At 54.5% G+C, this 273,620-nt stretch overlaps 14 protein-coding genes across 36 annotated transcripts in view; 4 read left to right on the top strand and 10 right to left on the bottom strand.

Annotated features, from left to right (window-relative positions):
* BOP1 (BOP1 ribosomal biogenesis factor) overlaps positions 1-31,973 on the top strand; it is a 64,136-nt gene extending 32,163 nt beyond the window's left edge. For both annotated transcript variants that reach the window (XM_083449032.1, XM_083449031.1), the window contains 13 exons: positions 25,135-25,289; positions 25,594-25,711; positions 25,799-25,900; positions 27,201-27,413; positions 27,563-27,724; positions 28,237-28,317; positions 28,546-28,615; positions 28,731-28,863; positions 29,869-30,049; positions 30,251-30,539; positions 30,795-30,879; positions 31,476-31,583; positions 31,700-31,973. In XM_083449032.1, the coding sequence (XP_083305158.1) occupies positions 25,135-25,289; positions 25,594-25,711; positions 25,799-25,900; positions 27,201-27,413; positions 27,563-27,724; positions 28,237-28,317; positions 28,546-28,615; positions 28,731-28,863; positions 29,869-30,049; positions 30,251-30,539; positions 30,795-30,879; positions 31,476-31,583; positions 31,700-31,853 (1,851 nt within the window). In that variant the 3' untranslated portion in view covers positions 31,854-31,973. The remainder of the gene's footprint in view (positions 1-25,134; positions 25,290-25,593; positions 25,712-25,798; positions 25,901-27,200; positions 27,414-27,562; positions 27,725-28,236; positions 28,318-28,545; positions 28,616-28,730; positions 28,864-29,868; positions 30,050-30,250; positions 30,540-30,794; positions 30,880-31,475; positions 31,584-31,699) is intronic.
* SCX (scleraxis bHLH transcription factor) lies at positions 8,140-20,760 on the bottom strand. Of its 2 annotated transcripts, XM_083449867.1 has the most exons (3): positions 19,047-20,760; positions 15,693-15,766; positions 8,140-8,757 (listed from the first exon to the last, which is right to left on the bottom strand). In XM_083449867.1, exons 1-2 carry the CDS (start codon positions 19,575-19,577, stop codon positions 15,719-15,721), a joined length of 579 nt encoding a protein of 192 aa, XP_083305993.1. In that variant the 5' UTR covers positions 19,578-20,760; the 3' UTR covers positions 8,140-8,757; positions 15,693-15,718. The 2 variants fall into 2 exon arrangements, with proteins under 2 accessions (XP_083305993.1, XP_083305994.1); XM_083449868.1 differs by lacking the exon at positions 15,693-15,766 and having other exon boundaries at positions 8,594-8,757.
* A 171-nt stretch (positions 31,974-32,144) lies between the features above and the next one.
* On the bottom strand, positions 32,145-83,763 carry MROH1 (maestro heat like repeat family member 1). 10 transcript variants are annotated; one of them, XM_083448986.1, is made up of 43 exons: positions 83,597-83,675; positions 75,852-76,299; positions 70,725-70,870; positions 69,808-69,939; positions 68,941-69,103; positions 68,593-68,691; positions 66,213-66,364; positions 64,160-64,300; positions 63,714-63,806; positions 63,004-63,082; positions 59,526-59,639; positions 58,332-58,405; positions 57,333-57,452; positions 56,827-56,946; positions 56,163-56,307; positions 55,405-55,445; positions 54,265-54,412; positions 53,746-53,798; positions 51,851-51,958; positions 51,471-51,590; positions 51,203-51,325; positions 50,521-50,667; positions 50,378-50,404; positions 48,992-49,114; positions 48,468-48,547; positions 47,993-48,125; positions 47,490-47,585; positions 47,067-47,171; positions 46,174-46,309; positions 45,195-45,307; positions 44,802-44,954; positions 43,517-43,671; positions 42,486-42,651; positions 41,440-41,636; positions 39,574-39,711; positions 38,558-38,672; positions 37,369-37,515; positions 36,928-37,116; positions 36,178-36,333; positions 35,941-36,075; positions 34,459-34,561; positions 34,264-34,329; positions 32,145-32,809 (listed from the first exon to the last, which is right to left on the bottom strand). In XM_083448986.1, exons 2-43 carry the CDS (start codon positions 75,871-75,873, stop codon positions 32,724-32,726), a joined length of 4,959 nt encoding a protein of 1,652 aa, XP_083305112.1. In that variant the 5' UTR covers positions 75,874-76,299; positions 83,597-83,675; the 3' UTR covers positions 32,145-32,723. The 10 variants fall into 10 exon arrangements, with proteins under 10 accessions (XP_083305112.1, XP_083305116.1, XP_083305113.1 ...); XM_083448990.1 differs by having other exon boundaries at positions 54,271-54,412; XM_083448987.1 differs by lacking the exon at positions 83,597-83,675 and adding an exon at positions 82,565-83,001.
* A 32-nt stretch (positions 83,764-83,795) lies between these two features.
* On the top strand, positions 83,796-95,434 carry LOC310681348 (testis-specific serine/threonine-protein kinase 5-like). Its single transcript, XM_083449066.1, has 8 exons — positions 83,796-84,274; positions 85,389-85,496; positions 87,190-87,392; positions 89,893-89,948; positions 91,821-91,953; positions 92,325-92,440; positions 93,737-93,919; positions 94,639-95,434. The coding sequence occupies exons 1-8, from the start codon at positions 84,071-84,073 to the stop codon at positions 95,115-95,117; spliced, it is 1,482 nt and encodes a 493-aa protein (XP_083305192.1). The 5' UTR covers positions 83,796-84,070; the 3' UTR covers positions 95,118-95,434.
* Positions 95,435-97,859: 2,425 nt separating this feature from the next.
* On the bottom strand, positions 97,860-106,637 carry HGH1 (HGH1 homolog). Its single transcript, XM_083449884.1, has 7 exons — positions 106,609-106,637; positions 102,472-103,028; positions 100,937-101,037; positions 100,343-100,441; positions 100,035-100,126; positions 99,194-99,316; positions 97,860-98,499 (listed from the first exon to the last, which is right to left on the bottom strand). Exons 2-7 carry the CDS (start codon positions 103,008-103,010, stop codon positions 98,317-98,319), a joined length of 1,137 nt encoding a protein of 378 aa, XP_083306010.1. The 5' UTR covers positions 103,011-103,028; positions 106,609-106,637; the 3' UTR covers positions 97,860-98,316.
* A 3,848-nt stretch (positions 106,638-110,485) lies between these two features.
* On the bottom strand, positions 110,486-142,294 carry NUGGC (nuclear GTPase, germinal center associated). Its single transcript, XM_083448970.1, has 22 exons — positions 137,214-142,294; positions 134,697-135,921; positions 132,778-133,003; positions 130,348-130,560; positions 129,839-130,045; positions 128,946-129,127; positions 128,441-128,558; positions 127,356-127,445; positions 127,058-127,177; positions 124,719-124,941; positions 124,414-124,547; positions 122,657-122,842; positions 121,291-121,442; positions 119,732-119,891; positions 119,325-119,433; positions 118,802-118,935; positions 118,285-118,396; positions 116,726-116,922; positions 115,455-115,582; positions 115,014-115,113; positions 114,192-114,240; positions 110,486-112,465 (listed from the first exon to the last, which is right to left on the bottom strand). Exons 1-22 carry the CDS (start codon positions 142,045-142,047, stop codon positions 112,320-112,322), a joined length of 9,045 nt encoding a protein of 3,014 aa, XP_083305096.1. The 5' UTR covers positions 142,048-142,294; the 3' UTR covers positions 110,486-112,319.
* A 1,341-nt stretch (positions 142,295-143,635) lies between these two features.
* Positions 143,636-147,938, bottom strand: LOC310681386 (uncharacterized protein). The gene is made up of 3 exons (XM_083449114.1): positions 147,768-147,938; positions 145,886-146,073; positions 143,636-143,819 (listed from the first exon to the last, which is right to left on the bottom strand). Exons 1-3 carry the CDS (start codon positions 147,866-147,868, stop codon positions 143,668-143,670), a joined length of 441 nt encoding a protein of 146 aa, XP_083305240.1. The 5' UTR covers positions 147,869-147,938; the 3' UTR covers positions 143,636-143,667.
* Positions 147,939-156,495: 8,557 nt separating this feature from the next.
* WDR97 (WD repeat domain 97) lies at positions 156,496-191,606 on the bottom strand. Of its 11 annotated transcripts, XM_083448979.1 has the most exons (34): positions 191,284-191,336; positions 191,157-191,203; positions 189,816-190,009; positions 188,974-189,155; positions 186,527-187,116; positions 185,140-185,261; positions 183,312-183,960; positions 181,717-181,865; positions 180,233-180,469; positions 180,043-180,133; positions 178,721-178,853; positions 178,479-178,606; positions 177,818-177,893; positions 177,324-177,479; positions 176,896-177,042; positions 176,246-176,389; positions 175,932-176,162; positions 174,259-174,372; positions 173,163-173,639; positions 172,207-172,341; positions 171,438-171,542; positions 170,640-170,765; positions 168,801-169,004; positions 167,612-167,733; positions 166,886-167,045; positions 165,540-165,611; positions 164,299-164,358; positions 163,892-163,954; positions 163,623-163,694; positions 162,869-162,955; positions 161,362-161,430; positions 160,414-160,589; positions 159,130-159,191; positions 156,496-156,907 (listed from the first exon to the last, which is right to left on the bottom strand). In XM_083448979.1, exons 3-34 carry the CDS (start codon positions 189,838-189,840, stop codon positions 156,705-156,707), a joined length of 5,367 nt encoding a protein of 1,788 aa, XP_083305105.1. In that variant the 5' UTR covers positions 189,841-190,009; positions 191,157-191,203; positions 191,284-191,336; the 3' UTR covers positions 156,496-156,704. The 11 variants fall into 11 exon arrangements, with proteins under 11 accessions (XP_083305105.1, XP_083305104.1, XP_083305100.1 ...); XM_083448978.1 differs by lacking the exons at positions 191,157-191,203; positions 191,284-191,336 and adding an exon at positions 191,487-191,606; XM_083448974.1 differs by lacking the exons at positions 191,157-191,203; positions 191,284-191,336 and adding an exon at positions 191,487-191,606 and having other exon boundaries at positions 164,299-164,362; positions 165,541-165,611.
* Positions 191,607-195,226: 3,620 nt separating this feature from the next.
* MAF1 (MAF1 homolog, negative regulator of RNA polymerase III) lies at positions 195,227-200,960 on the bottom strand. Its single transcript, XM_083449088.1, has 8 exons — positions 200,567-200,960; positions 199,392-199,536; positions 199,123-199,251; positions 198,446-198,611; positions 197,549-197,670; positions 197,053-197,172; positions 196,796-196,921; positions 195,227-196,564 (listed from the first exon to the last, which is right to left on the bottom strand). Exons 2-8 carry the CDS (start codon positions 199,472-199,474, stop codon positions 196,543-196,545), a joined length of 768 nt encoding a protein of 255 aa, XP_083305214.1. The 5' UTR covers positions 199,475-199,536; positions 200,567-200,960; the 3' UTR covers positions 195,227-196,542.
* Positions 200,961-203,749: 2,789 nt separating this feature from the next.
* SHARPIN (SHANK associated RH domain interactor) lies at positions 203,750-220,456 on the top strand. Its single transcript, XM_083449033.1, has 14 exons — positions 203,750-204,014; positions 205,957-206,131; positions 206,890-207,000; positions 208,396-208,537; positions 208,698-208,788; positions 208,942-209,218; positions 210,316-210,443; positions 210,728-210,901; positions 216,794-216,954; positions 217,058-217,169; positions 217,497-217,676; positions 218,793-218,891; positions 219,255-219,398; positions 219,845-220,456. The coding sequence occupies exons 1-14, from the start codon at positions 203,784-203,786 to the stop codon at positions 219,923-219,925; spliced, it is 2,106 nt and encodes a 701-aa protein (XP_083305159.1). The 5' UTR covers positions 203,750-203,783; the 3' UTR covers positions 219,926-220,456.
* A 111-nt stretch (positions 220,457-220,567) lies between these two features.
* Positions 220,568-225,785, bottom strand: CYC1 (cytochrome c1). Its single transcript, XM_083449082.1, has 7 exons — positions 225,644-225,785; positions 223,231-223,424; positions 221,999-222,125; positions 221,605-221,762; positions 221,326-221,486; positions 221,129-221,229; positions 220,568-220,887 (listed from the first exon to the last, which is right to left on the bottom strand). Exons 1-7 carry the CDS (start codon positions 225,737-225,739, stop codon positions 220,783-220,785), a joined length of 942 nt encoding a protein of 313 aa, XP_083305208.1. The 5' UTR covers positions 225,740-225,785; the 3' UTR covers positions 220,568-220,782.
* A 2,348-nt stretch (positions 225,786-228,133) lies between these two features.
* GPAA1 (glycosylphosphatidylinositol anchor attachment 1) lies at positions 228,134-239,281 on the bottom strand. Of its 2 annotated transcripts, none has more exons than XM_083449040.1 (13): positions 239,160-239,281; positions 238,816-238,912; positions 238,462-238,641; positions 234,803-234,914; positions 234,552-234,699; positions 234,067-234,168; positions 233,479-233,675; positions 233,075-233,271; positions 232,390-232,543; positions 231,362-231,457; positions 230,512-230,708; positions 230,112-230,282; positions 228,134-228,940 (listed from the first exon to the last, which is right to left on the bottom strand). In XM_083449040.1, exons 2-13 carry the CDS (start codon positions 238,887-238,889, stop codon positions 228,697-228,699), a joined length of 1,872 nt encoding a protein of 623 aa, XP_083305166.1. In that variant the 5' UTR covers positions 238,890-238,912; positions 239,160-239,281; the 3' UTR covers positions 228,134-228,696. The 2 variants fall into 2 exon arrangements, with proteins under 2 accessions (XP_083305166.1, XP_083305167.1); XM_083449041.1 differs by having other exon boundaries at positions 239,019-239,211.
* A 1,965-nt stretch (positions 239,282-241,246) lies between these two features.
* EXOSC4 (exosome component 4) lies at positions 241,247-243,213 on the bottom strand (the record flags this gene model as incomplete). Its single annotated transcript, XM_083449089.1, has 3 exons — positions 241,247-241,875; positions 242,727-242,933; positions 243,043-243,213. 3 exons carry the CDS (start codon positions 243,211-243,213, stop codon positions 241,516-241,518), a joined length of 738 nt encoding a protein of 245 aa, XP_083305215.1. The 3' UTR covers positions 241,247-241,515.
* Positions 243,214-243,263: 50 nt separating this feature from the next.
* OPLAH (5-oxoprolinase, ATP-hydrolysing) lies at positions 243,264-262,726 on the top strand. The gene is made up of 26 exons (XM_083449006.1): positions 243,264-244,078; positions 244,874-245,065; positions 246,776-246,884; positions 247,003-247,126; positions 248,821-249,016; positions 249,235-249,400; positions 249,807-249,945; positions 250,492-250,559; positions 250,663-250,916; positions 252,392-252,504; positions 252,612-252,782; positions 252,963-253,100; positions 253,223-253,361; positions 254,440-254,552; positions 254,717-254,868; positions 255,740-255,900; positions 256,726-256,827; positions 257,105-257,279; positions 257,414-257,598; positions 258,831-258,977; positions 259,794-259,928; positions 260,302-260,451; positions 260,637-260,794; positions 261,180-261,340; positions 261,558-261,655; positions 261,820-262,726. The coding sequence occupies exons 1-26, from the start codon at positions 243,911-243,913 to the stop codon at positions 261,973-261,975; spliced, it is 3,870 nt and encodes a 1,289-aa protein (XP_083305132.1). The 5' UTR covers positions 243,264-243,910; the 3' UTR covers positions 261,976-262,726.
* Positions 262,727-273,620: the final 10,894 nt, after the last annotated feature.

The following is a 273,620-nucleotide window of genomic DNA, read 5'->3' as shown; positions in this document are numbered from 1 at the left end:
TGTGAAGAGGCCCCCCGCTTTAACTGCTCTCAGCCCCTTGTCATTCAAGTCCTCTCTCTCTCTCTCTCTCTCTCTCTCTCTCTCTCTCTGACGAAGGGCATTCGTTGTGGCAGTTGACCTCTTCTTCTGCCCCCACCGCTCTGCAGTGTACTTCATTGCCATGTTGGTGTTCAGATTTGAGAGCCATTGAGCAACCAAAGAGGCGCCACTTTGTATTAGGATGGAGGCACAGCTCTTGGAGATGCCTCTCCCAGCTTGCCCTCACACTTTGTTGGAAGCTACCCAGAATAGCTGAGGCAACCCAGTCAGATGGGTAGAGTACAAGAAATACTTATTATTATCATAATCATTATTATTGAAGCCCGTTGCCCATGAGCGCTGCAGGATTGGGGCCGTGGTGTGCTCCGCTCCCTTTTTGGCAGGTCCTGAGAGTGCTTTGCCAGCTGCCAAGTCCAGACACACATCCCATCCTATCTACGTCAAGAATCTTCTCCTGGTGCATGGATTTAGAGCTACTCCAAAGAGCAGCTATTCCCATCTGGGAGTTTCCTTCATGGGAGTGCCCAGCCTGCGTTTCTAGCTCTCTCTCCCTCAATGGGACACCCCTGAAAGTGATCCAGAAAGGAAATGCCTTTGCTTTGCTTCTGCTTCCCTTGCTTGGTTAACCCCCCCAAAATATGGCTTCCTAAAAGCATAGCCCTGGCCACCAAACGTGGGCCCAGATGAAAAGCTTCTCTGATGCTTCCAGGAGAGGTTCAGCCCTGTGGGACAACCGCTGAGTGAATAGTTCACCTCTCAGACTCTTGCCACCTGGACTGGCCATTCAGGTGAGGCATTCAAGAGAATGTACTTAGTTAATTGTAGGTTTATAGGGCTCTGTCAGCCAAAGTATATAGAAACAATGAGGCATCCAGCAAGCCCATTGTCAGCATACATTATGCACCCTGGGCAACCTTCATATTTATTCAGAGCATCTATGAACAGCCTGATGTTTTATAAAACTTTTAAGTGGTATTCAATATAAAAACAATATCACGGAAACAGAAATGCAACATAAAACCAGTAAAACAGGTGAATGAAAGAAAGGAATATTAGGAATATTAGATCGGAATATTAAAAGCATTAATTTAAACAAATAGTCCCAGTTTATGGGTCAGGGAAACCTGGGCAAGAAGACAAGCCTATCCAAAGGCTGGGGAGGGCGGGGTATAAATAAGAAATATTATTATTATTATTATTATTATTATTATTATTAGAGCCTGCTGGATCAGGCCAAAGGCTGTGGGAAACCTGCAATCAGGCTTCGACGTTTATTCCCCTCCTGTGGCTTCCAGCAACTGGGATTCAGAAGCATTGCCTCCTCCAAGTCTAGAGGCAGAGCAGAGTCATCAGGGCTAGAAGCCACCATAGTTCTCTCTTCCATGAATTTGCCTGGTCCTCTGAGGACTACTGTCATCACAAATTGGGTCAGTTCTCTCCCCTGGCCCCAGTTTAACCTCTTGGCTAGAGGGGCACCCTCTGGGGCAGATTGGAGGGAAGCTGCATAGGGGAGGAGAGGAAAGAGAATCCCATCCAAGTTGGTGGCCATCCCTTCCTCCCGTGGGAGTGAGTTCCATAGTTTAACCCTCAAAGCATCTCAGTTGAAACAGGCAAAGAGATCAGGTCCCATAGTTCTACACCTGCACTGCCATCTGCAGGTATGGTCTGCTGCAGATGAGGGTAATTTTAACCTGATGTATAAAGAGTCGGGCAAAGGTGTGTGTCTCCATGTGGAAGCAGACTCCCAAGTCTCAAAGAAGGAAGTGAGTCTCTGGAAATGTCCTTTTCCCTCCCCAGTTGTGGAATACAGACAGATATTTAGGACTGTTGAAGCAGTCTCCTAGACCCTGTCATCGGGGATGTCCCACACCTGGGAAAGATTTCCATACTTCCTGTGCTAATAACTGCAGCTTATTGTGCCCCAAGCTGAGGACTACTGTCACCTAAATTGGGTCAGTTCCCTCACCTGGCCCCAGTTTAACCTCTTGGCTAGAGGGGCACCCTCTGGGGCAGATTGGAGGGAAGCTGCATAGGGGAGGAGAGAAAAGGGAAGCACAAGCCCACTCACACAACCTTCGATATCACCACAGTGCTTTTGGATTTTATTTTTAATTCTAAAATTGTGTTTATGCTAGTTTATCTATACTGTGAGCCATATTTGCCTTGAAAAGCAAGATGTAAAAAAAGAGTCACAACATTTTGTGAGAATATACTGAACTTTCCACGAGGCAAAGCTTTTTACCATTCTTTTGAGCGTACACGTGCAAACTTGGTCAAAATAGTTTTTTTTCAAAGACATTTTTTTAGAAGGAAAAAAATAAATTGGCTTTTGGTTATTGCGCCTTTTTTAAAAAAATGAAATGTGAGTGTTGAGAGTCTCCCTTCTCTGCCCACCCCGCAGCCTTCAGCAACCTGGTGCTCTCCAGTTTCTGTAGGCCCACAGCTCCCATCAGCCTCAGCATCACATGGCCACACTGGCTGGGAGTTATAGTCCGAAGCGCCTGGAGGGCAGCAGGTTGGCTTCATTGGACCCCACTCGACATTAAGGTCCCTAGGACAAGGCTCTCGCCTCTCACCTCACAGCTGCAAAGCATTGTGTGAAATTGACCCGCTGCGAATGCCAAGGAGCATGGTGGGGATTGGAAGGCCTCTTGGCGGCTTCTTCAGAGCTGTGGCTAGCCCACATGCATGGAGCACTGGTCCACCCAGGCACAGCCTTGGCAGTAAATTTGGTGCCCTGGGGCAACTCTTTTCAACAGCCGCCGGAAAGGTGTGTATAAAAAGGCTTTCCCTTTCTTCTGCGGGACCTTTGCAACTTTAACAGCCACCCTATAATTTTCACCTGTGTTCTTTTAATGCCTTCCCAGCTGTGTGCATTGCCAGAGGGTATCTGGCAGGGGGCCTGCATGGGGAAGGCATGCGCATGGAAGCAATTGGGAGGCAGGCTCCAGGGCTGCAAGCCAGTCCTCCTGAGGGCTGGTGCTCAGGGCGGCCCCATCACCTCCCACAGGCTGGCTGTCCCCTCTGCAGGCCAGGGGCACAGAGCAAATGGGGAGCACCCCTTCGCTCTTAGGTGGTTCTCGCTTGTCACTTGCCCTCCCGTGTTTGGTGGCTGGGGTGGGGTGCTGGGGATGGGATGGACCCCAGCCAGCGAGGCATCTGCTGCTCAGCCTGCCTCAGCTGCTGCTGCTGCTGCTGCCAGGCAATGGCTCCCCGGGTGCTTGTTTGGCTAATGTATATGAAAGTGCCATAAAGCTGCTCGGCTGGCAGGCGGCCCGTTGTCTTGGCTCTTGGCTCAACAAGTGGCCGGTGTGGAAGCCCCACCACCACACTGTGGTCAGTATGGGGGGGGGGAGAGAGAGACTCGGGTGATGGAGGCCCCGTGCTGTCTTGGCAGCGACAGCCGAGGCTCAGGTTGCTGTCGGTGCTTTGGAGTCTCTAATTTGCCCCAGATCCGTGACGGGAGGCTGGAGGCCAGCACCTCCCCACCACCTTTGCTGCTAAGGAAAAACGCAATGTTGAGGAAACTGTCGACACAGACCCACCAGCAAGGAGGAGGCTCAGAATTATGCAAGGGCAATGCAGCTCCTCACAAAACACGGAATGTCAGCAAGCAAACCACCCCTTTCCCCCATTCAGCTAATAGTAACCCGTGGCGTCTGAACTGACAGCCCCAGAGGCTCAGAACACCATCGTTTTGCTTCTGTTTCCATGCTTCTGGCTGCAAAAGCCTCAAGGGATTGTGGGTGCTGACACGTCTGGGAGCCAGCCTGAACCACTGGGTGCTAGCCGCGTGCCTGGTCATCTCAGTGTTCAACCCCAACTTCAGGTCATTTATGAACAAGTTTAAAAGCCCCTTTCCTGATGCAAGCCATGGGGGTACGTCAGTTCTTGTATCCTAGCCCAGCACTACGTTTGGTATGGCAGCAAAACTGCCTTGAGATAAAAGGAGAGGGCTATGTGACCCTGCTTATTCTCTTACACTTCTTTGCAGCTTTTGATTCTGTTGCTCACAGTAATCTCCTGAAAGTTCAAGTGCTTGGAGACAGTGATAGCTTGGATATGGGTCAACAGATTGAGGCTCAGAAGGCAAGGCAGTTTTTTTCTGTCCAAGAGGTAGGGAGACAGCCTATTTTGGATGGGGTTGCAGACCCCCGGAAGGAGCAGGCAAGTAGGAACCAGCATTGTCACTGGAGATCCAGGCACCCTTGGTGACCAGGAGTGCCCGGTTCCATTGCTAGTTGGTTTACCAGATCAAAGATAAGTCTGGATCACACTCTGTTCAGAAGCTGCAACTGGTCCAGAATGAGGCAGCCAGGTTATTGGCCAGGGTGACCTGTAGAAAAGACACTATTTCTGTTCTAAAGAGTTTCTCCCATTCTCCTACATGACTTGGGCTCCACATACCTGAAAGACCACCTCCTTCCCTACAGACCCTGCCAGATGTTAGATTGGTAGAGGAGGCCATCTGGGTGCATTCACCTCTCTCAGAGGTTCAAGGGCTCTTTCTGTGGTGGCCCCTGAGCTGTGGGATTTCCCCCCTTTATGGGTGTGTCTGTGTCTTCACCATATAGCTTTCAATGTATGCTGAAGACATACCTGTTTCTTTACTCTGGTCTTTGACAGTTAAAAAGATTGTTTTCAGGACCTGCCTGGACATTGTTAATTAAAGAATGACTGTTTTTGTTTTACCATACTTCTCTGTGTATCAGACGAAGTTTTTTGATTTAAAAGTTATGTTAAAAATTGGGGGCCGTCTTATACATGGATAGTACATGGGGGGACGTGGGATTGGTTGCTGTCGCGAGCTGGAGATTGTCAGCGGCTATTGGGCGTGTTATTGGTGTCTGCGGGAAGGGCTGGTGTTGATTGGTTGTTGCTGCAGCAGCAGTTGGGCGTGTGATTGGTGGCTTCTTTTGGCGAGGGGACAGATGACAGGTGGCTTTTGTGATGCGTGCGAGTGGCAGCGTAGGTCCATTGGGTGAGTGATTTTTCGGCAATCCCCCCCTTAAAAAGCTCAGCAACTCCCCCCCCCCCAAATAAAACTCAACAACTCTGGGCAATCTCCCCCCCATTTTCTTAATTTTGAGTCCCCAAAAATAGGGGGCGTCTTATACACAAAAATACAGTTATTTTGTGGTTAAGCTATATTATTGTTAGCCATTGAATGTTTGAAAAAAATTTGCTTACGACCCTTCTAGGTCAGCAACCCAACACGCTTCATTCACATCTTCCACGTGAGCTCTCTCCAGTTGGGATGGGCGGATCCAGTGTCAGTGGCATTTTCAACCAGGAATGGGAGGAATGTTTTTGCAAATTGTAACCTACTGGAAATAATTCATAATGGCAATGCTTCCCCTACAACATGTGATGGCAGCAACTGGGAAAGGAGAGGGCTTCTTGCTAGGAAGCTCTGCTGCGTAGAATAACAACGGTTGTGAGTGCCTGGAGATTGTGTCATCTCCAGTACGAGGCATCCTTCTCTCCTTTTGTCTCTCTTCTTTTGCAATCCTGGCTCTTTCATGCCAGAAACCATTCCAAAAATCTAGGTTAGCTGTATTTTGGTCCCCAGAGCACTGGGGATTGGGGAACCTGTGTTCACCCCCTTCTTCCTGTGGTAGGAGGGCCCCTGCTGGCTGGTGGTGCAGGGCCAGGTGTCCTGCAGAGGTGTAGCATTTGTCAATGTGGTGTTACTCTTGACCAGGATACGGCTATTTGGAATACCAGCCACTAAGAGCCAAAGGTTGATCCGCCTGCCTGCCTGGCTGGCTTGTCTAGCATGGCCATGAAGAAGGATAACCATGGACTGGAGGGTGGCTGTGCTCTGCCTTCAGGGACAGAGGCAGTAATGCTTTTGAATACCTGTTGCTGGAAGCTCTTGTGCTTGGATCCTGCTTGAGAGTTTCCCTTATCGGCATATGGTTGACCACTGGGAGAACAGGAAGCTAGACTGGATGGGCCATTGGCCTGACGCAGCAGCCAGGCTCTTACCTGCTTAATGCCATCCGGGGGAAACTTCCTGCTAAATGTTGACCACCCCCTACGAGGAAGTAAGTTGCCACTTTCTCCAGGGTGTCTTGCACTTGCCTCATTATTCCCCTTAAATGTTTTTTAGTTGTTCAAAGTCATTGACTTAAGAGGACCTGAAACTAGAAGTTTCTCTCCTTTGAATTAAGGAGGTGTGTTCCGTTTTTTAAGGGCGCAGCATGCATGGAGAATCTAATTTGGTTGATGCAGTATGTGACAGAAGGCTTTGTTTATGCTGTGTGTTAACTAGAAATTCTAGTCACAGCCACAATAAAATAATAATATTTTTGTTCTGGCATAGCATTTTCCTCTACAACCAAATAAGAATTTTGGCTATGAACATGGCTGTTTTTTGTGTTTATTTCCTTAAAGTGTTTGGTTTTGTTCCATTTTTCTCTGAATAAACCTCTTTTATTGTTCAGTATTCGTCTCTTACTCGAGTTATGTAAAAGTTCTGGCTTGCTGGTGAGAATTCTCACCACTTGATATTATTGAATATAGTATTCCTCTTGGGGGCGGCGGATTTTTAGGGACACTAATGGACTTTGGAGGCTCTAGGCTTACCTTAGTTGCTCCTTCTCATAGTCATCTGCTGCCTGCAAGCTAGATTTGAGGTCGTCACTAATAGGCAGATATTGTATAAATTCGCACCATGCTTTGTGGGTTTCTATAACTTTCCTTAATAACTCTGAGCTCAGCAGGCAAATTAATTCTGTCCATGTTTGGAAAAACAGCTTTTGTTTAAGTTTGAATCCTTGCTGTTAAAAGTATATGAGCATCTGTTCTTCCTCTGATGGAAGAGCCCCATTTGAAGAGGGCCACAGCTCAGTGGCAGATCACCTGCTTGGCATGCAGAAGGTCCCTGGTTCAGTCCACAGTGGCATCTCCAGGTAGGGCTTGCCTGGAACCCTAGACGCCTCCGCGTTAGATGGACCCAGTTGTCTGATTCAATGTAAGGCAGTTTCCTAGGTTCGCCACCAGCTCAAAGCACTGCTGTTTGGCACCTAAGCATTTCTGCCTGCTTGGCGGGTGGCAGGTAGTCTAGATAGCTCTGTAGCTCTGATCCCATGGGATAGCTCAGTCAGTAGAGCCTAAGACTCTTAATCTCAGGGTTGTGGGTTTGAGCCCTGCATTGGGGGAAAGATTCCTGCATTGCAGGGCGTTGGACTAGATGAGCCTTGTGGTCCCTTCCAACTCTACAATTATATGATTCTATTGAATGTTATGATTTTATAATGCTATGCTTTTATTTAATCTTCCTGGGATCTATGGCAAGTGGACCTCCTAGGAGACAGCTGGGTGCTCCCGTAAGTTGGTTGCAGCTCAGTTCCTTGTCTGCCCCCTTTTCGCATGGATAGCCTGACCCTCCATGGATGTCTCTGACTCTAGCATCCCATGCCTTGCTCAGGTCAAGTGACCCTTTCGGTGAGATTCCTGGGAGGAGCTTCAGCTTCTTCCCCCAGCCTCCCCCAGCTGCTGCCTTATCTGCAGGCAGAGCCCCCATGTGCTTCTGCGTTCTCTTTTGGCGCTGAGCAAAGGGCAGGGTGCAAAGGGCTAATGCAGTTCCCTCCCACAAGATGTAGTAGTTCATGGAGGAAAGTAAGGCTGTCAGTGGCCAATAGCCACAGGGATGGCTCTTCTTGCCTTCTCTTCTCTACACAAGGCATACCTTGGATGCTGCCAACCTCAGGATTGGCTTTGGGGTCTAGCTGTCCAGTTTTGATTTATTTCCCTCCCTCCCTGATTTATTTCCCCAGGATGCTCCGCTCTGAGGCAGCAGCTCTTTCTCTCCCCCCCCCACCCCCACCAGTGCTTCTTGTTTTAAGATGGCCATGGTGCTGGCAAGGTGCTGGCAAGGTGCTGGCCTCTTGCCTCCTTCTCAGAGTTGCCTCCCACCCGCCTCACACACCTACACAAATGCTGCAGAAGTGGAGTAAGTATTGTCCCCCCCAAACCCCTTAAATTCATCTAGAAATGCCAAGACCCAGGACCCTGTTAGCCAAATGGCATGAGCCTAAAAGGAAGTTTTCATCCGGTCAGTACGACATAGTCTTCTCTCACTATACAAACAAGTTGGATTTATATTATTATCAATGACATGAAACTCCAGCATGTATTGATTGTAACCCCACCCGAGGTTCTGAGAACAGGATGACCCATAACTATGGATTTGAAGGCAAGTCCAGGGGTTGCGCTGCGGTCATTCTTCTTGCATCCCCCACGGGGAACCATGCCTTCCTCCCCCTCCCTATAGCGGGATTCAGGTCCGTGAGGATTGTTCTGCCGTGTGCAAGTCCAGGTCCTTCTGCTTGCTGGTCAGGAAAGCCCCCCTCTCCAGTTGCCTCAGTGGCCACGCCAAGGGTCCCCGGCTCTCTCGCCTCCCAGCACTGCAGAGCAGAGTCATTCAGAGTCCTGCTTTCCTTTGCAGATGAAAGCCTGCTTTTCTTGCTTGCAAAGCCAGGCCTAGAGGGTGCTCAGTCTCTCCCCAGGGATGGGCTGCCGTAAGTTCATCTTGGGTAGAACCACAGGGCTCCCAGTGGCAGCAGCAGCCAGGCACAGGCCGGAAGATTCTGTCTTTGTTTTGCGCGTGTGGCTTTTCCATCTTTCCCCTCGTAATCTCCTCCTCCTCCTCCTTCCTGAATCCATAATCATTTAACTCCGAATCGCCGACTTCCTGTCTCGGTCTTTACTCTGCAGAGGGCCAGAGTTGGAAAAGAAGAGAGTTAGACAAACACACCTGGGACCGCAAGCTGCAAGTGTGGCTGTTCCAAAGCTCCAGAGAGCAGCCAGGTGCACAAGGGATTTTGCTCATTATTTCTCTCTTTATTAGAAATATTTATAACCTGCCCCTCGATCTGCGCAGATTTCAGGACTAGTTCTGGAGCATGAAATAGCGAACAGTGCAACAACCAACTATAAAACACATCATCAAAGACAAATAGCTTCATCTGAAACTGAAGAGCATGTTAAACAATCGCCAATTAAAAAAAAACAACAACCTGGGAAAATAAGTTTTAACCTGGCACCAAGACGGTAACAATGTTTGCACCTTTCTCAGTGCAAAGGGCACCATTTCACCATTTTACAGATGGGCACCATTCTCCCAACTATACCAGTCCCCATGATGGACAAGTTTTTCTTTAGAAAACCCTCCAGGCTGATATAGGAAGAGGCGCTGCTTCAGGGATTTGGGCCCAAGCCATTAAAATCTTTAAAATGAAGCCTCAGCAGCTTGAATGGGGCTCAGAACCAAACAGGCAGTCGGTGTCGTTTGTTCAGAGCCGGTGCCACATGGTTCCGTATGGACTGTCCTGCTTTTCACTTGTTTCTACCCAGCGAGAGGCTGGGCCAAAACTCATTTGTGCCAGGGCCATTTTCTAGCCCTTGCTTCCCATGGGCACTTTCTGTACCTCCCTCCGCACATACCCCAAATCACTGGCCGTTTCTCCCATGTAGCCTCTCCTGCTATTATACTATTACTTTGTTTAACAAAATTTATATACTGTTTGATCGTAAAAACAACAACAACTTTATAAAATAAAATGTTTAAAATACATCCAAGACCTTCGTCAGCACAACCACAGTTACTTCATGTTTTTCAGTGATTCTAGCTCACAACACGGCACTCATTTTTCTGTGGATGCTGCAAAATTTCATCTTCCATTCCCCTCCCTCCTTCTGCAGCTAAAACAGAGGAGCCCTTTTTCCATCAGTGGGATCTGTTTCTGTTGCTGCATGCAGATCGCAGGAGGGCTCATTTGGTCTGAATAGATCACAACACTACGCCATTTGGGAAAGGACTAGCTTTAGACTCTGAGTAGACCCAGTGCCCAGAGAAGCAGGTCCCTTCTACACAGAGCACGTGCTATCTCTTGCGAGATTCCCCCAGAGTTGTTTGGGGTTGCCTGCCGAGCAGCCCATTGTGGCAAACCCCACCCCAATGCTGGGCAGAGTGGGGGGTTCCTTGGGGCTTTGGCGTGGGATGTGGGAGTGCTGTGAGTCAGGCCTCTGCTTCTCAAGGAGCTGCCCTCACTGGCTGCCTGGTGCCTCTCCCCAGCACCACACGCTGCACCCCGGCATGGCTTCCTGGCTGCCACAGCCACCCGTAACAGGCAACCTCATCCTTTGTTAAAGGGGAGGAGGGGGGAGCGCAGAAATGGTAAAATTAAATTTCCCAGATGTTCAGGCCCCAGGAGCTCTCTTGCTGTCTGGAGAGGAAATGGGGATTCGGAAAATCCCGCCTCATATTTTTTCCCCTATCACCTTGCCTTTCCGCTGCCATTAAGTTAAGCAGGAACAGTAAATTAAGGGGATTGCAAAGCAGGCCCATCTTTGGGGGAGGAGGAGGGCAGGAAAGGCCCCTCCAAGCTGCTGCCTTGCCCCAAGCAGAGAGCAGCACAGCCGGCCTCCAGGTCCCGTCCCCCCCTCCTCTTGCCACTGGAAGAAAGGGTGGCAGGGGACAGAAGGACCCTGGAGTAGCTTCTCCTGCCTTTTAACTGGCTAGGTGCTGCTTGCTTCAGCCCCCCCCCCCCCGCCCCATATGCGCTGTGCTCTGGCTAGAGCTTAAGAACGAATGGATTTTCGGGGGGGGGGCAGTTCTGTAGCATTCTTAGGTCACTAATGAACTGGCATTCATCTGCAAAAGTTTGTAAGCACAAGTAGAAAAGTGGTCACCAAAATCATCCCATAATATTTTGCCAGGGGGTGGGAGGTGCAAATAGGACTCCTTTACCCAGCATTAAGCAGCAGTGCCGCCTGTCTCTCTCCTGATCCACCTTGTGTTTATGTGGACTAGGAAGCCACTGGGTCCACAAGCCACGTCACCATGGAGAACTAGCAAGCACAAGGCAGAGGGCCTCTTGTGTGTGATGTTCACCTTGGGTTCCAGATGGGGAAGTTGGCTCTTAAAATCACATCCCTGGTCATCTTCGCCGTGGCGCAGCAGCCGGCACAAACAGCCTTTGCTCATGCTTTTCTGGCTTTCCACAGTGAGCTCCTGAGCTTTGTCTAACCTCCAGGAGAGGTTCTTGCTTTGGACGAGGTGGGGAAGGTTTTTGTGGAGTGCGTCAAGCAAGCAACTGCTGCCTGTTGCACAATTTCTCCCTTTCCACATCGTATCAGTTAAGCTTGCTTTTTCTATCACTTGCATGAGTGAGAATTCCCACGTGGCACTTTCCCTGTTTCTCAGAATGGCCTCCTGGGAGTGGAGCTCAAGGAATTGGCTCCCTGGTGGCTCCAGTCACACCTGAATTTGAAGAGGCGGAGAAAGAGCTCTTTTATATCTTCAGGAAGCTTGCTGCTTATTCTGTCCCTGCTTTTCACTTCTTCTTTATTTGAATATATTTTTATTAAAGATTTCTTGGTTTGCAAAAGTATGTGCAAGGTCTCTTTTTTCAAGATACATTTTTTGCAGATCAGATTCACTTGGTGAGACATTAGCGTTATATAGGAACCTGCTTTTCACTTCTGACCTGGACTTTTCTTGCAGCTCCCACTCAGCCTGGGGGGGGGGGCAGCACTGTCTTGCTGTTTCTCTCCCCCCTCCTTCCCCCCTTCCCTGTCCTGAATGCCTGACCCCCATAGACCTCAGGAGGTGCGGCTGCCTCTATAGCTTTTGAGTCCACTTAGCCCCCTGCTGAGCTGGGACTTCAAAGTGGCAGCCTTTTCCTGCTCTTAAAGAAACAGCTGCTGGGGGGGGGGGTGTCACAGCGCAGTTCTTTGCTGGGGGAGTCCTCAGCAAGCCAACTGTGCTTGCTTCCATTGACTTCACCAGTGCTGAAGCAATGATTCTTCAACATCAACTCCGTTGGACTGGTCATGTTGTGTGGATGCCTGATGATCGTCTTCCATAGCAACTACTCTAGTCCGAACTTAAAAATGGAAAGCGTAATAATAATAATAATAATAATAATAATTTATTATTTATACCTTGCCCATCTGGCTGGGCTTCCCCAGCCACTCTGGGTGGCTTCCCAAAAAACAATAAAATACTGTAATACACCAGCGTAATGCTGGTGGTCAACAAAAGAGGTTTAAAGAGTGTCTCAAGGCAAATCTGTAAAAATGTAGTATAAACACTGACAACTGGGAAACACTAGCCTACGAGCGCTCCAGTTGGAGAACAGCCTTTACCAAAGGTTTCATGGACTTTGAAGACACTCAAACTCAGGACGCAAGGGAGAAAGGTGCTAAGAGGAAGACACGCTTGGCAAATCCACACCGTAAGTGATCAGCTCCCACCTGGAAACCTATGTCTCCACTGTGGAAGGACGTGTGGATCCAGAACTGGCCTCCACAGTCACTTAAGGACTCACTGTTAAAACCGTGCTTATGGAAGACAATCTTACTCGGCTACAAGGGATCGCCAAAGAGAAAGAGACTCTTCCTGTCCCTCAGCCTCATCTCAGGGAACCAGGGACAGCCAAAAGGCATTCAAGGCATCCTGTCCTGCTACAACCCACAAACTGCTCTTTGCATTCCAAGAAGCCCAAATACTTTATCTCTCCCCGACACCCCAAGCTCCTTTATTGTTGCAGAGAGATGCTAGAACATGTTGTGGCTCAAAAAAGGCAAAGGTCAGATCAGGTGGTAAGGAAAAAGCAGCCCAGTTTAATTGCTTTGAAGGCTGTGCTTGCACTTTTTGCTGCTGAAAAGTGCCTCACGGAGTACTGCTCGCATGATGGCTTTGGGGGCCAGTTCTTTCTGCTTTGTATTTTGTTGATTTGTAAAAATCTGTGGACTCCCCAAGGGGCATGGCTACTGTAATTGGGTGGCATAAAAATACAAATAAAAAACCTGTTTGTATCTCTGAACATGGCAACAGGGGCAACATGGCATAACAGCGTTGTGTTGACACCAATCTCCCCACCACCCGACTATCTCTGTGAACTTGGGACAACAACTTCAACAGCAGTCATGCCAGTTTGCTGGGGAGAACCTAGCCCCTCTACTAAGAAAAAACCACAACATGATTTGAAATGGCAAGAGACATGTACAGGTGCCCCTCATGCTTGATGCAGGTGCCACATTTTGCATGTGTGGCCAGTAATAAAACACCTCACATTTTTGCTCCGGCCAGCGGGCAGTGCCTCAGCGTGTTTATCAAACGTTTTGAAAGGATGCTTCAAAATGGCGACCTACGCCATTACAGTTTGCTCTGCTTCATTGCCTTATTGATGAACGTGACGTTACTTGAGTGCAGCTAAATAGACCTAGCCGCAGCCTTCAATTTAGCAATCCATTCCCAGTAACACATGCAGCCCCCAGCCCCTGCCACCCCTCTCTCAGAGCCTTCTACCCTCTGCTTTCCATGGATCAGGTCAGCCAATTGGTGGGAGGTTCAGGGTGGACAAGACTCCTCCACATGGTGCAATAGCTCACCTCCTCCTTGGGGACTGGTTTATAAGCCTTCCTAGGCATGGCGACTGGCACTGAAGGCACAGGGCGTGCATTTTAGAAATAAATAAAATGCTCTTAAAAACCCTCTGGCCACTGTGGGGAACAGGATGCTGGGCCACGTACACCTGTGGTCCGCTTCTGCATTGCTGCATGTTGGGGCAAGTGGCAGCTGCCGCAGCCAGTGAAAGAGGTAGTGGTCCTCTAAAATCACTGGTAGCTGCCAGCTGTGTTTCTTCACAGCAGGAGAGCAGCTGTATGTGAAGGGGGGGAAGTGGCATAGAGACGTGTACATGACAAGTTCCATTCCTAGTGTATCTGCCTGCACTTCTTTCTCCGTCAGTCGTCCCTAGTTGGCATGATGGGAGAGGCAGCAGCAATGGTGGGCTGGAAGGTGGAGCCCTGGAGATCAGGTCAAAGGGCAGTTTGCCCCAGGAAAGTATTGAAAAGGCTGGACTGCATAGGGGACACAAGTTGAAGGAGCCAGTGGGACAAAGGAGAGGACTTGGCCCTTCTTTGAACCAGACTCTATAAGTCTTGGCTCCTGTGAGTGCCCCGACACGCTTCTAACTTGCTCTTTTCCCTTCCTTCTGGGTGGGTGGGAAACTGGAGCTCGGTGGTACAGCACCATGTATGGAGAAGGCGCCAGGTTTGAAACCTTACGGGCATCTCCAGGTAAAAAGGTTAGATAGGAGGGAATGGAGAAGGGAGCCCTACCACCCGCTCCAGACCCTGAGAAGCCACTGCCAACTAGAGTGGACCATACTGGGCCAGGCAGGCAATGAGTCTCAGGCTGCTGCTGCTGCTTCTGTTCCACAAAGCAAAGACACCAAAAAGCCACTTGGTGTCTTTGCATCCATCTTCTCAACTAGCAGCCGCCATCTCCACCCACGCTCAGGGCAGCAAGAAAACAACTCAGTGGGATTAAGAAACCGCTCCTTCACTTTTCTCTCCATGCAAAGAAGAAGAAAGAGGGCAGCAGTCTCTGACTTAGGGAAACGGGAGACACTGCCACGGATTAGGCTACTCTTCCCCATTGTGTCTGTGCTGCTACCTTTATCCGTTCAGGCATCCCCAGTGAAAAACAGGGGACTTGCTGGGTCGGACATAGGCAGATCTCACAGGAATGTGGCAGTATCAACAATGTCAGCAGTACAATGCCCATAAGAGTACAAATTGAGGGCATTCTCTCCACTTTGGATTCCTCTGCATAGCATTTGAGCATCCCTACAGCAGGGAGAATCAAAAGCCTTCCTCCCAGGCTGCTTCTCAGCATTTCCCTTCTTCCACGTCATTAATTGCAAATAAATTGCACTCAACCACTGCACTACTCCTTAGGGACATTCCTCAATTCTCCCAGCTTTTTTTTTTTTTTAATTGAGGGGGAGTATTTTCAGAATCCTATGTTACTCATTGTTTGTCTATTTCAGATTGAATTAATTGATAAGCTAAGAAATGCCACCTCGGTCTCTTTTTTGAAGAGTGGAGAAATGAGTTCTTCCACTGCCCTAACTAGGCTGTTACGATGGGGCAGGCCAGTGTTTAGCAGATCAGTTGATGATAGTAGAAGGAGGTTTGCTCCGCGCAGGAAACGTTTGGCAAAGTATTAAGCAAAAGCCAATGGGGTGCTAGAGTTGGTCACTTTTCCTGACCTGTATCTCCCCCTCTATTGTTCGGGGTGGAGCTTCCTCTGCCATGACCTTTTGAAGTCCCCCTGCCTCACAGATAGGTTTACAGATTTAGTTTCTGTTGCAAATCTCCCTTTTCACGCTGCTGAAACTCAAGAAGGTGCCTTTCCCCAGCTTCCTCCAGAGTTCCTTGGCTGAGTCTGGAGGCCTCTCTGTTCCCATGTGCCACATGCATGCCCACCTATCCAACATGCTGCTCCCCCAGAATGTCAAGGACATTCTTCCACCAACACCCACATGAAAGCAAGTTGCTCCTTGCCTTTTCTTCCCCTTTTTCTACATGTGGGGATCTGCACATAGGCTGGAATGGGCTGAGCTTTTTGGAACAGCTTTGAGGCTGCTGCTCTGCGCTTTCTGCCCCAAGAAGCCTTAAGAAATTTGGCTGTTAGAAAGCTGTGCCCCTGCCCTCGCCACACGCTCACATCCCCTTAGCTTGGGCATTTTGAACTCTCAGCTTTGGGTTCGTGGGGTGTAGGAATTTGTTCATTCTGAAATGCAGAAGTCAAGAGCTCATCAAATAGACCAATAAGTAGATTTACGCACCTTTTAAATTTGCGTGATAACGGGTCTCAGAGGCACAATCTTCTCTCAACAATTTCAGCCCAAAGACAGCAACTCTGAGAGTGAAAGCAATTTGGAAATTACACTGCGAATTCAGGGCTATACCGCTTTTTTAAAAACAGCTTGCTTTTTAAGCAATGTGTTCTCTGTCAGTGCCCCACAAATAGCAAAGATATTTGTTTTGCAGTGTCCTAAACCTTCCTTCCTTCCTTCCTTCCTTCCTTCCTTCCTTCCTTCCTTCCTTCCTTCCTTCCTTCTACTTAGATCAGTTGGGGGATCTGTTTACGACACACCATTTCAGTTAGGAAGAACTTGGCTGGAATGTGGCAGTTGCCAAGCCTTGTGCCCTAGACAGCTGAGGGCATGCGAGACGAGGGGGTCAAAGGAACAAAGGTTCCAGCTGGCATAGCAGCCTGCCTGCCTTTCCCCCTCTGCCCCTGTCATTCTGGCTCATGCTGCTTTGCTCATGCTGCTTTGCACCAACTTACTTGCATATCCTACGTATGGCTTTCACAGCAAAGTCACGCTTGTCAGCTGCCCTTCCTTTTCTGCCCCTCATGGGCTGAGAGTTTGCGGAAAGGAGAACTGCCCCCCCCCTTGCATTGCCTTTCTGGGGGGGTGAAGGTGGAATGGACCGTCCAGGGGATGCCTGTGGTTCTACCCAGAGCTGCTGGAGTCTGATATCTAGGTGGATGGAGCCGTCTTGGCGCTGGAGGCTCCTTGGACTCCCTGCCTCTTTTACTCTGATAGGAAAACAAAGGCTGTGTGAGGCGCTTTGTCTACACAAAGCCCAGAACTTTCCCCTTTTCTTGGGGACTGTTGCAGATGTGCAGCACCTCAGTCAGTTGGTTCCTCTCTGTAAACAAAGGGCTCTTCCCCCATTTTTCCATATGCCATAAACGTCTTTATTTACTGAGTATTTAAGAGTTTCGTCACACCTTAAGTGCAGTTGAGGTTTTGTAACTGGGTGCAAGAAGAGGGCAGAGTGGTGTGTCTGAACCAAGAGAGATTTGGGGACGGGAAGGAGGTTGCCTTTGGGAATGCTTCCAAATGCATTGATGTGCGTGGTCTGCATGGCCCTCTCCTGCCAGGGCTGGAAGTAGCACAGGGCGACCTCGCTGCCACAGGGGGCTTTGCTCACAGGCAAACCATACTGGTGGCCACTCTCTGGATTTGGTCCCCAGCGCCTGATGCCTCCAGCCTGCCAGCCGTGGGTAGCCTCCCTATTAAAGCAATGGCCACGCCAGTAGCCGTTGGCAAGGAACTCTGTGGGTCACTGTTTGTTAGTCCTGAACCTGCTTCTAGACAATTTCATTTGATGATCCTGACTGCTAAGGAATCACTTCTCTTTCTGCACTGCCAGTGGCTTCATCAGTTTCCACTCCCCATGTTACCTTCTTCCCCCTCTCCACCCCACACAATGCAGAAAACAGCTACAAGGTGAAAGCTTCATCAGCAATATTTATTTATTTATTTATTTATGGCCCATGCCAATGACCAGGTTGTTTTGCTGGTCCATTTACTGCCTTCTCTCTGCAGAGTTTCCAAATTTGGACACACTGCGTTTCCTAACAACTTCCATTATGCAATTAGTGTGAGTAAGGAATTTCTTTCTTTCTCTCTCTCTCTCTCTCTCTCTCTCTCTCTCTCTCTCTCCCCCCCCCCAAAAAGATTTCAGACTAAAATGCAGGCAGTTCCCGGTAGCTTGGAAGTCCAAACCAATAATCTAAGAAAATAAATTAACCACAGGTTTCAAATGCGGGGTTTGAAAAGCACAAAAAGATTGCTAGGCGATTTTCCAGGTTATTTGCTTTCATGCTAGCTGAAACGATATTCCTTGTTAAAACACAGTCAAAATAGTCCTTTCTGCTGGAGTATGTTAAAACTCCCTTTTGGATTAATTTTTTCCTGTTGTTCAAATGGAAATTGCTGGGGCACTTGTTAAACTAACCTGCTTAATAAGAGACCAACGTACAGCTGTTGCATATCCAATGGATATGTTTTTTTTGGGGGGGAGTAGGATTTGGGGGTGGGGTGGGGTGGTGACCTTCTGCATTCTGGAAAGGACCATTGTTCTGGCTTTTTTCCTTACTATCCTAATTTTATTTTTACAACAGCCTTCCAAGGCAGTTGAAACTGAAAGCGGCTTGCCTCACGATTCCTATTACACTTCAGGGCTGAGTAAAGATCAGAATGGGACGAGGTGGAGGTGTCTCAACCTCCCAACCTAAACTTTTTTTGGGGTGAGGATATATCTCCTGCTAAGCAGAACAGGCTGCAAATCTAGCCACTGCGTAAGAAGACAAAAGTAAGCTTACAGCTACACTAAGTGGGGCTGGTTTCTCCTCTACAGAGAGAATCCCCCCCCCCCTTTGGTTTATGAGAGGAGCAGTACTGAGGATGAGGGGCAAAGATGGTGAGAGATCTGGCAGGAGGGCCAGGTGAGCTGTGCTTGCTGCCCATAACTTGGCTGGGTTGAAGTAGAGGAGGAATCTCAAGCAGCCCAGACCACCATGCCTGGGACTAAGGTTGGGAAGGGGCTAGGCAAGGTGGTTGCTCACTGGGGAGAGAAAAGCTAAGGAGATGAATGTGGGAAGTGATGGGTGGACAGGCAATGGCTTAAAATGCTTCCTTCCTTCCTTCCTTCCTTGGAAGCCCCTTCTAGCTCTTCATCTTGGGTATTTCCCCCAGACTCATTCCCAGACTGAAGAAGTGGCGGCGAAACTGGGTAGTAGCTGAGAATTGGTGCAGGACAGCAGAGTTGCCGTTGCTCAGGGCTGGGGAGTGGGGGGAGGCATTCCTTCTCTCTACCCCAGACTCACCAAGGAGCTCAAGCCACTCATTCTCTAGACGGAGACATTTTTACCCAACCCTCTCAAGCACTGCGGCGAAGTAGGTGTTGCCTCGGACAGATGCCCTTCAGAAAGCGACACACACACACCCCCAGTGCTGGCTTGCCATTTGTGATGTGCAAACCAAGTGTGACCTCGGGGTCTTGGTGAGGGTGTGTATTCTCTGGGCCCCTTTGCCAACACCTCTGGCTTCTCCCTGGTCTCTTGAGCTGCCCTGTTTCCCCTGCTTTCCTTGCACTTACCAGCTCCCCTCCCAGTCCTTTCCAAGCACCATCTCTCTTGGGCCTGCTTATGAGAGAAGTTTAATAATTCCCTCTGGAAATGAAGTCTCCCAGAACCCTGCGGCACATGGAGGAGTTCATCCACTTTGGCAGCAGCGCTGACTGTTCCTTCCCGCATCCCAGAATCGTCTTAACCTGCAGTTTCTTTGTGCTCCTTCCACCCCCTCCGCACCCCCTGCAAGCCAGGAGAGCCCAGGACTTACCATCTTCCTCTGGTTGCTGAGGCAGAAAGTGCAGATCTGTTTGGGCTGGGAGTTTTCGCTCTCCCTCATGGGGGGACTACTGCTGCTGCTGCCGCTGCTGTGATGGAAGAAGGCTGGCGTGGTGTGGCACGGCTGCCCATCTCCGCACGCGTCCCCCACCAGGAGGACGTTGCCCAGGTGTGAGATGTAGCTGGAGGCCAGGCGGAGCGTCTCGATCTTGGAGAGCTTCCTGTCGGCTGGCTCGGTGGGGATGAGTGTCCTCAGGGCAGTGAAGGCCGTGTTGACACTGTTGGTTCGGTCCCGCTCCCGCGCATTGGCCGTGTGGCGCTGCCGGGGCTCCCTGTTGATCCGGTTTGCCTTCTTGCTGCGGCGCTTGCTGCTCTTGAGTCCGTACCCGCCGGCGTCCAGGTGGTAGGGCTTGTCCTCTGACCCCGAGCTCTCGCTCCCATCCTCCTCGTCCTCCGAGAGCATGCTGATGTCCGGGTAGAGGAAGCGGCTGGGGGCCGAGCGCAGCATGGCAAAGGAGGACATGGCCAGGAGGTCGGTGAGAAGAGAGTTGGGGGGGGGGGCTTCCTCCTTGTGGACCTGCTGCCCTGTTACCTCTGCTCTCTCATCCTTTCGTAGTTCTGCGCAGTGCAGGGAAGGGGTGGGCAGGCAGCTCCCAGAAACTCCTTCCCCCTGACGCCGTGCCGGTGGTTCTCATCCACTTTCTCTGGCTGCTCTCCTAGCTGAGAAGGAGTTAAGCCTCGTAGTCACACACTGTGCAGCTGGTGTCTCCTCTTTGCACACGTGTGTGTGCGTGCTTGCATGCGCTTAAAGCTGCTTTTGGAGTGTGGCAGGAGCCAGAGAGCATTTTATAGCACCAGTGAGTGGTCTGTCAGACAAGCCCCTCCTTCCCCTCTCCTCCTCTTGCTCTGCTTGCAGCAGTTTCACGCCTACCTGAGCATTCCTTCTTTTTCCGTTTGGGATGGAGGAGGGGTTGTCAGCCGGTGGCCGGAGGCTGTGGGGAGAAGGGGAGCCCTGTGTGGGCTTCACCTGTTGCTGCCTCCAGGACCCCAGACTCCCAGCCTGGCAGATGTGCTTGTGGGGTAGAGAGCACAGAGGTCTTTGCCCATAAAAATTCTTCCGCTGCTATCGTGCGCTCAGACTAGAGTAGCTTGGAGACGTCTAGCCCTGCACAGCGTATTATTTGAAAGGATGGGGTGTGAAGCGCATGGTGACTGCTCTCTTGTCTTGAAAGGATGGGGGTTTGGATTGGGGGGAGGGCGCAAATGTCTCCATTTGGTTGCTCAGAAGCCGCCACATGCCCAAGAGAGCAAATGCTGGAGCAGAGGTGGAAGATGAAGGGGAGCCACGCTAGACCCCCTGGCAACGGGCTTTCCCTCCCCCTCGGAAGAAAGCCCACTTGGGGACGAAGCTGAGCCAGTTTGGAAATTAGTCATTCCTGGAGAGAAGTGAAGAACAAAGAGCACTCCAGTCTCTCTTCCCTAGTCACTTCCCACCAAGCAGAACCAAATCGATCCTGCTGCTAATGGAGCACAGCAGGAAGAAGAAGCCCTGCTGCTTCCACCAGGTCTGCTCTGGAGAAGCAGCAGCAGAAGAGGCGGCCCCCTCTCCTTTTTCTCGCCCGGATGCCTGCCTTTTCAGAGCCCCCCAGGACCCACGGAGCAGCACTTGCCTTTCCCCCTTATGAGGGCATTCATTCGTTTATCTCCTCCAGCCACACTCCTAATGCCTGATACCCTAAGCCAGGCTTTCCCAAACTTGGGTCTCTGGCTGTTTTGGGGCCACAGCTCCCGTCATCCCTGACCACTGGTCCTGCCAGCTAAGGATGATGGGAGTTGTAGTCCAGAAACAGCCGGAGACCCAAGTTTGGGAAAGCCTGCCCTAAGCTAAGGCAAGGAGCACACCACTCCTTCCTTTTGCCTTTGTGGCCCCACCCTGAGCTTTCTCTCCTGTGGCGCTTATGCATACAGATGGTGCCTTGGAATGGTCCATATATAGCCCAATATTGCCTGGCTCTGACTGGCAGCATGTCTCTTTCAGCAAAAGGCCTTTGCCAGCACCTGCCCTCTGGAGATACCAGGGCTTTTGAGCCTCGGACTTTCTGCCACTCAGCTACATGTTGTTTAGTCATTTAGTCATGTCCGCCTCTTCGTGACCCCCTGGACCAGAGCACGCCAGGCACCTCTGTCTTCCACTGCCTCCCACAGTTTGGTCAAATACTCAGCTACATACCCAATAGTTTTTCTCCCAAATGGGTGGAGCCAGAGTAAAGCCTTCACGGAGGAGCAGCACAATTGGGCGCCTCCTGGCTGTTTCTCTGCAGAAGCTCAGAAGCCAGGAGATTTGGGGATGGGGGATAAATGCGCAAGAAGAGACTAGGATGCCAGGATGACTTTTCTCCCTTGCCTAGCCGGCTAGACACCCCCAGGATTCGGCCTCCCTCCCCATCCGTATTTTGCTTCTCTTTACACAGCCAAGAGGTTAACCAACTTAGCACATAAAAAATAGCCCTTTTCGTAAGCGGGTGGCCAGCAGGAGTAGTCTGGAATAGCCAGGTTTGATATTCCTCCTCTTCTGCCTGAGAGCAGCAAGGCTCTTCTCAACCCTCCTCCTCACAGATCAGCCCTTTCATGGGAAGGCAGAGCGCAGGGTAGCTGCCTGGGGTTTTTTTGGGGGGGTGGAGCCTAGTGACCAGGTTGCCCTCCTTGCCATCCATTGACGCTTCCACTTCCTTCCTAAGAAGATGAAGAAACACTGGGTCTCCATAAAGGGGGGAGAGATCTGAGCAGTCCGGTGTGTGGGGGGGGCACCCCTTCCTCTTCCCTCTCCACCCCCCAGTTCCACATCCCCCCACTGCCTTTCCCCCTGTCCCTCTCTTCTCCCCCTTCCCCCTTCCTCCACGTGGACCAGCTATTTTCAAGAAAGTGCTACTGGGAAAAGAATCCTTTCCCTTGCCAGGAATGCACACGGAGGAATGCCTGGGCTGTTCCAAGAGCAACTTCCAGACGTGTGGCTGAGTGACGGCAGCTCCTTGTGGAGTGGGGGGAGGACTATGGCGGGGGGGGCCGCAGCCTCCTTTGTGAGTAAGCGCTCAGGCTGATGTGTTAACTACACGGGAGGCGGAGGGAGGGGATGGATGGATGGCTACTGGCTGCTTCCACAGAGGAGGGAAAACTCTCCCCTGGAGCAGCTCTTGGCTGCTGCCCTCCGCCTTGGCTGGCGCTTGAAATCCAAGCAAGGCACCCGCAAGGAAGGGGGTGCTGATCGTCTTGCCCTGACCTTGGTGGTGGCAACAGCAGCAGATTCACTAGGCGCCCCCAGCCCTTCTCAGCCCTCTCCTGGCAGGCCAGTTTGACCTCTTCCCCAGTTGAAAAGAAAAGGCTCAAAATTCTGCACCAAGAGGAGGGGCAAGGTCAGGATTCTGCTCAACCCGCCATTGTGTTTCTGAGGACTTTGCAAGAGAAGCTTGAAGCCCTTCAGGCACACGGCATTGGCAAAGCCGTGGGGGACCGAAGCTTGCTTTACCAAAACTTAAATAAGTGGGAGCTGAGACCTGAGGTTGACACCAGAGCAGGATGCTGCTCTGGCCAGTTATTTCCCTCTTGGTGTGGGTGCTTGGAACCTTCGGGGGGGGGGGTGCTTTCCAGTGGTTCCACGCCAAAGGCAACTGGTAGGCAGAAAATATGTACCTGGCAGCCTGCTAGCCAAGGAGGAATGCAGGGGGTGGCATGGGGACGGATGAACTGTTTGTTCCTTGCAAGGCCTGCTGTAATCCAGGAGTGGGGCTGGGATCACCAGCCAGTGTTGTGGCTGAGGCAGCAGCACCCCAGACACTTCTCCCTGGCGCAGTGCGCAGAGGGGCTCTGCAGTGCTCTTTGCACGTGCAGCCTGGTCATGCCGGGGGAATGCCTTGGACGGGAGTCAGTTGGACATCCTTGGAGCTGGCATCCTCCTCCTCCCCAGGCCCAGCCAAACCTCCCCGGCTGGAAAATTCCTGGCAGGACCCTAGAAAGGGAGCCCAGGGGTGCTGAGTGGATAGACCAGGGGTGCCTCTCTCTCTCTCTCTCTCTCTCTCTCTCTCTCTCTCTTCCGGGGCTCTTAACCACCCACTTCCACCACCGTCACCCCAGCCACTTGTTGCTTCCTGTGTGTGCGCTTATGGGAACCAGATGGTGCAGCCTCTGAGCCTGCAGGGGCAGAGGTCACATTCACACCTCCCTCCCAGACAGCCTGTAATGGGGAGGAGGGGTCCCCTTCTCTTGTGCACTCTGCCCTTGAGCAAGAGGGAGAGGGGGTGCTGTGTGTGCGTGTGTGTGAGAAAGAGAGAGAGCGCAATGGCTGTAAGAAGTCAGACAAGGAGATCTATCTATCTATCTCCACCCCCCTGGGAAGGGGTTTCTGTCTGTTTTTCTTCACTCTCCCCCATCACCACATGTGGCACCCCCATTCCCCACAGAAGAGGATGGGTTGGGGGGTGCTCCCTAGGGTGCCCTCCAGTCTCACACCCAAAGGCAAAGGAGCTTCTTCTTCTGCCTCCTCTTGCCAAAACTGGTAAATTCAGTTGTGTCTGCAGTGGCCTTTTGGGTTCCACTTTGATGGAGCTGAGGAGCCCATGAATGAAGGGCTTGACATCTCCCACCTCTGGGGGGAAAGAGCTTTAGATATCCGCAAGCGCCTATGCCTTAAACCAAACCTTGGGCACATTGCATTCTGGGACACATGGTCTGCCTTGACGTGCTTCTCCAGATGTCTTTCCAGCGGTGTCCTGGATGCTACATGTGCACACGCTCCCAGTGGTGATGGTGGCAATCTAATCAGCATATGGGGGCGGGGGGTAGACTGAGTTCTGCTTTCCCAGCCGGGGGCCAATCCAGCGAAGATGGAATCACAGCAGATGCGGAGCTGGCCGAGCCCAGAGCTGGGGGCTGCCAGCCCTGCGAGTGCTGGAAAGTGTGAGGCTCCCTCCTCTGCGAGCGGCTGCTGACCACCCCCACCCCCTCTGTATTTTAACAAGTTTCTGAAGGGCGCCCATAAATCCCCAGCTCTGCCTTTAATGAGCCGCTTGCCGCGCTCGGTGGTGGCGCCCGGCCGTGGTTCCAATCAGGGAGCCATTAGAGGCAGCAGCTGAGTGTAACCCACCCAGCCCTTTTTCGGGATTTGCCAGATGCCGGCCTTGATGGGCCTCCCACCTCCCCACACGCACCCCAGCAGAGGAACCGAGGGGTGACCATGCTGGAAAGAGAGGCAGAGGAGGAGCAAGAAGAGAGGGCTTTGCCCCCTGGTGGGAGCCCTGGAACCATAGGCTGCCCTGCCTGCTGGCCTTGTTCCACTTGCCCCGGCTGGCTTGGAGGCTGCCTTGTGCCAGGGCAGCCCACTTAGGCCCATGCTGTCTTTTCAAACAGGCAGCCTCTTCAGCTGCAAAGAGGTCTTTCCCAGCCCTGCTCCTTGGTCCTGTTCACTGGAGAGAGAGAGGGGCTACCCAGGGATCGCATCTGGGACCTTCTGCGTACAAAGCAGGGCCTCCTCCCTGCATGCTGTCAGGAGGGAGGAGAGAAGCTGGTTGCATCTGGTGGCATTTTCATGGTCCCCTGGGAAGGTCTTCAGAAGCATCCCTCCGTGTCCGTGATACAGGCCAGGCTAACCCATCGCCCTGCGTCACCTTCACCTGTGGTGGCTGAAGCTCCTCATTACTCTGACACACCTGGCTCCTTATGAAGCCGTCCCTACCAGATGGTGCCAGCTGCAAGCCAGCAGGGTGGGTGAGGCTGCCTTCATTGGGTGGGCAGGGAGAGGCTGTCAGCAGGCATTGTGGTTCTCTCTCTGTGCCTCTGCATCCACCCTGCCTGGTTTGGGGGTGCAGAGTCAGGATTTGAGGCCAAGCCAGGGCTGGCGCTGAGCAGCCTTGGTTTCCCTTGGACATCCTGCAAGAGCCCATTCATGGGTGAGGGAGGGGAGCAGGTTTGGACCTGCCATTGTGGGATGTGTGTGCGAGAGAGATGCCCCCCAGACCTTCCCCTCAACCTGAGCCTTCAGGCCTCCAGAGCTGGCCTTTGTCTCATCCCTCGCCCTCTTCCTCCTCCAGGACATCCGCAACACAGTGGGCAACATCCCCATGGAGTGGTACCAGGACTTCCCCCATATTGGCTATGACTTGGATGGGAAGAAGATCTACAGGCCCGTCCGCACCAAGGATGAGCTGGACAAGTTTTTGGAGAAGATGGAGAGCCCTGACTACTGGTGAGGGGCTCTGAGCTGGCAGAGGATGGCAAGGGGAGGGGGGAAACACCGAGCAGTTCAGTCATGTCCTCTGCGCATCCAAAGTGCTTTGTGTGCAGCATTATCTCACTGGTCTTTGCAGCTGCCCCAGGAAGTCAGCCAGTGTCGTTACAGACAGGGCTGAGACCGAGAAAGTGTGCCCAGCACAGGGCTAGCCTGAGACTCAGGCCCTTATAGTTCTGCCCCCTGTGCCCAACAAGGGCTGGTCGGCAGGGTGGACAGCCTGACTCTCCCCCCCTCACCCTCCCCTTTCACCCCACCCCAGGCGGACGGTCCAGGACAAGATGACCGGAGTGGACATCAAGCTATCTGACGAGCAGGTGGATCTGGTGCACCGTCTCCAGAGGGGCCAGTTTGGGGATGTAAATTTCAACCCATACGAGGTAAGGGAAGGCCCAATGGCAATGAGGCTCCTCCTCTTCCCCCGCCACTCTTCAGCTCTGCCCTCCTAAGCCCCGCCTCTCTTGCAGCCCGCCATCGACTTCTTCAGCAGCCAGGTGATGATCCATCCTGTGACGAACCGCCCAGCCGACAAGCGGAGCTTCATCCCCTCCCTCATTGAGAAGGAGAAGGTGAGCAGGAGAGGGAGGGGAGGGAGGGGTCTGGGCACAGGTTGTGCGGGGGGACAGAAGATTCAGGCATTAGGAGGCCTGGCTCTCCAGGCCAGGCTGGAGTCCTACCCAGATCTCATGAGGAGCTCTTATTAATCCCCATATGCTCCTCCCCAACTGGAGGGCCCCACGCTGGTGGAGAGAAGGACCCCCCCCCCATCAGTATACCCTGGAGGCAGCCCTGCCCCTGAGGAGCCCCATGCTGGAAATGACTTGAGCCACAGCGAGCATTTGGCTCTGGGCACAGAAGCCAGGGCACTGGCTACAGCAGTTACTGCACACCAAGATGTTGCTGGTCAAGCCTGGTCAGAAGAGACATCCACTCAGTGCAAAACAGGACCTCTGCATCAGCCAGCTGCTCCCCAGGCAGGTGGAGGCACCTGGTCCTAAACGTTCGCCTGCGGCAATTCTGGGTCCAGCAAGGGGCCCTGGAGGGCTTGCCAGCACTGTCTGCCCCTGAAAACACTCACTAGCGTGCAGAAAGCAACATCTGGGCCAGGGGTCAGCAAACTTTTTTTGGAGGGGGCCCGTTCACCGTCCCCCAGACCTTGAGGCGGGCCAGACTGCACGCGCGGCAGAGAGGGCTTTTCTCTCTCCCCCAGCCCCTCCCCTCCCCTCCCGCTGCCTACCTATGGTGCTGCCGGTGCAAGGGTGGGCTGGCTCCAGAGAGGCTCTGTAGACTGCAGCTCCTGTGCCTGCCCTTGCGAGCGGCAGAGGGACGATTGGCCCGAGTGGGCTAGCTGGCTCCGGAGAGGAGCTGCCCAAAATGGCGCTCAGCCAGCTCAGCCCAGCCCCCTTCCTCCTCTGCACAGGGCGGGGAGAAGTCAGGAGGAGGCGCCACGGTGTCTAATTAACGGAAAAAATTAAGGAAGGAATCCACACAATCCATGGACCGGATCCTGAGGGCAATTGGGCCGGATGCAGCCCGTGGCCGTAGTTTGCCGACCCCTGATTTAGGCGGTCAGGAAAGCTTAAATGTACCTGAGCAAGAAGAAAGTTTATTGCCTGGAACACAGGAAAACAAGGAAATTGTTAGTGTTAAAAAGCAGGTTCCTAGGAAGGAAGCAGTTCTGTGGCCCCATTGAGGAGAAGAGATGCACCAGCTCAGTCTCTGGCCAAGGGGAGCCTTGAGCACCATGAAGGCAGCAGCCTCTTCCCAGGTTCTCCTCACACCCGCAGGGAGGAACAGGCAGCTGTCTCTCCGGGCTCCAAAGGCCTTTGCCAGGAGCTGCTTCCTTACTGAGCAGCTCCCCATTTGCAGGTCTCCAAGTTGGTCCACGCCATCAAGATGGGCTGGATCAAGCCCCGGAAGCCCAAGGAGGACACACCGGCTTTCTATGACCTTTGGGCTCAGGAAGATCCCAACTCCATCCTGGGCCGGCACAAGATGCATGTTCCTGCCCCCAAGCTCCCTCTGCCCGGCCATGAGGAATCCTACAACCCTCCGCCAGAGTACCTCCCTACTGAGGAAGAGGTGAGCCGGAAGGAGGGGGAGCAGGCTGGGGGTGGCTGGGGAAAGAGCGTCTGTGGGCCCCACTCAGGTGGGGAGGCAGAACACACAGAGGGTCTCCTGGGGTCCCATCTCCAGGTGACCTCGGCCTCTTTCTCTCCCTCTTCCTGCAGAAGCTGGCCTGGGAGCAGCAGGAGCCTTCGGAGCGCAAGCTGAACTTTGTGCCCCGCCGGCATGACTGTCTTCGCCGGGTGCCTGCCTACCCCCGCTTCATCCACGAGCGCTTTGAGCGCTGCCTGGACCTCTACCTCTGCCCACGCCAGAGGAAGATGCGGGTATGTAGAAGCCGCGGGTCTCTCCCAGGGTGGGGGTGGCCGGGAAGGCAGGTCGGCTGGGACCAAGGCCTGCCTGCCTCCCCCGAGTGGGACAGGAAGATGAACAAATGAAGGAATATGCCACTCACCTTCCCAGATGGCTCCTAAGCGGCTTGCAAGTACAAAATCCACACCAAATTAAAATCCACAGTGGAACAGTTCCATCAAAACATCCATAACACAAGGCAGTTAAGGGGCAGGACTGGAACAGAGTCGCCACCTGAGATGCTGGTGTGCAGGAGAGTGGCAGGGGTCTCGGCAGTCACAAAGCTGAGCCTGCGAAGGTCGTTCCGGCTTCCAGAGGCAGACATCTCCTCTGGAAGGAGGAGGTGGCAGAGATATGCCCTCCTGGGAGCCTGCACAAAGCAGTCTGGCCTCTCCGCTTAAGGCAAGCTGCCTTCCTGGAGCAGAGGGCCCCGTGGGAGGCGGGAGCCCTTGGCATGCCGTTTGCTGACAGCTTCCTTCTCTTCTAGGTCAACGTGGATCCTGAGGATTTGATCCCCAAACTGCCCAAGCCGCGGGATCTGCAGCCGTTCCCCACCGTGCAGGCCTTGGTAAGGCTTCGGAGGGACCCCACCAAGGGGAGGCAGGGCCCCCCTCTGGCTTTTATGCTGTGGGTCGGAGCAGGGCATAGAAGTCAAGTCTGTAAATGAGGGAAGAGACAGCCAGGGGTCCAGGACTGCCCTGGTCAATGGAATGGGCAGTGAGAGCGCCGTGTGAGGAGTCTCTGGCCCATCCTTCCAGCCTCCTTGCCTGCTTCACTCCCCTCCTTCTCTCGCCAGGTCTATCGTGGCCACACCAGCCTGGTGCGCTGCCTCAGCGTCTCCCCCAGTGGACAGTGGCTGGCCTCAGGTAAGCAGCAGCTCTGGACGGGCACCGGGAGCACAAGCCGCTTCTCGGTGGGGAGGGGAGCAGGGGCCACCTACCCCTGCCCACCCTCACCCTGGTTGTGCCTGGGGTTGTGCAGGTTCCGATGACGGGACGGTGAAGTTCTGGGAGGTCTGCACAGCCCGGTGTGTGAAGACCCTCCCAGTGGAAGGCGCAGTGAAGAGCTTGGCTTGGAACCCCAACCCCACCGTCTGCCTGGTGGGCATTGCCGTGTGAGTAGCCTCTCCCTTCTGGGAGCAGCCGAGGCGGAGAATCCTTCAGGGCGGAGGAGGGAAGGCAGCAGGGTCTCTGGAGGACCTGCAGACAGGGCTCTTTGGGCTGGGTGAATGGCACAAAAGGGATCCTAAGGGAAAGGCCAGCTCCTGCTTGGGGTCACAAACAAAACTGCCCATGTCCCCCTGGCAGGGCCTTTACGCAAACCTTGTGGCAGTTCAGCTAGAGATGCTGAGCACGGTTCTGCCACCTCCTCAAAAGGCGGAGATGGTGCAGCTGGGAAGGTGACCTGCCATGGGGAAGACCCTGGGACCCTTCTGCATGGGGCCACTCTTAAGCAGTGGGGGGGGGGAGGTGACAGCGTAGTTTGTGAACTCTTGAGAGAGGACAAGTGCACAGACACCCCCAGGATCCTCAAACTCTGGGCAGGGGGAGAGGGAGGTCGTCCCATGAAGCTGCTTGCCAGGAGACAGAGGAGCCCCTTCTTCACACAGCATGCCCCCCCCCCCCCATCTGGGGTCTGTTGCTGCTGCAAGATGCGCTGAGCACCCACTTAGGCAGCTCCAAAAGAGAGCTGTGAGGGTTCGTGCACAGAGGAAGGACAGCCTTGCACAGGGTGGCTGGATGGGGGCTCCAGGGGCAGAGGCAGCCTGTGCCACCAAAAGGCTTGGAGGGGTGGACAGCAGAAGAGGGCTACGCCCATCATGTCCTGCTTGTGGGGAACCTGTGGCACGTCTGGCCGGCCTCTGGTTCCTTCTGTTAAAATGTTTGCATGCCCCCTTTTGGCAGCTTTCAGTACAGCCAGGAAAACTGGGCCCAGAACGTGGGACTTGAGGAGCCCCTTCTGATCCCGCCCAGCCACACTCAGTCCTTGCGCCACACGCCAGGTTTCGTCTGGGGGCTTCTGCAGACCCACCTCAGGGGCAGCTCCAGGCCGCCTTGGCTGGGACCCAGCAAGCACCATGTCCTCCTCCTCCTCACCTTTTCCATTCCCCGCCTTGCAGGGAGCAGTCGGTGCTCCTGGTGAACCCCAGCCTTGGGGACAAGCTGTTGTATGGGGCCACTGACCAGCTCCTGGATGGCTACGTGCCCCCTGAGGAGGAGCGGCCACAGCCTGTCACCTGGGAGGAGGCAACCGGAGAGGAGAGGAGCCGGGGCGTGCGCCTCATTGTCCGGCATGGGAAGGTACCCAAGGAGAGGAAGGGGGGCGTTGAAGCCCAGGGTGGGAGGAGGCTGGGCTCTCCCTGCTCTGCTAAGCCCAAAGCAAGGAGGGGAGCCACCTCTCTGCTTATGAACCTTATTTATGTCACATCTAAGAAACGGTGTGTGCGGTGATGTTTGCCTGCACACACCCAGAGCCTTGTCTTGCCTCCCTCCCTCCCGCAGTCCCTGAAGCAGGTGACTTGGCACGCGAAAGGCGACTACTTTGCCACGGTGGTGCAGGACAACAGCCACCTGCAGGTGCTGATCCACCAGGCCAGCAAGCGCTGGAGCCAGGCGCCCTTCCGGCGCAGCAAGGGCCAGGTGCAGCGCGTCCTCTTCCACCCGCTGAGGCCCTTCTTCTTCGTGGCCACGCAGCGCTTCATCCGCGTCTACAACCTCCTCAAGCAGGAGCTCACCAAGAAGCTGCACGCCAACTGCCAGTGGGTCTCCAGTGTGGCCCTCCATCCGGCAGGTGAGCGGAGCCTGGGCAGCGGTAGCAGCGTCCACAGGAACGCCCACTTGGCACACAGGGGGCAGCTGGACAGGGGTGGGCATGGTGGGCCCTCCGGGGGGGGAGATGCGTGCCCACTGCCCCAGAGGACTTGATGAGTTATGCCTCCCCTGGGTGCTGCCCTCGCCCACCGAGGCCAGACTGGAGCCGCAGCGCTCAGGCGTCCTTGGGGGGAGAGGCCCCTGCTGAAGGCTCCCTGCTTCCTTCCCCCCTCAGGTGACAACCTGATCTGCGGCAGCTACGACAGCAAACTTGCCTGGTTTGATCTGGACCTGTCCACCAAGCCCTACCGGGTGCTGAGGTCAGTCAGCAGAGAAGCCAGGGATGGGTGCAGGGCCAAGGTGGACCTGGGTGGAGGGCCTCTAGGCTCCCCTTTCCCACCCAAAGACCTGCTGCTGCCCTTGACTGGCGATGCCCTCTTCCTGCCTGTGTGGCTGCAGAGGGGGGCAGGCAGGTTCAGCCCCCAGCTGTTGCCTCCCAGTGGAAGTTGGACGGGTCTCAGTTCACACCCCCATTCGCCAGCATAACCCCTCCCCATGCAGAGAAGTAAAACAGGTTTCCCGCAAGGCGGTGGTGCCCTGTGGTCTTGGGAATGGCCCTGAAAGGGATCTTACAATGGCCGCCCATTTCCAGAGATGCAGCAGCCCTTAGGATAGTTGCTCGAGTGCGAGGCTGACCTCCCTTGGCCAGACTCCCTGCCTCTATCCCACTGTGGACTCACTTTTGTGCAGATTTACTGCGTCTCCCTCTCACACACGCTTGCTGGCAGAAGGAGGGGTGCGAGGCAAAGAAACCCCCCAGCCCTTTCCTTGCGCGGAGGTTCTCCCACTGGGGCTTGGGAAGCAACAGAGGAGCACCGCCGTGGCTGGATGAGGCTGACCTTCTCTCTCCCGGCAGGCACCACAAGGCAGCGCTGAGGGCTGTGGCTTTCCACCCGCACTACCCGCTCTTTGCCTCTGGCTCAGACGACGGCAGCGTCATCGTTTGCCATGGCATGGTTTACAAGTGAGTAGGAGGGTGAGGGCGGGGGGTGGAAGGATTGTTGGGGGAAAACCTCCTGCATAAGAGCTGGTGTGTGAGAGGGAATCAAACTCCTCTCCCTCCCCCCCCCCCCAATGCAGTGACCTGCTTCAGAATCCGCTCATCGTTCCGGTGAAAGTGCTGAAGGGCCACGCGCTCACCCACGACCTGGGGGTCCTGGACGTCGTCTTCCACCCCAGCCAGCCCTGGGTCTTCTCTGCAGGCGCAGATGCCACCGTCCGGCTCTTCACGTAACCTCCCTCCCCGGGTGGGACTGCGCATCCTGACTGGCTTTCCCAGGGCAGCAGCGGATGTGCCCTGGGCAGAGACTGAAGCCTGAAATACTTGTTTTATGATTAAATGGTTTAGATACATGATCGTGGATGGGCTCCTTTGTCCTTGTCAAACAGCTCTTACCCTCAGAAAGTTTGCATCTCCTTTTTGGTAACTTGAAGCCATGGGTTCGAGTCCTACCCTCCAGAGCAGGTCTACAAAATCCTATGCAAAGTACTGGCCCCCAATAGCCAAGGAAGCCTTGACACGGCGTTTCTGAGAAGTAAATACTTTATTAAAAATAGGTTGTCTGGTTTTATGTACAAATTCTACTGAGGAACAATGGATGAACCTGTGGAAGCTCTTGGAAGGGGCAGGAGGGTGCAGGAGGGGAGGGGTCTTGCTGGTTCCTCTGTGCACAGTGGGAGAAGTGCCCCCGCTTCTCCCCAAAGTCCCAGATCCGTGTCAAGAAGATCGTCCACACCTGATGGGGGGAGAGAGGGAGAAGCCCGTGGAGGTGGAAGAGGCAGCACTGGAAAGGGTTTTTCTGTGCTCTGGGGCCTGGACCAGCCGGCTCATGCAGAGCAGCTCTGGCCTGTCCCTCGGGGGGGGGGTGCGCTTGGGACACGTGACTGCAGACTGTACAAGTGGGGGTCGTGGCACCGCCGGAGGAGTCCTGGGGTCGTGGGCCTCCCCTGCCCCAGGCGGACGGCCTTCAGTGAGTGCTGTGGAAGACGTGAGGTGCCTGGAAGAGGCCTCCTGTAGGCCAAGGCGGGTTTGAGGTGCAGCAGGGAGGAAGATCGTCCGGTGAAGACGTCCTGACAGGGTCCCACACGGGATGCTTGGAGGCCCTCAAGCAATCCTGACGAGGCGGCCCAGGGTCTCGGCCACCTTCACCCGCACGGCTGTCACGGGGTCCTTCAGCAGCACAGTCAGAGCTGGGGGGGGGGGGGGAAGCAGAGCCCATCAGCAAGAAGCCAAACAAACCCCTTCGCTGCGCAAGACGCAAGCTTGGGCCCAAGTGGCCCTTATTATCCTCGCCTCCCGTGTGCCCTCCGACTCCTCCATCCCAAGACCCCCAACTGGGCCCTATCCTGCTTGGGAGCCAGAGCCCCACTCTGCGACCTGGAGGGCCAGACAGCACGCAGCCTGGCAAACCCCGCCAGAGCCTCTGAAGGGCCCGGGCCGCTCCGCCTGCTGGCACAGACCCAACGGCAAAGGGGAGCGCACGCCAAGAGTTCCTCTCGAGCAGCAGAGATACAATAATATTTTTCCAGTAGCATGTTTACACTGCAAATCCGAGACTCTCGCGTCCCTGCAGAGCGAACGAGGCGGCCTGATTTATGTGCAGAGCCGCTTCCCGTGGCTCAGCACCGGCCAGCTGCAGGAGCTCCCCCCGGGGGCGCTGGCAGGCAGAGCGCCTCCCGCTCAATACGGGAAGCTGCGGTGACCCCATCCGGAGCCTGGCCTCCCCGCTCCCCCATTGCATCCCCCACTCCGGCAAACAGACGGGCCTCTCTTCAGGACCACTCCAACAGCCAACGGAAAGATAGTTTTCCCTTTTTTAGTGGTTTTTAAGCTCTGCTGGAAAGCTCAGAGATTTTCCGAGTCTTACTCGAAGCGATGAGGTCACTGCTGACAAGGAAAAACAGCCCCGAAATCCAGGAAAGTTCGTTACTCAAACTGGCTTCCTCTGCTGCGCTTTGAATGGCAGGTCCCTGCTCAGGGAGGGACATGCACTGGGCATGTCTGATCGCCCCACTTCACATCGCTGGGCCTCCAGCCCCAGCACGCCTGAGGGCAGCCAGAGGTGCAGGTGGCCCCCCATCTCCCCCCCAAAGGACAGGCAGCCCTCGCCTGCAATGCCCGGGTGGTCCCTGGCCGTGTGCTGCCTGCACTTTGCAGGAAGGATTCCAGCTCTCTTCAGTTCCCACCTCCCTATAGACACCACCCTCATTAACAACCTCCTTGTATAGGAAGACCAATAAAGGGGGCAACGGTCCCCAAGGAAGAACATTTGGCCCATTAGCACAGCACGCAGGCTTGGTCCGTGACCTGCATTTTCCCGCCTCCTTCCGAGATGGGTGTCAAGGCCGACTCTGCCTCCACTGAACCTCAGGTGGAGACACTTCCCTGCCAGCCTCTGCCACCTGCGCCTCTACCCCAGAACCCCAGTGCCCAGCTGCAAGGGCAAGGCAAGCCTAGCAAAAGCCCCCCCCCCCCCAGGAGCTGCCGCCCTCACCCCTGCCAGGGGGCACCAATTTTTTAGTACCCTGGAAGGGCACCACAGCAGGAAGGACCCAGCCTCAGCTGCCAAAGGGACAGGAGCTGGCCTTGGGTGGAGGGGGAGACCTCGGGCGGCAAAGCGTCCTGCGCCAGCCCTGAGACTCACCGGCAATGAGCTCATCCAGGTCCAGCTGTTGGCTGTGCTCTCTGTCCACGTGGAGAACAAGGAAGCCTGGAAGGGGAGGGCAAGAGGGTGACGCTCAGGGCAATGGAAGGGGCAAATCCCCTGATGCCCACCCAGCTGTGGGACAAAGGGGTGGCCAGGAACCGCTCTGCTCAGGGTGCCCCTTGCCCGCCTCACCTACGAACATGGGGGCAGCCGCCCGGATGTCCGGCCAGTTGCTCTTGAAGTAGAAGAGGTTTGTGGCCACCAGGCGACTCAGCGTGTCGGGGTAAGACTGCATCTGCCAAGAGGAAGGGGAGACCCAGCGGAGGTGAGCAGTCGGCACTGGAGGGGAGACCCCCCCCCTCGGGAGAGTCCGTCCACCTGCCCCCGCAGGAAGGGGGAGCAGCAGAGACATCTCCCTTCTCCACCCCCCTCCCAACATCACCAAGACTAAGGGATGTTCTGCTTCCATTGGCCGCCCCATTTGTTCCCCAGCCCACTTTGGAGTCCTTTAGAGCCCTAAGCAGGACCTCTCAAGAACGGCTTCCACCCCCATGAGCCCGGCTGAGCTCTCAGGGCAAACGTCCGAGGCTCTGCTCAGCGTCCGATTTGGAAGACGGGCACGAGCAACAGAGCCTTTTCTGCCAGGGCACCAAGGCCGCTCTTTGCCATCTCGGTTGTCACAACCCTCGGGCTGCGTGAGGCTACCTGCTTCATGGGGGATCTGGCCTGGCATAAACCAAGGTAGTTTATCTTGCCTTTTAACTGCTTGTTTAAAATATCATTTATTAGACTTCCTGTATACCTGAAAGAGCATCTCCACCCCCATCGTTCTGCCCGGACACTGAGGTCCAGCACCGAGGGCCTTCTGGTTCCCTCATTGCGAGAAGTGAGGTTACCGGGTACCAGATAGAGGGCCTTCTCGGTAGTGGCACCCACCCTGTAGAAGGCCCTCCCTTCAGATGTGAAGGAAATAAGCACCTATCTTCTCTTTAAAAGACATCTGAAGGCAGCCCTGTTTAGGGAAGTTTTTAATACTTGATGCTGTATTGTTTTTAACATTTGATTGGAAGTCGCCCAGAGTGGTTGGGGAAACGCAGCCCAATGGGTGGGGTATAAATAATAATATATTATTATTATTATTATTATTGCTAGGCACTCACTAGAAAAATATCCCAGTGACTTTCCAAACATTAAAACCAAAAAACATGGGGGTAGATGATAATACAGTGGTACCTCAGGTTAAGTACTTAATTTGTTCCGGAGGTCCGTTCTTAACCTGAAACCGTTCTTAACCTGAAGCACCACTTTAGCTAATGGGGCCTCCTGCTGACGCCGGGCCGCCGGAGCACGATTTCTGTTCTCATCCTGAAGCAAAGTTCTTAACCTGAAGCACTATTTCTGGGTTAGCGGAGTCTGTAACCTGAAGCGTCTGTTACCCAAGGTACCACTGTAAAAGCATTGCAGTGGTCCAGAGACAGACTGGGTAAAATTTAAAAAGGTGTCTGCCAGTTGCCCGGGGAGGGAAAGGGGGTCTCTGGACAAGAAGGAAAGGAAAAACATTTCTGGGGCCGAGAGGGGGACCCCTTGCTGTGCCATTTCAGAGGGGGGGCTTGGGGGCCATGCGCTCTGCTCAGGCAGGGTCTCCGCTACCCCCCCCCCCCACTTCATACTCACCAGGTGTTTGCAGACGTCATTCATGAACTCGCCATAGTGGAGGCTCCGGTCCTCATGAAGGTGGTTTTGGAACATGTCGCAAAGGACGGGGCAGCCCATGCTGGGGCCACACTGGCGCAGGGCAAACTTGCAAGCCTGCAAGGAGAACGTGGGGGCGGCCTGTCAGCTGCCCCAAGAGCAAATCCTGCCCCCCCGCCCCGTGCCAGCCACAGCCCCTCCAACCGAAGAGACACGCACCTTGACGACCTCTGGCTTTGGGTCCTGCAGGTGAAGCAGCAGCGTGACCAGCCCATTCAGGATCTGCTCAAAGAAAGCCTCTTCGCAGCTGCCGGCACTGAACCTGGTCAGGTGGCCGAAGAGGAGGATGGACGATCGGCGGAGCTCGTGCTTCTCCTGCAAGCGAAGCAGCGCCAGCTGTTGGGCTGTGGCAAAAGCGGCCCAGGGAGGGCCCTGCCTGTCCTCTGCCATCCAGCCTTCTCAGGGTGGTGTCCCAAGAGAGCAGGGCCCTGCGGGACTTGACATCTTGCCGCAGGGCCTGCAAGACAGAGCTGTTCCACCTGGCCTTCGGTTCAGACTCAGTCTGACCCTTACGTATCCCTCCCCTTATGGCTTTGATGAGGCTGCATTTTAAATTGCATTTTAACCTGTATTTTAAATTGTTTATTTTTTCTTTTTTCCCCTTTTCTTTCCCCTATTATGTTTTTAATGTAGTTAGCTGCCCTGAGCCTGGCTCTGGCAGGGGAGGGTGGGGTATAAACAAAATTTATTTTTATTATTAATATTAATATTATTCTTATTAAACACAAGCTCCTCCCCCCAGCCACAGACCAGGATCCCCACCAGCAGGGAAGGACCCAAACCTGCCTTAGGAAGAGCTCTGGCATGCTGTCCCCCCCCCCGTCCCCCCGGGGCTGAGCTGCCTTCTGCCCCAGCAGCCCCTTGGCCAGGGCATCATCCAGGCCAGCTTCCCCTCCCGGAAGCGCTTACGCTATCAAAGAAGGGCCGGATGCGGATGGCGATGTGGAGCAGCATGGAGCGGACGTCCCTCTCCTCCAGAAAGCCCAGGATCTTGGCAAGGCCCCCCATGGCTTCCAGGGCCACCAGGCTGTGGGGGTCGTCCTTGTCGTCCATGCCGTTCATCATGGAAGCCAGGAGCTGAGCCCCGTGACGCCTCACCTGCGCGGGGGGGGCACACACCAGGCACCATCAGTGGCAGTGCCAGGGATGGGTGCGCCTCTGCTGCAGTTGCTGCCCCTCAGACCAGGGTGGCAGCACTGATCCAGAGGGGGCCAGGGCCAAAGCCCACCCTGGCACCCCTCCTGTGCCTGCTCTGCCCAAGCGAGAGCAGCCTCGTCCTGGCAGATATTGGGGAGGAGGAAAGGGAAGGTGCCCTCCCGGGAGCGGGCATCCACCGGCATCCGCCCTCACCTTCTCCGGCGAGCCCGAAGCCATGTTGCCCAAGCCACGCAGGGCCAGCATCCGCACGGAGGTGCAGGGGTCCCTCTGCCGGGCCGTCATGCTGTCCATCACGGACGCCAGCAGGACCAGGTCGTTCACCACGTTGCTGCTGAGGAGCTGAAAAGCACAAGCAGTGAACACAGAGACACAGCCAGAGACACACTGGCCACCCTCCCCAGAGTCTGAGTCTCCCCTTGAGGTGCCCCAGGACCCCCCACCTTCCAGAGGAGGCTCCCCAGGGCTCAGGGTCAGACAAGAAGGGAGAAGGACCAAGCCCCCCCCCCCCCAGCCCTGCTCTCTTGCCTCGGAGCCTTTCCTGGCCAGACGCCTCCCTCTGTCCCTGGCGCATCGGGTGAGAGTGGAGGGCAGCTCACACCTCATCACCTTCCTGGGGGGGGGGGGCGCAGGCGCCTGCTTCTCAGAGCTGCTATTTTAAAGCTTCAGCCGGACGGCAGGCCCAGGCAGGCAGCCAGCCCTTCGGCTCTGGGCCCACATCCAGCCACAGGACTCCCCACCGCTCAATCCCAGGCCACTCCATCAGCGGAGACGTAAATAGGTAGTTTATGAGCCAGGATCAAGCCGGGCAGCGACAAGGCCACTTGGAAAGCCCCAGCTGGAAGTGGGGAGTCGGGCAAGGAGGTATAGGGGTTACAGCAGCAGGGGGGGGGCCTGACACAGCAGCTGGACCCCATTCCTCAGAGTGGCATGGCAGGAGCGATGAAGCGCTGCGTTGCTGGCTGCTGGGGCTGAGGGGCAGGCTTCCCTCTGGCGGGAAAAAGGGAGCTAAGAGGCAGAGCCCCTGCCTTGCATGCAGTGGGTCCCAGGTTCAGTCCCCACTTGCAGCCGTTCCTGCTGCTGCCAGTCAGTGCCGGCAATAAGGACAGGGACAGGCAGCTTCCCAGGTTCTGCTTAAACAGCAGTCTTGGCTAGGGAGGGGCCCCCCTTGGCCACCTTCCTGCCAGTCTACTAGTCAGGGGTGGGGGGAGAGGACAAATATTCGGAGAGTCTCCAGGGAGGGGTCCATGGCCACAACACACACAGACACCGCCAGACTAGAAGCTCTTGGCAGTCCCCCCCTTTGCAGTTTCCCCTCTCATTACTGCCTTGCCCACCCTGGCTAAGGCCAACAGCAGGACCCCCGGCCCCTTCGTGGACCCACCTCCGCAAAGAAGGCCGTGGTGGTCAAGCGCTGGCTGTCATAGATGCTGTTCAGCATGGGGGAGAGGGTCTTCACAATCAGGGGCAGCTTGGGCCCAGCGTGCTTCGCCATGGCGCTGCGGAAGGAAGGAGAGAGCACCCACCCCAACTGAGAACGCCTCTCGCCACGTAGGGGGCAGCCCCCCCCCCCCCATGCCAGCTCTGCTCCTTGGGAAGCGGGAGGGGAAGGGGCTCCCATGTCCAGCACTGCTTCCCCCTCCCAATAACTCCCTGCCAGGAGATTCAGCCCAGCGGCTCTTCCTCTCCTGTCTCCCTGCCATCTCCCTGAGCTCCGCTCAGCCCCGGGGCCAAATGGGGAGGCTCAGTAGCCAAGAGCCTGGGGGGCAAAGAGAGATAACCAGAACTGACTGACTGCTGCCCGCCGCCAGGGCAACAGGACAGGATGTATGTCTCTGGGATTGGCAAACAGGTTTCTTGGGATTGCAGCAAGCATCTCAACACAAGAGCCCCTTCCGCTCCTGGCCTAATTGTGCGTGACTTGGCGAGAGTCTGGGACACGGGTGGCGCTGTGGGCTAAACCACAGAGCCTAGGGCTTGCCGAGCAGGGTTCAAATCCCCGTGACAGGGTGAGCTCCCGTTGCTCGGTCCCTGCTCCTGCCAACCTAGCACTTTGAAAGCACGAAGAAGTGCAAGTAGATAAATAGGTACCACTCCGGCGGGAAGGTAAACGGCATTTCCGTGCGCTGCTCTGGTTCACCAGAAGCGGCTTAGTCATGCTGGCCACATGACCCGAAAGCTGCACCCGGCTCCCTCGGCTAGTAAAGCGAGGTGAGTGCTGCAACCCCAGAGTCGGCCACGACTGGACCTAATGGTCAGGGGTCCCTTGACCTATACCTTGGAGAGGCCAGGAACTGGTCCCAGGCTCTTCCAGCTGAGCCACGTCCCCCTGCCCAGGGCAGCCCCAGGAGATGGGCTCAAGCGGGCAGAGCCACCTCTGCCTGCCACCCAGCCGCTCACCTGGCCAAGACGGCAACGCCATCATGGTGCCTCTCCACGCTTCTCAGGGACTCCCAGCCGCCCGAGGCCGACACTGCCCTGGCCACCTCTTCGCTGCCCCCCTGTGTCAGCATGGCCTTGAGGGTCTCCACGGCAGAGCTTGGGGGGGGGGGGGGAGAGAGAGAAAAGGTCCACTCGATTCTGCCTCTGAGAGAGGGGAGGGGGGGAGAGGGGCCGGATCCGTGGCTCCTGCCACCCCAGGCACCTCTTGGAGGTGCTCAAGGCTGTCGGCCGCAATGCCAAGAAGCCCCGGGCGGCTGGCGCGGCTGCTCAGAGGAGGTTTTGCCTGCATTAGTGTTTTATGGGGGTGGGATTATTGCGCCGTGAGCGGAGCGTGACATCTGGAAAACCTCCATTGTCCTGTCACACTAAGCCCAAAATACGAGGGGAGGATATGATGATTTGGGGTCCTCCAAAGCAGGAAACCAGCATTCGCACACAGACCAGGAGGGCAGCCTGCTCTTCTCCACCAGCGTCCGAGAGGAGAGACAGGTGCCCTTCTCTGGACCCAGCCTGGCTACGTGGGGGGGGGGGGACCTGGCATGGAGACTCCAGTCATTGCCAGGATCCGGCTCACCAACCAGTTGGGAATCTGTTTGCTGTCTGCACACAGCTCTCGTGGAACACACCAAGGGAGTTTGCCAACTCGAACCGGGGAGGGGGGTGATTCTGTGGCCCCCCAGGGATGTTGCTGGACTCCCAGCATCCCTTTCCACTGGCCCTGCTGAGAGTCCAAGAACCTCTGGAGGACGGCAGGCTCCCCCTCTCTGGCGCAGGGAAAGGAAGCCAGGAGCTGGGGCAGCGAAGCCAAAGTTGTGCCCTGCCTGCTGGTAGGCCAGCGAGGGGCATCCGCCACCCCTGGGAGGCTGACCCTGCGGGCTTCTAAGTGGAGCAGCCAACTTGAAATGGCGTAGAAGCGGTGAGCACCCACAGGCACACGGGCCAAGGGACCCCCTGGCCAAACAGACCCTTCCCTCCCACCCTTGGCAGGCGAGTGCCGCTGTGGCCCCTGGACGGGCGTCGACACCATTAAGAAACACGGTCAAATTGAAGCACCCAGTGCAGCCGCTGACTGCCAGGCCAAGGTGCCAGGGGGAGCCAGGGGGCGCAGGGTCGTCCCCCAGCCGATGCAAGTGGCGCAGGAGACCACACGCAGGGGAAACACCTGCTGCGTCTGACACTGCCCCACAGAAACCAAAAAGCAAGCCCCACCTCCCTGAGGAGGGGCAGGGAGTGGATGAAGGAAGTGCAGGCGATGGCCAGAGGTGCCCCCCCCCCGGGACAAGGCATCCACAGCACTGCTGCTCTGCCTGTCGCAGGGGGGAGAGCCAGGCTCTCAGCGATTCACAGCAGGGCTGCTCTGAATGTGCACCCCCCAAAAAATTCAATTTTTATTCAGGAAAACGCTTCCCTGGCCTGTGCAGCCCTGAGCAGCTCCTCCCTGCCTTGCTGGAGAGGCAGACGTAACCCAACCCGGCAGCCGTGAGAGAGAGAGAGTGCGAGGGCACCTCTGCACGCACCATGCAAAGAATGCGAAGGCGAAAACCACAAGCCAGGCTGCAACAGGAAGAGCGATTTAATATTTCCTGATTTAGGGGGAGGCGAGTGTGTGGAAAGCGAGGGGGGAGCTAATCCCCCCGCCGAGGTCAGGCCTGCCTTCATACCTAATACGTTATGGGCCGTGGCGCATTACCCAACCATCAGATTATGTGCGGAGACCTCGCTGCCGCCGCTGCCGTGTTGGTGAAAAAAACAAACCCCCAACAAAATCAGTTCCACATGGCAGGTAGAGGGAGGCAGCAGCTGAGGGGGCTGGCCCAGCGGTACCTGCAGGGGTCCAGCGGCCGGAGGGGCTGCCCGCGGCCGGCGCTCTTCCTCTCCTTGGACTGCATGTTCTTGGGGAGATGGACGCCCACCGCGCAGCTGACCCGGAGCAGGAGGGAGACGAAGAGCTCGGCGTAGAGGCCCACGATGGCTGGGCCACACTCCGGGACAGACATGATCTCATGCAGAGCGCAGGTGGCCTGGAGGGGGGAGGGGGAGGTCAGGAGGGGCACCAAGAGCCGGGAGAGGCACCCTGGGGCGCTCAAGCAGGCTGCCCCCAAGGCAGAGGGCTCAAATGTCCCTGGGAGGATGGAGGCGTCCCTGGGGCTTTCTGGGGGGCAGGAGGTCCCCCCTTTCCCCACCCTGCAGGAAACCCCGGGAGCCTTGCTGCCGGCCAGTGTGGAGAGATGGGCCTGCTCTGCTCCTGGGGGCCCCCCCAGTGTTGGCTGCTGGGAGGCAGGTGGGGCTGAAGAGCAACGCACAGGTCTGAAGGCTGAAGCAGAACTCCGTGGGGTCAAGCAACCACAGCAGACACACTCCTGTGTGTGTGTGTGGGTGTGTGTTTGTGTGTCGCATCTCGCTGCCGTGGCCACTTGAAAGCGGAGAGGCTGGGCTGCTCCTGAACAATGGCCCTGGGGTGGGCCGGGGGGGGGGGGATGCTGGGGCCGGGGTCGGCTTTCAAGCATGACGGATCCGCTGGCATCTGCGTCTGGTTCGGCGGAGGAGGAGGAAATTTTCACAGCTGCTTTCCTGCTCACAGAGCTGCCAAGTGGCGGCGTTTATTTTCTTGGGGGGATAAAACGCAAAGCGATCTCCCTGGAGGACGAACACCTGAGAGGGCCTTTATGAGCCGGCAGATTAGCGCTAATAGGCATTATATGGCAAGGCCTCTTTTCCAGGGACCAGGCCTGGCACAGACACCCGAGGGGAGGAAATGAGGGCAGCGGAGGGGGCGCGGCAGCAGCCCAGGTGTGGGGGGCGGGGGGGCAAGGAAGAGGCAGCAGGAGGAGGAGGAGGAGGGCTTCTTAGAAAGCCGGCCGGACACTCACCGCCAGGGGGAAGAAAGTGGCCACGCGCTCAGAGCTGCTGCCCCGCAAGAAACTCTTGTTCTCCTTGTAGGGGACGTCCCGGTTCACTTTCTCCAGCAGCAGCTCCAAGACCTGGGTGGCGAGGGGGGGCTCCGAGGCCAGGGCCCGCCACATCAGGCAGCTGCAGCTGAAATGGGGAAGGAGGAGAAGGCCAGCGTCAGAGGCTCCCCAGGCCAAGGAGCGTCTCCACCCCCATCGTCCAGCCTGGACACTGAGGTCCAGCGCCGAGGGCCTTCTGGCGGTTCCCTCATTGCGAGAAGTGAATCTACAGGGAACCAGGTGGAGGGCCTTCTCGGTGGTGGCACCCACCCTGTGGAACGCCCTCCCAGCAGATATCAAAGAGAAAAACGACTACCAGACTTTTAAAAGACATCTGAAGGCGGCCCTGTTTAGGGAAGCTTTTAATGACTGATGTTTTAGTGTATTTTTAATCTTTTGTTGGAAGCCGCCCAGAGTGGCTGGGGAAGCCCAGCTAGATGGGTGGGGTATTAATTATTATTATTATTATTATTATTATTATTATTATTATTATTATATGGCTGCAGGGGGACAAGCTTGCTCTGGGAGACAGGAAGTCCCATGCTTTCAGGCACCAGCCAGATACAGGGGCTCTGCCAGCCCAGGATGCTCAGTCTCAGGGTCTTCTGGCTCCTGACCCAGCAGAGGTCCCTCCCCCGCTTGGCCTCGTAGCCCCTGGGGCTGAACTCAAGAGGGGCTCCCCAGAGCCACAGCCAGAGCCCTGGCAGGAGAGACCCTCTGGGCTGCAGGAAGCAGACGTGTGAAGGGTCAAGGGAGAAAGAGACCCCTTGGGCGGCATCAGGGCTTCCTCCTGGCCTGGCTGACCTCGGCCGGAGCCTTCCTGAGGGTTGTGCGCCACCTCCTTACCCTGGGGGGCGAGAAGCCCCCCCTGCAGCAGGGCCACCAGGAGCAGCTGCGGCGGCAGCGGCAAAGGCTTTGGCCAAAGGGCTCCGGCAGACGCAGGTGCCGCCTACCTGTCCAAGGGCAGAGGGTTGCCCAGGAGGCTGGAGACCACGGCGGCCTTGTGCTGCGTGGCCAGGATGTGGACCGTCTGCTGGGCCGCCTTCCGGACAGCCTCCTCCTCCACCTCCTGCAGCTTGGAGTGCACCATCGCCAGGATCTCCGGCACCTGCAGGGGCACAGGGGGCTCAGAGGCTGCTGCGACAGGCACCCCTCAGGCAGAGCAGGAGGAAGGAGGGACCCCTCAGCTCCACCCTCTCTCCACCTGGGGGTCCCCAGAATTGTTGGACCACAACTCCCATCGTCCCTAGATAGCAAGGCCAGAACTCAGGGATGATAGGAGTTGTAATCCCAGTGGCGTAGCGTGGGGGGTGCAGGGGGGGCCGGCCGCACCGGGCGCAACATCTGGGGGTTAGGGGGCGCAAATCCACGGGTTAGGGGGCGCAAATTACTTGCCTTGCCCCGGGTGCTGACAACCCATGCTACGCCACTGTGTAATCCAACATCATCTGGGGACCCACAGGTGGAGAACCACTGTCCTGGGGGGGGGGGGCACGTAAGGGCTTCTGGAGTCCCCGTTGCCTCAATGCCGCTGCAGAGGCCCCCCCCACACACACTTGGCACTTGTTGCCAACTCCTCTACAAGAAGAAGAAGAAGAAGAGTTTGGATTTGATATCCCGCCTTTCACTCCCTTTAAGGAGTCTCAAAGCGGCTAACATTCTCCTTTCCCTTCCTCCCCCACAACAAACACTCTGTGAGGTGAGTGGGGCTGAGAGACTTCAGAGAAGTGTGACTGGCGCAAGGTCACCCAGCAGCTGCATGTGGAGGAGCGGAGATACGAACCCGGTTACCCAGATTACGTGACTACCGCTCTTAACCACTACACCACACTGGCTCTCCAAGAATGCAGGAATCACATCACAACTGAAACACCTGCGACAGGGGAACCCCGTTAGGGATGCTTTAGTAGCAACCTCTGCATTGCAGGGGGTTGGACTTAGAGCTGTCAACGTTTCCCTTTTTTTATGGGGAATTCCCTTATTCCGAATAGGATTCCTTGCAAGAAAAGTTGACAGCTATGGTTGGACTAGACAACCCTGGCTGGGGGGGTCTCTTCCAATTCTACAATTCTTTCATTAAGAAGGGGCAGCACAGAGAAGCCCGCTGAGCCTCTGCCCCAAAGACCCAGGATCCCAACCCAGGGAGAGCCCCCCCCAGCCCTCCTCCTAGCACCCATGGACATTCAAAAGCCCAAGGTGGGAGGGAGGGAGGGGAGCCCCCCCCCACCTCCGCCTCACCTTCTCCAGCAGGACAGCCCCGCGCTCCTTCAGGAGGGAGTTGACCACCACAGTGGCTGCGCGAGAACAGTTCTTGTCCGGATCCGCCAAGCCCTCCAGCATGGAGAGGAGGAGGCTGAGCAGCTGGTCGGGGGGGAGGCGCTTGGCTATTACCTGTTGGGCCAAGCAATAATAATAATAATTTATTATTTGTACCCTGCCCATCCGGCTGGGCTTCCCCAGCCTCTCTGGGCGGCTTCCAACAAATATTTAAAATACCTTAAAAGGAGGAGGACAGGAACTCATCAGGCAAGGAACCGGCCCAGCTGCCCCAAGAGACCAAAGGGAAGCCCCCCACCCCCTCGGGCAACAAGCACCCCCCCCCCGCCCAGGCTGAGCATCTCATGGTCCCACCTGGGCTATGTTGCAGCAGGCCTGGAAGAGGGTGTTGACGTCGGGGTCTCTCAGGCCGGTCTTCAGGGCTTTCAGCTTCTCCAGAGACTCGTCCTTGTGATCTCGAGCAAACCCTGCGCGGACGGAGAAGGGCAGCCAGGTCTTTGGGGGCATCGGGGGGGGCGGCTTTGCCCATCTGGGCTACACAGCTGCCCTTCCAGGACCATCTCCCCCCCCCCCCCCGGCAAGCCCCCTTGGCAATCCCAGCAGCTCCTGCCGGCGCAAGCGATATAGCCCCCTCTGCTGTCCAGAGAAGGAACCAGCACCCCAAACAACCGCTGCTCTTCATCTTTTGGGGGGGGGGACTGGACTGAGTGCCAGCGAGTTCAAGGGAAAGGGAGAGATCAAGTTCTCCAGTTCCCACTCATTTTGCTTTCCCCCCACCAGGAAAAACAAGGCCGGTGGGAGCCAGGAGGTGGGAGCAAGCCCTGGTTAAAATACTCTTTCGATGAATTTGGGATTTTAATGAATTGCTTTCTGTAAAGTTTGACAATAGAAACACATGAATGAAATGTCAAGTCCAGATACAGAGACGAGCAAATCACTTAAAAGGCTGGTCGACAAACCAAAGTCCTCATTGGGCCCCAGAAAGGCCCCTGTATGGGATGTCACAGGAGGGAGATCACATGGGGCGGGGGGGGCCCCTGTTTGTGCATCGTATGCAAGGGGCCCTCCTGGGGAGATGGGATCTGCAGGGGCCCCCGAGATTGGGGTACGGAAGGGGTGGGAGATTGTTAGGGATCCTGGTGCCAAGACGCGCAAGGCTTCCTACACCTGAACCAGCCCCTTGAACTCAGCCTTGGCAGAGCCAAGTATTGCAGAGGCCAGGCTGGCCCTACACAGGAGGAGAGGGAGGGACAGAGAGATCCCACCAGGAAGGTTCGCGCTTTTGCCACCCCTACCCCCCCCCCAAGAAACAAGCGCTGGCCCTGGCTCTTACCCTCATAGTACAGCTGGATGTACAAAAGGCTGTGGACGCAGTCGACCGCGTGCTGGCGGGTGCCGGCCAGGGAGTCGGTGCAGCGGGGGGCGAAGAGCGCAATCAGCAGCCCCACGTTGTAGAAAGGGACCACCGTCTGGGCACAAGGAACACAGGGCACCAGGAGGCCCATTGAGAGCACGGCGGCAAGGGGGCTGCCATGCCATGCCCCAGTTACAGTCCCCGCAAGGGGGCAGCACTGGGCCACAACAACAACCTGAGCCGCTGTCGGTCAAACTCACGCAAGCCAGCAGGGCCAAGGGCTCACAGGAGCCCCCCAGGAGCCAGAGAGAGCCCCAAACTCTGTGCAAGGCAGCAGGTGGCTCCCCACTCTTGCAAGAGCTTGGCTTGCATCGGGAGCTCTTTTGGCACAGAAGGGGCCTGCCCTGCAGAATGCCCTCCCGTCAAATGATAATAATAATAATAATAATAATAATAATAATAATAATAATAATAATAATTTATTATTTATACCCCACCCATCTGGCTGGGTTTCCCCAGGCACTCTGGGCAGCTTCCAACAAAACATTAAAATACAATCATTCATCAGATATTAGAAGCTTCCCTAAACAGGGCTGCCTTCAGATGTCTTCTAAATGTCAGGTAGTTTATTTCCTTGACATCTGATGGGAGGGAGTTCCACAGGGCGGGTGCCACTACCGGGAAGGCCCTCTGCCTGGTTCCCTGTAACCTCGCAGGGAGGGAACCGCCAGAAGGCCCTCGGAGGTGGACCTCAGTGTCCGGGCAGAATGGTGGAGGTGGAGGCGCTCCTTCAGGTATACTGGACTGAGGCTGCAAAGCAAATCAAAGGCAGCCCTGTGGCTGCGGAAGGGAGGGGAAGGCAGGCAACTCACGTTGACGTTCAGCTTCTCCCGATAGAACTCCAAGACAGCCGCGCTCACTTCCACGCCTCGCTCCCTCTCGTGCTCCTTGGTGGACTTGATCCAGGGGCTCAGGTGCTGCGGAGGGAGAGGGCGGAAATGGCAGCTCGGCCTGAGAGATCCCACAGAGGGTCCCCTCGCAAGAGCCCCCGGAAGGCAGCAGCAGAGGCCGGGCAAAGGGTGGCCCTGGGAGGAAAGATCTCTCAGCCCTTTGCCCAGAAGGAGGGAGCTGGTGTCTTGGAGCAAGAGGGTGGGGAAGAAGGGGGCAGACGGGATGCCTCCCCCTCTCTCCAGGGACTGCCACCGGTGGGCCAGGGCGGCTGCTCAATGCGCAAGGCCCACCCACCATAGGAGGGCTGTGGGAGCCCCCTGGGCCTCTCTCCTTGCTCCCCCTACCTCAAACATGGTCTGCAGGCCGTGGGGCGTCATGTGTCTGTGCAGGATGCTCTTCAGCAGGTCCTTGAGGGCACGGAGGGTGTCGCACCACAGAGGCTGAGTGTGGAAAAGGAAGGGAAGGTGATGCCTCCCACTGGGTGCGAAAGCTCCACACAGCTTCTCCCACCCCCCACCCCACCCCAGAAGCCCAGTCCCATGTCCTGTGGAGCCCAGAGACACTCCTGGGAGGGTCTCTGCCCCTGCCCGTCCTGGGCGCCAAAGGCCCATCTGCACAGGCCCAAGCGGAGGGGACCCAGGGATGCAGCTCCCCCACTCACAGCCACCTGGAACTCCCCCGGGAGGGGGGCCGGTTGACAAACGCCAGAGGAGGAACCATGTCGACCTGCGGCAAGGAGTTCCACCAGTGCCACCTGGACAAGGGCAACCAGGTGCTTGCCAGAGCCCGTCCCTGCATGCCCAACAAAGCAGCAGAGGGAGGCAGAGGGAGCTCCGTCCGGCCGTACCTCTTTGTGCTCAGCCTCCAGCCCCCCGTCCTTCTCCCTGGGGGCTTCCGGCAGGGGGAGAGGGAGGACGCTGCCCAGACAGGTCTCCACCAGCTCAGCCTTCTCAGCCTCGCTCAGAGGCGGCTCCAGGACCCTGCAGAGCAAGTTAAGGGGCCTGGGAAAAACTCCTGAGCAGGGGCACCCCTAGGGGCAGGAAAGGGAAGAGCTCCACCCAAAGCACCATTCATGTGTGGCTCTCAGATCTGGTGGGCTCAGTTCATTTTATGGAAGATGCGCTAGACAGGTTTGGAGGAGCATCGGCGGCCAAAGAGACCAGCTGGACGCCAGACAGCTCTTGGCTTCCTGGCCAACCTCTCAGCAAACCCCCAAGTCTGAATCCCCCCCAAAAAACCTCAGCTGGGCACCCTGTGGCATTCCCGGCTGGTGTTCCCAGTTGTGCCTCAGATACAGGCTGGGGGGGGGGGGCAAAGGATACACCAGGAACATGCAGGCCGTCATCGCCTTCTGGCGGATGGGAGTTCGCAGGGAGTCCAGAGGCTCCGCCTTGATAAAATCCTGCGGAAGAGAAAGCGTGAGGAGGGAGGCCGGCTGCCACAGCCCCTTGCCCCTCCCGGGATGACGCCCCTCCCCACGCTGCAAGCCTTGTGGGAGAGGCGGAGGTGGATCAGAAGGACAGACAAGGCAGCCGTCTTCAAAGCTGCACGAAGGAGGAAGAGGGGCGGCCAAGGTTCACAACCCAGCAAGAGTACATCCCCTTGCACCTAGGACCCCTCTGCAGATGGAGCAGGCGGCCCAGAGAAACTGGGCCCCAGACAGGGAGGGGAATGCACTCTGCACGGGCTCAGAGCACTCTGCAGCATGTCACTCCTTCTCCTGCCATGGGCATGCTCAGGGCTTGGGAGACAAGGCTAAACTGAGAGCCAAACGGGAGGAGCAGGTGAGGAGGACACAGGCCAGAAACGGCTGCAGGTCCCATCCATGGCAACATCCTCTCCTCACCATCATCTGTGAAACCAGCTCCGCCTTGCGGGAGAAGGTGAAGTCGCCCGACTGGGTGCTGTTGCAGATGGCCTGGCAGATGAGGCAGATGCTCCGGATGAGGCACAGCTTCAGCATCAGGTCCTGAGGGCAAAGATGCAGGGTGGGACTGAGGGCACCAGAGCCAGCCTCACAGCCCCTCTCTCGCTCGGAGGCGGGAGGGTCAACTGCCACCCACCCACATGGGTGAGAACTGCCCAGCCCAGGGCAGGCCCAGAGGGGCAGGCGTGGTCAGGAGAGGAAGGCCACGGGCAGGAGGAATATGGAAGGGGCTGAGCACCCGCCTCCCCCTGAAACGTGGCCAGAATAGGGGGTGCTCCATCCCAAGGCCCTTCTCTGCCTGGCAGAGGAAAGCAAAGACACACCCCAGAAAAGAAAGCTCCAGGGGAGGCGGGATCAAAGGGGGCCCTGGCCAAACCTCCAGCTGCTCGGAAGCAAGTCTGGTTCTGCTGCCCTGGGCTCTTCTGCTCAGGAGTGCCCTCACTGCCGGGGGCCTCAAGGTCAACCCCCCCCCCAGTGATGGGAGGAGGACGTAGTGCCAACTGGGCTTCCAGGCCAGCATCTCAGAACCACCCAGCGTGACCCCACCAGAGAGATTAGTGCAAAGGACAGACCAGAAGAAAAATGTTAGTGCGAGACTCCTTGCAATGGGCACACACACCCAAACACACACCCCTTTCCAGGGGCACTGGGGGCCTCAGCCTCACCTTGGGGGTGAGGGCAGAGTTAGAAAGTGGGCAACTGCCTCAGCCCCTTTATGATGCCCTTGACATGGGGAGCTGCCGTATACCGGTCTATCAAGCTCAGTATTGCCTGGTTGGCACGGCTGGTCGGCAGCCGTGGCTCTGCAGGGTTTCAAGCAAGTGTCTCTCCCAACCATACCAGGAGATTCCGGGGGGACTGAACCCTCTCCTTTCAAGGCAGATGCTCTCCTCACTGAGCTACACAGCCCTTCCCCTTTCTGTGGACCAGCTGCCCAAAGCCCTGCAAGGGGGCGGCAGCAGCAGCAGAGGCAGGCAAGAGCTTGCCCAGAGCTTGCCCTCGGCAGACCAGGCCTGCGCTTCCAGGATCAGCTGGCAAACCAGGGACCAGTTCCTTTCTGACCAGAGGGGGGCTTGGGAAGGGGTGGGATTCAGGGACCCTCTTCTGTGCGGCAGGAGATTGCCACCAGCTTGCTCATCCTGGCCTTGACAGGACAGACAGGCACCAGTTGTGCCAGTTAAACCAATGGGAGCCACGGGGCAGGGAGCCTTGCCCCCCAGCCTTCCTCCTAAGAGCTGACTAGAGAAGAGAGAGAGGCAGACCGAGAGGACAGAGCGAGTGCGAGCCAAGGGCCTGACACTGTACCTTGGTTTCTACTTTTATTCCCAGAACCTGGACAAAATAAAGGAGACAGGCATTAACCCTCCAGGAGGCCAGGACTGAGAGGCCACTGAGGCTGCCCTCCTCCCGCCCCCCGGTCACGCCTGACCCCAAGACCCCAGGCTCACCTTGGTGTTGAAGTAGAGGAAGATGTTGCGGAGGATGTCGGCATCGATCCGCGCCAGAACCAGCTCCTTGGGGGCGTGCTTGGCCACAAAGCCGTAGCACAGAATGAGGGTGCTCTTCACCTTCTCCACCTCGTTGTCACTGCGATCCTGGAGGGGGAAGGGGGGGGAGAGTTACGGGTTGAGTCGGCTCTGGATCACTGATTTCAAGCAGCAATCTATTCTGTGAAGAGGCTGCATTTTAATGTTGTATTTTAATCTTTTTTTGTTGTTGTATTTTAATCAACTTGTTTTTATTATTGGTTGTTAGCCGCCCTGAGCCCGGTCTCTTGGCTGGGGAGGGTGGGGTATAAATAAAATTATTATTATTATCATCATCATCATCATTATATTTTATAATTGATGCTAATCTTGTCCAATTTACTTACATACATATTTACATACATACACATACATGTTCTCTCTAGATATTTAGTTGTTACAAGTTAATTATGCTTAGAATACATAAGCTCTCGCATAGATCCATCTGGGTATTGTACAAACACTGGCCCTTTAAAAAAGATAAACAGGACAGGGCCTGAATCTCCAGTTAAAGTAACGGAACCAAACAGTCTTCAAACACCTCAGAGAATAACTTTTCGCCTGCTGCCCACGAGGAAAACGTGTGTCTTAGTGACACTCGTACCTTGAAGATACTGAAGAGCCCTGCAGATTTTTTGAAGACGTCCGACTTCACGAACTCCTCCAGCTTGGCAAGGGTCTCATCCAGGTGACTGATGGCACACAGCCCCAGGCAGGAGGCAAGGCCCTGGAGGGAAGGGAGCAGACCAGGCGTCAGGGGAGAGAAGCAGCTCCAGCTGGAAGGCAAAGGAGACCAGGCAGGGGCCCCCTCCTCGCCCAGAGAGCCGCCCTCCTTCTGCCCACCCCTTGGGCAGCCATTCCCGCCCCCTCACCTCTCGCTCGGCCTCCTCCTGATATCTGGCCGTTTCCAGGAGCTCCTGGAGTTGCTTCCGCACCAGATCCTTGTTTGGACAAGCAGCCAAGGCCGTCCCGATGCATTTGTAGAGGAAGTTCTGGTGCGCAAGAGAAAAAGGGGAACAAGAGCCGGAATATGAGCTCAGCTGTAACAACTGCCCACCAGGAGCTGTCTGCAATATGCCCCTCAGGACACAGCAGACCCCCAAGGAGAGAGGGGGAGCTGGGCAGTCCCTGGCCTAAAGAGAGCTGCAACCCCGCAGCCCCCTGGCAGGAATCACTCAGCCCAGGTCAAGAGCCAGGAGGTTGGATCCTGGCCCTGCCCTCTCCTTGCCCCTTCCCCAAACAGGCCACAGACCTTCTCCAGAGGAGACCCGTTGTAACTGCTTAGCTGTCTGCCCATCTCCAGGAGCAGCTGACTGGTCCAAGGTGTGTCCGAAATGGCCTCCAGGGTCTGTCGAAGGAACTGTGGGCAGAGGCATTGGCATTGAGGGAGAGCGTTGGCCCAAGGGCACGGCCAAGGATTTCGATAAAGTCCCCAGCAGGGAAGAAGGGCAGATCGAGTGGGTGGATTACGACGAAATGGCGAAAATCGCCGGAAGAATCAGAAATCAGGAAGACCAAAATTTTAATAAGGAATGGGGAAATTTTATAATTTATCTTAAAAACCACTGTAAACAGTTAAAATTGTTAGTAGGGTTGGAATAACACTTGTAGTGTAATGGTGAATTTTGGACACAAGGGAGGGGTAAAAGATTTGGATTAACATAAAAGATGCCGGAGGAAAGGATTAACGAGAGGACCCACAAAGGGCAGGAAGGAAGAAGTCCAGGAGATCAAACAGGATTTTGTCTCAAAATGGGAAGTTTTCAAAGTTTATTTGAAAAACAACTATAGCAGCTTAAACTCTGTCGCAGCATTTGAATAATTTCAGTAGTAGCTCTAAGAAAGATATGAGGCCTAAGATAAACCAATAAGTAGTTAATCTATGATAAAAGTGGGTACTGGCAACAAATAATATATAATTGGAATAAGGAATAGGGTCTATCGTTCAACGACCACTTTTTGCTTTATTGATTTGTAATTAATGTTGTCTTTATCACTGTTTGTATGTTTGTTTTCTTTTTTCCTTTTTTGGTATATCAATAGAAACAATTTTTTTTTTAAATAATCAGGTATGTTGACTGCAGTTGCTGGAAACGGCAAGAGGAGAGACAGCTGCTCTTGCGCCCGAATCCGGCTTGTGAGTTTCGCTTTGGGGTCCCTGCTTGGCCCCTGTGAGAACAAGAGGCTGGACCAGATGGGCCCCCTTTGGCCTGATCCAGCCGTTCAGAAGCTCCCTTGCCCTCCCCTCAGGCTCTGCAGGAACCAGAAGCACCACAGAGCCCTGGAGGGAAGCCAAGTGCGCCGGGAGAAGCTGCGCATGAAGCCCAGGACTGCAGCCTCAGAACCACAGGCGGGTATCACCTGAGCCCCCTAGACGCGGGGGGGGGGGCACCCAGAAAGAAGAAGAGTTTGGATTTGATATCCCGCTTTATCACTACCCAAAGGAGTCTCAAAGCAGCTAACATTCTCCTTTCCCTTCCTCCCCCACAACAAACACTCTGTGAGGTGAGTGGGGTTGAGAGACTTCAGAGAAGTGTGACTGGCCCAAGGTCACCCAGCAGCTGCATGTAAGGAAGCGAACCTGGTTCACCAGATTACGAGTCCACCGCTCTCAACCACTACACCACAGCTGAGGAAGCATCAGATTGCGCTGCTCAGGTGCACAGGTGGGCATGTCGCTCTCCAGGAAGACAAGGGCCCCGTCACTGTCACAGAGCCAAGGTTAAGAGGCTGGAGTTGGGGGAGGGAGGGAGGGAGGGAGCGTGGCATCTGGACAGGGGCGTCAGCAAACCTCCCAGTGGACCATCAAGAGTGATGCTCAACTCTGTTTTTATCTGTTTACAATTTATCTGGAAATATTCAATATTTAGTAAACAGATTAAAAACATTAGAAGGATTACTACAATAACCTGCAAGTTTTATAACAGTATATATTTACGAGCAAGTTAAATGAATTTGGATCTGCAGAAGATATTAAATAAATTTAAGGAACAGCAGAAAAAGGGGGAAGGGAGTCAAATTCTGGAATATTAAATGGATTGTAAAACTAATGTAGTGTATAAATTTGAAAAGTGTATATCTCTAAAGGATTGATGCTCCGCTCCGAGGGGCCCCTGGCTCAGAGGAAGAAGGAGGAGACTCGCTTACCTTGAGCAGCCGGTCTTCCCATTCCTTCTGGGACAGAGAAGCCTTCGTATTTGCTGGAAGACAGAGGAGGAGAGGAGATTCGCATAAGGATTCCTGCTCTGCATCACGATACCTGAGGACCCACCGAGCTCAGTACCCTGTCCCCTCCTGGCTGGGACTGGCTTCTCTTCACATCCAAGGGGGAGACTTCCTCAAGCCCCCCCCCTCCAAAAAAGCTCTGCAGTTCAGGGTCCTGACACAGAAATGGCAGAACTGGGCTTGGGAGGCAGACCCAACACCTGCCATATTTGAACAACTGGCACCCCCCCAATAGAGCGGCTGCTTCTGCTTCTACCGCCACAGATTCCCTGGAAGGATCCTGTGGACACCAGAGCCTCGGGGGGCTGCTCTGCATTCGGGGCCAGGCTCGTAGCTCCCACTATGTGTGGAGGTGCCCCCCCCCGGTCAAAAAGGGGGCGGGAGAAGAGTCAAGGGCTGGGGTTCCTTCCCAAGAGAGGTGCTCTGCAGCTGCCTCCACACCTTTACCTTCCAGGTGTTCCACCAACGCGGGGATCTGCTTGCCCCACAGCGGCCCCAGAGCCTTGTGGACGCTGAGGTGGAGCACGTTCAGGAGGCGAAGGACGGCGGCAGCACGGCCCTCCCCCACGTAAGGCTGGGAAGACACGACCTGGGAGGGAGAAGAGCAGGGGGGTTGAAAGGAGGCCTTCCTGGAGCCACAGACAGAAAGCCCTTCCAAGTTGGGGAGCTTCCAAGCACAGCCTTTGGCTGAGAGCAGCACCCGGGCTCTCCCTGGGGCGAGAGGGGTCAGCGGGAGACAGCAAAGGACCACCTCTCAGGGATGCTTCAGCTGTGATTCCAGCATGGCAGGAGTTTGGACTTGGTGGTCTTGGGTGTATGTTCCAACCCGATGAGTCTAAATCAGGGGTAGGCAACCTAAAGCCCATGGGCTACAAGCGGCCCACAAGCGCCTGCTCAGCAAGTCCCCGTGCGCTGCACTAAACCGGCACAACGCGACACCAAAAATTGCATCTGCACAGTTGCAGATGCCAAAAATCACTGCTGTGTGCGCCCACACACACACACACACACAATCCGGCCCACAGAGGAATTTCTGCTGGAGTGAACCGGCCCAGGCAAGGTAACCCTTGCCAACCCCTGGTCTAAATCCAGTCATCACTAGAGATCCGGGCAGCTGCAACAGCAGAGGACCCGGCCTGCGGAAAGAACAGCTTCTGGGCTGAGGACTGCACAACGTAATAATTTGTGGGTGTCCCTGTGGGTGTCTGGCTGGCCACCGAGAGAGCAGGATGGTGAGAGGGATGGCCCCCCCCTGGGCCTGATCCTGCAGGGTTGCTCTTAGGCTTGCTGCAGGAAGCAGGGTGCCACCAGCCTTTCCTAGGCCAATTGTGAGCCCCCAGGCAGCTCAGGAGCCCCAGTGAGGCCGGTTCTGCTCTGGGAGGAGAAACTGCCTGCAGAGAAGACTTGCGCCACATGCCTACCTGGAGGGGTGGCTGGGCACGGGGAGAGAGCGCCTGGACTGGGGAGGGGAGAGCCGTTCTCCAGGGCACGGGGGCATCTCTGCCGGGGTTGCCAACGCACCACTCGGTGTGGCTCCACAGGCGTTCTCACCCGTGGATCAGACTGGCTCCTCACACTTACCAGAAGCCTTGCCAGGAGAGCATGAGGGGTCGGAAGCGTTGCTGCAAATAAAGAGGGGAATGAACAGTAAGGCAAGACCGCCTGCCCAGGCGCTGTGGGAGAAAGCAGGCGTGGGGGGCAGCAACATCATCATCTGCATTTGGAGCACAACTGCCCTGCAAGGGGCAGAAGAGCCTTCAGCAAAACCCCAAGGTCTCCGCCAGGCTCCTTGCAGGGAAGAGTTCGGGTCCCGGGGCCTGGCCTGCGCAGAAGCTTCAGAAATCAGAGCCGGTCTGTGCAGGACTCAAGCTGCAGCCCCCACCCCCATTAGGCCCTCTGCAGCCCCACCCTCAGAAAGGTACCGTATTTTTCGCTCTATAAGACGCACCAGACCACAAGATGCTCCTAATTTTTGGAGGAGGAAAACAAGAAAAAAAATATTCTGAATCTCAGAAGCCAGAACAGCAAGAGGGATCACTGTGCAGCGAAAGCAGCGATCCCTGTTGCTGTTCTGGTTTCTTGGATAGCTGCGCAACCTGCATTTGCTCCATAAGACGCACACACATTTCCCCTTACTTTTTAAGAGGGAAAAAGTGAGCCTTATAGAGCAAAAAATACGGTAGTTTGCAGAAGAACAGCATTTACAACAGCTGCCCAAATCAGGCGGCGCCTGCCTTCTGCTTGCGCAAGCTGACTTTATGAATGCGGAGATTTCAGCAAAGAGCCAGCGCTCCCGGCGAGGGCGCACCCAGCCGGCCTCAGAGCAGCGGGATACCAACCCCCGGCTTCGTAGAGGAGCTGGAAGTCGGGCTCATCCTTCTCTTGCCTCTGCGCAGCCAGGAAGATGAGGCTCTTGCAGAGCGGGGTCAGGGCGTTGCTCAAGTGGATGGGGATCACAAACTCCAGGAGGTACGGCCAGAGGACCTGCAAGGGGAAAGGGAGGAGCAGGCCTTGGCGAGGCAGAGCAGCAGGTCTCCATGGAGCAAAGCCAGATGGTGCAGGAGGCTCCCCAGCGCAGCCGGGCCTCAAAATCTGGCCCTAGCCAGAGCATTCCAAGCAAGGCAGAATCCGCTGGTGCAGCGTCCAGGGGCCCAGAGCAAGACCCACACGCAGCTCAGCGCCTGCCACTCTTCCCAGGCTCCAAACTGCCTTGGAAGCTCTCTGCGCTCCCTTTGGAGCCAAGGGGAGCCCCACAAATCCCTGGGACACTTTGCAGGTCATGCAATGGACGGTACCACACATGCCGTAGGGAGCGCAGGTTGGTCACGGCTGCCCCATGCAAGAGCCCAGGATGGGACGGCCGCTCTGCAGCTGGTTTTAAAGAGGACTCTGCGTGATCAGCCTTTGCTAGAAGTTTGGCACCACTTGGTGGAGCCCGGCAGAAATCCTTGATCTGCAACCCGGGAAGCAGCCACGTCAGGCCCTTTCCTTAGGGAGACTCACGTCGGCCATCCTGTCGACAGTGGTGCTGATGAGGAAAAGCGTGTTCACGCTGATGTCCCGGACGTGGCCGTCCGTCAAGTCCTCCGTTTCCAGGGAATGTCTCCGCGGGAGCTGGGGGGGCTGGACAGAATCAAAGTTACATAGGTAGGGAGCCCAACCACCACAAAAAAACCCCACTTTGCTTCTCACAAGGCCTTTGCAAAGTGGAACCACTGTGGACACGAGAATGGCAGGGGGTCCCACAAACCCTCACTGAGACCCTTGACACCCCATCAACCCAGGTGGGAAGACTGGGGACCCAACCCTGAGGCCTGTGGGGGCCTGGAATTGCCAGGGTCAAGGGAACTGAACCGGAGAAGCTGGCCGCTGCCTTGGACCCGGAGGAGATACCCACAAATGGCTCCCAAGGGTCAGCCTCCCGCTTGTTCCACAGATCTTGAGTTGTGGAGAGGCCTGGCCTTGAGGCTGCCTGCCTGGGCCCTGCTGCTCCTCTGCAAGAGCCTCACCTGGTCCGTGGGGAGGGCGCACTGCCGGACGAGGAACTCGATCAGGGCTTCTCCGCCTGGCTGCTCCAGGTACCCGTGGTGGGCCATGGCGCTGATCAGTTGCACCACGGCCCGCTTCACCTGCGGAAAAGCACCCGAGGAGTTGCCAGCTGGGTAGACTGCCCTTGGGACCCATCCCCCCTCCTCTCCCCCCCCCCGACTTCAAGGGAGGGGGCTGCACAGGACTGCCCTGCACATAGCTGTCAACCTTCCCTTTTTTGCGGGAAATTCCCTTATTCCAGCGCTGTTTCCCGCTGCTATCCTGGATATCCCGTAGTCTGTCCCCGGGACAGGGGAGGCTGCTGATCCCTTATTTTCAAATCCAAAAGTTGGACAGCTATGGCCCTGCACACAGGTCTCCAGAGGAGAGCAGGGAGGGGGCTCTTGCTGCCCTGGCAGTGCTCCCCCAACACCACGGAAAGGCCTTTCAAAACACCAGGTTGCACAATTCCGGCCTCCCTGACCAGACTTTAACTGCAACCTTTCAGGGCAGCTGCCCTGAGTGGGATGAGGAATTTCCTACATGAAACACAGAGCCAGGCAGCAGCTCCAGGCCCCCTGCCCAGAAAGGGGAGCCACGTTCAGCCCTGGCATGGATGAGGGGCTTGGCCCGGCCATGTCCTCTGCAAGATCCAGACTGTCGCCAGGGGCAGCAGCTGCACTGGGCTGGGCAAACTCCTGCCCCACAGGGCGCCTTAGGCAGGAGGAGCAACTCCCCCCAACCCCATCTCTAAGTGGAAACCACAAGCTGGGCACAGGGGCACCACTGTCCCCTCTGGCCCTCCGGCACAAAGGGCAACCCAGAGCAGAGAGGGCTTGAGGGAGGCATATAAATGCTTGCTGTCATTTTAAGAGCTTGTGGGAGGCAAGAAGCTTCTTGAATGCACTTAGCCCGGCTGGAAGTTAGCAGAGCAGGCTTGGGGGGGGGGGGGAGCTGCCTCTTTCTGTCCCTCCACTCACCTTATTGCTGTTGTCCTGCAAGGGCAGCTTCATGGAAGAAAGGATGAAGGGCTTCTTAATCTCCATCTGAGAGGCTGGAAGGAGGAAGGACAAGCAGAAAGGGCCGTTTAGCCAGCCAAAGCTCCATGCAGGTGCCAGGCATCCCTACGCCACCACCCCAGCCCCACCTCCAGCCCCCCATGCTCCTTCAACCAGGGAGCACAACATGAGATCCCCAACTGCCCCCAACCCAGAGCTCTGAAGACTGCCACCCATGGAGGAAAGGAGCGTGGCCGAGGCCACAGAGGCTATTTGGGCAGTGCTGGCCGGCAGCCAGGCAACGCAGAGCTTCTCATGCAGACACACCCAGCTGCTTCTCTGTCCCGGCATCAGAGCGGGCTGTCCTAGCAGGAGCCCAGGAGCAGCCAGAGCCCACGGCCATGAGCCTGGCTGAACCGAGGAGGGGGATAATCTGCTTCTGCTGGAGATGCACCCACAACACCCTCCCCCTTTGCAGTCCTGGCTTGCTCATTCTGAATTGGCCCAACCCTGGCACTGCCTCCTGCGCAGCCCCCAAGCCTGCCTCTGGCGGGACCTCCCACCTTTCTCTTTCAAAGATTGCTGCAGGACTGCACTTCCTGGCCCAGGCCTTTTCAGACAAGCCAGCAGAACGACCCTGAAGAGTCACAGCAAGGAGGACAAACAGGGTCTAGACCTGGGGTTCCCCACGTGGGGCACACACCCCACAGGGGGGCAATTTGATGCTTAAGGGGGGCAATTCGAGAATGAGTTATTAACAGTGAATGGCCCTTTAGGCTTCCTTCATATGAACAGGAGTTCACTTTTTGAATAATAATAATTATATTTCACGGGGGAAGGGGGGGGGAAATCAGGATTTTAGAGATGCTTGGGTGGGGCATGGCCTAAAAAAGGTTGGGACTCAAAGAAGGTGAGAGGCAGCCAACTCAAAGCTCACCCACCCTTCCCCAAACCGGGCGTGGGATGAGCCACACAACAACCATGGGGACCCAAGTGCAGCAGTGTAAACGGGCGCAGGGGGGCTGGGGCCAAGTCCCTAGGAGCCTGGAGGCTCCCAAGGACTGGGCGGGGGGTGCTCAGCTTGCAAGGGGGCACCTGGACACAGCTGCTGCCCCTCTGGGGAGCCTGGGAAAGGCAGCCCCCTCCCTCCCTCCCTCCCTCCCCTCCGCCACTCACAGGCACTGTTGATGATCTGGCGCAGGATGGTGAGGGTTCCCACTCGCGTCCGCTCATTGCCCGACTCCAACTTTGGAAGCAGAAATCCCAGCAAACGGTCCGGGAAGGAAGAGGCTGCAAGAGGGAAAAGTCAAGACCAGGATCATCACCGTCGTGCGAGGAAGACGACTGTCCTCACTACTGGATTGGTGACCATTTCTTAAGCTGGGCTACAGGCTGGATAAACCATGAGGAAGGAGGAGGCTTGCGTTTTCTTGCCGAGTTATTTCCCCGTTTAATTGTATGCTGGTTTGTTGTTTAAATGCATCTCTTTGTGCTGAAGGGGGACGTTTATATTGGCCTATTAACAGTGGTAAAATAAGCTGCAGTCCTATCTTAAAGGAGCAGGTGGTTGATGAGGCCAGAGGATGTCTTTAATGGTTTTATAGCAGGTCACTTGCTGAGCTGTGTTTCCTTTGGGGGTGTGTCCCACACTGCAAACTCTTTTGGGGTATAGTTTTGATTTCGAGTTTAAATTGTAAAATGTGAAATATAAAGTGTTTCTAATTTGTTGTAAAATCAGGCAATTGCATTTCATCCAGCAGAGCTTTGCTGCTACTGAAGTCAAATGAGCATAATGGTCACAAATCCAATACATTCAGGATTCACATAGTCCATAAGAAATCCATTTGCAGCAGACTTCACTTAAACTTGCAATAACTTGATGTCAAGTCCCGCAGGGCCCTGGTCTCTTGTGACAGAGTGTTCCACCAAGTCAGAGCCAGCGCCAAAAAGGCCCTGGCCCTAGTTGAGACCAATATAACCTCCTTGAGGCTTGGGACCTCCAAAGTCTTGCTATTTATGGACCTTAAGGTCCTCCGTGGGGCATGCCAGGAGGGGTGGTCCCATAGGTATGAGGGTTCTAGGCCATATAGGGCTTTAAAGGTCAACACCAGCACCTTAAACCTGACCCTGGACTCCACCAGGAGCCAGTGCAGCTGGTAAAGCATACTGTGTTCACTCAGCCACTGCCAGCTGTGGCCGGACAACCAGGTCAGCCTTCCAGGCAGACACACAAAGGGCTCCAACCCAGGATCTGGAGTCACAGGGTAGCCTCCTCAGCCTTAGGCCAGGCCAATCCCTGCACCAATCCAGGAACCAGGAGCTAAAATGGACATGTGTCACAAAACCATTTGATGACCAGGTCAGGCAGCAGGAGAGAAGGACTTAAGGATTTGTTGGCTGAATGTTATAAGCTGCCGTTCAAGCCAAAATGAAAAAAGATTCCAAGGCAGTGTATAAAGAAATGCAAGGTTGCAACTATGTTGCAACATATACAATAAAACTAAGAGGAATAAAAGCGTTCCACCAACTAAAGATACCATAATTCAAAAAGCCTGGGCAAATGAGGGCTTAAGTTGACACTGAAAAGTTTGCAGTGTCCGTGCCGGAGGCTCTCGCTTGTGAGGGCGTTCCACTCACTCAAGGAGCCACCACAGAAAAGGCCCTTTCCTGCGGCACCGAGAAATGTGCTCCATCTCCTTCGACATGTTGTGGCTCTTTTCTGAACCTTTTCCAGCTGGGAACTTGAAGACCCCTCAGCTCAAAACACTGAAGCAGACATCCCCCACCACCCCCGTTCAGAAAGGAGAGGAGCCAGAGTTTTGCTCCAGAGCTGATCCCACAAAACACCACAACCAAAAGCCAACGCGAGAGCCAAGGGAATCCACATGGGCCCCCTCCGCCCCTGTCCGGACACAGGTTGTCCATCAAAGCTGCTCCTGGGCCAAACCGTGGCTCAAAAGCTTAACTGAAACGAGACCCCGTTTCATCCCAGTGCCGGGAGACAGGCTGTCCGCAGACACTTCAGGCACCTCATCCCAAAAGGGGGGGGGGGTGGAAAATGGGAGATGGTTGTTCTAATCTTTTGGGTCCAGTCAGGATTTTTTTTAGACAAAATGGTCTCATGACGGCCTCCTTCAACCGTATTGATGTGCTGGGACTGCAGCAAGGCGCTCTGTGCTTCGTAAAAAGAGATAACGACAGAGCTCTAAGGAAATACAGGCTTGCCAAAAGATTACTCAAGAGATGTGGGGAGGTGGAGAGAGAAAGAGGAAGAGCTCTTGCACAACGGAAGTGCGAACTGGAGGGCGAAAAGAAAAGAAGTCACACTTTGACAACGGACAAACGTGGCCAGAAGTCCGTGTCCCTGCCAGAAACAGCTCCTTGAAGAGCGACGGCTAGAGAACCCTGTGATTAATAATAATAATAAATTTTATTTATACCCCGCCCTCCCCACCCAAGATCGGGCTCAGGGCAGCTAACAACCGATATAAAAACAAATTGATTGAAATACAACTTAAAAACAAGATTAAAAGACAACATTAAAACATTAAAATGCAGCCTCATTTCAATGAAAACTCAAATCAAAAACTTTGGGGGATGAAAACCTCAGGTCTTCACTAAGGCTAACTATCCAGACTGGTCCTAACATGGGCCAGAAAAAAGCCAAGGAAGTCCCCAAATAGGAGTTCCATCACAGAAGGAGAAAGGATAGAGGGGAAGGGGATCAAGTGGATTCCAAGCCAAAGGCCAGGCGGATTTATGGCACTGCAGGAACCCCAAAGTGGGGAGGGGGCAAAACACAGGAGGGCCAGAGGTGGCACAGCAGCAGGGAAGCCAACCTTTGCAACCCTGAGTGCCAAAAAGGAAGTTCTGAATTTCATTCTAAGTCACACGCACATGGGCTTCAACATGCCACCCCCCAGGCAGTGGAAGCTCAGGGGGTTGCAAACAGTCACTGGCCCATGATTACACCAATCTCTTTCCTCTCCCCCTAACCACCACCACCACTAAAAAAGAATTTTCAACTCTGCACTATCGCCAGGAACTGCGGCCCCTGCAGCTGGCAATGCCCTCCTGCTCAAGGACTCGTGAAGCAGGACACCCAGCCCTACATCTTTGACCCGGAGGACGGACCCACCAGGTGCAGCACACGGCAGGTGCCCATAAGGCACAGCTGGAAGGGGCATTCCTTCTCCCAGGGCAGACCATCCTCCCAGGGCCACAAGCCTTCCAGGCACAAATGCCCCCAAGCAGGCAGCGGCTGTGCAAGCTCTGCACGTTGGAGAGCAGGCGAGGAAAAAGCTCCTCCGTAACTGGAAGGGCGGACGTCTGCTCCTCTGCTAGATTAGCAAAATTAAAAGCGGGACCTTGACTTGCAACGGGTGGAACGCTTGCAAAAAGAAACACAAGGTCCTGAAGTCCCACCCTCTGTGCCCTGAAAGCCCTGCCCACCTCCCTCTCCTCCAAACATTTCACCACATGCTGCTCAGGGCAGCTTCGCAGCCTTGAGGACTAGTAAGCTGGTTGCTTCTTTTCTTTTTTCTAAAAAAAAGATTATCAGGAAACTCAGCTCCACAATCAGCAGCAGCCACAGCCAACTCACAGTGGTTATCCAGAGAGGGGGGCGGGGGGAAAGATCTCCCTGGGCTCTTACCAAGCACCGTGAAGCAGCGAAGGACCTCATTGTGATTCTTCAGTTGGACTGGCGTGGAGGAGTCCAGAGGGGAGCAGATCTGCTCAAGGGAGGAGGAGAAAAGGCCGGTGAGGCAGGAACTACATTTATTGTAGGGGTGCAGATATCCAGAGCGTGGGGGTCAGGTGGGATTACTATAGGAATTATAAAGTATGCATCAAGCCATTGTGTCTGCTATGAAAGCATGGCCTTGACTGGGCCTTAAGATCTATCTAAAGATTAAACTACAATAATTTCGATCAAATCCCACAGGCCTCTGCATTTCTGGCCATTTTCTCTACTGTTCATTTTCTCTGCCTGACACGGTTATGAACACGGTGTAAAAAGTTCTTTTGTGAATATAACGACCTGGGCCGAGGGGGTGGAGAGGATTATTATTACTGGCACCCCTCCCAGAGTCTTGCTGGTCAAGCCTCCTGTGTATTCTCTTAATCAGAGTCTAATCCTTCCTTTGCTTTGGGAACGCCTCAATTTATTACTATTATTACTATTATTACTATTATTACTATTATTACTATTATTACTATTATTATTATTATTATTGCTCTCCAGCAGCAGCAAGCCAGTGCACCATCTGGGGCTGATGGGAGGGTGCTTGGACGGCCCCTGCCTAGGCTGGAGAGGCAGAGTTTAAAGGGTTGTCGTCCCCCCAGCCCCCTTTCCCCACCCACCTGGAGCTGGAGGGCGTTGAGCAGGGCTTCCAGCTGCGTGTCCAGCGTGCGGCTGCCAATGTTGACTGCTGCCTCGAGGATCTGGCACAAGCTCTGCTCGGAGGACACAGGGCAGGAGAGACACAGCGCAGCCCCAGGTTAGCAGCCCCACCCTCTGGGGAAGCAGCAGGGGAAAAGAGCCCTTTCCCAGCCCCACACCCAGGTGAGGCCCCCCACACCGGCAGACCAAGGGGAGAGTGGCTCCTTGGCACCCTGTCTTGGCAGGACCGTCCAGACCGCAAACCAGACGGGCTCCGGGAAAGTGGGACGCTTGGCAGCTTGGCCTCTCAAGTCTTGGGAAGGCAAGGGCTGAAGCCTAAAGGACTGGCGAGCTTTGGCAGCAAAGCCCAAGGGCAGAGGCCCGCAACCTCCCGTCCTCTCTCCCCGGCACCCTTCTCCATGCCTACCTTGGACACATAGTAGGCCTCTGCTGGCTTCCTGTAGAGGGTCAGGATCCCCGGGATGAGGCGAGGGAGCTGCTCCTCCAGCTTCTCACTGGGCAGCAGGTGACTCATGGGGCCAAGCGCCTCCACAACAGCCAGTCGAAGCTGCAAAGAGGGGCAGGGAGGTCACGGGCCTTCTATTTTTTTATTATTTAATTTTTTATTGCATTTTCAATTTTATCATAATCACCGTTTCCATATGTAATTCAATAAACTCAAACATCACTCTATCTGAGCACGGACCTCCTCCCGCCCCCCTCTCTGACTTCCGTACATATTTTTGCTTTGTTCTTAGCATCTCCATAACCACCTTTTTACCTTCTCTCTTATTTTCACATTTCCCCTCAATAAATGTAAATCAGTCCCTTATATTCCCATTACAAAACATTTCAGTTCAAAGCCACAAATGTTTTCAGGTGTTTACAATGTTCTTTCATATATAATACAAGGGCCACCGGCCTTCTAAGAGCCCGCCAAGAGCCACCCATCCTGGCCAGGGAGAGCCCTTTGAACCCGGCTCTGCTGCTGCTGCTGCAGCAAGGAAGGCTGGGGATGCAGACCTCAGTCGGCCTCCGCCATCAACACAGGGCAGAAGGGAGCGGCCTCCATACTGGAAGTGGGCATCGCGTGAGATGGGGACTGGAACCACCCTGAGAACACGGACTCGACTCCCTTTTCAAATGGTGCCTTCACAGCCAGCTACTGGGCCCTCACAGGAGTCACAGCATTGCTCTCAAACAAGCCACCCCAGCAAAGAGAACCAGTTTAGTTGAGATCCTGATAATTTCTTTCTTTCTTTCTTTTTACTGCCTCATATACAATTAAAGGAAATTTTGTAAAGATGTTCTATAGGGGGTACTTAACGCCAGCTAAGTTGGCAAAGATATATAAACTGAAATCCAACCTCTGTTGGAGATGTGGTGCAGAAATAGGAACAACAATACATATGTGGTGGAGGTGTGAGGAAATGAAGAAATTTTGGATAGTGGTACACGAAGAACTAAAGAAGATGTTGAAAATATCAATAACAAAGAAAACAAAGACATATCTCCTAGGACTGGTAGATGAAGAGATACCGGGGGGGGGGGGGTTTCTATATGCAAGTACAGCTACTAGAATAGTGATTGCTGCTAGGTGGAAATCACAAACTATACCCACAAAGGAGGAATGAATTTTGGCAAAATTAACTGCTATAATAAGAAATCAGTCAAATCAAGAATTAAAAAAGGAGTGGAAATGTTTTGATGAATATATAGCAAAATATTGCTCAATAAAATATATGGTAATATGCCTAGATTAAAAGGCGAAGTACTGGATGGAAGAAAAATTAGTAAGGAAAGATAATAGGAATATATAGACGATTTGACAAGATTGTAGAATGCAAAGATTATTGTAAATTTTATAACGTGGAGGAAATCGAGTGGGGGCGGAGGGAAGTGGGAGGAAGGAGAAAAGAATAATATGATGGATTGAGGAAATAGAAATGTAAATGTATGGGGGGATGGGGAGGAAACGATGTTGGCTTTGGCACATCTGTATTGTAAAGTAATATGTGAAAACCAATAAAAAAGAAAAAAACTATCCTGATAGTTTCAAAAGCTCTCTCTTCCCATGCCCTATTCCTCCCAGTCCACAGTCCCTGGCTCTTCCAGGCCCCATCCTTCATCCTTCTGCCCAAATGGCTCCACCTCCTGCCATGGCTGCCATCTTGCTTGCTCCTTATCCAGGACTCTAAAGGGGCTGCATCTCACCCTGGAAGGGCGATTTACTCTGCAGGACATACAGAGCAAGGCGCGTGCGCAAGGGAGAGACTGAGAGCCAGCCTCCAGCGTCATCTATGGAAAAGCAAGTCTATAAACGAAGGCGACCGCGACACACCGGCCCTCGTGAGTGGAGGAGTCCCAGGGCCAAAAAGGAGAGCCCAGTGGCAGAGGTTTGTCCAGAGCAGCAGACGGGGGCAGGGAAAGGCTCTCCTCTCCCCAGGGACCCCCAACCCCCAGCTCAACCTCTCGCCCACCTTTGTTTCCCGGGTCTGCAGCCAGCTGTTGAAAAGGACTTCGTAAGCACTGAAGATGTCGTTGGAGAAGGTGTCTCGCCTCACCGTTGGGTCCGGCGCCTGGTCCAGATTCGCCATGTACTCCTGGATGCTCTCGCTGAAGTTCTGCAAAGCTACGGAACAGATTTCATGCCAGCTGTGGCTCCACACTGCCCCCCAAGTCATCCCTCAGCACATCTGGACGGCTTTAAAATAGGAATTCGCTTTTATCCTCCACAAATTTGTCTCCCAGCAGTCCCTGGGGCAACCAAGTGAGGGAAGGGGGTTGTGGAGCTCCTGTTCTGCTTGCGGGGTTCCCATAATGGCCCCTTGGCTGGGCCCTGGGGGGCACAGCCCACCCCCTCTTAGCTTGATCCAGCAAGCAGGCTCTTATGATGCTCAAAACTACCAGCTGCCCTTTAGTTTCCCTGTGGGACAGAGCACAGCAGCCTTATCAAGATCTAGGCCCTTTGCCTGCAAATTCAACATGCCCCCTGCAGGCCCCACCCTCAAGACTCTTTGTCCGAGGGGTGGGCAGGAGACCCTTCGCCCTCCTCTGATCACTCAGACCTCGCGACTAGTCACCTTGTGTAGGATCTGTTGGATGTGAAGGCTGGCTCAGGATTCCTCAGCAGGAAGAAAAGCTTCTCCAGAAATTGTTCTGAGCACAGCCTGCCCACACAACGTATTCTACAGAGGTTTGGGGCTTCTCTGCACCTCCCCTTTCCTCAACTCTTTCCAGGCACACCCTGCGCTTCAAGGCTCCGTGTCCGGGCACCTTTTTGGGGGCTCTGGAGATTTTCCGGCAGAAGCCTGCTCTTTAAAGCTCCATCGGAGCAAACAGAAATCTGGGGAAAACCTGATGTTTGCTCCGATGGAGCACTAAAGAGCAGGTTTTCACACAGAAAGCTCTGGGTCAAAAAAATATCTACGCTCAGACACAGCGCTTTAGAATGTGGACCCATGCCTGGAAAGAGCAGGGCAAAAGGTTAGTGTGGATAAGCTCCAAGATGGGTTTTTTAAAAAAAGCTTTAACACAAAATCAAACATACAAGATGTACATGTAAAGGAGGTCAGTGAAAATTAATACCACAATAAACAGGCTAAACACTCAAAGCTGGAAATCTGATTTTTAAGAAGCCAGTCATGGGTATGGTTAATGGGTGCAAATGTTCTTGTCATGATGAATTCAAGCAGAAGTCAGCAACCGAAGGCCCAGGGGCCGGAAGCAGCCCACAGAGGCTGTTTAACTGGCCCAAGAGCCGCCCCCAAAGTGAGCTGCGAGTCCCCACACGCTGCACAAAACCGGCACAGCGCGATGCAGGGACTGTCTTCCGCGACTCCGGAAATCACTTCTGCGCATGCCCAGACACTGAAAATTGCTTCTGCGCCGGCGCAGTTTCCAGCATCTGGGCAGAAGCAATTTCCGACGCCGCGCTGCGCCAGCCCGGCCCACAGAGGATCTCTGCGGGAGTGATCCGGCCCATGCCCACTAAGCCTTGCCGACCCCTGCATTCAAAGGCCAAAACATTAAGAGGGGGAGAGGACAAACATTTTCCCCAATTTCAATTAGTGATTTTAAAGAAGAGAGAGTCCAACAGTGTTTAGTAGTAAATGCGGTCCCACCACCACATTCTCTGACAGTTGTGCACTAATCAGAAGACAGAGACGCAGAGGCAAGCGTGTTCTTGGGCAACAGCCATGGCTTTGGGATGAGCCCAACGTGGCCATCGCAGTCCAGAACATGAAGAACGCCACTAAATCAGCCGGAGAAATCGGAGCCACAATGCCCTTCCTACCTGATGGAAGGCGGGGCCTATTTATCCCACTTCCTGTCCAAGAATCCTAAATAAAATAAAAATTGGCTCCTGGGCATTCAGTGACTTGACCCACAGCCCTCCAGGGACAACTGTAAGCCGTGCCCTGTTAATGTGGAGACAGGCAAGAAATCTGCAAGAGAACGGCCAGGAGCAGAGTCCGGTTTGCAGGAGACAGAGGCACGGAGCTTTCTGGGTTTGGTGCCAAATTCCTCAGGGATGGATGGCCAGAGTGGCCCTATATTCATCGTTAGCAAGAAGCCTCGCTGATTAACTTTGGAATGGTTGGGGACTGAGTGCCATTTATCGCCACAGCTAATGTGGGGCATTTAGCTGATGCCGCTATTCTTAAGGATAAATGCTCTTCCCGGAGAGAAGGAGAACACACACAACTTCCGCATATTCCGTTGTTTGGCCTGAGATTCCTTTCTGCCCAACCGCTGAGCACATGCAGCCCTGCCTGCTCCCCTTCCACAAGGGCACCCACGAGCCACATCTCCTGCCTGAGTCTCCAGAGCGCAGGGGGGGAGCCCCGGCCGCCTTACCGTAGCAGAAGACGGTCCTCATGTTGTCCTGCTTGGCCATGCCCAGCATGGGCAGCATGGTCCCCAGAATGGAGTTCAGGAACGGCACCATCCCAAACACTGGCGGGGAGGAGGAGAGGGAGGGAAGCTGGATGAAACCAAGTCCTTTGGGGAACCTGTAGGATAACCTATGGGGAGCTGGTGGTGGGACAGAGCCCCCCCCCCCACACACCTGGTCTTTGGCCCCAGAGGACACCTGTGGTCTCCTAGCCACCCCGTGGTTCCAGACCACCCATTCGTGTCCTGGCCCCTCTCCTCTCCAGGGGGAGAGAACGGCTAGGGATTTGGGGGGAGGAGAGAACCACTGACCGTTGGTCATGGAGAGGTTGGCGAACGTCTGCACAATGAAGTAGTGGGGCAGGATTCCAGGCTGGAACTTGCTCAGCACCTCCTCCATCACCTTGTTGATGAAGCGCCGGCCAACCGCCACCAGGACGTTGCTGGCCGCCTGCTGCCACTCAAAGATTATCTCCTGGAGCAAAGGGGAAGAAGAGGCCTCAGCCGCAACATGGGCCTGCCACCCTCGTGCCCGGGCGCCCCATGGGGCGGGCAGGAGGACCAGGGAGCACCCACAGGCGGGTCTGTCGTGGCTCAAAGGCAGCCAGAGGTCATTTAATAATAATAGTAACAATATATTTTATTTATACCCTGCACTCCCCAGCCAGAGCCAGGCTCAGGGCAGCTAACACCAGTAAAATTTCAGTAAAAACATAATAGGGGGAAAAAAACCAATTTAAAATACATGTTAAAATGCAGCCTCATTTTAAAAGTAGCCCATAGATCAAAACCCTAAGGGGAGGGAAACATAAGGGTTAGACTGAGTCCAAACCAAAGGCCCGGTGGAAGAGCTCTGTCTTGCAGGCCCTGTGGAAAGATGTCAAGTCCCGCAGGGCCCTAGTCTTTTATGACAGAGCGTTCCACCAAGTTGGGGCCAGTACTGAAAAGGCCCTGGCCCTAGCTGAGACCAATCTAACTACCTTGCGGCTTGGGACCTGCAAAATGTTGTCATTTGTGGATCTTAAGGTCCCCCGCGGGGCAGACCAAGAGCAAGAGGAGAAATCCCGGGTCCTCAGAAGGTGGTGGTCTGCGTGCCCAGAGCAGCTTGCAGGCATCTCAGCAACCTGGGGAAGCCCCCTCCAGCCAGGCCCCCGAGCGAAGAAGCAGCGCTCCCTGTACCTTCGACTTGGTCATCTCGTTGGAGGCCAAGAAGATGACGATCTTGGCTGTGCTCTTGTCCAGCTGAGCCAGGTTGCTCCTCACCACCGCCTCCATGGCCCTCAGGATGATGATGCGGTGAGGGTAAGCCAGCTGGAAAGGGGGAGGACGGGGGTCAGGGGCTGCCCAGAACGGCCCTGCACTCCAGGCCGAAAATCCAAGGTCACTTGTGCATTGCCCACCCCCCCCATATGGGGCACAATCCACCAGGAGGTTGTTGAATGGTTTCTTTAACTATTAAAGTTCATTATTGTTTCGCAAGATGTGTATTTCTTTAAAGGCCAGAGCAAATAACATGACCTAGTTTTACAGCTGTGAAGCAGTATAGCAGGTGCTGTTAAGTTGTGGTAATTAAGCTGTGTCAGCAATTGGGTATAGTATATAAAGAGCAGCACCTGGCTCTCTCAGTACCCTGGTGGTTGGTAGGTCATGCTTATTGATATAAAGCAATTTAGTGTAAAAAGGAGTTTTTGTTTTTAAAACCTAGCAAAAGTTATTTTGCATTTCTTGAATGTGTGGTCCCCCCAGCAAGCCTTCTGCAGCGCAACCACCGGCAATCTGCAAATAACCAACAGAGGTTCCCTGGCACCAGAATCCCGATTCTAAAGGCGAGTTTCCTAGCACTTAAAGCAGCAGCAAAAATAAAAATAAAAAGCCCAGATGTCTTCAATATTGGGCGGGGAAGGAGGAGGAGCTTTTGTTGACCTCAAAGCCTCCTGCTCTCTCTCCCCCTCAGCCCAAAGCGCAGTCAGCCTCCCTCTCCTGCTCCCATGCGCCAAGAGGCTCTTCTCCATGCGCCACCGGCATCGCAGGGGCCCCATCCAACTTCACGATTCTGTGCCATTCGGCCAGAGCCAACCAGGCCCGCCCTGGCTCACCTTGTCGTGCTGCCGCAGGTACTCCTCGCAGGCGTTCAAGATCTCCTCCGGCTCCGCTCCTCCCAGGTAGCACAGGGCGCTAAAGATTTGCTCGTGGACCAGAGGGTCTTTATCTGTTGTGGCATCCATCAGGGTCATGGCCAGCCCTGAAGAAGAGACAGCAGGAAGCGAAGGCTGGAGAGGAGGGTCCACAAGCATTTCCATTACAGCATTCCCCCCCCCCCAGTCATCCAGGGGTTGCGACAGGCACACTCCTCCGAGGTCAGTCCTCCTGCCAAGCTCATTCCATGGGCCCTGCCTATGCCCACACCTCAAGGAGTCCTACTGATGGTGCTGTTGTGTTTACAGAGCCAGGAGCGACTATCATGGCTCCTTCCTTCTTTCCTCTCAGGGAGCAAGAGGCCTCTGCACCACTGATGGAGCTCCCCAACCCTGGGCTTCCACCTGGATCTGTGCAAATGTGGCCTCTTGGTTAGCACAGCACCCCCAAACCCCACCCTCGTCTCTGGCACACAGCTCTCAGGTTTGGGAAGGCAACACCCGCCCCCTAGGATTCCTGCCTTGCTGGCAGAAGGGCCTCGGTGTCTCCAGGCAGGATTAGGAAAAGATTCCTGCTGGAGAGAGACGCTGCTGATTAGAGAGAGAGGAGAAGGGTTAAAGTTTTGGGTTATTGGAAAGAAAACAGCTTTGTGCCTTTATCACCTGGCCTTGCGGTCTAAAAGGCATCTTTGGGTTCAAGCGATCTCCTAACACCATGTATTGTTTTTAACATTCGATTGGGAGCCGCCCAGAGTGGCTGGGGAAACCCAGCCAGATGGGCGGGGTATAAATAATAAATTATATTTATATTACTATTATTATTATTTCCGCAAGGCACCCTCCTCTCTTGCTGTGGGCAATGTTTTCCCGTTTATGCTTTATACTGCGGGGGCTATACTTATCTTCTTGGACATGTCTTTTTTATTGTTAAGGCTCTTTAAGTATGATCCTACCACAGAAAAGAAGGACATAGGAGTAAAAAAAAAAAAAATGCATTAAGGCTCCATGGAAAGATCCAGAATGGTTTTTTAATGAATACAGAAAGTGGTCAAGGTCAACCGGGAGCAGGCCAGGCTGCAGCAGACAAACTGCCGAGCTGCCTGAGTCTCGGAGCCCCAAGCTGCAGAACGAGGCGAGGAGCAAAGGGGAACAGCTGTGGCCTGGTCTTGGAGCTGGAGGCTTCACTCCATCTTCCCAAGCAACACTGCCCTGTCACAGGGCACACAGACCCGGCTACGCACCTGGGACCACCCTGCTTGAGACGCCACCATCCTAGCTAGGTGCTCTGTGCAAAGACTTAAGAGCGCCATAGAAAATATTCCATTCTTCCACCAGGCACTCGGAGCACCCAGAATTCGCCACCACCTCCTCTCGTCAGCCCTTGGGGTCCTCTCACCGTCAGCCTTGCCAGCTCCCACCCAGCTCTTCTGCTGCTTGTGAATCCGAGGAAGAAAGTACACGAAGGGAAGCCCAGAGCACGCACAGCTGGACTCCTCTGCTCTTAGAAGAGCCTGCCAGGGCCAGGCCAATGTCAAGGAGCCCTTTTGCTCCAGGCACAGACCACTCCGGGGGCCACTGTGGCACTCAAGAGGACGCAGAGAGCTCTCCACAAGGCTCCTTGGCCTCACAAGAGGACCATGACGACAGCAGCCCTCCAGGAGAGTCCCTGGGCAGTGAGGCGACTGCCAAGCCTCTTAGTATTCTCTGCGCTGCCTCCTAATCAGCACACAATGGGATACTGGTAAGAGGAGCATTCCTGCTCCCTGGGAGAAGGGTGAGAGGCCCCGGGTACTGGAGAGGATGGTGATGATTACCGTATTTTTTGCACCATAACACTCACTTTTTCCCTCCTAGAAAGTAAGGGGAAATGTCTGTGCGTGTTATGGAGGGAATGCCTACGGGTGGCATGCCTACGGATTTTCCTCCTCTAAAAACTATGTGCGTGTTATGGTCGGGTGCGTGTTATAGAGCGAAAAATACGGTAATTTTCTTCTCATTTCTATACCGTACAGATTTTAAAGAAAAAAGATCTCAGAGCGGTTTACCAGATATTAAAACATCAAATAAAACAATCCAGACTAAACGAGGGCTGAGATGGTGCTGGTGTCTGCACTGGCGGAGCGTGGCCAAATCCTGCATGGGGACGATGGGGCAAAGCGCCCCTTGAAGCCCACTGGCCCATACAGCACAGGGGCAGGGAACCTTCGGTGGCTCTCTGGAGAGCCCTGGGCTCCAACCCCACCAGCCAAGCCACAGCAAGAGTCAGGGATGACGGGAGTTGTGATCTTGTTGTGGCTCTGTCATAGGCCTCTGAATAGGAATCAAAGCAAGTGGAATGCGGCTGCACCTGTGGGCTGCCCCCTTGGAAGCATCTAGCGGGCCACTGCGAGACCCAGAAGGCTTGCCTAGAGGGACCTTTTGTCTGACCCACGGGGCTCCCGGAGGGAGATGGCGTGCTGCACAGAAGGTGAAATTAGCTGCAGGATTATTCATTGCTAAAGGTTGGAGGTGCTAAGAAGCTCCGCCAGGAGCAGGAAGCCTCGTGTGTGCTCTGCAGAGGCTGCACATCTCGGCTGCACACAGGAAAGGCTGAACAAAGCAAACCCCTTTCGGAGCTACGTGGCAAACATCCACGGCCACTTATCACGTGAGCCATGGCAGACACGGAGGGGTCCGCCATGGAACGCCACTGGAAGTCTATCACAGAATGTGGCATCTCAGGAACCAAACTTCATTAAAAGGCTTTCCGTGACCATGAGGGTACCTTCCATCTTCTCACACAAATTTTGGCCACCTTTGGCCTAAACTGGCTTAAGACAGAATGCAGCAAAAACATGCAAAAATGTGGTACTTCCGTCCGTCTGGTCATTCTACCAAAAGTCAAATCCACAGGCAAGAATGATCTGTCTGCCTCCACCCCCTGCGGGAGACACAGGCCCCTTTCAAAGGGCATTTTGACTCTCAAGATGACCCAGAGGTGCTGCCCCGAGGGACCGCCTAACCCGGGGGCACGTTCGGCAGCTGCTTTCAAGCCTCCAGCCGCCTTCCACGATGACCAGGAGGCCGAATCCTGCTTTCCCACCAGCTTCGCAACAGGAATATTGCTGCGCAGCAAAAGCTCTTCTGCATGAATCTGCCACGTTCTAGTCTATTCCTAAGTAGAAAATGCAAAGGCCGACGCCTGCTGCATGCGGAATAAGGCTTCCCTGACTTGCTGCCGGCTCCACAGCGATCTCAAAGCATATTTGCTCTGCATTAACGGGGAAGACAAGCGCACAGGCAGGCTGGCCAGACTGCATTATGAAATGCGAATCGTTCTGCTAGCCTGGCCAATTTATTTTCTGTCATATTTTATTCACTCTCTAAGCTGCTGGATCCTCTACTGCTAAAAAGTACTAAAGGGGCAGAATGCTTTTTTGGGGGGGGGTGGTATTCTGCAGCCCAGATGGACAGCATTCTGCAATGCATAAGCAAGAGAAATCTCATGCAGCTGTAAAATTTGCCTGTGTGTCTAAAGGGGGAGCAAGTCAGGAATCCTGCACCCCTGAGACGCCATCCTTGCAGGAGTCCCAAAGTTAATTAGTTGACTTATTGAAGCCATTAACTTCAGTGAGGCTACATTAAAAAGCTTCCCTTTCCAATCTCAGAAGAGTTGCGGGTGCAGGAAGGAAGCCAAGAATAATATGCAGCAGGTCAAGGCAATTTCCAATCTATGGGTCAGGGAGAAATTTCAGCCAGAAGAAGTGGTTTGTGTCAGGAGGTGCAGCCCTGGTCAACATAAACTCAGCCCAAACCCACCTGAACTGCCCCTTTAGAGATCCTCACCTATCAAACTTCCAGGCCTCTTGGCCTGGAAACTGATAGGCGAGAGTCACCTTGGCATATCAGATTCTTCCTGCAAACAGAGCTACAACCTGCCTTCTCCTCCCTCCTTCAACCGTTGTTCTGGCTGCCTAGGAAGCTGCCTTATGCAGAGTGAGGCCATTGGTCCATCTGGCTCCATATTGTCCACACAGACTGGCAGCAGTGGCTCTGCAGGTTTCGGGCAGCGTTCTCCCCCCGCCCTACTTGGCGATGGGTGCAAGGAGGATGGTTAATAGTGATATATGCTGCCTTCTCCCCAGTCCAGGTGGCTTACACAGATGAAACAGAAAAAGGTAGAATCACAGAGGAGACCATCATTAAAATGTAATTAAACATTAATAGATTAAAAAAACCTAAAAGGATCAATTAAAAACACAACAATAAAAATATCACGACACCAGTCCTTTCCTCAAAAACAATCAGTTCCTGAAGGCCTGGGGGAATTTTTTTTAAAAAGTCTTCACCTGCCGAGAGAAGGACAGCAAGGAGGGAGCCAGCCTGACTTCCCTCAGAAGGGAGTTCCATAGTTCTCTGGGGGCAGCCACGGAGAAGGCCGTCTCCCAAGGCCTCATCCAGAGTGGCCTGTGAGGGAGAAGGGCCTCCCCCAAGAATCTGGGCAGGTTCGTAGGAAAAAATGCAGTCTTTCAGACTGAACATGGGGCCACCTCCCCGCCAGGCTGATGCTGTGCCACTGAGCCCTGGCACTTAGCCTGGCATTGGGCTCAGGCTTCTCCTTCTGGCTCAGCAGGAGCCCCAGGAAGCCACTAGAAAAGAGTCTCCTTATCCACACTCTAAGACCACTGTGGATAAGGACAGCGCTGTGGATAAGGGTTAACAGCGCTGGCAAATCACTAGTCAAAGTGCAACCAGAAACCATTCACAGTTTCCACTTGGGGCACGAGAGAAACCTGACTCTCCTGTAAATGTATTTGGAAGGGTGGCTAGGAACCTAAAACTGGAAGCGGTTACTTTTGCCCTGACCAAGTCTAGTTAGGCGAGAAAACCTTAAATTGGAGTTTGTGGGGGAGGCAGATGACTGCCCCATGCAATTCCACTAAGACCAAGGGCTGCAAGCTGAAGGCTTCAGTTACCTCTGAAGCCCCTAAAAGTGGTATTGGCTTTGGAAAAAGTACCCCCAAAGCCCCTGAGCCTTTTACCTGCACACAAATACACACAGAGAGAGACACACACCCGTTCTGCCTTCCATGGTTCTGCAGTACTTACGTTTCACCCGTGACTCAGACATCCTCCTTGTCTTTGGGTTTCCAGCCCAGTGAACGGAGTCCAGCTGCGCAAAGTGTGAGGTTCCAGAAGACCCTATTTTGGTGCCGGAGGAGGAGGAGGACACGCTCCCGGGCAAACGCCTCTCGTAGTCTGGGAGCAAAGGCTAAGAGTCACTGCTCAGCTCCAGAGCTGGAAGGGCCAGAGTTCATCGTCTGAGGCTCAAGGCAGGGTCGGGGTTGGGAAGCCCCCGTGAGCCAGTTCCCAGTTCCACAGAGACAACAAACAACCAGCACAGGAGCTCTCTCTATGTCTCCAGATCTCTGGCCATTTCCAGACGACAGGTAACATTGGTTGCCTCCAGCTCCCTCATCCTTTCAAAGCGAACGTCCGAGAAGAACACGCAGGAGGGCACTGGGTTCTGAAGCCGCTTCCTTCTTTCTTGCCTGGCCTGTGAAAAAGACAAAAGCTCTTAAGACAGGTCTTCACACACGCTCTTCATGCTCACGTCTATTCATGCTGGAATCTCAATGGGTTTCATTGAGGCAGGAGAAGCAGAAGTAACTTATGGGCCAAGCAAGCTCAAAGCAATTCAGCTGCATCAATATTGCTGGGAAAGATCAGAGGATTTGAAAAACGAGTGACACAGAGGCAGTGCCTTTCTGGACCAGGGTGTCCACTGAGGGCAGCATGCACAGCTAAAACCAGAAGTCAAAACACAATCCTGGCCCACATCAGAGAGGCAACCAAACAAGCCACACAATTAGCATTATTTGGAACCTGAAGTCTCCAAAACAAAATGGAATTTCTCTTCCTCAGACACTTTGAATTCGCACAACACCCCTAGAAGAGGAGCGCCATGAGTAATAATAATAATAATAATAATTTATTATTTATACCCCGCTCATCTGGCTGGGCTTTCCCAGCCACTCTGGGCGGCTTCCAACAAAATATTAAAATACAGTAATGCATCAAACATTAAGAGCTTCCCTAAACAGGTAAGTAAACAGAGTAATGAGGAGATGGCCCCTTCTCCCTTATCCAGGTTCAATCCCGCTATGAAAAAAGACACAAGAGATGCTTTCAGCAGAAACTAAACATACGGGACCCAAATGGCAAGGAAGCAAACTCTCCCACTTGTCCACTGCCTCTCCGTCAAACAGACACGGCCAAGGCCCATTCAGCGCCTGCAGTCCATCCATCCAACTAGCCCAAGGCCCTGGCATCATGCATGACACTAGACAGACACTAGACATGCAATGAAGCCACGACAGATAGAAGGGAGTTGCATACAGATTGTGTAATTGTCAAGAATCCTCTTGACAATTAATAGCTAGTTGGTTTAAATTATTTGCCCTAACCTCCCTAGCTGATAGAACATAGGTGATAGAACACAGATAACAACTTTAGAAGTTGTAAAATCGGTGGCTTCACTCAGCAGCCGCTTTCCCCTCTCCGCCCCCTGCACAGCCAAGCCCAGAAATGGCGCAAGAGCTTATCCTGGAGGCAGAAGAGCTTCTCCGCCACACTCAGTAATCGGCCCCTGCATCTGGGATTAAGGAGGGGTGTGAGCACTGAAACCTCATTTTCAAAGACCCAACAGTCCTCCAGACAGAATTTTAGGAGAACCCGAGATTTACCACAGCCACCCAAACAAATCCCCGGCGGCATCCTGAATGGAGCGGGAGCCCAGCAGGTGAGGAAAACCCCAGAGAAAAACCCTTTGCAAAAGCCAACGACACCAAGGCTTCAAGCCTCAAGCAATTTCCAAGGACTTTAGAGGCGGAGACCTCTAAAAGCGGCAGCTCAAACACTAAAGCTGCTTGTGGTGGAGGAGAACTCTTCCTGCATCTGAGGAGCTGGACCCCAAAGCTGCCCTCAGCCTGCCAGCCTGCGAGGGGCACCAAGGCCGCCTCTTGCTTTTGCTGCAGCAGCAGCAGCAGACTCCAACACCCGGGCTCTGGAAGCCAGGACGCCGCAGACATCGCAACCTTGAGGACGGAAGGAGAACATGAACATTTCAGGAGGGCTCTTTAAATGCGCAGAGCAGTCGGGGGATGCAAGAAGAGAATTTGCAGCTGCAAAGCAGAACCGGGAAGAGGAAGCCCGGAGAGGCGCCGTCCAGGCTCGGGACGCCGAGCGAGCGAGGCAGCGGAGAAGGCGGAACGGGAGCAGCGGAGCCCGGGAGAGAGGAGGAGGCTTCTCCCTTCCCGCGCCCCCTCCCACGCCCTGGAGGAGCCCCAGCCCGGGCGGAGGGGCGCCAAGCCGGGAGGGCGAGAAAGGAAGGAGGGGCTCCGGAGACCCCGAGGGACGCCGCGCCAAGGAAACCGGGGGGGGGGAAGGATGCCGCTGAGCCCCCCCCCCCCGGACACCTGGGTCCCTCCGCCCAGGAAAGGAGGGAGGGAGAAGCCGAGGGAGCTGCAGCTGGCGGGGGGGGGAGAAGCAGCAGCCGCACCTCCCGCCTTACCTGGTCCGCCTTCCTCCGCGGCGCCCCCCGCGCGTCTCACCTGCCCGACTCCGCTTCCGGATATTTAAGGCCCCGCCCCTCACCTGCGATAGGGGCGTGGCGTGGAGAGGCCCCGCCCCCTGGCGCGCTTCCCCTAGAGGAGCGGGGAGAGCCAGGCGCCGGCGGTTCCCTTCGACGCGAGGCGGGCGGGACGCATTGCACCCCAGGAAAGAGGCGGCTCCGGTCTCCTCGCGCGAAACGCAACGGCGGCAACCTCAGAGCAAAACCCGACACGCGCCCCGCTTGCTGCGCCTGGAGGGGGGGGGGAGCAAGAAGGGGCTGCACCGCCCGCCCCGAACACAGGAGCAAGGGGGCTCTTGACATGGCAGCCTGGAGACAAGAGGGGCGGCACGGGATGCCGACGGACGCTCGATGCCCGCTCCCTGCCAAGCCCAGGGTCCTCTTCTCCACGACGCCGAGAAGGAAGGGCGGCCCCCGGGTCGGGGCTGGAGGGGGCGCCCGAGTCCCGCGGCTCTTTCGGAGCCCAGCGCGGCAGAGAGCCCGCCTGCCCCCCCGGGCATCCCTCGGCCCGCGGGTCCCTGCTCGGCCAGCCTGACCCCCAGGCAACGTGCCAGGGCCGCCCGTGACGCCGGCGAAGGGGAAGCGGGCACAGAGGCGCCCCGGGCCGAAGGACGGGGCATTCCTAGAAGACGAGCTGGAAAGGGGTCCGAGGGTCATCCATCCCAACCCCCCGCCAGACACGGGTCCCGGGCCTTTGGCTTCTCCAGCCTCACCTGAGCCCGAGCTCGCGCATATTCGCTCTCGGGGGAAAAGGGAGAGCTCAGCTGGAAGCAAGCGCCCCGCCCCGCTCCAGCCGCAATCTCGCCGGAAGTGAGGGCTCGCTCATTTCGCTTTCTACCTCTATGGAGCTCTCTCGTGACTCCGCCCCTTTCCTCGGAAGGCAGAGAAACCGGCGCGTGCGCAGTGAGGAGCGGCTGCCCCGCCCCGCCTCTCGCTCGGCCTGGTCTCGTGACGAGGGAGGCGCCGCCCCTCCCCTTTCGCCATTGGATAGCAGACCCCCGTCGCTCTCGCTATTGGTCCGCCCCGCACAACGCAGCCCGAAGGTGCCTGCGCGGCGGTTGGCGAGGAAACGCTTCGGTCTCCTAAAGCCATTGGCGGAGAAGGATGCCCGTCACTGAGGAGACAGACACCCCCCCGCCCTCCGGCTGAACAGCCAAACTACAATTCCCATCACCCCTGACCACTGGTCCTGTAAACTAGGGATGATGGGAGTTGTAGTCCCAAAGCAGCTGGAGGGCTTAGTTTGGCCATGCCAGGCGGACGGCGGAGGAAGGGGAGCTCGGAGGAAGCGTCAGGGTCGCTGCCCTTTGGAGGAATGGAGGCCGCCCAGAGGCATGCAAATAAGCAAACACACGTGTATATATGTTTCTCTCTATATATACAGTATTTAAAGCTTTTTAAAGTTTTTTTGCATGAGCCGCCTCGAGCCCCAGCCTGGCTAATATATATAAAATATTTTATATATATGGTGAGCTCCTGTTGCTCGGTCCCTGCTCCTGCCCACCTAGGAGTTCGAAAGCACGTCAAAGTGCAAGTAGATAAATAGGTACCACTCCGGAGGGAAGGTAAACGGCGTTTCTGTGCGCTGCTCTGGTTTGCCAAAAGAGGCTTAGTCATGCTGGCCACAAGACCCGGAAGCTGTACGCCAGCTCCCTTGGTCTATAGAGCGAGATGAGCGCCGCAACCCCAGAGTCAGGGGTCCCTTATTATTATTAGCCAGGCTGGGGCTTGAGGCGGCATGCAAAAAAGCTTAAAAAGTGACAGTCACAAAAAAATTCCTCAAGCCCTGAATCGAGTTCAAGCCCCATCGAGGCGCTTCTGGTTCCCACTTGGACTCCAGAGATACTTTGGCAAGCCAGTGCCCGGGGAAGGGAGGCCTGGCCAGAGGCGCCTTTCTCCTCCTCCCCCGGGCCAGAGAAAGCTGTGGTGGCTGGGCTGCCCTGTCCCCATTTCCCAGAGGGAAGCCCCTCCAGGGGGCAGAGTTTTCCTTGGCGATGGCCTTCCACTCCCTGCATACATCACATCCCGAGAGAACGCAACAAAGTCACGTTTCTGCAAGACGGCAAGGACACGTGTTAAGGTCTTGAAAAGGGGGTCACGATGCTCTTTTGCTGGTGCTTCAAAGATGTGGCAGCTCCCCACCCCCAAAGGCCCCCTCCTCCTCCTCCATGGTCTCCTGAGAAAGACGGAGGCCAAGGACAGGGTCCCCTTTAGTCCAGGGGGTGCTTCTAGGCCCCAGAGGGACCAGCTTGGCTGCTCACTGATGTCCCCACTCAGCAGAGATGGAGCCGGCAGCGCAGGGGTTGGCACTGGACAGCCCACGCAAAGATGGGAATTCTCACAAAAAGGACAACATCCCTGGGCTGATGCACAAACTTTTTGCCTGGCAAAGGCGCCATGAAACTAAAACCCTTGCCTTGGTGCCACAGTAGGGAGTAACAGCTCCTCTGGCCATATTTTTGAACATTTTACTCTCTCATGATTCAGCACATGCTTGCAAAATCCAGTGAGCTCCAGTCTTGGGTACAGTTCAGGACACAGAACATTACGTGCAGCATCTCTGGAATAAGTTAAAACTATACACCGTCATCCTACCATCCAGTCCTAGCATAAAATAAAGTCATTCTGCCGTTCTGGAAGAACCACATTACACACATTGCTAGGTACAGTGGTATCTCAGGTTACATACGCTTCAGGTTACAGACTCCGCTACCCCAGAAATAATGCTTCAGGTTAAGAACTTTGCTTCAGGATGAGAACAGAAATCGTGCTCCGGCGGTGCAGCAGCAGTGGGAGGCCCCAATAGCTAAAGTGGTGCTTCAGGTTAAGAACAGTTTCAGGTTAAGTACGGACCTCAGGAACAAATTAAGTTCTTAGCCCGAGGTACCACTGTAATACATTTCAGCCTCCCACCACAGATCCTCTGGCTTGTTTCTTTTTTGCAAAGGAAAATTAACGAGCGAATGAATGCTTTGATTCCTCCACATAGCCCCTTCAGAAAGGCTCCCTTCCTCATCCCCACACGCCAGAGAAGTTACTTAGGAAGCATGCTTAAAATCATGTTCAACTGCCATTACACGCGAAGGTGGTTAAAGAGTGGCAAAGAGGTGAACTTCCGCTGCACTGTTTAACAAATAAGAACATAGCCTTAGAAGAAGAGGGTTGGAGCTCGGAGGCAGAGGATTTGTCTTGGATGCAGAAGGTTCCACATTCACTCCCTGGCATCAACACTTTCAATAAATAAAAGCTAAGAAGACAGTTGCGGTTCAGGGAGTGCAGACAGCCCCATGTTCACTCCCCAGTGGCATCTCCCCTGGACCAGAAATGCTGGAGAGTCATTGCTGCAAGTCAGTATAGAATATAATACTAAGCTGGATCAGGGACGCGGGTGGCGCTGTGGGTTAAACCACAGAGCCTAGCACTTGCTGATCAGAAGGTTGGTGGTTCAAATCCCTGCAATGGGGTGTGCTCCCGTTGCTTGGTCCCTGCTCCTGCCAACCTAGCAGTTCAAAAGCACGTCAAGTGCAAGTAGATAAATAGGTACCGCTCTGGCGGGAAGGTAAACGGCATTTCCGTGCACTGCTCTGGTTCGCCAGAAGTGGCTTAGTCCTGCTGGCCACATGACCCAGAAGCTGTACACCGGCTCCCTCGGCCAATAAAGCAAGATGAGCGCCCCAACCCCAGAGTCGGCCACGACTGGGCCACAACTGGTCAGGGGTCCCTTTACCTTACTGAGCTGGATCACAGACCCAGCAAGGTCTGGCTGGTTACAGAGCAGCTTCCTCTGTTCCTCAATCAGACCCAAGGCTCACTGGGTTCAGCCTCCTGTTCCCTGCAGTGGGCAACCAGGTGCCCCAGAAAACCCACAGGCAAAATCCAGCTTGTAATACAATAAGAGACTATATAAGTTTAAAAAGAAGCAATAAAATAGAATTGAAAATCCATTTGAAGGTTTAAAGCAGACATGCTGCAAGCCACGTGAATTACTGTGCTCTGTGGGCCACGTTTCTTCTCATGGTGTCCATATTCTGAGCCTGTCCTTTCCCAGCCCCCAACCCCACATCCAGCAAGCGCTGGTAGGTCAGATCCCAGCAGGGATCTCTCCAATATATTTGATCCATCTTGTCACTGGATCCTCGGTGCTGACTGAGGTTGCTATCTGACACAAAGATCAAACACTGGCTCTTACTTGGGATTCCTGCCTGAAGCAAAAGCGTGTGACTGTTTTTCACCAACCTCTAAGCAAGAGGGAGCTTCAGCTGATGGCACCAGCTTCCAGGAGGAGATGGAATCAGCACACAGGTTCTACTGGGAAGCCCACTGAATCTGCCAGTTAGTAAGTGCCGGTTGCCGTCCTTGAGCCGTGTTCAGAGTCTGTTCTCTCCATGAGCCAAGTTTCTGTCGAGAGGCATCTTCCAGCCCCAGAGAAGAGAGTGGGGGGCTTACCTTGCCAAGGGAAGGTGGGACCCGATCAGAGCTATTAGACCTCAGATCTATTGCTAACTCGCCCACAGCAAGATGAGTCTTGCCTTCCTTCTTGGCCCCCCGTTTCCGTTCCTGCAGGGAGGGTTTGGCTGTCCTGCCTGCCTTGCCGCTGCGGGAGCAAGAGAGGAAGGGGGAGAAATAGATCCAGCGCTGCAAGATTGCTGTGGACCAGCCTCTGCCCAGGACGCTCCCAGAGAAGAGGCCGGGAAGGACCTCTGTGCCACCTGCTGGAGCGGCTTGGAAATGATTCCACTGATCCTCACGGCTACTTGCTTCAGGGATGATCTATATTCTGTCGTGGCACAAGGCTGCAACTGTATAGGGACATGTTTTGGCTGCCAAAGTCACAGAAGCTGGGGAGGCTTGGCACCTGCTGTGAATGCGTCAGTTTTGCTCGCTGCTCCAGGCCCTCCAGGGTGGTGCGAGAGCTGGACTGAGAATATAGGGAGCTGCCTCAGGCCCTTGGTTCATTGATGCCAGTATTGCCTACACTGACCGGCAACAGCTCTCTGGGGTTTCAGGCAGGATTCTTTACCAGGCCTCCCTAGAAATGCCAGGAACCAAGACGCAGACCTTCCGCATGCCAAGCAGGCCCTCTGTCCCTGAACTGTGGCCACAGGAACCGGGAGACCCGAGTTCAACTCCTCTGTCGGTCACCAGGCTCACTGGGCCACTCACTGCCAACCGTCCTTTCTAGGCAATAACAGTAACTCAAGCCAAACGACCCACAACTCACCTGGCTTCTGCGACTGCCCACCTGCGTGTTGTGAAGCAGCGATGGGCTTGCCGCTGCCTGTGGGGACCCCGGTGGGAGTGACCCAGGGCAGCGCCTGCCCCCCTCCCCGAGGCTGCAGGTTCTAAAACTGCTTGTTACGCCTCGGTTCTAGAACTCTGCCTCTGGAATGCTTGTTCCGCCCCCGTCACTGTGGAAACTTCTGCATCTGAATAGCAACAAGGACTCTCTGGTCTCGCCCTTCCTTGCTCGGCCAGTGGCAGCCAAACCACTCAAAAGATGCGAAGGGGGCCGTGCTAAGAGCGAGAGAGAAGCCGCCACTGGGGTGCTTTCCCTGCCTTGTAGAGCTGCTGATGTGTTTGTCTGGACTCTGGTTCCTCTGGAGTTTCCTGCCCGCCCGGGTGCAGCCCCTGCCCCTTGGCCTATCGCAAGAGAGGGTCCCCCTTGCCGCCCTCCCCAGAGAGAGAGCCGCGGGCCATGAAGAGCTTCTCTAAGCGTGAGGCGGACAGGAGGACCTTCCTGGAACAGGTTCGGGAAAGCAAGGAAAATGGCTACCTCCTCTCTTCCAAGAAGATAGGCTCGGGAGCCTTCTCCAAAGTCTACCTAGGTTATGCCACCCAAGAGAAAATGATGCAGAACTACAAGCTGGCCTCAGACCTCAGGAGCAAGCGGCACTCCATGGTGGGCGCAAGAGCAGGGCTGGGAGGGAGGGAGGTGGGGAGTGCCAGCGGGTGGGGGCGCCAGGAAAGAGTCTTGCCCAGCAGAAGACTCGCCACGGCTGGGCTGGCTCCCGTTCCCCCCCAAGAAGCCTCTTTCAGGCTCTGTTGTGGAACTGCCCACTCTGCTTGCCACAGTTCCTACAGCATACATTGGCCTGCTGGGTCCGGCCAAGCCCACCGTCCAGCCCACCACCCTCTTCTCACAGGGGCCAACCAAAGTGACCATTATGGGAAGCCCACAAGCCGTTTCTGAGCACAGCAGCAACACACGCCAGTGACTGGCATTCAGGGGCACAATAACTGCCTCCTGCAGTGGACATAGAACCTAGATACCGTGGGATGCTAGCTCCAGCCCATCCAGAACAAATTGGACTGCTGGGTCCGAAAGGGATGCCCAGGAGCGGCACCATGAGTGGGCTCTGGCAGGATTCTGGGCACCCGCCTCTGCCCAAGGATGTTAGCTGTGGTCGCAGACCCTGGGTCAAGTCCATGCCCTTGGGCAGCCCACAAGCAAGCGAATAATTCAAAAGACACCTGGAAACTGTCACATTTCCCCAGCCTATATTCCTTCCTTCCCTTGCCCTGTTGTGTGTGCATCTCTCATCACGGGTTGGGTCTCTATGCTTTGTGGCAACATTCTCCCCTTCCCCACACACAAACACCTCCACACGCCAGACTGAAGGCAACTGCGCAAGGGTGGGCGTCTGGGTGGTTCGCTGCCTGCCTGCCCTCACCCCAAGACAGGGCATCTTGGTGCAGTGAATGCCAGGCCAGCCTGGGAGGATCACTCCCCCGGAGGGAGATTTCCCCACAGGCAGAATGGAGTGTTGTGAATGGAGTCCAGCCAGGAAGATCTGCTTCCTGGATTAAGAAGTTTGGGACAAACCTGCTCCCTAGAGATGGCCTTCTACAGCAGATCCTCACCTGCCCACAGACACCGGTGGGCTTCCCTTGTGCTGGGTTGATGCAGGAAGCGGCCCCCACCAGGAAGTTGCCCTCGCAGGCGAAGGCAGAATGGCTCAACTCACACACCTTCCTTGAGCTCCACATGCAAACTCTGCTTTCTCTTCTCCCAGGTTGCTATAAAGATCATCTCAACGGCAGAAGCACCTGTAGAATATACCAAAAAGTTCCTCCCAAGAGAAATCTACTCCCTCAATGTTACCTACAAGCATCTAAATGTGGTGAGTCTGTGTGTGGCCTGCTCTGGGCCATTTGCGCTTTGGGCAGGAAATTTCACGAGTTCCACCTGCTGACCTCACACACACACGTCATGTCAGGTGTGAAGGACAACCTGTAATTCAGACGCAGGCTTTGCAGACCCAGAAGTGATGTGGTCAGAGAATGGATGAGGCACACAGACCCTATTGGCAGGGGGCAGGGGCACAGAGTTGGCAGGAGCCAGGCTGGCTTGAGCAAAAAGGGATTAAAAGGCAAGTTGACTCCAGAGCCCAGACTAGAAGTCACAGCAACAAGCTGAGCATGTGGGGAAAGTGAGAGCTCCCCCAGGGAGAAAAGAGAGGCTGACCCTTCAAATCCCAGCCCCAAGACAGAAATCCTTTACTTCCCAGGGGCATGTATAGAATTGCAGCCTTAGCTAGTGAGCGAACACCCTGTGGCTGACTTCTTATGCAGTAGATACTGGAAGGATATTCTCACAAATTTGACCCCCAAAACTCTGCACAAGGCTTTGGATTTTGCTCCCCACCCGGATGATGCGCAGAGGACACTGGTTGGTGCAGAGCAGCCCTCACTCACGCCAGGCTCCCTTTGAGCATCCCAGAGTCTGCGCATGTGCATTAGAGCGGCTGTCTCCTGCATGGCTGCTCTTTGCCACACCATCCCAGACCACAGGGGCTGACCCTTCCACGGTCCTTGCGTCCAGGCAGACGGCAGCCATTTGTGTGTGTGTGTCATTCATGTGGCACATCTTGCATTGCATGCCTTGCACTCAGGCAGTCAAGTGTGCCGCAGTTCCAAAGGATAATGGGGGTATCCAAACAGTTCCCCTAGAATAAGCACTTTAATAATAAGAATTGTTTATTGTTATTTTCACTAATCTATGCGTTTTAGCTTAACCGTTTCAAACATTAAAATACAATGTTCTTTTGAACCTTCAGGCCTCCCTCCCTCCCTGGGTTCCATGTTCAAGATCAGCTTTGCTTCATTTTTTACCCTTATCCATCTATTAAATTCCTGTGAACCTAGCAGTTCGAAAGCATGTCAAAGTACAAGTAGATAAATAGGTACCGCTCCGGCAGGAAGGTAAACGGCGTTTCCGTGCGCTGCTCTGGTTTGCCAGAAGTGGCTTAGTCCTGCTGGCCACATGACCCGGAAGCTGGACACCGGCTCCCTTGGCCAATAAAGCGAGTTGAGCACCACAACCCCAGAGTCGGTCACAACTGGACCTAATGGTCAGGGGTCCCTTTACCTTTATTTATTAAGTATCTATAATTTTCATTAAAAAATCACATTACAAGTCTCATTACATCCCTACCAACAATTTTAACTGTTTACAGTGATCTTCTAAATAAGTTAAAAATGTACTCGTCTTTTAAAAATACTTGATCTTCCTGTTTTTGGATCTTCCCCGTCAGTTTCACCATCTCTGCATCGTCCATCAGTTTCATCTGCACTTTTGTCTGTTCAGCAGAACTTCTGCTCCTCTCCTGACCTGACCCAGGTCTGGGTTCTTTCCCCAAAGTTCTGGGGCACAGGCAGGCAGAGGAAAGGAAGGCCAAGCTCCGCTGCACAGGCAAAGGTCCTTGCGCTTGTGGAACTGCTTAGCTCAGTGGATGCCAAACCCTTTTGGGTCCCCCATCCTCTTGGGCAATCCATCTGGTCCCCTTGTGACGAGGGCGGGCCGCTCCCCTGCAGATCCAGCTCTACGAGATGTACCGGAACAGTAAGCGCACCTACCTGGTCCTGGAACTGGCCTCCCGGGGAGACCTCCTGGAGCACATCAACGCCACATCGGACAGGAGGGAGCTTCCTGGGCTGGAGGAAGAGGAGGCACGAAGGCTTTTCCGGCAGATTGTCAGTGCCGTGGCACACTGCCACAACGTCGGCATCGTCCACAGGTGACAGAAATGGCTGGGGGGAGAGGAGGGGAATAGCCGGGGGGCGGTGGCAGGGAAGAGTCACTTCTGGGGCTGGGAAGACCTCCAGGGCCACAGCCAGAGTCCCTCTCGGGAAGAGGAAGGCAGCTCCCAGGGGTCCAGCCCCAGAGAAAAGGGCTGCCTTCTGGGCCATGGTGGGAAATGTTTTTTAGGCTAAGAGTTTGTTTTCTTAAAAGATACATCACTTCCCACTAAAAAGCGACTCACAATCCAAGGACAGCAATAAAACCGCATCACAACACCCCAAAAGCTCTGCTGTAGCAGCAGAAGCAGCAGTTGGATCAGACCAAATGTGGGGGGGGGGGGTCATGTGGTGCAGCCTCCTGTTCCACACTCCCCTTGTTCTGCTGTAAGACGCCCAGAGTGGCTGGGATAAATACCCAGATGGGCAGGGTATAAATAAATTATTATTTTTTATTATTATTATTATTATTATTATTATTATTATTAATTGTTTATACCCTGCCCATCTGTCTGGGTTTCCCCAGCCACTCTGGGTGGCTTCCAACACAATATTAAAATACAGTAATGCATCAAACATTAAAAGCTTCCCTAAACAGGACTCCCTTCAGATGTCGTCTAAAAGTCTGGTGGTTGTTTATCTCCTTGACATCTGGTGGGAGGGCATTCCACAAGGCGGGCACCACCACCGAGAAGGCCCTCTGCCTGGTTCCCTGTAACTTGGCTTCTCACAGCAAGGGAACCACCAGAAGGCCCTCGGCGCTGGACCTCCAGGCAGAACAATGGGGGTGGAGACGCTCTGGGTGCTGCTCAAATTCCCAGGAAAACAGAGTGCTTGGCCTGGCACCAGAGTTATGACAAGTTTAGTGCACCGGAAAGGTCTCCCTGGGGAGAGCATCCACAGGCCCCATTCCCAGTGGGGAACCCTCAATTGGGGTAGGGGGAGAAGCTCCTTTGAAGAGATAGGTGGGGCTAGGAGAGGAAATGGGCAGGAGCGGAGACAAAATTGGGCTGAGCCAGGGGCAGGACTCTGGACTCCAGGGGACATTCTGGCCGTTTGAAAACCCGGTGTTTCTACACCAGTTCCCACGTCTTTCTATCCGTTGTCCAGGCAGGCAAGAGGCAGTGTCTCCGTTGAGGGACACATTCCAGCCAGGCAAATATAGACCAAGATGGGTGAGGAGAGCAGTCTGAGGAGAAAATGTGGCTCAGAGTCCCAAGAGTCTTGGCACTTGAAAGTCTGGCTGCATTTTAAAAAAACGTTTTGGAAAACTATGATGATATATGCATATAACTGTATCCTCTACACTGCTTGTCCTTCAAGAACAGATGAAATATAAGAGGGCAAAAGTCCAAGAAGTGATTAAGCAAAAATATGTGCAAAAGACTTAACGTAAGGAACACTAATTATCTAGCTGAAATGGTAAAGATAACGGTTTGCCCAGCTTCCTATAACTTTCATTTATTGAATTGGGCGAAACAGGCCCAGACAGCCCCGCAAACACAACTCGTTGCCCGAGACGGGCTCTATCATTTTATATTATTCTCTTTTAGCTTTTCTGCCTGTGGCCGAAGATTTCAAGGTAGGCAGGCAATGTCTGCTGGATGCATAGCTGTCAACCGTCCCTTATTTGGCAGGAAAGTCCCTTATCCCAGCGCCGTGTCCCGCTGCTGTCCCTTATTGATGATGTCCCTTAAATTTCCTGGGTTTCAAAGGAAGCAGCTCCTCTCCCTCCCTCCCTGCCGGCCAGGGAGGAGGGAGGCTCCAACTGTGTTGCTTGGCTGCATTGCTCACCCAATAAGGAGTCTAAGGACGACTGGGGGGGTGGAGCTTGCATGCCTTGTGCCAATCAAATCGGCCGCGTTGCCTGGGGACTCGCCTTTGCTCAGCGCTTCCCAGCGGAGAGGTGACGGTGGTTTCCCTTGCTGCATCCCCTTTGCCGGGTTGCTGCGCTGTGGGAACCACCGCTTGAGGCTTTGTTTGGCTGCTGGCTGGGCTTTCTGCCTTTGGCTCGGAGGGGCTCAGAAGTTGAACATACCTGTACCCAGAAAATCCCTTATTTTGGCTGCTGATCCCTTATTTTCGAGGCTGCTGGTCCCTTATTTTCAAATCTGTAAGTTGACAGCTATGGCTGGATGTTTCAGAGCAATCTTGTGCGCAGGCCTGAGCACTGGGCATGGGAGCTTCCTCAAGCACCTCTGGTCCCCTCTGGCTGATGTGCTCCTTTGCCTTCTGCCACAGCTGACCCAGATTGTTGCAAAAAGCCCCAAACAGCAGCTGAAAATAAATAAGGGAAACTTGCAGATTGGTGTGATTCTTTGTAGCAGGTCTGTTTCAGGCTCCTCCTAGTGCTTACTAATGAGTCTGCAAACTTCAGGGCGCATTCTTGTTCTTCCTCCACCTGCACACCTGCAGGCTCTGATGGTGCACCTGGGTAAGTAGAGAGAGCGACGATCTGTAGCCCATTCAAGCTCCTTTTGCTGCTTTTTGTTCCCTCAGAGACTTAAAATGTGAGAACATTTTACTGGATGAACGTGGCTTCATTAAGCTGACTGGTGAGTTTCCTTCCATGGGGGCAGAGAGAGCGGCCTCCCATCAGCCCACATCATTTGTTTATGTCAAGTGAGCACAGGGTTCAAAATACAGCAGCCAATGACCCAGAGGACCTCATGGCGTTCACTTAGCGAAATAAGAGCATGTTTTAAGGGCATCAAATTAGGCTCTGCCTTCTACATAAAACAGCCATTTCCCTCCTTTCAGCACCGTGATATGAGGGCTCGCCGTCTGCCGACCCACCCCAATTTTAATGTTTTGAGAAATTCAACTGGGATACATGAATTCTGTTGTGAGATGTATATAGAGAATTTATGACCCCAAAGCATTTCTGTATCTCTCTCAAGGGAAATTGGATGGATAAAATCTGCTTGCCAAAGCTGCATCCTCCAGTCGCCTCCAGTGAATTCAAATGGAAGGATTTCTTGGTCCTTATTGGCAGAGGCTGTGGAAACGCAGTCCCAGAAGTAGGCTCTTCTTAGTGGGAGCTTCGGCAGAGGCAGAGCCCCCCTTTCATTGCTCCCACTGCCCCACCCCATTCCCCAAAGCAATAATGACCAGCTGGGAAACTTGGGCATGGATGAAGCGGCTGAGGGACTCAGCCCCTAAAACTTGTGGGAATGTTCTGGGGTGCAGGAGAGGATATATTGTGAGATTATATCCTAATCCAACTTGTGCTAACAAGTTCCCAAAATATCAGCGGAGTTTATAGACATTCCCCTTTAAGTTCGCAACGGCAACGTCTGCACAGGTTCGCTAGAACCTCTATAATAATTACTCTGGTAATTTCCCCTTTTGTTCCCTCTTAAAATACAAGACATGACACAGTCTTCATAAAAGTATAAAAGAGTTTACTCACGTTCTGTTCACAATATGATCCCAGAAGGCAGACAGCTTAAAAAAGGTTACATACATTCAGAATCTGTCTTGTAGCAAGATAGTCCTTATCTCCTCTCTTGGCTGAGAGCCAAGAGAGCATCCTTGGATGTTTCCTCATCGAAGGAAGATGGCAGAGAGAGAGAGATGGCTGCCTGCCCTGTGCTTTTATCATTTACCTGCACAGGTGAGGCCACACCCACCTTTGGCCACATGCGGAGGAAGTCCGTCCCCAGGAAGTTTACCTGCTTGCTGGACAGACATCCCTCCCCATGTTCTAACATGTACACTCTAGGAATGTTGTCATTGACTGCTCCTGTGTTTACATCCCACAAAACAGCCATTAATTTGCTTTCTTATTTGTTTATTGGTTTGTTTGTTTGTCTGTCTGTCTGTTTCCTGCCTTTTCCCCTGACAGCTTACAGATAAAAACAAGAAAACCTGCTGAAAACCTGGAAAAACCAATAATAAATAAACAATAAGCCATTGACAGAATTAAAACTATACAGTGGTACCTCAGGTTAAGAACTTAATTCGTTCCGGAGGTCCGTTCTTAACCTGAAAATGTTCTTAACCTGAAGCACTACTTTAACTAATGGGGCCTGCCGCCGCACCACTGCTGCGCGATTTCTGTTCTCATCCTGAAGCAAAGTTCTTAACCCGAGGTACTATTTCTGGGTTAGTAGAGTCTGTAACCTGAAGCGTCTGTAACCCGAGGTACCACTGTATTCATATATAAAACCGGTTTAAAACATGTCACTAACTATAATGAAAACAGCCCAACACCAGCTCTTTGATTAAAAGCAGTCCATTCCCCGAAGCCGGTTGGAGCAAGGAAGTTTTCGCCTTCTGGCAGAAGGACAGAGAGGAGGGAGCCCCTCCCCAGCTGGTGCCTTCCAGGTGTTGGGCGCCCAAAATGCCCAGAGAGCCCGAGGCTGGCAAAGGCTCTTCTAAGCTGCCAGATGGAGAGCTGGTCTTCTTCTCTGCCCCCGTTGCAGATTTTGGGTTTGCCAATCGCTATTCCCTGAAGAATTCCCTAATGAACACCTTTTGTGGCTCCGTGGCCTACACTGCCCCTGAAATCCTCATGAGCAAGAAGTACAATGGGGAGCTGGCTGACCTATGGAGCCTGTGAGTACAATTTGGGGGCAGAACTGCTGGAGCATGTGGGGGAGAGACGTGGCACCAGGGTCATGCCAGGTATGGGGCCTGGGCAGGCACAGGCAACAAGCCAGGGCTTAAAGGGCTGCGTGTCTCATTGGTTAGAGAGCATCTGCTCTGCAGGTTGAAGGCATCTCAAGGTAGGTCTGGAAATATCCTGTAAGGAACCCTGGAGAGCCCTTGAGGCAGCCAGGGCAGGCCATACTGGGCTAGATAGACCACTTTGGCCTGGCAGGCAAGACCTACAATGGATGCTCTGGCCCAGAGAGGAAGCCTCTTGCCCTGGGCCAGCCGGCGCTTGGGCTGATGGTGACCCCTCTCTGAACTCCTCCTTCCCGCAGTGGGGTGATCCTCTACGCCATGGTGACAGGGAAGCTCCCCTTCAAGGAGCGCCAGCCACACAAGATGATCCACGTGATCAAGCAGGGACTGGCTTTCCGACAGCCCATCTCACCAGGTAACGGCATGGCAACACACGGCTCTGCTGCAGGGGCCCAGGGGGGAGGGGGGGAGGCTCAGCTGGGCCCACATCTGCCACCCCAGCACCCAAGAAGAAGGGGAGACGGGCGCGCCTTCTTGAAAACCACTAGGACATTTTTAAAATGCCATTAGAGTTGCATTTCCTTACAACTCTAGAGCCCCAAGGCTGTTCTGCAATCTCCAGGTACTTTGCAGAATCTTCTGTACCGCACTTGCAGAATTCCCTGTCGGGGGTCAGGAGGAACAGCAGCACCACCGGAGCCCCCCTCAGCCAGTGCCAGGGAGGAGGATGCAGCCCCCGCAGAGACATCTGCCTGGAGCAGCCCCTTCCCACTGGCACCATCACCTCAAAGCTAGAGTCAAGTCAAAGCAGGCAGTGCCCAAGGCTCTCGCCCCAGGGCTTTGCTCCTCCTTCCTCTGGTGCATGGGCAGGCAAACTAAAGCCCGGGGGTCAGATCCGGCCCAATCGCCTTCTCAATCCGGCCCGCAGACGGTCCGGGAATCAGCGTGTTTTTACATGAGTAGAATGCGTCCTTTTATTTAAAATGCATCTCTGGGTTAGTTGTGGGGCATAGGAATTCGTTCATCCCCCCTCCCCCCCCCAAAATAGTCCGACCCCCCAGAAGGTCTGAGGTACAGTGGACCGGCCCCCTGCTGAAAAAGTTTGCTGACCCCTGCTCTGGTGTCTCAAGTTCACCCAGTGCTTCTGGCCCGGCCCTGCTCTACCCTCTGGCAAAAGTCACATGGTCATTCACACTGCATCCCAGTGCTGTGAGCCCAACCACACGCATCAGGCTTGCGGGCACCAGTTGTTCCTTTCCAGCATTTCCAATGGAGGCATCTGATCACGAGGCTCTACAGCTACCTGCACTGGGGGCATGTGATTAGTTCTGTGTCCTGTGCCCAGAGATACACGGCAGGCCAAGCCCCAAAGCCTGGCAGGGTGTCCCAGTGGCAAAATGAACCCCACTGCAGGATGCCAGTGAAGGGGTGCGGCCACAACCCCTTACCCTGTGCCAGAGGGCGCAAGGACAAGACGCAGGGCTGCAAGCCAGCCAGCAACACTTGAGACTCCGCAAGGGAAATGGAGGCAGATCTCCTGGCCCAGGCGCTGCTGTGCTGGCTCCCTGAGCCCTCTGCCCTCCTCCCCCAGAAGCCCCACCAGTTGCTTCATGCAGCTGGCACAGCCCTGGGACTGTGCCACCCCCCCTTTTCATTAGAGCCCTCAGGTGGTGGCGGCTGTGGGTCTCACCAGCTCTTCTCCCTGCTGCAGAATGTCAGAACCTGATTGAGGGTTTGCTCCAGCTGAAGCCAGCTGCCCGCCTGGGCCTGCAGCAAGTGGCCACGCACCGATGGATGCTGCCTGCCACGTCGGCCATCTTCCACCGAGTGATGAGCTCCATGGGGGTCCACCCGGAGTGCAACCTAAGCCCAGAGAAGTCCCAAGCGGCACAAGGTAAGCGGACAGGACCCCCAGCTGCCCTGAGGGAAGCAGTTAAGGACAGGCAACACACACGCCATCACCCAGGGAAGCAGGGAGCCACCCTGGAAGCACAGCACAGCCTCTGCCTCTTTGGGTAACAGGGAACCCCGTTCAAGAAGGTACAACAGACCAGGCCTCTGTGTGTGTACAAAGCTACCCTGTCCTGGGCACCGTTTCTGGGCCAGAAGCTCTGCCCCCTGCCTCCTGCAGGCAGCCAACTCCAGGAAGACCAGACACCTTGGGTGGCAGCCAGGCCAGAGGGCGGCAGGTGAAGGATCCGTGGCAGGCTCTTCCTAGCCCTGGGGCATAACGGGGGCTCTCCTGCTGCTCCTTAGACTGGGCTGAGGCTGACAGGGAAAAGAAATACCCGGGGGCTGCAAGGGGGGAGGAGTGGGGAGGTGACAAGGCTCAGAGTTATCGGGGTGACTTGGGAATGCTCCTTCTGAGCCAGTGTCGTAGCGTGGGTTGCTGGCACCCGGGGCGTCCAAGTGTTCTGCCTGATATGCGCCCTCAGAAATGTGTGCGTGGGGCCACGGCCCTCCTACCCCCCCTTCGCCTGCAGCTGGGCTCCTCCCAGGAGTCCTTGCAGAGCCCCTGGCGAGCCCCATGTGTTGCTGGAAAGCGCCCACCTCGTCCGGGCAGAAAGGGCGATGCAGCCCCCGTCCCTCCTCTAACCGGCTCCCTTTTTGCAGCGGAGCCCCTGGGGGCCACGTCGCAGCTGCCGGACCTGGAGAGCTCGGCCAAGGTGTTGGAGGGCGCCAAGGAGGGCCAGGTGCGACCCACGCCGCGCGCCGCCTCGGCCACGGGCGCCTTCCCGGCGCGGGCGGCCAAGGCGGCGGCCGAGAAGAAGAGCAGCCCCGACGGGTCGGTCGGCGCGGCCAACTGCATCCTCCAGCTGCCATCGCCGCGCAAGACGGAGCGCCCGCCGCGCCTCTCGCTCTACCGGCCCAGCCTGCTCAGCAGCCTGCAGCCCTTCCACCACCTGCCCAACTTCCGAAAGCCCGGCTCGGGCTTCTCCACCAGCGCCTACGTGAGCAGCAAGCGGCTGGCCGACAAGGTGCCGGCGCGGGCGGCAGCGCTGGGCGCGGGCGGCGGCAGCAGCAGCGCAGGCGGCTCGGCCAGCCTCTCCAAGCAAGTGCACTCCCTGTACACCATGACGCCCTGCCCGTGAGCTGCTGCCGCCGCGCAAGTCCCGCGCAAGCTGCAGCCGTCCGCCCGTCCGTGCGCCCGTCCAGTGGAGCCGGTGCCTCCCCTCGGCCGCGCCCTGGGCGGGGGACACAGCGCCCAAGGACCGGATGCAGTGAGCACTATTAAAGATTATTCAGAGTCCCTCCGCGCTGCTGCCTGCTCGTGTGTGCCCGCGTGGCACCGACCGGCGGCCGACCTGGGACTGAGGAGGCGCCGCTGCCATGGAGCCCGCGCACTCCTTGCTCAACCGACTGCGCGTCTGCTGCCTTCTGTTTTCTCTATATACATCAGTGTATCCTGGCTTGGCGTGGCTCTTCTTGCCGTGTGTGTGCGCGCGCAGAGGGGCAGGGGCGCCCCCCCCCAAGGCGCCTCGCGGGAGGAAACGGTCCCAGACGAAACCCGTTGCTCGCAGACGCCTCTGCATTAATGCCCGGGGCAGCTCACGGAGAAGTTGCTGCCCAGTATCCCCAGGGCAACCCTTTCCCACGTGAAGGTTGCATGCGGGGCCGCGCAGCTCTCGCGCATTCCGAATCCTGCCGCCAACACCCCCTCGAAAAGGCCAGGGTCTCTTCCTGTGTCCTTTGCATCAGGAGCTGGTGCTGTACCAGCCCCACAACACAGCCGGGGGGGGGGGGGCTGGGTCCTGATCAGGGGAGGTTTTGTTTTTTTCCAGAAAGGATATCTCCTGTCCCTCGTCCCAGGCCCCTCGCTGCTCCTTCCCAGGGATCCCCGTCGGCTTTTCAAAAACTTCCCACTCGCTTGCCTGGCTCAGATCTTCTTGCAGTTGATTCAGCCTCTTCTAAATCCACATCTTCAAATAAACGCAGCACAGACCCAGGGGAGACTGAGCTCTGCAGTCCGTTCAAGCACCTGGTCCCAATCCACCTACCGTATTTTTCGCTCTATAAGACGCACCAGACCATAAGACGCACCTAGTTTTTGGAAGAGGAAATCAGCAAGAAAAAAAATCCTGAATCCCAGAAGCCAGGACAGCTAGCGGGATCGCTGCGCTGCGATCCCGTTGGCTGTCCTGGCTTCTGGCTTAGCCACACACAGCCTCTCCCCGGGGAAGGGAAAAGCCCCAACACACAATCCATGCGGCTCTTTAAAGGGAGTGCTGAGAAGCCTCCCGCCTGCATTTGTTCCATAAGACACACACACATTTCCCCTTACTTACTAGGAGGGGAAAGGTGCGTCTTATAGAGTGAAAAATACAGTATTTCAGACCCTGGAGGGGGCAGAGAGAAAAGAAAGGCAGGCAGCGGCTTCAGAGGCCAGTGTTGCCGGGACCAAGGCTGGCCAGGAAAGAGTTAATCGCCCCCCTGTGGAGCCGCTTAAGGGATGCCCTCATTTGCACCCATGCAATACATATCTCCCCTGGCTTGGCCCTCCAGGCCATGCAGTTTCTGCTTAGCAAGAGACAGAGAATCTTTCTTCTGCCCTCAACCTGCTCCCAGAGCTGCCCTCTGCCTGGATCCCATCAGCTGCCACAGCCCTTTGCCCGGGTTGGTCCACATGACCCTCAGGGTCCCTTCCAACTCTACCTGAGCCCCCCTCACCTGCCTGGAGATTCTTCCCCATTGAGCCACTGGAGAGCAGCTCTGTCGGATCAGACCCCTCAAGTCCCAGCCAGCCCAGAGTCACCTTCCCTCCCTCCCTCCCTCTGGCAGGGAAAGGGCCCTTTGAGAGAGAAAATGGGCTTCTCACTCTCTCCTAACGCCAGAGCTCCTGGGCAGCCCATGAAGCTGAGTGTTGGGAGGTCCAGGGCAGACGGAAGAAAGGCCTTCTGGGCACAGCCCAGGGTTAGACTGTGGAACTCCCTCCCCCAGGCAGAGGCAGAGACGGCCACCCATCTGGAGGGCTTTGAAAGACAAATCAATGGAGGAGTTGGCTGTTGATGGCTACTATCTGAAGGCTGCAAATGCTATTTTGTGAGCTACCAAGAGCCTCAGGCAACTAAGAGCAGCCGATAAGATTGCTCTCCCTTGGTGGGATCGCACCCTTGGCCCAGCCTTAAGCCCCTGCAGCCACCTGAACCCATCTCTTCCTAGTATTCCAAGCTCCCTGCAATTTCAGCTCAGAGCAGAGTCTCTCCTGTTGGAAATGGCTGAGGACCTCTGGAATGGGGGGTGGGGAGGAGTGAAGGGGAGCAGACGAGGAGCAGGGAAGGCAGGGTGCACCTAAGAGTAGCCCTTCTGCCGGATCAGGCCCAAAGCCCACCTAGTCTTGCATCCTGATTTTTCAGTGGCCATCGAAATGTGAAGCCTTGAACAGGACTCTTCCCGCTCGCTGGGCAGCTCATTACCGACGGACGAAGAAGGCAGCCCAGAAATGGCCCCGTCCTTTCCAGGCTCAGAGCAGCCTTCCCCCACCTGCTGCCTTCCAGATGTTTTGGACTACAACTCCCATCATCCCCAGGGTTGTAGCACAAAACACGCAGAAGGCAGCAGGCTGGGGAAGTCTGGAGGAGAACATCCTGGAAGGGGTCCTCGTGCGGAAAGGCAGTCCAGACATCGCTGGTGTGGATCACAACACATGTGGGGAGCACATCCGCCATTGAAGCAGACACACTGCTTGGAAGGAGGCTGGGGGGCAAGCGGCTGGGGGGGGGGGACACACCTATAGCCAGGCAGAACTGGCCAGACTCACAGAGCTGTCTTCTCGCTCAGACTCCAGAAGGAGGGCAGGAACCTCAGAGAATCAAATGCCATATACAAACTGGGTCTTTCTGTGCTGGCAAACATTTTATTGGAGGGCAGTAGAGTCCTTGGGGCTGCCAACTCATCGCCCTCTTTCTGTAGGTGGTGGCAGAATTATTATTATGATTTGTTTACTGAAATTATGGAACTCCCTATACCCAGAGGTCCCAGGGCAGTTCACAGAAAAGATCAACATAAAACCCACAATATTATCAAAATAAAAACACCCCCCGCCCCCTCCCGGCCCAGGGAGGGCACCCAGCTCTGCCTGGACAATCTGCTGGCAGGGAGGGCCCACGCTCCAGCTCCTGCCCTTTCCATTCCTGAGGGGGCTCCGTTCTGCTGCTGCCCCACTGCTGGCTGCTCCTTGGCCCAGGTCCTTGGCCAACTCTCCTTTGCAGTCTCAGGGACTTTGGCCTCAAGGCTGGCCGGGGCAGAGGGAGAGAAGGACTCTGGGTCTTTGTTGTCCCAGTTATCTGCGCCTCATCTCTGCAGCCCTTCAGAGCCGGATGCCTGGCTCCTGCACTGCTGCTGCTCTTGCTGTTGCTGCTGCAGCTGATCTTCCTCCTCCAGGTCCAGGCGCTGCAGCTGCTCCTCCACCTCCGCAGGGATCTCCACCTCCAGCAGGTTCTCCATCCCAGCCTCCGGCTCGTCCCCAATGAGGACCTGCTCAGGGCAGAGGGAGGAGGGAAAGGGACCATCAGGCCTGAGCCCCAAGCAGCATCCGACCCCAAACAGCTGCGCAAGAGCATCAGGTCAAACTGGAAGGGCAGGGGGTGGGGGAGGAAAGCCCCCCCCACTGCACACCCCAGGGGGGTTACAGAAGCAGAAACAGAACAGGGGGCAGGGATTCCAATGAACAAGCGGAAAGGGGGGGGATATTCTGAGTGGCTCAGCATTGCTTCCTTTTGTGGCCCGAGAGTTGTCCAGCAGCCCAACTGGACCCCACAAACCTCAACCACCACCAAGCAAAGGCTATGGCCGCCCACCCGCCTCACGGGCTCTGCCTGGATGCTTGGAGATTATTTGCCGTTTTAGTTCCCTGCTTGCTGATTAAAAAGAGCGTCACTTTCTCCCTTTAATCTTTCCTCCAAGCTAAACACATCGGGATCAACCTGCCTTTTCCTTCAAAGCAGAAGACGTCGGACTCTTCCCCCCCCCCGAACCCCTCTCAGATGGGTCACACTGCTCGCTCTCCCTCCTGTCTCAAAGGAGCCCCCCCCCCGAACAGCACCCTATCCAGAGCACCCCGCGGCCATTCAGGGGTTCCCCCCCCCAGCATCTCCCAGCCATCCCTGGGCCTGAGTGACCAGAGGGAGCCAAGCCGGCAAGCCTTGCCCCCCCCCTCCCTCCTGCCCACCTGAATCAGCTTTTCGCAGGCGGCCAGGACACCTGGGTCCTTTTCCCACTTGTGCAGCTCCCGCAGGATGAGGTAGGTGCCTTTCTCTCGCACCAGTTGGCGCCCCGGCTTGGTGGCTGTGAGCTGTGGAGAGAAACGGAAAAGGCTCGCCTGTCGCTGGGGTGGCGTGCAGAGGGTCGGCCTGGAGGCGCAGGGTGGGAATCGAGCCCCCCCAGAGGAAGCCGAACGAGGGAGGGGCTCCTCCATGCGGACGACAAAGAGTCCCCATGCACTGCCTCCAGGGGAACTGGGCAAAGGTGGTTTTCCTGTCCCAACAAATATGGATCTGTTCAGGATCAGGCCGGCTGGAAGCAGCAGCAGACCTAGAAGTGTAAGGGGAGGGGGGAACCTGAAGGAGGGAAGAGGCTCAAGAGGCCAGGAGGGCGAGATGGAAGACGGTCAGCTGGGTGCACTTGGGGGGCCTACAAGCTGTCTCCCCAACACCCAAACTGAGGACCTTCTCCTCTTTGGTCCCAGCAGTGCCTCAAACACTCCGGCTGCTCTGTGGCTGCCCTGGGAGAACAAGACACTGGGCGGGGGGGGGGGGGGGGCTCATCCAGCAGATGCTCTCCTCCAGTTCTTCAGAGCTGGAGGCAGGGAGGGCAAAATCCACATTCTCCAACTCTGCAATCCACATGGATTTAAGTTTGCATAGAGCTGAAATCTTTCTTTCCAACACCCAAGCTTCCAGGAGTCTGTTTTTTTAAAACCAAAGACTGAGAAGGGGGAGGGGAGGGGAGGACAGGAGGACGGCAGAGTTTTGTAAAAGGCCCTTCCTTGCCCACTTCAGGCCGGGACTCACCAGCATAATGGCCTCCAGGAGCATCTTGCGGATGTCGGGGTCTGGCTCCCTCTTCTTCTCCGCCGGCAAGTACTGGAGGTCCAGGGGCAGCCCTGGGGCCAAGACAGCGCAAGCTGAGAGGGGCAAGACAGCGCCCCCAGCCCCATCTCACCAGGAGGCCCACTGCCCCAAGGCCCCCGCAGGACTGAGGGGGCTAAGACACCCCTGCCCTCCCGCCCGCCCACCCCGCTGGGGCTTCGACTCTGCTCCCCCCCCCAAGGTCCAGCATGATCTCCCCCCCCTCCCTCGGCCTTCCCAAAGGGACCCACTTTCCATCTCGTCCTCCGGAAACTCCTCAGGTCCAGCCAAGGGGAGGAGGAGGAAGGGGAGAAGGTCCACCTCTTCGCTCAGCAGCCACTGGTGGTGCCCTGGGGGAGACAAGCCAGGAAAGACCCCGCTGGGGTGGGATTCTGACACGATTGAGGACTGCAGAGCCAGAGAGAGAAAATCGAGATATGGAAATATGAAAATATCGATGAGAGGCAGAACCGAGATTTGGAGATGCTTCAAGGCTCGGACTGTGGGAAGCCGTGAAATCAAAATTACAATTGGGAAGACAATTTGATTTTTATTTTATTTTATTAGGATTATGAATTGATATGTTAATTGGATGTTTTTTATTGGAAAATGGATAAACGCTCTAACAAAAGAAAAAGAAGACCCTGCTGGGGTGAGGTCCTAGCCCCCCCCCCACAAGGGACTGGGGGCACCGGCAGCAAAAGGAGCACAGAAACTGCAGGACTCCAGATGCAGGGACAAATTTAGCAGCCCCCACCAACCCACAGCCAAAGAAAAGCAGCAGGTTTATCTGGGCCAGGAAAGAGAGAGAGAAAGAGAGCACCCCCCCCAAACCCCACACTCACCATATTCAAAGCAGCAGTTGCGGAGCGTGCCCACCACCCCTCCTCGGCGGATGGATGAGCGTGAGTACTGTGTGAAAGGCAGCAACCTCTGCACCACACACCTGGCAGGAAGAAGGGATCCGGGGTCAAGGAGGAGCCCTAAGGAAAAGCAGGGGCTTCCTTCTCTCCCATAATGCACTGCAGGCCCAGCAGAGGCACCTGTCACTCAAGCACGGGGCATCTCAAACGCTGAGTGAAAGGCCTCCCTTCCAAAAAAGAATGGCCTCTCCCAGCCCAGGTAGATCCCTCCTGTCAGAGCTCCATCCTTTGTTTGTTTTCTCTTTAGTTTTCCTGGTTTTAGAAAGCACGGAAACACCGTTTACCTTCCCGCTGGAGTGGTACCTATTTATCTACTCACACTGGTGTGCTTTCGAACTGCTAGGTTGGCAGGAGCAGGGACCGAGCAATGGGAGCTCACCCCGGGAATTTGAACCACCAACCTTGGGCAAGCCCAAGAGACTCAGTGGTTTAGACCACAGCGCCACCTGCGTCCCTTTTTACTAATTGTATCACCTGGGGGAAAGAAGCTCCCCCTCCCGGCTGCCTTAGAACAAATTGGTGGATGGGGGGGGGCAGCTCACCAAATTCAGAGAGGAAACATAGAATCAGAGAATTGTAACGTTGGAAGGGACCCTAGGGGTCATCCAGTCCAACCCCTACGATGCAGGAATCTCAATTAACTCATACATGGCAGATAACCATCCAACCTCTGCTTAAAGTCTGCCACCTCTCATGGGAATCTGTTCCCTAGGACCCTCGTACCTATGGGACCGCCTCTCCTGGTATGCCCCACGGAGAGCCTCAAGGTCCATAAATAGCAACACCCTAGTGGTCCTGGGCCCTAAGGAAGTTAGATTGGCTTCAACCAGAGCCAGGGCCTTTTCAACTCTGGCCCCGGCCTGGTGGAACGCTCTGCTTCATGAGACCAGGGCCCTGCAGGATCTGATCTCTTTCCACAGGGCCTGTAAGACAGAGTTGTTCTGCCTGGCCTTTGGCTTGGAATCCACTTGATCCCCTTCCCCTCTTTCCTTTCTCCTTCTGTGATGGAACTCCTATTTGGGGACTTCCCTGGCTTTTTTCTGGCCCATGTAGGACCAGTCTGGATAGTTGGCCTTGCTGAAGATTTGACGTTTTCATCCCCTAAAAAGTTTTTGAGTTTCTGCTGAAACGAGGCTGCATTTTAATGTTGCATTTTAATCTTGTTTTTTAAGTTGTATTTCAATCAATTGTTTTTATACCTGGTGTTAGTCGCCCTAAACCCAGTCTTGGCTGGGGAGGGTGGGGTATAAATTTATTATTATTATTATTATTATTATTATTCCACTGTCAGTTCTTCCTGATGCTTAGTTGGAATCTCCTTTCATGCTTTTCAGAACATGCCTCTGTTGGGACTATTATATATTTGCTATTCCCGCTTTCAGCAATTCCTCCACATGCAGAGACACACCATAACCCATAACCCCCCCCTCGCCCCCAGCGCCCTCCCCCCTGCCCACACCTGCCTGGATCTGTCCAGGAGGAAGTCTCGGGCTTCCGGCAGCTGGCTGAGGTTCGACAGCAAGGGCCCCAAGTATTGCAGAGACGCCTCGGGGTTGAAATCTTCGGTGCAGAAGGCGTCCACCAGGGCCGGCAGCCCCCCCAGGCTCTCCTGCTGGAGGGCAGCCAAGAGCGCTCTGCACGAGGCCTCCTCCCGAGACAGGTTGGAGAGCAGCGTGCAGACCTCATTGGCCATGGGGAAGGCGGGATCCAGCAAGCGCTTCAGCAGGACGGGAAGCCCTTCCGTCAGGGCCCCGTGGGCAGCGGGCTCCGTGGCCAGGTTGATGAGGGCGAGGTAAGCGTCCGTGGCCATGCAGGGGGAGCGGTCGCTGGTCAGGGCCAGCAGGGCGGACACAATCTCCGGCTCCGAGGCCAGCAGCCGCCTGCCCTCTGGGTCACCCGTCAGCCCCATCACGTAGTGCGTGGCCCGGTCCTTCAGGTCCACACGGGTGTCTGGGCTAAGGAAAGCCAGCAGATCGTGGGTCGGTTGCTCTGCCATGCTGGAAAAAAGGGGGGTCTGCAGAGAGAGAGAGAGGACACCCCATGAGCCGGCCTGTGTTCGGAGACCCCAACTACGCAGGGAGGGTGCTTCATGATGATCCCCCTTCCTCCCACCCTTCCTCTTAAAAATAAATCCTTGAAAAACAGGCACGATCTCAGACTATGCAGAATTAGATAAATTAACAGGAAAGGTTCGAAACCTGCGGGACCAGAGATTCTTAGAAGACTGGAATAAATATGTGAAGTATTTGAAAAGTTCCATGATCACTGCAGATGGTGACAGCAGTCATGAAATTAAGACGCTGATGTATAGATGGTACGTAACACCAGTGAAACTTGGTAAGATGTAAAAAATTTGTAACAAATGTTGGAAATGTAAAGAAAAAGAGGGAACATTTTACCATATGTGGTGGGAATGTAAAAAAGTGAAATGCTTCTGGGAAATGATTTACAATGAGATGAAGAAAATGTTGAAATATACATTTATTAAGAAACCAGAAGCATTTCTACTTGGAATAGTAGGGAATGAAATTAGCAGGAATAATGTGAAATTCTTTAGGTATTCAGTGACAGCAGCAAGAAGTTTGATGGCCCAGAAATGGAAGCAGGAAGAAATGCTGACCAAGGAAGAATGGAGAATGAAGCTGACGGAATATGCAGAGATGGATAAATTGACTGGGAAAATAAGGAACCAACGCGACCAGAGATTTTCCGAGGACTGGAATAAATTTACAGAATATATTAAAAATGTATGTGAGGAGCAACTAACGCTTGTTGGCTTTCAAGAAGCTTTGTGAAAAAGATTGATTGAAATGCTGTTTGAAAAACAGGTTAAAATTAAGAGAGGTAAAGTGCAATATAAATTTAAGAAATGTGAGATGTAGTGAGATTACGGAGAATTGTCAGATAGGCTGATGGAAGTCCAAAAGATGTTGATGTACAAAGCTAATGTTAAATTTGGACAAAATATTTATTGGAAATTGAATAAAAATTATTTATAAAAAAAAGAAAAGAAATTAAGACGCCTGCTCCTTGGGAGAAAGGCGATGGCAAACCTAGACAACATCTTAAAAAGCAGAGACATCACCTTCCTGACAAAGGTCCATATAGTAAAAGCCCTGGTTTTCCCAGTAGTGATGTATGGAAGTGAGAGCTGGACCATAAAGAAGGCTGATCGCCAAAGAATTGATGCTTTTGAGTGATGGTGTTGGAGGAGACTCTTGAGAGTCCCATGGACTGCAAGAAGATCCAACCTCTCCATTCTGAAGGAAATCAGCCCTGAGTGCTCACTGGGAGGACAGATCGTGAAGCTGAGGCTCCAAGACTTTGGCCACCTCATGAGAAGAGAAGACTCCCTGGAAAAGACCCTGATGTTGGGAAAGATGGAGGGCACAAGGAGAAGGGGACGACGGAGGACGAGATGGTGGGACAGTGTTCTCGAAGCTACCAGCATGAGTTTGACCAAACTGCAGGAGGCAGTGGAAGACAGGAGGGCCTGGCGTGCTCTGGTCCAGGGGGTCACGAAGAGGCGGACAAGACTAAACGACTAAACAACAAATTTGAAAAGTAATTGTGATGAACAGATTACTCCAGTAGGACTGCAAGAAGGTCTGTAAGGAGGACTATTTGAAATATTGTAAGAAAGACTATGAGATTTGTTAGTTAATGATAATTAATAGAGAAATTAAGAAATGCAGAATAAGTGATAAAGAATGGAAAATCATCAGAGGAGTTGACGGAAGTCTAAAATATTGTATAAAATAAGAAGTTATGTTATATGATTGTTCGAAATGATACGTTAAAAATACCAATAAGATGTATATATATAAAAAAGAAAAACAGGCAGGATCCAAGTTGATGGAATTATACAAGGCAGGGAGAGAGTGGATAGAACAGTTTTCCTCCTTCTCATGAGACGAGGACTTGTGGACATGCCATGAAGATGAATGTGGGAAGATTCAGGACAGAGGAAAGTCCTTCTTTGTGCAGCACATTGCCAACCTGTGGAACTCCCTCCTGCAGGAAGCAGGAACCTGGGTGGCTTCAAGAGAGAATTAGACAATTCCCAGGAGGAGGAGAGGGCTCTGCAATGATTCTGAATCCCATTGGCTGGAAACCCCAGGAGGGGAGAGGGCTGCTCTTGGGCTCGGATCCTGCCGGGGGGTCTCCCACAGGCAAAAAGCACCTAAGAACCTAAGGCCCCTCTTGCCCAGGATTCTGTTCTCACCCTGACCAGCCAGATGCCCCAAAGGACATCAGGAGCATCCACTGCCTCCCAGCTGCGAAGGGCAGAGCCAGACATTGTGCTGACCAGCCATCAAGAGCCACCTGCTCCTCCCTGAATGTGTCTTTCAAAGCCCTCCAGATGGGGGGCTGTCTCTGCCTCTGCCTGGGGGAGGGAGTTCCACAGTCTAACCCTGGGCTGGGTCCAGAAGGCCTTTCTTCCGTCTGCCCTGGACCTCCCAACACTCAGCTTCATGGGCTGCCCAGGAGCTCTGGCGTTAGGAGAGAGTGAGAAGCCCATTTTCTCTCCCACAGGGCCCTTTCCCTGCCTGAGGGAGGGAGGGAAGGTGACTCTGGGCTGGCTGGGACTTGAGGGGTCTGATCCGACAGAGCTGCTCTCCAGTGGCTCAATGGGGAAGAATCTCCAGGCAGGTGAGAGGGCTCAGGTAGAGTTGGAAGGGGCCCTGAGGGTCATCAGGTCCAACCCCGGCCTGTGGCAGCTGATGGGATCCAGGCAGAGAGCAGCACTGGGAGCAGGTTGAGGGCGGAAGAAAGATTCTCTGTCTCTTGCTAAGCAGAAACTGCATGGCCTGGAGGGCCAAGCCAGGGGAGACATGTCTTGCATGGGTGCAAATGAGGGCATCTCTTAAGCGGCTCCACAGGGGGGCGATTAACTCTTTCCTGGCCAGCCTTGGTCCCTTTCAAGAGAGATGCTCTGCTCTTCCCCCTGCAGGGTCCCAGCCAACAAATGCAGTGGGTCTGAAATAGGTGGATTCCCTAAAAGGTGGATTGGGACCAGGGGCTTGAAGGGACTGCAGAGCTCAGTCTCCGCTGGGTCTGTGCTGCGTTTATTTGAAGATGTGGATTTAGAAGAGGCTGAATCGACTGCAAGAAGATCTGAGCCAGGCAAGCAAGTGGGAAGTTTTCTAAACGCCCACGGGAATCCCTGGGAAGGAGGAGCGAGGGGCCTGGGACGAGGGACAGGAGATCTCCTTTCTGGGAAAAGAAACCCCACTCCCTGCCCTGATCAGGACCCAGCCCCCCCCCCCCGGGCCGTGTTGTGGGGCTGGTACAGCACCAGCTCCTGATCCAAAGGACACAGGAAGCAACCCTGGCCTTTTCGAGGGGGTGCGGGGGGTAGGATTCGGAATTCGCGAGACGTGCGCGGCCCGCATGCGACCTCCACGTGGGCAAGGGCTGCCCCGGGGAAGTGGGAGCTGCTCCGGACAGGAATGCAGAGGCGCCTGCGAGCAACGGGGCTCGTTTTTGGGGTGGAGTGGGGGCCCCTTTCCTCCCGCGAGGCGCGCCCCTGACCCTCCGGGCGCGCACGCAGCCAGCAGATCCCGCCAAGCCCGGATCCCCCGGCTCCTCACCTGCCTCTCCGCAGCCGAGCCTCTTCCGGGGTGGCGGGAGCTCGGCCAATCGCTGCGCGAGGGCGGAGAGCGAAGCGTAGGACCCGGATGCGCCGGACCAATGAGAAGCGGCGCCCGAGCGCAAGGCCCGCCGGGACTTGTAGTCTGCCGCCTCCAGACCCTCCGCGGGCAGCGGGAGCTGCGGGGCGCAACGTGGCCCTCCGGGGCTCCTCGTCCCCAGCGCAGGCGGACTTCTGCCTCCTCTCCGAGTGGCAGTCGGCACTTTGTGCGCAGCATCGGGGAGCCGAGGGGCACTGGCATGCACTGAGCCAGGATCCTAGAATAGGCAGGTAGGGTCCTAGAATGCAACAACCAGGTGGACCTATTAGGTCGGGAGAATCCTAGAATGCAACAACTGATTGGCCTGCAGTATCAGCCCAATTTCTTGGGAGAAAAGCAACGACAAACCTAGACAGCATCTTAAAAAGCAGAAACATCACCTTCCTGACAAAGGTCCATATAGTTCAAGCTGTGGTTTTCCCAGTAGTGATGTATGGAAGTGAGAGCTGGACCATAAAGAAGACTGATTGCCAAAGAATGGATGCTTTTGAATTCTGGTGCTGGAGGAGACTCTTGAGAGTCCCATGGACTGCAAGAAGATCAAACCTCTCCATTCTGAAGGAAATCAGCCCTGAGTGCTCACTGGAAGGCCAGATCCTGAAGCTGAGGCTCCAAGACTTTGGCCACCTCGTGAGAAGAGAAGACTCCCTGGAAAAGACCCTGATGTTGGGAAAGATGGAGGGCACAAGGAGAAGGGGACGACAGAGGGTGAGATGGTGGAACAGTGTTCTCGAAGCTACCAGCATGAGTCTGACCAAACTGTGGGAGGCAGTGGAAGACAGGAGGGCCTGGTGTGCTCTGGTCCAGGGGGTCACAAAGAGGCGGACACGACTAAACAACAACAAGATCCGAGAATAATCAAGTAGGATCCTATAATGCAACAAGGAGTAGCCCAATCTGGCCCCAGGAGGAAGTTAATCAGCCTTTTAGGTCAGGAGGATCCTAGAATGCAACAACTGATTGGCCTGCAGCAGCAGCAGCCCAATTGGGCCCCAGGAGGGAAGCAGAGTCAGTCAATCACACAGGACCCATTTTGTATATAAAGCCTGAGGTCTTGGGAGGAAATTCAATTCACTGTTTACGAGATGCAATAAAGAGTGTGGAATCACTACATGGCTCTGAGTACAGTATATTTCAGGCTCCTTCCTCGCTGACCCTCTGTTCTCCCGTCTGGGGGAGCCTGTCCTGGGATGGCCACGAGGGTCTGCTGCCCTTCTTGGGCCAAGGACAGGCTCTTGCTGACACCAGTGGAGATCTGGGTCCGACATCCCCGGACCCCCAGCCCTGCGGAGTTGGAAGGGACCTTGAGGGCCCAAGCTCCTGCAGACAGGGATCCCTTTTTGTCTTGGCAATTAATTTTTATTAATTTTCCAAATTTGAAACAAATTATCAGCAAATTAATCAGAATTTAACATCAATTTTAAAAGAAGACTTTCCACCCACCTCCAAGATGCTTTTTCCTCCCTCCTTTGCTGCTCACAGTAAAATAGGTACTTTTTCTTAGGAATGGATGGAAAACAATTAGAAACTATTTCCATTGAGTGCACAAGCTCAATTCCTGTTTAGACATTTACCCATCAACTTCTTCAATTAATCAAATATAATTAATCTTTTTTTATCAATCCATTAGTCATAATTTCAAATTGTATTTTCCCCCATACAACTTAGTCATCCTGCCTTTTTGCATTTGCTGCATTCTAATTAACAATAAGGGACGCAGGTGACGCTGTGGGTAAAAGCCTCAGTGCCTAGGGCTTGCCGATCGAAAGGTCAGCGGTTCGAATCCCCGCGGCGGGGTGCGCTCCCGTCACTTGGTCCCAGTGCCTGCCAACCTAGCAGTTCGAAAGCACGTCAAAGTGCAAGTGGATAAATAGGTACCGCTTTATAGCAGAAAGGTAAATGGCATTTCCGTGTGCTGTGCTGGTGCTGGCTCGCCAGAGCAGCTTTGTCACGCTGGCCACGTGACCCGGAAGTGTCTCCAGACAGCGCTGGCCCCCGGCCTATTAAGTGAGATGGGCGCACAACCCTAGAGTCGGACACGACTGGCCCGTACGGGCAGGGGTACCTTTACCTTTAATTAACAATACTGAGATTTTACAGCCTCCATAAACATCCAGGGAAGTCTGCTTTACCTTGTTGTGCAATTCCCTTCTCAAAAAACAGACCTCAGTCCATTTCCCCAGGCTTAACACGCTCCCCTCCCAGTCTTGCTATGCAGTTCTTAAGCCCAAACACAGCATGTTCTTACCTTTTCCCCCAGACTTGTTATTCTCATACCAAATACCAGAGAGCCTTACATCCTCCTTCTTCAGTCTTTACTCTAGAATTCAGAGCTGCTGCTTCCTCTTTCTGAAAATACAGATGGGACATCCAGCCTCTGCTTACCAAGGAAGGAGAGCCCAGCATCTTCCAAGGGGGTCCATGCCACGCAAGGCTCAGAGCAAGCCAGGCAGCCAGCCACTAACCCCCCCAGGCTGGGGGCATCAAGATCAGGCCTTCACCTTCTCCTGGGTGTTGGTGTTTGAGGCGGGGGCAGGTCACATATTAACATCGCAAAGTCTTCAGTAGTTAACAAAAACGCTTAAACCTGACAAGCTATGATGGGGGAAGAACAGTTCCCCTCCATTGCTCCCATCCAGCCGATTCCTCCCTTTATGCGTTGGGACTGAGGCTCTTCCATCGCCAGGTAGAGGAGACGATGCAGCACTGAGGGGGCTGCTGTTTCCAAGAGACATCCTGATGGCACTGTCTCCAGCTCTCAGAACCACCAACCCATTGCACAACTGGGCACCCTCAAAAATGGGTCTGGGGAGGCCATTATTGCCATTCTTTGACATCAATGCCAAGGTTGGAGAGGACCGGTCTCTGAGCATGTTCAGTGTGCTTTCATGCTCAGTACCAAAATGATCCTCCTAGGACTATATTCTACATTATTCTTCAAGACTGTGTGAGGAGAGGGAGGGGGAACTGGTGCACTTTGATATTTTCAATTTGCCCAATGCGACCTCTAGCTTGGTAGCACATTCCTTCAGGTGAAATGGAACTCTTTGGGGAGTAAAGGTGTCATAAATTCTACTCAGTATTGATCCAGAGCAGAACTCCGACATATAGTTAGCAGAGTAAAAACTAACAGGTTGCAGGATTCACACAAAAATAGACCAGAGGCAATTAATACTTCATCCAGCAGAGATTTGCTGCTATTGAAGGCAAATGAGCATCATGGTCACAAATCGAATACATTCAGGATTGGCACAGTCCATAAGAAATCCAGTTGCAGCAGACTTCACTTAAACTTGCAGTAACCTATCACAGGACTAAAGCTTAACACTATATATACTATGTACAGAACATCACACTAAAAGAAAGATAAGAGAAAGTGAAACCCAGGTGTCTTCTGGCCTCTTATTCTAGTCAGCATGACCTTGACAGAAGAGATAAGAGAACCACTTTAAGCCACCTGTACTCAGCTTCCCAGAAGGAATAACCCAAACATCATGAACCCTCTGCTTGTTTCTTTCACACAGAGAAGCTTCTGGAACCCTCTTGAATGAAGTAGAATAGGAAAGATCTCTGCACATCAGATTGATTGTTGTTGTTGTTGTTGTTTAGTCGTGTCTGACTCTTCATGACCCCATGGACCAGAGCACGCCAGGCCCTCCTGTCTTCCACTGCCTCCCGCAGTTTGGTCAGACTCATGCCGGTAGCTGCAGGATCTGGCCTGATTCACACCCAGACAAGGTGGGCCTGGTGGGAACAAGAACCACTCAGCAGACATTCATGGTTACTAAGCATGCTTTATTAGTCCTGTACATGTCCTGAATCACATCTTTGAGCTCCTCAGACTCCCTTTTGTGCCCTGTATCTAGGAACAGGTCTGGCCTTCCCAGGTCTGTGTCTGAGCAGTTTCCTTTTTGCTCCAGTGCTTTCTCCAGGAAAATTGGCATTTTACCACTGAATACGGCACACGGCAAATGGGCTTCCTGCAGATTGCTGTGGGCTCCAATTCATGGTGAAATGTGGATTTTCCCAGGGAAAGTACCAGGACAAAAACAGAAACAAAACCCGCTAGCACACATTCCTGGAAAGCCCAGATCTGTGCCTGGAAAGGGCAGAGCAAAGTCTGGGTGAGGCCTTTGGGTGCTGTTTCTCCCAGGAAGTTTAATCTGAGACCCGATGCCCCCAAGAGCCAAATAATGTGGTCAGTTCTGTCAAGCATCAAACATTTCATGCAAAACTTCATGCAACTTTCAAAATAATGCAGATTTACTCTGTAAACCACCTTGAATCTCTGTTAGGGAAAAAGCTGGGATACAAATAGTAGTAGTAATATAATAATAATAATAATAATAATAATAATAATAATAATATATAAAAAAAACAACTCCAATTGTGGGTCCCACCCTCCACTGGGCTCCTCAGTTGCTGGCCCTCAGTTAACTAGCCAGGGAATTCTTAGAACTTTTGTTTTAGAAGCACAAAGAGGCAGAGGCAGAAGTGCAGAATGCCAGAAAAATGGCAATGGGGAGCGACGGGTGCCCTGCAAACAGAAAGAGGCTGACAGCCACAAAAGTTAAGCAGTACTTTGTGGTGTAAATATTTCCCAAGAGCACGTGGCTTTGGAAAGAAAGAAACTCTACTCAGCTGCCAGGCAGACAAACCCCTGAAAGCGTCTGTAGGGCAAAGCTGAGAGGAAAAGCAGCGAGAAAGGCAAGTGGGAAATCGAGAGTCCTTAAGGCTTCCTCTGGTCAGAATGTCTTCTCTGCAGGCTGGAGAGAGAGAGAGAGAGAGAGAGAGAGGAAGGAAGGAAGGAAATTGCTGAAAAACCAACCAAGGTAAGTGTGTGGATATCCCTCATTGAGACCCAAAAAAGACAGGAGATTCAAACAGGGGAGGTGTTGGTGGGACAGTGACCAGAAGGTTTTGTAGTTGCTTGTAGAGGGCAAAACACAGGACCCCCCCCCCCGGCAAAGGTGCAAGAGACCCAGGGCTCCTTCCCTGCCCCCCATTTCGGCCTGCAAGGGCAGCTCCTGAAAAACAGGGCAGGCGGGAGAAACCCTGCGCCACCCTAGCCATGAGGAGGGAGAGAAAGGGCTCTTTCGCTTCACCCTTTGACCGCAAGAGGGGGGGGGCAGCTGGGATCAGGGGGCCAACAGCTGCCCAGGAGCTCCTCCTGCACTCCCAAGGCAGAGCTGCCCCCGCAAACACCCCCCTACCATCCCAAACACTAATTCCACAGACACAACTCCACGCCAACATCATTATTTTGCGTTGAGTGATGAAGGTCAGCCTGCCCAACTTATTTCCCCCAGAAGACGCCACGGAAGCTCTAAATAAAGCAGGGAGGGGCTCTGCAAGATTTATCTTGCAATATCTGCATGGGGGGGGGGCATGAGCCAGCTTGGCAGCCATGAACTTGCAAGAGGGCCCCCTGCCCGCTCTCGTGTCTGTCTCTGCTCTGCCAACGTGGCTCTCGGCTCCGGGTTGTCAAATGCAGAGAAAGAGACACACACACACGCAGCCCCCCTGGGGAGGGAAATACTGGGCTTGGCAGCTTTTGCAGGAAAGTCCTGCAAGGTCCCTCTGGAACCGGGAGGCTTCCAACCCAAGAGACCTCAGGGGGTCACCCAGGCGGCACCGGCGGGGCGAGGGCCCGTCTCCATCTTCTCAGCCTTCAGCTTGCCACTCGCCTCTTCCTTCTCGGCGCTGAGAGTCAAACGCTTCCCCCAGATTCCCTCTTTGGCCCAGACATGGAGGACACCTGCCCTTTGGAAAAGGAGGAGAAGGAGGCATGAGGCTTCATGGGCATGGAGGGCCTGCGGGCGATTAAAATCCCAGGCAGGGACTCAACCCGTCTCCTGGCATCACCTATACTTCGGAACTCCCTGCCTATTGATATGAAGCAGGCGCTTCCCCCAAATTCTTTTCAGTGTCTGCTAAAACATTCTTCCGACAAGCCGGCCCAGATGCTTTAGAAAGCTGGTGTGAGTTTTAATCTGTTTTTAGTCTTTTGCTTAAATTGGGACGCAGGTGGCGCTTGTGGGTTAAACCACAGAGCCTAGGGCTTGCCGAGCAGAAGGTCGGCGGTTCGAATCCCCGTGACGGGGTGAGCTCCCGTTGCTGAGTCCCTGCTCCTGCCAACCTAGCAGTTCGAAAGCACATCAAAGTGCAAGTAGATAAATAGGTACCACTCCGGCAGGAAGGTAAACTGCGTTTCCATGCGCTGCTCCGGTTCGCCAGAAGTGGTTTAGTCATGCTGGCCACAAGACCCGGAAGCTGAACGCTGGCTCCCTCGGCCAGTAAAGTGAGATGAGCGCCACAACCCCAGAGTCGGCCACGACTGGACCTGATGGTCAGGGGTCCCTATACCTTTACACCATTAAATTTTAGTTAAACCTTCTAAGTGGTTTATCTTTTTTCGCAAGCCACTTTAATAATAATAATAATAATAATAATAATAATAATAATAATAATAAATTTTTATTTATACCCCGCCCTTCATGGTTCAGAAAACCAGGCTCAGGGCGGCTAACAACAAATTGAAAACACCTAATTGATGCTAGGAAAAACAGCATAAAATACAGAATAAAACGTGAATAACAATAAAATAAAAAATCAATTGGGGGGGGGGATCCATCCAATAAATATTAGATGATCCCCAGGGCTAGCTGGCTAAATTAGTCCTACTTGGGCCAGCGAGGAGGCCAGGGGAGAATTAGCTGTGGGATCCCAGAGCGGGTGATCTTCATAAAAAGGGAGGGAGAAGGAAGAGAAGGGAAATAAGAGATCAGGCTGAATTCAAATTAAAGGCCAGGCAGAATAGCTCTGTCTTACAGGCCCTGCGGAAGGAGGTTAAATCCTGCAGGGCCCTGGTCTCCTGGGACAGAGCATTCCACCAGGTTGGAGCCATCACTGAGAAGGCCCTGGCCCTGATAGTCTGACTTCCTTAGGGCCCGGGACCTCTAAACTATGGTTATTTATGGATCTTAAGGTCCTTTGCGGGGCAGACCAGGAGAGGGGGTCCCGTAAACTTTGACGGGTTTCATTCCTCCTCAGACAAGCTGTGCATAATTTTTATGAAATCACCACCACCATCTCCCTGGCCCAGGCTCCCCCCCCCCCCGCTCTCTAGCACTAGAATGGACCACTGAGCCAAAACCCATGGGGGGGGGCCTCCCCTCTCCTTCGCCAGGCAGCACACAGGCCCCTTCCTGTCCAAAGGCAGCACTTTTTCCACCCCCCATGAAGGCTTCCTCCCCCCCTTAAAATAAACCCCCTCTTATAACTACTATTAAGCCCAGAGTCCTCGTTTTGAGTCCATGCCAATTGTTTGAAGCCAAACAACAGCCCTTGTCTCCTGCCAAACTTCCCTCCCTGGGGAGGCACCTGGGAAAGGGGCCATTTACAAACAGAGGGTGGACGGACACCTGTCAGGAACTGCTGTGCCCCCCACTTCACTCCTTCCAAGTAATTCTTGTGTGTTTTACCTGCAGAACCAGGAATAGCAAACTGCTCACTTTCCACTTTCACAGGAACCTGGAGGGGCAGGAAATGAGGGGGGGGGGGGGAGAAAAGCAGGGGATTTTGTTTGCCGTTTATGGTTCTCAAGTCATCTGAAGCCATAAAAAAAAAAAAGGACTCTGACCATAGCTGTCAACTTTTCCCTTTTCTTGCAAGGAATCCTATTTGGAATAAGGGAATTTCCCTTAAAAAAAGGGACTCTGACTATGACTCTGACTGGCCCCCCCCCGAGAATCTTTCTCCATCCAACAAAAAAGGATTTGAGCACATGAGTCCGTCCGTCCGTCCCCCCGCCCTGCAGTTTCTGCAAACTGTTATTCAGAAGCTTTGCTGCTGCCTTGGAGGGTGAAGGAAGGGCAGAGCCATTGTGACTGAGGGCAGCCCATCCAGAGCCCTCTCCTCCTCCTCCTCCTCCATGAATTTGCCTAATCCTCTTTCAAAGCCATCCAGGTTGTGGACCATCCTGTGGGAGGGAGTTCCACAGGTCAACTCTGCCCCGTTAAAAGGGATCCTGGCCCGCAGGTTCAAGGGCTGCAGGAGAGCAACAACTGTCAGACTTTTAGAAGGCATCTGAATGGAGCCCTGTTTAGGGAAGCTTTTAATGTTTGGTGTATTACAGTATTTTAATATTTTGTTGGAAGCCGGCCAGTGTAGTTGGGGAAGCCCAGCCAGATGGGCGGGGTATGTATGTATAAATAAACAAAATAATAATAATAATAATGACTATGACTCCTCCTCCCGAGAAGACGCTCTCAACCAGAGTTCCTGGGTCCCAGGGCAGCACTTACGTGGGGCTGAGGGGCTCCAAAGAGAAGGCCTGTCTTGGGCTGGCAGCCCTCCAGGGCCGGGGGGGAGGTCCCCGGCTTGGCTTCCATGGTCCCCCTGTAGCTGGAGAAAGCCAAGGTGGGAAAGAGCTCAAGAAACAGCATGAGCCCCACCCTCCACGTCCAACACAAGGGGGGGGCTCCTCCCACTCCGCACCCTCCTAGCTCCTCTCCTGACTAACGTGGATGAATGGCCCGGGAGCAGGCAGGGGCCCTCCTAGCAAGTCCCAGGGCTGACCAGCAACTCGTGTCAAGCGCCCTGGATCTGGCCCCTTTCGAGGGCAAGGAGGAGTTCCTGCCGCTGGAGTATTTTTAGCGGTGGTTCCGGGACCCTTGAGCTCCCCCCTCCAGCTCTAAAATCTTGTGATTCTGTTACTCGCCAGGAATTCCTCTAGAGCAGCTTACCTCTGAGAGGCGAGCCCAGCAGGGCCACATCCTGCCCCAGGTGCTGCGGCCTGGCCTTTGTTCTTCTTCTCCGGCCGTGGCTGGAGGAGCTCCCCCGCCCTCTTAGAGCCATATGGGTACAGAGTCACCTGAGGGGGTTGAGGGGCAACAGAAGATATTAAAACAAATTAAGGAGCATAGAAAGTGTCTAAACATCTGGGTAGGCCTGTCTAAGTATGAATATCCTCAGCAGGTGCCGAAAGTAATACAGTGGTACCTCGGTTTACGAACTTAATCCGTTCCAGAAGTCCATTCTTAAACTGAAACCGTTCTTAAACCAAGGTGCGCTTTCTCTAATGAGGCCTCCTGATGCCGGTGCCCTTCCACAGTTCGGATTCTGTTCTTAAAGGTAAAGGGACCCCTGACCATTAGGTCCAGTCATGACCGACTCTGGGGTTGCGGCGCTCATCTCGCTTTCTTGGCTGAGGGAGCCGGCGTACAGCTTCTGGGTCATGTGGCCAGCAGGACTGAGCCGCTTCTGGCGAACCAGAGCAGCGTATGGAAACGCCGTTTACCTTCCCGCCGGAGTGGTACCTATTTATCTACTTGCACTCTGACGTGCTTTCGAACTGCTAGGGTGGCAGGAGCAGGGACCGAACAACGGAAGCTCACCCTGTCGCAGGGATTCGAACTGCCGACCTTCTGATCGGCAAGCCCTAGGCTCTGTGGTTTAACCCACAGCGCCACCCGCATTCTGGTCTTAGACCGAGGTAAAGTTCTCAAACCAGGACACTATTTCTGGTTTTGCGGAGTTTGCAAACCGAATCGTTCTTAAACTGGACTGTTCTTAAACCGAGGTACGACTGTATAGTGAGTTACACAAAGTTATATGTTGCTATGTTACAAGTAAACATACGTAGAGAAACGTTTTTAAAAAATAAAATTCTGATTAACCTGTGGCTTTCTTTCCTAAAACAGATCCTGAAGAATTCCTCTGATCAAAACACAAAGAATGCGAATTCAGGTGGGGAAGCAAAATCAGGCCGAGGCAGAGAAGGGGGCGCCTGCTTGGGATGGGAGGCACAGACGGGGCTCCTCTAGGGTTCGTCCCAAGGCTCAGCCTATTGAATTTGTACACCACCCTTCACCCACAGATCTCAGGACAGTTCACAACACAAAAACGCAAGGTAAGAAAAGCAAAATAGATAATAGAAACCAGGACAAAAGCAAACCAATAACCCCGTTCCCACAGAAGCACATTTGAAAGGGTATCGGATGTTAATTCGTTTTACCTGGAGGGGTGCGAGAGAGACGGCTCCGATCCGGACATCCATGCCTGTGGCCAAGGAGCTCGGGGGATCCGGACTCCCCTGCAGGCCCCTCCTCATTTCAGGGAAACTGTCCTCTCTTTGTGTGGGGCAGGGAAGGATGTAAGTGACACAGGAGCGCCTACAAATCTTGTCCACCTTGGCGCAAATGGCCATTAATTCTGTTGGGGGGGAGGAACCCAAAAACCCAGTTAATCTCTCTCTTAAGGCCCCACGAACCCAGACATGACCACCTGAACCCCACACCCCTTTGTTCCCCTGAGTCTTCCACAGCCTCCCCTGGCAAGCAAAGACTTGGGGGCCAAAGAGAGCCCTATCCCCTAAACACCAGCAGCGTCCAAACTACGTCCAAGCATCGGCAACCGTCAAATCTTTTTCATGCACAGAAGTGGGCCAAGAGTGGGCCAGGGCCACAGGAAATGCCACCCTCACCAAGAATCCCACCCACAAGCGTAAGAAAAAGCAGCACCCACTTGGCTAATAATAATAATAATAATAATAATAAATTATTTATACCCCACCCTCAGGGCAGCTAACACCAATAAAATCACAGTAAAAAACATGATAGGGGAAAAAAAACCCCAACCCAATTTAAAATACAGGTTAAAATGCTACCAGACATCATGGACCCTGTTTTTCCTAGCGCTTGTTTATTATGTATATAAGGTGGTATGAAACACAGTCCTACTCAGAGTAGACCTGCTGAAGTTAAAAAGCTCCAATGTCTGCATGTAAGAGCTGTTTGAGAGTGGAAGGGGCTCCCTCAGAAGGTGGGGGGGGGGGCCTCTCCTTCCCTGGAGGCCTTTCAGCAGAGGTTGGGTGCTCACCCCTTATGGATGGATTATCATAGAATCGTAGACTGGGAAGGGACCCCCAGAGCCATCTAGTCCAGCCCCCTGCAATGCAGGAATCTCAGCTAAAGCATCCAGGACAGAGTTTGTGCACCAAAGATCACAGGGCAGTCACAAAATGGAAACACAAAATACATAACAAAACCCCCCACAAACCACTAGCTCCCTCTCCTACAAACACATTGAAACTATGGTTTTTGCATCGCAGGGGGTTGGACTAGATGACCCCAGGGATCCCTTTCAATTCTACAGTTCTATGATTCTAGCTTGGGCTCATTCATTTCAATGAGCCTACTCCCGAGTAGGACTTGGCTGAACACGGCCCACTCCAGGCAGCTGGCAGGCGGCATGAACACACGGCAGGAGCAGCGAAGACCCAAGATGCCCAGAAGGAGACCCAAGATGCCCAGAAGAAGCCCAAGATGCCCAGAAGACGACCCGAGATGCCAGCGACACAGCAGGGCATGGTAAGACACAGCCCAGGTCAAGATGAGTCACAGAAACCCCACATTAATAGCCGCCCACTTGCGCTTTCCCGGAGAATGGTCAGATTCAACAGAAGATGGTCTTGGAAAGACGAGTTTCTAAAACTTGCCTCCACCCCTGGAGCATCAAGGCTGCCTGTTCCTCTGAGGGGAGGGGGTGTCATGGTTGGGGGGGGGGCAGCTGTACCTGAGGTTATCTTTGCGTTCTTCTGGACAGGCTTCAGCAGCGGCTCCAGCTGCATTTTCAGGGATGTCTGCAGCTCCTGGGCCAAATCCTGAAACCTTGCTCCGATGTGTTGCTGAAAGGAAACAGTGCCGCACTAGGCAGTTGGCCCTAGAAGCCCCCCCCCCCCACTTGCTCCTTCTACTGTAGGCCCGCTCTGAGCGCAGGGGGGGGGCACCCAGAATAGAACCACCTGTGCGCAACATGGGGGCTTTCCTTCCCACAGAGAGACACGGGGGGGGGGGGGAATCCTGCGGCCCTGGCGGATCACAGACTAGATGACCCTCGGGTTCCCTCCCCACTTTACAATTCTATGGCCCTGGACTTCCGGTTTCCTGCCAACTGAGAAGGCAGCGTGGAACTGATTATCCTACCGGTCTGAGACCCGCAGGGGAAAGAGGGGAGAGCGCCAAGGCAAGGCGCCACCCCCAGAAAGTTCCACTAAGGTTTCTCTGCTCTCTGGAACGGCCCACAAACTCACCTGCAGCAGTTTCAGCCGCTCCTGCAGCAAGTCTGCAGCCGAATCAAAGATGGCGTGTTTCTCTGTGCTGATGAAATGCTCCATGCAGGCCTTCATCCGCTGGAAGTAGCCGGGACCAGACATCTGGGTGCAAGCTGGAGGGGAAGCACGTGGCACATCAGCACAACGCAGAGCCCTGACACTTGGGACCCCCCAACTCTGCTCCCCAAGCCTTCCTTGCTGGACTGGATCCCACCATGCTGCAAAACCCTTCCAGCTTCCCCAGAGACTCCCCCTGCCCATCACACTTTGAGCTCTCTCCCCTCCGGGGGTTCCCATAAGGACATAAGAGCTTAGGAGCAGCCTGCTGGGTCAGGCCAAAGGGGGCTCACGGAGTCCCCCATCCTGTGGGAAACCCACAAGCAGGGTCTGATCTCCCCTCCTGCGGTTCCCAGCTGCCTCCCACTGTGGGGGCAGAGCAAGAGCCATCTCGGCCAGCAGCACACACCCCGCCCCCCCCCGGCCCTTCTATGCCCTTCTTCACCTGCATACGCTGGCTCCATGCGTTTCCGGATCTCTGGCGTCAGGATGCGGGAAAAGCTCCTCTGCCTTTCAGTGATGTAATCCATCAGACTCAGGGTGAAGTTGAGTAACTGAGGGAAGGGTTCAGGAGTCTGGATGAGCTTCCCGATCCACGTGGCCCCTCACAAACCCACCACTCGCCCCACGGGACCCCAACGTGTTTGCAAATCGACTTTAAAAAACAACAACTATTAAATTTGTACACCGTCCTTCATCTGTAGATCTCAGGGCGATTTGCAGCATAAAAAACACAAAATACAGAATAAAAACAAGAACGGAACAAGAACAACACACAAACACAACCTAATAATGTATGTCCCCCCCGGGCAACCAAAGCAGAGAGCCCCCCCCCCACTTCCCCAGCCTCACCCTCGCTGAAGCCGCCTCCAGTTGCTGTCGGCGATAGGTGTGTATCGCAGCTGCCACCCCGCTGTGCTTGCAGAGCTTCTTCCGGAGGTCTTTGAAGAAGCGCCTCAGCTTCTCCAAGATGGCGGCAGCGAAGCCCTGAATGGACTCTTTCAGCTGGCAGCTAGGAGGAAGAAGAGGCGCAGAAGGGTTGGGAGAGAGCCGGCTGCTCCACCTCCCCCCTCCGGGTCCCCTTGAAGGGCACAGCGCCCACCTCCCCATCCCCGGCCTCCCTGAGTCCCAGACATGCAGCCTTTGGCCCCTGAGACCCTCGCAGGGGTGTCTCTGGCTGCCCCCCTCAGCAGCAGCCACGCAGCTCTTCCCTCCAGGGCTGCAACTCAGCCAGCCAGCCCTTCTGCGAGAGTGCCATTGGAGCTAGCCTCAGAACTGTGCGCCCAGACCAGGCGGTCAATGAGAGCAGGCTGGGAGGGAAGATTTCATGCGCAGGGGGAGGGGTACAGGTCCCGGTCCCCCCCCCCGTGCATAAGGTTCACCCTCATCCTGCTCTGTTTCATTACTTATTGATATTTAGCCGAATGTTTCATTGACAGCTTCTCTGCTTCTACTTCTTGGCATGCTTTATTTTTAAATTGTGGCATATGCATTTCCCCTCTTCGATTGATCTTACTGTGTTTTATGTTAACCACTTGGGGAATTCACACAGGAAGCGGTATCTAAATGTCGAGGATGACAGAATGGAGTTGCTCAGAAAGTTGCGGACTCTCCTCCCTTGGAGGTCAAATGGCCACATGCCAGGGATTCTTGAGCTGGGGTCCCTGCACTGGATGACCCTCAGGGCCCCTGCCAACGCTACAATTCTATGATGGTCAAAAAAAAGAAAAAAAAGGTAAAGGCCCCCAGGACAATTAAGTCCAGTTAAAGGCAACTCTGGGGTTGTGGCGCTCATCTCGCTTTCAGGCTGAGGGAGCCGGCGTTTGTCCACAGACAGCTTTCTGGGTCATGTGGCCAGCAGGACTAAACTGCTTCTGGCACAATGGGACACCGTGATGGAAACCAGAGTGCACAGAAACGCCATTTACCTTCCTGCCGCAGCGGTACCTGTTTATCTACAGTCATACCTCAGGTTGAATATGCTTCATGTTGAGCGCGTTTGAGTTGCGCTCCTCGGCAACCCGGAAGTAACGCAGCATGAGCAGACGCTCAAAATGACGTCAGTGCATGCGCAGAAGTGACGGAAAGCGACGCGGGCAGGTGCAGACATGCCGTCGCTGGTTACATTTGCTTCTGGATGTGAACGGGGCTCTGGAATGGATCCCGTTCGCATCCCGAGGTACCACTCTACTTGCACTGGTGTGCTTTCGAACTGCTAGGCTGGCAAGAGCTGGGACAGAGAAACAGGAGCTCACCCCGTCGCAGGGACTTGAACCGCCGACCTTCCGATCGGCAAGCCCAAGAGACTCAGTGGTTTAGACCACAGCGCCACCCGCGTCTCTTTTAATACTATGAGGACACCTAGCCTGGCCCCTCGTTCCCACAGCTGCCCCGAGCAAAATGGGACGTACTTGAAGACCTCGTTCCACGTCCCAGCCAGGGCCTCCCAGATCGGTTTGGCGAGGTGGCTGTTGAAATCCACCACGCAGTTGAGGGTCGGAGAGGCGTAGAGACCGTGGTGGTTGCAGATGGCCCGGTATGTGGCGTGTGGGTAGCCGTTCACCTGCGAAGGGAGGAACAGAGAGCGTGGCTTGAAAAGCGGAGCTGGCCAAGGCTGGGCGGGGGGGATGTTCTCCGGAGGCAGAGGCATGGAAGAAAACCCCACAGAATCAGGCGACCAACTCAAGGACACAAATGGAAGCCTTCCCTGGCAGTCGCCAAACCAAGGAGGCACAGGGTGGGCGCTCCCTTTGGGGGGCTCCCCTTCCCCCCCCCCCAGTTTGGGCACATGAGACTCTGGGCTCTTCTGCCTAAGCCCCACAGAAAGGAGCAGGAGATGCAACAAGAGCCTGCAGGATCAGGCCAGTGGCCCATCAATCCAGCATCCTGTTCTTCTGGTGGCTGAACACTGTGGGACACCAGCGAGCTGTTAGGATATTTCCGTTCCACCTTAAAAAGGGGACAGGCTGTCGTGAGTCACAGCCTGAGTGCCTCCGGCTCACAGGAAGTTTCTGTTTTGTATATAGCTTTCGTTTTCACTCTGCTGCCTCGGCACGCAGGCAGGCGGTCATGTTTTTCCTTTGTTCTAGCCAACACTGAATAAAGCTGTATATATGCTGCTCTCTTGACGTGGAGGCATGTTGGCCTTTGTCTCCCTGGCAGTATCCCAACACGAGCAGGATCTGAGCCCAAGATCCCTGCAGTTTCCACCAACGGATATTCAGAGGCATCACTGCCTCCCACGCCCAGCAGTGCTGCAAGGAGGACTCCCTTTTCTCTCCCGAGTCTCCCAACATTCAGCGTCACGGGATGCCCACCCATTCCAGCCAGTGCTAAAAGGATCCTGATGGATCGTGCCCTTTGCAAAGCGGGCTGGCTTTTGTATATTATTCTTTAGAAGAGGGTCTGTATCCTGCTATATCATAAAAATGGAGGATTTAAGCCAGCAGCGGAGGCCAGGCTTCTGACGTCCCTCCTGCCTTGCTTCTATCAGCCTTTCCCAGCCTGGCGCCCAAGATACTTTGGACTCCCCTAAGTCAGTGGTGGGTGGCCATTTAAGCATTATTGTTGGGGGGGGGGGCAGAGTGCTCTGCATCAACATCATATTTAAGCAGAAACGAACACACAATAGATGTGGTTGCTGCTGCCTCAAGACCTGGGACTTGCTATTGAAAAGGGGCTTCATCTTTTAAAACGCCGGCCAACACCAGCTTGGTCTCCCTCCATGCATTTTCTGCGGCACAAAAGCCTTTCAGGAAGAGAGGAGCTCTGACTTACAGGGCAGCCCCAGCTCCTGGCGACGTCCTGGCACAGCTCCTTGGCCCGGCTGGTGCCCCTGGCCAGGCTGGCAAAGAGAAGGCCTTCCAAGCAGTGCTGGGTGTCGCGGAGGCTGCTGTCTATGGCCTCCTGGAGGAGGTGGGGGAGCTGCTGCAGGGACTGCCAAACACTCTCCTGGATGTCCGTCTGGGGAGGAATAATAATAATAACAACAGTAGTAGTAGTAGTAATAATAAAGCCAGGCTCAGAGCAGCTAACAGTAAAAGTAACACAGTTTACATAAAATTACAATCAATTAATTGAAATACATTCTAAAATCAATTCATTATAAAATCAATTCAAAATCAAATTGACGGCAACCACTGGGCTAGAGTTCTGTGAGGATTGCCAAAGGAGGGGGTCAGACTGTGCCTTGGCCAAAAGCCTGGTGGAACAGCTCTGTCTTGCAGGAAAGATGCCAAGTCCTGCAGGGCCCTAGTCTTTTGTGACAGAGCGTGCCACCAGATCGGGGCCTCAGCCCAAAAGGCCCTGGCTCTGGTTGAGGCCAGCCTAAGCTCCCTGTGGCCTGGGACCTCCGAGATGTTTTTGTTTGAAGATCGTAAGTTCCTCTGTGGGACATACCAGGAGAGGCACGAGGGTCCTAGGTACGAGGGTCCTAGGCCGTATAGGGCTTTAAAGGTTAAAACCAGCACCTTGAACCTGATCCTGTACTCCACCGGGAGCCAGTGCAGCTGGTTGCGGGACATGAGAGGCTGCAGGGCTCTCTGTAAGCAGCAACCGAGAGGCTGAGGACGACGAGCTGCACCCTTGCAGGGCACAAGTCACCTTGCACCCTTCTTCCAAGCCCTCCTAAGAACAGTGGAAGAGCCTGGCTGCAGGATCAGGCCACAGGGGGCCTACCAAGGGGTGGAGGGAACTCCCTTAGCCAGCTCTGGGAAAAAGCAATTCATTTCCCCGAAGCCTGAGCCCCGATGGGACGCTGCTGGACCCCAGACTATTATTATTTAACTGGTAATACAGCAGAGCCCTCTCTCTCTCCCCACCAGGCTTCCGCTCACACCTGCCCCCTCCTGGCCTCGGACACTATTCTGGCTGCAGGAGAATGCGGAAATGATTCTGCGGCAGGGCAGGAAAGAAGGGGAAGCCGCCTTATGCTCAGCGCCTGGTTATACAGTGGGACCTTGGATCCTGAACGGCTCCCAAACAAATTGGCTCCCAAATGTAAAGTGTTCTGGTTTGCGAACATTTTTCGGAAGCCAAACGCTAGTGCAGGAAGCTTCTGCAGCCAATCGGAAGCCGTGCCTAGGTTTCCGGACGGTTTCAGGAGTCAAACAGACTCCTGGAACGGATTAAGTTCGAGAACCAAGGCAGCACTGCAGTAGGACACCAGGGCTAAGGCAGTTCTTCTCTGGCTGAGATTGAAGTCTGAGCCACAGGAGAATGCCGGAAGCAAGCATAATGTCTAAGGGCTCATATGCACTTGTCCCACGGCTTCCCTTCTGCATGCAATTGGAGCAAAGGGCAATTCAGGTTCTCCCCTGATCGCCATTTGTTCTGATCCACCGCTAAAGAGCAGAGCGCAGCAAGGGGACAACCCCGCAAACGCCGGCTTTCTAGGCACGGCTCCAGCAGAAGTGTGGACAAGCCCTACAGTGGGAAATACAACTTTTGGTGCGCGTCCCACTACAGGCAAGCTTCTACCTGCTGCTGTTTTCATGAGGAAGAAGCCGGTTCCCAAGCCTTTAGCCCCTGCTCACCTCCGCCCTCTGGCTGGTCAGGTAATTCACTATTTGGCTGAGGACCCGAGCCAAGTCCCGGATGAGCTTCTCTGCCGCCCCCATGCTGTGCTTCAAGGCTGTGCGCATGGCAAACGCCTTCAAGGCCGGTATTTCTGGATAAAAGGAAAACAGGGAATAAACGCACAGCAGGCGCACTTTCCTTCACCTTCCGGAAGAGGTGCCCTGCGTGTCGACGGAGGATGGGGTCCACCCACCGCAAACGGCCACTGGTTTGTGCATCTGACTTGCAGAGGGCAGTCTGTTCTCCTGAGAAAGAAGCATACCTGTGTCCTGGGGGTCGTGGAAGACTTGAGGCTGGCCGTCTCTGATCAGCTTCCCGCAGAGCTTGAGATATTCCGTGGAACTGACCGTGAACACCTGGAGCTTGCCGTGAAGGGATTCCACTTCCGCAGCGTTGCCAGAGTCTGACCTAGTGGCATCTCCTTCCTCCAGGTCTTCTTCACCGTCCTCCTCGCTCTCAGGAGACGCTGCTTTCCTGGTCATGTCCTACAACAGGAAGCACTGCCATTATTAGAAGGTAGTTATCACCTTGCCAACAAAGGTCCGTATAGTTCAAGCTCTGTAATGATGTATGGAAGTGAGAGCTGGGCCCTAAAGAAGGCTGATTGCCAAAGAATGGATGCTTTTGAATTCTGGTGCTGGAGGAGACTCTTGAGAGTCCCATGGACTGCAAGAAGATCAAAGATGTCCATTCTGAAGGAAATCAGCCCTGAGTACTCACTGGAAGGACAGATCCTGAAGCTGAGGCTCCAAGACTTTGGCCACCTCATGAGAAGAGAAGACTCCCTGGAAAAGACCCCGATGCTAGGAAAGATGGAGGGCACAAGGAGGAGGGGACGACAGAGGACGAGATGGTGGGACAGTGTTCTCGAAGCTACCAGCATGAGTTTGACCAAACTGTGGGAGGCAGTGGAAGACAGGAGGGCCTGGCGTGCTCTGGTCCAGGGGGTCATGAAGAGTCAGATACGACTAATTGACTAAACAACAACAACATATAAAGCCTGGGAAAGACATCAAAGATTGTTAGAGCCCAAAACACCATGTGGATATCACCATTAGAGGTATTATCTGTTAAAAAGAAAAATACGGAAGGCAAATGGGCCACATATCAGCAATTAGTAAAAGATGATCATACGGGTCAAGACCATATGAAGAACTCAGCCAATACTGTAATAAATGGCTACAATATTACCAAATTGATTACCTATTCAAGCACGATAAGATTACTGGATTTGGCAAAGAAGAATCAAAATTACAAACTGAGTTATTAAAAAAAGATATTATCTAAAATGTATAATCTATTATTAGAATGGGAATTAAAAGATGAAGAATTATGATTAAGTGGGCCAGAGATATAAGCCACACAATTCGATTAGACCAATGGGAGAAATTATGGAAATATGTTATCAGATTCACAGCCTGCGTCACAATTAGAGAAAATATAATGAAAATGATATACCAATGGTATTTAACCCCGGTTAAATTGGCGGAAATTTATAAACAGAGATAGGAACAATGTATCATATGTGGTGAGAATGTGCGTATATCAAACAATTTTGGAGTGACATTCAAGAGGAATTTTAAAAAATGCTTTAAATATCATGTAATGAAAAACCAGAGGCATTCCTCTTGGGAATTATATCGACTGACATTCCTGCCACTAAGGAAAAAGTCTTCTTATATGCAACTGCTGTGGCCAGAATGATTATAGCAAAAAATTGGGAGAAAAAACTCCCTCAATAAGAGAATGGCAATTAAGATTTTGTGAATACATAGAATTAGCAAGACTTCCAGCAGCGGTGAGAGGCCAATCAGACCAAAAACAGATAGAGGAGTGAATTTGAACCAGAATACAAAAAAGGGAGGTGCGAGGAAGTCGAGGAAATAAGCTAATGAAAGATTTGGATACAAAAATTTGGATTTGTGTTTTTGTATTTTTTACCTATGTTGTATTGTTGTATTGTATTTTCTTCTTTTCTTTTTATTTCTTTTTGTTGTTTATGTATTGTTTGTTGAATTTGTGTATTGTTCTTCTTTTACTGTTTTTCTTTTATAAGTATAAAATATTTAATAAATATTATTAAAAAAACAAAAACAAAAACAGATAGAGGAGTGGACTTGCGTGAAGGAATACATTAAAAAACATTGTTCTGGTATTAATACAGTCATACCTCGGGTTACAGACGCTTCAGGTTGAGTTTTTTCGGGTTATGGAACGGGTTACTTCCGGGTATTGGGGGTCGCATATGTGCAGAAGCGCTAAATCACGCTTTGCGCAGAAGCACAGAATCGCAACCCGCGTGTGCACAGACGCACCGCTGTGGGTTGCGAAGGTCAGAAAGTCCTTCCTAATGTTTAGTAGGAATCTCCTTTCTTTCCATCAGTTTGGGTCCTACTCTTTTGGAGCAGAATATTGCTCCACCTGAACCCTGCAGGCACAGGAGGACGGCCCCCATCTCAACTGCGTTTCATGCGTGTTTTGTGCAGCAGGTTCTCCCCCCCCCCCCCGGCTAATGCCACTGAGGACCTGCTGCCAAGGCTGCCTCGCCAGGCAAAGCAAATGCCAGCCCCTCGCTCCTCCACCCCAGCGACTCAGTCCTACCTCCAGGCTGGCGCTGAACTCCAGCTGAATCTGCTCCTTGGAATACTTATTCCGGGCCCGGACACAGATCAGGCTAATATCACGGAGCTTCGCCTCCTTCTGCCTCTGCAAGGCGCTGATCTAGACAGGAGAGAAGCAACAAGGGGGGAACTGAGGCACAAGCAAAACTAGATACAACCACAAGAAGGTTGGGGGGGGGGGACAGACGGACCAGGAGGGCTTTCCCAAGCAAGGGGGAAACAAGGAGGACAAAAAGCAGCCGTGCCCGGGCTTGGAGGTGGCAAGATACAAGACTCACTCTGAATTCCTTCTCCAGAAGGTCGTGGTGTCTCTGGAGCCAGGTTGAGTCGGAGCCATCGCATCCTGGTCTCTCCCGCGGCGATGGCTGCTGCTCAAAAACACACAGAGCGTTATCATCTGTGGCTTGTGATAGCAAGAGAACAAAAAGCAGCTGCTGCCCCAAAGGCCTGGCAAGAGTTTAGCCTAGAGAAACTGGGTTTCTTCTTGCCTCTGGGCCCTCCCCAGGAAGAAAGCACGTCGCTGGCGCTAAGCCGGGTCTTCGTTGCCATACGGCATTACGCAGGGTTGCAGGAATATCCAGCCTAGCAGGGATCAGGGCCGGCCCAAGACATCTTGCCACCTGAGGCAAACCACAAAATGGTCCCCCCCCGCCCCGCCCAGCCAGGGAAGAAGCAGGGAACGAAGATCAACACCAGGAACAAAGAGAGAATAAAGATCTATTTCATGATCCTCTGCCCCAGGGATCCTGCGGCCTCCCCCCCTTGCCTCATGGGTGGTCCAGCCCTGGCAGGAATCACACACACACAATTCACACAGGTGAAAGAATTCTGCTTTGCCCGGTGCCAAATTTGAATTCTGAGTTGTTCTTTTTAAACTACAAAATTGAGATGGCCGTGGAGAAGGTGGCGCTCCCTCGACTCAGATGGGCCTTGCGAGACATCAGTGGCATCTCCTGCTCTTGGTCTGTTCATCTCGCAAGTCTTAAAAGCAGGCTCTGTCGGGAGGCGTGCAGAGTTTGGGCTCTCCCAACACAGAAGGGGCTGTCTTTCAAGAGGGGCAAGCAAGTCTGGCCTCCTGGGCCCAGATTCACCCCTCCAAGAGACAGCCAGAATGCCACCCTGCGAGGCCGTGGGAATAAGGGTCTCTTCCCCCTCCCCAGCACCAGGAGGCACAGCCCCCCCCCCCCGACTCAAAGGAGGGAGAAACGCAGGGAGCTTTGCTCAGGACCCTCAGCAACTTCCAACTCTGCAGTTCTGCGATCTCTTGCTGCAGCTGGTTCAGCAGGGGAGCAAAGAAGGTTTCTGAAATGGCACATCCATCTCAGCCAGGGGGAAACCCCTTTGATGGCGGGTCTTTACAAACCTCTTCCTGCAAAGATGCGTAGAGCCTTTCCTTCTCCCTCTCGGCTTGCATTTTCTGATTATCCAGCTCTCTCACTTCATCTTCGATGGGCTGTATCTCGCCTCTCAAGTCCAGGTTCCTGCAAGATTTGGGTGACTGAGCACTTTCATGGGGAGCCAAGCCTCCTCTCACCAGAGAGTCCACTTTAACCACTAGTGTTCCAGCAGCGCTGATGGGATGACAGAATCCTTGGCTACCCAACAGCTCAATGTCCTCCACTTGCTTTAGACTACAACTCCCATGATCCCTGGCAACTGGCAAGGTTGGCTGTGGCTAATGGGCCTTGTAGTCCAAAACACCTGGGAGGGCTCCTGTCTCAGAGCATCCTCTGTCCCACTGGCCATTAAGCAGCCAGCCAAACCCACCCTCCCCTTACGGTCCAAGCACAATGCCCAGGCAGCCTGGGATCTTTAAATCATCAACACAGCAGCTCACAATGGCCAAGAGGAGCATAAACCGGGGTTACCTGACTATATCTGTAATGTTGAAGCTGTCGGACTTGGTGCAAACAAAAGCCACGCTGCCGTACAGGCCGTCCATCAGCAGCTGCCGGCGCACACTCGCACTCAGGGTCTCCTTGGCCGTCTTGTCGTCCACGGCTCGGGTGATGCTGGCCACCACCCACACGGCACGGCAGTTCTTCAGGTACTGCGGGGCAGGAAGGAAGCGTCTGCTAAGCCAAGGCGGCTCTGCCGACACGCAGCAGACCCGCAACCTGGCGGTTTGAGCAAAAGCAACGATACACAACCGGGATCATGCCGGGGAGAAACGCTCCGGGGTCCAGGAGAGCAAAGATGTTGGCTATTTGCAGATTAGTTGCGCTGCAGAAGGCGTGCCGGGGAGACCACACATTACAAGGAACCCAAAAGTAACTTTGGCTAGGTTTTAATAACAAAAACAAAATCTCCTTTTACAATACAGTGGTACCTCGGGTTACATACGCTTCAGGTTACAGACTCCGCTAACCCAGAAATAGTGCTTCAGGTTAAGAACTTTGCTTCAGGATAAGAACAGATATACTCCAGTGGCACGGCGGCAGCCCTCATTAGCTAAAGTGGTGCTTCAGGTTAAGAACAGTTTCAGGTTAAGAACGAATTAAGTACCCGAGGTACCACTGTATACCCAACCACCAACCCATCCACCAGGGTACTGAGATAGCCAGGTGCCGCTCTTTATATACTACACCCAACAGCTTAATTAACTTAACAGCCCTTTTATACTGCTTCACAGCTGTAAAACTAGGTCACGTTATTTGCTCCGGCCCTAAAAGAAATACACATCTTGCGGAACCTTCAAATTTAAAGAGACCATTCAACAAACGCTTGTCCAACCCACAAACCCACGGAACCAGTTCCCCACCTCTTTGGCCACGCTGTCTCTGGCCGCATTGGCGTCTCGAACACCGGGCAAGTCCACCAGCACAGCCCCCGTCCTCAACACTTCAGCCTTGGCGAGACGGATCCGGACGCATTTCACAATGGGCCAAAACTCCCCGCCTTTCATCTCCCGCAAATTGTCCGTTCGGGAATCAATGAACCTCTCGATGGCGGCGCGAAACTCTGTCGCCTGCGAGGGAAACAGGGAGGTCAGCCTCCGAAACCGGCCTTTTCAAGATACGCCTGGAGGAAGTCAAAAAGCTGGAAGGGACCCCAAGAGTCATCTATAATAGTAGTAATAGTAGTTTATTATTTATACCCCGCCCATCTGGCTGAGTTTCCCCAAACCCCCTGCAATGCAGGATCCACCACTAGCCCTTCAACTGGAGGACTCGGTTTCCCTGATACGAAGCCAGTCTTCTCTGCTTACACTGACGCAACAAAGCCGATTTCAGAATTTCAAAGGTACACGCCAATCAACGCTTCACTTGCCGTCTCAGCGCAGATGTGCTTCACCGTCCCCAAGTGCTGCGTCACTTCCTTCATCTCCTCCAGCTTCTCCAGCTCATCGACTCTCCCGTAGACGGCCTTCACGCGGCTGTAGGCGGCCCCAGCTTCCGTCTTGCGATCCGGGCAGCGCCTCTTCAGGTGGCCAAACTTGTCCTTCATGTCTTCAAGGAGAGCCTTCAGCTCCTTATCCCACTCCTGCAGGAGGGGAAAGCACGATGGAGAACGGAAGAGAGAAATTAATAATAATAATTATTATTATTATTATTATTATTATTATTATTATTATTATTATTATTATTTTATGTATATCCCGCCCTCCCCAGCCAAAGCCGGGCTCAGAGCAGCTAACAACAGTAAAATATTTCAAGTAAAATTACTTGAAAAGCAACTCCCATCATCCCCAACCAGCACAAAGGCGATGGGAGCTGGGAGTCCAGTCTGGAGGGCACCAGGTTGACAAAGGATGCTTTTGAATAGACTCACAGAACCCTGGAGTTGGAAGGGACCCCACAGGGTCATCTAGTCCAACCTCCTGCAATGCAGGAATCCCAGCTGGGAAGTCCCTGGCAAACAGCCCCCCAACCTCTGCTTGGAAACCTCCAAGGAAGGAAGAAGAGTTTGGGTTTGATATCCTGCTTTATTGCTACCCAAAGGAGTCTCAAAGCGGCTCACATTCTCCTTTCCCTTCCTCCCTCTGTGAGGTGAGTGGGGCTGAGAGACTTCAAAGAAGTGTGAACAGCCCAAGGTCACCCAGCAGCTGCATGTGGAGGAGCGGAGACGCGAACCCGGTTCCCCAGATTACGAGACTACCACTCTCAACCCCTACACCACACTGGCTCTCAGGAGAGTTCACAACCTCCTGAGGGAGACCCTTCCGCTGTCAAGCAACTCTTACTGTCAGAAAGTCTTTCCTGAAGTTTACAGGGAATCCCCTTTCTTGTAACTTGAATCCACTGGTTTGAGTCTTATCTTTCAGAGCAGGACTAAGCAAGCTTGTTCACTCTTCCATGGGACAGCCCTTCAGATATTGGAAGATGGCTCTCCTATCTCTTCTCAGTCTCCTCTTTTCCAGGCTAAACATACCCAGCTCCTTCAACCATTCCTCATAAGGCTTGGTTACCAGACCCTGGATCATCTTCTGCACACCTTACAGCTTGTCAATACATATATATGTTTAATGGCATTATGATTGAAATAAAAAAATTAAGGTCATATATATGTATATACACACACACACATATGGATGCGGGTGGCGTTGTGGGTTAAACCACAGAGCCTAGGGCTGGCCGATCAGAAGGTTGGCGGTTCAAATCCCCGTGACGGGGTGAGCTCTCGTTGCTTGGTCCCAGCTCCTGCCAACCTAGCAGTTCGAAAGCATGTCAAAGTGCTAGTAGATAAATAGGTCCCGCTCCGGTGGGAAGGTAAACGGCATTTCCGTGCGCTGCTCTGGTTTGCCAGAAGCGGCTTGGTCATGCTGGCCACATGACCCGGAATCTGTACACCGGCTCCCTCGGCCAGTAAACGAGATGAGCGCCGCAACCCCAGAGTCAGCCACGACTGGCCCTAACGGTGTATGTATATATATATGAATGATAAATATTCATAACTGCATATATAAACCACATGTCTGAAACCCCACAGAAAAGGTCCAGAAACCATTTTGTCCCCCTCAAATTGACCTCAAACATTTCTCTGCAAGGTCGAAGGAAAATGGAAAAGCCTCCCCATTGTCTTTTCTTTCACAAATCCTGCCTTAAGGGTATATCTATATATGAATAGGGTGAGCCTGTGATCTGGCTCAGGAACTAAGTATTTATCATCACAAAAAACTAGCCAAGCTCCCCAGGGTATCCAATCAAGTGACCATTAACAGGTAACCTGCCAGTCAGGAGGTAAACAACGCACTCAGATTTCTGTTGTAGACCGCCTTTTCTGTGATGTAGGTATGATGTGTCTGGGGGTGGTCTTGGACTCCAGGGCGGGCAATTTAAAATGTCTATATAAGGGCGGGCACACCTTTGTTCTGGGCCCTCCTCCTTTCCTGTGTGTGAGGGGAGCACCCTGTTGCAACAGATCAATAAAGATCAGGCTTACTAGCTGCTTTGCTTCTCAATATTCTCTGGTTGGCCTCTGTTATTTTCTCCGACCGATGGAGAACCTACAAAGGACTCTCTAAGGGCTCTTGTGTCCCCCAGAAGGGAATAAGGGCAGATTTTTGTTTATTACATGATATTGGGGCAGTTTTATTTACCATTCCCTCCATAACAATCCCAGGCTGCTTTGTTCCCCTCCGCTCCCCACTAGCTCCTTCCAGGTTGTCTTAGCCTCCGGTGCCCCCACGGACCCCAATTCAGGAGACCAGCCCCCACAGAAAAGAGCCGGGGGGACCCGCCCCCCAACCGCCCAACCTACCTCTCGGGAGAGAAACTCCACATCCGCCTCGTAGGGGCTGCTCCCCTCCGCCCGGGAGACCTCCACCACCACAGCGGTGCAGGCTCTCATGGCTGAGGTGGGCAGCACGGCCTCCTCATCCAGAAGGGCGTTCAGCAGGCAGCTCTTCCCTGCCCCTGTGTTGCCCACCACCGCAATGTGGGTCTGGGGCATCTGGGTGGCCTTCTGGAGAGACGCAACCTGCTCTCTTCAGGGGAGGAAGAAAACGAAGAATCAGCAGCCAGCAGCTTCACTCTAATACACACACAGTTTAAATTCCATTGAAGTGTGATTACCTTTTCAAACAGTTATCTTTGTGGGTGTAATGTGGGAAATGGGTGAACCCGTGTCTTGAGCAGCCCAACCAGCCTCATTCCTGGGACTATTGGCACCAGGTCCCAGGTTTGGTTCCTATTCAAGGAATCCATTTCAGCCTTCATGGCATTAAGCCATGGCTCAGCCTCTTTAGAGGTTAATTCCTGCACCTCTTTGAAGCTTGATGGTTCCCATACCTTCTCTGAGCTACCAAGAACAGCAGTTGCTGTCTTAGCAAACTCATCAGCAAATCTTTGGAGGTTTGCCTTTTGTGGCCCTTTCAGATCTGCGTACTAGAGGCGAGTCTTCTCCTCTTTCTTAGGAGAAAAGTGGCCAGTGGTGAACAGTGGTTCTTCAAGCTCAGCGTCAGACCCATCAGATGGTCCGATTGAGGCCTTTGCGCTCTTGTAGTCTGCTGTGTCATCGTCGTCGCTGACCCCAGCAGCAGCACCGCCCACTGAGCTGGAATCCAAACTCTGATCATCATCCTCTGCTTCCTCATCATCCTCTGAGTAACTCTGGAAAATTCCCACATTCCCTCCCCCACTAACATCTGGGTTAGTTCAGGGTTCTCACGCCAGCTGCCCTGGGTGGCCAAGAAGCAGTCCAAGGCCAAAGGGCCTAAGCAGGCCTCCTCCTCTCAGAAACCGCTATGAAGTCAAGGCTGCCTTCAGCAGCACTGGCAAGAGGGAGGAGGATTTGCTCAGAAGAGGAGATGAAGGGGACAGGCTGTTTGGTTCAGAAGAGCATGGGGAGCGAAGGGGCTAGTGGATCTCTCTTGTGTCTTTACACGGTTTACTTCTAAGACCAGAACAACAGTAGATTAGTTCATGATGTACCAGCATCTCTTAAAAGTTTATGCAGCTAGGGTGTTTGTGCTTGAGCCATGAGACGATAAACACTTTATACTTTGAACCGAACCTAGTGGGAAAGGAGGTTTTTTAACCAGGAACTCTGGAAAAGGCTGGCTCCTGGGATGCAGGAAGACTCTAGCTGTGCAAACTCTGCTGATGACATCTAAGCCACACCTCACCTGCTGGGCTCTCTAACTCTCTCTCTTTCCCGTGCAAGATTTACCATTATTTAGTAAGAAGGCAGGTTGCTGAAAGTATTGGAGCCAAAGCTGACTCATTTAATTAGAGAAAAACTATTGCTAAAATGAACTCACGATATTTAGGCTTGAAAACTGGAAAAATACTGGTTTATAGAAGGTAGAATAAATAAAAAATTGTCCAGTAGCACCTTAGAGACCAACTAAGTTTGTTCTGGGTATAAGCTTTCGTGTGCATGCACACTTCTTCAGATATCTGAATTATTTTTTTCCAACTGAGTCAGACCAACACAGCTACCTGAATCTAGAAGGTAGCATAGTTAGACGGTATCATGGAGCAAATGTTTTGATTAATTTTTTTATGTAACTGGCAGAGAGAATGAGAAGCCCTTTTTCTTTTCCTTTCTTCTTCTCCTCTCCCCCCATACATGCTTGTCTCTACCATTTTCTTGTTTGTATACATTTTTTTTTTTATCTTGTATCAAAAAAAGCTGTAATAAAAATTTACGGGCAAAAGAAAGTGGGAACCTTTTACCTCCACTTCTCCATATGCAGCTGGTCGATCCCTTCCAGGGACTCCAGGGACCGCAAGATCTCTCCGAGGACAGACTGGCACTCCTGCAACTGAAACTCAACGTCTTGCTCGCAGGATGCCCAGTCTTTTGGGCCATCACTCTGTGCTCCAGCACCATAAGGCCAGCGGTCGCTCTGTGACTGGGTACCAGAAGCCCCCGGACGGTCTCTCAGCCTGGAGGAAGAGCCTGCGTCTTCAGAGCCCGCGGGGGAAGGGCAGGGCACAGACTCATCGTCGGAGGCCCCCTGCTCCCCATCCAACTGGCCCGTCACCTCAGCCTTCCGAGGTGCAGAAGGCCCAGCACCGTCTCCTGACACGGAGGAGTCTCTTTCGGAGCCCGGAGAAGGAGGACAGGCCACAGATTCATCGTCTGAGCACACGCGCTCCATATCCAGCTGCGAGCTCAACTCAGCCTCTTCTAGCCGACAAGGAAGGAGCAACCGGTCTCTGTTTCCAAAGTCTCCAGAGCTTGTGCAACCCTCTGGCTGGCTGTTTGCTGAGGCTTCGGGTTTATGCAGGACTGTGATGACTGGGGAGCAAGCCGTGGGGTACTCTGTGTCGCAGCTGGGGCCGCCCTGCCTTTCTCCAGGACCACACGGGTCCTTTTCTTCCTTGAAGCTCAGAGAAACCCAAGGCGCACCTGCTAAGCAACCCAGAGCGCCATCTTTCTGTTTTGAGGGGCCGCAAGCAGGCACCTGACCGCCAGGCACACCTGTGACCGGCAAGGGCTTCCCTGGAGCTTCTTGTGGGGGGCTGCTGGAGTCCTCAGGTCCTTCCCATCCTGCCCCACAGCTGCCGCCGATCAGGTCCTGCTCAGGATCTTTCCCGACGCTCTCAGCCATGCTGGCAGAACCAGGATCCTCAGAGGAGGGCAGAGGCGAGCCTGGTCTGTTCAGCGCTAAGGGATGCTCACCGGGATTGCTCACCTGAGTTGGGCTGGAGCAAGAAGCAGCCAGATCTTCGCTCTTTACGTCACCCAACATGGGGCAGCTGGCTGGCTCACAAGCAGCAGCAACAGACAGTGTCCTGGAGGGAGACGAAGTGAGATTTCCACCGCCGCCTGGGCAGAGATGCTCTTCGTAAGGCAATTTCCTCTTCAGCGGCGCCTGGGGATGTTCCAGGCCTCTCCTCGCATCAGGAGACGAGAATGCAGAAGGCGGGTCAACACCAAGGTCACACTCCACATCTGAGGAAAGAATTTTGGAGCAAGGTGGCTGAAAGGGTTGCGGTGGGACCACTGGAAGCGATCCTAGAAGCGTTCCTCCGCCGTTCCCTTGGTTCCATAAAACCACCCTCAGGTCCCTCTTACCCTGCGCTATAAAAAACATTCTTCAGAACAGCAGTTTGCACGACTCACTCAAGAAAACACAGTAAAATTCAGAACAGCAACTATGAATTGCAGGCTTTTTTAGCAACCAGTGAAAACTATTCAATATAATTAATTCAATAGAATTGATGGAGCTTTGTCCTGGGATATGAGCTTTTCAAAGTCTGATAGTCGTTTGCACTTCCAGAGCCCCCCTGCTGCTCCATTGTGTCCCCCTAGGTAACCCCCCCTAGGAGGCAGCACTGCCCACCTGGCTAACCACTGGTCTAGACCCCTTCCAGTCTGGGACTCAACTGGCCTTGATGTCCTGATGGCCTTTATCCAGAGAGGGACGGTGGAGGAGTGATTTCTACAGTGTCTTCCAGGGGCTTCCGACACCCTCTGCCACGGTGGTCCCTCCTGAACCAGCTCTGCAAGGTATGAACTGGAAGCAATGCTCTTCCTTTCCCTTGGCAACCAGTGTGGAAGAGCTCCCAGGTGCCACCCAAGCCAAGACAAGGTGGGCTGGGTCAGCTGGTTACCTCTGGTGGGGTGGTTTTCCTAGTGGAGACACCAGGAGCTCCTCCTCTGTAGTTTAAAATGCACCACCACCTGACTCTCCAAGCACAGCAGCATTCCTTTTCTGGCAGCCTTTTGAATAGGTGACATTTGTCACTATGTCTATGTGCAGACAAATCACACGATCCTGAGACTGCACCATTTCAGACTCCAGAGAGGAAGTCTGAAATTCCCACGTACCTAGAAAGAATGGGTCCAAGCCATTTCCCACTTGTCCCATGATTTTCAGGCACTTGTCCCAACTTTCCCCCAGAAAACCTGCTCTTTGGAGCTGAATTGGAGCAAATGTCATTCCGGAGAAAACTCAGCTGACATTTGCTCCCATTCAACGGTAAAAAACAGGTTTTCCCAAGAGAAAGAGGAATGGCAAGTGCAAGCCTGGATGAGCCCTAAATTGCCCTCCACCTCCCATTGCCTAATAATAAGAATAAGAATAATATACCACCCATGTCACTGGGTTGCCTCAGCCACTCTGGCTGGCTCCCAACAAAAATTAGTAAAAGCAAAATACAGCACCACAGGGCTGCCCTAGAGAGACAGGCCCAGTCCGTTCTGCCTCCCTTCCCCCTTCAGAAGATGTTCTCGAAACCTACCTTGGCATGAGGAACCTCCAGGGCGTCTCTGGAGAAGGGCCCCCTCTGGCCTCTGACCAAGGCCCCCTGTCTCCATTTCCATCACCACCTCTTCCTCCTCCCCACCAGTTGTGGGGCTCATAGAGGGGGCAGCCCATCCAGACCCCTCTCCGCTGGGAGCCTCGTTGCCGCCCTCTTCCTCGAAGGCGACACCCTCTTCTTGGAGGTCGTAGGCGTCACATTCACCGGGAGCAAAGCTGATGGGATAGTCAGGCTCAGCCGGGGGATCGCCGCTAGGAGTTGGGGTGCTCTCCCTGGGGGACACAGGATGATGGGACGGCGTCTGCGGGTCTTCGTCAAACCAGTCCATGTCAGAAGTTTCTGGGCCGGAAGAAGAATCTGGTTCCACATTTGCCTCGGCCCCCTTCCCCACCCAGTCAGAACCCCCTGTGGGGAGCCCATCGCCTTCTGCCCCAGAAGCGCCCCTGCCAGGCGGCCTGGGAGAACGTTCACAGGAGTGAGATTCGGCTGAACTGTTGGAGATGTCAGAGAAGAAAAAGTCCATGTTCTTCTGACTGGGAGCCCTTTCTGCCTCAGGGGACTTTGCGGGAGAGCTAGGAGGAGAATTCTGTCTCCCCGAACACACAGACAACTGGAAGCTCTCCTCTTCCGAGAAATAGGCGTCCCACACGCTCTCCGGAATAGGGTCGGACGTGTCTTTGTCTTGTTCATGAGAGAGGTGGCCTGACTGGCCAGACGGGGCACCAGGGGTTGAGCCTGGTTCATCCAGGGAGGGGTCCTGAGACTGGACTTTGCTGACTCCCTCTTCAGGTGAGCTGGGTTCACCTGAGCTTGGACGTCTCCCAGCCTCTATGATCTCGGCCGACTGGCAATCCTCCCCTCCAGCAGTTTCAGCTTCTTCTACCTTTTCGTTTGCGCTCGCTGGCTCATCGGAGCAAAGTGTGTTTTCAAAGCACCCTCTCGCCTTCTGGGCAAAGCTCTCCCCATTCTTCTGTTCTGCTTCGCCCAGGGACAGGGTTGCCTGGCTGTCATGCCGGTTTGGAGGCTTCCCTGCAGCTCTGCCAAAGTGGCCTGGAAGCCCTTCTGGGTTCGGAGGAGCAGGAGGCGTCATAGTCAAAGGGTGCAGGTCAGGTGTAGAAGCCCGAACAGAAACCGGATCCAGCAGGCAGAGCCTCTCCTCACACAACGAATCATTTTCCAAGCTGGTCATCCTGGCGGCCTGATCTTCACTGAAATGTCTTTTTCTGGAGAAAGAGGCCTTTGACTCTTCCTCTTCCTGCAAAAGTCTTCTGCAATGCCCTGAGCCATCAAACTCCCCAGAAGGGTCTGAACCACCTTCCACTTGGCACCCATCTGCTGGGCACGGCACTCTTCCCATCTCTTGATGCTGGAGTGATGGCGCGTCTGCTCCTCCCTTCAGGAAACCTGCATCTTCTCCTGGAGCGTGGCTGGTCTGTCTTTCACAGCCCGAGTACTCTCTGATTGTTTCTCCAACTTCAAGAGATGCAGCTGAGATCCCCACTCTGGGCTGGCCAGGAAACTCACCATCCGCCAGCCGATTGTCTTGAACAAGATCTGAACCAGAATCTCCAGCCAATCCTCCAGGACTCTCTGGCGCTTGATCCTCTGCACCAAATTTGGCATCGCCTTCTGCCAGGCAAGGAGATTCCACAGGAAGGCGGGCGAGATTGACAGCCACAAGGCCAGCTCCTTCGACAGCTCGATCCTCCAGCTCCTCTCTCACCACGGCAGTTCTTGGCAAAGGAGGAGATTCCACCCCCACAGCCACCTCTGGGTTGTGGGTCTGAGGTACAGCAGCTGAAGCATCTTCTGGGTCACAGCACACCTCATCGGGGGAAGAATCGTTTTGTTCCAAACCAGCATCCAACATCCCCGAACCCTCAGCACCTGCATCACATGACTCCCGAGCTGTGGATTCCTCAGGTAGCTTCCTCCAGGCCTCGTGGTTCTCTGACACACTGCCTGAGTGCCAAACTGGACTTCTCCCTCTCTGAAGGTTACCTCTGTCCTCCTCCTCCCTTCCCGCTTCAGAGTCAGAGAGGAGCAAGCTGAGCTCATGGCCACAAGAGGACTCTGGGACCTCTGCAGGATCAGTGTGGGGCTCCCTTGGGGCGTCTCCAGCAGTGACCCCCTCTCCGGCCCCAGGGCTCCCAGAGCCAGCGCTAGGAGTGTCCGACGGGAGGCTGCCTCTTCCCTCGGTGCCATGGCAGCTCTCGGGGGTCTGTCCAGGCCCAGCCCCTTCCTGCCCAGAGCGGCCCCTTCCGTTCTCTCTTTCTGGGTCTGCCTGCTCAGCAGCCCCGTCTCCTTCACAGGCTTCCTCCCAAACGCTGCCTTCCATGCGGGAGTCTTCAGGGTGAAACAGCTCTCTCCCCACATCGGTTCCCCGGGCCTTCACTGCAAAGTTATCTTCCAGATCCTCAGGGCCAGGAGGCTGCAGTTGTTGCTGACCAGGCCCAGGAGACTCTTGCTGGCGTTCCAGGTGGGCAGAGGTCCCAAGAGGCTCGTTCTGGTCAGGATCCACCTTCGTCCCATCCGAGCATCTTGCCCTGACACCGCACTCTTGGGCCTCAGCTGCACTTTCTCCATTCGGGTCCATTCCGTCTTCACTGTCAATGCCACCTTGGTGGGCCAAAAGGTGACCCTTTTTAGCTTCCAAGCTCCTTCCTGCTTCCTTTTCGCTTGCCTGAGAAGACACCTCTGTGTTTGCACAGTCACTTTCTGTGTGTGGGACCCCTCCCTCTTCAAGGTCATCTCCACTTATCTCAGGAGGAGGAAACTCCCTGGTCTCTCTTCCCACCGAGTCTGGAGAGGAAGGCGCCCAGTTCCCACCAAGGCTCTGGAGGGTCCCTTGAGCCCTGGCGCTGCCAACCATCTCCTCCCGCACCGCATCTGGACTCGGACCTCTCTCCAGGCCACCTTCTCCATTGGCTTCATCTTGGCCACCAGCTGCCCTGACGCTCCTTCCTTCCTTCTTCACCTCCCTGCCCTCAGGAAGATCACTGTTGTCCATCTCCTCTTGGCATTCCATCTCACCGATGACGACACAACTGGACTGTCCGGACAACCCAGCCACTGACGCACCACCGGTAACAGTTTCAAGCGAAAGCCCATCATTTTCACTCATCCCTCCTTTGGCCTCAAGGATGGAATCAGTGGCACAGTCCTCTGGGCCTCTGTCAGGTCTGGCACACGTCTCCTCCACTCTCCGTTTGCTCACAACAACAATGCCCTCCCCCCACTCTTCAAAGGGAGGGGTCTTTCTTTTGGAAATGACCCCACAGAAAAGCTTCCCATCGACAGCCTCTGGATGTCCAAACGTTTCAACAGACTCTTCAGGTATGGCCCCTCCTGCCCGGGGACGGGTGCTTGAAGGCAATGCGGCCACCACAGCAGTCCCCTCTTCATTAGTATCTGGTAGATCTCCTGAAGACAGGATCTCCTGTGTTCCTCCAGAGGATGCCACAGGATCCTCTTCTACTTGTGGGAACTCGCCCTGGGCCTGCTCATTGTCAGATGGGGCACCTATTGCTGAAGTTCTGGGCGGTTGTTGAAGGAGCCCCTCCGTCACCACCTCCGTGTTTAACTTGCTGCCGCCATCACAAGCCATTCCGCCGGGGTCGTCTTCTTTCAAAGGCTCTGCAATCTCTACACCCAACTTCCTTCTTTTTGCACACTCAGTCTGGGTTCCCACTTCGGCATAAGACCGTTTTGCAACGCAGGCCTTGCCACTTGCAGCCTCTGAAGCCCCCGAGCCCGACTCTGGCTCAAGGAAACTGCCACCTCCTGCAGCAGCACGACTGTCCATCGCTAGCAGGCTGGCATTTGCACGGGGCTCCATTTCCATGTTGTCACTACTCTCAGAAGCCCACCCTTGCAAGCTGATTTCGTCGTCACTCCTCCGTGTCTCACGGGACAGGTTCTTTGGCAGCAAAGCGGGGCTCTCAGAGTCAAACTCCTCTTGAGTCCACTTTGCAGAAGAGTCACTATCCAGTAAGTCGCCATCTGTTTCTTCAGCAGAAGAAAAGTCATCAGAAGCTCTGCTCGCTGCATCCAGCTCAGCCTCTCCTGATTCAGCAGGGAGCTGTGCCAAATTCTGCACAGTGAGGTCACTTGCCCTGCTTTCTGCCCAGCCAGAAGCTTCAGGTAAGGCCTTCTCCCTAGACGTCTCCTGGTGTTCTTCTCTGGGGCTCTGAATTTCCATTCTGACTTGCGCCTGGGCATCATGTCCAGCTGTGTCTTCAGGGCCTTGATCCACCTCCACCTCCCTCATCTCTTCAGCGTGGTCAGAGTCACCGGGAACCAGCTCTTCTGTGCTGGAAGCAGAGATCTCAGAACCTCCCACCTGAGAGACGTCTGGGACCTGCGGCAGATCCTCCGGGAGCCCGGCTGCTGCCTTAACTGATGCTCCGCTTTGGGGGTCTTCTGCAACGGTTTCCTCGCTGCCACTTGGGGTGGAGGGGTTCTTGGATTCTGGACTTCCCTGAGAGAAGGGGGAGTGTGTCGCCTCAAGGCTGCTCCAGGGAGAAGATTCTGCAGTGGCGCACGAGCCCTCCCCAGGCGAAGCAGAACGCAGAAGCGGAGCGACAGGCCTGGGAGCCTCTCCTGGGGCAGAAGGAGGCAATGCCCCCAGCGTTGGCTGACCAGGTGCTTCTGGCAAACTGGAAGCCAGATTAAGAGAATCTATGGCTGCTGACCATGTAGCTGGAGGCAGGAATGAAGCTGTGGAGGATGGATTGCTGATGGCCGGACGTTGGTGGGCAGAGCCAGGCAGAGCACCAGGTGGGTCCCCTGGGAGTGTGGGTGCAAATCCCATCCTTGAGCTCACTGGCACTGGTGCCCCAGCAGATGCCAACGCAGGAAGCTAGATGGAAGAAAGAAAGGAATCAAGAGGTTAGAATGGAGTGTGGGTTACTCACTGCAAAAACAACTTCTGTGCAGCACCACGTGGCCCCTGAAGCTGGGGGTTGTGTCCCTCTATCAGCCCAGTCAGGAAACCTCCTTGGTTATTTTGCATAGCTCCTCCTCCTGATGGCATCTTGATTGAATGATGGGTTTACTTATGAGCTGAGCCTAAAGCAGCTTTACAGCAAACGTTCAAAACAGAGAGAACTGGAGATACAAATATGCAACAGACAGAGCATGTCAGCAGATTTAAAAATTTCTTCAGTTTTCCTTGCTGGCGAGACCCTACGGCAATTTGAGGACCTGTGAATTCAGCCTATAGAGCAAAACAACCCCAACTGGGTACCAACCTGCACTGACCTAATAAACAAGAAACACATTGGAACGTGTAATGGGAGAACCTAGAGAGGGTGCGGATGTGAGGATGGCTGTATGAAAAAGAGGAGAGTTTGGATTTGATATCCCGCTTTATCGCTACCCGAAGGAGTCTCAAAGCGGCTCACATTCTCCTTTCCCTTCCTTCCCCACAACAAACACTCTGTGAGGTCACCCAGCAGCTGCATGTGGAGGAGCGGGGAATCGAACCCAGTTCCCCAGATTACAAGTCCACCGCTCTGAACCACTACACCACACTGGCTCTCGTTTATGGCCCCATTTGCCATAAAAAGGCCTTATCAGAGAAAGCAACTGCATCGTAGACATTCAGCCTCTGTGAAACCAGGGAAGCTTTCAGGCTACCTAAAAGACCTCCTTCCTGTGGGATCAAAGATCTTTGGGGCAGGAGCCTAGCATCCCTGCCTCAGGTGCCCCAAAACCTCCTATCTACTCTGGCCCTGTCTTAAATTCCCCAGGACATTATACTTAAGGAAGCGAATGCAGACACAAGGCTAAGAGGGCCTGCTTCCTTGCGCATGCCAGAGAGTGGGGGACCTCCAGGCAAGGTCCTGATTCAGCGCTGCAGGGGTCCTTGCGTGGCCCCCACCTGACCAGGTCGCCTGTGGGGGTTGTCACTGGGATTGACTCCCCGCCCCCCAAGTGCTGCTTTACACCCACCCACCCCACTGTTGCACCCATGGAGAAAACAAGATGTCTGCGGTTTTCCATTTTACCCTTCGGGGGACGGGTCTTCTCTCTCCACACAGGCCTTGCACTTGCTCCACACGGCAGCTGCACGGCTCAAACTGAAAAGGGAACCGAAGGAGGGAGGAGGAGGATTAATTAACATCAGAAGAGCCCTCCTGGGTCAGCCCAGCCAGTCCAGTCTCTCCCCAATCAAATGTTGAACATTGCTATTTCCATGCCCTCCTGGAGCTTGCAGGAATAGCCCACACCAATAAAATAACTGAAGGTGTGAGCAGGGCAGAGGGAGGGCGCATGGGGGGTGCCCTCTGGCCAACTGCAGGGAGGGGGGTGAGCACACCCAGGGACTCGGGGCCACACCAAGGAGAGCCACAGGACTCGTGCATGGCGAGGGGGGTGGACTAGAGGACCTCTGGAGACCCTCACAACTCTACAATTGTATGATTCTATCTCAGACAGACAGATAAATGTGCAAAGGAAGGCAGAGTCCTACCAAGTAATAAAAGGGAGAATTTGGCTGCCGGACGCGACTCCCGGGGTTAACGCTCCTCCAGCACGGATGCCCAAAAGTAACCGTATCGCCTTCTTGCAGCACTACTTTCTCTGCGTAGAAATAAGATTTGAAACAATCAGTTTAAAGGTTTAAAAACAACAGCAAATCTCCTTTGGCCATGCTTCTGATCCAAAAGCAAATACCCCAGAAATATGTCTGTTTTTTTCCCTTTTAAAATACTGCTTTTACCTGTGAGCTGCCTTGAGGTAGTTTATTATTATAAGAATGAGAAACACCAGCCAGCCCTCACCAAGCAAAACGATTATTTATTTATTTGCCATTTTATTAAATTTGTATACTGCCCTTCATCTGTGGATCTCATGGCGGTTCACAACGTAAAGGACCAACTCTTCCTGATGCAAGGAGAAAAACCGCAAGTGTCTCCGGACAGAGCTGGCTCCCGGCCTCTAGAGTGAGATGGGCGCACAACCCTAGAGTCGGACTGGACTGGCCCGTACGGGCAGGGGTACCTTTACCTTTTTTTATGGACCTTGTATGGGACGCGGGTGGAGCTGTGGTCTAAACCACTGCGCCTCTTGGACTTGCCAATCAAAAGGTTGGCAGTTCGAATCCCCAGGGTGAGCTCCCGTTGCTTAGTCCCAGCTCCTGCCCACCTAGCAGTTCGAAAGCACATCAAAGTGCAAGTAGATCAATAGGTACCACTCCGGCAGGAAGGTAAATGGTGTTTCCATGCGCTGCTCTGGTTCGCCAGAAGCGGCTTAGTCATGCTGGCCACACGACCCGGAAGCCGTTCGCCGGCTCCCTTGGCCAATAAAGTGAGATGAGCGCCGTAACCCCAGAGTTGGCCACGACTGGACCTAACGGTCAGGGGTCCTTTACCTTTCTGGACCTTCAGGGGAAGCAGGGACAGGTTGCCCACCTCTGCCCACATCAAGAGCCACCCAGGGCTGGAGATTTCAGGGAAGAGAGGACTCTCGACGGCCACAAGCCAGAATGGCTCTGCAGCCACAGGAAGTCCTGCTTCTGAGTCCCAGTGGCTAGAAGAGGGGAGAGCTGCTCTTGGGTTCGGATCCTGCTCGCAAGATCCCCCTGGGGGCACCTGGTTGGCCACTGGGTGACTAGATGGACCACTGGCCTGTTCCTTTGCTCAAGGTCATTTGCTGCAACCTGACAGCAGTTTGGCCTCCCTTCTTTTCCAAAAGGTGCTCAGAGAAACTATTTCCAATACAGTTGTACCTTGGAATCTATTCGACTTCCAATACGTTCAGAAACCAAGGCGCAGCTTCCAATTGGCTGCTGGAAGCTCCTGCAGCCAATCAGAAGCCGCGTTGGACGTTCAGGTTCCAAAGAATGTTTGCAGACCGGAACAATCACTTCTGAGTTTGCAGCGTTCAGGAGCCAATAAGTTTGTCTCGCAAGGCGTTTGGGATCCAAGGCATGACTGTAATTATCTGAAGCACATCAGACTTGGGCATGGGTTTGCCTGAGGCCACCCTGTGAGGTCCACAGCTGTGCAGCGACTCAAACTAGACTTTCTAACATCCAGGCAGCACCAGCGCCCTGCCGGGCACTCTCTCTCGCTGCTGGCAGACTTCCTCTGAGCTTAACTCTTTGGGCTTGCTTCATCATGTAGAAGGCTCCTGTCCATGTAGAAGGACTCCTGTCCATGTAGAAGGACTCCATGTAGAAGGCTCCTGTTCTTTCCCTAAAGAATCGGGACTGTTCTTGCTTGCCTGGCAAGGCCATTTATTGCGCTGGGGGTTTCCAGAGAAGTGAGAGAGGATGGTGCCGATCCAGGTGCGCTTGCGTGGGGAGCCCGATGCAGGAAGAGTTGCTAATCTTCTGAACAAAGATGGAGACCCCCCCCCCCAACTGGGGAACCTGGAGCACAGAGTGACTCTGGGCTGGCACAGATGCGTGCAAACCATACCTAATTCTGATTTCTGCTAGACATGACGCTTGTTGAGATAACCTAGATAGTTTGTTATGCCTCCACGACTAAAGGAACATGTTCTCAAGGGGGAACATTACAAAAGTCACCACCTGGAGATCTTTGGATCTTCATCCAATATACAAATTTATGTGATATACAAATTTAATAAGAAGAAATAATTTAACAAAGTGTCCTTGTGTCCTGGCCACAGCACTCACTCACCGCTGATCCGGACGTCATTGACATACACCCCGGTTAGGCTGGAATCCACGAGCTTGTAGGCCCCAGCCGTGCGGATCACCCGGGCGTGGATGCGGGAGATGTATTCGCGACTCCTCTGGGCAGCAGAGCTGAGGAAGGCGTCCACGGCGGCCACGCTCCGGCCAACCAGCGTGACGGTGTTAGGAAAACTTGCAGGGGAGAGAAAGAGAAAGGGGGTGGGTGGGCGGGCGGGGGGTGGACAGCCTGTATATATTTTTCTGGTACTGGGTGTCCTGTTATTGGACGGCAACAGAGGTGTGTGTGTGTGTGTGTGTGTGTGTACAGGGAGGAAATCAATACAGTGGATGCTCTGGTTGCAAAGGTGATCCATGCAGGAAGCATGTTCGCAACCTGTAGCTCTGTGTCTGCACACGTGCGGGTCGCGATTCGGCGCATGCGCTGAAACCTGGAAGTAAACCGTTCCGGTACTTCCGGGTTTGGCACGGTACGCAACCCAAAACCACACAACCCAAAGCATCTGTAACCCGAGGTATGACTGTACTGTGCAATAGGACTGGGTGGTATCTGGTTTTCAACACTGTGATATATCGCAAGTTAAGCATCACAATATATCAATGTCTGAAATAAAGATAAAGCTATGTAGATGCATTGACTGGCTTCATGCTTTTTCCCAAATTGTGTTTTTTGCTAAACACACACACACCACAATTTGTGGTATGTTGCCAGGTCAAAAATTATGAAACCAATACCACGCTATGGACTTCAAACCAGTTTGGGATGAAATATTGATATACCGCCCAGCCCTCCTGTGTGATCCCCACAGTAAGAACCAGCAGGACGTGGGCGCTTTCCCACCACAAGCATGAAGTTGCCTGCAGTTGGGGGGGAAAGGGGGGAAAGCAGCCATTGCTGAGCTCCTCGCTTTTGCATTTCGCCAGGCCGCCCCCTTGATGCATTTTGCACCTGGTGCTCCCAGCACTTCCTCAAATGCTGAAATCTTCTCGCTGGTCCAGAAAGCCTGGCAGCCTGAGCAAGGGAAACGCCAGAGAGGAACGTGGAGGTGAACAAAGCAGGAGCGCAAAGAGGCCGGAAGCAGGGCATCAGGTCTTCAAGGCAACCCCAGCAGTGTCTGGCACAGAGAAAGGCCCTCCATGGTGTGATAAACGAAAATCTGCCCTTATTTCTTTATGGGGGACACAAGAGCCCTCTTCAGAGTCCTTTTCAGGTTCTCCATCAGTCGGAGAAGATAACAGAGGCCAACCAGAGAATATTGAGAAGCAAAGCAGCTCGTAAGCCTGATCTTTATTGATCTGTTGCAACAGGATGCTCCCCTCACACATAGGAAGGGAGGAGGACCCAGAACAAAGGTGTGCCCGCCCTTATATAGACATTTTAAATTGCCTGCCCTGGAGTCCAAGACCACCCCCAGATACATCATACCTACATCACAGAAAAGGTGGTTTACAATAGAAATCTGAGTGTATTATCTCCTGTCTGGCAGGTTACCTATTAATGCTCACTTGATTGGATACCCTGGGGAGCCTGGCCAGTCTTTGGTAATGATAAATACTTAGTTCCTGAGCCAGGTCACAAGCTCACACCCTATTCATATCGTAAATGTGCTCTTAAGACAGGCTTTGTGAATGAAAAGACAATGGGGAGGCTTTTCCATTTTCCTTTGACCTTGCAGAGAAAACATTTGGTCAGTCTGGGAGCCAAAATGGTTCCAGGGCTGTTTTCCTGTGCTGCTTGAGACATGTGGTTTATAGATTTATGTACGTGTTTGCTTGGTACATTTATGAACATTTATTATATACATATGACCTTAATTTTTTTATTCCAATGGACACAGCCCTCAGCCGGGACCACCCAGGCTACTTACTGGATGAAGTCAGCATGGTCTGGGGCTGCAGCTCGGCGGCCGATCCTGCGCAGGTGACAGGGTCTCCGTCCCTCACGGCAGGGCTGGCAGGGGGCTGGCATTTCAGGAGAGTCCCGCTTGCTCAGCAACCGACTTGCAGGAGGGCAGGTGCGTGGAAAAAGCAGCCAAGGTTTCTGTTAACAGAAAGCAAAAGACCCAAACATGGAGACAGGGAACTGGGAAATGAGGAAGGGCAAGCAGGGCAAATTCTTGCCCTCCGTGCAAAAATGGAGTCCGTCACCCACTCCTGAAAGGAGAAGCAACCATTAACTCCCCGGAGAATGGAGATCTACGCCCCACAGATTTGTATAACGGCACGAGGATAACCAGACCAAGCCCATCTTTACACATCCTGTTTCCCAGCCACCTGCTTGCTTGGAGAAGAGCCTGTGATTCCCACCCCTTCATGCTTTTACTTAAAGAGTACCGTATTTTTCACTCCACAAGACACACTTTTTTCCTCCTAAAAAGTAAGGGTAAATGTCTGTGCGTCTTATGGAGCGAAAGTGTGGTCCCTGGAGCCAAATGGCCCAGGGGCAAAAAGCAGATCATGCTTTTTTTTTTTTGAAAGAGGGAAGGGGATGTTGAAGCAAAGCCGCTGATTGGCAAGCGATCTGGAGGGAGATAAGGGACGCTAGCGATAAAGGAGGCTGCCTGGGAGGGGGAAGGTAAAGACAGCAAACTTGCAAGGAGAGGAGACAGGAAGACTAAAGTAATGAGGAGAGAAATTACAATAAAAGGAGTAGCAAAGAACTGCTCCAGCTAAGGAAAAGACACTAAGGCAAACAAGAGGGAAGGGAGTGTTGAAAGGAAGCAGCTGATTGGTAAGGGATCGGGAGGGAGATAAGGGACGCTAGCGATAAAGGAGGCTGCCTGGGAGGGGGGAGGTAAAGACAGCAAACTTGCAAGGAGAGGAGACAGGAAGACTAAATCAATGAGGAGAGAAATAAATAATAATAATAATAATAATAATAATAATAATAATAATTTATTATTTATACCCTGCCCATCTGGCTGAGTTTCCCCAGCCACTCTGGGCGGCTCCCAATCAAGTGTTAAAAACAGTACAACGTTAAATATTAAAAACTTCCCTGAAGAAAAGGAGTAGCAAAAAACTGCTCCAGCTAAGGAAAAGACACTAAGGCAAACAAGAGGGAAGGGAGTGTTGAAAGGAAGCAGCTGATCGGCAAGCGATCGGGAGGGAGATAATGGATGCTAGTGATAAAGGAGGCTGCCTGGGAAGGGGGAGGTAAAAGCCCATGGATCCTCAGGATTTTTACATTGGGTCACCCCAAATTCACCATCAGATCACATAGCATGTCCATGGCTACAGCCTGCACCAAAAAAATCACACATCCACTGTTGCGTGGGGCTGCAATAGGGCAAAAACGTGGTTACAAAGAACAGATCAACATGGATTCTCAGGATTTTTGCACTGGGCTACCCCAAACTCACCGTCAAGCAATGCAGTTGTTTTAAAACAGGGGTTATGTGAGATCTGACGGAAACCCAAGCTAGCAAGTTGGCCTTCTGGACCAGCTCAAGTTTCTGAGTCGCATCACCAAGGGCAGCCCCACAAAGAGTGCATTGCAGCAATCCAATCTGGAAGCGACCTGAGCATGGAAGCGACCCAAGCTTGCAGGGCAGCAGCTGAAGAAGGAGCCAAAAGGGTTTTCTTGTGTGTGTGATTCTTTGTGGCTGATTAGCTGCTTTCCCTGTGCAAAGGTCAGAGGGGGCAGGGTTTCTGTTGAGGCAGGTGATTAGCTGTGGGAGGAGCTTCTGGCAAGAGATGGGCTGCACCTCACAACGGTTGGGAGGAATGTTTTTGCCAAAAATCTCAGAAACCTCATCAGGAGGGCTTTAAACTGACTAATGTGGGGGAGGGAGACAGTGCTCCTGAAGGTAGGAGTCTATTAATTGATGAAGATGATCATCCAAATGTCATAGACCAAATGGAGCAAACAGCAAGCAGACCTAGTGGTGGGAGGAAAAAATCCTTAAATAAGAGACACGGGGGAATGACTAATGGACTTCAATGTCTGTACACTAATGCACAAAGCATGGGAAATAAACAAGATGAGCTTGAGCTCTTGGTACAGCAAACTAAATATGACATAATAGGCATCACTGAAACCTGGTGGGATAAGTCCCACGATTGGAATGTAAAAATGGAGGGATACAATCTATTTCAGAGAAACAGACCAGACAAGAAAGGAGGAGGAGTGGCGTTATATGTCAGGGATGTGTATACCTGTGAAGAGATCCAAGATTTAGAACCTCAAAGCCAAAGTGAGAGCATTTGGGTCAAAATTAAGGGAGAGAAGAATAACAGTGACCTCATTGTGGGAGTTTACTATAGATCCCCAAGCCAAACGGAGGACATAGATGATGCCTTCCTAGAACAGATGGCCAAGCATGCAAAAGGAAGGGAGATAGTAGTAATGGGGGACTTCAATTACCCGGATATCTGTTGGATGTCAAACTCAGCCAAGAGCATAAAGTCAAACAGATTCCTCACTGGCCTTGCAGACATCCTGATCAAATTTGCAGATGACACCAAACTGGGAGGGGTGGCTAACACCCCAGAGGACAGGATCACACTTCAAAACGACCTTGACAGATTAGAGAACTGGGCCAAAACAAACAAGATGAACTTTAACAGGGAGAAATGTAAAGTATTGCACTTGGGCAAAAAAAATGAGAGGCAGAAATACAAGATGGGTGACACCTGGCTTGAGAGCAGTACATGTGAAAAGGATCTAGGAGTCTTGGTTGACCACAAACTTGACATGAGCCAACAGTGTGACGCGGCAGCTAAAAAAGCCAATGCAATGCTGGGCTGCATCAATAGGAGTATAGCATCTAGATCAAGGGAAGTAATAGTGCCACTGTATTCTGCTCTGGTCAGACCTCACCTGGAGTACTGTGTTCAGTTCTGGGCACCACAGTTCAAGAAGGACACTGACAAACTGGAACGTGTCCAGAGGAGGGCAACCAAAATGGTCAAAGGCCTGGAAACGATGCCTTATGAGGAACGGCTAAGGGAGCTGGGCATGTTTAGCCTGGAGAAGAGGAGGTTAAGGGGTGATATGATAGCCATGTTCAAATATATAAAAGGATGTCACATAGAGGAGGGAGAAAGGTTGTTTTCTGCTGCTCCAGAGAAGCGGACACGGAGCAATGGATCCAAAGTACAAGAAAGAAGATTCCACCTAAACATTAGGAAGAACTTCCTGACAGTAAGAGCTGTTCGACAGTGGAATTTGCTGCCAAGGAGTGTGGTGGAGTCTCCTTCTTTGGAGGTCTTTAAGCAGAGGCTTGACAACCATATGTCAGGAGTGCTCTGATGGTGTTTCCTGCTTGGCAGTGGGTTGGACTCGATGGCCCTTGTGGTCTCTTCCAACTCTATGATTCTATGAGAATAGTGGCTGAGTCATCTCTGTCCAAAAGGGCTCATAGCTGGCAAACCAACCAGAGTGGGAAAAGGACTCTCAACTACAGAGGGCACCATTGATCCAGAAGCACATTGTCAAACCCCAAACAGGCGGCTACTGGAAATTATAGTTTAGTTATACTACACACTTTAAAAAACCAGGAAACTGGGAGGCTGGCACAGGAGAGATGCCTACAAAATCCTGGCCTGCGTAGGAAGAAGTAGATTGGGAAGCAGAGATCTGCACTTCCTTCAGGAACATTCATTTGGGTTATATAAAGCTGAAAGAAAACATTTTTGTAATGTGTCACAGTAAATAATTAAATGCAGGAGGGGCTGACTGGTGCTTGGAGCTGAAGCTTCTACCCAGGCGCCAAACCAAAGGCAGCCATGATTCATACCTTGTAATTTGAATAAAGACAAAAACTGAAAGTATCAAGAAGGGAGTTATTTTATTCAACAGCATTCTTTTTATTTATTGCACGTTAATTAATTATATTTTTAAAAAAGAAAATAAATATGCAAGGTTTTACTAGCCTGCTTTTCACTCTCCTGAGGGGCCAAGGGAGGATGAAAGGAGAGTCTGCCCCTCCTTCACAGAAGCATAGTGTTGGAAGGGACCCTCCAGGGTCATCTAGCTCACCCCCTGCAAAGCAGGATGAGGGGATGCCAAAATTATCAATCTCTTTTAAAAAGATGATAGAACTGATTGCGGAAACTATCAAGGCATCTCTCTATTAGCTGCAGCTGGCAAAATTCTTACAAGGATCTTAGCAAACCGTCTCATAACAACATCCAAGGTGACCCTTCCTGAATTCCAAAATGGCTTTCGGCCTTCCGGGGGACATGATTTTCCCCGCTCAACAGCTTCAAGAAAAATGCAGAAAGCAAAACTAATCCCTGTATATGGCATTTATCGACCTGACTAAGGCTTTTGACACTGTAAATGCCCTGTGGACTGTCCTTCTGAAAATTGGCTGCCCAGATAAATTTGTGAACATCATTCGGCTCCTCCATGATAATATGACAGCAACAATCGCAGATAACAATGGCTCTCAAAGTGAACCATTCACGGTGGGATCAGGTGTTAAACAGGGTTGTGTTATTGCCCCAACTCTATTCATTATTTTCATTGCCATGATCCTACACTTTGTCGAAGGGAAACTCCCCAACGGAGTAGAAATCATATATCGAACAGATGGAAAGCTCTTTAATCTGAGCAGGCAGAAAGCAAAGAGGAAGTTTATCGTAACTTCCGTCAAGGCAACGTAGTGTGCGCACGCTCAGATGATGACCTCCGAACTATCCTAAATATATTCGCAGAAACTTACAAAAAGCTTGACTTATCACTCAACATCCAAAAAACCAAAGTGCTGCACCAAGTACAAAACAACCCCTCTGCAGCACCACAAATCCAACTCAACGGTGTAACGTTAATCACATTAACTGTTACAGGAGAAAATTTCCTAATTCACCAGCATAATGAATGATGATTCACACCCTGGCTGGCACTTTCTTGATCTCCTGCCCTCGGGCAGAAGATATAGAAGCAGGATTAGTCGCCCCAACAGGGTAAAGAACAGCTTCTATCCGGGGGCTGTTAGGCTGCTGAATGAAAAGATAACAAGAGGGCAACTGACTTTTGGGTTTGGTGGGTGTGCGTCAGTAAATGAGGGGAATTAAGACTAAGAGAGCTGAGTGGGGGGGGGTGCTCCTGTAATCTCACTGTGTACAAGTTGTACAAGTGACAATAAAGTAATTCAATTTCAATTCAATTCCAATTCATAAGCAGGAAAAGGTTTTCCACAGGGTGGAATGGAAGGCATCTGAAGGCAGCCCTGTTTAGGGAAGCTTTTAATGTTTGATGTATTACGGTATTTTAATATTTTTTTGGAAGCCGCCCAGAGTGGCTGGGGAAGCCCAGCCAGATGGGCAGGGTATAAATAATAAATTATTATTGTTATTATTGTTGTTATTATTGTTGTTGTTGTACCAGATGAAGAGTCCTGCAGGACTCGGAAAGCAGAGTCACAGCTCTGGGATATTGTGGTTAGATGAGGGCAGCTTAGTCCTTCTTGGTGAGGATGCCACCTCCCTCTTCCTCTGCTTCCCCCTGAGTAAATGGGGCTCCTTCCGCCTGCAGAGGTTGCCAAAGAGGACCCAGGTTGTGCCCCTGCTCTCCTGGTGCTGGCAAGAAGGGGCTCAGCCAACCCCCTCTGGGAAACGAGGAGGCGAGGGCTGAGATCCAAAAGGGAAGGTCTGCTGCCAAACCAGCGGCAAGGGATATTTTCTGGAATATCGGGAACGCTCTCCGCCCCCCTTTCCAGCCTGTCCTCTTTGCCCCCATCAGGCTGGCCAGAGCTCAGAAGGCCAGAACTGCAACTTGACTTGGAAAGCTGCACAACTGCAAGGAGAAGCAGCAGAGGGAGCGAGAGGAGGAGGAGGAGGAGGAGGAGGAGGAGGAGGAGGAGGAGGTTGGGCTTGATATCCTGCCTTTCACTCCCCCTTAAGACAGGCATATCCAAGGCCAACCATAGCTGTCAACTCTTCCCTTTTCTTGCGAGGAATCCTATTCGGAATAAGGGAATTTCCCTTAAAAAAAGGGAAAAGTTGACAGCTATGAATCCAACCCACCAGTTGATTTAATCCAGCCCCCGTGGGAGTATACTGCATCCTGGAGTAAAATCCTTAAAAAACAAAACAAAACTCAACAACTTTGGGGGTAAAATTGTAAGTGAAACTCAACAACTTCAGCCCTAAAAAAACTCAACAACTCTAGGTTTAAATCCTAAAGAAAGCTCAAAACTTCAAAAACCTCAATCCCAAAAATAGCTGAACAACTTTGGGGTAAAATTCTAAGAAAAACTCAACAACTTCAGCCCTAAAAAAACTCAACAACTCTGGGTTTAAATCCTAAAGAAAGCTCAAAACTTCAATCCTAAGGAAAGCTCAGCAACTTTGGTTGGCCCTCAAGCATGTTCACTTCATCAACTCTGGCCCTCTTTGGGAAAAAGTTTGGGCCCCCCTGCGGCGGAAGGAGTCTCAAAGCAGCTCACAATCTCCTTTCCCTTCTTCTGTGAGATGAGTGGGGCTGAAAGACTTCAGAGAAGTGTGCCTGGCCCAAGGTCACCCAGCAGCTGCAGGTGGAGGAGCGGAGACGCGAACCCGGTTCCCCAGATTACGAGTCCACCGCTCTTAACCACTACCCCGCGCTGCCCAGGAGCCCTGCAAAAGAGCACCCTGCCATATCATTTTCTAAAAATCATATTAATTTCCATCCGTTTTCAATTGCAACCCAATGATGGCCCCATTGTAACCATGCCAAATGAGGATACAATTACTAATACCAATAATCCAAATACCCAATTAAATAATTTAGGTCACCCCCCCCCCCCCCCGCATGCTAGAACTGTCTTTCTTCTCTCTCCCCCGCAGGACTCGGGCCGCCCAGTCCCGGCCTCAGTTGCTCAGCCGCGAAATGGGCGCAAGAGCTGCGCGGGGGGCGGACGACCCTCCTCCTCCTCGGGCCCAGGCCCCCCCAGCAGCCCCGCCGCCCCGCGCCGCCCCGCGCCTCACCTGCCGCGGCTCCGGAGTCTCCGCTTCGGGCGCGCCTCCCGCTTTGGCGCCCAGCAGGCCCCGCCCCGCCCGCCTCCGGCGCCCCCATTGGCTCCCCCTGCGCCCAAGCCCCGCCCCCCGCGGCGCCGCGCCATGTGAGCGGGAAGCGAAAGCGAAAGCCGAGGCGGGCGCGCTCCTGCGCCTGCGCGGAAGTCTCCCGCGCTCCGGGCTCGGGCGGGGCTGACACGTGGCCGCCCACTCCCACGTGCAGGGAGCCCCGGCGGGCAGCAGGCGGGGCGGCGCTCCTCCCTCCTCGTTCCAGCCCCGCGAGGTGGGCTCGGCGGAGGGGCAGGAGCGGACCCCAAAGCGGCTGAGCCCGACACGCCACCTGGCTCTCTGCACGTCGGAAGGGCTGCCGGGGCCCGGGGTCCCAGGGCCGGAACCCAGGGCCGGAACCAGGCTGTGCTGGACCCGAGTCAGAGACCCAGTTTGGCACACACACACAGGCAGGCAGCCTCAATGGAGGCTCCACCTGGGGCAAAAAAAGGGGGAAAGGGACCATGCCCCCCCCCCATAGCCAGACCACTGCGAGCCCCCCCCCCCCAAATGGTGCACGTGTGCTGCTCATAGCTGTCAACTTTCAGCTTTGAAAATAAGGGATCAGCAGCCTCCCCTGTCCCGGGACAGACTACGGGATAGCTAACAATCCGGGACAGCAGCGGGAAACGGGGCTGGATAAGGGAATTTCCCGCAAAAAAGGGGAAGGTTGTGTCACGGCTGAAAATTGGCCGCTGTTTCTTTAATGTGAATAAAGCTGGGTCAGCATGAGTCAGCGGCCTGAACCGGGTTGCATATAGAGTGTGAAATGTTAGTTTGTTCTTGGGTTGGTTGGTTGGTGAAATCTGGTAGTGGAGTTGGTCAGTGGCTTTTGCAGAAAGACTTTTAAGAATAAAAGCAGAAAGCACTCTGCAAGGATACTTTTCTCGTGGACTCTTTTATGCTGACGGTCAGAGGACCATCTCTATGGTGCTTCCCCTTCTTGCAAGCCACATTCCCTTCCAGATGCCCCTTCTCCCGAGAGAGCTCTGCCCATGACGAGCTTTCCCTGGCATTGCCCTACGGAGCTGAGGCAGCGAAAGGGAGGCTTTCCTCCACCCCCAGGGCCACTTGGAGGCAGGCAGCCCGCCCAGGAGGCCCCAGGTTGAAACCAGCTCATATCCCCAGCAAATCAGCCTTGCAGAGTTTGACGGGATCCTCAGGGCCATCTAGTCCACCCCCCTGCAATGCCAGAATCGGCTCGTTTGGCTCGGCTTGTTTCTGACCTGCCTGGCACCGTGGAGAATCCAGCTGTGTGGCTGCCTTTCTCCTCACTCCCGGCAAAGTTATTTCGGAGGCAGTCCGTGGCCGTGGACTTTGCTTAGCCTGCTGGGCTGCTGCCGAGTGCAGTTTTCTGGCACCGCTGCCTTGCCCAAGTTGCGCAGGGGGAAGCCGGACCCTTCTGCGTCCTGCACATCATGCAAAAGTTCAAGTGTGCTGGAAAACGCCACCTCCCTGGATCGCAGTGCTGCCGTTTAGCAAACAATCCTTCCTGATAACAGAACCATGTATGATTCCTAAGCTGGGCAACACCCAGGGTGGCAGCTGCCCGTCACAATTTGAAAATGATTAGGAAACTACAAAAAGCATAACCAGACAGAGAGGTTTTGGGTGACCTTGGGCATAAGTTTGCTTTTATTGACTTATCATTTTGTCTGGATGCATCTGGGCGGGCGGGCGGGCGGGCAGCCTCCCATCGCTGCCATCAGCCTGGTTGGGGCACCGTGAGACGTGGCGCTGGCGAGCCCTCCAGCGATTCCCAGCCTGAAGGCATTTCACCTCTCGGATGGAACTCCAGGCGTCTCCTGAAGCCTTCAAGGGTAGTTGTCGGCATATGAAAACTTGGGGATGAAATACTTCCGCACCAACTGCTGCATGGCGGTGAAAGACTTTGGTGATGCTGGCCTCTTCGGAATGGGTGGGAAGGGGTCCAAGTTGATTCTTGGCAGGGGAAGTTTCACAAAGGGCGCAAACCCCTTCATGAGGTAGCGCGGGAAGATGTAGGGGCAGTAAAAGCCTGTGTTTGAAGGAGACAAGGAAGAGGAAGGCCGTTGGGCATGGGAGAAGCCCCTGGACCCCCTTTCCTTCCTCGCCCCCGACTCTAATCCAGCAGAGATCAGCTGGGAAACAACTCGGCTCTCCGTTTTTCAACCAGCCACTGTACTTCTGCTTTCAACAACAGCTCAATGTACTGGTATCTCTTTTCTTTAAATATTTATATAACTGCTTTTTTAAAAAAGACCTACAAAGCTAAAGGTAAAGGGACCCCTGACCATTAGGTCCAGTCGTGGCCGACTCTGGGGTTACGGAGCTCATCTCGCTTTATTGGTACAGCTTCCGGGTCATGTGGGCAGCATGACTGAGCCGCTTCTGGCGAACCAGAGCAGCGCACGGAAACGCCGTTTACCTTCCCGCCGGAGTGGTACCTATTTATCTACTTGCACTTGATGTGCTTCAGAACTGCTGGGTTGGCAGGAGCTGGGACAGAGCAAGGGGAGCTCACCCCGTTGCAGGGATTTGAACCGCTGATCTTCTGATCGGCAAGTCCTAGGCTCTGTGGTTTAACCCACAGCGCCACCCACGTCCCTAAGACCTACAAAGCAGCTCTTGAAAATGTAAGAAATTGTGTACATCCAATAAAAAAACAATTCAAGCGGATCAAAGGAGATAAAGGAGCAGAGTAGCCATAAAATTCTAATGTCAATCTAGTCAGCGCTTTGAATTGTGCTTGGATATGAACTAGCAGCTAATGTAGACAGAAGAACGGTGGAGTAAAATAACCCACATCTTGAGCTCCCAAGAGGAGCCTGGTCACAGCGTCTGAGATGCTAAACATGTTCAGAAGCAGGACCATGCGCCAACCCATGACGGCAGGTGTGACCCTGGACAGATCTGCCTTCTGCCAGACAAGTTGCATCAGGTACACAAACCACAGCTGTGCTCAGGCCCTGCTGACCAACGTTGCTCCAAGGTCCTAGGAGCACCCCATATGGAAAGGAACCCCCTCATCCAAAATCCTGGACCAGCATCCCTGTGTCTTGCTTGGATTAGCGGGTGATGATAGTGTTATGGGCTGGGCCCCCTTCTAATGCCTGGATCCAGCACAGTTTCAGTTCCTGGAATAGCCAGGCTGGCATCCTAGTGAGGTAATGGCCCTCTCCGTATGGGCCATTAAGGTAACAAAGGAAGTGGCTGTGGGCCAGAAACCAAATGGGTGACAAAGGCCAGAATTGCAAGTTGCTTTTTCAAGCTGGAAGCTGGCAGGCTGCAGGTTGAGGAGCTGAGAGTCAGAGCTCTGCCTGATTTCAGTTGTGTCTATGGGAAAAGCAAGACCCTCTTGGGGTGTTAATGCTGTGAACTCCTCCATCGCAGGCTCAGGTGGTGTACACATAAGCAAGAGATCCTAAAGCCACCGCAGTCTCTGCTGCCCCACATTCCAGAGGAAACAAACCCTGGAAAAGTACCTGGAACACCTGGAATTTTGGGCCGTCCAGAGATTGGGGTGGTGTGCAACAATAGTCACAATATTTACCTCCATTCTATGAAAATCTTCACCTTCCTTCTTTGTGCAGACAGGAATATTGGCTCGCTCACTGTGAGTGGGATAAATCCCTTCTGGGTAGAAATAGCACCCCCCCCCCCCGAATGCTTTCCGGCCAGTGACATCCCAGAATACACAGGACACACCTCTTGCCCAAGGCTAGGCATCTAGGAGGGATTGTCGGATTAATCTGCCAGGTGTGTGTGCAGACCTGCCACAGAAAAGTCTCCAGAGCTGTCTCTGGGATGATGATGGCCCGGAATCGTGGCCAGTTGTTTTTAAAAAGGCCAAGCCTGGGCATCTAAGTGCAAGCGCCCAAACAGGCAAGATGGTGCCAGCAGCTGGCACATGCAAAGACGTGCCTGTTCATCTCCTCTGCCGAGGGCTAAACCTGGCCCTTGATTTGCCAGCGTTGTTTTAGAGATAAAACAGGCAGAGTATAAACATCCTAACAAGCAAAGACGGAAATAAATCTTTCCAAGCCACAGAGAGTAATCTGGGGTCAAACTGGTGAACTAACATTAGTTTCTCCTGCCGCAGGAGGAAGGGGGGGCAGGGTCTGGGTGGGGGGGCGGCAGAGCATTTGCCCCCAGTGCCATCCAGGCCCAGTCACGTCTGTTTGGGGGCAAGCAGATAAAAGCCACAGGGCCAGGCAGTGGGGTGAAGACCCCCCCCCCCCGGCCACCGCAGCTACTTACGCTCGGGTATTCTCTTCCTCAACATGGCGTTGGTTTCTCCGAGCCGCAGGATGGCACGCTTCCTGTCACAACAAGGGCACGGGTTTACCAAGAGCAGCAGGAGTCCACGGAAATGGCCCTTGCCCCCACGCACAGCCTGTGATCCGTTGTGCGGGGAGCATGCGCAGGTGAGGTCGGACGTACCCCCTGCACTTTTAGGGGGACACTATGTATGGGAGAAGCAGCCGTGAGCCTGGCTGTGCTGGGCCCGGGGGTAACCCATGAAACGCGGTCCAGGCCCCGTCCCGAATCCAAGGGAGGAGTCAGTCCGGCAGGGCCAAGGCAGGAAACCAGGCAAGGACAGGTACAGGATCACAGGCAGGTTCCAGCAAACAGCAATGTTGCTCCCACAACCTGGGGCGGGGTCAGATAGCCTTTTATCTTTGTCGGGGTAACGGCCGGTCCTGATCCCCCGGCAACTCACCTCCCTGTTTCGCCCAAAGGCGAGCACTCCTCCTGCGAGTACTCAGGTCTCGCCCTTTCTGAGACCTTAGTCTCTGCAGCTTGGGAGACGTCGGTGGGTTACTAGACCCAGGGGCCGCCTCAGCCTCGCCTGACCCAACTGGTAGTGGAGCAGCTGTAACTGATGGCCCAGCTGGAGGCAACAAGGTCATCCCCGCATCTGGAGCCAGGGCAGGCTCAGGCCCCTGACTCGGCCCAGCTGGTGCCTGCTGCAGGGGAACCTAGACTGGGATTCTTCAGGATCAGGCCCCAGACTTGGTTCTGATGCCCCTGAGGCAAAGGATCTGGTTCCAAGTCCGAGCCCGAGTCCCAGGCCATCACACCGGCCTAGACTGGGGGCAGCGTTGTAGAGAGAGAAACACCCCCCCCCCCAAGTTCCAGAGTTGTTGGATTATTCTATACTCTACCACAGCCACAGAAAGCCTGTGCCCCCCCCCCCACTTGGGTCTTGCTCTGGGGCTCCAACTCCCATCACCATCCCTGACTTTTAGCCCTGGTGCTTGGGGAGGCCGTAGTCCATCAACCTCTGGAGGGCCACACAGGACCCCCAGCCCTTCACTGCCCCCAGAAATCTGTGGGGAGGACAGACAGAATCATTCTGCCAAGCTTGGGGGAACTGATCTGCCTCGTGGAGCCCGGGTGCGAATTCTCAGTGTTGCAGATCTAGCGAGTAGCCATTGTGCGGTCAATATTTTTTTTGGGGTGGGGGAGGCAGCAGCACCCAGAAAAGCCATGCATTTGCCTGGGCTTCCTCCAGTGTCCTGTGTGACAGCCCCCTCTTACTTCTTAATGGGCGGCAGGGCCATGACGGTGTCCTTGGGGGTGTCCTTGGGCGAGATCAGTGAAGAAGAGACCAGCTGCTTCATCTCCTCCAGCTCCTTCTCCAGCTGCTTCTCGAGGAAGTAATGGATGGCGTCGATGGGGCAGACGGGCTGCATCCAAAACTGAGCCTCCTCCGTCTGCAAAAGGAGAGCAGCCCTGAGAGTCCCTGGTGATGCCACTTCCCTCGCCCTGGGGGGCAGCGGGGGGCTTTGGCGGGGGGCAAAGCTGGGCCTAGTGTCCAGTCTCTGGGCTGCTGTGTCCGGAGCCCAGCTTGGGCCGGCAGGCTCTGGCATGGGAGGAGGAAGAAGCAGGTGGGGGGGGGGAACCTGAGTCTGGGGACGAGGGGAATCTCCCCTTTCCACTCCACCAACAAGGGGCTTTCTGAACTGGTGGCCTCACCTCCTTTTTTATTATTATTAATTCATCTTTGTGGATTTAAAATATCATCTTACATATGTATTACAGACAGTTACATCAAAATTAAACACAAAAAGATAATAGAAAAAAGATAAAGAAAATAAAAATAAAAAGCAAAAAAGAGTTAACAATAAGAAATGAATATGAGTTATAACATCCTGTCTTTTCTAATAAAGTCTTCTGAAAGAGACTTCCAATCGGTCTCGTTGTACTTTTTCTATTGTCAGTTTTATCGCACAGTTTGTTTTATAACTTTTCCTGTATATTCATCTAGTATATTTATTCCATTTGTTTATTATATACAAGTATCATTCAGTTCTGCTAGGATGTCATTGTTACAATATAATCTTATATATTCTTTGAGTAGTCTCCATTCTTTGAATATTTCTTGATTTGGGGCTCCTCTGGCTTTTCCGGTCAGCTTTGCTAATTGAAAGTACTCTGGCATGAGTGATTGCCAATCTATTATACTTTCTGAACTGGTGGCCTCACCTCCAGGCTCCCTGACTCCTCTGTCTTTGGCTGCTCTGCATTGTCCGTGACATCACCACCCTCTGGCTCCTAAATCAGAGGAAAACGCACCAGTCAGAGCCCAATTGGGCAAATGTTCCTGCCACATGCAGAACATGCAAAAAGAAACATGGCAGGATATCTCCAGCTATAGGGAACCAGGCGGAGGGCCTTCTCGGTGGTGGTGCCCGCCCTGTGGAACGCCCTCCCATCAGATGTCAAGGAGATAAACAACTATCTGACGTTTAGAAGACATCTGAAGGCTGTTTAGGGAAGTTTTTAATGACTGATGTTTTAATGTATTTTTAACCTCTTGTTGGAAGCCGCCCAGAGTGGCTGGGGAAACCCAGCTAGATAGGCGGGGTAGAAATAACAAATACTGTATTTTTCGCCCTATAGGACGCACTTTTTCCCCTTCAAAAATGAAGGGGAAATCTGGGTGCGTCCTATGGGGCGAATGCAGGCTTTCGCTGAAGCCTGGAGAGCAAGAGGGGTCGGTGCACACTGACCCCTCTCCCTCTCCAGGCTTCAGGAAGCTATCTGCAACCCCTGGGAGCCCGCGGGAGTTCCCGCTGGGCTCCCACAGCTTGCAGAGAGCTGCCTGTTCTGGGGGCTGGGGTCGGGGGAAGCTCGGGCTTCCCCCGCCCCAGCACCTTGCCTGGGGGGGGGATAATTTTATTTATTTATTCCCCCCCCCAAAAAAAACCCTAGGTGCACCCTATGGGCCGGTGCGCCCTATGGGGCGAAAAATACGGCAATAAATTCTTGTTGTTGTTGTTATCCAGTCTCTGAATGCACTGCTCATGTTGAGGGTTTCAGGCAACTTAGATCAGGAGGTTTGCAAGTCTTCTCCAGGCCTCACTCTGTCTTATTTATGGAAGATCCCTTTTCATTTCTTATTTCTGTTATTTATATATAATAGAAGGTGGCCTACAGATGAACTAAGAACAGCTGAAAACTTAGAAAAACAACCACTAAAAACAATTCAACATTAAAACTCTCTCTCTCTAAAATCTCATTAAAAAACCTCACTAAAATGACAGATACTCTTACCCTTATGCATCTATTACAAAACCATAATTACCATAAATAATTGAACATTACAAGTGTCATTACAACCCTGCCAAAGATTTTAACTGTTTACAGTGGTCTTTTAAATAAATTACAAATTTACTCCAATCTCTAGAAGATACTTGATCTTCCTGGTTTCAGTAAAAGATGCAATAAACCTAAATTTAAATATGGAACCCATGGAGGGAGAGGAGGAGGTCTGAAAATTTGAAAGAACCTTCTACTTTAATGTTTGAAATGGTTTTGTTTTAGATGTATAATACTATCTAAAACTCAATATTTTATATTTAATTTTTTTTTTAAATGACAGATACTCAGCCATCCAAGTTCACTCTTAGAGGGAATGTTTACAGCAGGTACCTTTTGTTAGACAACAAAGGGCATTTGGGGTGGTGAGCTCAAGGGGGTCTTCCCGTACCTGCGGACTCTCCTCCTTCCTCGCCCTCTTCTCCTTCGCAAGGGATCTCCTCCCTGCCCTCTCCTTCTTGCTCAGGTCTTTTCCCACCTGGAATGAAGACGCCAACAAGAGCCTCACATTGCAGTTCAATACACCTTGCAGTACGGTAGCTATCGGCTGTTGTGGGCGGCCAGGGAAAAGGATTGGATGTTCCAGCCTGTCTTTTAAGGATATTTGGATTCATGTCTTCTGTCCGATATGCTCTGTGGTTCGGTGGAGGGTGACGGGGGGGGGCACTGTCCCCAAACTACCCCCACCTGCCTAGCTGCCCTCTTTCCTGAGGTGGCCTTGGCTGTCAAGATTCCTCCTGCTCCTTCGTCTCGGCGTTCCCTGTAGAGAACTCAACAGGGAAGGGGAGGACGGGCTGGTCATTGGCTCTGGGGGCCAAAGCTGTGGGGCTCCCTGCCTTCTGCCCCACCAGTCTCCATGGGAACCACCCACCACTGGATGAGCATTCTCTCTCTCTCTCGCTCTCTCCTGCAAGCCACCCAGAATAAAGAATAAAATTAAACAGATCTGGCCTTCCCTGGAGGGAAAAGAAATGTGATTCATAGAAATGTAAAGTCGGAAGGGTCCCAGGGGTCATCTAGTCCAACCCCCTGCAACACAAGAATCACAGAGGAAGAAGAGGCCCCTCCTTACCTGGCACAGGGACAGCCCCTCGCTCTCAGGTGCCACCCTGCCTGGTTTTGCAGGATTCTTCGGCAGACCTTACCTCTTTGTAGCCCTCGGGGGAATATTTCCCCTCCAGCCGCCTCTCCCGGTCCACGCTAGAGCCGCTCCACTCCTGGGTCAGACAGAGAAGGTGCACCAAGGGGCTTTTGAGGGGCGGTTGGAGGGTTAGCCTTTGGCCAACCTGGCATCCCCCAGAGGTTTTGGACAGGGGGCTGATGGAAGCTGCAAGAGCTGCCTGGAAGGAACGGCCGCCCCTCCAGGCACCCAGCCTGGGCTGCCTTCACAAGATTCCTCTGTAAGTCTCCTCACCTCTTGGTAGCTTTCCGGAGAGGACATCTTGCTCTCCGTCTCCATGGTGGAGCGTCTCTTCTGCTAGAACAAGGAGGACAACATGTGAGTCAGAGCCCAGCTTTGAAATCACTTACTGTATTTTTCGCTCTATAAGATGCACTTTTTCCCTCCTAAAAAGTAAGGGGAAATGTGCGTGCGTCTTATGGGGCGAATGCAGGCTGCGCAGCTGTCCCAGAAGCCAGAACAGCAAGAGGGATTGCTGCTTTCACTGCGCAGCGATCCCTCTTGCTGTTCTGGCTTCTGAGATTCAGAATTTTTTTTTCTTGTTTTCCTCCTCCAAAAACTAGGTGCGTCTTGTGGTCTGGTGCGTCTTATAGAGTGAAAAATACGGTAGCATGCGTTTCAACCTCTGTAAGCCTCCTCACCTGTTGGTAGCTTTCTGGAGAGGACATCTTGCTCTCCGTCTCCATGGTGGAGCGTCTCTTCTGCGGGAACAAGGAGGACAACATGTGAGTCAGAGCCCAGCTTTGAAATCACTTAGCATGCGTTTCAACCACTGTGGCTAGATAGGCAATGGATTATTAATTTCAGTTCATATGTAAATTATATATACCGTATTTTTCGCTCCATAAGACACACTTTTTTCCTCCTAAAAAGTAAGGGGAAATGTCTGTGCGTCTTGTGGGGCGAATGTGTGGTTGATCGCTGGCTCCCTTTCCACCCCTTGCCCAGGTCTCCATTGTTGAATGTTCTGCAGATGGAGGCCGTTTGTTTCCCCAGAGACATGGGACTGGCTGATTAGATTATCTGTCCGGAAATTGTAGAAACGGCTCCCTTTCCTTTCCTAAAGAAGCAGCAGAACTGTGAGTTGAACCCCATAAAAACAAGATTTTTTCCCCTTTGCAAAGTAAGCTCAACAACTTTGAGCTGATCTTCAAAAAAGGGGCTTTTCCCCTTTGCAAAAGAAGCTGCACAACTGTGAGCTGATCCCCCCAAAAACGGGGCTTTCCCCCTTTCCTCCTCTAAAAACTAGGTGCATCTTATGGAGCGAAAAATACGGTGATTTTCATACATATTTCTTTATAGATATTGTAATGGACGGACTGTGATTTCATTTGCTTTTTTTGTAATTGCCTGGAGTATCGATAAACAAGGCGGAGTAGAAAATTAAAAAAAACCTGGATGATCTGGGGGGCTCTGAAGGACGGAGACCCCCTGGGTGGGGGGGACAAGGAGTTAAGCTGAGAGGTGCAGGAAGGCGGGGGCAAAGGAGGAGGAAGAGGAGGAGGAGGAGGAGGAGTGTTAAGTTGTGGATGAACATATCAGACGACACAGCGATTCTTCAAACAGCTCTTGTTTATTCCGAGGCCAGAACAGAACAGAACTGAACTGAAGGGCTCAGTCAGCCTGCTTATATAGAGCTCCAGTACAACAGTTACTGTAGCAACTTTCTAAAACTATCCAATCACTGAATGTCACTTTTGATCCTTCATTTGCATACAAACTATCCAATCACTGAACATCACTTTCGATCCCTCATTTGCATAACTATCTACAGTATCCCCCTGCTGGCCCAGGGTGAGAACTTCAATACATAACTGCCCTCAGCCTTCCCCCTTCCCACAATAACCAGCAAAGACCAGGCTGGACGCACAATACTTCTTACCTTCTGGAAAGGTTTAAAGGAATAATGCCTTCTGGATGGAACCTTCTGCGCCAAAAGCTGAGCTCTGTGCTCCTGGGAGGAAGAGAATCATCAGGTGCCGCTTCCAGCGTGGAGAAAAGAGTGTTTGTTTGTTGCCCAAAGGGCAAATCCCTTTGCTGTGCAAAAACGTGGCCTGGGACCCCACCCCAGGCCCCCACTGGAGGCAGCTTTCAAAAGCAGGAGCCCCTGGGTCGTGGGCAGGCAGAGGGACACCTGGACCCGTAATATACCGTATCTATTTTTAAGTGGCAAGTTTCGGGTGAGGTCTTTGGGGCCCACCAGTATCCTAGCAGGTGATCTATAGAAATAGTCGGTGAAAAATGGCTTTTAGTTCATTTTTCTCAGGAAATAATTAAGCTTTTTTTATTTTAAAAAAGCACATTTGGGGTGTCGCTAAAAGCTTTTGGTGTCATAGCATCCCAGCGAGGGAGCCACAGGAGGAGTGGATTTCTTTTTAATGGCAAAGTGGAGGGGGCATAAAAATATTAATTTTAATATTTTGTTGAAAGCTACTCAGAGTGGCTGGGGAAGCCCAGCCAGATGGGCGGCGTATAAATTTATTATTATTATTATTATTATTATTATTATTATTATTATTATTATTATTTTGCAGCGGGGGGGGGAGGTGAGTCATTCCTGCTTAAAATGCTGGCAGATTAGAGGCGGTTAAGTGGAGCATCTATAGGCTGGCACATCAACCATATTCTCCTAATCGATTCTCCCTGACATTTGGACTGGATTCTGGTGCTGTAGCTTGGGCTCCTGGCGGCTGAGGTTGGAATCCAGCTGGTGCCTGTAGGCGGAGCAATGAATGTAAAACTCTCCCTCGTCCAAGATACTGGCATCTACACACACAATCGCACCCCTTTGCAAGAGTCACTGCCACAGTTCAAGATCAAGATTCCAGCCCGGCTAAATCACTCAAGGAGCTCCTAGCTCCCAAGGGCCAGGTAGAGAGGCCCAAGGGGGCCATATTTGAAGTTCCCAACCCCTGATCACTGGGCTGAAAGCCTTAATGAAAGTTAGCTTTTTAGCTGAAGGTTGTACTCAGCCGATGTAAGCAAGACCTTCCTCTCTGACGAAGGGACAACTCAAGTGGGGAAGCTGCTGGCTGGTTTCTTCCCAGAGGAGGGAACCTTACTTTCCGAGCCGCTAGAGGAAAGGCCAGGAGAGAAGGGGAGCGTTGCAGATTTCAGCCTGGCTCCTGCTTGCGGAGTTTGACAGATTCTGTAGCGGGGGGGGGGGGGGGCCTGGAGCCAGATGACCCCTCCCCGGCCGAAGGGGGAAGAGAGAAGGGGGAAGGGCACCTTGAGCTCCTGCATCTTCCCTTCCAGCCACCGGTCGCAGGCTCCTCGCACGGTCTCTTTGGAGTGGCTGGCCCCCACCGGCCAGGAGCTCAGCTCCTTGGTGAAATAGCTGTGGGGGTCCTGGATCCCCACCTCCTGCATCAGATTGTGAATGACGACCCTGAAAGGAGAAAGAGGCAGGTGGGCTCACGCTGCAAGGCGGGGGAATTGCACCCACATGACCACTCCGCCACATCTGCTGACCTGAGCCATAAAACACCTGCCAGAGCAATGAGTTAGAGGAATGTTTTCCCTTAAGCACCCCTTCTCCCCTGCCGGTCGCTGTCCGCCTGCTCTTTGAGAATGTGCATCTAGGCAAGGATGGAAGGGGGTGGTCTCTGCTGCCTGAAGGCAAACATGAGGGAACAGATTTGGGCGGGCAATTTGGAAATCCACGTGGTCCTAAAACCTGATTTCAAAACCATGCGGATAAAAGAAGCTGTGCTGAAATCAATTCACCTGTGGCATGTGTTTTGTTTCCCTTTAAACAAAACTTCAACACAGCCCTTGCAGTAAAATCTTTTAAAATCGTTTTTTTTTAAAGAGGGGGAGTTTTGTTTATTGAGAGAGCAATCAAGAGCAGCTGGCAACTTTGAAAAGCTGGACAAACTGTCCTGAAGCCTTTTGTTTCCTCGGCCCCCCGTAAGGCTTAGGCTCCTCCCAGTGACGCCCCCCCCCGGCCCTTACTTGTCTGGGGTGTAAGCCTGCATGTAAAAGGTCATGAGCTCCACGATCAGGTCCTTGTTGCTCTTGTCCATCTTCACGAGGGCCTGCAAGGTGCCCAGGATGAACTTCCGGTGCTTCCTTTCCTGGAATGTCGAGAGAAGACAAGGGCATCTTGGCAGGCAGACACAGGAGCCCACAAAGCCAAGGGCCAGCCTGGGCCAGCAGTGCCTACTCTGGCTGGCAGTGGCAAAGAGAGGAGGAGAGACAGAGGTCTTTTCCAAACTCCCTAACTGGGAGATGACCAACCTGGGTGTGTGGGGATGTCTTGGATATGCAAAGCAGCTGCCCTGAGATACAGCATTCCTGGATTGCAGGGGGTTGGGCTGAATGACCTTTGGGGTCCCCTCCAATGATACAATTCTATGGCCCTGCAAGTCACTCCTGGGTCTGGCCAGCAGGGAAGGTGAAATCTATTGACAGCCGGGGGGCCTCCCTCTCTGGTGGGGTGAAGGGGGGCACATTCCATCTGGCACGCACAACACTGGGGACTTGCTGGCTGTGGGAAGAGCTGCCTTTTGCACACAATCTCTTTCCCCTCCTGGGAAAATGCAGTTTCCACCAGAAGGAAAGAACTGTCTTCAGGAACGACATCTGCAGCACTTGCAACCGCTGGCTCCCCTTCCTCCCCTTGCTGCTTTGCTTCAAAAACATCTCCCACCCCTTTAAAAGTTCCCTTGGGCCTAAGCACCTTCTCCACCAGACCCAGTGGGGAGAAGAAGAAGAAGAGAAGAAGAAGAGTTTGGATTTGATATCCCGCTTTATCACTACCCTACGGAGTCTCAAAGCGGCTCACATTCTCCTTTCCCTTCCTCTCCCACAAGGTGAGTGAGGCTGAGAGACTTCAGAGAAGTGTGACTGGCCCAAGGTCACCCAGCAGCTGCAGGTGGAGGAGCGGAGACACGAACCCGGTTCACCAGATTACGAGACTACCGCTCTTAACCATTACACCACACTGGCTCTCAAAAGGAGGTCCCACCTTCCTTTTGAGGGGCTGCTCAGTTATGAAGACCAGAAACTTTAGCCAGCGGCTGGGGATAGTGGAAGGCCAGCCTTGCACGCATGTGTGTGTGTGTGTGTTCCCCCCGCAGAATATGCAAGACAAGAAGACCTGCACGGCATCACAAAGCGAGGAGCCCAGAGCGACCCTCACCCGGAGGGAAGAAGGGTCGTCCTTCTTGTTCAACACCTGGATAAAGGCGCTGCAGACCAGCTCGTTCATGCGATTCCCCATCTCGTCCTTCAGGCTGGCGATGGCTGAAACCAGCTCTGCCTTTTGGCCAAAGTCTCTGGTGGTAACCAAGAGGGCCATCATCTTCGTCAAGAACTCGTTCAAGGTCATCTCCGGCGGAAAGCCCTGGTGAGATGGAAGGGAAGCTGCCTTGCGGGGTTTGGACCAGACGGCCCAGGGGTCCCTTCCAATTCGAGGATTCTAGGGCGCCTCTGAGCTGATGCCCTTCCTCCAGGAGGACCAGAAGAGCCTGCTGGGCATTGAAGGAGCAAAAGCAATGCCCCCAGCAGTCGCAGGAGCTGCGGGAGGCCAACTTACCCAAAGGAAAGGTGCACACAGCCTGCCCCAGAGGAGTCTGCTCATTCATACCACCCTCTCACCCTCCCATAGAGATAAAAGGTGCACAGCTTATCTTCTCTCTCTGGGGGTCTCTAGCAGCAAATGTTCTACCAGTGAGTAACAGCCCTCCTTCCCTCTAAGGTGAAAACCTAATGTTACTTTTACAACATCCCAACCTTCCAGAACTGGCTAGTTCTTTTGCAATGGGAGTTTAGGAATAACTACGGAGGTGGAAACAGCCTCTGAATACCCTTCTGGCCATTGGGACCGCCGGCAAAGAAATGGAGCTTCTCTTACACTGGCCCAGGCAACCCCCCCCCCCATCGCCATTAAGAAACGGGGGCTTATCGGTCTCAAATTCCCATAAAGGGGAGGCATCCCCCTCAACTTCCTCTGTCTCCTCAGAACTGTCCAAAGAGGCGAGGAAAGAAGCTCACTCTCGCTCTCTCTGAATCTTTTCTGCACAGAACTCTGCACATCTTCTGAAACCCGAGACTCACTCAAGCAGGTGAAATGCAACTAGCTAAGTTATATGTCGTCTGTGAGCGAAATATTGTCACCTTTCCTTTTTCTTTGCTTCTCTCTGCTCACATTTCCCAAATAAAATTGTTTATACTTTGATATTTGACTTCGCTGGTTTACACAGGAATTTGGAATCTGTCATTAAAATTATTCCCCATGTGATAGGTGGCATGGCTGTTAAGCTTTCTCTCTTTCTCTCTCTCACACACAGTTGTTCTGTTCTGCATCCTCTGGGCTTTCAAAACACAACTCTAAAGCTCTTTTTCATTTGACCTTTCTAGGGCTTAAGGGAGGGGTCCTTGTCAGCTGGGCTTAGAGATCCCTTCAGATCACAGTTGGACAGCAAAGTCGTTTCCAGGCTAGTCGGTTCTGCCCGGACACTGAGGTCCAGCTCCGAGGGCCTTCTGGCAGTTCCCTCGCTGTGAGAAGCCAAATAACAGGGAACCAGGCAGAGGGCCTTCTCGGTGGTGGCGCCCGCCCTGTGGAACGCCCTCCCACCAGATATCAAAGAGAAAAATAACTACCAGACTTTTAGAAGACACCTTAAGGCAGCCCTGTTTAGGGAAGCTTCTAATGTTTAATAGGTTATTGTACTTTAATGTTTTGTTGGAAGCCACCCTGAGTGGCTGGGGAAACCCAGCCAGATGGGTGGGGTATAAATAATAAATTATTATTATTGTTGTTATATCTAGGATCAGCCTGTGGTTGCAGGCCTGTTGCCATTATTTCCTTGGGAGAAGACCATTTATACAAAAAGTGGCTCTGCCAGGTCTGTGGCAAGGAGAGCCCCAACTAGACAAGGGACGGGGCAGGGAGAAGGTCCTGTGGGCAGCAGGACTCCTGGCCCTCCTTGGCCCTTAGGGATGGTCTCCAGATCCTCCTTGTCCTTCGGCCTCTCACCTCAGGAAAAAGATCTTGAAACCACGGCATGTCCAGGAATGGCAAGACAAAGAAGGGAGGCTCTTTCTTCGGCTCCGGGTATTGAGATTCATCCAGCTGCGTCAGGAAGATCTCAGGAAGATCCATCTGGAATAAAAAGGAGGAACCATTTTTCACAATGTTCCTCCAAAACATTGCCAAAAATGCCAGTTCCCCATAAACCCGTTAGAGTGATTAATATGCATTCCTTTCTAAATTAACCATAGTTACCATAGACCAAATTTTCTCCATTCAGATATAGGCAGATATATGCTTCCCCACATTTTTAGTTATTTATATCTTAGCAGCAGTTATAAGGTTAAGCACAGTTTCTTGACCATTTTCTGGAATAACATATTTTACATAATATTTAGGAGAAATATTTTTTGTCCAATGGTATGTGACATCCTAATAGATATAATAGCCTGAACCAATTTCCAGAATATTTATTTTTGAGAACAATTCCAGATGTATGTGTAATTTGCTTTATTTAATCCACATCGCTGACATTTTATCCGATCCTAACTTACCTATTAAGTTCAATTTCTAAGGCATTAAATACTTTAAGCTATTTGTCTTTTGTTTGTTTTGTTTATTTAAAACAAAACAAAATGAGGAGAAACCAAAGGAGACCCACACACACAGGGAGAGAAACAGCCTGACTGGGGGGTCCCTTGTTTATGGGTCCCTTGCAACACAGGACCCTCTCAGGACATCCCTTGCCAGCAGCAGGAGAGAGGCAGGAGGACCATCCCAGGTAAGGAAGAGGTGCCTGCTTACCTGTTTTGTACTCGATTTGATGATGCTGATCTCTTCAGAAACCCGTGTCCTGGGCTCCTCGTCCTCCTTCCACACTGGGACCGTTCTCAAGTGGCTTTCTGCCTCCTAGCAAAAGCAGAAGGGAAAGTGCAGGCCCCCTCGGCCAAGAGGAGACCCCCCCCCTTGTGTCCCACAGTGCCCCACCCACAGACAGCCTCCTGAGATGGCTGCACTTCCCAAGCTAAGCAGGTCTGAACCAGGACTGAGGGTTCCAAGTGGGAGGCCAATTTGGAGCCCTCAGGCACGTCCAACAGGTAGATTGCGATCTACCGGTAGATCACAGGACGTCTGCGGTAGATCACCGGTAGATCACTGGCTCCCCCCCCCCAAAGAAGCCAAACAACTTTGAAGTTGTTTGAAGTTGCTCCCCCCAAAGAAGCTCAACAACTTTGACCTGAACCCCCAAAACTGGGGTAGATCACTGCCGGGATTTAACTCTTGGGAGTTGGCCACCCCTGGCCTAGAGGGAAGACCAGCAGTTAGAGCTAGGCTGGAGCAGCAAAGCAAGCAGGCATTGTGTTGTGGTTTTGCCCCAGGGTGTCTTGCACGCTCCCTGCCAAGGTTTGTCCTCTCTGGGTGGTGAGTTTGTTTCCTGCCTGCTCCTTTCACAGGCTTCCAGGCAGGGTGCCCCCGAGAGCGCAGCCCAGGCCCGCAGCCTCTCTGCTCAGCCAGCCGCCCCCCAGCAGGCCTGGCACTGAGGGTGCCGGGGGGACGCCCTGCTCCGCCTTACCGGCTCCACCACCCTCAGGAGTCTCTCATCCGTCTCATCCGCCAGCATCTCCTGGCTGTGAAACTGCAGGGCGGCCACCGAGTTGGGGATGAAGCCAGACGACAGCCTGGGCAGCGGCGCATGGTGGCTCTCCAGCTCCTGGCAAGGGAGAGCAAAGCAGTTCAGACAGCAACCGCCTTCCGCACCCCAACAGCAAACCTTGGGGGCTTCCCCACCCCTTCTGGAATTGTTGTAAACCTTGTCTCATTGGAAAACTTCATAGGGAATATTGGGTGACTTTCGACAGGTGCCTGCATTTCGGTTCTCGTATTCTTTTGGAAAGTGGGAATTTGCTAAATTCAGCTTTAGGTGTGAGCGGAATTGGATTTCTTCCCCTGCTCCCTCCCGTGAAGGTCACACAGAGCTTGTCAGCCATAGGCACATGCTCTTTAGTGCTCAGTCTCCCTCGTGGGTGTCCCCCGGAGCGGCACCTGGCTGCTGGACTAGATGAGCCATTGGCCTGATCCAGCAGGCTCTTTTTACACAGGTCTGCTCTGAAGGCAGAACCTCCATGCCCAGGAACAGTCTACATCTAAATCCCAGGCAATGGGGAGCAACGAGGGGAGAATAGTGTTGCGTTCAGGTCCTGCTGGGGGGCTTCCCTTAATGCCCATCTGGCTGGCCACTGCTGGACCAAGTGGGCCTGATCCAGCAGACAGGCTCTTCTTAGCTTCTTATGCCCAGCCAGAGCACAGTGGTCCCCCAGCTTAGCTTTTCTAGGGAGAGAGAGCCCCCCCCCCCGTCGCCCGGCCCTGACACTGCCCTGGAAATGCAGCTGCTCAGGGTGCTGCCAGAGAGGAGAAGCAATGCCAGCTCTCTGCCTCAGGCCCTGGCAGCAGACTGGCGTGTGGCCTCTCCCTGGAGCCAGAGGAGGACAAGGGGGAGAGGAAGGAGCCCGGGGCCCAGAGAAGCCTCACCTCCTGCAGTCTGAAGTATTCCTTGCTGCCGGAAGGCGGCCTCTCGGGAAAGAAGCCCTTGATGATGACGGAAGAGGTCTGGCTCTTCATGCGGGAAACGGAGCCTAGGGACCTGGGCGAAGACTCCTGGCTCCTGGCAGGCGAGGAGGGAGACAGCTCCTGGCTCCTGGCTGGCAGAGATGGATGGGACTCCTGGCTCTTGGCTGCGAAAGATGGAGTCGACGCCCGGCTCCTGGCTGGCAAGGGAGGAGACCCCTGGCTCTTGTCAAGCGACGAAGGAGACCCCTGGCTCTTCTCAAACGAGGAAGGAGACCCCTGGCTCTTCTCAAACGAGGAAGGAGACCCCAGACTCTTGTCTGGTGATGAAGGAGACCCCTGGCTCTTGTCAAGCGAGGGAGGAGACCCCTGACTCTTGCCCGGCGATGAAGGAGATCCCTGGCTCTTGTCTGTCGAGGGGGACTCCTTGAAGACGACACTCTAGGCACAGAATCCATGGTTGCCCAGGTGAGACACAGAGGAGGACACCTGCGTACCCCACTCCTTTCCCCCTCACCTCACTTGCACCTCCTGCCCCGATCTCCAAAATGCCTCCTGCCAGCCAGGGAACGGCACAGGGCACAGAACCACCCCAACACCCGCCAACGTTCACCTCGGGGGACTTGCCAGACCCTCCTGCGCTGGAGCCCAAAGACATAAACGGTGGGTGGGCCGTTTCTTTTACAGGGGAGGAGGAGATTCTCCCTCTGGCGGTGGCTGAGAGAAATGGGGAGCTGCGGGGGTGGGGGTTCTGCTGGGCTCTGGGGTGGTGTCAGAACTCCAGCGAAGCTGAGAGTAGGAAGATTCTGGACGGATAAAACTAAGTCCTTCTTCATGCACCACAGAGCGAAACTGTGGAACTCCCTCCCTCATGAGGCAATGATGGCCCCAACCTGTTCATTTCCGTGGTTTGGTTGGAAGTCACTTCAGGTTGCCTTGGGCAGGATAAAGCTTTGGTCAGGGTGCTGAGGGAGGACATCCCATGAAAGCCGCACCTGCCAATTGCAGCCCCCGAGGGAGGCAGGAGCTGCTTCCAGGTGCCAGGTGGGCCCCCTCTTACCTTCTCTCTCTTGATGGGCTCCCCAGGGAAACTGGGGGTTGGGGAGAGTTGTGAAGGGGGTGAGACGGAAGCATCCATTTTGGACTCTTTGATTGCATCCAAGTCTTTATTCAACTGAAGAAGAAGAAGAGGAGTTTGGATTTGATATACCGCTTTATTGCTACCCGAAGGAGTCTCAAAGCAGCTCACAATCTCCTTTCCCTTCCTCTCCCACAAGGTGAGTGAGGCTGAGAGACTTCAGAGAAGTGTGACTGGCCCAAGGTCACCCAGCAGCTGCAGGTGGAGGAGCGGAGACGCGAACCCGGTTCCCCAGATTACAAGTCCACCACTCTGAACCACCACACTGGCTCTGGGGTGAAGAGCAAGGAAAAGGAGGAGCTCTGGTTAACTTTGCAGGCCAAACTCAGAAGGGTCTTTTGTCAGACTCCAGCCCTCTCTTGGGACTATCCTAATTATTATTAATGACCCGCCCTTCACCCTAAGGTTCCTGGGTGGGTTGCAACGTTAAAACACAACGTCATTGTGGGCTGGGGCGGGGGGCTCAGTCTGGACGATGCCCCGAGTCCCTTCCAATTCTTGGAGCCCTGCAAGTAGGGAGGGTTAGAATTCAACAGAATAAGTTGCCAAACTAGTCAGACAAGATCCTTTGTAAGACTATTGTTACTCTTGTTATTCTTTATTAAATTTCTATACCGCCTTTCAACCGAGGATCACAGGGTGCTTTACAATATAAAAATGAAAAAATACATACCATAGTAACGTACAAAAGCAATGACGCCCCATCTCCCCACTGTTTAAAAAGCCATAGATTGTTTAATTAGCCAAAGGCCTTCAGAGAAGAGGAATGCTTTTGCCTGGCACCTAAAGATAAGTAAGGAAGGCCCCAGGTGAGCCTCCCTGGGGAGAGCATCCCACAGGTGGGGAGCCACCACAGAAGAGGCCCTCCTGCCATAAAACATGTCTCTCCTGTATTGGTCTCTACAGCCACTGCAGGCGCCGTAACTCTCCAGCCATTTGACTTTACCCCTGAAGAGAGACTCTTCCATGGTCTTCCAAGATAGATGGAGGCAACACACTAGCTGGCCATGGAAGTGTCCTCCTCATCAGCCTCCCAAAATCCTGTGGTGGGATGCAAGAGCTGCAACTAAGTGAGGGGGCCCTCCAGACTAAGGGATGGGCCATTAGTCCTCCACTCCCCACCCCCAGCTGTTTGTGAGCTGGGCTGGGCTGGAAGCTGGAACCACAGAGACCTGCTTGCTCTGTGCTGGATCCAAAGCTGAGCCTGATGAGGAAGCAGGCTGGGCTGGGTGTGGATGCTGCGAGCCCCTCCATCCGATGCTCAGATTGCAGAGATGTGTGAGTGGAACCATCTCAGCATACAAAAGGTCCCGGGTTCAATCCTCACAGCATCTCAAGCTCAAAGGGCCTTACTGCCCAAATAGCCCACCCTAGTTAAAGGGAAGACCCTGCAGAGAGAGTGATTGCTGCCAGCCAGAGAAGGCAGCACTGGGCTGGACAGACCAAAGGTCAGACTCAGGATAAGGCGGCAGCTTCAAGTGCGCCAACAACTACTGGGATCAGGCGGGCACACATTTTAATGTGTGTGTGCCCATCTGTCAGTCCGTGGGCTTCCTGCTTCCATGCCCCCCCTGCCCCCACCTCCGGAATCTCACCGTTGCCCGACGGATCTTGACCTTGCTGCCCCTGGTGTCCATGCCAGAGAGCATGAGGCCTGGGGAAGGACGTCTTGTGCTGGGGGGAGATTTCTCCGCTTCGTCCAAGGGGGGGCTAGAGCTGGCCTCCAGGACCTCCTCAGGGGCTGTCACCACTGGCGGGGGCACCGGAGGGGGCAGCCTCCTCCTCTTCTCCTTGGGGGGTCTCTTTCCCTTTTGTGCCAGGCCTAACTGGGAGACAAGAGGGGCACTCTCAGTCCTCTGCTGCTGCCCCAGCCCCTTCCCCGCTCCAGCTGCCCCCCAAAGACCCTCACCTGCTCACTCTTGGTCCTCCTCACACCAAAAAGCGGGAATCTCGCTGGAGGAGGAAGCGGGGATAAAGCTTCTTTGATTTCAGACACAGACGGGGCTGCTGAGAGGACGGCCTGTGGGCTCCCCTCTGCAGGGGGGCTGGTGTCCTGTGGGGAAGGCGGGAGGAAGGGGGTCTCTCGCAAACCAAGATGGCGCCACGGTCGCCCCAAGGTGCCACCTTGGACATGGACTCAGTGGCATCACCTCAGGCAACTAATAATAATAATAATAATAACAACAACAATAATAATAATAGATTGTTTATACCCCGCCCATCTTGCTGGGTTTCCCCAGCCACTCTGGGCGGCTTCCAACAGAATATTAAAATACAATAGTCTATTAAACATTAAAAGCTTCCCTAAACAGGGCTGCCTTCATGCGCTCCTTCAGATATACAGGACCGAGGAAGCGAAAGGTTTTGGCAAGCCCTGGCGGAAATGCTGCAGCTCAGCCTCAGGGCTGTGTTACCCTGGTGGCTTCAAAGGCATCTCTTGACAGTGGGAGTCGGCCTTTGGCTCAGAGCCGCCGGTGAGAGGGCAGAGACACCAGGCAAGAGAACACGTGTCTCCTGAGGCAGAGCGTGGGGGGTGGGGGGGACCGCCCCACCAGTTACCTCCAACGTCTCAGGACCTTGCAGGGAAATGGGTGGAGGGAAGGAGCCCAGGAACATGCCGTCTGGCCCATAGAGCTCCGAAATGGACTTCGCCCGGCACATGGCTTCCAGCACCTCATCGGCATTGAAGGTGTCCTCCACCGGGATCTGGGAGGAGAGGGGATCCTGTGAGGCGGCCCAACTGGATGAACATGCAAAACTCCCCCCTGTCTGTCTTCCACGGCTCTGCAGAGGAGATGCTCAAAGGGCCAAAGGCTCCTGGGAAGTCTGACCTCTTCTAAGCTGGCCTCCCCTCCCCTCGCCCTTCCATCCGAGGCGGGGAGGGGCTGCAGGACCTCCTCCACGGAGACCCCCTTGCCTGGAAGGTGCCCCTTCCCTGCCACCAAGTCCCATCGACCCCCCAGCCCAGTTCAGCAGCCCAGCCCCACCTCAATTTTGGGTTGCGGCTTGTAGAATATCTGCAGGTATTTCTCAAAGGCCTCTTCCTTCATTTCCTTGGTGGGCCGTGATTTCTTGGTCACGCTCACTTTCCCCTTCTGGACCAGCTCCAGGTCCTGGTCCCTGTCGGCCATCTGGGAGAGTCCCTGCAAGAGGGTAAGGGGCTCAAGGCATCTCTGCCCCTCTCTCCTCCCTCCCATGCTCTGCCCCATGGCCAGAGAGCCCCTTGCCCAGCCAGATTCGGCCTGGGGCATGTGGGCCTCCCTTCTCCCCCCCTCCAGACACGCTTTCCCCCTCCGGAAGTGCCTGATCTTTGCTCTCCCTTGAACCCTCATTTCCACCTTGCCAACGCCTGTTGTGAAACATCGCACACGGGACTCCAGGGCCGCTTCCCTGGTGCTGAGTGGCGCATGGCTCTTGTGGAGCTGGCCTTGGCACCAGAGAGGGCTGCTCTGGTCTCCTCAGGGGCAGCGGCAGGCCTTACCTCTGCCCTGGCGTGCATGTCACGAAGCACTCTGGACTCCTGCAAGGCCATCCTGCGGGCTCCAGGCACAGGGGACCTGCGTGGGGAGAACGAGAGAGAGACAGACAGAGGAGACGCCAGAGGCAGCTTGGCATCCTGACTTTGGATGCCAAAGTCCCTGGCCTCTCCCCAGGGATGCTCAGCTGCTCCTCTGTCCTAAAACAGCCGCCAGCACCACCCTGGGCCACCCAGCGGCCTCTTTGCCCCGGAAACTGCCTCCCCAAACAGAACCACAGACTGGTAGAGCTGGAATCTTTCTCTCTGCCCTCCTTCCTCTCCCTCCTAAAACCAACCTTTGCCACAACACCTCGAGCTCCTGCAGCTCCCCCCTCCCCCTGCAGCTTAGCCTACGCAGGGATGGACAAAACAAACGCTCCGATTCCTCTGTTTATTCCCTGCCTCTGTTTCCTTTCCCCTCCTCAAATGACAGAATGTAAAGTCCTCGGGGCAGAGGCCTGCCATTTTGCACCCTCAACTTGCCCTGTGTGCATGGATAGCGCTAGATCCATAGGTGTCCTCGTCTCCGCAGCCCTGCTAAGGGGCACCAGAGCGAGGGAAGGAGCCAGAGGCTGTGCCCCTGGCGCTGGGTGCTCAGCGAGAAGGCTGCTTTCCGGAATCTTACTCGGTCTCCTCCAAGGGCGGATCCTGCTTCAGCCGCCGGAAGTTCTCCTTGACCAGAGCCTCAAAGTGGGAGTCGCTGATGGGGAGAGGGACGCCCTTGAGGGGCTCCAGGAACCTGGCGCACAGCAGCTGCAGGAGACAGGAAGGGGTCGTTGTCCCAGGGCACAGACCTCCCCAGCAAAGAGCACGGGGGCAGCAGCGGGGAGCCTGCCCCCCACCCCCCAGGGACGCCAGGCGCCCCACCTTCATCCTGTAGTAGTTGGGCAGGTACTTGTTGTGGTGGATGAGGAAGACGTGTTTCTCCAGCCCAACCAGCAGGTCCCCCCAGTGGTTGGCAAAGGCCAGGCTCTCCGGGATGCTGTTCATCTTCAGGTGCCTGCAGGGCAGAAATGTGGGGGGGGGGGGTGAGCTTGGCTTCCAGGGACCCTTCCCCACAAGCCCGGTTGGGCAGCCAGAGCAGAGGGCCTAGCACAGACTCTCCGCCATGGATGGAAACATGAAAACCACAAGGCGCATGGAGGCCGCCTTACAAAACATCCGGTTGTCACGTGTGGGAAAGGCCTGGTCGCCTGAGAGGTAGATATGGATATAGAGTCTCATTGGAGGTGTGTGAGTAGAGGCCAGGGGGCCACCGGCCAGGGCTCCTTCAGCCGGGATTCCTGCATTGTGGGGGGTTGGGATGGATGACCCGGGGGTCCCTTCCAACTCTACAGTTCTGAATAGAATCAAGAAATGGATGGATCAGGAAAATTAAAGGGAAGGTGGGAAAGGAATTTTGAGAGCAGCAGCGATGGAAACGCTAAACGCTGGTGGGGAAGCGGAGGAGGAGGAGGCTTGTCTGCAGCTATTTTCTTTTGAAGCTTCAGGTGTCAGCAGAGGCGTTGGGGATGGTGGGCAGAGCAAAGGTTTCAAACTTCCAACAGCCTCCAAAACAATAAGGGGGCACCACGCTGTCCTGCAAGCAAAGCAGGCGTCCCTGTGTGGGACACGACACGGAGTGGGCTTGCTCCGAATCAAGCCTGCTGGATCCCCAGGGCGCTTGCTCCCAACTGAGCGGGTGCCGGACTGGGAGAGAGCCCTGCTCAAAGCCCGCCAGAGCCATTGCTACCAGTCAGTGTAGACCAGGGTTCCCCAAACTTGGGTCCCCAGCTGGTTTTGTACTACAGTTCCCATCATCCCTGACCGCTGGTCCTGCGAGCTTAGGATGATAGGCGTTGTAGTCCGACAACAGCTGGAGACCAGGTCTGGGGAGACCCTGGTGGGGAGGAACCTGTGGCCTGCAGCTTCCGATGCCCCTGCGCTTGCTCACCAAAGGCATGCCGGCAGACATAGAATCGTACAGCTGGAAGGGCTCCCCAAGGGCCATCCAGCCTGACCCCCTGCGATGCCGGAATGGCAACTAAAGCATCCCAAACAGATGGTCCCCAGCCTCCGCTTAAAGGCCACCTGCTTTCCAGTGCTGGGTGCAAAAGCCGCAAGGAGGAGACAGCCCCATCGGGAGCAGGGGGCTGCCCCGGCCCACAGGACACCCCCATTCCCCATTCAGAATCCGGCCCGTCAGTCACCGCAGCAGCTTGTTCTCGATGTCCCAGATCTTCACGGTTCCATCTCTGCTGGATGAGGCGAAGAGCTTCAGGTTGGGGCAGCAGCAGAGGCCTGGAGGAAGGGAGGCAGCGAGGGGGCGGCAGCCGTGAGACAGGAGAGCCGAGCCCCCCCCCCCGGCCTGGCCTTTGCACCCTCCCGGCTCCCGCGCACCTGTGATGTCGTCCTGGGCGTCGTCTTCGGGTTTGTGCTCGGAGCGCGTCTGCTTCATCAGGTTGTAGTAGACGACGCTATAGGTGGCCGTCTGGGGGTCCTGGAAGGCCACCGCCAGCGTCTCCCCCAGGGAGCACAGGTGCAAGGCAGGGGAGGCGCAGGAGAAGCTGAGCAGCGGGACCAGGCACTCCGTGGTGTAGGGGAAGACGCGCCACATCTTCACCGTGCGGTCGGCCCCTGCCCCGGGGGCAAGGAGAGGCGCAGGGTCAGCCCCCGGGGCAGAGGAAGCCCCTCTTTCTTCCTCCTTCTTGCCCCCCCCCCGGCATTCCTGGGTTGGTTTCTGCAGATCTACACCATGCTATTGCCTTGAGTTTGGAGGGGCTGGTCTGCCTGATGCCCGAGTCCCTTCTAACTGGGGGGGGGGTCTTGGTTCCAGCAAGGATTCTAAAAGTCTAATGGAGGATTCCACTGTTGAAATCGCCACAGAATTTTGCTGTAGCCACTTAGCAGAATTATATATCTTTAGTATATGCATTTCTTCTCTCTGAATGGTTTGATTATTGTGTTCCTGTATTTCTATCAACCTCTGAACTGCTAAATTCCTGGCCCCTGCCTCTCTCTAAGTACTACTGAAGGGCACAAATTGTTAGGATGTTTAGGCTACAAACTGTACCTTCCTTGTATTGGGCAGGAGAGCTGAAAACATTGCCAATATAGCATATTTCCACAAATCTAATGCACTGTCAAATCCAATGCGCACCTCAATTTTCAAAACAATGAAGCCAAAAAAGTATTTGCTGGCGAATGTAAATGCGCCATCAAATCTAAGGTGCACCCTAATATTCACGATGTAAAAGGTGAGCATTACACTCAAGTAAATGTGATATTTCACATCTGGCAAGCAAGGTGCCCCCTGGGTTTCAGAGAGCGTATGGGCAGCATAGCTGTCAACTTTTCCCTTTTCTTGCGAGGAATCCTATTCGGAATAAGGGAATTTCTCTTTTAAAAAGGGAAATGTTGACAGCTATGATGGGCAGGCAAGTCTAAAAAGCCCGAGACACAAATTTTCATGGCCCTTTAGCAGCTCTGGTGGCTCATTGACCAGAAGAGATGTATTTCGCATTAACTCTGGAAGGGTAGACTCGATTCTGACCAAGCTAAGTCTCCCAGAGCAAAATAGACACCCAGGGGCTTCTATGAATCTACCTCATCCTCTTTGAAAGCCACCCAATTGGTCAGGGTCTCCTGGGGGAGGGGGCTCCAGAGCTGGACTGCCGAAAGACCTTCTCTGACCTTCAAGGGCACCAGCTCTAGAGGGCAGAAGGGGCTTCATCCCCCTCAATATTTGTGGGTCGGGGGTCTGAGCTCCTCCCCGTATTACTGCCGGGCAGCACTCGTGTGCCGGGGGGGGGCAGGATGCATGGAGGGTGAAGATCTGCACCCCCCATCCCTGATATTTGGGTTTGCCTAACCAGAGGACTCACCTGCCGAAATGATACACATCTGCGTGGGGTATTCAGCCAAGGCTGTGACCGCTTGGGAGCCGTGAGCCTCCACCTTGTACCGGTCTCGGGCCAGAAACCACTCCACCACGGTCAGGAAGCCCGTTTTGTGCCCCAAAATGAGCAGGAACCTGGGGGGGGGGGGGAGAGAGAGAGAGAAGCGCCCTTTGATAAGCATGTTCAGACAGATGTGCACGGTGAAATGGTAGCTTCTGGGGTCGGGGGAAGGAATAGCCCAATCTGGATGTGGTAAAAGAAAAGAAAAAGGTTTGCACAAGGACAAATTCAAAATGAGAATTTTGCTGCAACTTGGGCTGACTTTATAGATTTCGTGAGCATAGCCAAACCCAGTGGCGTAGCGTGGGTTGTCAGCACCCGGGGCAAGGCAAGTAATTTGCGCCCCCTAACCCGGGGCAAGTAATTTGCAACCCCCCCCCCCCGCTGCACTGTCCCTCCCCCAGATAGTCCCTCGCTCTCTCTCCGCACCGCACCGCACGCCTGGCACCCTCCCCTCCACAGTGGGCGGCGACCCGGCGGCTCGGATCGGATTCGCACAGCCAGCACTGCAGTGAGAGAGAGTGAGTGAGCCAGGTAGGGGCAGAGAGCTGCGAGTGCGAGCGCGCGCCCCCAGATGTTGTGCCCGGTGCGGCCGGCCCCCCCTGCACCCCCCACGCCACGCCACTGGCCAAACCTAGTAATCTTCTTGCACCAGCGCTTTGAACTGTGTGCTTGGCATCACTTTCCTAACCCCCCCTCTCCCCGCCCAGGTTCTTGGGTGAACCTGCCTCACCTGGGGGGAAAATAACATTCTTCTGCCACTTAGTACTTCTTTAGTTATATCAATAGTCTAAGGTTTCATTTTTGTTTTCACTTCAAGCCACCTCAAAGCATTATTTATTTTAAGACTTTCCATGATACTTTTATTTCAGGAGCCTGGCTCCCGCTAGGCAGGGCAGACTCTGGTTTTCAGCATCCCATGTGCCGGGACGCCTGGAGCTCCTGCTACTGGGAGTTTAGGAATGGAGTTGAAAGGGAAGCTTTTAATTTTTGATGAATTATTGTATTTTAATGTTTTGCTGGAAGCCGCCCAGAGTGGCTGGGGAAACCACCCAGAGTGGCTGGGTGGAGTATAAATAAATTATTATTATTATTATTATTAATCCCGCAGGCTCTTCTGAGGGTCTGCAGACGAGAGTGTGAGCTGCCTTTACATGCTAAATTAACTCATAAGGGAACGTTGGCCAGCAACTGCTTTGGAGTGACTGGGGAAACCCAGCCAGGTGGGTAGAGTATAAATAAATTATTATTATTATTAATATTATTATTATTATGGACCCCACAGGCTCTTCTGAGGGTCTGCAGACGAGAGTGTGGGCTGCCTTTACACGCCAAATTAACTCCTACGGGAACGTTGGCCAGCAACTGCTTTGCTGCACCCCAGGCAGGATGAAGGAGTCGTTGGGAAGGAGGGTGGCAGCAGCACCTGCCGGAGAGTAAGACCCGCTGGCAGCCCTGGCAATGAAGGAGGTGAGAGGGGCTTCTCTCGAGTCCCGCCCCGTCCATCTCACCCGCTTTACCTGTTTTTATCCGGGTGTTTCAGCCACTGCTTCTTGTAGCCCTTGCAGTCCACCACATCCAGCCACTGGGAATAGGCCTTCTCCGGGTCCAGGACGTGGCTGTAGACCAGGAGGCAGCAGGGGGCAGACGCCCAGGTGTGGCCCGGAAGGCTCTTCTTGACCTGCATGGGGTCCTGGGCGCTGTTGACCCACAGCACGGCGCCATCCTCCATCAGCACAAAGAGGGTCTCCCGGGGCAGGCAGTAGGCCACGTCCAGGCCCTGGCGGGGGCTGTCAAGGAAGAGGATGGCGATGATGACTCCGCTCTGAGCGTCCACCATCCGCACCGTGGAGTCCTGGCAGACGCAGAGGGCGCGGACGGGGAAGCTGCCCAGGGCCTCCAGGTTGACGCAGCTGATGCGCCGGACGCGGCAGCCCACGGGCGTGTACAGCGAGTAGAGCTTGTTGATCTTCCAGAGGGTCAGGGACGAGCCGGAGACGGAGACGACGTGAGAAAGGGTGACGGCCTTCAGGGTCTCCACGGGCTCCGACAAATGGACCTGGTCCACCTGGTCAATGGTGTTGAGGTTCCAGGTGCGGATGGTGCCGTCCTGGGAGGCGGAGAAGATGAGGGGCCTCTGAGGGTAGATGGTCACAGCGACGACCGGACCTGGGGGCACAAGGCGGGGGGGGGCAGGAGAAGCTCAAAGGGGGCCAGAGCCAGTCACAGCCACGTGGGGATGGAGACAGGAGTGGATCGATGCCTTCACGCATCTTCAGAAGAGCTCACTGTGAGAAGCCAAGTTATAGGGAAGCAGGCAGAGGGCCTTCTCGGTGGTGGCACCCGCCCTGTGGAACGCCCTCCCACCAGATGTCAAAGAGAAGAACAACTACCAGACTTTTAGAAGACATCTGAAGGCAGCCGTGTTTAGGGAAGCTTTTAATGTTTAACAGACTACTGCACGGTGGTACCTCGGGTTCAGAACTTAATTCGTTCTGGAGGTCCGTTCTTAACCTAAAACTGTTCTTAACCTGAAGACCACTTTAGCTAATGGGGCCTCCCGCTGCCGCAGTGCCGCTGGTACATGATTTCTGTTCTTATCCTGAAGCAAAGTTCTTAACCTGAGGTAATATTTCTGGGTTAGCAGAGTCTGTAACCTGAAGCGTACATAACCTGAAGCATATGTAACCCAAGGTACCACTGCATTTTAATACTTTGTTGGAAGCCGCCCAGAGTGGCTGGGGAAACCCAGCTAGATGGGCGGGGTATAAATGAATTATTAATATTTTTATTATTATTAGTAGTATTCTAGCTGCAGGAAGGAGAAAAGGCTCCACCTGGTCCTGCTTTGAGCTTTTTGTTCTCCTTACAGCCCAATACTAATTCATACAGCTAGATGTTTTGGACAGGCTGGGTATTCAAATGTCCAGCAGTGGCTCAGCAGACCTTATCAAAGACCTAGAGACATTCAACATCAACAGCTGCTAGGCACCCTTATGCCTTTTAGCAGCTGCCTGCTAGGCAGAAATCCAACAGGTTCAGCCACCCATCGTTGTATTTTCATCTTGGGAAAAACTCCCCCATTGACTTTCTGGCCATCAAACTGTCCTGTAGGAGGAAAGAGTGGCCATCGCAGCCAGGGCTGCCCCCATGATGATGAGGCACCCTCTTGGACATGCCCCTCCTGCGAGGGAGGCAGCAGCCAGAGGTGCTGCGAATGCGAGTGTCTCCCAGCCTAGGGGGGAGAGAGGCGTTGGTCTCTTGCCAAAGGCCTTCCTAGCGGCTGGGGGGGGTCTTCAGTTGCCCTCATCTCCGCATCCCGGCTGAGAGTGACGCACCCATGCTCACCCGTGTGGCCCACAAAGACCATCTGAATGTGCCAGTTCTTGTCCCAGACCTTGATGGTTGTGTCCCGTGAGGCCGTGATGGCGCAGCCGATCACTTCACAGTAGGTGAGGTCTGTGATCACCCTGGGAGAGAAGACGAAGAAGAGCAGCCCGGGTTAAGTCAGGTCCTTCTTGGACTGCGTGGTCTCCAGGTTCCCTTACAACTCTACCACTCTATGATCTTATGCTTCCATGGACCATGCAGACCAGCCCTCCGCTTCCCAAAGCAGCTCAGCCAGGTGGCTCTGAGGGATTAGCGGCAGGACACAAACCAAGAACTGCCACCCTTTTCAGAGCCCCAGGGTTCAGTCACCACCATCACAACTTGTGGGAGAGAATTCTGGACGTTGTGCTTTGTGCGCGAAGAGACGTTCTCTCTCTCTCTCCCGTCTCTTCGGGATCTACTTCCCATTGGCTTCCTTGGATAAAGGCCTCCTCAAGTTGCTTTGGGTTGCCCTGGGCAAGATAAAGTGACTAACAAATTTAAGAAATCATAAAAATAAATAACGCTGGGAGGTGGTCAAGTGGAGTTGCTTCTCAGTCATGGGGGTGGGGTGGGGGGGTCAAACTAGCCGCAGCCTGGGTGGTGCCCAGTGGAAAATTCCACTGGGCCATTCTGAAGCTCTCTAAGCGTGTTAATGATTAACTGGTGGTGTTCTCTGCTCTTACAGGTGAGTGTTTAACCTTAGGTCACATGATTAAGGTATTCAATTGCAAATTTGCCATTTTGAAAGGGAGTTGCCTTTTGGCTCTTTGTTCTCAGGCACAGCAGGAGAAGGAGCTGTATAGACTTAGGCTGGATCCAGGCTCACGCAAGCTCTGGATTAAAAATAGCATTGATTTTTGCAGATTGCAATTATGTTATATATTTAAGAAGAACCTGTGCCTGAATAAACATACGCTTTATACAACTTTCTGGAGGTACCATTGTTTTGTACCTGTTTTTGAAGAAGTACCGGGTAGTGAAGCTTTGAATCTGATTTATGGGTCCGGACAATTTGTATTCTAATAGTGTTCAGTTTTCATGCATCTGATTGCTTCAAGCTGCACAATATTAACATCTGCAATAATGATATCCCTTAGTGGGTTGTGCAAGCCATCGCTCCGAATGATGTTTTTTATAAAGTATAAAGTGCGGGGGCCACTGGAAATGAATTAACGGAACCAAGTGGGTGGCAGACCAGAAAAGTTTGGGAACCGCTGCCTTAAATAGTCCAAGATGGAACAAGAAGGAACCTGCCCCAGCTCTGCCCCCAAGAGAGCAGCACTGAAAGCCCATCCTTCCATGGGGGCATCCCGTTCCCAGTGGGGGCCTCTCTCCTTTCTGCTGGGCCCGGGAGGAGCCTCACCTGTTGTGGAGCTCCTTCTTGAAAGAGAGGAGTCTCCCATTGGAGATATCCCAGGCCGCAGCGCCCGTCGTGCTGGAGGCGAAGCAGCGCTGGGGCTGCAAGCTGCTGGTGTCCAGGGCGATGTGGGAGAAGACGTCTCCGGGCCCCAGGCCCTCGCTCAGGACAACGCGGCACTGCAGGCTCCGGCAGCCGTAGCGGAAGTCCCAGATGGTCAGGTTCCCGTCCCCCGCGGTCACGATCCGGTTCAGGTTCTCGCTGTAGATCCCGCATCGGATGGGCATGGTGGAGCGGACCTGGGAGAGCAGCTGGAAGCCGGAGTCGAGGACCTGGAGGCCGCCCTCGTCCCAAGCCACAAACTGGTGGACCAGGGAGGCATGCAGGATTCCCGCCATGGGGGCAGGGGCCCTCAGGCAGCTCTTGTAGGAGCCCTCCTCCCTCAAGGAGTGCAGCTTGTTCTCCGAGTCGAGCACCACAAAGCGATTCCCGTGCACGTCGTGCGTCACGCACCGCACGGGGCTGCCCAAGGCTGAGCGACTCAGGTGCTGCAGGCCGTGGCTCAGGTGGATGGGCTTCAAGTCCTCCTTCTTCATCTGCAAGAGGAAGACGAAGGACAGGCAGCGTTGGCCCCACCACCAGCAGGAGCATCGGGCCGAGTGGAGCGCTCTCTGCACGCGCTTATTCCAGGACTGCATGAGCCTCGGGTCCCTTCCAACTCGACCATGTTGTGATTCCATTTCTGGAAGCTCCTTGGGAGCTGCCCGTTCCTTGGACATGGGCAGAGACCCCTATGAGGGCACCAGGGGCTCAGGCCAATGGCGGAGGAAGGGGGTGCAGGGGGTGCAGCCAGACCCGGGTGTCATCGCTGAGGGGGGGTGTGTGACAAAATGAATTGGGCTCACAAAACCTTTTAGGAGTGACGTGGTGCCTTGGGTGCCTGCAGGCTCCACACTGCCTGTAACAGCAGCGTGGGACTTGGGTCTGCCTACTGCCTCTCCCTTCGCAGCCCTACAGCTGAGGGGGAGGCGGAAGACCCTCGTACCTACGGGACCGCCTCTCCCGGTATGCCCCATGGAAGACCTTAAGGTCCCTAAATAGCAACACCCTAGAGGTCCCAGGCCCTAAGGAAGTCAGACTAGCCTCAATCAGAGCCAGGGCCTTTTCAACACTAGCCACGGCCTGGTGGAACGCTCTGACTCATGAGACCAGGGCTATGCGGGATCTGATTTCTTTCCACAGGGCCTGTAAGACAGAGTTGTTCCGCCTGGCCTTTGGCTTGGAATCCACTTGATTCCCTCCCTTTCTTTCCTTTTCCCTTTCTCCTTCTGTGATGGAACTCCTATTTGGGGACTTCCCTGGCTTTTTCCTGGCCCACGTAGGAGCAGTCTGGATAGCTGGCCTTGGTGAAGACTTGACGTTTTCACCCCCTAAAAAGTTTTTTATTTCAGTTCCTACTGAAATGAGGCTGCATTTTAAGTTGTATTTCAATCAATTGTTTTTATACCAGTGTTATCCGCCCTGATGGCTGGGGAGGGCGGGGTATAAATAAAATTTAATAATAATAATACTAATAAGAGACTCCAAGCGTCAGAGAGGCTGGACCCGCCCCCTTGGGTGCAGATCACACACCCCCAGCTGCAGGACACGCCCCTGCACCCGGCACCCGAGCGGCTAGCTATGCGGCTGCCTCTAGCTGTGAGGTCCCAGGGACCTTGGAGAGCTCTCGAGGAACAGGAGGCTGGGAAACACCTTGATGGCAGAACAAAACAGGTTAAGGCAGGCCCCACAAAGGGAGCAGCAAATACTGTCTGCTTCTGCAAGGGGGCTCAGAATGGGAGGCAGAGGAGCTCAGGACAAGCAACAGGGCTTGGCCCTGACGTTCTCTTTCATGGTCATGGTCACCTACGTACTTAGATTTCTTTAAAAGGATATGTGCCACATTCATGGAGAAAAAGGAGAGCAAAAGCTGCTCGCTTCAACAGCTGTGTTTTTCTGCCACCTGTTGGAGGCAGAAAATGCCTCTGAAGGGCAGGTGCCAGGAATCCCAGATGAGGAGAGGAGAGCCCTGAGGGACCTGGGTCTGTCTCAAGGGCTCAGCCAGGCATCTTGTTGGCCCCTGATATTCAGAGCACATTTGCAGGGAGCAGGAAGAGAGCAATAAGGTACCAATGGACAACCGTTCAAGGCACTGGATGTTTCCTTCCGCAAGAGGGTTCATGTGAGCCCCCTCCAAAAGCCTGTTTGCAATGGCAGGAAACATCTCTGCGACACCTGAGGCAGCAGGAGGATACTTGAGACAGGTGCATGGTGCCATTTTCTGAGCAGGTCCAAGCGGCTGGTGCCCTGGCACCTCTCCTCTCCTGATCCCCAGGTGCTGAGGATTTCACTGAGATACAGCTGCCACACCCGGATCCCCCTGGCCAGACCGGCTTCTTCCCCAAGAAATGTACCAGGTCCAGAGCACGGCGGAGGCATTTCTGGAGCTTGATCCAGTGCAGGTACCCCCTGCTTGGCTGCGCCTTGGGTACCGGCTGTGGCTCATTCTGCTTCCCCTCCTCCGCTTCCACCTCCTTCGTATTTTCAAATGGCTCTGAGGACAAGCGCAGGCGCTTCCTTCGCCCTCCGCGAGTGGCTGTTGGAGGAAGGTGGGAGCTGATAACGATGTCACTCACAAGTGACCCATCGGTTCCCTCCACACCCCTGTGAGGTGCTGTTCCATTCCCCCCTTTTTACAGGAGATACTCATTTGTACAGGGGGACGCGGGTGGCGCTGTGGGTTAAACTACAGAGCCTAGTGCTTGCTGATCAGAAGGTCGGCGGTTCGAATCCCCGTGACAGGGTGAGCTCCCGTTGCTCGGTCCCTGCTCCTGCCAACCTAGCAGTTCGAAAGCACGTCAAAGTACAAGTAGATAAATAGGTACCACTCCGGCGGGAAGGTAAACGGTGTTTCCGTGCGCTGCTCTGGTTTGCCAGAAGCAGCTTAGTCCTTAGGCCACATGACCCGGAAGCTGTACGCCGGCTCCCTCAGCCAGTAAAGCGAGATGAGCACCGCAACCCCAGAGTCAGTCACGACTGGACCTAATGGTCAGGGGTCCCTTTACCTTACTTTTTTGTACCTATTTATCTCTTGGTCTCCCCCTCCCCACACAAGCCTCTGAGAGCATCACACCTCGGGGACCAGTCCTGGCTTCGCTCAGCAGCATGATGAGGCTGGTGAACACACCCAGGGGCTGGGGCTGGATCCCCCAGGGCTCCTATAAACACCCCCCCACCCCGATGCAACCCTGCTTACAGCTTCTGCCTTCCGCCTCCATCATCCCTGTAAGTTCTGCCTTTCTCCAGACAGCAGACTCCTCGCATCAGGGGAGAACAGAGCAGCTGATCCACACAGAGGATGCTGAAGGGCAAAGGGAACCAAACGCCTTCTTAGAACCTGCAAAGCTGGACTTGGAACCAGCTTTCAAGGCACGGGGTCCGCACTGGAACCTGGAAAAGTAGCAATAATACATTTTTTTAATAATGATGTTATTAAAAGCCCAGCCACCCTGGGTAACCATTAACCATGAGAGTGTTTCTGTAGAAATGCAGAGGGTTTTCAGCTCATCGGTTGGAAGTGAAAAGGCAGAATTGCAAATTATAGACCATATTTATTGGAGGTACTGTGCTTTTTCATATGTACGTCCAGCTCAGTTCTCTCCACAACAGTAGGCCTGTCATAGGGAATCATAGAATCATAGAATCATAGAGTTGGAAGAGACCATAAGGGCCATCGAGTCCAACCCCCTGCCAAGCAGGAAACACCATCAGAGCACTGCTGACATATGGTTGTCAAGCCTCTGCTTAAAGACCTCCAAAGAAGGAGACTCCACCACACTCCTTGGCAGCAAATTCCACTGTCGAACAGCTCTTACTGCCAGGAAGTTCTTCCTAATGTTTAGGTGGAATCTTCTTTCTTGTAGTTTGGAATTGGGAAGAAGATCCAAGGAGAGCCACCCAAGGAAGCCTAGGTCTCATCGCACATCAACCTAACCCATGGAGTCTTTAACAAACCATAAAATCACCATGAGTTTTGTCCCAATGGTGATGGTGATTTATTATTATTATTATTTCTTACCCTCCCTTCACCATAAGGTCCCAGGGAATTGCAACAATTTAAAATTCAGTATCATAAACAGTTTAAAACCAATTACAATCACAACTAGAGAGCGCCCTATCTCAGCACATAGCTGTCAACTTTTCCCTTTCCTTGCGAGGAATCCTATTTGGAATAAGGGAATTTCCCTTTAAAAAAGGAAAGCGTTGACAGCTATGTCTCAGCAGTCAAAGGCCAGGCGAGGTAAAAGAGATGCATGTTTCTTAATAAGATGTCACTATCCATCCCATTATCAGACAGAATCTTTCCAGGGCAGGTTGGATGATGAAATGCAAATATTTAAAAGCAACGTAAAAACCAGCCTTCAATGTACGAGTTGCGCTTTCCATCCGAGGGGAGCTCAGAATAACAATGACCTCCTACATGCAAATCCACAAAATGCAGGCCAGTGTATTCTAAGAACGCACCCACAGATATCTCAGTGAAAAGCCGGAGCACCCATTTCTTACACAGCTTCTCCCCTCAAAAAAGTGCAGGTGCCCCTCTGGAGGACCACCCTCTGGAGCTCAGGCCCAAACCCTTGACAACTCCACTTTCTTCCAGAGTGACAACTGCCACTCCCCCCCCCCCCGCACATTTCAGGATGGGGAGGTGGTGCGGCTGAGGCCCTCACAGGCACCAGCATGGCTGCCCGCAGCTCAGGCTGCCTCCAGGAAGGGCACAGGATCAGGGCCTGGGAGGAGGAGCTGGCACATGCCCAGGCTTTTGCCCAGCCCCATCCCTGGGGGGCGGCAGCAGGAGGAGAGCCTCCCCTCGTCTCCTTTGGCTCCTGGGCTCCGCACTGCCCACCCGCAAGCTGGCAGCATTCACCTGGGGCCTGCGGGAGCCTGGGCCGGCCCAGCCACGTTGCCATGGAGACAGGCGTTCTGTTGACCAGCAGGGCAGGCCCGGCCTGGTCCTCAGGGCAGGAAACGCAGGCGGGGAGGGATGCAGGCGGGCGCAGGGAGCCTTCCAGGTTGGGCACGGGGCTTGGCACGCCCAGAGGGGGTGCAGTGAGATGCCAGCCAGTCCTCAGGAGGGAACAGAGGTCCCTGCCTGTCCGCACTTGCATGTTGGCCCAGGGATGCCAACCTCCTGAGTGTGGGCAGAGGGCGGGCGAGGAGAGCAGCCAGCTTAGTTCTCCCCGGCCCTGCAGAATAGTGAGCATCCCTTTGGTCTCCTGGGTGGCCGGGCTTCTCTGATGAAGAAGTTTTATTGTTATTTATTTACTTATATATTCTGTTTCCACCCCCTCCCTTTTCCTTCAAGGAGCTCAAGGGCCCCGTATGGGTTTTCTTCCTTCTCATGTTCCCCTCAGAACAACCCTGCAAAGTAGGCTAGGCTGAGAGGGAGCGAATGGCCTCCAAGGTCACGGCTCCACATCTAAGCAGGGATTGGGATGCTGGTCTCTCCCAGATCCTGGTAACGCGCTCTAACCACTGCCCCACCCTGCAACCCAAGGAGGTCTTTGAGGATGAGATTGCCGTCTCTCGCCCCAACAAGGGGTCAGTTTCCTCAAGAGCCCAGGCAGAGGGAGAAAGGTTGCATCCAGACTCAGTTCACAGTTAGGGGTCTTCCTTCTAGGACACCCATGCACCTTGGGAGAGGGTGCAATTCAAAAGGGGCTCCGTATTGTTAGCAGAGGAGGAGCGGCTTCTCATGAATGAACCAGGAGCAGGAAGCCAGGCCGTGGCCCCCCAACCAGGCTCTGCCCCCTTCAGTGCCCACTTTTGGAATGAGTTCTTGAAGGGCAGCAGGAGAGGATGGAGAGATTCACCTGTGAAGAAAAGCTGCAGCGTTTTGGGGAAAGAAGATTAAGGGGTGACATGACAGAGGTTCATGGAGAAAGTTGAGGGAGAGAAGTTTTCTCCCTCTCACAACCCTGGAACTTGCAGACATCCCACAAAGCTGAATGTTGGGAGATTCAGAAAGTCCTTCTTCACACAGCACAGAGAATAATAATAAATAATAAATTATTTATTCCCTGCCCATCTGACTGAGTTTCCCCAGCCACTCTGGGTGGCTTCCAATTGAGTGTTAAAAACAATACAGCATTAAAGATTAAAAACTTCCCTAGATAGACCTGCCTTCAGATGTCTTTTAAAGATAAGATAGCTGCTTAGTTCCTTGACATCTGATGGGAGGGCGTTCCACAGGGCGGGCACCACCACCAAGAAGGCCCTCTGCCTGGTTCCCTGCAACCTCACTTCTCGCAATGAGGGAACCGCCAGAAGGCCCTCAGAGCTGGATCCCAATGGCTACCAGCCCGAGTGATTCTGCTCTGCCTCCTCCATGGTGGCTCTGCTCTGCACCCCCAGATGTGAGGAATCAATGCTTCCAAGCACCTGCTGCTGAAAACCTGGGTGCTGGCACCCTAGAAACCCCAGCCAGCTCTCCCTTGCAGGGCAACAGCACAAAGCGTAGGCTAAGGGCCGTGAGTCTCACACCACTGGCACCAGATCAAGCAACTGCCAATGGTCTGTGTCCCCAGTGGCTTCCTGGAACCAGCAAGAACAGGGAAATGATGCGCAGGAAGCATTCAGGTGCCACAGGTGACCCCCCCCCCATGCCAGGGCAAGCTTTTAAGGAACATTGTGGGACTTCTGTCGGGAAGGGGGAATACTGACCAGGACGGACATTTGAACCCAGCAGTTGAAATTGAGGCAGGCCCAGTTGAATTCCATTAGCCTTCCCTACCACAAGGAGTCAGAAGAATATAAAATTGCCAGCATCTTTTCCTCACGGTGGCTGTCCAGATGTCCTTTCTTTCTTTCCTTCCTTTATACACCACTTTTATCTTCCAAGGACCTCAAGGGGCCTGCGTGGTTCTCCTCTCCATTTCATCCTCACAACCACCCTGTGAGGGAGGTTAGGGCTTTTTTGAGAGAGCCCAGCAGGCACTAGAGTTTGTTACACACACTGTCTCTGTACCTGCCTGCATTTGTTTTGGGGCAGGAGACATACGGGAGGACGAGGGAAATGTTAATTGGTTGATAATGATTTATGTAGAAAGGTGGGGAGAACGTATTAGAAATAAAGGTGGAGCAACGTATTAGAAATAAAGGTGGAGCACAGTCCCCCGAATACCCCCCCAGCAGTTGGTGGAGCTGCCCCCTCGTCCCACAAATTAATGCTTGCAGTGCTGAAATGCTTGCAGTGCTGCAACTTTGCCCCCCCCCTCAAATGTCAGTGGAGAAACAGGAACTTCGGAAGCAGATGCAAAACGTTGAGAGTCACCACTGGCAACATCTCTCCCACCCAGTTGGCACCAGTGGACGGAAGCAATTGAAAGCAGAGGGTCTTTCGCCAGAATTGAATTTTGGCACAGGCTAACAATGGCTCTGGTCTAAACCACTGAGCCTCTTGGGCTTGCCGATCAGAGGGTCAGCAGTTCGAATCCCCACAACGGGGTGAGCTCCCCTTGCTGTCCCAGCTCCTGCCAACCTAGCAGTTTGAAAGCACACCAGTGCAAGTAGATAAATAGGTACCACTCCGGCAGGAAGGTAAACTGCGTTTCCGTGTGCCGCTCTGGTTTTGCCAGAAGCAGCTTAGCCATGCTAGCCACATGACCCAGAAAAACTGTGGACAAACACCGGTTCCCTCAGCCTGTAAAGTGAGATGAACACAACCCCAGAGTCGTTTGCGACTGGACTGAACTGTCAGGGATCCTTTGCCCTTTTTCTTTTTTTAAAACACTGGCTTCCTGGGTGTGGTCTTGCAGGTTCCTCCTGAAGACGGGGCCTCCAGCTCTGGCCTGAGGCTGCTCCTCCCCCAGTAACCCCATGCAGTGGAGGCGAGGGGGGCAAGCTTCAGATGACAAAGACACCCTCCTTGTTGAGACTTTCTTGTCCCAGCAGGCATTTTAAGGAAGTGTTCTGGTCTATGGTACTTTTATTATTTCAACGTCTATATGGTTTTTAGACACCACTTAGAAATGCTACTGATTAAATGGTATATAACTGTCTTAAATAAATAACACACGCACAAACACACATACAAACCAGTTAGACTGAAGGCTTGACTGTCTAGGCTCAGTGAAGATACAACTGCCCCACGTCCCTCTACCAAGGTGTGAGCCAGGACTAGCTGATCTTTGCATGTTGCTGGCAGAGTACTGGCGCATGTGGATGATGTCACCACCCCCCAACCTGTGAGCCACACTGTGGTCCAGACCCAGACCCCTGAAGTTGTGCCAGTTCAGGGGCAACAGTGATATTTCTCAACCCTCCAGAACTACCCTCTGTCTGTCCACACATACAATTCACCACTGGGATATCAAGGCAGACTTACCAGGGACAGGGAGAGAATTCTAGAAATCATTTTGCTCTGTTGTTCTTTGCCTGCCCCAAAAAGAGCAAGAGGCTGGGCCAGAAATGCAAGAGCAATCCTGAAGGATGAGGCTGACCCACAGAAGCGCACAACACCCCACCTGTTGCGCTCACAGCTACAGCTTCCCAGGCAACAAATAAGTTCTGCGAGGGCTGTGGGGGGCAGTCACAGAGCAGACCCTTCCCTCTGGCACCCTCTCCCCCTAGCCGGATGCTCCTTCGAGGAAACAGAACGATGTCAAGTCGCAGGGAGAAAAACATTTATAACTGCAACAATAAAATTGCTAGGCAACAGAATAAAACAGGAGGTGGCAAACAAGCCAGTGGATCTAAAGGGAAAGAGGCCAAGGGGTGCTCAAAAATCACTTGCTGCCTAGCACAGGGCAAGGGAAGCAGCAGCGGGAAGCAGCAGCGGGGAAGCCTCAAGGGGACCAAGGGCAGGCTAATTCTCAATTCAACCTTTTTTGGGGGGCGGCAAACAGGGGACCAGGCCTGTTGTTCTTGGCAGGTTGCTCCAAATGGTGGGCCTGGAGTGATTTTGCCCAGATGAGAAGCCAAGGGATAGAGGCCCCTACAGGCATAGCCCTCTGGAATCAGATCACAAGACTGCAGAAAAGATGGCAAGACACCCCCTGTGCCCCCGGAGGGAATCCAAGTCAGTGCAAGAGAAAGGGGGGCACTTTCACAGCCCCATAGTATGATGGCAAGGGCACGAGAGCAGCCCCCTTCTGCTCTGCCAGCACCAATGTTCCTTCAGCTCTTGAGCAGAGGAGGTACCAAGCGCTCCCTCCTACCAACCCAGAAATGAGTCCGTTGGGCTACGGAGTGGAGCCTGAAAGGAGGAAGAGGTGGGCATCAGGTGGAAGGAAGCTGGCATTGGAAAGGGTGCAGGGAGGGTGGACGGGGGAGACACGAACACAGAGGTTTGGGCCGGAATATAAAAATAAAACTCTATGAGCCCTTGGGGGAAAGCAAAGCAGCCAAACCACCAAGGTGCCCAATCCCTGACTTCTGCCAGTCCAGGATACTCGGCACCAATGTCTTTTGCGGTCCAAAACAAGGGAGGGGGAGATGCCATCCTCCGGAAATCCAGCTTCTGCATGTTGTGCAGTCTTTAGTAGGTTGTAGCATCTGGAAATCAGCAGAAAGGGGCCACAGACACTTGAAACTGACGGACAAATCTCCAGGGAGGGTCAGTCTGAGAGGGTCCAGCATCCTGAGGATAGAGAGGCACAGCCCCAAACCCAAACAGGGGCAGCCTCCCCACCATGGCTGCTGCAGCTGCTACTGCAGATGAACGGAGGGCATTTGCTCTGACGCCACTTGGAACAGAAAAGTGCTTCTCGGGGGCCGGACAAAGTTTCCAGTGCTGCAGGGGTGCCAAAGCCTGCAGGCGGGCAAAGGGACTGGCTGGCAGCATCCTTGGGAGTCTGGAGGCACCAGCTGGTCAGGCAGCATCCACAGGGCCAATAGGCAGAGCAACACGACGATGCCGGGCTAGTCTGGGGGAACACGCTGGAGGAGCCGTCTTCAGAGGGGGCGCAAAAGAGCCCAAGAAGTCACATGCAGATCACTTGTCTCCTGCAGACAGGAAAGGAGGTCCTCAGCACCCCACGGCCTTGGTCTCCAGCCCCAGGGGGAAGCAACCCCCCCCCAGCACCTCGCCCCTCCCAGGAGGGGCCACCACATGAGCTGCAGGCCACACAGAGGTTGCTGCTGTCCCCAGCTGGGACCCTTAGGCCTTTTCCAGCTCTGGCAAACTCCAGTGGGGGGAGCAGGCACACAGGGGCTTCTGACACCAAGCCCCCTCACCTATCCTCCTCAATGCTGGCCCCGTCCTCGTCGCGGGGGCCGGCTGCCTCCTCCTCCTCCGCATCATCCTCGCTCAGATCCATGTTCAGCTCATTTCCTGCTTCGGGGTGAGGGTATGTGGAGCCACTGCAGAAAGAGAAGCCCACCACGTTATGTCTCCCAAGGCCTCAATATGCCCTTTGGACCAGGAAGGGGACCCAGGGAGCGGGGGGGGGGGGGGAGGCCTCGAAACCTGCCACTTTGGCAGGGACCCTGACCTGATGGAACGGCAGGTGAAAAAGACAATCCGCTTCAACCGCTTGTTGTAGAAGAAGTAGTTGAAGGACCACAGGCTGCCCTCTTCTCCGAAGGGGTCCGAGTCCAGGTCCGGGTTGTAGCTACGTTGGCAGAAAAAGCGGAATAATAATAATAATAATAATAATAATAATAATAATAATAATAATTCGTTGTTAGCCGCTCTGAGCCCGGCTTTGGCTGGGGAGTGCGGGATATAAATAAAATTTATTATTAGTTATTATTATACCCCACCCATCTGGTGGGTTTCCCTAGCCCCCCTGGGCAGCTCCCAACAGAATATTAAAAATGCAATAAAACATGAAACGTTAAAAACAGGGCTGCCTTCAGATGCCTTCTAAAAGACAGCCAGTTGTTTATTTACTTGACATCTGATGGGAGGGCGTTCCACAGAGCAGGCTGCTGGCAAAGCAGCACCCACCCACCCCCTGGTGCCCGAGAGCAGCCCTGGGAGCCCACCTGTAGATGTCACACTCTGAGAGGCAGATCTCCTGGTCCACAGCGTCCCACAGGTGGGGCTTCAGGGCGCTGAAATCCTCCCGCACAGCAGAAAAGAGGCTGCAGTTCACAGCGTTCACCACCTGAAACAGACCCAGAGGGGAGCTTGGTGAGGGAAGGGGCGCATGCGTACATTTGCCCCCCACCATCCCTGCACTGTCCCCAGGCGGCTACAGCGTGGCCCTGCAGCAGCTCAAACGTGGGATGTTCAGGTAGACAGAAAGGATGCAGCTCCTCCCAGTCCTAGACCAGGTGAAGGGGCCAGGGAAGCCCCAACCTTGAGCTGGACTGCAGAGGGGCATCCTTCAAGAGATAGATAGGTGGGGCCTGTCTAGGACAGCAGATGCAGGTTCCAGCGGGAGAGCTGGGTGGGATCCAGGGGCATCCAAGCTGGAAAAGGGACCAGATGTGCCAACGGGTTGGCCTGATCCATCCCATACAGGTAAGCTTTTCACCAGTTTGCAAAAATCCTAGGAGGCAGGAAGCAGGTCCTCAGTAGCACCACCAACCGCAGGGAGGGGTTTCATGCCAGGCGGATGTTTCCCCACCCCAAGCATCTCAGGGGCAAACAATGCCCCTTTCTCTGTGGGAAGAGGGCAAAGAATGGGAGGGAGATGGAGCCCTTGGGTCAATGTGAAGGAAATCCTGCCCCACCTTCTCTAGAAGCCACTCCCTGGGACCCTGGCACTTTTCAATGGGGGGGAGAGAAGAATTGGCAGGCATCCACGCAAAAAGCAGTGCTGGAGAACTGCTATCACGTGTGGGGCTATGAGACCCAGGATGACAAGGAGGGCCAAGAGATCCGCTGACTTGTGCGGGGTCTGAAGGCCAGATTATCACAGCAGGGTGGGGGCTTACCCAGTTGAGACTCGGCTCCCGGCTGAATTCGTGGCTCTTGGCAGCGCTGAAGTCGTAGTCAGGACGGAAGGACTCGTTGAGGGTGGCTATCAGGTAGAAGAGGGTCTTGCGGCTGCATTTGTCGCTGAGGGGGCCCTCCTCATCGCCACTTTGGCTCTTGCTGAGCCTAGCACACAAGGGGGAGGATGTGGGGTCTGTTACCTCCTCCTGGAGGAAGCTGTGGCCATCAGGCCGTGGCCTTGGAATGTGCCATGCACTTCTCCCACTGCTAAGGGGCAGGGAGATCTGGGTGGTGTGGAATGATCTTGACACCACAATCTCAAAGCACCAGCTCCACAGAGAACAGAAGCAGCATTTCATGCAGCCTTAAACCAAGAATGGGAGACTCCAGTGTTTCTGGACTCCCAACTCCCATTGGCCCAAGCAAGCTGGGAACAGGAAGTTCTGAGTTTCCCCTGGCAATATTTTTTATATTTTATTACAAGCCACCCAGAGTGGCTGGGAAAACCCAGCCAGATGGGTGGGATATAAACAAACAGCAACAATAATTATATGGTGAGACTCTCCTGGCTTACAGAACTCTGATCCAGCCCACCGACCGGCAAGGCTAAGTGAAGCTGGTGATGATGAGCCAGCTCTGCCTCCTCTGTGTGGGGCGAGGAAGGGACAGCACATACCTGCTGGGGCTGATCCCGGTGGTTTGAGGTGGAGACAGGGCCTCAAGCACGTGGGGCTGCCCTTCCTGGCAAAACTGCTTGAAGAGGTGCTTGTCGTCCCCGGCCATCTTGCAAGAGTAGCTCTCAATCCTGAGGGAAGACAGGCAAGACTCAGCTGGAGGGGAGGTGGGGGGTGTCTCTCAATTTGGAGAGGCCCCTGAGCTGCAGAAAAGCACCCTTGGGGGCCACACGGCAAGAGGACCCAGTTCAGGAGCTGCCTTGCCACTCACCTGCCAATGATGTGTGCATCTCCCGTTTCCACCGTCAGCTGGGAGTTTAGGGCTTCAAAACTTGAGTTTTCCAACAGCTTCATTTTTTTGTACCTCCTGGCGCTGGACTAAATTCTCAGTATTACCGCTTCTAGGTTGGAACTTCCTGGCAGTGACAAGAGAGAAGGGCCTGTTAATGGACACCTCAGAAGACGTTGGGCTCTACTGCTGCCCACCCACAAGGGGACACTATACTCAAAGCATATCAAAAAAGGCAGACAGGGAAGAAGGCCAGCACTGGCTCTGGAAGACCAGCAAGGCAGTGACTCATACAGGGATGCAGCTGACACCCCCCCCCCCCCCAGCTCTAGTCAGCACCTGTGGAATACTTCAGTGGAAAAAGTGAGTTTTGTGATACCCAAGCCCTGACATTTCCCGTCTTGACTCCCAAATTGCCACCCAACTAGGAGCTCACCATCATTCCATGCACTCAGTTGCACTTGGCCTCTAGATCTAAGCTAACTAAAATAAGTCTCTGTGGAGGAGGCAGCTGGAAAATTATCTGAGAACCATGAAGTTAAGAAGAAAGTGGATGTGGTGCAGGCGGATGTGACAGCATTAAAAGAGAAGAGAGAAAAGTCACATGATCAAATGGTAATCCTCGTGATCAAATGTGTCCAAAGAATCCTCGAGATTTTGTGGGTGCTTCCTGTTTTGATTTTCTAAGGGAAATGTGATTACGAGAAACGTTCTCGGGTGCTAGCGAGCATTTACTTTGCTCTCCCCGTGGACGCCCACGCATAGCCTGGGGGAGAGGCAAACACTAGTTTGGCTGGGATGGGAAAGAGGATACACAGAAGGAGGGGGGAGTTGGAAGGGACCCCCAGAGTCATCTAGTCCACCCCCCCCCCATGAGCTTCGGTTGCTTCAGCCTCGGGGGCGGAACGCGGCTCGGCTCCGCGGGGGGGGGCAGAGGATGAGCGTCCAAGACCCACAGCAGATTGGGGGGGGGGGGAGACTCCAACTCCACTTCCCGCCCTCCCTTCCCCAGGCCGGGCCTCCGAAAGACTCGGCTTCCCATGATGCCCCGCGGCACCAAGGACGGCGCCCGTCGAGGCGGCCCCGGCGCGGGGCATGCCGGGAAGCGCAGTCCCGCCCCTCGCGGCCCGGACAGGCCCCGGGGCCCCGTTACCCACCTGCCGCCGCCGCCTCCTCCTTCAGGGGCTGCGCGCCGTCGAGCAGCGCAGGCCGCGGGGGGAACTCGAAGCGGGCGTGGCCGCCTCAGCCGCCGTCGCCTCAGCCGCCGCCTGGGCCCGTCTCCGCCCGGCGGCCCTCAGGGGCCCCGCAGACCCGGCCATGGCCCCGCTTGCTAGTCGAGCGCCCGACTCGGAGTCGCTTTCCCGGCCTCCCTCCTTGCCTTCCCTCCTTCTTTCCTGTCAGGCGAAGCGACCGACTTGACTCTTCGGGCTTCGAGCAGAGGACGACAACAAGAGCGAGCGGCTCCGCCCCGCGCGGGCAGCCATTGGGCGCCAGCCAGATCCCTCATCCCCATTGGACCAAACGTGTGCCCATCACTCGGGCTGACGCATCCCAGTGGCTCCTCTGCACGCTAATCAACGGCATGTGTCCAGCCCCACCCGTTGGGATAGAGCCGGGCTCTCATTGGCGGCCGCCTCAAGGCGCTGTCGAGCCGAGCGGGGAACAAAGAAGGGGCGGGGCAGCTATCACTCAAGGGGAGGGCCACGCCCCTTTCCCAGTCTGCGAGATTCCGCGCGTGTCCAGCTGCCGAATCCGGACCTGCTTAGCCGATGCAGCCGCAATTCTTTTCCTCCTGGGAATGCCAAGCATTTCGGGCAATCTTTACAATGACCAGGATTATTCATTTCATTTCATTTTAGAAGTCGCTCGCTGCTTTTTCCATATGAAGCAGCCACAAGATGATAATAATATAAAACCAACCTAGGATATCTCCACAGCAAAACCAGCGCAAATTCATCAAAAGGAATGTTGTTGTTGTTGTTGTTTAGTCGTTTAGTGATGTCCGCCTCTTCGTGACCCCCTGGACCAGAGCACGCCAGGCCCTCCTGTCTTCCACTGCCTCCCGCAGTTTGGTCAAACTCATGTTGGTCTCTTCGAGAACACTGTCCCACCACCTCGTCCTCTGTCGTCCCCTTCTCCTTGTGCCCTCCATCTTTCCCAACATCAGGGTCTTTTCCAGGGAGTCTTCTCTTCTCCTGAGGTGGCCAAAGTCTTGGAGCCTCAGCTTCAGGATCTGTCCTTCCAGTGAGCACTCAGGGCTGATTTCCTTCAGAATGGAGAGGTTGGATCTTCTTGCAGTCCATGGGACTCTCAAGAGTCTCCTCCAGCACCAGAATTCAAAAGCATCAATTCTTCGGCGATCAACCTTCTTGATGGTCCAACTCTCACTTCCATACATCACCACTGGGAAAACCATACCTTGAACTATATGGACCTTTGTTGGCAAGGTGATGTCGAAAGGAATAAAAAAGCACAATTCTGCTCCAGATGGCTCACTAGTCCAAAAGCATTATAGAGTGACACAGCCCTAGCCTCTGTATTGGAATACCAGGGAAGGAACGTTAGGTTCGTGTCCCTCAGGAGGTAGTTCCACAAAATTGGCGCCACCACCAACAAGCCCATGGGTCTTGTCAGGGGTGAGTATGTGGCAGCAAGCCTCTGAGGAAGGATTTAGCATGGAAGTTGGCCCCCCTGGTAGAAGGCCGTCCTTCAAGCCTGCAAGATGTGTCTATTGTGGGCAAACATATTGCAATCAGTTTTAGTTGCCCTCTTTCATAGAAGACATAGCAGTCAGTCACTAATTATTATTAATAAACATGACAGGACACTAGATCTCCTGTGGCAATTTGGATTGCAAACTATGGCGATCACACAAGGTCCCCGGACGTTTGACTGTCTATTGATCCCTGTGCCACCACTGTGATTGCTTCCCCGCTGCCACCAACCCGTTTCGGGTACACACAGAGTCCAGACAGTTGTTAACATTAAAACAAATAATCAAGTTTATTTTATAAGCCTTAACAAGTTTATGGTTTCAGATAATTTTTCTTGTCAGTTTCTTAATCGTAGTTTCTTTACTGACCTAAACGTTCCTAAGAACTTCAAACTGATTATCCCAACTATCTATCTGACTCCACCTAACAGTTCCTCTCACTCTCTCACAACACAACTCGACCAACCCACAGACTTGTCCTCCCTCTTCCTTCTCCAACTCCCAACTCTCAACTGACTTCCAAACAACACCAACTCTAACTCTAACTCCTCCCCTTGGGTCCCACTGGCCAATCACTTCCCACTCATTTAACCCTTTCCTTATGACCCACCTAGGAGGGCAAACGCCACACAAACAAATGCAGATGTTAAGTTCTTTCAGAGGGCTGTCCTAAGCAGAAAGCCCAGCTGCAGAGGGGTTCTTGGAGGGGACAGAAGTCTCCTTTGGTGTAACTCCCCAAACACACTCCTTTGCCAATGGGAAAAAATGTGCTGGTGGAAGGAGCTCACTGTAGACCAGAGGGCGCACAGCCCATGCTCCCTGTTGACAGCGCTGCTACACACCAGCCTGAGAGCTGGCACAAGGCCTATCCTTCCCGCCAAGCTCCAAGGGGGAGCAGACTTCGCTCACAAGGTGCCATCATAGCATCACAGAATTGTAGAGTTGGAAGGGATCCCAAGGGTCATCTAGTCCAACCCCCTATGATGCAGGTAGCTAGCATTGGACTACAACTCCCATCAGCCCCAGCCAGCGGGGCCAGGAGGGCTGGGCATTGAAATGCGGAAGGCAGGCGAGTTCTTTCCAGGCTGCAGCAACTCCAGGGGGCGGCCGCAACCATCTTTTAAGAAGCCCAAGTGCTGAATCGAACATGTCGCCCAAATATATATATAGGAGGGCCAGGGCTGGATTTAGGTTTGATGAGGCCCTAAGCTCCTGAAGGTAATGGGGCCCTTTGTCAGCAACAAATTGTTGCTGTTTTTTGTGTTGAATATATGCTATATGGTAATTTATGGACCTAATAGGTCCATACAGAACACAAAACACTGTTTCTGTATGAAGGTTTTATCTTATTTCTTTTTTATCTTATATTTAGGAAATGTACATCCAGATTTTTTTCCCTTTAATTTTTTTGGGGGGCCCCCAAGAGAGTGGGGCCCTAACTAAGCTATAGGTTGTTTAGCTTATAGGTAAATCCGGCCCTGGCTGCATCGCATATGCCGTTCAAATATATCTCTTGGAGGGCTCCCCCCGCCCCGCTTCCTGGCCGGAACCTCGGAGTCGGGCGGCGGTTTCCCTCCGTCGGCGGCGGGGAAGTGGACGGAAGCGCGCCGGAAGCGCCGGCGGGGAGCCGCGCTCGGCTTCCGGTTCCGGGCGGCGACTCGATGGCGGCGGCGCCGGGCTGCTCGCCGTCCCCGTCGGGCCTGGTGCTGCTGGCCTCGGCCAAGGCCTGGGTGCCGCGCTCGCCGGACGCGCCCTCCGCGCCGCCCTCCGCGGCCTCCTCGCCGGCCGGCCGGGAAGCGCAGCGCCTCTTCCGGCTCCAGCTGAGCGCCGCGCCCGGACCCGAGCGCTTCCGATTCGGCTTGAGGGGCGCGGCGGAGTCGGGGGGCGAAGCGGTGAGATGGACGGGAAGGGAAGGGCCCCCGGGGAGGGGGGGCAGCGGGACCCCTTCCCTGGGCGCCGTTGGCCTGGCGTCTCGCCTTCTCCAGGGAGCTCAACGGGGGCGGATCCTCCTCCTTCGCCTCCTCCTCTCACCCCCCCAACAACAACCCTCCGAGGCCGACTGGCCCCCAAGGTCACGCCCACTGAGCTCCGTGGCCCAAGGGGAATTGGAACCCAGGTCCTGGTCCGCCCCTCGGGCCCTGCCCCACAGGCTTGTCTCGCCCGCTTCCCAGAGGCTGCTGCTGCCTCCTTCGCCGCCTCCTCCTCCCTGCCTTTCTTCCCCACAGGCCGTCGAAGCTCTTGGGCCGGCAGCTGCTGCCCCAACCCGTCAGACCGGAGTGGGTGCATTTCAGCTGCTGGAGGGGGCTGCCCCGCCGTGGGGAAGCAGCGCCAGGGGCAAAGCCCAGGCTGTTTGGGGCCTTCTAGCCGCTGTCAGTCTTTGCTGGGAAATGTCCCTCTTCTCTGAGTGGCGCTGAAGGCTGGCCTCTTTCCCAAGAGGTGCCCAAGAGGCCAGCAAAGTCATGCTTTACAGGATCTGTTTCTCCCCACCCACCCCACATTTTACAGGATGTCTCAATGTAGGAACAATGCTTAGAAAAAGAATTAGGTGTTTCCTAAGTGTTTATTAATTAACAACAACAAACAACATCCAGAGATTTGAGCATAGAATATCCAGCTCATATATCCAAGCAAGGATCATGGTAGCAGCTTGTTTCCGTTTCCCTTGCACTTTGATTTTGTTAAATGCACTGATTTCTTGGATCAAGTAGAACGGCCAGGTCCGTTCCTCAACATGCTTTAGTCCATTGTGTGCTTCAAGTATGCCTGCTCATAATGTGTTGTTGTTGTTTAGTCGTTTAGTCCAGAGCACGCCAGGGATAATGTACTATTCATTAAAAACAATTACATCCCCACCTTTTCATCGCATACAGCGGTACCCAAAATGGCTTGCAGTCAACATGTTTAACAACAGTTTAAGAGTCTTTGAGGCAGTATTGGTGGTCCAGCTCCAGGCATGCTTGGAGGAAACTGATGATCTGGATCCATTTAAGTCCAGCTTCAGGCCTGGGCACAGCACTGAAACTGCTTTGGTTAGTGGCGTTTGTGGATTGTGCCTCTTACACCTTCTCGTTACCTCTATAACACCCTGCCTACCAGACACAGGCCTCGCACTCATCCTGAGGGGCTGTAAACAAATAGGGCAGAACAGGAAAGGACATGCAGGCTCCTCTTGCTTCTGCCAGTGGAGTTATAAAGACACCCCCACCCCAAGGTAGTATGCAATGTTCCTGCAAGAGACTTGGGTGTTTTCGAAAGAGGACTGGACAAATTCACAAAGGAGAGGGCTATTGATGGCTGCTAGTCATAATGGCTAAGCTCTGCCTTTGCAGTCAGAGGCAGTAATGCTTCTGAATAGCAGTTACTGGAAACCACAGGAGGGGAGAGGCCTCTTGGGCTTGAATCCTGCTTGTGGCTTTCCTGGAGGCATCTAGTTGGCCACTGTAAGAACAGGATTCTGGACTAGATGGGGCATTGGCCTGATTCAGGAGGTTCTCCTTCTGTTCTTAGGAGTTCCACTTGCAGAATGGAACTTTCCTCTCTTCTCTCTCCCCTGCAGTCTGCCATGCGCCCTTAAAATCAGCTCTGGGGGGATGGGAGAACCTCTCAAGCAGTTTTGCACAGAGGGAGGAGAGGGGCAAGTCCTGTTGTGCAAGGAGAGGTCCATCCTTTGAGCTCTTCAGCAGTGGGAGCAGCTTTCAGCATGATGCGGGGGAGCCTGATGAGACTTGGCTGAAGAATGGGATGAGTGCTTTGAGCCCTGTGTTGCTTGAGGCCTCAAGAAGAGCTGGTTGGAGCTATTTGACTTTGCGCCCACTAATGCTTTTCTGCCCCCAGGGCCTTGTTGAGTACAACCTCAGAGACATTTCCTATGAGGTGAAGACGGCCACGTGTCATGAGCTGAAGTTCCTAGCCCGCCCAGACAACTCCCTTGTTTTCCACTTTGAGGATGAGCATGAGGCACAGAAGTGGTGGACAGTCGTCAGCAGCTCCCTCCAGGAGCTCCAGAAAGGTCAGCTCCTGCCCCAGAAAGCACTTGCCATGCCAGGGTCCGGCTTCTGGTAGTGAGAGAGAGCGTGGCTCTTACACATGCCATGGTTTGTCGGTTCTGAAGAGGAGAGGCCTGCCCTCTCGATGCAATCAGATGCACCTGTCTTGATCTGTAGGGCAGTTAGTAAAGCAAGAAGGTTGAGAAAATGGGTTGTTGTGGCTGAACAGCTCTGGGGTGGGGGAAACAATGTACCTCTGCACCGCCCCCAGTCACCCCCCAGGCTCTCGCATCCAGCTATACACCTGAGCTGTACCATAGACTCCTTTTCCAGGGCTGCTTCTGCTCCTAAGCTCAGGAGGCTCTGCAGGTCGTAAGCTGTGCTATAGCCACCTGATGTCTGGCTGCCTGTCAGGTGCATTTGCAGTGCTGACCAAGAGCCAGCAGTGATGAAACCTGGTGGGGCAGGAGGGTGGAGACAGACTTGCACTGCCCTCCAGAAAACCCCGGAGGGAAACTGGTTAATTCTGCATCTTTATTCTTTGGTAAACCCTCTGGCTTATTATTATGAAGCATAATCATTTCCTGTGTTAATGGAGTAGTCTCTGAATAGGCTCTGGGCTCGAATCCTGTGGGTTCCCCACAGGCATTTGATTGGCCGCTGTGAGAACAGGATGCTGGACTAGATGGGCCATGGGCCTGATCCAGCAGGCTGGTCTGATCTTCTTATGTTCTGTGTCTGCCTGCTGGAGCACTTCTTCTAAAGTCTCTTCTCTCCCCAGCTGCTGAGGGAAGCGGTTTGCTGACAGGGCGGCCTTCTCCCCTTCCCTTGGCACTTTTCAACTCTCTGTCAGACATCGATGTCTCCCTGCCCTTGGAGCTTGCCAGGAAAGGTGGGTGGCTGATGGCACAGGACACTTGTCCACCGGCAGTGTGCCCTTGAAGACACATCACAAATGCTACTCAGCTGCCAGGAAATGTAATGTTTGCATATTTGAAATTTCCTTCTACCTGTGCCCTTGAAGACACATCATAAACGTTACTCAGCTGCCAGGAAATATGATGTTTGCATATCTGAAATTTCCTTCTGCCTGTATCAGGTTAGGCAGCTGGTTTTGTTGCACAGTGGTAATGAGGAATGGGTGCATTTCGTGAAGTATTGTTGAGAAGGTGAATTGAGAGAGAACTTGGTTTCAGTAATTGCCCAAAATCTCCCCCATATTTCTATGGCTTAGAAGCCATTTTGGCAAGCAAGAGGTAAACAGATGAATAAATAATATCTACTTAAAAAGCAAGCCATGTTTACACTTCCTGTTGAACCTTTCCTCCCCACTGACGCTAATCCACTGGAATGGGGGTTTCATTTGGTGCCCATGCAAGTATTCAGTTATTGATTGCATTAAAAGCACTTGGTGGGTTTTATTTCCTTTTATGTTGGCCTCTTCCCTGGGTGCCTGCTTGATCCACCACCTCAGTGGGGAGGAGTCCCTGGAAATACCCAGGGGCCACATGCAGTTAAGTAGGAGGCCGCATCCGTGGTTGGGTTGGAGGCTCCCCAGCCGTGCTTTGCGGTTTGCCCTGTATAACTCACCAGAGCAGCATAAGTGTCCTGAAGGAGTGGCTGCTTGAGCTGGGTGAGGAAGAGGGGGCTGCCCTTGCCACCCATATTGTGAGCCCCTCCAACTGCCCCAACTTTTTTTCATATTTTTTTTAAAAAGTAAAACAACCAGTCAACATAGATGAAGAGAAGAGTGTCATATATTGCATTCATATCCCACCTTTCCTCAAGGAGCTCAAGGTGGTTGACACAGATCCCCTCCTCCCCATTTTATCCTGGCAGGAACCCTTTGAGGTAGGTTAGTCTGAGGGTGATGGACTGGCCCAGTTCCACACCCGGTGAGCTTTGTGGCTGACGGGGGATTCAAACCCTGGCCTCCCAGGTCCCAGCCTGAGTTCTACTGCAACTGAAGACAACTAAAACCAATCCAACAGCTGCACGAGGCCTCTGTGTGACTAAGAAAAGAGCAGGGTACAAATGGTCAAAATCAGAATGAGATAAGAAAGCTTTGACAACTCACTTGGAAGGAAGTCTTGGGTCTGAGCACCTGCAGCAGCAAGCCAAGTGGGGGCAGGGGGTGGGGCTGCTTTTGAGAGCTCTTGCTCAGCAGTGGGTGGCTCCCTAGGAGGTTTTCCATCACAGACCTTGGAGAAGGGTGGGAGGCTTGGCCGAGATGGGGGGTGCACAACTTGACCTGGCCGGCTCATGCCTGGCTTTGTCTCCTCCTCAGAGGACCTGGCGCTCCACCTGTCCACTGCTATTGAGCTCGGGGACGAGGAGGAGGCCATGCGCTGTGCCACGCTGCTCGCCCAGCAACACGCTGCTCTGCGGATCCTGCTGAAGGAGTCCTGCTACCCCACAAGCGAGATCAGGTGGGAGCGGAGGGCTGGGCAGGGAGCCGGTGTCTCTGGAGGAGGCTGGGTGGGTTAGGCTGGGTGATTTGGGGCCAATCCCTGCACACCTCCTCTTCTGAAGATGGCCGGTGGCGGGACACGCTGTGCTCGTCTCACTGGCTGATTCCCTTCCTTTTAGCATGAAGGTGCAGGTGGAAGACGCCACTTGCTCAACGAGCATCACCACCCGCGTCCACACGTACACCACCATTGCAGGGCTCAGGCAGAAGGTAACCCGGGCACAGCGTTTCAGAGGCGGGGATGCTGTCTTCTGGCTCCCTCACTGGGGCAGCTTCTGGGGCAAAATGCCAACGACTGCCTGGCTGCTTGGCCTGCAGCAGAAGCCTTCAGACTCCCACTGACCCCGTCTCTGCTTCCCCCAGGTTTTTCAGGATTACGGATTCCACCCCAGCGTCCAGCGCTGGATTATTGGCCAGTGTCTCTGTGTGGATGACCGAACCGTTGGCTCTTACGGGATTCGGAAGGACGGAGACACAGCCTTCCTCTACCTGCTATCGGCAAAGGGCGCCCACCTCTCTGAGCAGCGCTTCAAGGAGGACAGGGACTGGGTGGTGCTGCAGCCGCCCCCCTCGCCCCTGGCGGACAACACAGATGCCAGGCACAAATTCAGCACCTTACCGAGCAGTCTGCCCAAGAAAAGTGAGCAGGGAGGGAGCCCTTTTGGGGATGGCGGGGGCTCCTTAAGGGGAGGGGGAAAGGTTGCATCTGGCTAGAAGCAGGGGGTTCATTTTGGAACCCTCAGAACAGGTTACACCTCTCCCCATGCAAGTCAAGGCAATTTAAATCAGGAAGACAAAAGACCAAATTCAGTTACTGAAGTCCAGTTTCTCACTTATTCATATCTTTCCTCCTCTGTGGTGCAATTCTGACCACTAATGTACAACTAAATAGTATATTGTTAACGTCGTTTCATCCTTCCAGCCAAGCTTTGCATCTCTTTCTTACATCTGGATACACAGCTTGTGACAGCGTGTGGTTAAAGGTCCAATCCTAAAACAGGGTATAAATTCATAAATGATGCTAATAGGAATTTGTCCCTTTGTGCTGGGGGTGGGGTGGGCTTAGGTTTGGCTGAGGGAGGGAGGGACATAGGAACTTGTATGCTGAGCACTCTTAGCTCCTCCCGCTTCTTGTCCCTGTTGCTCCTTCTTGCTTTGCTCTGCCTTGGACCACCCCCCAAAAGAGGAAACCAACAGCAACAAAAATGACCTGCCCATGACCAGTACAGTGGTACCTCTGGATACGAACGGGATCTGTTCCAGAGCCCTGTTCGCATCCTGAAGTAAACTTAAGGTGCGTGTTTGTGGGTCGTGTTTTACCGCTTCCGCGCATGCGCGTGACATCATTTTGAGTGTCTGCACATGCGCGAGCGGTGAAACCCAGAAGTAACACGCTCTGTTACTTCCGGGTTGTCGCGGAGCGCAACCCGAAAATATTCATCCCGAAGCTACTTCAACCCGAGGTCTGACTGTAGGTGGCAGTCAGGCCCGATGGCCTTTGGGAGTCAGGAGGACTTTATTTCCTGAAAAGGAGAGTTTAGAGATTAAGCATAGGGACAACATTTATTTGTTTAACTTTATTTAAACAAAGCTTGAGAACAATCATTAAAATCTCTCCAATAGTTAACATGCTTATATTCAGACTGATCGATATTAACCTAGCTTTTGTTTAAGAGAAACTTTGCACTTGCGAAGTTCTTAGACCTTCTTCTTCTAAGTCTCCGTCTTCTGTTGCAGGTGTGAAAAATTCTAACAGGAAGAGGGATGTCGGTGAGAGCAGCCACTTCCTGGGGAAATTCCTCCCTGGCCACTCGCGAGCCCCTCCGCCCCCGGCTGCTGCCCCTCCTCCCCCCTCTCCTGTGCCGGTATGTACTCTCTCTGCTAAGTGGTGAAACCCAAGGCAGTCGTCTCCCCATATATATGCCCCCTCTCTCTTTCCCAGTCCCTGGGCTCCCTGTGGCCTTGTCTCCCCTCACCCCGTAGTCTGCTCAAGAAAGGGGCCAGAGCGCTTTGTGGCATGGGCCTCATCGCCCAGCAGGAAGCACAGGTGGGAGGGGGTGGTCCTGGGGCACATGGCTGCATCCTGGGCTATCCTTGCAGGCGCCACGTCCAGCGGCCTCTTCCTCTTTCTCCTCACCTCCCATTGCAGACTGGCTGGTCTTGCCCCACCTGCACCTTCATCAACAAGCCCACACGGCCCGGCTGCGAGATGTGCAGCACAGACCGGCCGGCCAACTATGTGGTTCCCGGGAGCTACAGGCCGGATGAGGTGGAGCTGTGGCGGATGCAGCAGGAGAAGGAGGGCATCTTACAGTACCAGAAGGTAGGTCCTGGTAGCTCCCTTCCTGTGCCTCACAGTCCACTGGAGAAGCTCCCTGCAGGGTCTGAAGCTTTGTGCGCTGCTCCCAGCTCTCTTGGCTCTTTTCTCCAGCTCCCTCTCCTTATGCAGCTCCTTAATGTGGCATTCCCAAAGCAAAGGAAGGATTGGACTCTGATTAATAGAATGCACACAAAGGCTTGACTAGCAAGACTCTGGGAGGAGTGTGTATAATAATTCCCGTCCACCCCCTTGGCCCAGGTCGTTTTATTCACAAAAGAACTTTTTATACAGTGTTCATAAGAACCAATCAGATTTCCTCTGAGCGTTTCAAAAACCCCCACGTGGGACAAAGTTAAAGTTAAAACTACAAAGAGCTAATTTCCTACTTGAGCATGCATATGTAATTCAGAGTAAATAAAGGAGGAAGCAAGGAGGAATGCTTTTAGGAAACTCCAGAGGCCATAAACAGGACACGAAGGATAGGTAGCATTTACCACCTCCTTGTGAATGATTAACAAACTATATCAAAGCTACCTTCTAGCTTTATTACCCAGGATGCCTGATGCAGCAGCCGGCAACTGGTCTGTGTCCTAGAATGCTGATACGTGCCTGTCAGGCAGAGAGAAATGGGCAGTAGAGGGAAAATGTCTTAGATGTAGAAGCTTGTGGGATTGGATCAGAAATTATTGTCAGTGTATCAAACTCAGTCAACGCAATGCTTTCATCGTGGACACAATGGCCTGATGCATATTTCATAATTCCTCATAGTAATCCCACCTGACCCCACACTCTGGATATTTGCACTCCTACACTTAAGAACCCCAGAAGTGTCCTGCAGCAGCTGGATGAGGCCAAGGGGAGCCAGTCCAGCCCAGCCAGCTGTTGTCCTAGTGGACCACCAGCTGCCTCTTCTGGGAAGCCCACAGGCAGGACCTAAAGGCAGCAGCAGCAGCAGCACTCTCCCCACCTGCGATTCCTCCCAGCACCTGGTGTTATTCAGAGGCCTTTGCTGCCTACAAAAGCGGGCAGGAAACATCGTCATTGTGGCTGGTAGTGGTCCAAGAAGCCAGCTCCCCAACTGTGTTCTGGAGGCTTTCAAAAGTATCCCCCACTTGCTGTTTCAAATTTGCTCATAGAGTCTCCATGCAGATTCTTCTTAATTCTGCGATTTCTAATTAGATGATGATAGTAAGTTCAGCTTACTAAATTTATTGATAACTTCACACAACCGAACGGAGTCCCAAAGCTATTTACAAGAGAAGTGCTATAAATTTACATCATAAGAAATGTGCTAAAAAAGTGTGCATCCCAAATCACTTAAGTTCTGCCGTGGGGTAGGTTGCTGCCTGCCCAGAAGCCATTGTGGTCTACGAGTGGAGTATAAATCAAGGAACAAAACTGCTGAATGGGGTGGAAATGAACATGTCCTGCTTCCGAGGCTGCAGATGCCTGGAGTCCACTTCCAGGATGGTCCTGAGAGCGAGGTCAGGTTCTCCCTTCCCTTCTGTCATGGCCGACGTCACACCTCTGAGTTTAAACATCTTTGGGCACAATCTCTGCCTGCAAAGGAAGGGAGGGAGGAAAGAGCCCTGTGCCTTTCTCATGAAGTTATCTCCCAATGCCGTGGTGATGTCAGCTGGTTGACGGATGGGGAGCTAAGGGTCTAACATACTGGCCAAATCCTGCTCCCCAACTATGTAGGTGGTGTTTAGTTCTTGCTTGATTCATTTTCTTAAATAATGAGATACTAATTATGATTTGGTTGTCCCTTTCAATGTTTCGTCGGTGGTATATTTTTAGTGTATTGTTTTCATCACATTTCCTGTAAATACGAAAAACATGTTGTTGTCGAGTGCACCAGAAAAAGAATAGAATTTCAGAATCTCTTGGGCTCCGTCCTTCCCCTTCTGTGCTTTCCAAGGAGGGTGGGCTCTCAGGGAGGGTGGCTGTCCATTCTGGGGTGTGGTGGTGGTGGTGAAGGTGCATCAGGCTCCAGGCAGCGATCTCTGGCGGCAGCGGCAGCAGTGGTGGCTGCAGCACCTGACGACTCTCTTCTCTTCTTTCTTCTTTCTCTTGTGGCAGGAAAAAGGAAGGAGAGAAGACGGTTCCGCTGTGCCCTGTGCCCACAGCCTGGGAACCCCGGACGACTTTATCCACCTCTCCTCGGAGTTCTCATAGCCCACCTCTGAGCCGGGGCCGCCATCGCCACCACTGCCCCTCCCGGCCTTGCAGTGGGGACGTGTGTTAGTCCCGGCTGCAGCACCAAAGGCTGCCAAGATGAGCCAAGCGGACAGTGAAGCCCAAGGGGCAGGGCAGGGGTGGGCTTCTGTGGCTGCCCCCACCTTCCCCTGCTGAGAACAAGCAGCTGAGAGTCCCTGCTGGCCCTTGGCAGCTTCACTGGCTGGCTAGCCTTTGAGCACGGCCATATTGGGGGGGTGCTTTGAGAGCCCCCTGTGACAGCAGCAAGAGCTGCGCTCCACCTGAGCAGCTTTTGGGGCACAGCCATGCAACACTTGTGGGTTTGCCTAGGCTCCCCCCTTGCCCCTCCATTCCACCTGGGTCTTGGAGCTCGGCCCATTTCCCATCTCAACTGGCAGCAGCCCAGAGCCTCCCTGCCTCTCGCTCATGGAAGACTGGAGCTGTGTGAGCCTCCGAGGCTGGAGCCAGGTTGGTCTCCTGGGCCACGATAGCCCCTGCAGTGGGGCTGCCACTTGAATACCATGAGCTGTTCATAGGTTGTGATCCCCACCATGAAAATGTGTCTGTGCACTGTTTGCCCAGCGGAGGCAGTCATCTGCTGTATTTGACACTGTGCATTGGATCTGTGGGCTGCCTGCCCAACCTGCGAGAGCTTCCTTCCTTTTTGCCCCACAGTGCCTTCCTCCCTCATTTGCCTCTGGCTCTCCTCCGCTCTGCCCTCAGGCCTGCACAGCCAGGGTGTCGTTGCTGCTTGCCGGGAGCCTCCCGCTTGCTGGCTTTGTGCTCCTCGCTCCGTTGGGGCCTGCGTTGAAGGCCTCTCCTCCCTCTGCCCCCCATGGAGGCTGCTCTCCCCGTGTGCCTTTGACCAGGAGAAGCCATGGCCTGCCCAGCCCCACAGGTCAGGCAGCGTTTGAACCGCAAGGCCAGGCTCTGCCTTGGGGACTTGCTTATGCTGAAGCTGGACTAGAAAGAGAGACCCTCTGCCGTGATAGCACTTTGAAAGAGAGATGCTGTAGCCCCCTCCCCTGAAGGTGCCTGTTTCTCGGTGGGTCAGGGGGTGCTGCCGCCTGAGCGTTGGGGGTCTGCCCCAGCTGCTGCTGCTTGTCCCAGCCAGCAGATCTTGGAACAGGTGGCTCCCCTCGCCATGGGGCAGTCGTTGCTGCCCTGGCCCCTGATGGGGCAGCAAACACCCTTCTCTCCCTCTCTGTACTGAACACTGATTATTCAGCAGCAGAAGTTTCGGGACCTGTTTTGAAATGGCTTGATTTCTGCATAACGTGTTTGTAAATTTGATTTTTTAAAAAATGAATTGGAGAGCAAATCCTTTGTTCTATTAAATGATTCATTTGGGCTTGACGGTCCATCCTGGTACTTCTCTGTAGCGTCATTGATGGGGAAAGGGGCAGGGGCTGTTCAGGAGGTATGCATGTGGGTGGGGGGATGAGGGGGGGTTATCCCCACTCTCCTCTCTGAGCCACAAAGTCACCACTGAGGGGTCTCTGCTGTGAGCTTCCCCTTGAGAGAATTTCGGTGAGGCTGTCTTTGCCACAGGCGGCCCTTTTGCCCGCGAAGGAGTTGATACAGCCACTTCAAGGGTCGGAGCAGCCTCACTGCCTCGCACGCACCCCCACTTGCTGATTTCATGGGCGTCTCATGTCTGGGGAACTGCAGCAGGTTTGCATTCCTTGCTTTAGTGGGGTACATAAAAACAAGCCACCAAAAATGGGACAGCAAAAGAATAAAAACGTATCATAAAACTGAGCGCTGCCTTAAATTGTTTGCTGGAACAAGGAAGTCTTAGTCATGTGCCTAATTTCAACTAGCAGGGAGTTCCACAGGTTCAGGCCCACTACACGGAAGGGGCAGGAATTAAGTTGTTGCATGGACAATGAGGTCTGCTTGCACATGGAGTTTTCCCCCTCCCTTCATATCCCTCACCTGCTAAATTTCTGAAGGTTTGGGGGATACCCCAGAATGGGTTCAGCAGACCCACAGAGGCGTGAGGGGAGAAGTCCTGTTGTGCAAGCAGACCCCCACACCTAGCACTACACTGGATTCCACCCACTGTTTAATTCTGTCACGGCTTTTAAAACTTTGCTAAGTTCTGCATATTAAATATTTTATGAATTGCTTTGAGACATTTTGCAAAAAGTGAGGCACAATTAAACAAGCATAGAGGAGGAGGGAGCCAGCAAAAAGCTCCTTCCATTGCCGGGGGTTGGACTAGATGACCCCTGGGTCCCAACTCGCTCAGTTCCATAATTCTGTGAATGCTGCTGTGATGTGCTTGCCAGACATCTCAGGATCCCGATTCTGTCCTTCCCCTCTGTCGGTTCTAGGGCAGAGAGCCACTTGGAATGTAAACAAGCCCTATAATAAAATTGCAGAAGAATAAAGCACACTCATTGGGTTGGGTCAGCAGCAAAGGCCTTCAGAGGTCTGAGCAAGCAGATCCGTCTTGGCTGAGTCTTGGCAAGATCCTGCGGGTGCCAGTTGCCCTGGTCAGGGGAGGGTCTTCCGCAGGTGGTGAGGTCACCCCCTTTGCCAAGACTCACTCCCCGCCTTGCCCCTCCCCAAAATATGCATGCAGTTCCTGGACTGCCTTAGAGGGGGGGTCGCAAAAGGCCTCCTGAGATCAGGCACCCAAAGTGTGCATTATCTTCCAACATTCTTGCTGCTCTTCAGAAGGTGATGCTTTGGGACGCCACCTTCGTTTTATGCCTCTTCCCAGAGCGTTTGTTCCAGAGTCTTGTATCCTACTTTTCCCATCAGGCTTTTCTGGGGGGGGGGGGGACCTGGCACCTTCACTCCATTTCTGTCATGGACCAGCTGGGTGCAGAGGAGTGGTGCGAGGTGCCAGCCGGGGAACCCCCAGGGGAAGAAGGCTCAGAGCCCGGGAATTGGTGGTGGGACAAGGATGCCTGGTCAGAGGGAGCAGGAAGCGTTGGAAGCTGAAGAGGCAACAGGGCTTAGCGAGCAGGAAGAGGCTGTGGCAGAGAGCAGTCCAGACTCAGAGGCAGGAGAGGAGGGGAGACCGGCTGCTGAAAAGTCCAGGGGGTCCCTCCCTCCTGCTGCAACCGCTGGTCTCCCAGAACATGCAGAGAAATGGAAAGGGCAGAGGAGGAGAACTTGGTTGTGTGCTGCCACAGTCTCCACTTGCTTGAAAGTCCTTGCAACTACCTTATTGGGGCAAGACCTACTGGGAACAGTTGCTGGGATCACTGGGCCTCAGCTGTTTTGGTTCAGTTGAATAAAGAGTTAACTTCAACAATACTGGGGTTGTTTTTAAAATTGCTGACCTTCAACTGACTCTGGCTCGTGATAATATCTTTAGGCACCAGGCAAAAATGTTCCTCTTCCACTGTTAAAACAATCTGCGGCCTGTTAAATGTGCCTGGAGGTGGACGGGTTGTGTTTTTTTCTTATTATGTTATGCATTTTGCATTTTTATGTTGTAAACCACCCTCTGATCTCTGGAGGAAAGGTGGTATAATAATAATAATAATAATAATAATAATAATAATAATAGCAGCAGCAATGGGGCTTCTGCTCCTTTTTGCAGAGTTAGCTGACCCTACAAATCTCACCAGCCTGGGTGGTGGGTGTGCCCAGGCGGAGCCCCCTACCCACCTTTAAACAGGGGACTGCGGCCTGCCTGCTGGGCAACCACCACCTGCCCCTCTTTGCCCCCTCCAGGCCCTGGAGCAAGAGCGTCTGCAGAACTACCAGCAGTTGCAGCAGCTGGACGAGGCGGCGCTGGTGCCCAACCGGGAGGAGATTGAGTGCCGCATCTGCTACCTGAACGTGGAGCCTGGCGAGGGCGTCCTGCTCCGGGAGTGCCTGCACAGCTTCTGCAGGTAACCTGGCCTGCCTGGGGAAGGAGGGACGGGGGGTGGAGGGGGAAGGAAGGGAGGGTGCTGTGGCCTGACCCCGCTGCCGTCCCCCCTTCTCCCTCTCCAGGGACTGCCTGCGCCAGCTGATCAACTGCAGCGAGGAGCCCCAGGTGGCCTGTCCCTTCCGGGACGACTCCTATGCCTGCAGCAGCCATCTCCAGGACAGGGAGATCCGGGCGGTGAGTCCGCAAGGCTCAAGGATCCCTCCGGCCGGGTCCCTTGGGCAGGCTGGCAGGGCAGCTCAGCTCCCCCTTGTCCTGCCGCCGTCATCGAGAGCGGTTGGAGATGCGAAGCGGCATTTGAGCGGGCCAGCTCTGGAGGTCTTTTTCTGCAGAGCTTGGTCCTCTTGCAGCCGTGGGGGGAGTGGAGGAGGCTGCCATGGCCAGACGCTCCTTTGATTTCCACCCCCTTCCGGCCATGGAAGCCAGGGGGTGCCCCCGGGCCAGCCCATGCCCTGCCCTCCCTCTCTCAGGGGCTCTGAGCCAGCTCCCTGCTGGTCTCCGCAGCTGGTGTCGTGGGACGAGTACGAGCGCTTCCTGGAGCGGCGGCTGGCCGTGGCCGAGAGCAGGGCCCAGAACAGCTACCACTGCCAGACGGCCGACTGCCTGGGCTGGTGCATCTACGAGGACGACGTCAACGAGTTCCGCTGCCCCATCTGCTGGGCCCTCAACTGCCTTGTCTGCAAGGTGAGCCCAGGCAGGGGCAGCACTGTGCCCTCGGCCCCCCACCTCCACGGGGACTGGCTTAGGGGCTGGAGGCCCACAGGTGGGGATTGGAAAGAATGAAGGAGAAGTGCTGGCAGACATCATCATCATCATCATCATTTATTTAGATGATCCTTGGGGGTCCCTTCCAACTCTACAGTTCTGTGACTCTGAGGGGCTAGGGTGCTGAAGGTGGCCAGAGCACAGCCCCCCCCCCCCCAGCATCTTGGAGGTCTCCCTCCCCCATTCCGTCTTCTGAGTTGTCAGCAGCCTCCAGACTGTTTTCTAGCGTCTATCAGAAACACTGGAGGGGAGAAATCTCCTGGAAGGAATCAAGTTCCTTCCTTTGCGCCCCGTGCTTCAAGCAGCCCCTAGGGGAAGGGAGGCAGGATGGGGGGGTGCTCCTGGGCACTGGAGGGCAAAGGAGGTGGTCACAGTAGGGGGCAGCCTGGGTCGACACATGCAAAGAGCCAGTTTGCAGGGGACGGGCAAGGCCCCTTGGGGATGTTTCACCACACAAAAAGGCCCTGCAGGGAGGCGTAAGAACATAGAGAGAATCTGCTGGATCAGGCCAATGGCCCCCCTAGTCCAGCCTCCTGCTCTCAAGAGCGGACAAGCAGATGCTCCAAAGGGAAATGGGCAAGAGAGCAACCCTCCCATCCTGCGGTTCCAGAAACTGGTCTTCAGAAGCATCGCTGCCCCTGATTCTGAACAGAGCCCTCCTGGCTGGGCCCCATCAACAGTCCTGCCCTCCATGAATTTTCCCAATCCTCTTTGAAAGGCATCCATCTTGGTGGCCGTTCCTGCCTCCTGGGGCTGCGAGTTCAACAGTTTATAACTAGGCGCTGCCAAGCTCTCCGTCTCCAGGTTGTGGCAGCTTTGACTTTCAGAGAGTGACAGTTAAAACTGGTGTTGACCCACCCACCTGCCGTAAGGCGATGCCCGTTCTGCTATCTGTACGTGTCCGCTTGGCTTAAGACGCCTCGGCCACTCAGGGAGGGTCCTGGGGCTGCTGCCCCCCCCCCCGCCAGTTTGAGCAGCAGGAAGGAACCCTTTGCAGGGACGCCAGGGGTTTGATTCTCTGCCCTCCACCCGCAGGCCATCCACGAGGGCATGAACTGCAAGCAGTACCAGGACAAGCTGCAGTTCCAGGCTCACAATGACGCTGCTGCCCGCGAAACCAGCAACATGCTGAAGGTGAGCTGGCCGGGAGGGGGAGGGGGCTGTATTTCACGGCAGGGGCTGGGTCCCACCACGCTTCTTCCCACCCCAATGAAACGTTCAAAGCCCAAGTTCCTTGGCACGGTATTCAGCCCCATCGCCTGGGCTGTGGGCACCGGCAGAGCCGACCCTTGGGATACCTCGAGGGGATCAATGCGGGGAGGGGGGGAGATGGGGAGCAGCTCAAAGGGACTGGACAAGGGCCTGTTCTGGCCACCCCCCGGACGGCTCTGGGTGCATTTTCCTCTTGGCACAAAGGGCATGATGGGGTTGGACTAGGTGACCGTGGGAGCCCCTCCCCTCTATGATCTATGGCCACCCTCTCTCTGTCTCCGCCAGACGCTGGTGCAGCTAGGAGAGGCCATGCACTGTCCCGTCTGCCGCATCGTGGTGCAGAAGAAGGGGGGCTGCGACTGGCTCCGCTGCCCTGTCTGCCAGACGGAGATCTGCTGGGTGACCAAGGGGCCGCGCTGGGGGCCTGGGGTAAGCGCAGGAGGGAGGGAGGGGGCTCAAGGGCTGGCACATCAGGCAGGAGGAGGGGTGAGAGCCAGGCTTTGCCTCCAGAAGAGACTAACGGGGGGCCTAGACGAAAAAGGGGGCTGGCTGGTCAGCTGCTCCCAATCTTCAAACCATCCAACAGATGACGTGGCCCAGAATGCTTTGCAATGGGCAGAGGGCATCCCAGTAGAGAGATAAATGGAGGGGGTGAGGGCGGCCAGAGGACAGGAAGTTTTCAGCGCTTTCTCAGAGGGAGATGGACTCTGTGCTGAAGCAAGTCTGAGGCCAGCAATGCCCTGCCTTGCGGACTTTGGGAAGGGGGCTTGGATGCCTCCAGAGCACCAGATCCTTAGGAAGCTCCACTCTGCGGAACTCCCTTCCGGCCGGGCGGCTGGTCTCCCCCTGATGCGCTTTGTCCTCCTCCCTGGCAGGGTCCCGGTGACACCAGCGGAGGCTGCCGGTGCAACGTGGATGGGGAAAGGTGCCACCCCCAATGCCAGAACTGCCACTGAGCGCCTGCCAAAGGGGCATCAGATGCTGCCAGGACTCCCATCGGCAAGGAAGGAGCCTCTGCACCCAGAGATGAGAAGCGGCCCGTTGGAAGCCGGCCTTGGGGAGAGGCCTCAGCAAGGCTGGCTGCAGCAGATGAAAGACCCACCCGCCCCACCCACTGTGGCTGCAGCAGATGCTCTGCCCCCCACTCCCTGCACTGACCTCCGAGGGGCGGCCACGCTCCCCTGCCTGAGGGAAGAAGGGGCTGCTTTGGCCCTGCCCTGCCTCCGCCCCACTGTGCCTTTGAGCCCCATCCCTCACCCCTTTTGCACTACCAGAACCTCACTCCGCGACCCCCTGGCCAAGGAGATGGGGCTCCCCAAAGGGGTCCCACTCCTGGAAGCACTCTCGCCTCAACTGACAGCCCCCGGCAGGGGGTGCTAAGCTTGGGGGGGGCAATATCAGCACCAAGGAAGGGGGAAGGTGCCCAGGATGTATGCTGCTGCACAGGAGGGGTTAAAACCCCTTCAATAAAAAAGAAAAAGTATAAACGCGGGGCATGCGCAGGAGATTTTTTCCAGTGTGTGTGTGTGTGTGTGTAACAGCCACTCAAGACAATCCATACGATGTACTACCTGGATTTCAACACAGACACCAGCCGCTTATTTCTGGTTGAAGAAACGCGTTTTATTGGGTGCCCACCCAGGGTCCTCTTCCCAAGGCTTTGTGGGTGACCGAAGGGATGGAGACGTTAAATAACAGCAAATGCATGGAGACGAGCGCCTGTCCGCCTGCCAGTCTGTGCATACATTCCCAGGGCAGTAGAGGCAGCGCAGCTCAGGCATCAGAGAGAGGTCCGCCCCACCGGCAGCCTGGGTCACTTGGGGGGCCGGTAGGCAATCTTCCTGCTCTTTAGAACGGACCACCTGTGCCGCTTCAGGTAGTAGATGAGGGGCAACAGCATACCCATAATCAGCATCATCTGGGGGGGGGGGGGGACAGCCGGGGGGGGGGGGCATAAGGTCACTTTTCTACAGAAAGATTTCAGAAATGAATCACTGGAGTCCCCACCCCCTGGCATTCCTCGGAGAGCAGCACACAGGCAGAAGGTTTCAGCAGGCCTGTTTGCGTGTTCCCAGACCTCCCACCGGCTCGCTCTCTGGGGGGAGCCAAGCCCCTGCCGCCTGGAGGGCTCCCTACCCCACGGGGAGAGGCAGACCCACCTTCAGGCCCATCCGCTTGCGGTGGTCGTGCTCCGGCTCCGCCGCCCACCGCAAGAAGGTGCAGACGTCCTTGGCAATCTGCGACATGGTGGCCGGGGTGCCTGCACAGGAGAGGGCAGAGGTTTCAGTCCTTTGTTTTTATTCTGCTGTGGGGCTCCACAACCGGCCCAAGGGAAGTCCTGCCCGGCCCCACTCACCATCCTCATACTCCAGGACCTCGTCGTAGATCGGGGGTGCCATGCCAATCGCCTCCCCAGGGAAGAAGGGGTTGTAATGAAGCCCCTCTCGCAAGCTCACACCGCCAGGTGGATCACAGTAGCCAGTGAGGAGGGAAAACACGTAGTCCTCACCTCCGTGCCTGGAAGGGAAAGGAGGCTCAAAACCACCAAAGGCGACTCGGCTCCTCCGCCGGGAATAGCACAAAACCGTGCCAGAGGCCACCCGCCTTAGTCCAGCCCTGGTTTGGGCAGCGTTACCTGGCATTGACGATGTAGCTGAGGTCGGGGGGCAACGCCCCGTTGTTTGCAGCTCGCGCTGCTTCGGGATTTGGGTAGGGCTTGGGAAAGTAATCCGAGAGCTTTCCGGGCCGCGTGAACATCTCGCCATCCTCATTGGGTCCGTCCAGCACCTCGGCCTAATGCGGGACATGCCAGACTTGAGTGCCAGAGTCCCAAGCCGCCCCAGGGAGCCAGGCTTCCCCCACTCCCAGTATGATCTGCTCTCACCCACCCGCCCTCCAATACCGCCGACCAAGCCATCCATAAAGCCAGCCAGCGCAGGAGAGCCCCTGAATCAGGGACCAGCTGCCAGCCACAGCATCCCCAGCCCCCGCCCCACTTCCCTGTGCCCCCCTCCCCACTCAAAGCCTACCTCTTCAGCCAGGGCCTTGGCTTCCGCTTCAGTGTGGCTGACACCAATAAGGTTGCGAAAGGCCAGGTACTCCATGCTGTGGCAAGCGGAACACACCTGCTTGTATACCTGGTAGCCGCGCCGGACGCTGGAGACAAGCCAAAGAAGGTTCTGGTGTGTTTCTAGCCCCCCTTCCAGTTATAACCCTCCTGTGACAGCTTACAACTAATAGAATATATCAAACAATATCTTAAAAATGAAAGACAAACCAAACTAAGTCAAACAATCAAAGATTGCAGCAGCCAATAAGGAGGATGAATGCAGGCAAGAGTTTTCCTTCCTTCTTGGAGGATTGGGGTGGTGGATAGGACACTCTGGGGCAGGGGTCAGCAACCTAAGGCCTATGGGCTGGAAGCAGCCCGCCGAGGTCGTTTGACCAACCCACGAGCCACCCCTGAATTGAGCTACCTGCTATCACGCTGTGCTAAACTGGCACGGCACAGCGATTCACTTCCATGGCGCCGAAAATCGCATCTGCGCAAACACAGACGCTGAAAATCACAGGTGCGCGATTCAGCCCGCAGAGGGATCTCCGTGGGACTGATCCGGCCCAGCCAAGATAAACCTTCCTGGCTCTGGGGCATCTTCTGGGAGCAAAGGCAATGGCACCTCTGCAAGGGAATGGGGGTGTTTCACCCACTGCTGAAAAAAGGGTACAGTCAGTGCCCGGGTTGGTGAAGGAAGGAGAGCACAAAGCAAGGCAGGGCAGGACTGTGTGGACTTGAGAGAGACAGCGGGGTCACAGTGACAGGGAATAAAGCAGCCTTGGCTTCCTGCTTGGGGAGAGGGTGGGAGACCCAGCAGGGAAGCGGCTCCAGCCTCCTCACTGAGGTACCACTGTACAGGCCTTGGTGGTCAAGGAAGGCCAAGGAGGTGGCAGGTCCCGGCAAGTGCCAGCTGCTGGAAGGGCGCTGACAGAGATGAACTTTAGTTCTGATCTGTACATCTCTTGGGCTGGGAAGAGGAAACAGAGCATGGGGGGGGGGGAGGGGAGGAGCTTGTGCTTGGTGTGAGTCATCCGACTGAGAAACCAAGACAGGGACGCGGGCACAGGGCAGCCACTGGCACAGCCAACACCACACACCTTCAACGGCTCCCTAGCAGGCTGCAAAGGGGAAGGGGTGCCCCAGTTCCCATAAATCTCCCCCCCCCCCGCTGCTCTGCCTCCCTCGCCACCTCTGCCCCGTCCGCACCTGCTGTGATCCAGGGACGACAGCATGCCGTTGTGACTCCAAGGGAAGTTGGGGGGGTGCAGCTCCAGCTCGCCGGCATTCACTGCGGTGTGGAGGGCCAGGGCCAGGCCTGCTCCGCCTGCCGTCAGCACCCCCAGCGTGGTCAGCGCCACCTTCTTGCCTCGGGAGAGACCTGCCAAGGAGGTCAGGGTGGCCTGGGGGGAAAGGACAACAGAGTGAACTCGTGGGCAGACCCTGGCTGGAGAGAAGTCGCGGCGACAACAGGAGGGGCTTCACCGAGGCCTTACAATAGCAAGACTTAGGCTCCTGTCGAGGACTTTGGCCTCGTATTGTTCTGTGAACCACCCTGAGACCTCCAGGTATAGGGTTAAATATGCCTCAGGTTGAGCATTTTCAGGTTACGCACTGCAGCAACCGGGAAGTAACAGAACGTGTTACTTCTGGGTTTCACTGCTCACACATGCGCAGACGCTCAAAATGACATCACGCGCATGCGCGGAAGTGGCGAATCGCGACCTGCGCAAACGTGGGTTGCATTTGCTTCAGGATGCGAATGGGGCTCTGGAACGGATTCCATTCCCATCCAGAGGTACTACTGTATACAAATTCTAATAATAATAATACAGTCATACCTTGGAAGTTGAATGGAATCGATTCCGGAGGTCTGTTCAACTTCCAAAATGTTTGGAAACCAGAGTGCAGCTTCTGATTGGCTGCAATCAGAAGCCACAGAAGCCGCGCCAGATGTTCAGCTTCCAAAAATCATTTGAAAACTGGAACATCCACTTCTGGTTTTCAATCGTTTGGGAGTCAAAACGTACAAGTTCCAAGGCGTTCAGCAACCAAGGTATGACTGTAATCGTAATAATCGTAATAATAATAATAATAATAATAATAATAATAATAATAATAATAAATAATAAAGCAGCCTCCCAAACACCACGTCAGACAATCCATTCATCTAATCTCATCTATACTGTGAGGGGGGAAAATTGTTAATCAGGGTCTAAACTACCTAAATGAATGAATGAATGAACGAATGAACTAGCAGCATCTCCCCAGCCGAAGACCTCTGCTCCTTTTAGCTGGGAGATACTGGGGGACCATAAATTGGGGCTTTCTGCATGGAAAGCAGGCAATCCTCTACAAGCCAAGAACATCCCTTGTGGGGGTGGAGGAAAGGGGACATGAAAGACAGCCTGAAAATGTTGTTACTGTATGGTTTTATACTTCTACATTATTGTAAACTGTTGTAATATATTTCTATGATACAGCACTATATAATTTTATAAGTAAAATAGATAAGGCTACAGGATGAGCAGCGCTACAACCATTAGGAGATGCCTCCATGTTCGTGGGGAGGGGGTCCCTTGCCAAAGTCCTTGTGCTGCATCCGGCAGGTGCAGAGGGATGCCTGAGCAGAGACCGCGAACAAGAACAGCAAGCAAACCCCAAGCACACCGTCTAGGCTTTGCGGCCAGAACCAACGCAAAACCCAGAGGTGACAAGAAGCTGCAGATCGACCTCTATTCCTGCAGCCTCCGCAGATGCCCCAAATTGCCAGCTCTGAAGCACACAAGCTGCACATCAGAATCCCAGAGAAGCTTCCACTCCCTACGGCCCTCGGGACCCAGCAGACCAGAGACCCGGACCCCCTTCTTGCCCTGCTTTGCGTGGTCCCCGTCCCCCCGCCTGGCTGCCCAGCTCCCTCGGTCTGCCACTCTCCAGGCGCATCCTGAGCAGGGCCGGATTTTGGTTTCTGGACCTAATAGGTATCTCAAGCCATTTGCACATGCAGAATGTAGGCAGCCTATATAAGAGATGAGCAGGCTGGCAGGCGGGGCCAGGACTTACATCAGAGGAGCTTACACAACACAAAACACTGCTGCCGTGTGCAGGTTTCATTTCAGGTGTTTCTACTCTTCTATTTTGGAAATGCACATCCAGTTTTTCCCCTTTAATTTTTTGGGGAGACCCTAAGCTAGAGCTTGTTTAGCTTCTACGTCCATCCTGCCCTGATCCCGAGAATCAGGCTGGCCCTCCGCTCCGCCTGCCCCGCTCCAGCCCGGCCAGGGCCTCCCCGCTGCAGCACCAGCCCTTCAGAGCCCTCTCGGCGGGCAGGGGGGGGGAGAGAAAGGCGGCCTCCTCCTCCTCCGCCTCCCCGGGAGAAAAGCCGGCCTGGCAGCGGGGTCGCGAGGCTCCCCGCCCCCGAGTCCTCAGCGCGACCTGCGGAACTCCCCGCCACGGGAAGGAGAGCGTCTCTCTGCCCCGCCCGCCCCCGGGACGCCTCTGCCGGAGCCCCGGGCGAGGGGCGTCGGGTGACCCCGCGGGGGACGCGGTGACCTTGGGCCGCCCCCGTCCGGGCGGGGCGGGGCCTCCGGGGGAGACGGGGCGGGGCGGGGGCGGCTCTTACCCGCGGGCGGGGCCCTCCGGGCAGGGGAGGCAGCAGGAGGCCCCCCCGGGATCGCGCCAGGCTCCGCGCCGCCACCGCCGCCGCCGCCGCCGCCATCTTGCAGAGGAGCCGGCCAGCCCAGCCGCCCACAAGGCACCGCGCGGCGGAAGGCGGTCGGGCGTCACTTCCGGAGGGGCGGGGCTCTCCGGCCTGAGGCGGAGACAGAGGCGGGGGGGGGCTCGGGAGGGAGGGATCAGGAGGGACCCTCAGGGGGCGTCTAGTCCAGCCCCGGCCAGGCTCTGCTTGGAGATCTCCCTTCCGCCGCCAGGCAGAAAGCCCCTCTGGATGTTCAGGCGGAATCTCCTTTCTTGCCACCCGAAGCCCCGGGTTCGAGTCCTGGGCTCCGCCGGGCGGGCGGCTCTCCTCGGCTCCTCTTTCCCAGCTCCTTCCGCCGCTCCTCGTCAGGCTGGGCTCCCGTCCCCTCCTGGTCTGGGTCGCCCTCGGAGCTGCGTGTTGGGGAGCCAGAGCATCCTCCACGCGCGGCGGAGCTCAGCTGGGGAACTCAGGTGCACTAAGAGAGGACCAGGCAAATTCATGGAGGAGAAGGAGGGGGCGAAGCAGTAATGCTGGGGGTCTGGCGGGTTTTCCCTCGGGGAGGCCGGACTCGACGGGTCCCCTTGGCCTGATCCAGCCGGGGCTCTTCTTCCTAGGCTCCTATGCCAGGCTTTTCTATTGTTCCCGGAAGTTCAGACTGCGTGTCACTCTTCATATCTGTAGCTCTATGGGGAGGGCGAAAGAATCCCCATAGAGCTATAAAAGTCAAGAGAGGGCCTTCTCCGCCTGCGGACGGGTCGTTTCCGCGTTGAGCTGGAGAGGCGCCGCTGAGTCTCTTCCTCAGCTGGAAGCGGGAGGGGGCCGCCCAACGACGACAGCCCTGCAGTGCGGCCCGCTTGGCGCCTCGCCCAGCTCCCGCCCCCCCCTTGGCGAGGAGCCGCTCTACAGCGCTTGCTATGTCCCCTCTAGGAAGGGCGTGCTCCGTCGCTTTAACCCCTTAATGACCCTCGTAGGGGTGGAAATGACAAAGCTAGACAGCATCTTAAAAAGCAGAGACATCACCTTGCCAACAAAGGTCTGTATAGTTCAAGCTCTGGTTTTCCCAGTAGTGATGTATGGAAGTGAGAGCTGGACCATCAAGAAGGCTGATAGCCAAAGAATGGATGCTTTTGAATTCTGGTGCTGGAGGAGACTCTTGAGAGTCCCATGGACTGCAAGAAGATCAAACCGATCCATTCTGAAGGAAATCAGCCCTGAGTGCTCACTGGAAGGACAGATCCTGAAGCTGAGGCTCCAGTTCTTTTGCCACCTCCTGAGAAGAGAAGACTCCCTGGAAAAGACCCTGATGTCGGGAAAGATGGAGGGCACAAGGAGAAGGGGACGACAGAGGACGAGATGGTGGGACAGTGTTCTCGAAGCTACCAGCATGAGTCTGACCAAACTGCGGGAGGTGGTGGAAGACAGGAGTGCCTGGCGTGTTCTGGTCCAGGGGGTCACAAAGAGTCGGACACGACTAAACAACAAGGGGTGGAAAAGGAGCCCAGCCAGCTGCCTTCTAGACCCAGCTGCCCATCCACCTCAGTACTGCTGACACTGACCGGCAGCAATGGCTCTCCAGGGCTTCAGGCGGGAGCCTCTCACCTTCCCCAGCCCCTCCTTTTCTTGTACATGAAAAGGGGGTCAGTGGGGTCGGTATGTGCTGCTTCTAAGCCTTGCCTTGCAGCCCCAACCCTCTGCTCCCTCAGCGCAGGCTGGCAGAGGCACAGGGAGAAATCTGCCCAGGAGCAGCTGAGGCTCTTGCCCAAGGGCCACCCGGGTGCCTGGCACCTTAGGCTGAAGGGCAGGTGCACATTCCTGGCCCAATTCAAAGTGTGTAGTGGCTTCCTGTCTGTGAAATGCTCTCCCCCAGGGAGTTTTGTCTGACACCTTCATTATATGCCTTTAGACGCTAGGCAAAAACGTTCTTCCACTAGGCCTTGGGCTGAATAACATTTGATACCCTTTTAAATGTGTGTGTGTGGGTACTGGTTTGTTTTGTTCTTTTTTTATAGAGTGAGAGAATCTTGTATTTTTCTGTTGTGAACCACCCTGAAATCTATGGAGGAAGGGCAGTATACAACTTTGATTAATAAATAACAAAATAAAATAAAAATATCTAAGCTGTATACAATGTAAAATCAACCAGTATCATTAGAACAAAACCCAGTATCATTACAACAAAAAACCATGAAACCAGTGAAACTGCAGCAGTATAAAAGCATGCCCTGCCACGTCCAGCCACATCTGCAGGGTCAAAGATGCCCCCCCCCCCCCGTTATAACGGGACCAGCTGCTGCTTTGCTTTACTCTTTTAGTACATCTTAAGTGCAAGGTTATGGATTATATTTTGAATTGTTAGCAGACGCCCCAAGAGCTGTGTTTCTGGTGAGAAGTCTGGATGAAAATAAGTGCAAGCACTGTATCAAAATCTTTTGTCTTTATTTTTATTTAAAGATTGTACACAGCTACTCTCCCTAACCTCCTCCCCCCCCCTCAATATCATCTTGCATTGCTAACATCAGAGCTGGTTCTTGGCCCCATGTGGTCCACATGCAAGCTGAAGCCACCGAGAAAAGGACCAGCCACACCCCAGGCTGGCGTCCTGCCCCGAGAGCCACACTCATGACTTAAAGCAGGGCCACCACAAAAGAACCAGGATCCAGTTACCCCAGCCCAAGCTCCCCCTCTCCTGCAAGCTCTGAGCAGCTGCCCAGCCTGCCCCACACCCAGAACTATGAACCGTGGCTGCAGCTGCCGCAGACGTCAAATCCCACAAGACCAGGATACTCCCCAAGCAGGCATCCCCTACAGCCTTCCAGCTGATGGCTTCAGGAGGCCTCTCGCCTCTGCCCCAGAGTTTCACATTTCTGAAATCACAGTGGCACCCAGCAGGATGGAAGGGAAGTCTCCCCTGGCTGCCCCAGGGAAGTCCAAAGTAGATTGGGGCAGGCCCATTCAAGCACAGAGGCAGCGTCAGGGGGCTACTTCCAGAAAAGCACATTCCAGAGTAGAAGCCAGCAGGGGTAGACAAAGATGGCGATGAAGGGGAAGACGATGGAGCCGTAGAGGTGGTGGTCCAACAGCCCTTCCGCAATCGCCTGCAAGAAGCGCTGCCAGCCCTCCAGCAGGGAGATGGGGTACTCAATGAGTTCCTGGTACAGGAAGATGCAGAAGAGAAGTGTGGCCGCTGGCGTGACCAGGACCAGCAGCACAGCGTAGAGGTACCTGGGGAGGAAACGGGGAAAGAAAACTCTGGGCTCCTGCGGGCACACGGGCAGGGGCAGGCCCGAAAGGGCAGGATGTATTGTGGGTTTTGTTGTTAAAATTTGCATGCCACCCTTTGTCTGTAGATCACAGGGCCGTTCACAATATAGAAGTACAAGATAATTCCTAGATTTTGCGCTGCCATGATGGATATTCGTCAAAGGGTGGTTTGCGCCACAAACTAGACCCCAAATGCAAGACCTGTGCTCCTTCACGCTCCCTCTCTTATAGTCACTTTTAACCGTTTGTCCTTGTTTCTATCTTTTTAAGTTATGTATGATATCACTTTTTAACTACTAGTTTTTATCCCTTACCTGATTTAAGTCTTACGCATTCTGTTTATCAGTATTTTTTATCTTATGCAGGTCTGTGACCAAAATAAAGTTTGATACCAATACTGAGGAACAAAAACAAACCGAGAACCCCCACCTTCCTAAAGCAACCGTTCCTTCTTCAGCCATGGACAGGGTTGAAACACCCACCGCCCTGAAGGACAGGACCAAGGGTCCAGGGCCACAAATTCGAAAAGCTGAGAAGCTTGCCTGGGGGACACACGCCCCACCCCTAAATTCCATAACACCCCCCACAGAAGGATAATGGGGAGGACTCTATTCCTGCAAAGCACCTTTGGGACAAGAGTCCTATTTGTATCTCCATTTTGAAACTAAGGCCAAACGCATCATCCTGATGTGGGCAGCTCTGCTTTGCGTCTCCTGAGGAAGCCCGACATACAGAAACAAGTTTGGCTCTGCCAAGCGATTGCCTCCTTGCTTCTTGCTCTGGAGAGGCCCCTGGCTTTCCCCGCAAGGAACTGGCCCAGAAGGGGGGGAACACGGCCACTTCATTAGGCCAGGGATGGGGAGGCTGCAAGTGCCCAACTGAGGCCGTTAGGCTACAGCTGCCACCTTCCCTGATGTGTTGGCTGCAGCTGAGGGCAGCTGCGAACTCCCAGCAACACGGAAAGGCCTCTGTCTCCCTTTGTAGCTGGAGGACAGAGCTCAGGGGGAGGAGTGGCAAGGAGACGCCCCGCCATCTGCCCTGGGCAATTCTGGTGACCCCTGTCCTTTGCAGCCCAGTTCTTGTGGGGAGGGGGCAGAGAGGGAAGCAGGAAGCAGCCCCAGGGCGTACGTACTTGGGCCCCGTGGGCTGGACAAGGGCAGCGACGGGCACCATGGTGACGGCCAGCAGGAAGCCCAGGGAGAAGTTGATGAGGGCGATGCAGCCCAGCTGCATGGCCAGGTAGAGGAGCGAGACCAGCTTCAGCGTCATCCAGCCACGGTCGCTTCCCGAGCCCGTCAGGACCCTGCGGGGCAGAGAGACAGAACCGGTCTGCAGGCGGCACAAGCGCAGCCCCTTGGAAAGAAGAGCAGCAGCAGCAGCAGCCCGGCCCTTGGCCCAGAGAGCGCCGGGCAATCAGGCACCCCTTGAAGCTCTACATGTCTCGCCCTCTCCCTGCTTTGTGCCGGGACAGGCAAGCGTCGCACCAGGGCCCCCACCTGGCCTGGCCGTCTCCTCCCCTCCCTCCCCGTCACCTGTGCGTGTTGTGGGGCAACGCCAGCCCCGCCACGTAGATGGCAATGACCGTCAGCACCACAGCCTCCGACTCCGAGACGGGGAAGTGCTGCGTGGCCACCTGCTGCCCCAGGATGGGCACGAAGTAGAGGGCGAGCCCCGTGGCGTGGCAGATCAGCAGCGGGGGCACCAGCGTCAGCAGGCTGGGCTTGGGCTCCTGGGTGAGAGAGGAGGGCGGAGGGGTCAGCAGAAGGGCCCCCTCCCTGGATGGGGAGGCCAGGAGTCGCGGCTAAGGCTGGGGGGAGTTTGGGGGGGGGACAACCCCACCCTTTCCCCAAAGAAGAGCTCATTGTGCATTTGGGGATCTCTGCTGGAACAAGAGCAGCATGCTCAATTAGGAAATCGTTTCTTTGTAGTTAAAATAATTTCTTCTGATCTGACTTTGCCCCACGTGGGTTTTTTTGAAATGCTCAGAGGAAATCTGATTGGTTCTTACGAACACTGTGTAAAAAGTTCTTTTGTGAATAAAACGACCTGGGCCGAGGAGTGGAAAGGAATTATTATTATACGTACCCCTCCCAGCCTCGTGTGTATCTTATTAATCAAAGTCCAATCCTTCCTTTACTTTGGAAACACTACACTGCCATGTGCTGGAAGCAGCCAGTGTGAGAGGACTGACCGTTCCAGGAGCAGACAAGCAGCACCCATGTTTTTTTCGGGGGGGGGGTGCAGGATTGCAGGAATGGGCTGTGCAGGGCTCCAGGGTGACTTCATGAGGCGAGCAATGCCCATGCAGGTCCTTTCCCGCCACCGAGTCCCTTCTCCGCCCCCTCCCCAGGGACCCCGCCACTCCCCGCCACATCATCTCACCTCCAGAACAACAGGACTAGGACCTTGGTCTCCGTCGCAGAGCCGGTCATCTGGGTCCACGTCGTAGCGGCTCAGCTTCATCCACAGGTCCAGAGCGTGAAGAGGAAGGAGGAGTCAAGGGAAAGGCAGGACCTCAGAGGATGCGATGAGCCAAGCCAGGAACTCCCCTCACCCAAATCCAAGGGGACACCAACCAGACACCCCCTCCCCAAGTATCCAGAGGAGCACCAAGGGGGGTGGCCTTCCAGGGTCTAGCTAAGGCGATGCCAGGGAACCTAGCACCCCTCAACCTCTTGTCGGAACACCTCTGGCATTTGCCAGAGCTCTGCTGAGATGAATGACAAGTGGAGGGAGAAGCACAGGGCAGAGTGAGGCTGAGCCTGGCCAGCCAGAAACAGGGGGCACCCAAGGGAGGCCTCTCGCCCACTGATGGGGGCTGCGGCAAACCAGGGCTGCTCCTGAAGGGCTTGGCTGCCAGGCCTATGGGCCGCAGTTGCTGCATGGAAGAGAGGAGTCCAGAGGGTTAAGCTGCGCTTGCTGAAATTCTTCCTTCTGGCACAGGAGCAACATTGCACAAGGACGCTGTCCGGCTGAAGGGTAGGGCTGGCAGCCTGGCACCATGGAAGTCTGCTCAGGCCACCTTCCCAACAGGGGATGCCCCAGGCCTATCAGCTTCTGTTCATCCTCGCAGCTGGTCAGGGCAGAAGCTCCAGAGCCTGTCCCGTCCTCTGGCTCCCAAGAGGTACAGAAAAAGCCACCCTCAGGCCAGAGGAGCCTCGAGTTGGGCTCCCAAGCGCCTCCCTGCAAGGCCCCAGCGCCTGGTGGTCAGAGGGAGCCTCTCCTGGAGACAGACACCATCAGTCCGCCTGCTTCCTGGGGAGTCCTCCACTAGGTGGCCCCACAGCTGGGCTCCTCAAGTGGAAGTTTCTCCTCTGACCCTGCCCTGGATCCCAACTCAGAAGCAGCAAGAGACAGAAACTCCCCCCGGACCCCCTCCCTGCTCCCCACCCAGAGGAGGAGGAGGATATCTTGAGGACCAGGATGAGGATGAGGAACCCGAAGGCCGGCATGTAGAGCCCGATGGAGACGAAGCGGGAGAGAGACGGGAGCAGGTAGAAGAAGTACGACTGGTGGAGGCGCTCCAGCAGGTTGTTCAGCTTCCGGAACATTCCCTCCAGGGTCCTGGGGAAGGCAAGCGACGGGGTGAGAGGCAGAATTCTTGGAGGAGGAGAGGGCTATGGATGGCTACTGGCCAGGATGGCTCTGCTCTGCATCCACAATCAGAGGTGGCAGGGCTTCTGAGAACAGGAAGGGAGAGAGCAGCTCCTGGGTTCGAATCCTGCTTGTGGCCTTCTTCCCCTTGGGGCATCTGGTTGGCCACTGGGAGAACAGGAGGCGGGACTAGAGGGGCTCTTCTTTGACCTGAACCAACAACCAGGCCCCACTTCTGCTCTCATGGAACCTCCAAGCCCAGAGGCAGTCTCCCGGGGATTCCTAGGTTTTCAGGGGCATTCTGCCACTGGGAAAGCAGGATGCCAGACTAGAGGGCCTCTTCTTTGGCCTGATCCAGTACCCATGCTCTTCTGACGTTCGCCTCCCCCTCCTGAGGCCAGTGTGGGCGTATCCCAACCCTTCTCGGCTTCCACACAGGCCAAGGTCTGCTCCCCAAACAGGGTCCTTCGCACCCATGCCCTGCCAAGGCCGCCTACTCACGTGCCAACCATGCCCATGTCAAACTTGTACTGGCGGAAGCTGTTGATGCCGCGCAGGGTGATGGCCTCGATGTGGTAGCGCAGGAAGAGCCCGTGGTCCCCCTGCGGCCGGCCGGAGCCCTGCTTGAGCACCATCAGAAGCATCGTCTGCAGAGAGTGGACGAAGGCCGGCAGGGAGTCCCAGTCGGTCCGCTGCAGCTGGAGGGGAGCGGAGAGGGGACTCAGGACAATTGGCCCAAAGCAGCTCCCTGCCCTCACGACCCAGGAGCTGAGCAACCCACCCCACGGGCAGGGAAAGAGGCAAGGCCGGAGCCTCCCCTCCAGCCAGCTGGGGCTGCTTCCCTCGCAGGCCTTTGCCTAGGGGGCTCTGGGCAGGGCCCAAATGGCCTCCCCCTCCCCACCTACCTTGCCCTGAATGGTGCAGAGCAGCCCGTTCTTCTGGCAGAAGGAGTAAAAGAGGTTGACGAGGTCCAGGTTGGGCAGCTGCCCGTTCAGCCCCTCCACGGCCACGTCAAAGCTGGTGATGACGTCACTGCTCAGCTCCAGGGAAATGGCGGCCTGGATGGCTCCTGCCCGGCCCAACATCCCTGACGAGTGCACCTCTGCGGGGGGAGAGAAAGGATGGCCCCAGGCTGCTAAAATAAAAGCCAATGAGGGGGATGGCCACTCACATCACAGGGTTGGGGGCGCTGCCCTTCATTCCCAGAGGACGGGAGCCAGTCGTTCTGCGACTGGGCAGGGCAGAAGCCTGGGGGGCGTGCGTTGGGAGACGAGCCTTTCTGGCTGGATAACAGGACCCTGGAAGAGCTGGCTGGGTGAAGGGACGTTGGGGGTCTGGGCCAGGCCTGGGGAATGCAGGCAGAGGAGACAGCGGAAGAACTGGCAGGGAGACACATGGGGGCCGCTCTGGAGAAACAAGAGGAGGGAGGAAGCCACTTCCCTCCCTCCCCCCCAGCAGCTCCAGGCAGACTCCCCCAGGCAGCGCCCTCTCACCTGTGACGTTGACATCATGATACGCCTCCAGCCAGGCCTCCATCCCAATCAGGTCGTGCTCGTTCACCAGGAAGATGATGTCTTTGGCCCAGTAGATCTGACCTAGGACAGAGGGGAAGCTCAGCAGCCCCCGTGAACCCCCTGGGCAGGCCCAGCACCGGCACACATCACCCCCCCCCCAAGGAAGCAACGGGCAGAGCCAGTTCTTTCCTCCCAGCCAGGGGAAGGGACACCAGGGAGGAAGCTGGATCCTACCCCGTCTCTTTCTAAGAAATTTCATGCATTACAGTTCCGGGCAGGTTGAGATACGGAAAACCCAGATTTAAACTTGCAGAAATGCAAATGAGCCTATTTGGCCTGGATTCCACTCCTCCATTTTTGGGGAAACAAAGAGAGGGGAACAGGGCACAACACCCCCTGACTACACATCTCTAGCTTAGCCGCGATCAGCTGAAGGATCTCAAAAGCCCCCCCTCCCAGCTCACCTCGGAAGTGGGAGGCCAGCGCCAGCATCAGCCCCACGGCCTGGTTGTTCTGCTGCCCCTCACTGCAGGGGACGCTCAGCACCAAGGACTCCGTACTGGCTGCCCGGGGAGCCCGCAGGATCCCATAGACGTTGGTGCCCTTGACCATCTGCAAAGTAAGGGCAGCTGAGGGTTCATCTCCCCAGCAGCGGAACAGCCGCACTGCCGCCCACCCACCTGCCCACGGAGGAGCCAGGAAGCCCAGCACCTACGTATCTCTCTCGCATCTCATCCGGGAAGGGCAGCGTGCGGGAGAAGGACTGCTTGTACACCTCCAGGCCCAGGTTCCACATGGTCTTCTCCAGCCAGGCCACTGGCATGCCCCTGGGGAGAGAGGAAGGGGCACCAGGGGGGGGCGGGTGAGCGCCCAGCTCTCCTCTTCTGCTCCACCAGCTTTTACAGCAATGCCCCCCTTGAGGAGGGAGGGGGTATCGACCAGGTGGCAGAAGGACCAGTTAGGAAATCATCTGCATTACACTATAATAATAATAATAATAATAATAATAATAATAATATTTATACCCCACCCATCTAGCTGGGTTTCCTCCGCCACTCTGGGTGGCTCACAGCACATATCAGAACATACTCAAACATCATTCCTTAAAAACTTCCCTATACAGGGCTGCAGGGGGACGCGGGTGGCGCTGAGGTCTAAACCACAGAGCCTAGGGCATTGGTATCCCAATCACCTTCTAAATCTGGCCCGTGGATGGTCCGGGAATCAGCATGTTTTTACATGAGTAGAATGTGTGCTTTTATTTAAAATGCATCTCTGGGTTACTTGTGGGGCATAGGAATTTGTGCATTTCCCCCCGCAAAATATAGTCTGGCCCCCCACAAGGTCTGAGGGATAGTGGACCGCCCCCCTGCTGAATAAGTTTGCTGACCCCTGGCCTAGGGCTTGCCAATCAGAAGGTCAGCGGTTCGAATCCCCGCAACGGGGTGAGCTCCCGTTGCTCGGTCCCAGCTCCTGCCAACCTAGCAGTTCGAAAGCACTTCAAAGTGCAAGTAGATCAATAGGTACCGCTCTGGCAGGAAGGTAAACGGCGTTTCCGTGCGCTGCTCTGATTCGCCAGAAGCGGCTTAGTCCTGCTGGCCACATGACCCGGAAGCTGTACGCCGGCTCCCTCGGCCTATAGAGCGAGATGAGTGCCGCAATCCCAGAGTCGGCTACAGTTGGACCTAACTGTCAGGGGTGTTGTTGTTGTTGTTTAGTCGTTCAGTCGTGTCCGCCTCTTCGTGACCCCCTGGACCAGAGCACGCCAGGCCCTCCTGTCTTCCACTGCCTCCTGCAGTTTGGTCAGACGCATCTTTGTAGCTTCGAGAACACTGTCTAACCATCTCATCCTCTGTCGTCCCCTTCTCCTTGGGCCCTCCATCTTTCCCGACATCAGGGTCTTTTCCAGTGAGTCTTCTCTTCTCATGAGGTGGCCAAAGTATTGGAGCCTCAGCTTCACGATCTGTCCTTCCAGTGAGCACTCAGGGCTGATTTCCTTAAGAATGGATGCATTTGATCTTCTTGCAGTCCATGGGACTCTCAAGAGTTTCCTCCAGCACCATAATTCAAAAGCGTCAATTCTTCGACGATCAGCCTTCTTTATGGTCCAGCTCTCACTTCCATACATCACTACTGGGAAAACCATAGCTTTTACTATACGGACCTTTGTTGGCAAGGTGATGTCTCTACTTTTTAAAATGCTGTCTAGGTTTGTCATCGCTTTCCTCCCAAGAAGCAGGCGTCTCCTAATTTCGTGGCTGCTGTCACCATCTGCAGTGATCATGGAGCCCAAGAAAGTAAAATCTCTCACTGCCTCCATTTCCTCCCCTTCTATTTGCCAGGAGGTGATGGGACCAGTGGCCATGATCTTCGTTTTTTTGATGTTGAGCTTCAGACCATATTTTGCACTCTCCTCTTTCACCCTCAATAAAAGGTTTTTAAATTCCTCCTCACTTTCTGCCATCAAGGTTGTGTCATCTGCATATCTGAGGTTGTTGATATTTCTTCCAGCAATCTTAATTCCGGCTAGGGATTCATCCAGCCCAGCCTTTCGCATGATGAATTCTGCATATAAGTTAAATAAGCAGGGAGACAATATACAGCCTTGTCGTACTCCTTTCCCAATTTTGAACCAATCAGTTGTTCCATATCCAGTTCTAACTGTAGCTTCTTGTCCCACATAGAGATTTCTCAGGAGACAGATGAGGTGATCAGGCACTCCCATTTCTTTAAGAACTTGCCATAGTTTGCTGTGGTCGACACAGTCAAAGGCTTTTGCATAGTCAATGAAGCAGAAGTAGATGTCTTTCTGGAACTCTCTAGCTTTCTCCATAATCCAGCGCATGTTTGCAATTTGGTCTCTGGTTCCTCTGCCTCTTCTAAATCCAGCTTGCACTTCTGGGAGTTCTCGGTCCACATACTGCTTGAGCCTTCCTTGTAGAATTTTAAGCATAACCTTGCTAGCGTGTGAAATGAGTGCAATTGTGCGGTAGTTAGAGCATTCTTTAGCACTGCCCTTCTTTGGGATTGGGATGTAGACTGACCTTCTCCAATCCTCTGGCCACTGCTGAGTTTTCCAAACTTGCTGGCATATTGAGTGTAGCACCTTAACAGCATCATCTTTTAAAATTTTAAATAGTTCAGCTGGAATACCATCACTTCCACTGGCCTTGTTATTTGTAATGCTTTCTAAGGCCCATTTGACTTCACTCTCCAGGATGTCTGGCTCAAGGTCAGCAACCACACTACCTGGGGTGTACCTTTACCTTTATACAGGGCTCCCTTCAGATGTCTTCTAAAAGACAGACAGTTGTTTATTTCCTTGACATCTGATGGGAGGGCGTTCCACAGGGAGGGTGGCACCACCGAGAAGGCCCTCTGCCTCTGCATTTGAGAACCTGCGTATTTTACATCATCTGCATGTTTGTTGAGAACCCTGTTCTCAACCTCTGATATTTCTGCTTTTATAAAGGAAAAATCTTGCACTGTCTCCATAAGAAATCTAGGCTTGGGTTTGGGTGGACCTTCAATGGAATGAAACACTCAACACTGACAATCTATTCTTCACTATAAAAGGTAAAGGTAAAGGTACCCCTGCCCGTACGGGCCAGTCTTGACAGACTCTAGGGTTGTGCGCCCATCTCACTCAAGAGGCCGGGGGCCAGCGCTGTCCGGAGACACTTCCGGGTCACGTGGCCAGCGTGACATTGCTGCTCTGGCGAGCCAGAGCCGCACACGGAACGCCGTTTACCTTCCCGCCAGTAAGCGGTCCCTATTTATCTACTTGCACCCGGAGGTGCTTTCCAACTGCTAGGTTGGCAGGCGCTGGGACCGAGCAACAGGAGCTCACCCCGCCGCGGGGATTCGAACTGCCGACCTGACGATCGGCAAGTCCTAGGCGCTGAGGCTTTTACCCACAGCACCACCCGCGTCCCAACATTCTTCACTATATAAGGGTTTAAAGAGGAGGCAAGGCTTACCCACGCATCGAAAACGTATGCGCAGAATGCTCACTTTCTATTGCCATTGTTAAGAGATTGGAAGACAGTTGCCAAGGTGTGCCAAGGCCAACCCACCGGGGGCAGAAAGACCCTAAACTGCACTGGGGGCAAAACTGCTTCTTCCCTTTGATATCCCACTCCTGGCAGAATGGAAGACTTTCCTTCTTGTAGAGTCAGGGAGTGTCGGAGTTTCTCTGAACCTGATGGGCAAGACCCTGGCTCAGCAATGCTGGGGGTGGCACCAAAATGCCCGCTCTGAGCCACTGGGTTCATCTGGGGGGCGACTGCAGAGGCCCGAGAGTGCCAGCCCCCCGCACAGCCCTGGACGCACTCGGGGTGCAGCCCAGAAGGTCCTCCCAAGCCCCTCACTCACCCCGCCTTCTTCTTGTGGCCGGCAAACTCCCGGGCGTAGGAGAGGGCGCGCTCCCCGTGGACGAAATGCTCCTCCACCATGGTGGAGCCCATGGCGTTCTCCGACATGTAGATGCGCAGCGTGAAAGGGTGGAAGGCCAAGCCCAGGAACCAGCCCAGCCCCGCCAGGAAGCTGATGATGCTGCGGAGAGAAGGAGAGGGAGGCCGTTGGAGGGGGGGGCAGGGGGGCTGTGCCCCACGGAAGCCCCCCGAGGTCTGGCCACGACGCTACTTGTTGTTAGCCGCCCTGAGCCCAGCTTTGGCTGGGGAGGGCGGGGTATAAATTAAATTTATTATTGTTATTATTATTACTCACCAGAGCGGGGTGTTGAGGCGCAGCAGGAGGCGGGAGAGGGCCCGCCGGCGGTAGGGGTCCGAGAGCAGCCCCATGGCCGCGCAGAGCTCTCAGGGCCCTGGGGGGCAGAGAAGGGGGGCAACGCCATTAACAACAACAGCAATAATAGCAATAAGAACAGCAACCACCCCCACCCCCCCTTCCCCGTTTCATTGGGCTCAGACCTGACAGGGACCTGGGTTCGAATCCCGCTCCCTCTCCGCCGCCCCCCCCGCCCGGCCTTCCTCGCCGGGCCAGACAGGCGGGACGAGGACCCCCCCCAAGGGGCGGGGGAGGTGGGCGGGGAAAACGGGCCCCGCACCCACCGTCCTCGCGGGGCTCCTTCCGGGGCGGCCGAGCGCACGCGAGCAGCGAGAGGAGCCGGCCAGAGCGGCTCCCGGGGGGCCCTGGCGAGGGGAAGCGGAAGAGCGAGCGCGGCGAGGGCCCGCCGGAAGTCCCGCCTCCGGAACGGCTGCTCTAGCCCGCTGCGGAGTCTATGGTCTGGCGGCGCTTCCGGGCCCAAGAAGGTCGCGCTCTCTCTCTCGAGGGGAGGTCACAAGAGGTCCTCCGAGCATGTGCAGAGTGCACCTGGGGCCTCTCTCGCCAAGGGAAGCAGTGGTTCCTTCCCTGCAGAGACCCGCTTCCAACTCTCATTCTCCGCCTGGGGGGTTGTAATTTCATTCAGTGTGACCCTCACAAGGCCGTCTGGAAGCCGGATCCTGGCCCCAGACCGGCTGTGGCGCCCCCCCCCGGCCAGGGCCAGAAGGGGCTGCATGGAAAAGGCCCCCTCTGCTCCCCCTGGCCCCCTCCCTGGGGCCTCTGGTCTTCCAGGCTGTGTCCTGGGCCGAGTCTGGCAGGGCAGAGAGGGGGACTTGCTCAAGGGCAAGCGCAGGAAGCCCCCCTGGAGCCCCAGGCCAGATCCCCCCCCCCCTCGTTTGATGGCGCAGCAGACAGGTCTTCTCCACAAGAGCAGCTCCTCTCAGGGACAGGCCCGTCATGCTGCCACCAACAGGGATCACCTGAGCATCCATGTTTTTCTAGCCCACAGCCTCCACTGTGCAGGCCATGCTCAGTCCCTGCTGGCATCTCCAGGTGGGGCTCGGAAAACTCCTGCCTGACACCCCAGAGATCCACTGAGCCTGAGGCAGCTTCCCACATGGCCACTTTCTGCTCCTGCAAGCAGGACACGTGGCCTCCAAGGCCTTTGCTGGGAAATGTTGCAGCTCACTCAGCCTGGCCACGGCTCTTACATCTATTATCTGCTGACTGTGGTACCTCCGTGGCACAGCAACAGTCCTCAGACCACGTGGGATGGGGCTGTGCTGGTGCCCCTCCTTGAGGTTAACCCCTTTCCCCCGAAGCTTGTGACTGGCATGTGCCCCTCGCCTGACCCCAGGGCCACTGAAGGGGCTCCTGCCCAGGCTAGCCCCCTCTTCACTTGCATTCTTCCATGTGGGCTGCAAGCAAAGCATGAGGTTGGAAGGGCCCAAGAAGTGACCACCTCCCCCCACCTGCCCAGGGCAGAACCAGTCACCCACCATGCCGGCCAAGAGCCAAAAGGACCTGCAGAGAGAAGCCGGGGTGCCTGTGTCATGCTGCAGGCACCATCCTGTGCAAAGAGCACATGGCACAAACACTTGCCAACCTTGGTGGGCACTCAATGTGGATGGGCTGTTTCTGAAGAGAAGTGGAGTGGAAGTTATAGCATATGCTTTGCTAGATCTCCTATCCAGCGTTAGAAACCAACCAGGCACCAGGCATGTTTTGCAACTGGTACGAGTCCAACTGCAGCGACCATGTGGAGACCATCTGGTGAATGAGGAAAGCCAAATGTCACTTAGAGAAGGATCTGAAATATTTTCCTTGAAGCTTGAATCTGTTTTATTCTGGATTGTTTTTTTAATGTGTTGTAAACTGCTTTGAGATTTATTATTTAAAATATAAAGTGGTATATAAATTAGGGTCTAAACCACTGAGCCTCTTGGGCTTGCTGATCAGAAGGTTGGTGGTTCGAATCCCCGCTACGGGTTGAGCTCCTGTTGCTCTGTCCCAGCTCCTGCATACCACGGTGGCAACCCTAACCTAGGTTTAAGGTGCCGTTTGGGCAATTTGATTACGCAGGCATGCTTTTCCTCTGAGAGTGCAACTTAATTTCTATGCACATGTAAAGCTAAGATGAAGGAATGGCCCCATCTAAGCTGTGCAAAGTTTCAGGCCTTTGGACTCCACTTCTGTGGCTCCCCCAGAGGCCAGAGTTGCTCTGGCCAAGTCAAGCGCCACAACGGTGTGTTTACTGAAGACACTCGCACAGAACCCCGGGTCAGGAGGGGGCGAGGCTCACCCACTCTTAAATCTCCGCCAGTCCTGAGGCCAGAGAGCGAAGCCACGTGCCCAAGTGATGCACGCTCCGTACTTTCATTGGAAGAATGTTTAATTCTCTGGCATGTAAGAAAGAAACAACCCTGTACAAAAAGGCTTAGTCCAAAGCAGCGCAGGCAATGCAACACAGGCCTGCCTCCAGCTGCGCATTCCTCTCCCACAGAGAGCGGCTCAGTTCAGGGAGGAAGGGGGAGATTCTGGGCCGCATCTAGCTGGCGCCCCCTGAGCAAACGGCAGAAGAGGAGGAGGAGGCGTCTTCCACCGCTCTGCGCCCCCCCCCCCACAGTGCAGCCGGGAGGGGGCTCACTTGCCCAGCAGAGCAGTGACCTCCCGCAGATGCTCCCGCACCACCTGGTCCAGCACGGCGTAGACGTCCTTGCAGGCCTTGCTGGCGGCTTCCATGATGCGCTCCAGGTGGTCCTCGTGGAGCCGGGCATTCATCTCCAGCAGCGCAATCTGCTCCGACTTGGGCAGCAGCGCCAGGGCCATCTGGGGGCCGCCGGCCGCCTCCTCCACGTAGTTCAGGTCGGCCAGGGGCGTGTCCTCGAGGAAGCCGGCCGAGATGGCGCAGACGTAGTCCCGCATGGGGATGCCGGCGTCAATGACCGCCAGAGTGGCCGCATTCACCGAGGCGCAGTAGTTGCCGCCGTCCGCCTGCAGGATCTGGAAGGCGCAGGAGAGGCTTCCTCAGGAGCCGGCGGAAGGAGCCCCTCCCCACCCAAGGCCCCCAGCCAGAGCCGGACCCTCAGGCACCAAGCACACCGGGGCAAGGGCACCCATGCGCACAGCTACGTCTTGCGGGGGGAGAGAGTCAAGGGCTCTTGGACTTTGCAAAGCTGGGGTCACTGGCTCAAGCTCACCCCTCTTGTTGAATGAATTAAACTGAGTAATTCTCATTGGATTTTGAATCAAAGTACGATTAATTATTACTGTTTTGAATTTTATGATGTTATTTTCCTTAGCAGGTTGTGCAAGCTGATATTATGAATTATGCTTTTTATAGAGTGATGGTGATGATAATAATTTATTTACAGGGAGGGAGCCGTGTTGGTCTGCCGTAGTCGAAACAAAATAAAAAAAATTCCTTCCAGTAGCACCTTGTGCCTGCACACGAAAGCTCATACCAAGAACAAGCTTAGCTGGTCTCTAAGGTGCCACTGGATTTTAATAATTTATTTATTATATGCCACCCATCCGACAGGGTCGATATTATAATAATATTAGTAGTGGTGGTGGGGGGGTATTCTATTACTTATAGGCTACTCATCTGACTGGGTTGCCCCAGCCATTCTGGGTGGCTTCCAACAAATGGGAAGGATGAGTCCTACCTAATTAATTAGGGTGGGGGGCACTGGGATGGATTTGTGGAACCAAGGCACCCCCCCCCCCGTTAGGCACCCCTCTAAGTTAGAGGATGCTGGAGTGGGGGGGGGGGCTGCAGTGCCTCCTCCACTTGGGAACCCCATCCTTCCCCCCCGTCTCCCCCGGGGGCCTTCCCGCCCCCCCGCTCCCACCTGCACGTAGATGTCGATCTGCGACCGCGGGTAGAGCTGCGTGAGGATGGCGGCGTCGAAGGTCTGCTTGAGCTGCAGGCTCATCTCGCCCGCCTGCCGGTCGCCGTGGGGCCGCCGCTTCCGCTCGCCGGTGCTGAAGGTGGCCAGGCTGAACTGGCAGTTGAGCAGCGCCTGGTCGGGCAGCGCTTTGCCGCGGGAGCCGCGCATCTGCGGGGGGAGAGGAGAGGAGGGCAGCGCGGGCCGGGAGAGCCCTCCGTCCGCCCTCGGGCCCCGCCATCCATCCCTCCCCGGCCCTCCGCCCGCCCGGCCGGCCTACCTCGTGGGGCCCGTAGACGACGGCCAGCGCCTTGGTGTTGCCCTGCTCCAGGTAGGCGGAGCCGTCGGCCTGCGCGAAGACGCCCAGGCGGGCGCGGATCTGGCGCAGCTCCCCGGCGCGCCGCCCGTCCACGCGGTAGCCCTGCTCCGACAGCAGCTCCAGCCCCGCCATGCCGGCCCGCCAGGAGGAGGAGGAGGAGGAGAAGGAAGCCGGGCCCCGCTCCGCCCCTCGCCGCCGCCGGCCGCGCCCCCTGCCGCCACGCGAGGCGCTCCCGAGGGTTGCGCGCCCCCCCCCCCCGCCAAGTCGGGAAGTGAGGATCGGGGACTGACCCGGCCGGGAAAGGGCCGGGGGCTGAGACGGGGTTCGCCGCCGGCGCCTGAAGTTTCTGCCGGGCGCCCCCCGTCGGGGCGGGGGCACGAACCGCCTTTCAGGGCATCAACTCTCTTGGCCCGTCGGAGGGGAGCATCGAAGGGGCGCCTGGAGCCTCCTGGCCCCGCTCGGTTCCGCAGGAGGGAGCGGGGACTCCCATGAGCCCGCGTCCCGGGACAGCAGTCCCACCACCGCCTGTTTGCGCCCTTGGACGGGGAGGGGGGTGAGGCGCCCCTTGCCTCGCCAGCGCCCCCTTCCCTTCCCTGAGCGAAGCAGTCCAGCAAGTCAGGCGGGGCGCCGAGCCGGCCCCTCCCGCGGCAGGAGGAGCTTCCCGAGCGGAGGTCTCGGCCACCGGCGCGCCGTCGAGCCAGGCTTCCCAGTCCGCTGCCGGCCGACTCTCCTCTCGGGGACCCCGTGAGGCGCTAAAGCCGGGCCGCGGGGACCCCGGGGTTTCTGCGCGCCTCCCTCGCCGCCCGTCCGGCGGGCGCTCCGTCGGGCCATGGCGGCGCCCGGCAAGTTCCAGTTCGCCATCGACCGCGGCGGCACCTTCACGGACGTCTTCGCCCGCTGCCCCGGAGGGAAGGCGCGCGTGCTGAAGCTGCTCTCCGAGGACCCGGCCAACTACCGCGACGCGCCCACCGAGGGCATCCGGCGCGTCCTGGAGGAGGTGAGGCGGCCCCGGGCCGGGAAAGCCCTCGGGGCGCGGGGCAGAGGGCCGCCCGGGCGTCTGGCGAGGACGCGCCTTCGGGTTGCCTCTGCCAAGAAAGCGGCAGCAGCAGGAAAGGATCGTGGCCCGGAGGAAGCAGGAGCTCTTGCAAGGAGCCCTTCTGCAAGGGGAGCTCCCCAGCCCGACTGTGAGGCTAGTTGAACCCCCCCCCCCCGCCCCAGGTAAAGGGGAGGGCGTCACAGAGGGTGACCAGGATGCCCAGCAGCTCTTCCAGCAGTTGGGGTGCCATCCCAGAAAAGGCCCTGCTCCCTGCCCACCTGAGGGCACCCAGAGGAAGCCCCTGAAGACCATCTCAGCGGCTGGGCGGGGGTCTCAAAGAGGGGCTTTAAAGGCAGCCCTTGGATGGAACTGGAGAACAGGGGGCCATGTGCATGCCCCCTGTTCGGTCTGGAGGGGCTGGGAGGGTCCCTTGCCGGGCAGTGTAAGGCACTGGTGCCCCAGGTGTGTGTTCCCTGTGTGGGGAGTTGGGACCATGGGTCTGGTGGGCACCTGGGTGTCTCCCCCTGGCTGCTATGGTCCTCCTGGAGGGCTGCAGGGGGCTGGTTCTTTGCTTCGCAGAGCAGGAGTGTCCCTTAGGAGCTTAGTCCAGAAGACGACAGGAGCACCTTCCAAACCATTATGCGCAAGGGCTCTGCCCTCTGGGAAAGGCTGTGCAGGAGCTTTTCCTGCCCTCTTGTCCTGTGTGTGTGTGTTCAGTCTGGCAGGCCATGACGGACGCTTTGCTCCCCCCCCCAGGAATGCGGCGTCCCCTTCCCCAAAGACCAGCCCCTGGACACCTCGCGCATCGAGTGGATCCGCATGGGCACCACGGTGGCCACCAACGCCCTTCTGGAGCGCAAGGGGGAGAGCCTGGCGCTGCTCATCACCAAAGGCTTCAGGGACCTGCTGCACATTGGCAACCAGGCGCGGCCACACATCTTTGACCTGGTCAGTGCCGGGACTCTCCCCCCTCCCACCCCCCCTCCTCTGGGTCCAACGGGGCTCAGCCGTCCCCTTCTGCCCTCGAGAGGCAGCGGTCTGGACTCCAGTCTGTGCCAGCCGGTGCCACCTTCCTGGGCAGCCTGGAGGGGTGGGCGGGTGCTGTGCCCCTCTCAGGATTGGCTGGCAGCGCTGGAGCGTTCCTGCTGGCTGGGCATGGGGGGGGGATGTGGAAACAGCCTGGAGGTCCCTCGGCAGAGCCGACTGGGCAGCCAGCCAGCTGGGAAGGGGGGGGGGCTTTGCTCCTGGTTTCCATGGAGGCTGGAGAAGGTGTTTTCCTAGCCGGCTGGGGGGTGGGAGCAGAGACGGGTGCCATGTGCTGGTGCCCCCACCCCTGTCTGCCTTGAGCATCTCCTCCCTTCCTGCCTCCCCAATCACTGCTGCTCACTCTGGTCTGGGCCCTCCTTCTCCGGAGGGCAAGTGGAGCAGCACATTTTTCACGGCTGGGCTTGCCCTCAAATGCCCTAAATTCTTCTTGTGCCAAGGGGGAGCGGGCAAGGAAACAGGATAGAATCATAAACTTGCAGAGTTGCAGGAAGAATCTCTGAAGGACAGCCATAGGGGAAGGGCCATAGCTCAGTAGCAGAGCATCTTCCCTGCATTGATCCCTGGGGTCTCCAGATGGGGCTGGGAGAGACCTCTGGAGAGGGGCTGCCGGCCAGAGTAGGCAACACTGAACTTGATGGACCAACAGCCCGGCACAGTTTCCCATGCTCTTAGCTTGGCTGCCGACAGGAGGTTGACTATGCCAGTGCATGAAAGCTCTGCTCAGAGATCTGCTCTGGCTGCTGATTTGCTCCTGGGCCAAGTTCAAGGTTTTGCTTTTCATTCATGAGGCCATCCTGCGCTGGGGGGGCTGCCTTGCCCACCTGGCAGCTTTGCCCCGGGGAGCCAGGCCTCCTGCAAGCACCACCCGATGTGGCTCCAGCGAGGAGGCTGACCTGCGCTTGGCATTTTGGTCACCCGCACAGGAACATGTTGCAGGGAGTGGCGGCGTCCGTCTGTGGCACCAAACCCAACACGTTTATGACGGCGGAGTGCCCCCCCCCAGCAGATGGAGGAGGAGCCAGTGGTGGTGATCCCAGGGGGCCTCTTCTGAATCCGCATTTCTGTGGTTCTGTGAAAGGGGTGCAGATCCCTCTCCCGGCCTGCGAGTGAGGATGTCCGTCCCCTGATGTTGATGATGATGAAGATGATGATGATGATGATGATAATAATATATTTATACCCCACCCGTCTGGCTGGGTTTCCCCAGCCACTCTGGGCGGCTTCCAACAAAAGATTAAAAATACATTAAATTATCAGTCATTAAAAGTTTCCTGAAGAGGGCTGCCTTCAGATGTCTTCTAAAAATCAGATAGTTGTTTATTTCCTTGACATCTGCTGGGAGGGTGTTCCACAGGGCGGGCGCCACCACCGAGAAGGCCCTCTGCCTGGTTCCCTGTAGCTTTGCTTCTTGCAATGAGGGAACCACCAGAAGGCCCTCGGCGCTGGACCTCAGTGTCCGGGCAGAATGATGGGGGTGGAGACGCTCCTTCAGATATACTGGACCGAGGCCGTTTAGGGCTTTCAAGGTCAGCACCGACACTGTGAATTGTGCTCGGAAACGTACAGTGATCTGCCTGTGACCCCCCCCCCGCCACCCCTCCTTCTCCCCAGGCAGTCTCCATGCCAGACCTGCTGTACGAGGCCGTGCTGGAGGTGGACGAGCGCCTGGTCCTCCATCGCGAGGGATGCCAGCTCTATGGCTCTGCCCCCAAAGTCACAGGTGGGAGCTCTGCTGCCTCCATCTGTCCCAGAGGGGCTGTGGGAGGATCATGCAGGGAGGGTCTCACAGACGACGGGGGTTCACCTGGCGGTTCTCTTCCTCTCACCCCCCCTCCCAGGTTTGACGGGGGAGTCCCTTGTGGTGCACCGGCCGTTGGACCTGGATGCCCTGCGAGGGCAGCTGGAGGGGTTGTTGGCCCAGGGCATCCGCAGCCTGGCAGTGGTCCTTCTGCACTCCTACATGTGAGTTCTGCTCCTGAGGTGGGAGGAAGTCTTGCACTCTGGGTTGAGGGGGTGGGGCTGCTTATAATAATATGATCGTAATTTATTATTTATACCCCACCCATCTGGCTGGGTTTCCCCAGCCACTCTGGGCGGCTCCCAACAGATTAAAAACAGAATAAAACATCAGACGTTAAAAACTTCCCTGAACAGGGCTGCCTTCAGATATCTTCTAAGAGTCAGATAGTTGTCTATTTCCTTGACATCTGGTGGGAGGGCGTTCCATAGGGCGGGTGCCACTACCAAGAAGGCCCTCTGCCTGGTTCCCTGTAACCTCACTTCTCACAGTGAGGGAACCGCCAGAAGGCCCTTGGTGCTGGACCTCAGTGTCCGGGCTGGACGATGGGGGTGGAGACTCTCCTTCAGGTATTCTGGGCCTTTGAGGCCGTTTAGGGCTTTCAAGGTCAGCACCAGCACTTTGAATTGTGCTCGGAAATGTACTGGGAGCCAGTGTAGGTCTTTCAAGACCGGTGTTATGTGGTCTCGGCAGCTGCTCCCAGTGACCAGTCTAGCTGCCGCATTCTGGATTAATTGTAGTTTCCGGGTCACCTTCAAGGGTAGCTCCACATAGAGCGCATTGCAGAAGTCCAAGTGGGAGATAACCATAGCATGCACCACTCGGGCGAGACAGTCTGTGGGCAGGGAGGGTCTCATCCTGCGTACCAGATGGAGCTGGCAGACAGCTGCCCTGGACGCAGCCTAGTTCCTCTCCAGCCCCAGAGCCTTTATTTGCAACCCACATCCAGTCCTTTGCCAGCAGAAACCGGCAGGCAAGCCAGCTAGGCAGCCTCAGCGGAAAAGGAAGTGAAGGAAGTGCAGTCGTGGAACTGCAGAGCTGGAAGGGATCCCAAGGATCACTGGATCCCCTGCAAGGCAGGAATCTTTTACATGGGGCTTGGACCCATAGCCCTGAGATTAGGAGTCTTGTGCTGAGCTATGTCTACATTGGCAAACGGCAGAAAAGCTGAATGTTGGAAGATTCAGGGCAGAGGAAGAAAGCCCGTCTTCACGCAGCGCAGAGTCCGACTCTGGAATTTGGTCCTGCAGGAGGGATGAGAGGAGGAGGAGGCCTTGCAGAGCGCCCAGCCGGGATGGTCATGCTCTGCCCCCTGGTCTGAGGCTGGCGTGCTTCTGAATCCCACTTGCTGGAAACCAAGGAGCCCAGAGCTGCTCTTGGGCCCGGATCCTGCTGATTTCCTTGTGGGGCATCTGGTCGGCCCCTGGGAGAGGAGGAGACTGGGCTGGGTGGGCCCCCTTTGGCCTGATCCAGACCAGAGCCCCCGAGAAAGTGACGGCCAAGACAGTTAGGCAGCATCAGAAGAAAAGCAGGGGCTGCTCCGTAACAAATTAATAATAATAATAATATTTATTTATACCCCACCCTCCCCGGCCAAAGTCGGACTCAGGGCAGCTAACGCCAGTAAAATTACAGTAAAAACATAATAGGAAAAGAACCAATTTAAAATACAGGTTAAAATGCAGCCTCATTTTAAAGGCGAAGCCATAAGAGGAGGGAAACAGAAGGCTCAGACCGAGTCCAAACCAAAGGCCAGGCGGAACAGCTCCGTCTTGCAGGTCCTGCGGAAAGATGTCAAGTCCCGCGTTGGCTCCCAGGGCGGAGCGTGAGCAGCGCTGAGCATCTCCTCCCCCCGCAGGTGGCCAGAGCACGAGCGTCAGGTGGGGCGGCTGGCGAAGGAGCTGGGCTTCCAGCAGGTCTCCCTCTCCTCCCAGGTGATGCCCATGGTGCGGGCAGTGCCCCGGGGCTACACGGCCTGCGCAGACGCCTACCTCACACCCTGCATCCACCGCTACCTGAGCAGCTTCCGGGACGGCTTCTCTCAGCAGCTCCAGGTGGGAAACGGGGGAAGACTTGTCCGGGGGGAGCTGGGTTCGAGTCCCGTCTCTGGCAGTCTCTCTCCCTCCCTCCCTCTGGAAACTGGAGAGGGTTGGTCTGCTTTGCACCCAGTTTCCTTGGGGGAATCACAGCAGAGGGGCTGGGGGGGCACCCTGCAAGGGCACCGCCAGATGGGACCCCCCTCAGCCTGGTCTACCCTGGCCTCTCTCCACAGGGCGTCCCGGTCATGTTCATGCGCTCTGACGGGGGCCTGACCCCCATGGAGGCCTTCAGCGGCTCCCGCGCCATCCTCTCTGGCCCAGCAGGGGGCGTCGTGGGCTATGCCCTCACCACCTACCGCCGGGAAGATGGACAGCCCATCATTGGCTTTGACATGGGAGGTAAGAGGGACCACGGGGCATGGAGAGGACATCCGACACCCTTTTTAAATGTGGCTCTTTTTTGGGGGGGAGCGTTATTGGGTTAGTGTTTTCATTTTGACTTTATATACAGTCATACCTCGGGTTACAACCACTTCAGGTTGTCTTTTTTCGGGTTGCGGACCACCGAAACCCAGAAGTACCGGAATGGGTTACTTCTGGGTTTCGGTGGCCGCGTGGGTCCAAAGATGTGGGGGAAGTAGCTGGGCAGGATGCGGCCCACACGGATCACGTTCGCAACCTGAGCATCCACTGTATTGCGCTCTTTTCTGTGAGACCTGAGACCTCCCGGCATAGGGGGGGTAAATAAATAAGAAAGAGTGTGGGGCTGTTTGGGAGGGTCCCTCACGTGGGGTCTCTCGCCCAGGCACCTCCACCGACGTGAGCCGCTACGCCGGGGAGTATGAGCACGTCTTTGAGGCCACGACGGCCGGGGTCAGCATCCAGGCCCCGCAGCTGGACATCAACACCGTGGCGGCCGGAGGGGGCTCCCGGCTCTTCTTCAGGTTGGGCTCATGGCCCCCCACCCCGGGACCTGTGGGGTGCTACTGCTCCCTCTCCTGCCTATCCAGTTGCCTCCATCCCGTCTTCCTTCGATGGGGTGGGCGTCCTTGTGACCCCGCAGCCCCCGCCTCCTTTGAGGGCCATTTCCTTGGGGCCCACGCCTGCCTCACTTGTTCCTGCTGCTGGGCTTTCTCGCCCCTTCTCCCTGCCTTGAGTTCAGGGCCCCGAGTTAAACTGTGGAACTCCCTGCCACAGGAGGGCCACCAACCGGGATGAAAGAGGATTGGACAATTTAGTGTAAGAGGAGGGGGCCACAGATAGCTCCTAGCCAGGAGGACTCTGCGCGGTCTTCGCAGGAGAAGAGGGGTGCTCTTGGCTCCAATCCTGCTTCCAGGTTTCCCCTTGGGCTGCTGGACTGGATGGACCCCTTGGGCCTGATCCAGTCGGCACTTCTCCTCCTCTGGCCTGGCAGCTCCTTGCGCCCTCCCCCCCCCCATTTGCCACAGTGGTCAATTAATCTCCTCCTCTCTCTTTTTCCTCCCCTCCAGGTCTGGGCTCTTTGTCGTTGGCCCCGAGTCTGCCGGGGCGCATCCTGGCCCCGCTTGCTACCGGAAGGGTGAGGCAGCCGTGTGGGGCAGGGGGTGGCGGTGTGTGTGTGTGGGGGGGGACAGGGTGCTGGAGGCGGGTGCCTGACTGCGCCTCTCCCTCTATGCCCCCAGGAGGCCCCCTGACGGTGACGGACGCCAACCTGTGCCTGGGCCGCCTCCTGCCCAGCTACTTCCCCCACATCTTTGGACCCACGGAGAACCTTCCCCTCTCGCCGGAGGCCACCCTGCAGGCCTTTGAGGAGCTGGCCGCCAGGGTCAACGCCTTCCGTGGGGCCAGCCCCCCGCTCAGCGTGGAGGAGGTGGCCATGGGCTTCATCCGTGTGGCCAACGAGGCCATGTGCAGGCCCATCCGTGCCCTGACGCAGGTGGGGGCTGCGCCAAGGCTCCCGGGCAGAGCCCCCCCTTCTCTGCACCGGGGGGGGGGGGAGAGGGGCTTTCTCCTGGCTTGCTCTGGGAGCCCCTGAGTGGGCCTCAGAGGGGCCCCAGAGGCCAGGGGGCAGCTGCCAGGTGGGATGGCGGGAGGGCAGGCCACTTGCAGATTGGGGCAGCAGCCTCGGCCTGCTTCCAGGGATCACAAAGATGGATAAACTTTATTCGCATTAGCCAATGGCCATAGCAACATAAACCAAGCAAAATATACAATTAGAAAGACAACAATGGGTAAAAAGGGCAATCAAATGACCAAGATTATCGTTCAGATAGTGGCCCTTAATCTCATTGCACCCTTGATAAACCTAGCAACCTTTGCTGCTTCTGATCATTTTGATCTGATAACAGAAAGACCAATGTGGCCTCAGATGGGCGGCCTGGGATGGTAAGTGAGAGTGGGGTGGTGATCTCATTCCTCAGGTCTTTATAAAGGGGACAGGACAGGAGAACATGAGCCACTCTGCCATCTCCACAAGGGCAGAGTCGTTTCTCAGTTGGAATCTTTTGGTATCTGCCCTCAAGTACGGCAGAGGGCATCACATCCAGTATGGCTAGTGTGAAGGCACGTCTGTATTTTGGGATAGTTAATTTATACAAATATGGTGCCAGGGAATCAAACTGAGATGGGGGGGGGGAGGCATACCAAGGACAGAGTTTCTTTATAATGGCCAGATTGCTCTGTTGCTCTGAGTCCTTTATCCCTTTTGCTTTAATAAAGCCCATCGTGAGAAGCTGATGTGGGTGGAGTCCGCAGGAGAGGAGTTTTTGGTGCACAGTTTTGGACCGCACACTTTTATGGGGGTCTTGTGTCACTAAGGGCAGTAGACCGTGTGGATTTAGATTTAGACGGAGCCAATAATTAAGAGTTCTTTGCCAGGACCGAGCTTCTACAGAGGGGAGACTTGCCTCCAGTCGTAATGCTGCATTCAGGACACAAGGTGATACAGAAAAAATCTGCCTTAAAAATTTGGATTGGACAGTTTCAAGAGTGCTGCAATGATTACCCGTCCAAATTTGGGCTGCTTCTAGGGAAGGAAGGTTCAGTGGTTTCAGACGCAGCTCCTTAAGGATGGCTGAAATCCCCTAGTAAGAAGGGGAAGGTGGGGGGAGACCCCCAAGGGTGGGGGGCAGCCTGATTTTTAATATTCAGTTGGAAGCTGCCCAGAGTGGCTGAGGAAACCCAGCCAGATGGGCAGGGTATAAATTTACTACCATTATTATTATTATTATTATTATTATTATTATTATTATTATTATTATCATTATCATTATCAAGAGCCCAGTCCATAGAGCAGGAGGCGCTTAATCTCAGGGTTGTGGGTTTGAGCCCCATTGGGGGGGAGAGTGCCTGCTGTTTCTCTCTCTCTCTCTCTCTCTCTGGGCTCCAACGGCCGCTCTGTCCTCCTTCCAGGCTCGGGGCCACGACACGTCCCGCCACATCCTGGCCTGCTTTGGGGGAGCTGGCGGGCAGCACGCCTGTGCCATCGCCCGGGCCTTGGGCATGAGCAAGGTCTTCATCCACAAGTAGGTGCCCAAGGGAGGGGAGGGGGGTCTCTGCCCCAGGACCCCTCGCTTGACCTGGCAGAGGAAGACCCTCCTTCACTCACTCGCTCCCTTCCTCCTCCCGGCAGGCACAGCGGGATCCTGTCCGCCTTTGGCCTGGCTCTGGCGGACGTGGTTCACGAGACGCAGCAGCCCTGCTCCCTGGCCTACGGCCCCGAGGCTTACGCCCAGCTGGACGAGACAGTCGCCGCCCTGGAGGCCAAGTGCGTGCAGGCTCTGGAGGCCCAGGGCTTCGCCAGGTGAGCGCCACCCCTGCAGGGCCTGGGGGGAGAAGGCCCTGCCAGCCGCTGTGGGCAACCCGGCCCGCTGTCTGGGGAAGGCAGAGTCCTGGGGGCTGCATTTGAGGGGGGGAAGCTGGCATTACCTTTGGGGGGAGCCCCCAGCTGCTTGCTCACTGCCCTCCCCTCGGCCTTCCCCAGATCCCAGATCAGCACGGAGCCCTTCCTGCACCTTCGCTACGAGCGCACGGACTGTGCCCTCATGTGCTCTGCCAAGGGCTACCCGGCCACTGCCCAGTCCTGCCGCAGCGGGGACTTTGGCGCTGCCTTTGCCACCAGGTCAGTGAGCTCCCCCTCCCGCCTGGCACCACGGCTCAGAAGCGCCCGGCTGCCCCTTTTCTGCAGCGGGGGCCGGGAGATGCTTTGCAGTCGCCCCCCTGAGCCTGCGCTTGGTCCCCCAGGTACCTGCAGGAGTTTGGCTTCACCATCCCCGGCCGAGCCGTCCTGGTGGACGACGTGCGCGTGAGGGGCACGGCCAGCTCCGGGCTGGGCCAGGAAGAGCCGGTGCCGGCCAGTGAGCAGCCCCCCCGCCGGGAAAGGGTGAGGACCCCCCTGCCCCTCTTCCCCAGCCCCTGCTCCTTTCTGGCTGGTTGCCCTTGAGAGCCCCCTCATGCTCCATGCTCTTTGAAAGCCGTCCCTGTGGGAGGGAGTTCCGCAGTTTAACTCTGCACTCTGGCTCCTCCCTTCCGGGCTGGCCCAGGGGCTGATGGGAGCTGGAGTCCAAAGCATCCAGGGGGAGGGAGCTGGACTCCCCAGACTGCTGGGTGCTCAGGTGCTTTTGGAACCTGCAGTCTGAGAAGAGCCCCCTCCCACTTTCAAACGCTCTCTTTCGTCGGAAGGGGACACTTTTATTTTCAAGGTCACACATTTCCTGATACAATATATATCCTGGTGGACCATCGTAGAGCTGTGGGGCAGGAAGGTGGGGAGCGCAAGGTGCCGTTTCTCTGGCAGGATCAGGTCCTGGAGACGTGGGTGACCTTTTTGCAATATAGACGGACCTCAGAAGTCAAACATAATCCATTCCGGAAGTCTGACTTCCCAAAAGTTAGGAAACAGAGGTGCAGCTTCCGACTGGTTCCTGATTGCGCAGGTGTGCCGGAAACAATAGTGGTGTCCGTAGCGGATGTTCGGCTTCCCAAAAAACATTCGGAAACTGGAACAATTACATCCGGTTTCCGATCGTTTGGGAGCCCAGGCACGGCTGTATCCACTTGTTTGCAAATACAACCAGCCAGCCTGGGGGAGCAGGCAGGGACCCCCAGAGCCTGTGCTGGGGCTTTGGGAGGGGGGCCTGGCCCCCCAGACCCAGCTGCCAACAGCTGGGGGCTCTTGCATTGGACTCTGATGGTTCTGGGTGGGTCAGAAATAGAAAAGGAATGTTTTCTGCCGCACCACTCTCTGCTTCCGGAAAGCAGCTTAAATCCCTAGGCTTCCTTACTCCTCATTTCCAAGGCTGAAAGTTGCTTTTGGTGGTGCAGCTCACCCTGGGACTCCGGGTGGAGGGGGGCAATAAATTAGAATTGGGGCGGACCCCTTGCAATGCAGGAAGCTCAACTGCAATAGTTAAACCAACAGTCCTTCGTACTAACCACCCAGCCCCACTGTCTGCCCACAGGTGTCCCGCTGCTATTTTGAGGGCGGCTACCTGGAGACCAGCGTCTACCTGCTGGAGGAGCTCACCTGGGGCCACTCCATCCCTGGTCCCAGCATCATCATTGACAAGAACAGGTGAGGGGGGGACTTCATCCCTGCCCTGCGCTGAGTCCAGGAGCCTTTGGCCCTGGCTGGCTGTGGGGCACCCAGAGTGGGGGCTGTTTCCAAGGAGGGCAAAGGGGCAGGAGGGGGGTTGAGGAAGAAGGAGCCGCGCTGCAACTCTTGTGCCCCCCGCCCAGCACCATCCTGGTGGAGCCCGCCTGCACGGCCTCCGTGACCCGACTCGGAGACATCTGCATCACTGTGGGGTCCGGGACGGAGCGCCCCATCGGCCCCCAGATAGACCCCATCCAGCTCTCCATCTTCTCCCATCGCTTCATGAGCATTGCAGGTGAGTGAGGGGCATGCTCTGCTGGGGGGGACAAGGGGGGGCTAGGGAGGAGGTGGAGAGTGTGTCTTTGGAGAAGATTCCTAGTGGGGGGGGAATAATAATACTGTAGTAACTATTATTATTATTATTATTATTATTATTGGTGGTTCCCTCCCTGCGAGAAGAGAGGTTACAGGGAACCAGGCAGAAGGCCTTCTCGGTGGTGTTGCCCACCCTGTGGAACGCCCTCCGACCAGATGTCAAAGAAATATCTGACTTTTAGAAGACATCTGAAGGCAGCTCTGTTTAGGGAAGCTTTTAATATTTAATGCTGTATTGTTTTTAACACTCGATTGGGAGCTGCCCAGAGTGGCTGGGGAAACTCAGCCAGATAGGCGGGATTAAATATTATTATTATTATTATTATCATCATCATCATCATCATCATCATACCCCACCCATCTGGCTGGGTTTCCCCAGCCACTCTTTGTGGCTCCCGACAGAATACAGTGGTGCCTCGCAAGACGAAAAGAATCCGTTCCGTGAGTCTCTTCGTCTTGCGGTTTTTTCGTCTTGCGAAGCAAGCCCATTAGCGGATTAGCGCTATTAGCGGTTTAGCGGCTATTAAAGGCTTAAGGGATTAGCGGATTAGCTGCTAAAAGGCTATTAGCAGCTTAGTGCCTTAGAAAAAGGGGGTGAGGAGCAAACCCCCCCCCCCAGGAATCGCAAGACATTTTCGTCTTGTGAAGCAAGCCCATAGGAAATTCGTTTTGCAAAGCACCTCCAAAACGGAAAACCCTTTCGTCTAGCGGGTTTTCCGTCTTGCGAGGCATTCGTCTTGCGGGGCACCACTGTATTAAAAACCCTGACCCTCTTCCCCCCCCCCCAACAGAGCAGATGGGACGCATCCTGCAGCGCACGGCCATCTCCACCAACATCAAGGAGAGGCTGGATTTCTCCTGCGCCCTCTTTGGCCCCGATGGGGGGCTGGTCTCCAACGCCCCCCACATCCCGGTCCACCTGGGCGCCATGCAGGAGACGGTGCAGTTTCAGGTAAGCTGCCCCCACCACAAGGTGACTCTGCAAAGCTGCACCCAAGCCGGGGGGGGGGGGCAAGGCGCCCGGCTCCCCCCTTTCTATCCATAACCCTATATGTGTTTTCATATATGGTCTCGAGTTGCCTTGGGCTTTGGGCCCCAGTGCAGTCTCAGTCTTTTTTAAAAAAAAAGATTATACTTTTCAGATATCTATATTTCACTTATTTTACATTCATTCTGACATTTTAAAACTTGGCTTCCTTCCCCCTCTTTCTGCAGTTCCCTAGATTTATTTTTAATATCTTCTGTATATCCAAATTGAGCATTTATTAATTTTCTTTATATATATATATAGACTTATATAGCTGCAGGTTTTTACAATAATCCTGTCATTGCTTTTATCTGTTTATAACTTATCTGCAAATATTCAATAAACCATTTCCATTCTTTTATAAAATGTTTGTTATCTTGATTTCTTCTGGTGAGTTTTGCCATTTCTGCATATTCCATTCTTCCTTTGCTGGGACTCCAAAAATGGGAAAATGGAAAGTGTCCTTCTCTCTCTTATTCTTTATTCCCTTTCCTCCAAGGAGCTCAATGTGGAGCCGCTGGTTCCCCAAGGCCATGACAGTCGGGTGGGGATTCGAACCCAGTCCCTAGCCCAGCACCCTGACCACTAGGCCACACTGCCTGGATGGAGCGGCTGGACTCTTCTGGCGGCCAGAGCTCCCTCCGTCTTGGGACTTCAGGACTCGGGGGCCGGAGGAACTGCCCCTTTTGGCCCTGGGGAGCCCCTGCTTCCCTCCCCCCGCTGCCTTTCTCTTTCCTGCTGCCCTTCCAGATCCGGAACCTGGGCTCCGACCTCCACGAGGGGGACGTTCTCCTGAGCAACCACCCGTGTGCGGGGGGCAGCCACCTGCCGGACCTGACCGTCATCACCCCTGTGAGTTGGGGTCTCCCGGTGGGCAGGGGTCTTTGTCCCAGGGCACAGCCTAGCCTGGCATCTCTGCCCTGGCAGACCGACAGCCGTGCCCGGGTGTGTGGCTTGGGCCCCTTCAGGACTGGGGAGGGTTGGACGCCCAGTGCCCTTGGAGCTGGGGGGTGGCAGTCCCAGGAGCTCCCCCCATTGCCCTGTGGCTCCTGCCATCCCTGCCCCATGGCCCTGCCCCATGCCCGCTCCCTGTGGACCAAGTCTGCTCCGTTCTTCTGCCTCCTCGCAGGTCTTCTGGCTAAGAGAGGCCAGGCCGGTCTTCTTTGTGGCCAGCCGCGGGCACCATGCGGACATTGGGGGCATCACGCCGGGCTCCATGCCCCCCCACTCCCACTCCCTCCAGGAGGAGGGGGCCGTCTTCATTTCCTTCAAGCTGGTCAAGGGCAGCGTCTTCCAGGAGGAGGGTATGTGGGGGCTGCTGGATGAGCCAAGGAGGGAGAGAATCAAGGGGTCTCTCTGCCCACCGGTGGCCTTTGACCTTCCCTGCCCTGTCAGCCGTGCTGGGGGGCTCACCTGCCTCCCCCTGCTCCCCCCGCAGCCGTCACGGAGGCCCTGATGGCTCCCGCCCGCCTCCCCGGCAGCAGCGGCACGCGCAACCTGCAGGACAACCTCTCTGACCTTCGCGCTCAGGTGGCAGCCAATCAGAAGGGGATCCAGCTGGTGAACGAGCTGATTGGTCAGTACGGCTTAGAAGTGGTGCAGGCCTACATGGCTCACATCCAGGTGAGCAGGAAGACTGCAGGGCGGGGGGCGGGGCTTTAAATCAGCCCTTGAAAATGAGAGGCCTCTGATTGTTGTTGGGAGGGACCCCGGGGTCATCCAGCCCAACCCTCTGCAAGGCAGCAATTGCGACTAAAGAATCCCGGATGGATGGCTGAACAACCTCATATGTGGATATTATTGTAAACTGGAGGGACGGAGCCATCCATTTCCTTTGCAGATCCAGGGCTGGAAGCAGCAGCTGCTGCCGCCCTGGGCCAGCCAGGGTCTGTCTCTCTCCCCCCCTCCCCCCCGTCCCAAACATGGTCCTCTGTCGCAAATTCTCCGCGGTGCTTTAGCTCAGAGTTCCAGGTTCTTCAGTGCAGTATATTTATTGTGAGCTATATATATATACAAATATATACAATATATACAATAATCTACAGGCTATAATACATGAGCAGTTCATACAGTCAGAGTACCTGGCTGAATAATAATAATAATAATAATAATAATAATAATAATAATTTGTTTATATCCTGCCCTCCCCAGCCGAAGCCGGGCTCAGAGCGGCTAACAACAATCAAAGTAACACAGCATTCTAAAAAGTCCTGCAGGGCCCTAGTCTTAAATAGGCAAATAGGCAAAAGACCTTTCTCTCTCTCTCTCTCTCTCTCTCTCTCTCTGACCACACTCCTCTACACCACCCCTTACTGCTGGACAGGTTTCCTTTTAAACCAATGACAGCCAATCAACTGACAGCGCATTACTGCTCCGTCTTTCTGGCCCAGCACTTGCATAGAAAGTCTTGCAGGCCGGTTGCATCAGCCTGCAGACTCAAGCCTGCAGACTTACTGTCTCACACAGCATTCTGTGAATACTGACCTCCTTGCATGTTGGTCTGCATCCCAAACCCCCACCTTGGAATCCTATTAGAAGTGTGCAATAACACCCTCAAGGCCTTCTTTAATCCATGGGGTTATATGGGTATGTAATTTCACGCATTTCAACCCAAACCTTTCCAGAGCAGCCCTCAGTATAAAACGGAAAGCCAGAGCAATGTTACAGATGCCACTGGACTGTTGTCACAAAGCACCCAAACGCCTCCCCAGTTCAGACGTGGGCGCAGGTTGGAGAGCGTGGTGGGCGGAGGAATCTGCTGGACTTGGGTGGGCAAGTGGGCAGGGGGAGAGAGACCTGCAGGGCCACCTCTCAAGTCTTTGCTGTCCTTTGTGCCCCCCCCCGCCCCCCTCCAGGCCAACGCAGAAGTGGCCGTGCAAGACATGCTGAAGGACTTTGCTGCCCGCCAGGGGGAGCCGGGACGCCCCCTGCAGGTGGAGGCGGAGGACTTCCTGGACGATGGCTCCCCCATTCGCCTGAAGGTGACGGTGGATCCCCAGCAGGTGAGCGCAGGTGGCTCAGGGGGGGTGCTGTGTCTCCTCGCCTCCAGAAGGAGCTGGGGGAGCTGGAAAAGGCTATGGGAAGGGCAGCCAGAAGGATCAAGTGGGGGGGGGGATGGAAGAAAGGCGGCAGCCTTTGGGACCTTGGAGTTTCGAGATGGGGGGGCAAGAGGAGGCAGGGGAAAAGATTGTCAAATGATGGAGAGAGGAAAGCTTTGTTAGGATATAGTTCCGTTCCACCTTAAAAAGGGAACAGGCCTGACTGTTGTGTGTCACATGCCTGTTTCCTTCCAGCAGTTTGCTGGGAACTTCCCTTTTGTATACTGCTTTTGCTGTTTTGCTGGACACAAAGGGAAGCAGACAGGTTTTTTCCTTTGTTCCTGAACTATGCGGAATAAATGCTGTCAATATGCTTACCCATGGCTCTGTCCGCCACTTCCATCGTGAGAAGATTTCTTCACTCTGCTGATAGAGCGTGCCAAGTCTCTAAACGTATCTGAGGCTCGTGTCGCTGATTGATGCTGTTCCAAGGGAGACTGGTGATCGTCCGGCTGCCGGCCGGTGGCTGGAGCCAGCTGGGGCCTGCCTGATGCCCCCATCTCCCCGGCAGAATCCCAACGAGCTTTTCTCGCTCTCTCGTAATGCTCAGACTTGTGGACAATCAGGGGAGATGACTGTTGGGAAATTCAGGACAGAGAAGAGAAAGTGCTTTGTGTAGCACAGGGTTCATCTGTGGAACTCCCTCCCACAAGAGGCGGGGGGCGGGACCCCTGCCTCTCCCCCTTTCCTCCCCCAGCCTCCTCTCTTCTCCCCCCGCAGGGCACGGCTGTCTTTGACTTCCGGGGCTCTGGCCACGAGGTCTACGGCAACTGCAACGCCCCTCGGGCCATCACCCTCTCGGCCCTCATCTACTGCCTGCGCTGCATGGTGGGCCAGGAGATCCCCCTCAACCAGGTAGGCCAGGGGGAGGAGATCGGCCCCTGGGGGGCAGGGCGGGGGGCCGAGGGGTCCTGCCTCCCCCCAGCGGAAAGGAGTGGGGAGGAGCCCTGCCCTTAGAGGAGCCTTCCAGCCCCAGGAGAGGGATGGCCGCACTCAAAAGACGGGGATCCTGACCCCCTTGGGGGGAGGCAGTGTGGCGTAGTGGTCAGAGTGCTGGACTAGGGCCGAAGGGCAGGTGCTGAGGAGCTTCCCCTCCCTCCCACTGGCCCTGCTGGCTGCTGGGAGTTGGAGTCCATCCCTGCCTGGGGCCCCCATAGTCCCCCCCCCCGTCTCCTTGGGGTTTGCCCTCTTGGTCAGGCTGGTCCTTGGCATCTTTCCCTCCCTGCAGGGTTGCCTGGCGCCCGTGCAGATCCTCATCCCCAAAGGCTCCCTGCTGGACCCCTCCCCAGACGCAGCCGTGGTCGGGGGCAACGTCCTGACCTCCCAGAGGGTGGTCGACGTCATCTTCCGGGCCTTTGAGGCCTGCGCAGCTTCTCAGGTGAGGGGGGGACAGATGAGGGGGGGCCAAGCCGGGGTGGGCCTGAGAGGGCGAGGTGGGGACTCTCCAGCTGAAGGGGGTGGGGAGGGGGAGGCCAAGCGTGGCTCCCGGGAAGAGTCTAGATGGGGGCCTTGGCCCCTGGGAGTCTGGGGGGCGTCTTCCTCACAGCCCCTCCCTCTCCCCAGGGCTGCATGAACAACGTCACCTTTGGCAACGAGCGCATTGGCTACTACGAGACGGTGGCTGGCGGGTGTGGGGCAGGGCCCCACTGGCACGGCCGCAGTGGGGTGCACAGCCACATGACCAACACCCGCATCACGGACCCCGAGATCTTGGAGAAGCGGTGGGTGCTTTCTGGGAGGGTGGGGGGCCTCCAGGGGTCTGGGGGGAGGAGGGGGGACCAGGGTGGGCTCCGTCTCCTTTCCCGGGCATCTAGCCGAGCCCCCTGGGAGGCTCACTCTGGGATGACCTGCAGTGTGGATCACAGGACTGCCGAGTTGGAAGGGCGCCCCCGAGGGTTGTTGCTGTGCTGTTGCTGTGCCCCCAGACCCACAGGATCCTCCATAAGTTTGGGGCTTCAATTCCTGTGACCTGTGGGAGTTATAGTTCGAAACCTTTGTAGGGTTCCTTTCAGCCCCCATCTCTGCAGCCCCTCAGCCTTCTTAAGGGGGGGGGATTTTGTGGCATTTCCTGAATGACCCCCCACCGCTTTCCCTCCCTCCCGCAAGGTATCCAGTGGTCCTAAGGTGCTTTGAGCTGGCCCCAGGCACGGGGGGCGCCGGGCGCTTCCGAGGTGGGGACGGAGTGCGTCGGGAACTGCAGTTCCGGGAGGAGATGGTGCTGTCGGTGCTGAGTGAGAGGCGGGCCTTCCGCCCCTACGGCCTGCAAGGTGAGGGGGCTCCCGGCTCCCACCTCCCGCCCAGCTTGCTTTGTGGGTGGGGGACAGAGAGGGGAGCCTTGGCTGAATCTGGGGGGAGGGTTGTGTCATGGGCAGAGAACAGAGGCACCATTCCTCCCCCAACTCCCCCTGCCCTCTCAGTTTGGCTCTTTGGGAGTCCCCCCCCCCCCGCTGTATTGACTTTCTTCCCCCACCCCATTGATTCCAGGGGGTGAGTCTGGCTCCCCAGGCCTCAACCTGCTGATTCGACATGACGGCCACACCATCAACCTGGGCGGCAAAACGTCTGTGAAAGTGGGGCCTGGGGTAAGGAACCGGTCCCTGCATGCGCCCCCCTCCCTCTGCTCCTGGCTCTGGACCCCCAGACCCACCTCGGTCTCCTCGCCTGCCTGCCCCCCAGGGGGACCTTCGCCCAGCACGGAGTTCCTCCTCTGCCCCACCCCAAACATCTCCCTTCTCCTTCCCTTCAGGACGTCTTCTGCCTGCAGACCCCGGGAGGAGGGGGCTTCGGACCACCTGCCGCTCCCCCGGAATCCCCCAAAGGGCAGGCGGCCTCCCCCAGAGGCTGGCCCTTCCTGGAGCGAGGGAGCCTCTATGACTACCGCCTGGCCCAGGAGAGAGCGTGATGGGGCCCCCTCCTCACCAGGGGGTCTGCATGTGGGGGCGGGCAGTCTCTGTCAGCCGTGAGGCAAGAGTTGGAGCTGCATGCAAACGGTATTCAGCGCTCGTCCTGCTCAGGGTAGACCCACTGAATTGAATGAGCCCAGGTCAGCCGTGCCATGCACTTCAGGGGGGCCCCACTCCCCATGTGAGGGGAGAAGAGCTGCACCTGCCACTCCTCTTCTTCCCACCAGGGGGCAGCGTGGCCTGAGGTTTGCTGCTGGGCACCGTAAGCCGGAATGAAGGGGGAAGAACGCGGCACTTGCCCCCCACAAATTCCTCTCTTCCGGCTTTGGAAAGAGGTGGTCTGGGGGTTTTCTGGCCTAGCTGGGCTTGCTCGCTACTTGGCCTTTCCTCCTCCAGCCTCCCCCCCCCCCCCAGCACCAGGAGGGCCAGCCCCACTTTGTCTGGGGGTCCCAGCAGTACCTCCCTGGCCAAAGCCTTTATATGCCCTCCCCTCTAGGCTTCTGGGAGACCCTCCTCTCTCCGCCTGGTCCCAAGCCGGGCTCCTCTCTCAACCCCACCACCGAAACCACTCCAGTGGCCAGCTGTGGGGCCTTGTGGCCCCCCAAGGCCTCAGGCAGAATGGGCAGGTGGCCCTGGCCCTGCAGTTGGAGCCCCTCGGATCTCCCCTGGGAAGGAGGGTTTTTTGGCTGGGATGATTCTGAGCTTCACTTCCAAGTCTGTGGGCTGAATAAAGCTGCAACCAGCAAGTTCCCCTGTCTGTGTCGTTTTTGCAGCTGGGGAAGACGAATGGTTGGGCTGAGGGGGGGCTGCAGAAGGATCCTCGTCCCCCTCCCACATGTTGTGCTGGGAGGGTCTTTCGTTCCTGCTCTTGACCCCCCCCCCCAATGGAGGCCAGGCTCTCCCGGGGGTTTCACCCTTGGAAGGAGGGGAGGAGGTCAGGGCTAGCATTGCTCTTCCCGAAAAAAGGGTCCACAACGCGCCCGAATGGCCTGGAGCTGGCCTGCCTTCCGGCCTCAGGCCCAGCATGGAAGCAGCGCCAGAGGGGGGTCTTGGCCCCTTTTGCCCCAAGCGGCTCTCTCTGCAAAGCCCACAAGATCCTGGTGGCCAGACGCCTGCAGGGAGAAGCTGGTGGTGTCGGATAATCCGGTTGCTCACCACCCCAAGTCTCCAGGCGATGAGAGATGCCAGGGGATCCAGCTGCTTACAAAGGACTCAGCTTCTTGGGAACGAAGATCATCGGAGGCCCACAGATATATGGCTTTTTTACTCATCCACACAGCCTGATCCCGGTGACAGAGGGGCTCCCAGCACTAACACCCCAATGGATTTTGTGTCTCCATTAGTCACAGCTTTGGATCCAGCACAGAGCAAACAGCGTTCATGGCCTTCAGCTTCCATAGCGCTCTCTCTCTCTCACTCTGGCTCTTGTTCTCCTGCCTAGCAGCGAGGGGCAGGGGAGGAAAAGCCCCCCCCCATTAGCCTGGAGGGCCCCCTCACTTAGTGGAAGCTCTTGCATCCCAGCTCATCCTTTTATGATGCTGATGAGGACACTTGGGCAGATACGGCCACGGTCTCACAATGCCTGACTAGTATGGCAACCTCTCTATCATTCCAACTCTCCTTGGATACAGGACCCCAAGAATTGGAAGGGGCTCTGCATCACCCCAGCTGACCCCCAACCTCCCGACAAAACAGCCCTTCTATATCAGAGCATCCCCTTTTTGAGCAGAAATTGGGGGGTGCTTGCTTAATGTGGATGCCAGTTGTGGTCCTTGCGTGATTTCTTGCACACCCAAGTGCGCACCCAGCGGGGGACGGAGCCGCCTGCCTTTGTCACTCACTTTTTGAGGGTTTCTGGGTCCTGGTTGGAACTGAAGCTCCACCGAGAGCAGTGCTAGATTTCTCCTTCCTGGGGAAAACTCAAGGGGGGTGTGACCTCTCCTCCCAGAGCTGCTTGTGTTGCACATACTCTGTGTGGAAGCCTTGGAAGATTTGCTGTCTGTCGGGGGGGGGGTCCTGCTAGAGAGACCCTCCATCTAGTGGAGCTGCCCCTTGCCCCTCCTGGGGCAGAAGATGCAGAGCTCAGGACAGTTAATAGTATAACATAACATAACATAAGGACGCGGGTGGCGCTGTGGGTAAAACCTCAGTGCCTAGGACTTGCTGATCGTAAGGTCGGCGGTTCGAATCCCTGTGACGGGGTGAGCTCCCGTTGCTCAGTCCCTGGTCCTGCCCACCTAACAGTTCAAAAGCACCCTTAAGTGCAACTAGATAAATAGGTACCGCTTTATAGCGGGAAGGTAAACGGCTGGCCATGTGACCCGGAAGTGTCTTCGGACGGCGCCGGCACACGGCCTCTTGAGCGAGATGAGCGCGCAACCCTAGAGTCGGTCACGACTGGCCCGTACGGGCAGGGGTACTTTTACCTTTTTAACATAACACAACATAACATAACATAACATAAAACATAACATAACATAACATATAACATAACATAATATGATCCTTTATTAGGCATAGCAAACCACACATTATCAGACAGACACCGCGGTGGGGGCGGACCACCCTGGGTGTCTTCGCTGAGGGGGGTGACATTTGGCTCACCGACCGCCCATGACTCCCAAGCCTACCCTGTACCGTTGGGGTGTTGCAGGAATTTATATAAGGGTTGGGGGGGGGGGTTGCCCCTCCAGCATATATTATGCACACGCAGCCCTCTACCAAAACCAGCACAATCACTTGTCCCCACAAAACACTTCATCGCAGTTTCTTCCTATCTATTCAAAGGGCCTCTGCTGCACGATACCAAATGTAAGAATTCACTGATCAATGTATCTCTGTGCTGGCTCACTGGGAAAACTTCAGAAATCCCTATAGACATGTGAGCTCAGCTGCTCAGCAGCCCCTCTGCCTGTGTGGTAATCCCTGGCCTCCTGATACCTGAGTGCCAGGCAGGTAGCCATGCCAGAAATAACAAACCCAGATGAAGACCAAAGGGTGTGATGAACTTGGCTGGGAAACAGGGAGATGTAAATATCTATTTTGTTCCACTTGATGGGTGTTTGGTGGAGGGCAAGGGGAACCATGGGGCAGGGTCCAGGATGCTCAGATTACTGCCCCCAGACCTTCCCTTTCATGATGTAACCGGGATGTAGTTTGGGGGGTGTAACATGGGGATTAAGGTAAAGGGACCCCTGACCGTTAGGTCCAGTCGTGGCCGACTCGGGTTGCGGTGCTCATCTCGCTTTATTGGCCGAGGGAGCCGGTGTACAGCTTTCAGGTCATTTGGCCAGCATGATTCAGCCGCTTCTGGCGAACCAGAGCAGCGCACGGAAACGGCAACATGGGGATTAGCAGCTAATAAAAGTTTGGGTTCTCTTTTGTTCAGGGCTCCCATCTTGTTCCACCTTGTGGCAGGTGGGAGTCCTGTCGCGACAGTCTTCAATCAAGACCAAGCCTACTGGCTGCTGCTTTGCTCTGGTATTCCTGGCTGGGGTCCTTGTTTTTTGTCCAAGGGAGCCCCCAGATTTCTCCGTTAACAGTTGGAAGGGGAGGAGCTGCACCACTCTGCTGGCGGCATTCCCCCTTTCCCCCTTTGTTTTGACAGCTTGGGGTGGCTTGGGAGTCGCAGGCGGGCGGCACACTGAATGTCCGCCCTGGATGGCTTGCTCCAGCCCCGACTGCAGGGCATGCGTGCTGCTCTGGGCACCCGAGCAGTTTCCTGCCCCTGGGAGGGCACCCTCTGCACCCTGCCCCCTCGGGAGCACGCCCGTCCTGGGCAGCGTGGGCATATGCTCTTCTGCTGCCCAGGGGAGCTGATTCAGAGGCTGGAGGTGGCTGTGAGGCCTTCCAGTTCCTCTGGTTTGCATTCCCCAGCTGCCTTGTAAAGGGGCCTCTTCATAAGGGGGGTGTTTACTTTAGAGGCTTGCGCAGGCATTCTCCAAGATGGAGGTCTTTGTCCAGCAATCAGTCATTTCTCCGCATCCTTTGCCAGGTGCTCCTTTGTGAGGTTCAAAGGGCCTGTGGGGGAAGGCGGGGGGGGGGCAGCATTCCTTCCTTGCAGGTGGGATTTGCAAGGGCAGTTTCTGAGCAGAGCAGCCCACTCCGGGGCTTTCATGCCTGGCCAGCAAATCTTGGAAAAGTTAACTTTCAAAAGACATGTCCTTCCTTTCGCCTCTTTTCACCTTCGGATGTCACTGCAGTATAACTTTTTGTTTTGTTTTATTATGTCACAACCACCTTCTTGTTTAAAGAGATTAAAACAACATACAGTCACAAAAATAAGGTGCATCCTAAAATGTACACCCCAGCTGTCAGAAAGCCACAGCAAAGGGCTGCATCTTCATCTTCCAGAAGCAGCCCCACATGACTTAGACAGGAGCCTTAGATCAGAGGTTTATCAGTGGTTTGTCAGGATTTGCGTCGTGTTGGAAAAAACGCCCGGAAAGGCCGCCACCTTCCCAAGACACTGGGCGTCTCTCCGGTGGTCACTCTCTGGCTGTAAATCTTCCTCAGTCCAGAGAGACCGGTGATAAGCGACCCCTCCCTCCTGAGAGGAGCACGCTCATCTTCTGGAATCTCATTGCAGAAGAAAGAGTCAATTAGCAGCTCTAAAACTACTTTATTTACAGTCTATATACAAAGAATCCACCAGCATGTCTGTGCTCTCTGAGCTCCCGCACAGAAAAGCAACACACAGAAGTGAAACTAACTTCTCCAGCAGTAAACCTCCACAGTCCTGAGACTTCCTGACACTACCTCTGGTTATGTACTTAAATTGTTCCGGAGGTCCGTTCTTAACCTGAAACTGTTCTTAACCTGAAGCACCACTTTAGCTAATGGGACCTCCCGCTGCTGCCGCGCTGCGGGAGCATGATTTCTGTTCTCATCCTGAAGCAAAGTTCTTAACCTGAAGCACTATTTCTGGGTTAACGGGGTTTGTAACCTGAAGTGTCTGTAACCCGAGGTACCACTGTATAAACAACCATACAGCTACTACTGAGCAGCTTGGGTGGATAAAAATCCTAACCCGTCCTGCCTCTCTATAGCGAGAAATGCAAGGCGACCTGGTCTATGACCGAGATACAAATCTACCCGGAGAGAAAGGCAGGCTGACAGGACCTGCCATTTTCCTATGGGTCATTTCATGGGCCTGGAGAGCACGAGGGCTGCCTCCCCTGCCTGCTTCCAGAGTCTGGCAGGCAGCGTGTGGGGAGGTAATGATGGGGTTTGCAAGGCGGCAGTCACGGTGGCTGCCATGTGCCTCAACAGGCTTTCTTCTGCGTTCGTGGGATAGTTTCTCCTGCTGCTGCCAAGAGCTCTGCTGGATCACGGAGGATGCTGCTGAAGGAGCGTGAGAAGAGTCTGCTGCAGCTGGATCAGGCCAAGGGGGGCCCATCGCAGTTCTCACATGCTCATGGAAGCCTCTTCCCACCTGTGATTCAGAGCAACAGGCGTTTGGGCGAATGGGCCTTTCTCCTTTCCATGGAAAAGAGGGCTCTCGGTGGCTCCTAGCTGGAAGGATCCTGCAAAGGGCCCTGCATTTCAGGGAAGCCTGATGGCAGCTCTTGGGCTGCAAGCCCTGGCTCTCTCCCTGCCTGCAAGCGTTAAGTCCCCGTGGCGCACCCGGCCGTGCAGAGGAGGCCGCGTTCCAGGCTTCCTGACAGGAATGAAGTCTGCCTGGAGACGCTGACCTGCAGCCGACTGGGCCGTGACTATCTCCAGTTACTCAGCGATAAGGGACAAGACGTGCCTCTCTTCAGCCAAACAGGTTCTGCGGCCTGGGGAGGATTTGCATGGACTGTTGGATTCAGGTGTAGCCGTTTCATGAGCAGTTGCACATTGGCAAGTTGATTTCCCGCTTTGCCAAAGTGAGAGCATGACTTGGCCTTGCCTGGAGCAAGTCTATGAAGCTGGGAGGACTCTCGCTATGCTCAGCAACAACGGTCACCTCCAGCCTCTCCTGGGGGCTCCTCAAGCCTTTCCTTGATTTGGGGAAGGACCACAGCTCAGGGCGGGGCAGATGCGCTGCATGCGAAAGGTCTCCCCCAGGATTGCCAGGCAAGACTGGGAAGCACCTGAGAGCCACCAACAGTTGGCAAAGACCAGCCTTCCTCCAGCTGAGGCTGCTGGAGTCCAGAACATCAAGCACTGGTCTGAGGACCACCAGTGCTCCACCACTTTCATTCAGGTGGTCCACGGTATTTCTCTCGCAATACTGTTTAGAGCAGTGATTTAAAGCAGTATACTTGGCCCAGTATACTTGAAGGAGCATCTCCACCCCCATTATTCAGCCCGGACACTGAGGTCCACCTCCGAGGGTCTTTGCTGGTTTCTTCACTGCAATAAGTAAAGTTACAGGGAACCAGGCAGAGGGCCTTCTCAGTAGTGGCTCCCTCCCTGTGGAACGCCCTCCCATCAGATGTCAAGAAGATAAAGAACTACATAACTGAAGGAAGCCCTGTATCAGGAGGTTTTCCTGTGTTTTTATATGTATTATAAGTCACCCAGAGTGGCTGGGGAAACCCAGCCAGATGCGTGTGGTATTAAGAATTTTATTATTATTATTATTATTATTATTATTATTATTATTAGTTCCCGAAGTGGTGATAAAAAATGGGATTGCCTATCAGACTTTGAAAAGCTGATGCCACTGGATCAACTTCATCAATTTTCTTGAATTGATTAAACTACCTAGTTTTCATTTAATTTTGAATAAATGTGCAATTACCGGTAATTGTTACTGTTTTGAATTCTCTTGTGTTATTGTCATCCTTAGTGGGCCGGGCAAACCTCTATTCTGAATACTGCTTTTTATAGGGTGTGTGGGCACTGGGGGTGAGCAAGGGAGCAGTGCCCCCCGCAAAGTTTGGGAATCACTGGGTTGAAGTGCCTTGCATGGCACATTCCGATGGCCGCAACAGGCAGACAAACCATTGTGTAGTTTTCCTGGACCCTCCGCAGATTCCAAGTGGTCCAATTGTAGGGGTGGGTGGGAACTGGTGCCACAGGCCTCCCTGAGCTGGATGGGCCCCCTGCCCCAGATTGAGGCCAAAGAGGCTCCCGTGGGCATTGCCAACACCTAAATCAACTCCTGCCTTTGGCCAACGCGCAGTCAAGGTCGCATCAGCCTTCAGGGCAAAGGTGTATCTAGAGTGGCAAATGCCTTGTCAGCGAGAAAGTTTGCAAAATCCCCGACGCGCAATAAATCAACTGGGATGGGTGCACCCCAGGGGCAGAAACTTGCCTTGCAAGATGCCAGGGAACTGCTCAGGTGGTCTAAGGTGAAGCACGCCAATAGAGGAGAACATAGGTGCCAACTCCCTGCGTGCCCCAGCACCCACAAAATTCCCCATGAAGGGGCCAGTCACCCACAAATTCCGCGGCATGGCACCCAGGGCCAAGCTGGCACTTCTGGAGGAGAGGACTATTGATGGCTGCCAGCCACAACGGCTGGGCTCTGCTGCCCTCCACAGTTGGAGACAGCGATGCTTCTGGAAAACAACGGAGGGGAGAGTGCTGCTCTTGTGCCGGACTAGACGAGCCCTTCTTCGGCCTCATCCAGCAAGGCTCTTCTGATGTTCTTATGACTGGCTGGTAGGTGGGGGCTGGCTCTGCTCCCATGGAGGCTCCCCGCCCCATTGCCAGGGGGTTGACTGCAGTGGTGGCTCTGCCGGGATCAGCTCAGTTTTAGCCCCCGACTAAGGATGGCACCTTCGTCAGGAAGGTGATCCTGGAAGGAAGAACAGCAAAAGAAGCTTGGACAACGGACTCAGCCTCTTTTCTTTTGGCCTTAGGCCCACCCAAGGCTGGCTGTCCATTATCCTCCCAGGGCAAGGGCGGGTCAAAGGCTGGCCCAAGCAGGTGGGTGGCACCCACCCAGGTGAGCCCTGCTATGCCGCAAACCCCGCCCACTTGTGGGGAAGGGAGGGCAGATATTGTCAGGAAGGCGCTCCTGGGAGGGAATCACCTTGTCTGGGGTTGGTCCTGTTGAAGGAATTTATGTATAGGTTGGGGGGGGGGGTGAGGTGGGGGTGGGCGTTGCCTCTCCAGCAGATATCATGCACATGCAGCCCACTACCAAAATCAGCACAATCCCTTTTGCGATTTGTCCTCACAAAACACTTCATCACAGTTTCTTCCTATCTATTCAAAGGGTCTTTGCTGCACAATACCAAATGTAAGAATTCACTGATCAATGTATCTCTGTACTGGCTGACTGGGAAAACTTCAGAAATTCATACAGACATGTGAGCTCAGCTACTCAGCAGCCCCTCTGCCTGAGTGATAATCCCTGGCCTCCTGATACCTGAGTGCCAGACAGGTAGCCATGCCAGAAATAACAAACCCAGATGAAGGCAAAAGGGTGTGATTAACTTGGCTGGGAAACAGGGAAATGTAAATATATCTTTTGTTACACTTGATGGGTGTTTGGTGGAGGACAAGGGGAACCATGGGGCAGGGTCCAGGATGCTCAGATTATGGCCACCAGACCTTCCCTTTCATGATGTACCATATTAGTGATGTACCGGTAGTTGGGGGGGTGTAACTTGGGGATTGGGACGCAGGTGGCACTGTGGGTTAAACCACAGAGCCTAGGACTTGCCGATCAGAAGGTCAGCGGTTCGAATCCCCGCTCCCGTTGCTCGGTCCCGGCTCCTGCCAACCTAGCAGTTTGAAAGTACGTCAAAGTGCAAGTAGATAAATAGGTACCGCTCTGACGGGAATGTAAACGGCATTTCCGTGTGCTGCTCTGGTTCGCCAGAAGCAGCTTAGTCCTGCTGGCCACATGACCCGGAAACTGTACACCGGCTCCCTTGGCCAATAAAGCAAGATGAGCGCCGCAACTCCAGAGTCGGCCACGACTGGACCTAATGGTCAGGGGTGCCTTTACCTTTTAACATGGGGATTAGCAGCTAATAAAAGTTTGGGTTTTCTTTTGTTTGGGGCTTCCATCTTGTTCCACCTGGTGGCAGGTGGGAGTCCTGTCGCGACAGTCTTCAATCAAGACCAAGCCGACTGGCTGCTTTTTGTCCTGGTATTCCTGGCTGGGGTCCTTGTTTTTTGTCCAAGGGAGCCCTCGGATTTCTCTGTTAACAGTCCTCCTGCCCACCCTGAAGATCCAGCTCCCTGGCTGCAAACCTGGAGCAGGATTGGCTGTGCAGGAGGAGGAGGAATGGAAGTGGCAGGAGAGGCAGCAGTTGATAAAGAGGAGAAAGGGAAAGGCATGGAAGAAGAGGAAGCTTCTGGACCAAGACTCCTCCTCCTGACAGTCCACAGTCCTCATCTTGCCAAGTGCAGTGGGTGGCCCTGTTCTCTCTGCCTTGGAAGTGGTGGCTCAGCCAGAGATTGGGTGGCCAGCCTCCCATCCAAGTTTGGCACTAGGGGGCTCCTAGTTGGTCCCGGCCAGGAGCCCAGACATGGCAAGATGCCTGCGGATCCCCTGGCCAGGCTCCCCTACAGGACGAGGCAGGACCCTTTGGGACACCTCAACTAAATTTAATTTAATTAAACCGCAACTCAATTCAATAAGCAAATCCTTTCCAAACCTACTCAGAAGGAAGGCCAGACTGGAACTTAAGGATGCATAGGAGTGTAAGCACAGCACTGATGCGGAATGAAAACGGCTCAGTGGCCTTTAAAAATTAAATTGTAAAATGGCAAGACTTGGAAAACTAAAAAACCCTTTTCATTAGGGAAATATGTTTCTTCAGTGTGGGAGAATCTGGGTTTATTCAAACTGCCCACTGGAAGGGTCCACTCTGTAGATAATATTAGGTTCACTGTCTTAATTATTCAGTGACTGAACTATTATTTAATTATTTTGTGATGAAATAATTGGAATATAATTAATCCTGCAGTATTCATGAGATAACCAGAAACAGCAGTATAAGGCCCTGGTCAGGGGCTTCTCCATTCTAAGTGAATAAGAAGTCAACCCAGAGAAAGTCAAAAATCCCCAGGTTTCCTCTGTTGTCACAGGAGATCGGTCACCTTCTGCAAACGCTGATTGATGGCAAACAGGATTTCCGTCCTCCTGGCACTTGAAAGGGGGCATGAGGTTTGCCAGCTGTGACTGGGCTGCCTTCCCTGGGGAATTCCGGAGCAGAGACCAGTGAGAGCAGAGGCTCTGCTGCTGGGGGAACTGCTTCTCATAGCAGCCCCTGACAGGGCTGCCTGGGCTGGGAGTTAGGATGCAGCAGCTGCCTCTACCATGCAAGGCTCAGTTGCTTTCTTGCTGAAGCGACTCAGAATTCTGCCCAGCCCGAGATCAGTGCCCACATTTTGCTCTGGTTTGCAGATGTACCTGGGGGTCCTGAGAAGGGTTGCCCACCACCTGGGCCACAGGAATGATATCAGCACTATCATGGCTGCTATTTGTTCATCCTTTTTATCCCCTTTCCCTTTTGCTGACAAGTGCTTTGTGCAACTTTTCTTCTTTCCTACCTGCTCAAGTCTGTGGGTGATGCCCTGCTCCTGGGATTCAGCAACTACCTGTTTGGCAGGTAGCTCACACTGCAACCCCACACCTGTCTGCTCAGAACAAACCCCTCCAGCCATCCTTTTTGAAGAAGATTCCTCAGGATGTTATCAGAGCTCTTCTTTGAAAGGAAGCAGACCACCAACCAAGACAGCTTCACACCAGGAGTTTGAGCCAAAGGAAAACCTACCCAGGCAAGTTTCTCTCTCTGCAATGATTCCATGGGGGAAAACTGAAAGGTCTGAGGAGGACGTCCCCAGATGTTGTGTGCTCAGACCCACGATGCATACACATCTCCTGAGAGATGCTTGTGAGAGGGCAAAATGCTGCACCCGCCCCCAGCTCTCCCTCCCCAGTCCGCCTTCCAGGAGCCGGCAGCCCAGAGGTGCCAAGCGGCAGTGGGGTTTCTGCATCCCTTCCTCCCCCCACCTGCACTCCTGGGGGGACACCATGCCCAGCTCCTAGGCATGTCTCTGCTGCAGGTGATGGACCTTCTCCAGAAATCCTGGTTCGTTTTGATTTTGGGCAAGTGGCAGAGGTGGTGATGCCAGGCAGGCATGGCAAAGGCAGGAAGGCAAGGCCAGGCAGCGAGAGAAAAAGGGGTGGGGGAATGAAGGATAGAAATACTCGAGAAAGTAAAGAAGCAGAGGGGAAGGGACAGGGCCCAGCGTGGAGGAGGGTGGTTCGAAGAAGAAAGTGGGAGGAGATGGGACGAGGGGCTCAATGGGACCCTGTGCCCAAAATGGACCTCCCAGAAACCCTCCCTCAGCAAGACCAAAGGGCCAGACTTGTCAGGAAGTACAGTGGTACCTCGGGTTAAGTACTTAATTCGCTCCGGAGGTCCGTACTTAACCTGAAACTGTTCTTAACCTGAAGCACCACTTTAGCTAATGGGGCCTCCCGCTGCCGGAGAATGATTTCTGTTCTTATCCTGAAGCAAAGTTCTTAACCTGAAGCACTATTTCTGGCTTAGTGGAGTGTGTAACCTGAAGCGCATGTAACCTGAAGCATATGTAACCCGAGGTACCACTGTAGACAGACCGCTTCCTCCTATGAATGATAGCAGTGTAGAGCGGGAGGACACTCCAGGGTCCTCTGTCTAGCCCCCTGTAATGCAGGAATCCATGGCAGAGAAGGCAGAGGAGCCTCCAGCCAAGGTTTCCT

This window comes from Podarcis tiliguerta (genome assembly GCF_965153285.1).
Source record: "Podarcis tiliguerta genome assembly, chromosome: 7".
In the NCBI taxonomy this organism is placed as follows: Eukaryota; Metazoa; Chordata; class Lepidosauria; order Squamata; family Lacertidae; genus Podarcis; species Podarcis tiliguerta.
Note: the sequence above shows the minus strand (reverse complement) of the source record. Positions and strands in the feature narration are given on the sequence as shown.

Coding starts and splice junctions, on each gene's coding strand:
- WDR97 (XM_083448974.1), bottom strand. CDS start 189,840: ATGATGGAGGCGGAAGGCAGAAGCT. Junction 183,961..185,139: donor GGTCTTTGTGGGCCACACGG/GTGAGCATGGGT, acceptor TTGTGCCCCCAG/GTCCGGTCGTCGCTGTGACC. Junction 163,695..163,891: donor CTCCGGAAAGCTACCAAGAG/GTGAGGAGACTT, acceptor TGTCTGACCCAG/GAGTGGAGCGGCTCTAGCGT.
- NUGGC (XM_083448970.1), bottom strand. CDS start 142,047: ATGGGATTTGCACCCACACTCCCAGGGGACCCACCTGGTGCTCTGCCT. Junction 124,548..124,718: donor CCACGACCCCCAGGACACAG/GTATGCTTCTTT, acceptor CCTTTTATCCAG/AAATACCGGCCTTGAAGGCG. Junction 112,466..114,191: donor TGCTATTCCTGGTTCTGCAG/GTAAAACACACA, acceptor TCCAAAGGGCAG/GTGTCCTCCATGTCTGGGCC.
- OPLAH (XM_083449006.1), top strand. CDS start 243,911: ATGGCGGCGCCCGGCAAGTTCCAGTTCGCCATCGACCGCGGCGGCACC. Junction 250,560..250,662: donor CCCCGCTTGCTACCGGAAGG/GTGAGGCAGCCG, acceptor CTATGCCCCCAG/GAGGCCCCCTGACGGTGACG. Junction 254,553..254,716: donor ATCATCATTGACAAGAACAG/GTGAGGGGGGGA, acceptor CCCCCCGCCCAG/CACCATCCTGGTGGAGCCCG.
- MAF1 (XM_083449088.1), bottom strand. CDS start 199,474: ATGAAGCTGTTGGAAAACTCAAGTTTTGAAGCCCTAAACTCCCAGCTG. Junction 199,252..199,391: donor GATGCACACATCATTGGCAG/GTGAGTGGCAAG, acceptor GTCTTCCCTCAG/GATTGAGAGCTACTCTTGCA. Junction 196,922..197,052: donor TTCACCTGCCGTTCCATCAG/GTCAGGGTCCCT, acceptor CTCTTTCTGCAG/TGGCTCCACATACCCTCACC.
- GPAA1 (XM_083449040.1), bottom strand. CDS start 238,889: ATGGGGCTGCTCTCGGACCCCTACCGCCGGCGGGCCCTCTCCCGCCTC. Junction 233,272..233,478: donor TCTGCACCATTCAGGGCAAG/GTAGGTGGGGAG, acceptor GCTCCCCTCCAG/CTGCAGCGGACCGACTGGGA. Junction 230,709..231,361: donor CTAGTCCTGTTGTTCTGGAG/GTGAGATGATGT, acceptor TCTCTCACCCAG/GAGCCCAAGCCCAGCCTGCT.
- CYC1 (XM_083449082.1), bottom strand. CDS start 225,739: ATGGCGGCGGCGGCGGCGGCGGTGGCGGCGCGGAGCCTGGCGCGATCC. Junction 223,425..225,643: donor CCGGAGGGCCCCGCCCGCGG/GTAAGAGCCGCC, acceptor CTTTCCCCCCAG/GCCACCCTGACCTCCTTGGC. Junction 221,487..221,604: donor AGCTACATCGTCAATGCCAG/GTAACGCTGCCC, acceptor TTTCCCTTCCAG/GCACGGAGGTGAGGACTACG.
- SCX (XM_083449867.1), bottom strand. CDS start 19,577: ATGTCCTCCTTTGCCATGCTGCGCTCGGCCCCCAGCCGCTTCCTCTAC. Junction 15,767..19,046: donor TCAGCAACCAGAGGAAGATG/GTAAGTCCTGGG, acceptor TTTCACTCTCAG/AGTTGCTGTCTTTGGGCTGA.
- LOC310681386 (XM_083449114.1), bottom strand. CDS start 147,868: ATGCCAGCCCCCTGCCAGCCCTGCCGTGAGGGACGGAGACCCTGTCAC. Junction 146,074..147,767: donor GACCATGCTGACTTCATCCA/GTAAGTAGCCTG, acceptor CTCCCCTGCAAG/TTTTCCTAACACCGTCACGC. Junction 143,820..145,885: donor CAATGACGTCCGGATCAGCG/GTGAGTGAGTGC, acceptor ATTTCTACGCAG/AGAAAGTAGTGCTGCAAGAA.
- MROH1 (XM_083448986.1), bottom strand. CDS start 75,873: ATGTCTGAGTCACGGGTGAAAC. Junction 70,871..75,851: donor GTCTGAGTCACGGGTGAAAC/GTAAGTACTGCA, acceptor TCTCTTCTTCAG/GGCTGGCCATGACCCTGATG. Junction 50,405..50,520: donor TCCTCTACTTCAACACCAAG/GTGAGCCTGGGG, acceptor TATTTTGTCCAG/GTTCTGGGAATAAAAGTAGA.
- HGH1 (XM_083449884.1), bottom strand. CDS start 103,010: ATGGCAGAGCAACCGACCCACGATCTGCTGGCTTTCCTTAGCCCAGAC. Junction 100,442..100,936: donor CAACTGCTGCTTTGAATATG/GTGAGTGTGGGG, acceptor TGTCTCCCCCAG/GGCACCACCAGTGGCTGCTG. Junction 98,500..99,193: donor CCTGCGAAAAGCTGATTCAG/GTGGGCAGGAGG, acceptor TGCCCTGAGCAG/GTCCTCATTGGGGACGAGCC.
- LOC310681348 (XM_083449066.1), top strand. CDS start 84,071: ATGAAGAGCTTCTCTAAGCGTGAGGCGGACAGGAGGACCTTCCTGGAA. Junction 85,497..87,189: donor CCTACAAGCATCTAAATGTG/GTGAGTCTGTGT, acceptor GCTCCCCTGCAG/ATCCAGCTCTACGAGATGTA. Junction 89,949..91,820: donor TGGCTTCATTAAGCTGACTG/GTGAGTTTCCTT, acceptor CCCCCGTTGCAG/ATTTTGGGTTTGCCAATCGC.
- SHARPIN (XM_083449033.1), top strand. CDS start 203,784: ATGGCGGCGGCGCCGGGCTGCTCGCCGTCCCCGTCGGGCCTGGTGCTG. Junction 210,902..216,793: donor GCATCTTACAGTACCAGAAG/GTAGGTCCTGGT, acceptor TGCCCCCTCCAG/GCCCTGGAGCAAGAGCGTCT. Junction 216,955..217,057: donor TGCCTGCACAGCTTCTGCAG/GTAACCTGGCCT, acceptor CTCCCTCTCCAG/GGACTGCCTGCGCCAGCTGA.